Genomic DNA, 288358 nt, shown 5'->3' with positions numbered 1-288358 from the left:
TCCACCAGTGTGTGAATGTGAGAGTGAATGAATAGTGGTATTGTAAAGCGCTTTGGGTGCCTTGAAAAGCGCTATATAAATCCAATCCATTATTATTAAAGCTTAGCAGTCTTATGTTACTTTGTCTGCCTGCCTGCCAGGTAACAAGAAACCTGTGTCGTACCTATTTGACAATGGTGTATTGCTACATAAGTGGTCCCCAGTGTCTAGAATGGGGTGTGACCACTCAGATTGTGGTACCAAAAGAGTACCGTCTACAAGTGTCCTTGCCCATGATAACCCCCTAACTGGCTATTTCGGAATCAGGAAAACTTAAGACAGAGTTTCCCGCTTTTTTTTTTTTTGACCAGGGTTGAAATCTGAGGTTGCCAGGTTCTGTCGATCATTTTATCCACGACAAATGGTTAGTAAATGGCTCAAGCATTTCTTGAGAGGGAGAAATGCTTGATTTTATATCAGGGAGTGTTATGACCAGGGCTGCACATAAGTGGTCCGCAGGTGTGCATTCGCTGTCAAAATAAAAGACGTACACCAGATAAGAAGTTGGAATGCGCGTTTGCGTACATAAGATGTTCTGGAGGAGGACAGATATTTGTTCAGAACTCTTAAAGATCTTGAAGAAGCAATCTCCGTAAGCAATTACTCTGGTGTTCCTCCACCGCAAAAGAAGCACGTATTCTCGAAATTTCACATGAAAATATGTGACGCTGTTTTTTCTGATCACTGTCTTGTTGTGTTTGATATACTTTTATCTCTACGCCATTTTACACCTCTTATTCCAATACGCCGTTGTCGTGTTTTTAACCCATCTGCAACAGAACAATTTTCTATTGCTTTTAAAAAAGTTTTAAGAGCTCCCCTTGGCTGTGGTACTGAGGAAATGACATCTAATTTTTATGATAAGTGCAAAACTGTCCTTGATGAGGTTGGTCCTTTTAAAACTATGAGCTCGAAACCACAATCAGACCCATGGATAAATAAGGCCACTCCTTCAGCCAGACAAGAGCGCAGGAAGGCTGAGCGTAAGTGCGAAAAAAGATGGGCTGCTGGTGTCTTTTCTCATGTTGAGAGACAGTCAGGACATTGTAAAAGCAGAAAAGCCAAAGTTTTTTTCTAATGTATCTAAGGTGAGATCTTTTTTATCTTTTAAAAACTTTGAATGGGCGATTCATGCTTTTATTACATGACAGCTGGACTATTGTAACTCCTTTTATGCTGGAGTTAGCCAGACCTGCCTGGCAAGACTGCAGTTGGTCCAGAATGCTGCAGCTCGTCTTCTGACACGCACTAAAAGATGTGAACATATTTCCCCGGTGCTTGCCTCTCTTCATTGGCTCCCTGTCGACTTCAGAATTCATTTTAAAATGTTACTCTTGACTTACAAAGCCCTGAATGGACAGGCTCCCAGGTACTTGTCTGACCTCTTGCAGCCTTATGCCCCCTTTAGATCTTTTAGATCAAGTGATCTTTTGCTTTTAGCCATACCAAGGTCGAGGCTGGTTCATAGAGGCGATCGAGCATTTACAGTTTTAACGTCTAAGCTGTGGAATAATTTAACCCATACACATCAGACAGGCTCCTACTGCCAATCTTTTTAAATCTTATCTTAAAACACATTTGCATTTACTGGCTTTTAATACAGTATGGGAGTTATTTGTTAATTCATATTGGATGTTTGCTATCAATATTATAATTTATTTTACTAGGTATTTTGTATTCTTGTACAGCACTTCGTTCCTATTGTAATTAAATGTGCTATACAAATAAATAACCTATAAACTATAAAATGCTGCAGCAAGAGTACTGCCAAGGACTAGAAAGAGAGAGCATATTTCTCCTGTACAGGCTTCTCTTCATTGGCTCACTGTTAAATCCAATACCAAATCTAAAATCCCTCTCCTCACATACAAGCTTTTCAATATTCAGGTCCCCTCTTATCTTAAAGACCTCATAACATCATATCACCCTATTAGAGCACATTGCTCCCAGACGGCTGGCTTACTTGTGGTTCCTAGAGTATTTAAAAGTAGAATGGAAGGCAGAGCCTTCGGCTTTCAGTCCCCTCATCTGTAGAGGGACTGCAAGGTTTTGAATTTTTTGCTTGGATTAATAATAATAATAAAAACAGTTTGGATTCGGGAAACAGACACACTCTCTACTTTTAGGTTTCAGCTTAAAACTTTCTTTTTTGATAAAACATATAGTTAGGACTGAGTTGGGTGACCCTGATTCCTCTCTTAGTCATGTTGTGACAGTAAGCTTATTACAGGCTGCTGGGGCCTCCTATTGTGGACTGAGTGTTTACTACGGCCTGTGGTCCATTTTTAATTGGCCCGCAAGAAAATTTATTTATATATATATATATATATATATATATATATATATATATATATATATATATATATCTATCTATATATATATCTATCTATATATATATATCTATCTATCTATCTATCTATCTATATATCTATATATCTATATATATATCTATATATCTATATATCTATATCTCATAATAAAAACAGATTACAATTTTTTTGTAATTTTGTATATTTGACTAAACTTTATTATTAATCTTTCAAACTAGATCATTGGTCTGACCAAGAAAACATGAGTCATAGATTACAGACATATAGAAATATAACAGATTAAAAAAAAAACAAAAAAAAACCCCAACCCCAAAACAACATTTTCCTTGACTCAGCAACATGGACTGTAGTTGGTCTTCCACACAATACACATTGTCATATATTGACTCATCTCAAGGAATCTGCAAAGAGAAACACGATTAATTAACTCCCTTTTTATGCATGTACATTATGGATGAATCAATTTAGAAAGCATTGCTTATCCCTACATTTCCATAGACAGGATCATTTGCGTAAATGTCAGGAGAAGGGATATGCTCCCTGTTCTTTTTCCTGCAGAAAGGATGCAAAAAAAAAAAGTAATGTATTTACACATCTTTTAAAATCTTATTTTATCCATCCATCCATCCATTTTCAACCGCTTATCCGAGGCCGGGTCGCGGGGGCAGCAGCCTAAGCAAAGAGGCCCAGACCTCCCTCTCCCCAGCCACCTCCTCCAGCTTGTCCGGGGGAATACCAAGGCGTTCCCAGGCCAGCCGAGAGATATAATCTCTCCAGCATGTCCTGGGTCTTCCCCAGGGCCTCCTCCCGGTGGGACATGCCTGGAACACCTCACCCAGGAGGCGCCCAGGGGGCATCCTTGTCAGATGCCCGAACCACCTCAGCTGACTCCTTTCGATGTGGAGCAGCAGCGGCTCTACTCTGAGCCCCTCCCGGATGGCCGAACTTCTCACCCTATCTCTAAGGGAGAGGCCAGCCACCCTTCGGAGGAAGCTCATTTCCGCCGCTTGTATCCGCGATCTCGTTCTTTCGGTCACTACCCACAGCTCGTGGCCATAGGTGAGGGTAGGGACGTAGATCGACCGGTAAATTGAGAGCTTCGCTTTTACACTCAGCTCCCTCTTCACCACGACGGACCGGTGCAGCGTCCGCATTACAGCAGCTGCAGCCCCAATCCGTCTGTCAATCTCCGGCTCCCTTCTCCCATCACTCGCGAACAAGACCCCGAGATACTTGAACTCCTCCACTTGGCACTCTTATTTTATCATGGTAGGATTTTGTTTGTTTTTTGCAAACTGAGCTGAGGAATAATAAAACCTTTTTGTTCGGGCATTGCAGAAGTTTGACAGGTCTCTCTGACTCTCTGGTGCCCTGAAAACTATTTAGAGATTCTCCTGCATGCATGACTTTATCTGCAATGATTTTGTTCATGACAACTTACCATTTTTTAATAACTCCCACTCCACATCCTATCAAAATAATCAGCAAAATCCCACCTGCTCCAGACGAGATAAGAATATTCTGCATGTTGTCTGTTGACAAAGAAACCATTTTAAGTATTTTTGTCATGTAAAAATAGAGAGATCAATCCATCCTAAGTCTTTCTTACCATTAATAGGTAAAGAGAGCAAAATGTTGTCATATCCCACCACGTTGATTGCCAGGCAGTGCACAAACCTGAAAGACCCAAAGTCTGTCTGCAGAGTCTCAATAGTAACAGAGCCATTTTTCTCTGCTTTGCTGCTTTGCAGGACTCTGTCACCAAGAACAAAATGTACCATGCTGGGAGGCTCGGACTCTACGATGCACTCACACTTTACCACGCCGTCCTCTGAAGAACACTTTGAGGAAGTCTTGATGTCAGGGCCATCTGTGAGGACATGAAATAAAAATGGAAGATAGCCATGCATTTATTATGTATGTTTGAATGAAAAAAAGTGTTTTGTAATTGAATTCATTCTAGTGTAACATAACATACATAACACGCTGAGGTGCAGGATCTAATTACCCCTTCTTCACTGATAGCAGTGCAGCACAGGGCCCCTACTGAATGTTTGGCAAACCTGATCTGGCCCACCAAAGGGCCGTCATTCTTTGCGATGTGGGCCATGTGTAAGTTGTGTGCAGCCACGGGCCAGTTGCAGACACACTGCTGGCCCTTTGCTGGGGCCAGAGCTGAACAGTGTCAGCCTAATATGTACCTGCCAAATCAAGATGGCGCCGAGTATGGCAGCCTCGTCGCGAGCTCCCCCAAGCAACGGCTTTCTTCTGTGTTTAATTTTACTTTTCCTTTATTTTTTCACGAGCAGCACTTGTCTCCTTGTGTACGACCGACAAACCTTACTGGACATAAAAGACGGTCTTTCTTATAACTTTCCGGAGTTCAAGTTTTGCAACACGGACGCTCCGTTTGCAGACCCCCCCATTCATCTCACCTGAGACGCCTTTGTTCTCTGGCCCTGGAGGCCGCAAACGCCGACGCAGAGGGAGAAGATCTGGCGTTCTGGTTCGACTGAGACGGCGCACTTACAGACCACCGTTACCCAGTTTATTACTGGCTAATATGCAGTCTCTGGAGAACAAGCTGTGCGAGCTTCGGGCACGGATCTCATTCCAGCGAGAGATGCGGGACTGCTGCGTGATCTGCCTCACAGAAACCTGGCTATCGGACAAAGTACCGGACTCCGCAATACAACTGCCGGGGTTCTCTGTGCACCGCGCGGACAGGTCACAGGATCTTACTGGGAAAAGCAGAGGCGGTGGTGTGTGTTTCATGATCAACAACAGCTGGTGTGATTATGCGAACGTGCACCCGGTCAAATCCTTCTGCTCACTGGACCTGGAGTACCTGATGATTAAGTGCCGGCCATTCTGGCTACCGAGGGAATTTACAGCAGTGATTATTACGGCTGTTTACATTCCCCCACAAGCCGACACTGACCGTGCACTCAGGGAACTGTACAGCGCGATCAGCAGCGAGGAAACCGCACACCCAGAGGCAGCGTTTATCACAGCCGGAGACTTTAATAAGGGAAACCTGAAGAAAGTCTCACCAAAACTCCATCAACACATCCTTTTCAACACACGTGGAAACCGGCAACTCGACCACTGTTACACCTCTTTCCGGGATGCGTACAAAGCCCTCCCCCGCGCCCCATTCGGCCAATCAGATCACTGCTCCATCCTGCTCCTGCCCGCCTACAGGCAGAAGCTGAAACAGGAAGCTCCAACCCGGAGGGCGGTGCACTGTTGGACGGACCAATCGGAGTCTGCGCTGCGGGACTGTTTTGATCACGCGGACTGGGAAATGTTTCACGTGGCCGCCAGAGACATTGATGAATACACAGACTCAGTCTGTGGATTTATCAGGAAATGCGTGGAAGATGTCGTCCCATCCAGAACAGTCAAATCCTTCCCAAATCAAAAACCCTGGATTAACGGAGATGTTCGCGCGGCACTGGCGGCACGGAACACCGCCTTTGCCTCCGCGAACACATCGGACTACAAACACGCACATTACCAACTCCGGAAGACGATCAAAGCAGCCAAACGTGAGTACAGGGACAGGGTGGAGCAACAGTTTGACAACCCTCGGAGTATGTGGCAGGGACTAAACACGATCACAGACTTTAGAGGGAAAACCAGCACACCGCAGACCACGGCCTCTCTGTGTGAGGATCTAAACGTATTCTACGCTAGATTCGACACAGCGAACACCATGAGACCGGACAGTGTGCGCACCGCGGATGACGTCAGTGCGCACACTGTGTCTGAGGAGGATGTGCGGAAGTGCTTCAGGAAAGTGAACGCACGCAAAGCTACTGGTCCGGACGGGATTCCCGGCCGCGTCCTCAGGTCATGCGCGGCTCAGCTGGCTGGAGTGTTCACGCACATCTTCAACCTTTCCCTCTCTCTGTCTGTAGTCCCAGCCTGCTTCAAAATGGCCACCGTCGTCCCTGTACCCAAATCCTCCACCATCTCCTCATTGAACGACTGGCGACCTGTAGCCCTGACCCCCATCGTAAGCAAATGCTTCGAGAAGCTGGTCAGGGACTTCATCTGCTCTGCACTACCCGACTCACTGGACCCTCTACAGTTCGCATACCGCCACAACAGGTCCACTGATGATGCCATAGCCCTGACACTACACACTGCCCTGTCACACCTGGAGAAGAGAGACACGTATGTGAGGATGCTGTTTGTAGATTACAGCTCAGCATTCAATACCATCGTTCCCTCGAAGCTGGACAGGAAACTGCAGGATCTAGGACTGAGCAGCTCCCTCTGCAGCTGGATCCTTAGCTTCCTGTCTGACAGACGCCAGGTGGTCAGACTGGGCAGCATCACCTCATCCCCCATCACACTGAACACTGGTGCTCCACAGGGGTGTGTACTGAGCCCTCTCCTGTACTCACTCTACACCTACGACTGCACAGCCACTAACAGCTCCAACATCATTGTGAAGTTTGCGGACGACACTACAGTGGTGGGTCTTATCACCAACGGTGATGAGACGGCTTACAGGGAGGAGGTCAGCGCCCTGACCCACTGGTGTCAAGACAACCATCTCACCCTCAACGTCGCAAAGACAAAGGAGTTGATAGTGGACTTCCGGAGGTGCAGAGAAGTACACACCCCCATCACCATCAACGGCGCTGCTGTGGAGAGAGTGAGCAGCTTCCGGTTCCTTGGCGTACACCTGGCTGAGGATCTTACGTGGTCAGTACACACAAACAAAACAGTGAAGAAGGCCCAGCAGCGCCTCTTCTTTCTCAGGAGACTGAAAAGATTCGGCATGAGCCCCCGCATCCTCAGGACCTTCTATCACTGTGCCATTGAGAGCATCCTCACTGGATGCATCACCACCTGGTATGGCAACAGCACCGCCTACAACTGCAAAGCTCTCCAGCGAGTAGTGCGGTGCTCTGAACGGATAATTGGAGGTGAGCTTCCCTCCCTCCAAGACATCTACAGGAAGCGGTGCCTGAGGAAAGCGGGGAGGATCATCAAGGACTCCAGTCACCCCAGCCATAAACTGTTCAGACTGCTTCCATCAGGAAGGAGGTTCTGCAGCATCCGGTCCCGTACCAGCAGACTGAGAGACAGCTTTTTCCATCAGGCCATCAGACTGCTGAACACGTCATAGACACCTCAGCTTCACTACTGGAACTTCAACATTATGCACTCCACACTGTATATAAATGCCACTTGTTTTGCACATATTCAACTCTGTATATTTTATATATTTTATTATTATTATTTTATTTTATTTTTTTACTATTTAATTTGTAAAAATGTGTATACACACACACACACACACACACACACACACACACACACACACACACACACACACACACACACACACACACACACACGTAGGAAAATATTTAGTATACACATCCAGAAATGCATACACTATTATATATTGTACATATATTTATTAGTTTCAGGTTGGCCATTCTTGTATTTTGCTCGTTTGTGTTGTTGTGTTTGCACATCTCTGTTGCTTGTGGGGCTCGCACACAAGAATTTCACTCGCATGTGCTGTGCCAGTGTGCCTGCACATGTGATGTGACAATAAAAAGTGATTTGATTTGATTTGATTTGATACCTTAATCAAGCCATGTAATAACAACATGTGCAGTAACAAAATAGTGCAAAAGTAACATGACGAATCTCTTTTCAGAGATTACTCAATGTGCTCTAGACAAAATGTCACATTCACCCAATCATACACTTTTTCAACTGAGTGCTTCCTAACTACATTCATACACATTCATGCTCTTGACATGAAGAACGGAGGAACCAGGGATTAAACCACTAACTTCTGATCATTAGGTGACCTACTCTACCTCTGAGCTACAGCCACCCAGTGGTAAAGATGAGTAAACCATCACTAGGTTGTGGATAAAGTGCACACTCACAAACCTGTCAAACCTGCATTTGAAACGTTGGCTACCATAGCAGTATACTATTGCAACATGGCATTTGGGTCTTCTAACTAAAATACGAAAATAGGAACATAAATAGTGCCATCATTGCCAGACCTGGCCAACATCTGGCTGACATACACCCTGCCATGACACCAGTCAGTCAGAAGTGCCAGCTTGATGCCAGATCCGGACCAGACCTCTTTTCTATGAGCCTGGGCCACATACACCAAACCACAATCGGGCCAGATTTGGCATGCCATCACATAAACGGTGTCATCTACGCCAGGCCTGACCCATATCTGGACAACATACCACTTACCATGCCAGACGTCAGCCAGCAGTGCCGGCTTGACACCAGATCTGGGCTAGACCTGTCTGCTATGTGGGTTACTGCACCTATTTTATTTGTTTGCTTGTTTATATTGTTTAATTGCAAAAAATACTGTATCGCCGATTTTGAATGCTTAAAAAAATGAGACTATTTACAGTGGTTGATACACTGTAAATGTACAGTATACTTACATTTTACTTGAAGTATCTTAGATGTTTCCTGGAGCAGACCATGATGGTATGTTATGTTGCATTTTAAAGGCTTGTTGTGATCAGAGCGGTTTGGGTGAAAGGTCAGAGTAGATGTTGAATTCCACTGGCCTTCATGAAGCTGCTGTGTTTGATCATGCTGCTCTCCAGAGTGACTCCAGATGAAAGAAGGTGGATATGTGGGGCAGGAGTGAAACACGGAGCAGGATGCAGACACATTCTCACCCTCCTTTATCTCCTCTTGCACAGATAAATTAGGTTGACCTGTGTTAACAAAAAAGATTATGATCATAAACCCAAACTCCATCATGATGGTAAGTATACTGTAATGGAAATACAAGTCCACTTAAACAGTATAGCTGCTGATGAGTTTTTTGTTTTCATTTTTGCCCATTCTCTTCCATACAGAGACACTTAACATCTAAATCCAAATCACCCAGTTTGACAAAAAATTTGCTATGCAAGGTTTTACATTAAACTTAAAGTAAGTCATAGCAACAAACAGGGTTAAATAATACTGATTAAAAAAAGTGCTCTTGCCATTAAATCAATTAGCAATTAAAAAAACTGCATTATTAAATCTTAGCTTTGAAGGAATAATTCAGTAAATTAAGAAAAGGCTGAGAAACAAAAATAAAGAAAACTGTTCTAGAGCATTGCACATTCACACTAAAATATTTATTCAGCACTTATCAATATAATGAAACATCACGGTAAAAACACTGGAAACAAAGAGATAGTTACAAGAAGTAGAAAATGTGGTGGTATTGTTAATAGTACTTACTCAATGAAATAGAGACTTTATCATTGATGTAGGAATACTGGTTGTAGTCTTTAATTTCAATCCGGAAATAAAAAGGCCATCCGTCACTTTGTTGAAGATTTTCAATCATCAGAGAACAATTCTTCTTGCTGAGATCTCCCAGTAGTTTTGTCCGATTCAGAAACGGATCCAAAATTTGAGATGCATTGGAATGACAGATGACTTGATCATTGTCATTGTACCAAATCCCTGTGAACTCGCTGACCTTATTTTGTGGACTAGGGAAGTCATAAGAACAGGGGATCACCACACATAATCCAAGGTGACCTTTCACTGAGGATGGCACCTTTACAGTCCAAGATGAAGCTTCCATTGGAGAAACTGTAATAAAATCCACAGTAAAATTTGATGAAGTTTGCTTCATCAAAGTACAGGAATAAGACAACCAGTGAAAGAAGGAGAGATTAAATGCATGGGAAAATACAGAAAAGATCATTTAATACTCACAAAATACTGGACAAAAAAGCAAAGCCATATGAAAAAAAAAACTGTTTAAGTCTACATCTTGTGAGAAATAAAGATTACAGATAAATTATCCATACCTTTAAAGCAAATGCACATTAGGAACAAAGACAAAGACCACCGTAATGTCATCTTTTCTTGTCACTGTTACACACTCACATTTGTTGTTACTTTCATTTCCTTCAGAAGTGTGACTTCTGAGTCTCCGGTCTGCTTTTAATACCCTCTACATACACTTTATCATGCACAAAACTTTTTTTCACCCTCATATACCATATGGTTGGGACAGTTTTGTCTTATCTTTCTTTTTTGAAGTAAATTCACAGTTGTTGTTTTTGTTGACATGACAGCTTGATCAACATGCCTTCCTTCTACTTTTGATTCCTTCTTGTGTCTCCTAAAAAAACACCAGTTTGACATGTACACACACACACACACACACACACACACACACACACACCAGCTTTAAGGCCTTTTCCGATAGCTTAAGGTATTGTCTAGATATGCAATGTAGTCTCAATTCTTTGGTTGTAAACCTTTTTTAATTGCTTATGTCTAATTCTCTGAAGTGTGTTTCTGTAGGGTACAGTCCCAATCAAAAGTAATTTGCATTCTTTGTGTATCTTGGCTCGAAAATTGTTGTCTCCTTGTTGCTTTTCCTTAGTAATGGCTTCTCAACAGCTATTTGACCATAAAGGCCTGATTCACCCAGTCTCATCTGAACAGTTGATATAGACATGTGTCTGCTACTGGAACTCTGTGTGGCATTTATCTGGGCTCTAATCTGAGATGCTGTTAACTTGCAGTTTCTGAGGCTGGTGACTTGGATGAATTTATCCTCAGCAGCAGAGGTGACTCTTGGTCTTCCTTCCTTTCTTCATGTGAGCCAGTTTCATTGTAGCACTTGATGGTTTTGCGACTGCTCTTGTGGACACTTTCAAAGTTTTAGCAATTTTCCAGACTGATTGACTTTCAGTTCTTAAAGTAATAATGGAGTGTCATTTCTCTTTACTTAGCTAATTAGTTCTTGCAATAATATGAATTCTAACAGTTGTTGAAATGGACTGTCAGCTGTGTACCAACCTCACGTCTGCACAATACAACTGATGGTCCCAACCCCATTAAGAAGGCAAGAAATTCCACAAATGAACCCAGACAAGGCACACCTGTGAGGTGAAAACCATTTCAGGTGACTACATCATGAAGCTGATCAAAAGAATTTTGATATCTTCAGTATGTATCTACAATGTAGAAAGTAGCAAAAACAAAGAAAAATCATGAACAGTGAGTTACACTTGACAGCACTTTACAGCCCTAAAGTGACCCTGACAACAGTGCAGCAACCCACTTCACTCTTAGTGTTAATGCTTTACTAATTTTAGATGAGCTCAAATAAAACATGATGTGAGAGGCTGAGTGGTAAACATAATTAAAAAAGCAGAACAAATTGATTTGAACAAATTCATATGAACATGTGAATTTTAGCTGATGTGCAAAATCTTTGCAACAAAAAGACACTAAAGATGATGTTAATTAATTTTTTTTGTTTGGTTTTACTGGTTAATGTTTGTGGATTTGCTGTTTTAGTGCATGCTATGTGAACTGAGGATTAAAACTTTAAGAGACAGCTGCTGCAGAAAACAATCACAATCCCCACAGGCTGTGATTGGCAGATATCCCATATGGAAAAGATATATATAAATCTTATAAAGTATCTGTCTTGTGTGAAACTTGTATGAAAAGCATATAAGAGTGAAAACAGATATAAGATCCCTTGAAAAATTATACAATGAAACTTGTATGTTTTGGATACTTACTAAAACAATGTATGAAAGTAATGAGAAAGTGGCCACTTTCATGAGTAAATCATGTAAGCCTTATATGATTTACTCATGAAAGTGGCCACTTTCATGAGTAATCACATATAAGTTTTTACTATTTCTTTTCCATATGGGATGATGAGATGAGATGAGATGAGATAGCCTTTATTTGTCAGTTGCAGGTCTTTTGCCCACAACCGAGATGACAGACCTTGCCGACCATACATACAATACACAAACATTACATTGGGGAGACAGCGAGGAAAAAAACATCAAAATGTGTAACACAAAAGGATAATACAGGAATGCACAGATATCAACACACCATAGTACAATAAACACAGACAAGCAACATGGGAAAGAGTTCCAGTGTGTACATCTGATCTGGGACCGCCGCAATCTTTCGACTGCGCCTCCAACTCACCCGATGTCCACATCAGAGGGGAGGTAAGCGTTGGAGGTGGCGTTGGATCCGGGGTAGGGAGGGTGATGCGTCAGTGAGTGCTTATCAGTATCAGTATATGTATGTGTGTGCGTGTCCATAGTTCAGCTGAGACAGTGTCCTTCGCCCTGCCAGGCTAAGTAAACAGTCTTCCAGCCAACCCAGGTGGCCTTGCATGGAATGGGAAGGAACAGACTCAACACAGTCGTTATCAGGGAGTTTTTGTTCGGCTCCACCCTTGAGCCCACAGCTGGCGCCGAAGGGGTAGCCGGATTATGATGGTAATTTGTCTTTTGCAACAACTCATGAGAATTTCAAAGCTGTTCTTTAACATTCCAACACTGGTCTCTCAATCTCCCGTTGGAGAACTGCAAGCTTCCCCATGATGGTGTCAAACTTACGTTCCGTGGTCTTGTCATTCTTTTGCTCAGAGAGCCGATTCTGAGAACTCATGACTGCAGTTAGTTGTTCCACGATGTAATCCAACTTTCGCTCAAAGGTGTTATTCTGAGCAGGCCTCTCCTTGATGTAACCCAATATACGCTCAGAAGTGTTATTCTGAGTATTCACGGCAGCTGTAAGCGTCTCCAAGGTCTTAACCATGCTGCTCTCCATGAGCCCGTTCTGAGAAGTCGCGCCTCGTCCCATCGTTTCAATCCCAGCGGGCAGCCTTGGGGGGGTTTGAACAGCCAGTTCTGCTTTCTTAATTCTCCGATAAGCCAGGGCCAAGCCAGCTCCGATCAGCAAGAACCCTGTTATCATGGTTCCGAATAGGTAGATATCTTCAGCGTCCTCGATCGACAGTCCCGCCAGACCCTCCATTCCTGCCACCCGTCCATCGTGTATCCGGCAGGGAAAGTCCCTCCAGGGCACTCGGGCTCTCCCAAGCCCAGACTTCTCGTTGAGAAAAGGGTGTCAAAAGGCATTCAGAGACCAGTTGATCAAATCAATAATTCTCTTTAGGTTTTAGAAACAGACTGTGAGAGTGTTATGATCCTGGGCCATGTTGGCCCAGCATTCTTGTTTTCATGTATTCTTGTATTTTGTTCTTTATTTAGGCCATGGTTCCTGGGTTGCTCTGTTAAGTTGTTCCTTATTTGATTTCCCCTTGTGACTTTTACCCCCTGTGTGCCCCTCTGTGTATCTGTGAGCCCTCGTCTCCCCTCCTCATTCAATGTTTTCCCCAGCCCGTTATGTCTGTGCTCTCTCTCTCTCCTCCTGTCTGAACTTCTGTGTACTTCCTGTTTTACTTTGACAGTCTCTCGTCAGTATGCGTCATGTTGTGCTTACTCCTGCCCTGTCTCGTTACGATTATCTGTGTCAGCTGTGTTCCCCGTGTGCTCCCACTTCCCTCGTTAACCCTGTATTTAGGTCCGCGTCTCCCTCAGTTCTGTGTCACGTTCTCCCTCATGCTTTCTGTTATTCTCCCCGTGTCTCCTAGTCTGCATTATAATTAGCTTTTCCCAGTTTAGTTTTATATTGTTTGTGATCTGTTTTCCAGCAATAAAGCTGTGCTTTTGAGTTCAAGTTCTGTCTCCGGGAGTTTGCGTTTGGGTCCAATTCCTGCCTGCCACACAGCCGAAACATGACAGACAGTGTGTTCCAGGGAAAGTAATACAAAAAAACACGAGACTAGACAAGGACATAAGAACTAAGCAGGGAAGATAAGGGAGAGAGGAGAGGAGAAAAAGTGTGTCTGCCTCCTCCGAGAGCCAAAAGGAAAATATGTTCTTAGTACTCACAGAGGACTGGTGCAAAGGGATCAGGCAGGAGGACAATGTGCAAAAGAGATGGGAAACAGCCAAATGGACATTACGCATGTTGGACTGAAGGATAGAATGGCGATTTAACGGAAGGCCAAGGTCAAGGTTAAGTTTATTTATATAGCATATTTCCAACAGCTCATGCTGCACAAGTGCTTTACAAACTGAAATGCAACTAAAATAAGTAAAATGCACAACAATGATGCAATAAAATGTAAAAGAAAGAAATAATACAATAAGACAATAAAAACAACTAAAATAACAACAACTAAGGCTATTAACTCATTCACTGCCATTGACGTCTATAGACGTCAATTATGTTTTTTTTTTGTTTTTTTTTTTTTTTTTTTTTTTTTTTAAATGACATCAGAAACAGCAGTATGCGACATTACGTGATGGCAGAGCTTCAGTTCATCCTTTGTCTTTTTTTTTTTTTTTTTTTATAAATAGGACAGGGGGAATGAATGAGAGAAAGAGGGGGAGAGAAAGAAAGAAAACCAAAGGGAAGAAGAGACGGTGAGAGGGGGGGGGAAGAGAGAGAGAGAAAAAAAAAAAGAACTCCTGGGTCACCTGTATGGAGAAAAAAAAAACAAACAAAAAAAACAAACAGAGGAGACAGCAAACAACAAAGAGCAACATAATAATAGAGAAAACAAAGCACCATCATAATAAACTAGCTAGTCATAGATATCAATATTTACTAAATAATAAACGATATTGTGCAGCACGCAAGATAGACAGCGCACAGTGTGCTTTGAGGCAGCAGCCAAGAAAGCTTTAGTCCGCGTCTGTGAATACCCATGTGTGCATACCTGTGTGGATCAGCATGCTTGCATTCCAAAGGTTTCTCCATGTAATGATCTGCTAGGGAGTGTGGGGGGGCCACAGCCCCGTCCTCCAGGGTGTGAAGCGGGTATGGAGGAGATCAAAACTCCAGACATCCAGAGGCCCCCAGAACACAAGAGACCATGGAAGACCAACAGAGGGGCAGCCGCGCCACTGTTCCAGTAAGAGCTGAGGAGAGTCCCAGATGAGGGCTCGCCCAGCAGCCGCGGAGCAGAAGTCAGGGGGAGTTGCAGTGACGCGCCCGTGAGCTCCGCCGGCCCCCAGCTGTGCCTGAGTGACCGAGCCCCAGGCCGAGAGGCCGGGGGCACCCCACCTCCAAAGGGGCCCGAGCGAGCCCCAGGCCCCAGGCCCCGACAAGCGGCCGCCAAGGAGTGAGCCGGTGTGTACCCGGACGCCCACCCCCAGACACAAAGAACCACCAACACACCGACACCTGAGGGAGTCCGCCACTGGCAGGGGAAGTGGTGGTGGGTGGAGATAGGCCTCCAAACCTTGGAGGGCCTGAGGTGTCCCCAGAGAGGTGGCGTCTGATACCCAACCTGACATATAGACACAGACATACAGGCACACACAGACACAAACATCCATTCCCACCCTCATGCTCTCATATGCACTCACTCCACACTCAACCAACGTGGAGACAGACATAAAGAGACGCTGTACACACAATCACACTCCCCAAGCGTACTCTACAAACCGGGTCTAGGTACCCTTGCCCCTGGGGGGGGGAATTGCACCCAGACCCAGGTGGTGTTACCCTTTTCCCTGCGGTGGGGAGAGGCAATTACGTTTTTCAATGGGAGGGGCTAGAATACAACCTCGGGCAGCTTGTCAGTGAATTTTATTTTTTCATATATTTGTAAATAAATTGTTTTGATAAAACATAACCTTTCTCAGTGTTATTTCTGTTTTATAGAAGTGAAAAACTATTTTATATGTTAGAGGTGTCACAAAGCAAGAAATATTAGTGTCAAAGGCACTTTTCTGCTTGAAATGTATTTTTCACAAAAAGCTCGTTTTCTCCCTTTTTTTGGTCAAAACAGGCATTTTTGGTGGAACCCACCTCTCTTCTACAGCTGATTACTAAAGAATGGAAAATGGTAGAAACAAGCTTTTTTTTGGATGAAAGAAGAGAGTCTGTTCTTCATTTTGGTAGGTTCAGCGTTTATATGATCATAACACACAGTTTTCACACAGTCTCTTCAAAAATGAGTAAAAATGCTCAAAAACCCTGGCAGTGGGGAGTTACCTGATTTGAAAATGGCTGGCAGTGAATGAGTTAAAACAAAATATTTGGGTCAACGTGTGCAAAAAGCCATTCCATAAAAATGTGTCTCCAATAAAGATTAAAAATGTTTCAGCGTTTGTGCAGATCTAATAATTAGAGGAAGACTAATCCAGAGTCTGGGACCTGCCACAGCGAAGGCTCTGTCACCATGAGATTTAAGTTTAGGCCATGGGATGGATAATATTTGTTTTGAGCTGAACCTCATGGTTCTTTCTGGAGCATAACAGGAGCTCAGACAGGTAAGAAGGGGTTCAGCCATTTAGTGATTTAAAAACGAGTAAAATTTTAAATTGGATCCTGTTAGGAACAGAAAGCTGGTGCAGAGAGGTCAACACTGAGGTTATATACTCCTTCCATAATTACAGTTCCTCTTCTGTGTCATGGAGAGAGCAACATCTTTGCAGATGAAGACTATCTACAAAGATGAAGATCTTCTAAATTAGTGAGACGTTCTTTCCTCTGAAGCTTAAGTCGTTATCTGCTTTAGGGTGTGCATTTGTGTACATTATTGTGTACATTATTGAGCCCCGTGGGGAAATTGCTCTCTGCATTTAACCCATTCACTCAGTGAAGCAGTGGGCAGCCATTGGGCGCCCGGGGAGCAGTGTGTAGGGACGGTACCTTGCTCAGGGGTACCTCAGGGTAGCTGTTAAGGGGAATCGAACCCCCGACCTTCCGATCATGGGGCAACCACTCTACCTACTGAGCTATCCCTGCCCCATGGTATTTAAGAGTAATACCATGGAGTCAAGTACTTTTTATATTTCTCTGGCTTCGTCAGAGTAGCCACAGTATTCAGAGTTGTATGTGGTAAGTTGTTAGACTCTTAATGACATATTTGACCTCTGGTACAGTTTAGGTAGCTGCTTTGCACTGTGTTGGCACGTGGCATTGAGGAAGATAACATTTTATCCTTAAACTTATTTAGAGCACTTTAAGAAAGAAATTAACTTTAATGAAAAATATTCCCAAGTGCCGTGTAGAACATCCATTCATTCTCTTCCACATATACAATTTAGGGCCACGTGCTGTATAATCCATTATTGTAAATTCAAATATTATTAGGAAATGATCAGACAAAAGAGGGTTTTTAGGAAAAAAAACGTTAAATGTTCTGTTACTATGCCACATGTCAGAAAAAGATTTAGTGTGATTAAAGTGGTAAGGTGGTAGGGATGGGAATTGATAAGAATTTAGTGATTCCGATTCCATTATCGAGGCATTTCCTGTCTTTATTCTGATCAGTGTTGGGGTCATTACATTACAAAGTTCTGCTTTCTCTGCTTAGAGATCAGTCACCATCTACACATTTGTGGGAACAGAACATTCTGTGATTCATCATTTTAGCAGATACATTTTCTGTTACCAACTGAGTGTACAACATTTAAATAGGTGTTTTACTAATACACCCAATCCCACTGTGGATATATACAGTTGACAATAAGATGCTGTGATCAAATATAGTTAATTTACTTTTTAAAATCAAGGTATAAGCCTGTTTTTCCGAGGGTTAACGGTCTCCGTTTACCTCCATCCATCCATCCATCTTCATCCGCTTTGTCCGGGGCCGGGTCGCGGGGGCAGCAGCCTAAGCAAAGAGGCCCAGACCTCCCTCTCCCCAGCCACCTCCTCCAGCTTATCCGGGGGAATACCAAGGCGTTCCCAGGCCAGCCGAGAGATATAATCTCTCCGTTTACCTTTCTGTAAAAATTAAAGTTCTATAGTCTTTGTCACAAATGAAACTTTTTCACAAAAGATTCACTAAAGAAGATTGGCCAAGGTCATATCATGCATATTTCAGAGCACTCTTCTCAACACAGTGTAGAAATCTTTGTAACAAGTGGCCTCATTTTTCAAAAACTATATTAGAATACCAATGGGGGGGGGGGGAGAAGCTTGAGCAGTGTGTGACATGGTTAACTGTCAATATCTACACTGAGTAAAAATATTAATGAAAGGTGGAGTGTTGTCAAAACGGCTGGTTAAAAAAATTTCATTTAAACATTTTCAGATATGCTAATTTGTCTGGAGCTCCTCAACTTACCTATTTTATTAGATGGGACATGGTCAGAACTGCTGGGCCCTCTCTATCATTGTCACAGCTTTCCTTATTATTAACAACTTTCTCAAACTCAATCTCCTCGAGATCCGACATATACGGTGTACATTTTAGGACATCCTCAGGTCTCAGGAAAAAAGCCATCAGGTTCACAAAGGGTGGTTTGCAAGAGAAAACTCATCTTTTAGAATGCTAAATCACTAAAGATCAACTACGTGCAGTGTTTTCAGAGGAATCACATGTTACAATGGATGTCAGAGCAGTGAAATCAGAGCCAATAGCAGCTTGCCTTGCACTCTGGTCTCCCATCTGTTTACTGTCAAAGAGCAGCAACTTATCTACAATGTGCATGCCCATGCCAGCAGAAAAAAGCTGCTGGCCAGTCAGCTTGTAAAACTGAGAGAGCTGCAGACTGAAAGAACTTTCAGCGACAATAGCAAACTGCGGCCACAAGATGACAGCAATGTCAAGGCTACATGCACATATTAATTGACAGGTGCTTTATGACAGCATTGTCTGAGGTTAAAGGTGTTTCTACTTTACGTCTACTTTCAGGTTTATGAAATGCCAATGAGGCACCATAACTGTCCTAATATGACAGCCCAGTGATCCCAGTGCATGACATGACCAATAAATAACTTCTATCTCTACACTTTAAATTAACTGATGTTATGTGTATAAGATATACATGAGCATCTTTACCTCTGGGATTAAGAGCTGAATATTAAATGTAATATAAGAGATGAATCTTATCCCGCTGTAGTATGATAACAAAGAGATACAGTTAGACGTGTATACAGTTGGGTACAGTTGCACATGTGGGGTTTTTTTTGGCCATCTTTGTGTCTAATTTGTGTAGATTGTAATATATATATATATATATATATATATATATATATATATATTGCTGTGTATCCTGGTGGTGTGGATTCACTGATCCAATCCACCAGGATATACAGCAATGACATCGGAATGTCGTTCGGGCTGGAGAAGTGTAGTCGGATGATAACAAAGAGAGGGAAGGTAGCCAGAACTGAGGTGATCAAACTACCAGAAGGCAACATTGCAGACATAGAGGACAGTTACAAGTACCTGGGGATCCCACAGGCGAATAGGAACCATGAAGAGGCCGCTAGGAAAGCTGCAATAAACAAGTACCTGCAGAGGGTCAGGCAAGTCCTGAGGAGTCAGCTGAACGGTAAGAACAAGATCCGGGCTATCAACACCTACGCCCTGCCCGTGATCAGGTACCCTGCTGGGGTAATAGGCTGGCCAAAGGAGGAGATAGAAGCCACTGACATCAAGACAAGAAAGCTCCTTACCATGCATGGAGGGTTTCACCCCAAGTCCAGCACCCTGAGGCTGTATGCTAAGCGGAAGGAAGGGGGCCGGGGACTGGTGAGTGTCAGCACCACAATCCAGGATGAGACAACGAACATCCAAGAATACATTGGGAAGATGGCCCCAACTGACCGAGTGCTCAGTGAATACCTCAGGCAGCAGAAACCCAAGAAAGTGGAGGAAGGCGAGGAACCATCATGGAAGGACAGGCCCCTGCACGGTATGTACCACCGGCAGATAGAGGAGGTGGCTGATATCCAGAAATCCTACCAGTGGCTGGACAAAGCTGGACTGAATGACAGCACAGAGGCACTAATCATGGCAGCACAGGAACAAGCACTAAGCACAAGATCCATTGAGGCTGGGGTCTATCACACCAGGCAAGACCCCAGGTGCAGGCTGTGTAAAGATGCTCCAGAGACAATCCAGCACATAACAGCAGGGTGTAAGATGCTAGCAGGCAAGGCATACATGGAACGCCATAACCAAGTGGCCGGCATAGTGTACAGGAACATCTGTGCCGAGTATAACCTAGAAGTCCCAAGGTCAAAATTGGAGATGCCCCCAAGGCTGATGGAGAATGACCGAGCTAAGATCCTGTGGGACTTCCAGATACAGACGGACAAAACGGTGGTGGCTAACCAACCGGACATAGTGGTGGTAGACAAACAGAAGAAGACGGCCGTAGTGATCGATGTAGTGGTTCCGAATGACAGCAATATCAGGAAGAAGGAACACGAGAAGCTTGCGAAATACCAAGGGCTCAGAGAAGAGCTCGAGAGGATGTGGAGGGTGAAGGTGACGGTGGTCCCAGTGGTAATTCAACCAGCAGATCCCGGGAACAACATCGGAGATCTCTGTCCAGAAGAGCGCAGTCCTAGGAACAGCTAAGATACTGCGCGGGACCCTTTTTCTTGACATTTTTGTAGCAACACACTACTTTCTGCAGTGCAACAGTGCTCAACTGATGCTCACGAGGTCATGGTACCACAGTGTGTTCCAACACTGCTCTTATGCAGACAGAGCAGGTTGTAAGTAATTCAAAAATGTTGGAACACCTGTAGCAATTAGTAGTACCAGCTTTCAAGGCTTCACAACCTCCATTGCTGCAGAACTGTGAGGTGATACCCACCATGAGACCCACACAAAGACAAGCAAACTTAAAATAGAAGAGCGACACAGAAAGTGAGATAGACACTAAGGAGTGTGCTAAAGACAGAACACAGAGACCAAGACTATAATGGACAGGACATGACAACACGACTGACAAACAAAGGAAATACTGTGGACAACACACAAGGAAAACACTATGGGAACTAAACCAGAACCACTAGAGATAAACAACAAGAAAAACTAAACTAGGAAGTATGAGTCAGTCTAGAAACACCATAATGATTTGTCAAGAAGTCCATAAACATCAAGCACTGGATCAACGACCCAGGACCATGACACTGCTACAATCAGCTGGTTTCAGTCCAGGTGTGGGAGAAATAAATGGTGGAAGAAATGCAGCTTTTGAGGAGCATCATTATTGTTGAGAATATTATTGTTAGTTGTTTTTTTTTTCAAGGTAAAGAATAAGATCACAGTGCAAATGACCGTTCACTGAATGTGAAACTGATGTTTTCGGCTCTCCCCTAGCACAGGGTGAGGAGTGGAGTCATTTGGAAAGTCCTCAGAGTAGAGCCACTATTCCTCCAAATCGAAAGAAGCCAGCTGAGGTAAGGTGTTCTTGCCAGCCATGCCCTACCAGGAGGGAACCCCAGTGATAGACCCAGGACATGCAAGGGAGATTATATCTCTCAGGAGTCCTATGAATGCCTCTGTTGGGTCTGTCTAGCACAGGACCACCGCTGGAACGAGACAATTAAAAAACACAGCTAAAGCATTGAACACCAAGTAGGCAAAGTTCTTCTTGTTACTCATGCATGAGGGAGACCTGCCTGGAGCCAAGTGTCGTTCCACCACTTGACCTCCGTCAGACTTTCAGCCAGATTCCCCATAGCACTCCTTTTATTGTGGTTACATGAATATGCATAGGGTCATTAACATATAACATCTTACATAGGTATACATGTGTATGAGAATACTGTGTGTGTGTGTGTGTGTGTGTGTGTGTGTGTGGGGGTGGGGGGTGGGGGGTGGGGGGGGGTGGGGGGGTCAGAGTGTGACCCCATAAAGACTTCCCTAAACCTGCTCGTCTGGAAGTCCAGCAGTTCATCTAAACAAAAGTCACTTAGACTAAAACAGATATAGCTACGTTTATCCTACCATAAAACAATAAAACCAGGTACGACCTCTTCCCATGCTCCCAGGATGGAATGCACACCAAGCCTTTGTAGCCTGCTAAAGATCACACATCCTATCACTACACAATTAATTATACACCTCTAAGCATATATGGTTAAATATTTCTAAGCATAAATGACAATCAACAATACAAAACCTTATTTTTATCATTAACTCTGTTTTCCTGGGTCTTTTCACGTGTGTTATGAATAAATCGTCTTTTTTTCGGTAAATAAAAAATGGACCCTTAGGCCCCCTCCTTGATTCAAAGATGGTCTTTCTCTTTTCACATAAGTGGCCACCTTGACTCCGCGCTCAAACCAGCTTTCCTCCCTGCCCAGGATGTGTACATCCTCATCATTGAAAGAGTGTCCACTGGCCTGTAGGTGTGAATAGATTCCAGAGTCCTGGCCTGACGAGGTAGCTCTTCTGTGTTGTGCCATCCGCTTTGCCAGAGGCTGTTTGGTTTGCCCGATGTATAAATCGGGGAGTCACTTGGATGAGTGATGAAACGTTTCTCCCACTGAAAATGTTACACCCAGATGAACAGAATCAACTTTTGGAGATTTACTTTCCTGGATGATTGAGCATGCATCAAGAAATTGATAGTTTTGTTAATCATTTATGTGATATTGTTTTGTCAAGAGGAATCAATCAAGCAATATTAGGTTGATGTTACAGGAGAATGTACTATCTCTCCTAACACTGAAAGCAACAATATGCAATATCTATAGAACTCAATGAGAATGAAAATGTGCAGTTATAGTTTTTGTTGTGTCTTATGAAGGATCATGACAGTACCTTAACCTTCATGTTGTGTTCCAGTCAAATTGGAGAACTTTAAAAGTTTTATCAATGAAAAATGTTGTTAATTTGATCAGATTAACATGAGATTCATGAAATTCTCTTTTCTCGCTGTACACAGATCTCCACTGCCCTTAGTTTTGACTGAATTCGCAGATTCACAAATTAAACTTGAGCAGTTGTCATGGCCCCTCTGTTCTTGCTGGCTTGACCTGCCATTTCTGTTTCTGTTTCCTTGAACCTACTGATAATCACACTCACCTGCAGCTGATGAACTCATCCCTGGGCACTATTTAACAAAGTGGCTGATCTTCAGTTGTTGTTGGAACATTGATTGACAATAGTTAATGAAACCTTTGCTTTAGCAAAAGGTGATCTTATCATGTCTTGTCTTGGTAAAGAAAACTAACTTCTGTCTCCTTGTGTGCCCATGAAAACTGTGGAATTTTGGAGAGAACTCTTAGTTTTTGTAAATATTTCTGAGGGGACTGTGGAGAGCACGTGTGAAAGAAGCCGGCACGATCATTATGGAGGGAATCACGTTTTGCTGGACTGTTTTCACTTTGGTTTTACACTGTAAATAAACTCACGGTCCCTGTTGTGGAAGTCATGGTTTTGGGTCCTGTTTTTCCACCAGTCAGCAAAACTGATGAAGAAATCCAGTCATTAATGGACCCAGCAGATTCCTGTCCTGTTCCAGCAACTAGTTAGCGGGTTCTCCTCGGGAGTTTGGAGGACCTGACTTGGAGGAGCACAGCCCAGGGAGAAGCGAGCCTACAAATGCCGAAGCGCAGCCCATGCAGCTTGGTGGGCTTGCCTCTGACCCTCAGTAAGGAGAAGGTGGCTGATGGTCAGTGAGTATTTATGGTGGCAGAAAGGGGCACGTCATTACCACCTGTCCCTTGTGGCCAGAAGATTTTGCTTACCAGTAATTGTAGAGATACTAGCGGGCAAAATAAATGAAGCTTCCCTACCACAACCTAGGTGCCTGGTCGAACTCACCTTTAACACTCACACTCACTTTTGTCATGCCCTGATTGCTCTGGAGCTGAACAAAGGTTCCTTGATCAATCATTAGCAAAAGAGCCCAGCATTCTTCTAATCACCTTGGCTGAATCATTGCAAGTCTCTGCTCTGAATGACACGAGTCACCTGTACAAAACTCATAGAATCGGTCTGGGTGGACTCTTTCGTGTCACAAAAACTGCCTGTGGTCAGCTGCCTCCTGTGTCTCGCCAAGTGCTCCATCTGTGCTGCTAGCACATATGTTACCTTTGTTTAATATTTACATTTGTTTGATCTGAAACATCTAAGTGTGGAAAACTCACAAAAAATAGGAAATCGGGAAGGGAGCAAAGATGTTTTCGAACCGCTGTAAATTATGAGTTTGATTTAAAAAAGATGTAACATTTTAAACACATTTTAAATACTTTTTCTGTTTGTTTGTTTTTTTGTTGTTTTATTTTTTTAAGCAGAATGACTGTACCTCAAGTTCAACCCGTTCTCACTCCCAAAGCGTAACATTTTACGCTAGGTGACAAATCGTCACCATATTACGTTTTCGGCTACCCACCACGTTCCTAAATGACGACCTCGGAAAAAGAGGAAATATGAGAACCGTCTGGACTGAACCTACACATGTTCACTCTTTTTCTTCAAATCGCTTAGAAACACGCTATTTAACATCATTAAAGTCCTGGTTAAGGTCAGGAATAAGGTTATGGTCAGGGCTAGGGATAAGGTTAGGTTTAGGGCTGGAATACAGGGCTGGAACGTCTACTCCCGCGGGAGCGTCATTGCACTGGATTCCAGCCATAACCCGCCGCGTACCATAAGAACGCCGAAGGTCTCCTTTCGCGTTCCTCAGGAACGCCGCGGGACGTGACAAAACGTCGACATGTTACACCTCGGGAGTGAGAACGCTCTGCTCAAGTTATAGTCAATACAGGGTTTCCTGTATTTAGTTGATGCCTAAAGATATTAGACACCAAGAATACCAATCACACTCATACACTACAGTGTGCTTTTCTGCATTCTGTGTTGAAGTTGGTACACAATCCCAGAAAGACAAATTGCTTTAATTTCACAACCACTAAACACTCCCTATTTAAAAAGAGAGTGGAAATGAGACAGACAGACAAATAGACAGAATCGACTACATACTCTCTTCCCTTTGCGGGGAGACTGATGATAAAACACTTAATGAACAACTGGAATAACATATGTGATATAAGATGAAAATAGCATAAGGATTTTTTTTAACATTTTCCTTGACTTCCATCTGAAGACACAAGCATGGACTGCAGCTGGTCTTTCACAGATGTTACACATTGGCGTATACTGATTCATCCAAGTCGGTCTGCATAGAAAAATAAGTTTAATTCATTCCATTGTTTGATGCAGGCACATAACAAATGAAGAAAACCTAACTCACCCCTACGTTGCCATATACATGAAAATTGGTGTAAATGTCATTGCAATGGGCATCCTCATAGTTCTCTTTCCTGCAGAAACAATAAAGAAAAGCATACAAGATTTTTTTCTTATCTACATGAAAATGAAGTTCAGTCACTCCTTCTTAGGTTACATTTAATCAAAAGTTTTGTTTGTTTGCTAATTAAGGTGAAGAATGTATACCTCCTTGCTGGGGCATAATGAGGGATCTCTACAGGTCTCTCTGACTTCATTGTGCTCAGGTCAGATGGTGGTGTCTCTCCTGATCTCCGCGTGCTAGCAGAAATATGTTTGGGTGTTTTTGTTTGAGTTTTTTGGCATTACCTTTAATGATATTACAATAATTTGTTTAATGACTCACCATTTTTTAACTCCGACAGCAGTAGCTATCAAAATAATGAGCAAAATGACACCTGTTCCAGAGGCAATAAAGATATATTGCATGTTGTCTGAAGAAAGAAAATCATACTGTGTTTTTTGTCATGGAAATGTTGAATAAAAAGAATTTATGTTCTATTTTTGACATTTTTACTTACCATTAACAGGTAAAGAGAGTGTGAGGTTAGCATTTCCCAGCGTGTTGTTTGCCAGACAGTGAACAAACCTAAAGGACCTAAAGTCTGTCTGCAGAGTCCCAGTAGTAACAGAGCCATTTGTCTCTACTGTGGTGCTTGGCAGGACTCTGTCACCAAGAACAAAATGGACCATGCTGGGGGGCCTGGACTGTACAATGCAATCACACTTTACTATGCCGTTATATGAGGAGCACTTAGAGTAAGTCTCAATGTCAGGGCCATCTGTAAGAACAGCAAATGTAATTAGAAACATATATCCATGCATTCATCTTTTGTTGTTATATTTGTTCTATTATTTACTTACATAACACATTGAGCTTCAGGGTGCTTGACTTGACTCGTCCTTCTTCATTAACAGCAGTGCAGTACACGGGCTCTGAGTGTCTGGAGACATTTGACATTGTGTAGGTTTGCCCCTTATTCAGCAGAACACCAGTTTCACTGTGCCACTCATAGCTGCTGACAGGGTTTGCATCACTGGAGCACTTCAGGTGTGCAGTCTCTCCCTCATTCACATCTGACTGGTACTCGACCTTCACATTCACTGGAGCATCTGCATAGAAACATTTAACCCTTACTCTGCAGCATTTTGTATCATTTTACACAGTGAGGTAAAAGCTGAGTTTCATTAAGCATTTTGACATAATGGTAGTACTAGAGTAAATTTTCAAGCAGTTGCCAAAGTCAGCAAGGTTCTGATTGGACAAATATATCGACGATAGGCTGAGCCCATCAGCGATAGGCAATTTATTTATTTATTTGCCAATGAGTAAGTTTGCTAAGAATGATGGAGCTAATAGAAGCAGTCAACAGAAAGAAACAGCGCTGTTTTAACAGTGAGCAAATGCACCCTCCTCAGAGTGCGCCGAAATGCTTGTTGATGGAGCTGCAGAAGCTGGTGACAGCCAAGTATACTCAGCCGGATGGTGGACACGTACATGCTCATGCAGGTTAGTCGTGTTTAAGTACTTTGCTCACACTATATGTCTGCACAAGTGGCACACCACTTTGGTTACATCCTTAGGTTTACCCCCTTCATGTGGTTTAAAGCCTTTATATATTTCTTTGTGCTGTAAGCGTTAACGTGCCATCATCATGATAAAAGCGAATAACAATTAACCCATCCAGATGGGTTTAGTGCATTAAAAATTTTAACCTCGTTAATCGTGATGACCGCTTTAACGCTCTAAATTTTTTGGGAAATTAGTTTGTCCATGCTTGAACTTCTTTTATGTTGTAAACGCGCAAATCAGTCCGTGCATGATTACATGGCTCCACCCATCAAAAATGGGTGACTCGCCCATTGTCGATTATTGGACTGACGATTGTCGGTTGGAAAATTTTTACATATCGCCCAACCCTACCATGAACTAACAAAATATCCAAGTAGTCCATCTAATATTTGATATATTTCGGTCAATGGAGACCAGACAGACTGCTAAACTAACATCACCATTGACTAAGAAACGCTAAAGAAAAAAAGAATAAAATTACGACTTAAAAAAAAAAATGAGTCAATTTAATGATTATAAAGTCATAACTGATAAACGGAGACACAGACAGAATTTGCTCTTCTTTCTGTCACATGTCCATCCAGTGAAAATACCAGATATCTTATTGCTGACTGTGGTTGGAATCTATATGAGTCATGATGACTGCGAATCCTGTGACTCTGACTGAAGCTAGATGCAGAAGCTGCTAAATGAAACATCAAAAAGTACTGCACAAATTTTAGTTTTTAAAATGCTTGAGGAATTTGTCTTTTATCATCAACACATATTTAGAAATGCACACTTACATTTTACTTTAAGGGTCTTGGATGTTTCTTGGTGCTTTCCTCCGTGGTATGTTACCCTGCATTGTAACAGTTTGTTGTGATCAGTGCGGTTTGAGCGAAACATTAAAATTGATGTTGCCTTCCACTGGCCATCATGAAGCTTCTGTGCTTGAAAATGCTGCTCTCCAGAGTGACTCCAGTGAAAAGCTGGTGGATATGTGGGGCAGGAGTGAAACACAGAGCAGGATGCAGACACAGGTTGACCCTCCTTTATGTCCTCATGCGCAGAAAAATCAATGGCATTTGGTTCACCTGTGTTAACAAGAAAGATCATGAATAATCAAATTTTCTGAGAGAACACTTAATGTACTCGGCAGTTGATACTGTATTTTATAAAGCTTTGACTTATGAACTTGCCTTCCTTATATTAATTAAATTTGTTGATACTGTATTTTTCAGACCATAATGTGAACCGGATTATAAGATGCACTGTCGATGAACGGGTCTGTTTTCATACATAATTACATATTACATTACATTAAGCAAATGTTAAACTTAATTGTTACACCTGGTAAAGCAGCAACGCAGATCATTTTATTAAAGATGAAACAATTCTTTAACTCAGGTTTTAACTCTCAGTGATGCCGCAGTGATTGTTTGACTTTGGGACCTGAAGCAGAGTTTGGACCTAGATTACACCGCGAGGCTCCTGAGTACGGTAGCCGTAATTCTCTGACAACCCATCATGCTTCGTACTAAAGCACTTTTTGACAGATTTTTGAGCGTACCACATGAAATCAGTTCGAGGTCAGTAAGCACAACCAAAATTCACACATAAGGTGCACCGGATTATAAGGCGCACTCTTGATTTTTGAGAAAATTCAAGGATTTTAAGTGTGACTTATAGTGCAGAAAATACGTTAAACATGAATAAAGTGTTGAAAATCACCACCAGAGTCTAGTGAGGTTATTAATGCATAACACAGATATATTACTAACACATATTACAAGGAAGTATGGGGGGAAAGAATAGGAAGAAAGATATTTCCTGTTTTGTTTGAGTTGCTGTTCATGAAAAAAAGAATCAGCTCTGGTTGGAAAATATAACAGGAAAAGAGTGGTGGCTTCATTTGGAATTATTTAATCTTTCCATGTCTGCATGTTTCCAAACCGATGCAAGATGTACTTTCAGTCTGATTTCAAGCTTGAGAATGTAGGAAAACAAAGAACTGGATGCAACATCACACATAAACTGAAAGATAAAATGAATTAGCCTGATTTAATAGCACAAATGATGAACATGAAAACAGAAATATTAAAGAAAAAAAAACCTCTAAACCAAATCAATTTTTATTAACCGCAAAACCTGTCTTTCAGGGTTCTAAGTAATTAGTTACATTGGGCTTTCAGAAGCAAAATGTGAGGAAAAAAGCCACAGACACTGAACACACTGCTGGATAATATTAATAATAAAGTGCTATTATAGGTTGATTTGCTGGTTCATAAATGCATTGTCAGAGCTTAGGTTTGAATCAGTTAGGTAACAAAGCAAAAGTGTATCTGTTATTAGTACAAATGAATCAGCTCAGACCAAAAAACTAGCAACAACACTGAATAAACAGACAATACTAAGCTTGGAAAATGCGATTTTATTATTGGCAATATTAATGAACATTTTACTTACGAATCATTGAAATGGAGACTTTCTTATTTAAGTAGGAAAAACTGTTATAGCCTCCAAGTTCAATCCTGAAGTGAAAAGGCCCTCCATCATTTTGTTGAAGATTTTCAATCATCAGAGAACAGTTACTCTTGCTGACGTCTCCAAGAAGTTTTGTTCGTCTCCTATACTGCTCCAGCATTTTAGACTCAGTTGGATGATAGATGACTTGATTCCCATCATTGGTCCAAATCCCTGTGAATGTTTGGACCTTTGCATTTGGGTAGTTATAAGAGCAAGGGATCACCACACATGACCCAAGGAGACCTTTTACTGAGGATGGGACAGCAATAGTCCAAGATGACGCTTCTGTTTGAGTAACTGTAATAAAATGCACAAAGTGTGAAGAAATGAAGCACAGAAACAGGTTGATCAACAAGAGACAGGAATCTTAAATGTATGAAACAAAATGCCGATTCCCTAAAAACTGCCTGGACAACAAAAGATGCATTATAAGACACAACTGACTGTTCAGTTCTGTAACTGGCAAATAAGTAAGTAAACATTACCTCTATTCATACACATTGTGCAAAATGTATCATACCTTTGACGCAAATGCATATGAAAAACAAAAGCCACTGCCAAACATCCATCTCTTCTTCTTATTTCCACATCTAAATAAAATAACAAATGTGTGTATGTGTGGGTGCTTTTATTTCCTCTATGGACAAGTGATGTCAAGTTTCCGTTCTGCTTTTAATACTCACTTGATCCACTTTGCCACAATTTCTGTGAATTTACAAAGTGTAGAATGGGGAAGCAGGTCATACGTATCAATATTTATCCTTTTTGAATGATTTGCCAAGATTTTATCAAAGGGGTGTTAAGAAGATTTATAAGATTATAAAATAACACATTTTATTTTTCACAAGTTGAATTTCAGATTTCATATGTAACGTAATAATAATAATAATGATAATAATAATAATAATGATGTACGAGGTATTTGTCGTCTCTTTAAGCGTATGTTGTATCTTGCCTCGCATCTTCCATTGAGCACAAATATCTGTGCTTATTCTAGCCTGGCTCTGCCAGATGTCCTTTGCTCTTTATTGCAGTGATATTAATAGAGGTCAACTACAACTCATTCATCTCTTAGTGCTTCTACAGAGCTTGTAAAAGTTCATCTTGAGTTGAATAAAAGAGAACACATTTGAAATGAAAGGAAAAAAGCAGTTATGCTGTAGTATATGTGAGTGAGGTCATTCATTTAGTATTTTAAAAAAGTTTAGCTTTTTAGATGCACAACCTAGTCTTCAATGGGAGGCTGATTGTACCTCAGCACATTCACATTTTAGTTATAAACTATTATGACACCTCCCCTAATATGTGTAGAAGTTCTAGTGAAACAATATGAGATCTATGTTGTAGAGTGACAGACTATCTCATACTACATCTAGTATCCATTCAAATAACATCAAAATTAGCACATGGATCCAAAGTAATAAAAATGCTCAGTTATATCAACAACTGCATCAATGAGGAGTTTAGTTAACAAAGAGGAAAGACATTTTCATGTTTTTTTCTAATTTGAGAAGAATGACTGTACCTTTTACTTATTCGCCTCATTGTCTTAAGTTGTACCTGGAGATTGTTGGTGCAGAGCTGTCACCACAGGATTTCATTTACTTAGTTGATACCTTTCGGCATTTACATGACATGTTGTCTTGTACGATTTATGCTTAAGCTCTTACTATCTCACAACTTCACAACCTACTTCATTACTAAGACACCAAACTAATGCAATAAAAAAAAGATTTGTTTAAATTGTTACACAATGTCAAAAAAATAAACTATTTTAAATTTTCACAAAAAGGGACCCAGTCTTTTTTAAATTGGTATTGTTTCCCCTTTATGAGCTCATACTTCAGCAAAAAGGTCTCCATCCTGTCCAGCTCATACAAATGCATCAGTATTATCTTCAGACAACAATGAAATAATTTTAATAAAAAAATCGTCCTTGTGTCATGTCTCCGTATTTATATAAATAATGAGCCAACATTTTCCTCATGACACCATTGGTGGACCTACCCTACCCTACCTACCTACATACATCCTGCTCGCCTGTTAGCTGTTTAACAGCTGCTGCTGATTCAGGAAACATGCCCACGTTACCTGGTGATAGTCACAGTTTAAGATAAGATAAGATAAGATGACCTTTATTAGTCCCACTCGTGGGAAATTTGTTTTGTTACAGCAAAAGTGCAAAGTTATGTAGCAGAAATTAGAAAACACTGGAATGCAATAAAATAAAATACTATATACAATAGAATAAAATAGAATAGAATAATATATACAATAGAATAAAATAGAAATACAAATGCTATATACAACTGAGTAAGAAAATACAAAAATACAACTTCGTCAGAAGAAGAATTGTACAAGAATTGCACATATAGCAGTCTTATTGCACGTGTAAGGGTTTGATCAGCTGCAAAAATCTTTGTTGTGGAGTCTGACAGCAGTGGGGAGGAAAGACCTGTGAAATCTCTCCATCCGGTGTGGGATGGTGCCGCAGTCTCCCACTGAAGGAGTTGCTCAGTGCTGTCAGAGTCTCTTGCATGGGGTGGGAGATGTTGTCCAACAGGGATGACAGCTTAGCCGCCATTCTACTGTCACTCACCACCTCCATTGGGTCCAGAGGGCATCCTAGAACAGAGCTGGCCCTTCAGATCAGCCTGTTCAGTCTCTTTCTGTCCCCAGCAGAGATGCTGCCGCCCCAGCAGACTACACCATAGAAGATGGCTGAGGCCACCACAGAGTCATAGAAGATCTTCAGGAGTGGGCCCTCTACTCCAAACGACCTGAGTCTCCACAGCAGGTACAGCCTGCTCTGCCCTTTCCTGTAGAGGGCATCTGAATTATGAGTCCAGTCCAGTTTGTTGTTCAGATGAACACCAAGGTACCTGTAGCTGTCCACAGCCTCAATGTCCATACCTTGGATGTTCAGTGGTTGCAGTGGAGGATGCTTGTGCCTGCGGAAGTCTACCACCAGTTCCTTGGTTTTACTGGCATTGATCTGGAGGTAGTTCAGCTGGCACCAGTCCACAAAGTCCTGAGTCAGTCCTCTGTACTCCTTGTCGTCTCCATCAGTGATGAGGCCGACTATTGCAGAGTCATCAGAGAACATTTGCAGGAAGCACTGGGTGGAATTGTGGGAGAAGTCTGCAGTGTAGATGGTGGAGAGGAACGGAGCCAGATCCGTTCCCTGTGGGGCCCCCGTACTGCAGACGACCCTGTCCAACACACAGCCCTGAGTCCTCACATACTGTGGTCGGTCGGTGAGGTAGTCCAAAATCCAGCTAGTGAGGTGATGGTCCACTCCAGAGTTCTCCAGCTTGTCCTTCAGAACCGAGGGAAAAATAGTGTTGAAGGCACTGGAGAAATCAAAGAACATGATTCTCACAGTGCTTCCAGGAGTCTCCAGGTGAGCGAGGGAATGATGTAGGAGGTGGATGATGGCATCATCCACTCCAATGCCAGGTTGGTAGGCAAACTGAAGTGGGTCCAGTGATGAGCTCACCAGGCGCCGAAGCTGAGCCAGGACCAACCGCTCCAGGGTCTTCATCAGGTGGGATGTCAGAGCCACCGGCCTGTAGCTGTTGAGGTCCTTGGGGCGTGAAGTCTTTGGCACTGGTACAACACAGGTGGTTTTCCAGAGCTGTGGGACTCTTCCCAGCCTCAGGCTCAGGTTGATGAGGTGCTCTATCACTCCATCACCGTGGGCAGCTGCAGCTCCATGTAACGTAATGTCGGCGCAATACTGTGCACAAGACAAAAAAATGTAGTTTGTTTCCTGGGTGCAAAGGTGCTTGAGCTTGTGTTTCCTTTTTAGTTACTGGCCGGGGACACAGAAGAAGTATGTTGCTCTCCTGAACAGGTAATTCAGCAAAAGGGTAGTTGTGAGCGAGATCAATCTCCTCCATACTTAAGCTGTGTGTTCCTGTAACACTCCAGAGAACATCGTCACGATTTACCAATAAGTCCTGCATCCTGACTGTGTCCCCTTTCTGGCTTCCCCAGGACAGTTTCTTGGGAATGCTGAAGCCAGTGGTTGCTGAATTACCCATGATACCAAGGAGAAAATTTGTAAATTAAAAAGAAACCCTGCATCAATCAAGTGAAGAATATTAAATTAAGTGTAATTTATATAGCGCCAAATCACAACAAAAGTCACCTCAAGATGCTTTTTCTCTTTGTTGCAATTACTAAACTATTTTTTATAAACTTTTTTTTAGCTGTTGTTACATCTGTTATTAATTTTTTTTTTTTAAATTATCATTATTTTTATACATATACATGAATGAAATGAAATAAGTTTTCAGTGATATTTAATGATGAGTAGTTTGATTTCCACAGCAAAGGGAAAAAAATTGATTTCCACAGCAAAGGAACAAGAAGGTGAAACATCTTTAATACTACTAATCACTCACCACTTGTTCACGTTGTACATCATCTTTGTTGATGTATTTGATCACCACCTACAGGCCAGTCAGTAGTATTTTGGTTATTACAGGCAATGGTAAGAGAGATATATCATTAAGATTTGTACTCACTGGTAAATCATCTGTTTTTCTTCTCCCAGCATAAACAGAACCAAAGCCTCCTTCCCCGAGCATTTCAAGCGCTTCGTATTTGGCCTCAAAGAAGGCTAAACACAGACAGAGAGAGAAACATATTTTTGCATATGAACTTCGGATAATGTGGGATAAATGGAACAAATATCTTATTGTTTTCTCATGTGTAGCACAACGTAGGAAATAGTAAAATTAGAAATGTTTCCACTACTAGAAATATTCAATTTGGTTTGTTTAGCTGAAGCAGGTAACTGGAAAGAGTGTAGAAGGAAGCTCAACGGGTCAAGTATTAGCATTTCAGAGTATTTACTTTGTTGCTGTAAGAAGTAGGGTAGGGCAGGGCAATATGGCCAAATATATTTATCACGATATATATTTGAAAATTTGCGATAACGATATAACTGACGATATAATTGGTGCGAGACAAAATACTTTACAACTCCACAACTTTATTAGTGCAAAAAAACCCCATCAATTTATTTTCACTCAAACAAGCAGCTGTTTTTTATGTGCATTAAAGCTATATAAAAATTTAATAGTGCAAATGCAAATTCCTTTCCACCATGTGTGTATGAAAACAAAGGCACCGCGCATGTGCGTTCATTCTATCGCGATATTTCATTTTCTAATCATTAACTAATATTGTATTGGTATTACTGTAAACGGAATAATATGACATGCTACTTTTGATTAGGGCTCATTTACTTTAAATCTGTTATTGTTAACAAAACATTTCTTAAACAAAAGAGAAAATTGCACATCCTCTCACAATATTTCGACTCCTCAGTACATAGCTGCATCATGGAGTTTAGCCATTTTCATACAATTGTGTCTGAGTCAGTATGTTAGGGCTTGCTGATGTTAAACAGAGCGGCGATTATATCGTATGCATTGTTTAGTATTTTGTATCAGAGTGATTAAAAAGTTTCCATCAGCTACTAAAGAGCTGGAAGTTAAACCCAGCTCCACAACACTGTTGGTGTGTCCCACTGTGGAGGAGACTGACATTACAACTAGGAAATGACTGCATAGCACCACTTACTGACCTAACACACCGAGTTCTGAAAATGACTGCTGTTTGCATGACGTTGCTATAATTACCATTAGTGAAAGACATTGGAAAAAGGCTTAAAACTCAATGAAGAATTTGCAAACCTAAAAGCAACAAAACAAACTTAAGATACCTTTAATCCTAAATCCACAGCCTAACCATACAGTTCGGTCCTGTATAGTCATCTACCACTGATCTTACTTAGTTTACCTCTGTTTCTGTTGAATGGGAGGGACATGTTCCCACTGTTGTAAATGGGAGCTGATTGACTGCTGCATCCTGGCGAGGGCTCACAGTCATCTTCCCTGGTTGCCTGTCTAGATGTTTCTGTTCCTGGCAGCTGCTTAGTTCTGTGCTCCTCATGTGATTCTCTGATACTGGTGCCTCTCTCTTGTTTTTTAGCTGGTGTCTCTCTCGAGGTGCTGGCCTTTCTTTTCACACCCTTTATTGGCACAGTGTCTACTGCTGACTGAGCAGGTCCACGGCCACTCCTCAGCCTTTTTCTAGGTGACTCTAATGCAGTGCTGGCTTTCCCCTTTTTTTCCAAGCTACATGTGGCTTTAGTGGTGCTGCCACAACTCTCTATAAATCAGATAATCCCAGTTATTATCAAGCTGATGACAGCATGCAGTTTGATTTTGATTGAACCAAGAAGTCTGTGTGATGTTCAGTGCCACTGAGTTTTAATGTTCACCATTTTACAAATTTGAAAATACTTAACTAATTAATGCAGCTAAAGTTTAGAGAAGGTTTGGTGGTTTAGTTTAAGGTCTGTGTCAAAGTCAGACTTTCTACAATATATCCAGCTGGTTGAAAGTAACTATGTACATTTACTCTAAGACTGCACTGAAGTCCAGTTACTTTATGTCTTTACTCAAGTATTTCTATTTTGTCCACATTTTGCTTCATAACTATATGACAAAGTTATGACATTATATTTGTAATATAACAACACTCAAAAGTACAGAGAGGTGTTTTTGTCCTTTAACTTAGTCTACACAACCAGGCTTTAAAGTCACAATAACATCATACTGCGAATAGCAAAAAAGTAAAGACTCCAGCAGAAAATTAAGAATACAGTTGATCCGTTTCCAATAACAACCAGTTGTATTTTCAATACAAAGAAGAAAAATGCACTTTTCTGCACGAAAACCAAGAAAAATTATGCTAACTGTAACTAAATAAAAAAATACTTAAAATAAAATAATTTGCATTTGAAAAACTTGTACGTGTACAAATACACTAAATTACAGACATAAAACTCAGTTTGAAGCTGTCTGCAGTGGAGGAAAATCAGAGGACGACTTACCTGAGCTTCTATCAGAGGGCACGAGATTTACACTGTTTATTGTCTCAGAGACCATCTTCTTGGTAAATTTGCGCAGTCACACTTTGAGAAAATGCTTGACTTTGAATATACCAATGCTAAGTTGAGCTTTTCTGACGTTGCTGTGCTGAAGTGAGTGAACTGTGTGTTCTGAGTTGTTAAAGATGATGACTCGGGTTCCATTCCGTGAGTTCACAAATACACAAGATTGAACAATACAAAGGAAGAAAACAAACACTTATTCAAAACATTTTTATTAAAAGGTCTTAAGGAGTCAAAAGATGAATGATAAACATACTGGGTTGGGTTCTTTTCCACATTTAACACTGTAAATCCCTCAGTACACAGAAACTGTATGAAATGGCCACAAACAGAAATACATGCATATACCAGTATGAAGAGTTTACACACTTTTATGAAATGAAATTTCTATTCTCTATTCTTCTTTCACAAATAAAAAGAAATCTACATTTTAAAGTTTCCACAGATGTAGTTTTTGGAAGATGGGGTCAACAGAAATACTGTTCAACTGAATATCAACATTTCACATGGCAAATATTTTCTGTGAGCAACAGCTGCGCATTTACACATCCAGATGTGTTAGCTTTCATTTGGTGTTTTGATTCTGTCTAGTTGATGGGTGTAATATCAGTTAGCGCTTCTGTTACCTCCGCTTTGGTCTCCTCTGGTCTCAGAATAAATAAATGCAACACAGAGTTGACAACAACATCGATTTTGCTTCTACAAGAACACCTTTCTAAATACAAATCTGCTAATCTTAAAACTTTGACCAAACCAGAGTTTACCAAGTCTTCTTCGACAACTCAGGCCTTAAAAAAGAGGAATAACCAGGCTGAATGTCTTTCCTTAGGAAAAGAATAAACCAAAAGTCACTTTTAGAAAGTGTAGCATCTTGAAACATAATTGCTGTTAAGTGATAAAATATTTTTCTCCTCTTTTTCTTTTTCACACAGTTTTAAGATAATCAAACAAATTTTGAAACCCTGGAAAATACCAAACTTAGTTTTTAAATTATGATTTCATTGATTAAGTGGAAAAAATGTTATCCAAGCCTACTTGGTCCAGAGTGAAAAGGCTGTTGCCATCTGTTTAAATCATGAATTATTGCAATTAACTACATTTCTTTTGTGAAGTTGACTAAATTTCATAAGCCACACCCAGTCCTAAATACTGCCAGATCTGTTAAATCAAGAAATCTCATAAAAAATGACTAAATAAAATAAAAAGCCATTGTCTTCACAGTGGCTTCTACCTGCTCGGAGCTCTCCTCTCTCTATGGCTCACACTTCCTGATGTTTGCAAAAAGATTTTTCTTTTAGACCAGTTGTGCTTCAGATGTCAGTTTGTGCATGTTGGGGGAAAACTCTGTAAAAAACCCAGGAGAAATAAAGACACAATGAGACAAAGTTACTTTCTTTATCAAACGTGTACACGGGTGAGCTGCTAAGAACAACTCACACCATGCACAGTGGCTTGGTAATTTTTATAGGAAAGACAGTGAGAACAGGATAAGAAAATACAAAACAAATAAAATAAACAACTCCATATGTGGCGCTAGTCTCGTCAGCAGAGAGCTGGGAGAAGGCTGTGAGAGATAAAACAATCTAAAACAATATGTCCCAAAACAGTATGTCTTTGCTGAGAAAGTCTAAAAAGATAATTCTAAACTAATCTAACCATAGGCAAAGGGCAGACAAAAGGCATCTTTGTACATTTAAAAGAAGGTAAAGAAACATAGAATCATTTTTCCTGTAACATTCCCCCCTGTTTAACTTATTTTAAATGTATACAACAATTGTCTATGAAAATTATTTATTAAGTATCTTAGGCAATTTTTAATTTCCAAAAATCTTCAAAATGTCAGCATAGCAGAAATGGCAGTCATTTGGTCTAAAGAATAAAACAAAAGAAAATAATAAAAAGAAAAACATAATAAAACAAAAGAAAATAAAAAGAAAAACATAGTAAATGAAAATCATAGTAAATGAAAGAACAAGTGGAAAAAACAAGAAAAAATAATAAAACTACAAAAAATAAAGGATAAAAACCTTATATTTTAAAACGAAATTTTAAAACGAAAACTTACAAAAAAGGAAAGGATGAAAAGTAAAATGAAAACTTTATATTTGAAAATGATGAAAACCTAATATGTAAAATGAGAACTTCAAAAAATACAAGGATGAAAACCTTATATTTAAAATGATGCAAACCTTAAATTGAAAACTTTATATGTAAAACAATGAAAACTTCATGTTTAAAATGAAAACTTCAAAGAAAATAAAAGCATGAAAACGTTATATTTAAAATGAAAAACTTTATGTTTAAAAGTCAAGACTTCAAAAAAAAAAAAAAAATAAATAAAAGCATGAAAACTTGCATAACCTACTAATGTTTTAATCAGTGCATGATCACTTGACAAGTCATTTTTAATCACCACGTCATTTATTAGCAGCTAGTACAAGTTCTCCTCTAACAGAATTGCAACCGGATGTTGTTCTTCTTGAGGCACGGCAATATAAGCAGTCATTGTAGTTGTTATCATCTTTGAAATCATTACTCTTAGGCATGGCAACACACACAACACTAATATGAGCAGTGCTATCATGATGAGACCTAGAAGAAAAAATGGCTTTGCTACAGTAGCCAGCCATGAACCGCTGAACAGCCAGTCAAACCAGCTTTGTGCTGTAGCTGCTCCAGGTGTGTGTTCAGTGACATATTTTTGCAGAGCGGTCAAATTCTGCAAAGCTTCATAAATGTCTCCTCCAGTTTCGTATCCATCAGGGATAAAGGTGCAACATGTTTCCCCGATCAGCTTGCAAACTCCTCCTTGTGATGCTGTTAGCAGGTCTAGTGTCAGTCTGTTCTGCAGCACCATCGTTCTGATGGCCTGCTGTTCTCCTGCTAAGGCGGTTCCCAGGGTCTTAGTCAAGTTGATGTGTCGTAGCAGAGCATATCGGTTGATCTCCACGTGATCCCGCACCTCGGCAACTCCAATGCCGGGGATCAAGCTCTGTAAGAATTTCACTCCTCCTCCCCAGATGCGAAACTCTCCCGGCACTCCAGTGTCCACGGTAATGCCGAAAGAATTGGGGGAGGCGATGTCCACTTCACGTCTCTGCCGGCTGCTTGGGTGATGTGCAACACTTTGCATGAAGAAAACGTGATCTGATAATTCCACCAGGGCGCACAGACCTCCCCAACCTTCAGGGAGTGACAGATAAGCCTTGTTGCCACATAGGAAGTACCAGTCAGCCAAAACTCTGGTTCCTCTGCTGCTGGGTGCCGTCCGTGCACATCCTGTCTGGTACTGAGTCTTTGTTTGTAGTGGCATTCGGTAGCTGTAGTTTGAGCGACAGTTGAGGCTCATCAGTGTCGCGTTACTGGCACAGGTTTCGTTGAGTGAACAGTCCATACACTTCCTCTCGTTCCTCGGTGGGCAGAAAGTGTATATGTATTTGCATAGGTAAGTAGGCAGCTCCCCCACTGCCCGCGATCCATTGTTCATCACACATACTGGAAGTTGTGCTGCGTTCAGCTTGTTCAGTAGAATTACATCAGGCAGTGGGTCTGAGACTTGGGGCCAGGTCAGTAGGTAGGTCTGTCCGGAACAGTGCACATTCGTGAGTGATGATGACCTCCAGGTTGCTTTTGCTGGGATGCTGTAGTTGGCTTTGGACCAAAGAGTACCGTAGCCTGGATGTGTTGCCAGGCCCAACAGGCACCAACTGCGATCTTCAGGTATGCTGTACGGCCACAGGCCAGACGTCTGCGAGGATAGGGGCATATGGGTACATGCATAGCAGTCAGTTTTGTTATTCAAGTGAGCTGTAGTGTTCATAAACTGCCACCAGAAGTTAGTGGCGTATCCATGGGGAAACTTGGTGTACTTTCCTTTGTCATACAGTGTCTGCCTTTTCTCCATGTAGCGTGACTTGTTGTCCCTCACGGAAGCAAAGGTGAGGAGCCCGGCCATGGTCAGGGCCGCTGCAGTTGATAAGAGCCACCACGTCATGACGACGGAACACACCCTCCTGTCGCGAGTAGACCCCCCGGCCAGGAAAGCTGACCCCTCCACCGGGCGAGATCACAACAAGCGGGCAAGCCTGCCGTCAGCTGTGTTTAGATGGCTTCACTGACACGCCTGCAGTGACTCTGATGGACCCAGGATGGTCGTTCCGCAATTTTGCAAGCGGTCGGTGTAGTGAGGAGGACTTGGTATGGTCCCTCCCACCTGGGTGTGCTCCAGTTTTTCCTTTGGAGCACCTTGATCAGAACCCAGTCACCGGGCTTTAGTCTGCAAGACACTGGAGAAACATCATCAGGTTGTTGATTATGTACAACGATCTCTTTGTTTTCTAACAGCTTAGACATCCACTCTGCTAATGTGTTTTCTCTGATTGATTTGTCTATTGGTTGACTGGTAATAGGCAGTGGAAACGGCCTGCCATGAATGATTTCAAATGGAGTTAGTTTATGGGAGCCTTGTGTTAAGCGCATCCACATTTTCACTAAACCCAAACATTCAGGCCACGGCCTTCCTGTTTCTGCCATGCATTTCCTGAGCCTTTGTTTTATAGTGCCGTTAGTTCTCTCTACAAGGCCTGCGCTCTGAGGGTGATAAGCACAGTGGTGTTTTATGCTGAAACCGAGTGCTTCAGAGACCTTAGTGATGACATCATTTACAAAATGAGTGCCGTTGTCTGACCGTATCAAAGCTGGGATGCCATATGTGGGTATGAAGTGATTGCACAGGCACTTTGCTACTGAAATTGCATCTGCCTTTTTCACTGGATAGATTTCCGGCCACTTTGAGAACACGTCTATAACCACTAGGGCGTATTTTGACCCTTGACATTCGCTTAGTTCAATAAAATCCATATGAATTGTGTGAAAAGGATGAGGCGGAGTTGGAAAACGGCCTCTTTGTGGTCGCAGGTTACCCTGAGCATTATATTTTTGACACGTCATGCATGTTCTGACAAATTGTTTTGCTGAGGTTTCAAAATTTACAGTGTAAAAATGAGAGTTGTGTAAAAATGAGAGTTGACAATACAGGTCATTCCCCCCGATGACAAATGCGTACAGCCATGAGTCACTAATGCCGCCATTTTGTGGAGGAATTTTTTGGCAACACTGGCTTGCCATAACACATCATTAAGTCGTTTGTCAGAACTGCACCGTGTTTTAGCCATTTTGCCTGCTCTGCTGTGCTTGCTGCTTTTTGTTCATTTTTCAACACATCCAGTGGAATCTGATGTGTGTTTGCTGCCATCAATGTCATGTTTGTCTTTTGTGCCGCCTGTTTTGCTGCTCTGTCAGCAAAATTGTTGCCTGTAGTAATGAAAGAGTCAGTAGGCATTGTAAGAGGTTGGCATGCTGGTTTGCCAGTTGGTGTAATCATTCCTCTGGTTTTCCAGATCTTTTGCAAAATGATGCACAGCAGAGAAAACATACTGGCTGTCTATATAAATGGTTATTTGTTTATCTTTGTGTATTTCACATGCGCAACAATCTCGTGTGAAGTGACCTTCCTCTCCACGGTTCTAGCAGGCGTTGTCTCTATGTTATCTGCTGTTTCTGCGTGGCTGTCTGCGGCCTTGGTGTTTGTGACTTTGCCCGCCTCTCTGTTCCTGATAGCCACCTGCGAATTAGTGTTTTAGTCTGTTGTCAACAGTCAGCCTTATTTTTAAGTTACAGAATGCTTCTCCCTTTTTTTGGTTTTTGTTTTTTTTTGTTTGGGAGAATAGATGCAACTCTACATTTTCACTTAAGGCAGTTTTAGATAATTTCTAGTTCTTCAAACAATTCATGGATCTCACACATTTCAAACTTTCAAGTTAGGGTTGTTTCCCATTTATACAAATATATATATTTAACTTTGCATTGCTCACAGCTCATAGCTCACAGCTCTAAACCTAGGCATTTTTCAATCATATGCCTAATCACTATGTGTCACTGTGATTCTCAAGTATGGTCACAAGTTCGTTTAAATTCGTTTCCAAAACCAACAAAATAATCAAACAAAAACAAAAAACATAAACGTGTCAGGACACAAAAGAAAAAAGAAAAATGCTGCCACCCGAACAAGGCAGAAGTCTGCATATGTTGGCTTGTAATAGCATGCAGCTTGTAACATGGTAGACTAATGTGCCTGTGTTAATTCAGCTCCATATTATTGTGTGAAGTTGCACTGGGTTGGGAGTGGTTTTGTGTGTGTCACATTTTTGGTGAGCCAATGGCTGGAATGGGGTTGGACTAATTAGAGGCAGGTGTACTTGATTGCACTGATACACTGGTCTTCTTATAGCCCACACTACATATCCTTTATCTCTTGATATATTTTTTGTCAATAAATTGTCTTTTAGAATTTTATTGACTGACATCTTTTTGCCCACGACTGATACAGCAGCTTCTGCTCTAAAAGAAACAAATAAATAAAAAGAAAAGAAAATGTGTAACACGCTCATCAGCTTAGCAGTGTCTACATATTTAATTCAGCTTCTCAATCCTGTAGTTTTAGCTGTTGTCTACAGGGTTTTGCTTATTGGTTGTTATTATAGGTGTGCTCTATATCTCAGCAATGTGTCATTCTAGGATGATAGGTTTCAAGCTGGTCAAGTGCCTCTATGCACTTCATTAGTTTAGTTATTCTCTGTATTGTCTTCATCTCACATGTCATTACACTGAGTTTCAGCAAACCTTAAGCTTGATGCAGACTACTGCTTAACAATTATCCACCTCACATCATAACCGATTAAGGTGCCTCTTCATATTAATATTATGTCATTGTTAATATTATCCTCTTTGTCTTATATAACAGCAATAGCATATTATAATATTTTATCAGTGTGTACCACTATACTACTACTGAGCCAATTTGTTAGTTAGGATCATCTTATTCAGCAAACAGATAATTTAGGATTCATCCAATCTGCGGTCACATTTGTTCTCTCTGTTACATGGCGGACCAGGCAGGTCTATTATAATATATTATTTATATTTTATTTTGTATCCATCAAGGGCTTCAGATGACCTGCAGAATCATCCTTTTCCCAGGGTGGAGACAGTTACCTTTTCACACACTGTCCTTGGCTGAACAATGACACAGCCTTAATATACCGTATTTATTTTATTAAAATATTTTCGTGTGAATTATTTGCTTTATATTCATTTTATACATTGTGGGCATGATCATCATGCCAACTGTGTTTCATTGTTAATATCACTTTACAGGTTGTTATCCTTGCTATTATTAATTTCAAATACTCTAAAGATAATTTCTACTGTAACTTTCCCTTTGTTCATCTTTATTTCGTACTTTTTATATTTATATCTACTCAGTGGGGTCTGTTTTCAACCCTTTTAAACTACTTCAAACTACTTTGATCTCTAGTTTTCACTTAATAAGGGATTATTAAGTTCTTCCTGATATGGGTGGTGCTGCAGATGCGGCTGCAGGAGTGAGTGATGGTTTACTAAAAGGGTTGTGGGAACTGCACAGTGTCTCGTCTTCTGGTTTTACTAAACTGGCAGTTGAGTTCTGTTCTTCTGACTGTTTATATTTTGTTTTCTTAAATCTCTCAGTTTACAGACACTGTTTTTGTCCGGCGTCTGGACTTTTCTTTTCTCACCACTGCTCGTCAGCAGGAGTGAGTTTTAATTTCACTTGCTTGATTACCCATCTTATTTATGTATTTACTTATTTTTGTTTAAGTAATACATACACAATACAGCTGCTATCACCTTCGCTGGTATTAGAGACGAGAGTGGTTGCTCACACGCCCTTCTACTTTCGGACTATTTCCAAAAGCGGTGTGAACTTTACGAGACGGAACTCGACCGTTCTCTCAACTCACCAGCACGTCAGTGAATAGCAGTGAAAGAAAAACACAGTAGGAGCAGCTCAGTCTCTTATTGGACCGTGAAAATTCAGCTTGCTCCATTAATTAAAACAATACACACACACACACATTCACATTCACAGCTTCGACGCGCGCGACCGGAACCCTTATAATAAGGGGAGCTCCCAGAGCTACTTACTCCCTAGACCCAGTCTAGACCCAGCTGGGGGAGCTACCCAGAGCTCCAAAGCTACCAGTCGACGAGCTTCCAAAGCTTCCAGTCGACGAGCTACGCTACCAGTCGACGAGCTCCCAGAGCTACCAGTCGACGAGCTACTTCCGCTATTTTAAATTCCCTGAATTCAAAATGCGCTTTTACGCAAGATTGTGTCAGTGTGTCTGTATCTACCTGGTCGGTGTCGCCGGGTCTGGTCCACCTCGATCGGGTCCCACCACCGTGGGTCGCTTTCTAAGACGTTGGCCAAGACCCGAATTTAACGCTCTTGGTCTTTTTCCACACACCTGGTGTGTGGGCTGTCGACAGGCGAACAACGTGGACTGGTCACGGAGATGGGACACGATGGAGGTGATCCGGCTGTCGAAGGACCAAGAAATGTTGGGGGAAAACTCTGTAAAAAACCCAGGAGAAATAAAGACACAATGAGACGAAGTTACTTTCTTTATCAAACGTGTACACGGGTGAGCTGCTAAGGACAACTCACACCATGCACAGTGGCTTGGTAATTTTTATAGGAAAGACAGTGAGAACAGGATAAGAAAATACAAAACAAATAAAATAAACAACTCCATATGTGGCGCTAGTCTCGTCAGCAGAGAGCTGGGAGAAGGCTGTGAGAGATAAAACAATCTAAAACAATATGTCCCAAAACAGTATGTCTTTGCTGAGAAAGTCTAAAAAGATAATTCTAAACTAATCTAACCATAGGCAAAGGGCAGACAAAAGGCATCTTTGTACATTTAAAAGAAGGTAAAGAAACATAGAATCATTTTTCCTGTAACAGTGCATTTATGTGTTAATGATTTTGTTTACTGTTTTATTCAAAAAAGAAATCCAGAAAATGCTTTGTGATTGTTTTCTTGCCACTGTCTTTTTTGCTTAAGTTTTAATGTTGACATACATTGTCAACCTGAACATCCTGAACAACACGAAATGAGAGAAAACAAAATGAAGTGTATTTGCAGAATTTCTTTTTCTTCTTAGAAGGAATCTGTAATGCTATAGTTTTAAAATTTTTATAATAGAAAACAGTGGTTCTGCTGTTTTCCCTCTTTTTCTTAAAGCATAAAGCGTACATAATAGCAAAACACTCAAATTACACATAAACATATGTGAGGAGAAAAGGTCTTTAAGTATATACCTTAAATATAACCACTGATCACCATTGATCATGAGTGCACATCCATTCAAGTATAAAAACACAAAGTATAAATAAAATCAAAGAATGCAGGTTTAGTGCAAATGATGTAAAAACAGTCACACAGACAACAGACAATATGGACTGGAATACACATACACACAGAACTACTGTGAAAAAAGATCAAAATGAGCCCCAGAAAGACAGCTTGGAAACATGCAAACAACATCAAAACATAAAGCACACAAAGACTCCAGAGATGGAGGGAAGCATGAAAAACTAAGATAGTAAAAAAAAACCTAAAAAATTAAACAGACAGAAGAATTCACTGCACGGACAAAAGTAGATACTGGACACTGACTCTGACAGTGAATTATGAATAATTCAAAATGCTGCATGGTACAGTGGCTAGCATTGTTGCCTCACTGCAAGAAGGTCGTGGGTTTGAATCCAGTCTGGCCTTTTCTTGTATGTTCTCCCTGTGTTTTCATGAGTTATGTCAGGGTACTTCCTCCCACAGTTCAAATCCAAGTATCATGTTAGATTAACTGATGGTTCTAAACTTGACCGTAGGTGTGAATGTGAGTATTAATGGTTTGCTGTCAATCTGTCCCTTTGACCAACTGAGCTACTGCTCGGAGTGTACCCTGCCTCTTGCTCCATATCAGACCTATTTACATTTAAGTTTATTATAAAAAGATAATCAAAGACAAAATATCTTATAAAAGTATATTTTGTCAATACTAGTTTTGGTGATGGATTCTTAGATGCATAACAAATATTCATTTGTTTTATCAGCTGAGCAGAGAAATCTCAAAATAGACTCACCATTAGACCATAAACCAAGAGGCCAAACCAGAAGTACATGGAAGTCAGAATGCATGTCCTTTCACTTCTGCAAGGAGGCTTACATTTTAGTTACAAACTGTTAATATAATACCTCTGTTACATAATACCTCCAGTACCATGTGTTTAACTGTCACACAAGGATGGAACTGTAAGCAACAACAAAGTGCAAAGTTGTTTATATGCACGGTTTTCACAAAAGAAGACATGAATTACATTTGTTTAAAAAGGAAAACACATTTTAAATACAGTTTTTAATCTGTAAAGAGAATGGCTGAAACTTGTTGTTTCTGCAGAGCAAAGGACTTCCTTTACATAATCAATGCCTGTATGTCACCATATGCAGGCATCTTGTTGTTACTTCTTCTCACAAGTTGAGAGAGAAAGGCACTCTTTAGTAGAGACGCTACCAAGAAGCATATTTGCACTCGCACTTCAGGGGCTGTGTGTTACCACCTTATTAATCAGAACTGAGTATCTTCTTGTTGTTCTGTTGTGTTGCTTGAATTGTTCACTGTAAAACCACATATTTCTGGATCCTCCGTTCCAACAAAAGCAGGGTTGAGTATTTCACATGTGTATGAATACACTTTGTTGCTCTCCTGAACAGGTAATTCAGCATAAGGGTAGTTGTGAGTGAGATCAATTTCCTCCATACTTAAGCTGTGTGTTCCTGTAACACTCCAGAGATCATCGCCATGATTTACCAATAAGTCCTGCATCCTGACTGTGTCCTCTTTCTGGCTTCCCCAGGACAGTTTCTTGGGAATGCTGAAGCCAGTGGTTGCTGAATTACCCATGATACCAAGGTGAAAATCTGTAAATTAAAAAGAAAAAAACAACAACAAGCCTACTAGTAAATAAATACATGTATGAACGTATGAGTGAAGAATTTGCAGAACAGAGTTTTGTTTTTGTTTTACCTGGTCACTAAAACAGCTGCTGGATCTTTCTACTGAAGCAACGAATGCGGAATGATGGCTGATCTGGTCTATTTTAAAAGGTCTGACCGTGTCTGTTATTGATTGAACATTTAAGAGTCATCAAACAGTAACAATTGAAGTTTATCTCATTGTAATTAACATAAACCAATCAATCAATCAATTACTGGAAAATGCAATCACCATTTTAAAGGTTTTTGAAATCTTGATGAAAATAACCAAAACAAACAGTTTTTAGTTGTGAGGTTTAAGTTTACGTATTCTCCAGAAAGTTTATTTCATTTTGATGTTGTCATATGTCATAAAGTTCAATAAAATAGGCACATTTATCACCTGACATTGAACTTTGCAAAAAAGAAAACATTTATTACACTATGGGCCAATATGTACTTCATTTTAAGTGACATATGAATGAATCACTGCATTGACCCTTTTCCTTTGATTAATTTTTTTAAACACCACTTGTTCTTCATTAAATCAAATTAAAATTAGATTATTTTTTAATGAGTTTTATTATAAAAAATGACAAAGTAAGAATAGAAGTTAACATGTTTTAGTCCAATACCTGTCTGAAGATATAATTTTCACCTAGCAACTGAACCGTGGTGGACTTAACTGTGGGATCCTTCCACAAGTTTCTTTTATGATTTCTTATGGGCAAACATAGGAGGATGGGAGGGGCGACAAGGACTAGTTTTAAGTTTGAATAGGGTCAGTGTCACTGAGCATGAGGTGATAACCTGGACCCACCCTACAGAGGTTGCATAGTTCAACTTCGACTGACACACACACACACACACACACACACACACACACACACACACACACACACACACACACACACACACACAGTGAGTACTGAAGGAGGCCAGTTTATTTAAGAATCTTTGTTCTTACTGTCTGTGGTAACTTATGTTTAAAATAAGCTTTCTTTGTCACAACCAATTGGTTCCAATCAACTGTGATAAATAAAAATATCGTCTGTACATATACAGACCCTCGAATTGAACATCCTGAGCAGGTGGTTAGGATTGTGGAAGAAAAAATAAGTTAGTCTGATTTATATGCCTTATAATTAAAATGAAGATTTTTAATTTAACATCTACTTTAAATACATATCTTGAAAGGAGTGACACAGACTTTTAAAACAATTGGCTTCTGGCTAAACCTCAACAAACATGTTTGCATTGAGTGTAAAAAGCGGAGTCATTTCAACCATGCCAACAATCAGCGTACTCTTTCTTATTATTGATTTTTTTTCTTGTTGATTTTTTTTGTAGCTCCTTAGACCTGAGGACAGCACACATTTCTTGGTTTTTATCTCGATGGTTGTTGCTGATTAATGAATAAACAGACCAGACCAGGGTGATCAGATCACAACGCACTGCCATGAGAAGTGGGATAATGAGATGAGAGATAAACATCCAGTCTAGTCCCACATAAAGTGGGAGATGTGGTCACCCATATCTGTTAGGCTGTTTGTAAGCATTGATACTATTTATTTGTAATGCATATTTAATTAACTCACAATGTAGCTAATATAAGATTTAAAATTGACACGCTTTCCTGAGTATTTTCTCCAGTTAAAACATTAACAGCTACTATGTATTAAATGTCATTTTTTATGAAGAGGATTAGAACACCTTGTGCTGTTGTTCAATAACTAATCACAAAAACAATAACGATAAAACAGCTAATAAACATATTTAGTAACTTGACAACTTTGTAATTACTGCAAAACTTTAATAGTAATTTTTCAAAGCACATTATTTGATCAGACAAACAAAAGTACAAAACAGAAATTCTCTTAAACAATATTTTACAAGGAAATGTGAATGACAGATGACAGGAAAACTGATATAATATGTATGTGGTATAAGATGAATATAGCACTAGGATCTTTTTTTTCCTTGACTCCGACCTGACCGCAGCTGGTCTTCCACATATATTACACGTTGGCATATACTGATTCATCCCAGTCAGTCTGCACAGAAAAGACTGCTTAATTCACTCCAGTCTTTGACGCATGATTAGATTAAATTTTAAAAAATACAAAACTTTACCTACCTCTGTGTTCCCATACACACTGTCATTGCCGTAAATGTCATTGCAATGGACATCCTCATAGTTCTCCTTCCTGTACAAAGAATGCAAAAAGGAAACAAGTTTGGCTTTTTCCTCTACACACAAATTATATCAAATATTCATCATTCATGTTTAATAAAGAATAATGTTTTTTTTTTTTGTTGTTTTTTTTTTTACTGATTTGAAGAATTAAAACCTTTTTGTTTGGGCATAACGAGGGGGCTCCGCAGGTCTGTCTGACCTCGTGGTGCTTAAGTCAGATTTTGGCGTGCCGTCTGATTGCCCCCTGCTGAAATTTAAAACATCAGGAGAAAAACTAAGACTTTCCAAAACCTCTAAAATACAACATTAGCATAACATCGCAACAATTAGAAGCAGATAAATATTGCTTTATTTTATGATCATATTTAAAACAGGTATTGACATTTTACATGACTTGAACTTATACCTGTTAATGTTTTAGAGTGTGTAACTTGTCCTTAACAACTTACCATTTTTTAACAACTCCCACTCCAATGGCTATCAGAATTATCAGAACAATCACACCTGCTCCAGAGGCTATGAAAATATTCTGCATGTTGTCTGTTCAAAAAGAAAACACATTGAATATTTTTTGTTTTGCCATGTAAATATAGAGTGATTATAATCTATGCTGTTTTCTTGAGATTCAAAGTTTTTTTTCTTACCATTAACAGGTAAAAAGAGTGTGAGATTAGAATTTCCCAACGTGTTGTTTGCCAGGCAGTGCACAAACTTGAAGGACCCAAAGTCTGTCTGCAGAGTCCCAGTAGTAACAGAGCCATTTTTCTCTACCTTGCTGCTTGGCAGGACTCTGTCACCAAGAACAAAATGGACCGTGCTGGGAGGCCTGGATTGTACGATGCAATCACACTTTACTATGCCGTTATATGAGGAGCACTTAGAATAAGTCTCAATGTCAGGGGCATCTGTTAAGACAGCAGATATAATTAGGATCTAGCAGATAACCATACATTTATTATATATGTTTGAATGAAAAGAAAAATCTCTTCTGTTGTTATATTTCTTGTATTGTTTACTTACATAACACATTGAGCTTCAGGGTGCTTGATTTGACTCGTCCTTCCTCATTGACAGCAGTGCAGTACACGGGCTCTGAGTTTCTGGAGACATTTGACATTGTGTAGGTTTGCCCCTTATTCAGCAGAGCACCAGATTCACTGTGCCACTCATAGCTGCTGACAGGGTTTGCATCACTGGAGCACTTCAGGTGTGCAGTCTCTCCCTCATTAACATCTGACTGGTACTCGACCTTCACATTCACTGGAGCATCTGCACAGAAACATTTAATCCTTAATGTTACTGTGCAGCATTTTAGTTTATTTTTCATACAATCAGGTCAAAGCTGAGCTTGTTTCAATATTTTGACGTGGTGTAGCAATAAAAGAAAACTTCAGAAACCAAAGAGATAAACATAAATGTTATGACAAAATATCAAAGCCAATGTTACATATCAACCAGAAACATTTTATGATTTTTTTCTGTTCAGATTTTTTAAAAAACATTTAATTTTCAGTCTCTTTGGTTTCATTATTACATTTTTTTTGCCCCGATAAAAAAAAAACAACTAAAACTTTATATAAAACTGTGTCCCATCTTTTAAAAAGTTCTCACTAAATTACAGCATTTACAATATTTAAGGGATTCTTTTTTAATAATAATGGATTGGATTTATATAGCGCTTTTCAAGGCACCCAAAGCACTTTACAATACCACTATTCATCCACTCTCACATTCACACACTGGTGGAGGCAGCTACAGTTGTAGCCACAGCTGCCCTGGGGCAGACTGACAGAAGTGAGGCTGCCATATCGCGCCATCGGCCCCTCTGGCCAACACCAGTAGGCAGTAGGTGAAGTGTCTTGCCCAAGGACACAAAGATCAGGACAGAGAGCCCAGGGATTGAACCGGCGACCTTGCGGTTACAGATGCAATTCCCAACCCCCTGAGCGGTCGCCCCGTTTTTAAACATCAACATGTTGTTAAAGCTGCACACTTACATTTTACTTTAATTGTCTTGGATGGTTCCCGCTGCTTTCCTCCATTGTATGTAACTCTGCATCGTAAAGGTTTGTTGTGATCAGTGCGGTCTGAGCGAAAGGCCAGAGTAGATGTTGCTTTCCACTGGCCATTTTGAAGATTCTGTGTCTGAAAATGTTGCTCTCCAGAGTGACTCCAGTGGAAATCAGGTGGATTTGTGGGGCAGGAGTGAGACACAGAGCAGAATGCAGATACAGTTTGACCCTCCTTTACCTCTTCTGGCACAAAGAAATCAGTGGGATTTGGTTCACCTGTTTTAACGAGAACACATGAACATCATATAACTGCTGTAATGCAACACATGGCACTTGACGCATGTGGCAGTTGATGTCATGTTTTATAATGACTGGGCTTGTCTTTATTGATAAAACATGAATAAGAGTCCATTGAGGTGACCAACACAAAAAACATTAGCTTTTTCACAAAATCTAAGAAGGAAAAATGTGGGAAAAAAACATAAAAAAGATATTTCCTGCCTCATTTAGGTTGTTGTCCACAGGAAAAAATAAATAAATAATTTATTTTGCTTAAAAATATAAGATTTTAAAAAAGTAGGGGCTTCATTTGGCATGATTTTCTTACTGTGTCTGCACTTTTCCCAACCAAATTATAATTTTTGTAAAAAAACAACAACAACAGCTTGTTAACTGTGTGGTAACATCACACATCTGCTTAAAGAAATTTGATTAAGCCTATTTTAATACCAAAAATGAAGAACCTGAAAACATTTAAAATTAATTTATATTAATTGAGCACATATCTTTCTGAAAATAAAAAAAACCCCTAGAAATAAAGAAAGGCTTATGAGACCTACAAAATGTCATTTTTTACAGTATTAACTAAAATTTTACTTACCGATCATTGAAATAGAGACTTTGTTATTAGAGTAGGAAAACTTGTTTGGACCTTCTAGTTCAATCCTGAAAAAGAAAGGTCCGCCATCACTTTGCTGAAGATTTTCAATCATCAGAGAACAGTTTTTCTTGCTGAGGTCTCCCAGAAGTTTTGTTCGTCCCCTATACTTCTCCATAGTGTTAGACTCAGTTGGATGATAGATGACTTGGTCATCTATCCTCCAAATCCCTGTGAATGTATGGGCCGCTATATCTGGGTAGTTATAAGAGCAGGGGATCACCACACACGAGCCAAGGAGACCTTCCACTGAGGATGGCACATCAACTGTCCAGGATGATTCCGTTTGAGTGGCTGCAATAAATTGTGCAATAAAATGGAGTGAAGTGAGGCGCAGAAACAGGACAATCGATAAGAGAAAGAACGCTTAAATGCATGAAACAAAATGCACATTCCCCTGAATTAGTTCTAGAATTTCTGAAAATAACTTCATACAAAACGCAGAACATATCATACCTTTGAAGCAAATGCATATGAAAAACACAAGCCGCTGTAAAGCATCCATCTCGTCTTCTAAAAAATAAAGACTGTGTGGGTGCTTTCATTTCCTCCAGGGGAGAAGTGAAAGGTTTGGTTTCCTTCCTACTTGTATTAGCCATTGCATTCGCTTTACCACAAAGTCTCATGCATGTAAAATGGGGAAAGCTTGTTTTATTAATTTATCAATGGACACACACACAAAAAAACTCACCAGTTGACCTAAAAAACAATAGACCACAAACTATGAGACCAAAAAAGCAGCAAATGAGAGGCTTTACATAGCTGTTTAGTAGGCATGCTTACATTTTACAGACCATGTATGATTTATGCAGTACAATGTATAGAAACATCAGTAAAGCAATGTGTGTCAAATACTAACAGCAAATTACCAAAGCATCAAATTAAAACAGTACACTGTGTCGTGTGTTTAACTGGTTCTTACACAATCCCAGAAAGAAATAAAATTGTTTTGCTTTCATTTCACAAAAAAGGGTTAGTTTTAAATTGGCATGTTAGTCTCATTTCCTCTTCACACTTTGAGAGACGAGACAACTCATATACTTGTACCAGCAGCACCAAGGCTCCTTTTGTTTACTCATCACAACTAGGTTTCTTCTTGTGGAGCTGTTAACGTTAAATGAATTGGCCGCATAGTCATTTATGGATCCTCCTTTAGAAAAAAGTATTTCACACGTGTATGGATACACCTTGTTGCCACAAGAAGAGAAGGAAAGCTAAGAGTGTGGAATGTGTAATATGTATCAAATGTTATGTGCAATGTGTTATGATTGGCAGATGATGGACAGAAGGAGGTTAAATATACTGTGTGTGCAGGACACTAGTTGGAAGTGAAGCAAGGGCAGAAGTATTGGATGTTGATTTGATAGGTAGAGAAATAGAGTAGCAGTTCTGTTGATTGTATGCGAATACAGATGTTGCTGAAAATCGAAGATATGATATTGAATGCTGTCAGAGAGTATGACCCACGACTTGGATGTCAGTTTAAAGACAGGTGAATTACTAATTAAGTTAAAAGAAGTGACTGCCCTTGTACATAATACTAGTATTCTGTGTCCATGTGGGCCCATACAGCCCACTTTGAGCTGAAGTAGGACGGGCCAGTAAAACTCCAGTGTAAAGAAGTTACACATTTAACAGTTGTTCTAAATGATTAAAAAAAAGCTGCAGGAAGAAAAAAAAAAGAAATATGTCACTACATCTTGTAGGTGTAAAATTGTAAATAATAAATATTTAAAATTAGAGAAAAAGTTCTGTTAGCTCTGTTTGTTTTTTTTTTTTAAAACTGCAATTGTAAAAAACTCAAATTTCTAAAGGGAAAAAACAAACAACACTGTGGTGTGAATAAGGCACGACGGGACCACAGATCCATGTTTTGAGCCATCTTTATTTAACATTTGCATCACACCACCACAACCCCACACCAACCCCTGAGTCCCTGTGTTTTAACACGGCGGGCGTGATTGCGGATGCCGTGCAGGTGCGTCCGCAAGGCACCGCAGACCACACCCCACCACAAACACAAAATGTTCTGTCTTTCACAAAATTACATAGGTTTCATTGCTTTTGCAATTTCCCATATGGAAAAGATTTATATAAATCTTATAAAGTTTGTATCTGTCTTGTGTGAAACTTGTATGAAAAGCATACAAGAGTGAAAACAGATATAAGATCCCTTGAATTTTTTTATAAATGAAACTTGTATGTTTTGGATACTTACTAAAACAAAATATGAAAGTAATGAGAAAGTGGCCACTTTCAATGAGTAAATCATATAAGCCTTATATGATTAGGCCACATCTTATGCAAGTCTTTTATAAGATTTTACTATTTCTTTTCCACATGGGTTCCCATAATTTGTGAAAGGTAAAATTGTTGAATGTAATGTTGAATAACAGAATTGCAATTCCGACCTTCTTGTCTGAGGTCACTTATTGAAAAAAAGAAAAAAAAGGCAGCTGACAGCACTGTAAGCAACGATAGACTGGCATGTAAAAAGCAACTGATTATGGCAGAAAATATCAATTTTTGATGGTAAACTGATCTAGAAATGAGAAATAGAGCTGTGCAGGAAGTGTGAATTTATCATGGTGGAAGCAAGACTGCCAAAATAAGAGGGAAGTCATGACAGTGTTTTTCAAACGTGGAGTATAGCTTTGGTCTTCTTTGGTTACTTTGATGACATGGTTATCTATGTTTCTTTATTCGCTCTCTGTCTCTGTGTTGTGTTTCTCATTTTATTTTGGCAGTCTTTGTCTCACATGCATTGTGTTCAGTATCACTTCCCCTGTCTCTTTTTTGTCATGTTATGATTTGTTCATCACGTCTTCCCACAACCACTTCAAGGACAGCGGCGACACACGGCACATGTGGCAGGGCTTACAAGCCATCACTAACTACAGGACGACATCACCTGCCTGTGACAGTGACGGCTCCCTCCCAGATGCGCTGAACAACTTCTACGTTCGGTTCGACAGGCAGAACGACGTGGCGGCGAGGAAGACCACCCCTCCTCAGAAACGACCAGGTCCTGTGTCTCACTACAGCTGAGGTGAGGAAAACTCTACGCAGAGTCAACCCACGTAAAGCTGCTGGACCAGACAACATCTCAGGCAGAGTGCTCAGAGAATGTGCTGATCAGCTGGCAGATGTTCTCACCGACATCTTCAACATCTCTCTGAGCAGTGCCGTCGTTACCACATGCTTCAAGGCCACCACCATCGTCCCCGTGCCCAAGAAGTCTTCTGTGTCCTGTCTCAACGACTACCGTCCTGTTGTACTTACACCCACCATCATGAAGTGCTTCGAGCGGCTCGTCATGAGACACACCAGCATTGTGGCTGATCGGACACACCCCTCTCACACACTCTTCACACTCCTGCCATCTGGAAAAAGGTAACAGTATTTGACAGATCACTAAAGGAGGCCAGTTTATTTAAACATTAATGTCTGTGACACCACGACAGTAAATAAACAACATAAAATAAAAGTGCCAGAGAAACAAATTATAGGACTTCCTCAGAACGTAGACTCTGCTAAACCCTTTCTTCTACAGCATCACTGTTGGTCTTCCCATCCTGTCTGTCATTCAGGTGCACTGAAGGACCTCTAGCTGTTTCCACCTCCTCACTATTCAAGGGCAACTTTATATCTACTCTTCATCAGCTCCCTGTACTTTGACTCCCACCTTCAATACACCCAACCACTGCAGTGTCATCAGAAAACATCTGTACTGCGCTGTTATGCTGGGAATGACGTGTATAAAAAAAACAGGAATGAAGATTGGACCGTCCCATGTGTTGCCCCAGCATTACTATCGACCACATGAGGCAGGTCACCACCCCAGCCATACAAACTGAGGGCTCAGAATTGGTGACACTCTGCATGATAAGAGAGACATAGTGTTGGACCAAAAGTGACTCTATGGCCTACAAACTATGTCTAGATAGTACTGTAAGACAATTAAATGTTGTCACTTAAGAAATAGAGTATTTAACAAGTTCACCCTTTGACCTTCATCACCTCTAATGATCAATTATTCAAAATGTGTCTGCCTACAAGATTTGTTTTTGGATAAAGTTCAGTGTTATTGTTTGTGCCTTTTTATGTTTTCAGTTTGTAAGAAATAATTTTAATGGTGCAGATTCACTCTTGTGGAGTCTTTATAATCACATACAATTATTTTTTCTGGATATTCCTGATTTTTTCATTTGACTTTCTCCCAACCAATGTCACTAATTTTCTTTACTATTCTCATGCATGTCATCAAAAGGTTGTATATTTTGTAATTAAAGAAAGGACTTTACCTTTGTCCTTATGTTAAGTAAATGTGCTCAGAGGAGTGACAAAGAAAAACAGTAGTGACCGAGAATTTTAAGAGTTGGCTTTGTTTCTTGTTAAAATAGAGTTGGGTCAGGGTTTTATTTATCAGTCATGCTGATCAGTTCCTTATTTTATTTATTTTTTCTTCAATAAAGCACATACATCTTGATCGATGACCAGAAGGAAAGGTTTGTTTGAGTGAGACAAAGTGGAACATGTTACTAATGATGAAGGCAACTTTACAAACGTTAAAAAACGAAACAAACAAACTATACAAATGTTTGCTTAGGTTTGTTCTGTCAACTAACCAAATACAATTTAAAAAAAAAAAACCCTGTGACAATGTTCTTACATGTTAAAATGGTTCGTGCACAATGACAAAAATAGAATCTTTTTAACTTCTGCTTCTTTTTCACACAAAAACCCCCAGGCATCATCCATTTCAAATTTGTTAATTAGTCTCATTTCCTCTTTATGAGCTCGGAGAGAAAACCACCCTTGATGAGAGATACTATGACCAACAATTCATATACTTGTACTAGCATCACAGGGCCTGTTTGCCGTTACTTCATCACAATCCAATATCTTCCTGTTAACCTGTTTTGCTGATAGCATGGTTCACTGTGAATTTAGTGAATTTGTGGATCTTCCTTCCAAACAAAGGCAAGGTTAAGTGTTTCACATGTATTTGTTGCTCACTTGGAAATGTAGTTCATTGAAAGGGAATCTATGAGTGAGTCTTATGTCTTCAACTTCTGTTCCCTGAAGGAGATAAATGCAGTGTTGGACATCATATCCCCCACATGTCCTGGCTGAAATTATGTCAACTCACATCCTTTAAGGCAGATGACCTCTAGTGTTGGGTGTATCAGATTCCCAAATAATAAGTTACTGTAACTGCATCACATTTAACAATAATGCAGTAACGTAACGCATTAATGTACTAAATTCAGTAATTATATTAAGATTATACTTATGTTGTTATTTGCATTGCAAAGTTTCTTCAGTTATCTGTATTCTGAGTGTATTGAAAGGAACTTTTGAGCACAACTTTTGAGGAGTGGCGATAAACATATTTTTATTTTTATTGTACAAAAGTTGGATTTAAATCAGGGGAACACGGAGCATGGTCCAAAAAAAGTGATCTTGTTCTGGAAGAAGTCCCTTGTCGTGCAGGCGTTGTGTATTGTAACATTGTCCTGTTGAAAAACCTAGTTGTTGCCACACAAACGAGGGCCCTCAGTCATGAGGAATGCTCCCTGCAACATCTGGACATAGCCAGGGACTGTTTGACGCCCTTGCACCTCCTGAATCTCCATTGTTCCACTGAAGGAAAAAGCACCCCAGTGCCAACTGCAGCGCAAGTACACCCTAGGGCTGCAGTTGGCACCAGTAAAGGCCTTAATTTGTGTCAAGAATAGTCCAGTGTCTTAACGGACAGTCAGTTGGATCAGAACTGTACAAGAAACATTGTATGACCTAATTGAAACTGGAATTTATCTTGGTGTGCTGGGACTACTGTCTAAAGTTTATATTGTGAACTTATAATTAAATAACAATGCCTTTCAGGTAATTTTACTGGGTAACAGAAAAATAATGTAACAAGTAGTCTAACAAATTATTTTGTGTAGCAAATAATTACCCAACATGCCAGATTACTTTTAAGAAAAGTAACAAATAATGTGTAATACATTCCTTCTTTGAGAAACAACCCCAACGCTGATGACCTCCACATCATAGTCACCACGGTCATCCCTCAGTTAATAGCCAATCTTCTAACTGTGTGGGCCATCCCTCTCCACCGGGGGATAGAAATTACAGACATAACAATTTGGTACTTTGGTCAGTTCACTTGGGCAAACACATATAGTAGCTGTACTTTTCTAATCACACCCTCAGTCTGTAATGCAAAGTCTTAATCACTAAATATGGTGACATGTTATCAGTAGCAATTATAGCAATTGCCTTGTCCTAATTTACATAGGAAAATGACCTGGTTTTCTATCATAACCAAAAAAATGTTAGCCATATTGAATGTTTTAGGACTCTCATTACAGTCACAGGTGGTAAATATTGAATTTGTTTGTTTTGTTTGTCTGTGAAGGTTCTCAGTCATCCAGGTCATTGTAGTCAAAGGAGGTTGCAAAGAAAAGCGTCTGGACTTCTTTAAGTTGCTTGAAGACGTTTCACCTCTCATCCGAGAAGCTTCTTCAGTTCTAAGGTCAAATGGTGGAGAGTCCCAGATTTAAACCTAGTGGGAGTTTCCCCCCACAGAGGGACAAAAGGACCCCCTGATGATCCTCTAATTGCCTGAGCCAAGGTGTGAAACTGGGTGTGGGTCCCAATCAGCCAAGGTTTCGGGTGAGCTCATTGTGAAACCTGGCCCCACCTTATCATGCGAATTCCTGAGGTCAGAGTCTGGGGAGGGAACTCAAAACTGGCTTATAGATGGCAGACAGTTAGTGTCGTAAACCACCGCCTGGGGAGGGAACTTTGTTTTGTTTGTTTTGTCAACTGACCAGAGAAACCTCAAAAAAAACTCACCAGTCTTCAGCTGTCAATAAAGTAATATTAAACAACCCAATGAAAGCAATAAAAGGAAAATAGGAAGAGAGTACACATTTTAAATCTTAATTTTAATCTATAACAACAAAGACTGGACCTCATATTGTATGTGACCATTGTGCAGAGCACTGGATTTCTTTTACTTACTTGCCAGCATGCAGTCAAATGACATGACTTGTTGCATGATTTCTTTTCACACTTCTTTTCACACTCAAAACCCCCTGACCCAGTATATTTTAAATAGATCAATTCTAAATAGGACTGGTCTCATTTCCTCTTCATAAGTTCAGAGAGACAACTGCCTTCTGAAGAGAGATTGAACAAAGAAGCCTTCACAAAGCTGTACTAGCACCACATGGACTATTTGCTGTTACCCCTTCACTCATCACAACTGAATATCTTCCTGTTGATCTGTTCTGTTGAATTCAAGCTGATGTTGCACCCTCAGAGAGACATGACTCCATTCTCCTTTTTCTTGCAACTTTATTCTCCTCAGTTCAGGTTTGGAGTTTACAGGCAGAATAGCGTATCATCAGCAAAACATCGCTCCCTCACGTCTCAGACACTGTTTGTTTGTTTGTTTTTCTCTGCGCTTACTGATGACATCACACATCTGAACTCTGACCTCCTGGAGCCAATAAACTACAAAAATTAACTAGAAATGTGTCCAAAAACAAAACACAATTAAATAAGAATAGTCTTTAAAGATTTTCCCCACAATTCAGAAAAATTTACGTTTTATAACTACTTTTAGAGCGCAACACCCTCCCCCACAAAAGAAAAATGTTGCCACACATTTTCTTTCTAATCTTTGACAATTTACCAAAAATAGAACATTTAACCAAAGATGAGTGAGCAAACAAGTATTTTCACACATATTACACATTACTGGGTGAGAGGCTATATCATCTCTTAGTATCTCAGGACAAGTCTCTCATGGTCACGATACAAAACTAAATGTTCATAGTCCTTTTGTACTGAAGGGTGGGTTATCCCTCGAAGTATTGGTGGGCCCGCCGAATCTTCGCAGTGGGACAAGGAAAATACCATTTACACCCCAACATCATGTGATTACACACTTCAAAACCATGAGTTCAGTAAACCCATATTGTACTCACTACTGTCTTAACTCTTTGACGCAAGAATGATAAACCTTCCCTCTATTTATTATAGTAATAATGCTCAGAGTACCTGTTTCTCTTTTAACTGTAACATGTGTCAATACTACATCAACATGAACTGCAACTGTAATGTTACGCTTAGATTAAACTCTCTTGTGAAGTTGACTCTGTGTTTTTTTTTTGTTATATCTATTCATACTGTGAAGGATACATGAATGATGGTGGGACAGAGGAATGATGGATGCCACTTGAAGGGCTGTTCACACTGACAGGGCATGTGCTCCATTGCTGGACGGTTGGCTGGCCTAGTTTTTCATATGTGTAGACACGCCGGGGCTGTCTCATTCTCTTTGGCTTGTGCCTCCATGTCTCAGCATCACTCTGGTCACTCTCGGGTCCAACAGCTGGAGCTTCAACCTCCTCCTCCAAACTGCGTCTCTCCTCCACCTGTTCCTCTTCAGGATGCCCCTCTGCTCTGAAAGCAGGCTCAGACTTCTCTCCGAGTGCGTCACTCCGGGGGCAGAAATCCTCTGTTTCTGGATTGAGGGGTGGATCAGCATATCTGAGTGCTGTCCACATGTGACAGTCGTCTTCACTAGAACTGCCTGTGTCTGTTTGGTCAGTATCGGGCTTGGTCTGATGTCTTCTTGCTGACTGTCTCCGTTTGTTTCCACGGCTTTTCTCTTTCAGGCTGCTTTCACACACCCCAGACTCTTCAACCAGGTAAGGACACGGCAACAGTAGGTTACGGTGTAACACTCGTCTTCTTCCTGTTCCCTGCAATGGCTCAACCACATACACTGGACTATCAGGACCTTTCCTCTCGGTGATGACATGAATCATATCCTCCCAATAGCTGCGCAGTTTCCCAGGACCTCCTCTGGGTGTGAGATTTCTCACCAAGACATGGTCACCTGGCTGAAGCACAGAGCTCCATGCACGTCGATTGTAGTTTTTCTGTCCCCTTCTTGCACTCTTTCTCATGTTCTGCCTCGCAATTGTATATGCCTCTTGCATAACTCCTCTCCATTTCTCTGCATAGCCACTGTGTGACTGACTCTTCTCTTCTTCTCTTTTTGGGAAGAGCAGGTCGATAGGCAAGGTTGGTTCACGGCCAAAGAGAAGGAAGAATGGAGAAAATCCTGTTGCTTCGTGCACAGTCGAGTTGTAGGCATGAACTACTTTGTTCAAATGGTCTTTCCATCTTGACTTCTGAGATTCATCAAGTGTCCGGAGCATACCTAGGAGGGTCCTATTGAAGCGCTCTGCGGGATTGGCCTGTGGGTGGTACGGGGAGGTGCGAGAATGGCTGATACCGCAATAGCCTTGAAGCTTGCGGAAAAGATTGTTCTCAAATTCTTTCCCCTGGTCATGGTGTATTTTGGCTGGGAAACCGAAGCGCATGATAAAGTCATCAAAGAGCTTTCTTGCCGCAGTCTTCCCAGACTTGTCCCTTGTCGCATATGCCTGGGCATATTTGGTGAAATGATCCACAACTACGAGTATGTATTCTTCACCTCCTGTGCACTTGTCCAAATGCAGATAGTCAATGGATATCATCTCAAACGGCGCAGAGGTTTCAATGCTCTGAATTGGTGTTCTGGTTATTCTGTTAGGCTTCTTCTTCTTTATACAGCGACACACCTGAGTGACATAGTGCTCCATTTCCTGCCTCATTTTAGGCCAGAAGAAGCGCTCCCTGGCGAGAGCAACCATCCTGTCTGCTCCTAAATGTCCCATCTCCTCATGTAGATGTTTATAGACCATGGGCTTTAATGAGTCAGGAACAACAAACTGTTTTCTCCTGGTGGTCTCACGCCTCAGAATGCCATCTCCATCAATCTGCAAATGGGGCCACTGCCGAAGAAGGTACCTAACTGCCTCACTCTCCGCCATCTTTTCTTTATGCTTCAGGTAGGTGTGTGTTCTTTTCAGGGACAAAACTCGGTTTATGGCTATGTCTGCATCCTGGGCGTCTCTGATGTCGTCAACTGCAAACGGCTGAATTGGTTCTGAGACGATGCATCCCTCTGGCAGCGCGTTGACATTACAGGTGACAGCTGAGATCCAGTTCATTTCTCCTGTTTTCTCTCTCTCTAGGGCTTTCCCAATACATTCAATGTCATCTTGCTGATATTCCTCTGTGCATTCCTGCATGATGTCTTCAATGGGCTTTCCTCTTCTTGATAAGAAATCTGCATCTCGATTCGCTGCCCCTGGCCTGTACTTAAGAGTGAACCGATAATCTGCCAACTCCGCCACCCAGCGGTGTCCAGCTGCATTAAGTTTCGCTGACTTCATGACGTATGTCAGCGGGTTATTGTCACTGTACACAGTAAAATGAGGCGCATGAAACAGATAATCACGAAAGCGTTCTGTTATGGCCCATTTCAGTGCCAGGAATTCCAGCTTGCCTGAATGTAGCTTGTAGTTTTTTTCTGCAGCTGTCAGTGTCCGTGATCCATAGCCTATGACTCTCAGGGCAGTCCCTTGACGCTGGTACAAGACTGCACCCAAACCATCCTCAGAGGCATCTACATGAAGAACAAATGGCTTCTCTAGATCTGGATATGCCATGATTGGTGGGTTTGTCAGCTGGTTTACTATTTTGTCCAATGTCTCTTTGTGAACTGTCATCCACTGGATTGGGTGGGATGGTGGCAGCTGGGCAGATTTGCGGTGGCACTCCTTACCCTTTCCACGCTGCTTGTGTTCAGACTTAGGCTTTGCTAAGAGTTCATAGAGGGGTTTGGCTGCCCTTGAGAAGTCCTGTATGTAGGGTCTGTAGTAGCTAAGGAAACCCATCAACTTTCTCACCTCTCTCACGGTCGATGGTGTCTCCTGTTTCAGTGCTTGCACTGCTTCAACTTCTTTGGGGTTCATCTTGTATCCCTCTGCTGAAACCACTCGCCCCACATAGCAGACTTCACGTTTGAAAAAGTCACACTTCTGTGGCCTTAATTTGATACCACATTCTCTTTGTCGCTGTAGCACTCTCCTCACATTTTGGATGTGTTGTTCGAAGCTTGAGCTAAAGACGAGTACATCATCCAAATATGGGACACACATTTCATCCCTGAGGTCTCCCAGGCATCCCTCCATGTAGCGCTGGAATGCTGCTGGGGCATTAGTAAGGCCGAATGGGACCCTCACCCACTCATAGAGTCCCCATGGTGTTATAAATGCAGTACAGGGTCTGCTGTTCTCACTCATGAAACCCTGGTGATAAGCCTTTCCCTGGTCCAATACTGTGAACCAGGAGTTGCCCCCAAGGTTTTCCAGGATCTCCTGTATTCTTGGGATGGGATGTCTGTCGGACAGTGTCTTTGCATTCAGGAGCCTATAGTCTACACACAAGCGAAGGCCACCATCTTTCTTCCTGAAGCATACCACAGGCGAAGAATATGAAGAACAAGATTTTTGGATCCAGCCCTGATTCAGTAAGTCTTGTATGTGTGCTTTTACCTCCTGATAAAGGTGTCTGGGGATTGCATTATATGTCTTTTGCACAGGCACTTTGTCTTTTAGCTGTATCTCCAGCTCTAGATCTTTAATGCATCCTGTGTCCCAGTCATCTTTTGCAAAAACATTGCATTCCTCCCTCAGCATCTGTTTTACCTGCTGCTGTTGGTCACTTGTCAGATGGCTCAAATCCACTGGTGGGTCCCAGGGCTCAGTTTTTGTTGTCTGACTGGACTGCACTGTGGGTAAGGAAGTACTTGCATCTGATGTCTTAGAAAGCTCACCCTCCATACATTTTACATGTGGCATGTAGATAGCATCAACATTGTGCAGCCACCCCAGTGTAGTGCGACCATAGAGGGTGATATCATGGTCAGTCATGTTTTCCACAGTCACTGCAACTTTAGCATCACCTTCTGAGGGGAGCTGAATTAGCTGTTCTCTAACAACTAGGCCTGCTGGCCATGGTGTCTCACAGTTCGGCTCCAACACTGCATGTGACCCACTCAACACACTCTTATTTAGCCAACCACATTGCACTGTCATCATGTTACGCTTCGGGATGGTCACAGGTCGCCTTCCTACTCGGGCTATGTGGGGATGGCTGTCAGGCGTTTGTTTCTTTAGGACAGACAGGACAGCTCTTGCAGTTTTGCGCCCCACCTCGAATGCTGAGCACAATCTGTCCAGCATATGCCCTGGGGGGATACAGTCTTTGCTGGTGTCATTTCTCAAAGCTAATTCTTCTATCACATTAAAGCCGATGATGGGACATTCAATGTCACCGCTGGCGACTAGGATTGGAACTTGGACGGGCCTGTTGGTCATCCCAGCAACAGCATTTTTGGACAGGCTGAACTCAGTCTCTATCCATCCTTCATATGGAATACTGGTCCCATTAGCAGCTGAGAGCTCTAAAGCTCCCTCTTCGAGCAGCTCTTCCACTGACCTCATTTCAGCATCAGGCAGGTGTTTCTTTCTCCAGTTCGTCCCCACTATCGATACTTGTGAGCCGGTGTCCCACAATATTGTGGTGTCCACACCTCCTAAGAAGCCACGGACCTGGCATCTTTTGCCTACCAGCTTCGCCATTTGTTGTTGTTTACCAGTGAGGGGTGCTTTGAGGCTGAATGGGTCGGTTTGGTGCTTCTCCCCTTCAGGGTTAAGTATGATTTCGATCTTACTTGAATTAGCTGAGCACTTTTTCCTACGACAACCTGCTGCCCAATGTTCCGTACTGCCACATTTGTAACAGTGGTCACATTTGTTTCCTGTATTGGATGATTGACACTGCTGGCACTGTCTAACGTTTGTGCTCCTAGGTTGTGATTGGTATTTCCGGTCAGGTGGTTCGGCCATTCTCATGTGCTGAGGCTTAACGGTCTGCTGGAGGCTAGCAATGTGAGTGGTGAGGTTCTGCAGAGCCTCACATATAGCCTTGTTGCCTTGATCAACTTTATCCATTAATGTGTCTCGTTTGACCGCTCCACCTTGCTTGATCTTACTTTCTGATGTGTGCATACTGCTTTCTTTCTCCACCTCTTGATCTTCCCCACTTACTGCTGCAACTTTGATAATCTTTGCTCTTGATGCAGCTGACAGCTTATTCTTTCTTTCCATTTCCAGACTGTATGCCGCAGTCATTTTTTCCAGAAGAACCTCATCTGTGATTTTAGGATTTTGCAGGTATAGCTTCACATCAGCTCGGATGGTGTCATCATGGAGGCCAGTGAGTACTGTCAGAAGAAACTGATTTTGGATCAGCTCCGAACTGTACTTTAAACCAGACTTAACTCTCTCTGAAGCAAGAACAAGTTGTTGTCTCAAATCCATTGCTCGCATCAAAAACTGGATTGGAGTTTCTTTTGGCTCCTGTACAGCACGTGTGAGCGAGTGATACAACTCTGTGGCATCTTTCTCAATATAATGAGTCCGTAATATTTGCCTGAGAGCTTGCAAAGTCAAATCTACTCTACTCTCAAGGTAGCTTTTCAGTTTTGTTCCTGGGGTTATAGCTTGAATGATGGCTTCAACAATGTCTCCTTCATCATATCCCCTCTTCAATGCCCTCTGGATTTGTCTTTCCAAGCTAGTGTATGTTAATTTGTCCTTTTGGTTTGGTTCTCCAATTTGTCCCATTATTTTCAGATCCCGTCGGTACAGTGGGTGTACAAAAGGGACACTTTGAGTAGCGACAGGGGTGACTCGTGTAGCATTCAGATGAGAAACAGTTTCTCTCTGCTCGTCTGAATTACTGGGTGCTATCACATTTTCAGCCACAAGGTGGTGCTCTTGTACCACTTGTTGAGACAACGGGGCATTACTTTCGCATCTCTTTTGCTTCACTTCATTAATTTTGTCATCTAATCCCAACAACAGAGACATTCCTTCATCTTCTCGTGCAGTAACATCCTCTCCCTCTAAGTACTGCAGAATACGCCGCCTCAGTTTACGAGGTAAGTCTTTTTCACTTTCATCCACGGCTAAACTGAGGGCAGCACAAATCTCATTCAAATCCGGTGCTAGCAGTGTAAGTAACTTTTCCTCTATCTCCTCAAGAAGTTGCTCCCAATCAGGAGACATCTGCTGTACTTTAGACATGACGAAAAACTTTTACCTTCACTGCCTTTTCTTGGAGGGATGGCACTGCGGTATGAGTTCAGGTGGGGGGTAATGAGCGAGGCTAGTCACATGTAGCTCGTCCTTCTTTGCGGTATAAACTCCAAACCGGGCGGAAACACCAAGATTATGTTGCACCCTCAGAGAGACATGACTCCATTCTCCTTTTTCTTGCAACTTTATTCTCCTCAGTTCAGGTTTGGAGTTTACAGGCAGAATAGCGTATCATCAGCAAAACATCGCTCCCTCACGTCTCAGACACTGTTTGTTTGTTTGTTTTTCTCTGCGCTTACTGATGACATCACACATCTGAACTCTGACCTCCTGGAGCCAATAAACTACAAAAATTAACTAGAAATGTGTCCAAAAACAAAACACAATTAAATAAGAATAGTCTTTAAAGATTTTCCCCACAATTCAGAAAAATTTACGTTTTATAACTACTTTTAGAGCGCAACACTGAATTCAGTTTGATAACTCTCCACACAGAAGGCATTACAGTTTTACTCAATCGCTTTGGCTCAGTTCTAACAGCAGAAAATTAATTCTCACTGGTCTTAATGAAGCTCTCAAATCACTAACATATTTCCTCACCCACATCAGACATTCTCATAGAAACAGCTACGATTTCGCTGCTACATATATTTTCCATTGTCTTGCATTTCTCACTTGCAGCTGACAACTCATTAAAAAAATTTTCACTTTTGTCAGTCACAGTTCAGATTGGTCACTTTTCTGAATACTGTCCAGCATTACTTTGGTGTTTTCAATCACATTACTTCAAACTTTTTGTTCAAATATCTATGAAAGAGGAAGCACAGTAGCACTCTGTCAGCGGTTTTCTTGCAACAAATAGAAAATTGAGTCTTGTGTCACAGCTTCCCATCCAAATTTGCCTTTCAAGCACATCCCAAGGACTCTTCAGTGAGATCTGGTGACTGGAGACCTGATGAGTTGTGGTGTATCTAATCTAACAGGTGTATCTAATGAAGTTGTTGCTGAATATAGATGGAAATCCAGAGGCCAAAATGTCAAATTTTGTCATGCCCCCTAGGGTGGTTGAAAATGGATTAATGGATGGATGGAGATAAAAATGCAGTGTAATCCCACATTAAATTTGGACATGTGGTTACCGATATCTGTGAAGGTGTTAATGTTAATGCTGATGCAACATATTCATGTAGCACACACAAATAACTCACAACATTCCTAACATACATTTTATGGATTATATTTCCACATATATTTCTATACTCTTAAAACATTAAGAGTTACGTGTTCTGTCATTCTCATAAAGACAAAAGGCACATCTTCTGTTGTTACTGTCTAATTAATAACAAAGTCAATAATAATCAAACACTTATTAAACATATTCACTGGTCAACAAATATTGAAATGGTAAATTTTCAAAGCATATCACATCAAAGCAAAGCACAAATTGGCCTTTCCTACATATACTGTCTATGTTTTAAAAGAAATTTGAATTACAGAAAATAGAAAAACTGGAATATAATACTTAAGTTCGACAAGATAAAAATACACGGAAAAAAAGGCCATGTTGGATTTACTTGATTCAATAGTGGACATTGGTTGCACACAAATGTTTTGCTTTGGCAGAAATTTAAACACATGAGTTAAATCAACACAACGTATTCATATTCAATAAACCTGTGCATTTTGTGTTCAGAAAACGCGATTGAAGCATGTTTAGATGAAGTAAGTTGAGCTCTTGGAATATTTTTATCCTTCACAATTTTGTCATTTTATATCAACAGTATTCAATAACTTTTACCCCAGTACTTGGTCACTTAAATACTAAATGTTGTCTTCATTTTACATAATGTTTAACAAAGTCTAGTCTGGTTTGCGCCAGATTGTGGATTTGAACTCAGGACCTTCTTACTGTGAGGCAACAGTACTAATAACCATGCCACCAATCCAGGCTTATCAAAAGTAGGAAAGCAATGATTTCAAGGCTTGATGCGGAATTGTCTTCACATTTTTGTCCTTGACAGGTTAAACCACATTAAAAAGTGTGTGTGTAGTTGTCTGCCTCTTATAACTTCAGTGATTTTGAAATCTCATGTGATCTTGTTAATTTTATGTGTCCAGCAACTAACCACTCTTACTAGATTGTATCATGCCATCTCAACAAAAACAAATTAAGTTGAATTTTGTACAGATCCTACATGATTTAATTTCGTTCAAGATAGAAACATGAAACGTTTGTGTTCAAATTAAAAGGTAGACTTTTTGTAACGTAGCAACCACCTAATTTACTTCTTTTGGTTCACCAAAAAAATAAAGGCGGCTGCTTGACTTGACTGAGATGGATTCCTTCCTCAAACCACGATCCAAAGCATGCAAGACTGAAATCCCGTGCAGTGTCGCGAAATTTAACATTGCTATATTATTGACTTACTTCACTCGAACATGATATGAACAATTTAATCTACCCTCTCTGCATATTATGTAGTTTCTACACTATATAGTTACACTTAACTTTAAAGCATGAGGCAATTATGTTAAATACACGCAAGATGCTTACATAAATCCAAGAGCTGGCCAATACCTTTTTTCAGTGCACGTACTTTCTATCCCTTATGAGAATGTTTTAATTTAGTCTTTCTAAATAGCATATGACATCATGTCTATGTAGGTTCTCAGTCATCCAGGTCATAGTAGTCTAAGTCGCTTGCAGAGTAAATGACTGAAAGTCCACTTGCTTCCTTTCCAAGTTCCTTATATAGTTTAACCCTGTCATGCATGACATGGTTAAAGAGGGTTATGACAACCTCAATTGGGATCTTTGAATTAAGTATGTTTATTTATCTTTAGGCATAAAAAGATGAATAAAAATATTTAAGACAAAAATCCTGATTGAGGTTGTCATCATTCATGCATGACAGGGTTAAATAACAAGAATTACAATGAAACATGTCATTCATCTACAGTAACATTAAACAACCAGTGGGTGTCAGGGTTGGAGTGACAAATTAGTGTCCAATAGTGATTTATGTGCAAGTATACCATCAACACTGACACAAATACAAGGAAACAGCCTTTGAATAGCTGTCCACTGTAGTGACCACTATGCGTGAAAGGGATACGACACTGAATCTCATCTTTATATATATTAAAAAAAAATTACAGTGTTTGAATGATTTCTTTATCATCAGCATGTATTTATAATTAAATACTTACATTTTATTTTAATGATCTTGTATGTTTCCCGCTGCTTTCCTCCGTGGTATGCAACACTGCATTGTAAAGGTTTGTTATGATCGGTTTGAGCGAAAGGTCAGAGTAGATGTTGAATTCCACTGGCCTTCATGAAGCTTCTGTGGTTGATCACGTTGTGCTCCAGAGTGAATCTAAGTGGAAATCAGGTGGATATGTGGGGCAGGAGTGAGACACAGAGCAGGAAGCAGACACATTTTCACCCTCCTTTACCTCTCCTTTCATAGATAAACTGATGGGGTTTGGTTGATCTGTGTTAACAAGGTAAATCAGGAACATTATAATCACTTTAATGCAACATGGGGACCACTTAATGTACTGTGAAACTGATGTTATATTTTATAAAGCTTTGAATTCTGGACATTCCTTTTTATGTTAATGATATGTATATAATTTCTTTATTTTTTAAATCATCCTTCTGAGCTTTCCAACACCCAACACAGATGTATTACTAGCAAATAAATATGGGGTGAAATAATAGGAAGACTTTTTTTTCTTTTTTTGTTTGACTTTAATCCACAAAAAATGAATCAGATTTGGTTAAAAAAAAAATAAAAAAAAATAAATAAATAAAAAATAAATAAAATGAAAATGATGGGAACTTCACTTGGTACAATTTTGTCTTTTCATGTCTCCACGTGTTTTCCTGCTTTTTGAGCTTTAGGATGAAAAAATACACAATTACATAAACATGTCTGTATTAACTTACATAGTTATACACTTATGAATTGAGTCACAGAAACCAACACTGCTACATGATATTTGATATTAAAGTGATCTTGTAGGTTGAGTTGTAGTTTTGCACAAATGCGTTATTATTATTGACCTCCTATGACCTGGCGTCAACATATGTGGACATCACTTTTTTGTCTAGTCCGCAATCTTATATTTTGCTCTCAAGGGCCAGATATCCTGTTCTCACAAATTACGTCAGGTAAAACGATAATTCTTTGTTTTTAAATTTATCAGGTCCCAATCAGCCCAAATAGCAAAGAAAAATTAAAAATGCATGCCATGAAAGAGTTCAGGTCTTAGGAGGTTAAAGTGTTATTTTATTTATTTGTTCGTCTCCTATATTTCTCCAGAATTTTAGATTCAGTTGGATGATAGATGACACGCTCTCTTTCCGTGGTCTTCCAAATCCCTGTGAATATGTTGACTTTTTGGTCTTCTCCAGCTAGTCATAAGAGCATGGGATGACCACACATGAGCCACGGAGACCTTTAACTGAGGATGGCACATCAGCGGTCCAAGATGAGGCTTTTGTTTGAGTAACTGTAACAAATTATGCAACAAACAATGATTAAATGAAGTACAGAAACAGGACAATCAAGCAGAGAAGGAAAGTGTAAATGCATAAAACAAAATACAAATTCCTCACAAAAATTGCTTGAAAAATAAACAACATCGTAAGATTTAAAAAAGGAGACTTTTAGATTGAAGAGTTTTTGTGTTGTACAGCTTATCACTAAATACAGTGGGGCAAAAAAGTATTTAGTCAGCCACCGATTGTGCAAGTTCCCCCACCTAAAATGATGACAGAGGTCAGTAATTTGCACCAGAGGTACACGTCAACTGTGAGAGACAGAATGTGAAAAAAAAATCCATGAATTCACATGGTAGGATTTGTAAAGAATTTATCCGTAAATCAGGGTGGCAAATAAGTATTTGGTCAATAACAAAAATACAACTCAATACTTTGTAACATAACCTTTGTTGGCAATAACAGAGGTCAAACGTTTACTATAGGTCTCTACCAGGTTTGCACACACAGTAGCTGGTATTTTGGCCCACTCCTCCATGCAGATCTTCTCGAGAGCAGTGATGTTCTGGGGCTGTCGCTGAGCAACACGGACTTTCAACTCCCGCCACAGATTTTCTATGGGGTTGAGGTCTGGAGACTGGCTAGGCCACTCCAGGACTTTCAAATGCTTCTTACGGAGCCACTCCTTTGTTGCCCGGGCGGTGTGTTTTGGATCATTGTCATGTTGGAAGACCCAGCCGCGTTCCATCTTCAAAGTTCTCACTGATGGAAGGAGGTTTTGGCTCAAAATCTCACGATACATGGCCCCATTCATTCTGTCCTTAACACGGATCAGTCGTCCTGTCCCCTTGGCAGAAAAACAGCCCCATAGCATGATGTTTCCACCCCCATGCTTCACAGTAGGTATGGTGTTCTTGGGATGCAACTCAGTATTCTTCGTCCTCCAAACACGACGAGTTGAGTTTATACCAAAAAGTTCTACTTTGGTTTCATCTGACCACATGACATTCTCCCAATCCTCTGCTGTATCATCCATGTGCTCTCTGGCAAACTTCAGACGGGCCTGGACATACACTGGCTTCAGCAGCGGAACACGTCTGGCACTGCGGGATTTGATTCCCTGCCGTTTTTGTGTGTTACTGATGGTGACCTTTGTTACTTTGGTCCCAGCTCTCTGCAGGTCATTCACCAGGTCCCCCCGTGTGGTTCTGGGATCTTTGCTCACCGTTCTCATGATCACTTTGACCCCACGGGATGAGATCTTGCGTGGAGCCCCAGATCGAGGGAGATTATCAGTGGTCTTGTATGTCTTCCATTTTCTGATGATTGCTCCCACAGTTGATTTTTTCACACCAAGCTGCTTGCCTATTGTAGATTCACTCTTCCCAGTCTGGTGCAGGTCTACAATACTTTTCCTGGTGTCCTTCGAGAGCTCTTTGGTCTTGGCCATGGCGGAGTTTGGAGTCTGACTGTTTGAGGCTGTGGACAGGTGTCTTTTATACAGATGATGAGTTCAAACAGGTGCCATTCATACAGGTAACGAGTGGGGGACAGAAAAGCGTCTTACAGAAGACGTTACAGGTCTGTGAGAGCCAGAGATTTTCCATGTTTGAGGTGACCAAATACTTATTTGCAACCCTGATTTACGGATAAATTCTTTACAAATCCTACCATGTGAATTCATGGATTTTTTTTTCACATTCTGTCTCTCACAGTTGAAGTGTACCTCTGGTGCAAATTACTGACCTCTGTCATCATTTTAAGTGGGGGAACTTGCACAATCGGTGGATGACTAAATACTTTTTTGCCCCACTGTATATACATTGCACAAACAGCATCATACCTTTGAAGTAGAGCTGGGCGATATATAAGATTTTTTCATATCACGATATGTTTTTTTCATTTCAGGCGATAACGATATATATCACGATATAAGCCAAATAACTATATTTGTAAGATTTAAATGTGCCGTTGCTCACAAGTAAAATGTGAAATAATCAGCAGCTTGTTTTTATTTAAATATTCATTTCCCATAATAAGTTCAACAGGGTAGATGTACTTAAGGAACATGAGACTTTTTCAGATAAATAAAGGCAAATATTGCAAACTACACAAAAGGCAGCCGCTAAAGCGTTTAAGTTTCAAAATAGAACAAACGAAACAGACTAAATTATCAATTCCACTTAGAAACAAAATATTAATTCTAAAAATAAATCTTAGTTTGTTTTACAGAAGAACAGACAAAACTGACTAACTTTTGTCAATATCAAATAAACTGAGAACTAAAAGGAAATTCTCAATCTCTCCTTGTTGTATAGCTTAGCTTTGCAAACAGTTTTAACAGTTACTTTAGTCTGACAAAAGCCGAATGACGAATTAGCGCTTCCAGTCAGAGACTGAGGCTACGTCCACACGTATTTTTGAAAACGGAGATTTTCCGTTTTCGTTTTAAAAAATAATCCCGTCCACACATAAAGGCAGAAATGAAGGAAAACGCTGCTATGAACATGCCAAAGCAGCAGGTGGAGCTAGATTCCTAACCGTGCAGAAATGTTGGCCAATCAGAAGTCTAGAAGCCTCGGTGGGAAAAAGTAAACAAAGCTGGGGCATAGAAGCAGAACAGAGTCGTATGTGTGGAGGGACAGTAACTGTGTGTATATGTAAGCATTTAAACACTGCAGAGAGTAGAATTAACAGTAACAGTATTGTAGAAATTCATTTCACCGAAACAATAACGTGGCGCACAGTGTGACGTCAAAAAATGCGCACACCTTTGACGCTGCGTTTTCTCCGTTTTTCTAGTCCACACGTAAATGCAAAAACTGAGTTTTTAAAAATCTTCGTTTTCATTGACCAAAAACGCCGTTTACGTGTGGACAAAAGGTGCAAATGCATAGAAAAATCTGCGTTTTCAAAAATACCCGGGTACGTGTGGACGTAGCGCATGCACCAGTTTATTGTATTTCCAGACTTGCTTTCGGCACAATTTACAGTGCACACTACTCTGTTTTTTGTCAGACTTGAAATAGCCGAAATACCTTCACACTACGGAACTTCTATGGCTCTTCCGTTCGACAATCTCTCCGGCATTGGAACCATCATCTGTTTTCTCTTCGGTAACCTTCGGTCACGCTCGTTTGATTTTTCTAGTCGGCACACTCATTTCCTCCATTACCCGGGCGGTACGGTGGCTGGCTGCTTCCCAAACAAATACACATGTGCGGCTTGGCACTTGTGCTGTACGTAACAAGTCACGTGACGTGACGCTGCGGCTGTGATTGGTTCGGCTCTGCGCTACTTAATTTGGATTGGCTGTTCTTTTTTTTTTTTTCTTTTTTTTAAGAGGACAAGAGCGGCGAGGTCTATCGCGATAGTTTAATTTTTCTATCGAGAAAAAGTTATATCGCGATACATATCGTTATCGTTCTATCGCCCAGCTCTACTTTGAAGCAAACGCATATAAAAAACAAAATCTACTCTAAAGGATTAATCTCTTCTTCTCTTTGCCGCATCTAAAAGAAAGTGACACAGATATGTTAGGGTGCTATTATTTCTTTGTGGTGAGAAGTGACTTGTTAGTTTGCATTCAGCTTTATTATGTCTCAATATTGTTTCATATATGGTACAATGGTGAAGTCAACATGTATCAAAATGCATATATTTTCACCCATATCATTGTTTTATAAAAGGGGAGTTATCAGATTAACAGAAGAACAGATAGGAGGTCTGAAACAAGATAAAAATATAAATAAATACATAATTATTTTTGGTTCAATTCCATCATCAGGCCAGGGTCTTTCTGTGTGGAGTTTGCATGTTCTCCCCGTGTTTGCGTGGGTTCCCTCCAGGTACTCTGGCTTCCTCCCACCGTCCAAAGACATGCAACTTGTGGGGATAGGTTAATTGGATAATCCAAATTGCCACTATGTGTGAATGTGCGAATGGTTGTCTGTACCTGTGTGTTGGCCATGCGACAGACTGGCGACCTGTCCAGGGTGTACCCCGCCTCTCGCCCTATGACAGCTGGGATAGGCTCCAGCGCCCCCCGCGACCCTGAAAAGGATAAGCGGAAGCAAATGGATGGATGGATAATTATTTTGCTAATATGAGAAGTTGTTTTGTTACAGTTGCTAAAATAATAATTCTAATGATAAAGCAATTAAAAAACGAACAAATGAACGAACAAAAAAAAACAGTTAACGCAGTGGAAGGCACTGTTTCCTCATAGCAAGAAGGTCCTGGGTTCAAGTCCAGGGTCTTTCTGTGTGGTATGTTCTCTCCGTGTGTGTATGGGTTCTACGGCTTCCTCCCACAGTCCAAAGACATGCACTTAGTGGGGTTACGTTAATTGGTAATTCTAAAGACCACAGGTGTGAATATGAATGGGAATGGTTGTCTGTCTCTCTATATTAGCCCTGTGACCTGTCCAGGGTGCCGCTCTCTCTGTGGTAGCTGGGATAAGCTCCAGCTTTGATACCAGTGACTCATCATATTATAAAGCGCCTTGAGGCGACTATTTGTTGTGATTTGGAGCTATATAAATAAAATAACATTGAATTGAATTACCTTCTGGCTGCCTCACACAAACCAAAATCCTTCAGCAGTTATTTTAATTGATGACTCTAAAATTAGTTGTATTCTTCTGTTTGTCATCTCTGCAACAGACTTTGAACCTTTTCAGGGTATACCCTCCCTCTTGCCCTATGACAGTTGGGATATGCTCCAGCTGACTGAAGTAGTGGATTGCATAGGTGGAAGAAATTGGATCTGTTAAATTAATTAATGAAAGCTCTTTAAGAAGTCATGCAAATTTAAGCACAAATAGCTGAAGTTATCAAAGGTTCCTCCTGTCTCCTACACCTTTGTGCTCAGCTGTACTTTTCTAATCACAACCTACGACTGTAAATCATGGTCTAACATCACTGAATATGGTAAATAGACTGATTTTCATATAGAGCTTTTCTGCTCTGAGCACTCAAAGCACTTACCTCATTCACGCAAGCACTTTTTTCTATGTAAGTGCTTTCTATCTAACGTGAATACACACACATCCTCCTTCTTACCCAAGGATATTTGCAGACCAAAATAAATAAACCACCAACTTCTCGATTAGCAGATGTCCTCCTCTACCACTTGGCCACTGTCTAGATCAATATGTCATACTTGCATGCAAAGTAATGCACAACATTCTTTAAACAAGGCATGAATTGCATTAATTTAATAAAGAGAAAAATATTTTAAATACAGTTAGAAATTTTTTTTTATCTCTAAGAAGAATGACTGAACCTTATGTTATACATGTCTATTGTTGGTGCAGAGCTGTCAAATTATGATTTTCTTTATTAGTTGGTGCCTATATAGAGAGTCACATGACATGTTGTCTTGTATGAGTTCACACTTTAGTTTTCACATTCTTAATATAACTAACAGACCCAGGTTGACTGTTAATTGTTGTCATTTCCTCTTTACAAGTTGAGAGAAAAACCACCCTTAAGGAGAGATTCTACGAAGGGGCCTTCATACACTTCACATACACACAACGTCACTCATCACAACTATCTTCTTCCTAATATCTCTTTGGACATTTTTTTGGATTGAAGAAATTAAAGAAGACTATAGGATAAAGAAAAGACTACAGGAAGGTTAGCAAATACATATATGGCGCTGTATAAATAAAACTTAAAATAACTGAATTGACATAGAGGATGACAACATGTATAGCATATTAATATTCATATGTGCTATGGTATTTGCGAATTATTGAATCTCATTTGGTGTTGTTTATTGTATTTATGACTGAAGTCTGAAGAAACAAGACATACTGGCAATGTCATAATTTATTCATTGACCAAACAGGGCATTGTAGAAGAATTATATACAGCCACAACAGCCTGGCACCTTCTCCATCATGGTCACACACTGCTTCAGGAGGGCATTCTTCAACCAGCATTTGTCACAAGTCAGCCAAAAAAAACACAAACATGGTAAACACAGTATAAGCCGTTTGGCATTGGTCAGATATAACAAAAGTATTGCTCGTTTGAATATAAGAACTAAATCTGTAATTTCTATGAGTTTTTAATATTTATTTATTTGTTGGAACATCTGGGTCAGAACAATTGCATCTTAGAAATAACTGACATGAGAACCATGGCAATGGCCCTTTCTCTTTCTGGACTGAACTAGTGTAGTCAGATGACGTCCTGCCAGTCATCAGTCATAGTGTTGGACAAGGAGAGTAAGAAGGCCATAGTGATAGATATAACTAGTAGCAACATTAGGGAAAAGGAACATGAGAAGCTTGAGGAATACCAAGGGCTAAGCGAGGAGCTAGATAACATGTGGAGGGTGAAGGACACGGTCCTCCCTAATTGGAGAACTAAGCACTATGAACAATTTGACCAACAACAAGCTACTCAGTTGTGATGTGTAACGGGATAATGACAGACAGTCCCTGTGGTGCTATTGGTGGTGTGGTGTTTTTTTAATGTTTATATACCAAAGTGTATACAATTTCGGATAAAAGATATTTGTATAATGTGTGTTTGTGTTTCCAGAAATGAGGTGCCTTTTCAGGGACACTTTAGATTCTGTTAAAGTCCTACTTTAAAAACACATGTTACATTCAGCTGTGTCTTGGTGTCCTATTATTATTGAAAAGATTTATAAAAGGAAGAGTAGAAGAGAATATGGGATTTAAGTTGAAGGTGATGCGATACTTGCAGAAACCAAAGCTGCATGGGATGAAGGACCAGCAGCTAGTAAGCTTAAGATATTTTATATTTTTATATTTAAATGACGTTATTCATTTAAAAAATGTTTTAGCTTTTTTAAAGACAAATTTTAAGTTAATTGACTTTCTAAAACTTAATAGCTTTGTCCATTGCTTTGGGGGGAGAGGAAAAGCAAATGATTATCTTATATCAGACTGCTGCAGCATTAAATACCCAGCTGATCACACGAACCAGCTGTGGTGGAACAGGGATTAGGAGAACCTCTAATTTAACATTCTGAAAGTATTGAGCACTGGGGATGTTTAAGCAGTCAAACCATGTACTAACATCAAAGAACTATTGGAAATTGACACAAGAAGCCCACAACTGGAAAAACAAATAAACAGCTAATGTATTTTGAGTGTCCAACATAAACCTCACAAAACAAAAAACAAAACAAAACAAAAGCTGGAGAAGTGAAAAGGGAAATGTCTTCATTTTATAAAAACTTAATTTAGTAACAACATCATTTTTTCTGTTCTCCATTCTCTGTAGTGTTTTATTTTTGCAGAAAGTTGAGACAATCATTGTGACCACTTAATTTGAAATTAATTCTGTTTGCCTGTGAAGTATTCAAAACAGAATCTCGTGTTTTCTTGGATAAGTCTCTGCAAGCTTGTCTTCATTGCTTTAAAAGAAGTCAACCAGTTTGTGATTATTTCAACTTCAACTGTGACATTTGAACTCAAGTTTGGATAGATGAGTGGCTGGCGCTCCACACACTTCAAACCTCTTCGATCACTAAAGGCACACTCCATTTCAGGGTGCTTGATTATATATACTTGTGGCAATGGGACTGAAAACACTTGAATTCAATGAAGTGTGGCCTGATACTTTTATGCATAGAGTTCATGTTTAACGAAGCAATTGCATTAGACCCCCCCACAACTTTGGTGTCAGGAAACCTCACTTCACTTTTTATCATTTTAATGATGTACTGATAAAAAATTATGAATTTTGAACCACCCAAGTGTGCAAATATCATGTTACTGTACCATACAATACTGTCGCCTATTTAAAGACTCATTTCCCAAGCTAAACATTGCAAATAGAAAAATTAATCACATATACTGAAAAAAGCAACACAATTTAAAGAAACAACAGTGAATGATCACAGAACATGTAATGTAGACACTAAAGCTGTTGCACCAGAATGTCATACTAAAGAGAATAATTCTTTTAAATACAAGGGGGCGCAAGTGAGTCAGATACCCAGGGGACAAAGATGAGGCAGGTCTGGTCAGCAACAGTTTCTTCCCAGAGGCAGATAGTAGAAATAAAACAATGCAAATACTAAAAAAAAAAGTATAAAATAAAATATGCATATATATATATATATATACAGCATATCTCCATATGCTAAAAGTCCCACGGAGACTAGATAAAACAATTCTAAAACCTGTAAAAATACAATTTTCTACATGCACTAAAATCCCCTGACGTAATTGTCCCACAACCATAGCTGGCATTTGCCCGGCTGATAGTGATTTTTCGTTTTTATGGGCCAATGTTTTTTTTGTAACAGAATAAACAATGAAAGGTGGAGTGGTCAATGTGTAAAATGTAAAAATAACTCAGTTGTTTGGTGGTGGCTATGGCGGAGCTTCCATAGAAGCCAGCAGGTGGATGAGGGAAAGGGGATATATAATTCCATATATCTTGTTTGACATATTACTACATATCTACAATGTCGAAAGTAGTAAAAAATGAAGAAAAAACATTAAATGAGAAGGTATGTCCAAACTTTTGACTGGTAGTGTATAAACTTTGCTTCACCATGACAATGTAACTTAACTAAAACTTTTAAAATATTTGGGATCAAATGTGAAATTACACAACCAGAGACTTAATGATGAAGTTGACATTTTACGATCATGAATGACTTCTTGCACATTCATATAGTTCATTGAAGTGGAGCTGAGAATGCACTTTGCATTCAGCCTCCACTGTTAGAGTTAAGTTAGTTTGTTTTTTTTAATTTGTTACCTTCCAAATTCAGTTTAAATTTCATGAATAAGGTTTAACTGCTGGTGATTTGATGGGTCAGGTGGATGATAAAGTCAAAGACAGACGTGAATATACACAGTCATCTTTTAATTTTCATGCAAGAATGCAAATTTTATTATGGTTTGCATTTATGTGTTTGATCAAAATTCAGCACCTTTCAAGATAAAAAATCACAAAGTGCTTCACAGAAGCTAAAAATAAAAATCAACCAAAAGCAAGTTTAAAAAGATGAGTTTTTAGCTGTTTTTTAAAAGTGACCACTGAGTCCACAGATCTCAGGCTCAAAGGGAGAGAGTTCCACAGTCTGGGGGCCACAGTTACAAAAGCTCTGTCGCCTTTTGTTTTAAGCCTCCTGTGTTGGACAGCAACCAGCAAGCCCGGTCACATGACCTCAGGGACCTGCTGGGAATGTATGGATGTAAAAGTTCACCGATATATGTTGGTGCTTGTCCATGCGGAGCCCTGAAAGTCAAGGTCAAAACCTTAAAGTGGATTCTGAATTTAACAGGGAGCCAGTGCAGCTGAATCAGCAGGGGTGTGACATGGAAGTACTTGGAGGACAGAAGCTTTGCAGCAGCGTTCTGAACAACTTGCAGATGCTCCAAAGAGGCTTTACATAAACAAGTAAACAAAGATTTACAATAATCCAGAAGAGATAAAACAAATGCATGAATGACAATTTCTAATTCGGAGCACGATACAATGGGACTCAGCTTAGCAATGTTTCTCAACTGATAAAAACAGGAACAGACAAGAGATTTAACATGAGCGTCCAAAGTCAGAGCTGAGTCAATAGTAATACCAAGGTTCCTGATAGAAGGTTTGGCAAATGTAACAAGTGGACCCAAGTTTTCCATAAGACTAGGTACAAATTTTTTAGGAGCACAGAAAACTGATATCCACTTATAACACAAATTCCTAGGTATTTGTAAGATTCAGCAAGAGTAATATTGATAACATATGTCTTAATTGCTAAACCTAACCCTTGCTAAACAAACACCAATGCTTTGGATTGTATCAAATTTTCACTGGCAGACGACAAGGAGCTGAGAGAGAGTCGACCCAAAAGTGGGAGGGGAGGTCTGAGACCAGGCTTTGAAGTCTATGAGTGACTGTTGTTTGGACCTTTTCAGCCACTGTGCACGTAAACGAAAATCATATCCAGATGGCGAGAAACAGAGACCGAATGAACCCAAACACAGATACTAGAGATATAATGGAGCTGTAATTGAAAGTGAGCCTTTATTCATGGCTGAGAGAAACAAACAAAAAGCAAAATGGGGACACAGACTAAGCTAACAAAACCTAAACTGGGAAGCAACTAAAAAATAAGAAACTAAGACCTCAAAACCCAAGATGCAAAACCTGGAACATGAAAAACCTGGGACTTGGAAACACAAAGTGAGTTAATGACAAAATAAGTGGAAATATCATATTGTTACAGTCCCAATACCAATATGATGCTTCTTCATTGGTCCTGCTTTGAAATACAAAACTTTAAAGCTTTGCCTCATGAAAGGTAATAACTTAGTCTTCAAGACATCCTCGATATCAAGGGTGGAGTCTCAAGGGCCAGCGTCCAACAGGTTTTAGATGTGTCCTTGATCCAGCACAGCTGATTTAAATGGCTAAATTATCTCTTCAACATGTCTTGAAGTTTTCCAGAAGCCTGTTAATGAACTAATCATTTGATTCAGGTGTGCTGACCCAGGGTGATATCTAAAACCTGGTGAACTCCAGCCCTTGAGGCCTGGAGTTCCACACCCCTGCTTTATATGAAGTAAAACACGGTCAGGAAAATTCTGACTATAAAGTCACTGTAATTTCTTTGTAAAACATGCTGCTGACAAAAGGTGAAAACATGATGGCTCACTATAGTAAAGCTATGTTACTGAAAATGAAACATCAGTATCCGGAACACATTCACAGAGGAAGAAGACCCACATACATGACACACAGGCTGTATCCCAATTCAGGGTCTGCAGCCTTAAAGGCCGCATTTTAAGGCCGATTACGTCACAGCGTCGCAATGAAGGCTGTCCCAATTCAAAGGCTGCTCGAAATGCGGCCCTCAAATGCTTCCTTCATTTCCCTGAATTTTAAGGATGTGGTGGTGTAGACTTCATGGCCCAACATATCCCAGAATGCATAGCCCGGCGGTGGGTGTGGATAATTTTGCCGAAAAAATCGGCGGAAGAGGGGCGGCCGAAGAGTAAACTTTTAAAAGTAAGTACTGAATATTATGTCACTTATTTATGTGCAAATGTTTAATAATGAAGAACATTAAAACATTACTGTTGGCCACATGTCGGCAAAGTTATGTGACATTAGCGATGTTAGTGCTAACTTGGTTTTAAAGCCTTTACTTTAAAATATACGCCGTTCAATAGTTGACCTTAATCTTACAGAGAATGTGATGATTTCATGGATATTTAAAGTAAGCACTGAGAGAAATTTAGTAATGCCAACATATTGAAAGAACAATATTTGTCTCTTATATATAATACATTTATATATACAGTGTCAAAGGAACCTGTCTTTGAGTGAAGAGTTAAGGTGACAGGAAATATAAATAAATGCAGCTTGAATCTTTACTGAAGCTCAGTATTTGAAACAGAATTCATTCACTGCTGTAATAACTAATACTGATTGAAATAATAACTTTAATATTGGCCATATTATATTTACAATACCAAATTGAGATTACTTTAATCTCATGAACAACATTAGGTAATTGTTATTTACTAGCTAATCTTAAAATGACTGTTCAGTACAGAAATGAAGCCCAACAATCATGATTTCACAGTCTCGTGGTCTCAGCCTCGGATACTTATCAAATCAAAGCTCATGTAGAAACAAACAAACAAACATTTCTGTCAAACAAAGCTGTATGAAACGTTTCCAGCTGTTAGTATCAGCGGGACAGAGGCTAGACCGTCCCATTTCACCAGCCTCGCACTTCCGGCCTTAGCGGTCTTTGAGTATGCGGCCCTTGTGGACCGTTAAGGCTGCATACTTTAAGGCTGCAGACCCTGAACTGGGATACAGCCGCAAAGGCTGGGTCAAAAATCAAAATCTCTAGTCAAGAACAGGAAGTGAAAAAAAAAGCAGTTCACAAAACAGTCCACATGGGGTCATGCATACAGAGACCAAAATGAAATGCTAGTTTAAAAAAAACCCAAAACTTAAAGCAGCGTGGCAAGGGACAAAATGAAGGTCATGTTACACTGTGTTGGGTACACAGAGTTATGGGGAAAATATTGCTGGACTAAGGTGAGGAACTAGAGTTAAACGTAATTGCTGGAAGTCAAAGGAACAGCAATGCTAGGAACTGAACTGGCCAGTGATGTTACGTCTGACAACAGAATCCAGAGGTGGGACCAAGTCATTGTTTTGCAAGTCTCAAGTAAGTCTCAAGTCTTTATCCTCAAGTCTCAAGTCAAGTCTCAAGTAATGTCAGGCAAGTCAGAGTCGAGTCTCAAGTCACTGGTGTAAAAGTCCGAGTCAAGTCACAAGTCTGAAACTTTGAATTTCAAGTCCTTTCGAGTCTTTAAAAAAAAAAAAAACGAAAAAATAATGTTGCAGTTATGCTAAATGTAAATATTAGACCATGTAATTTTTTAATCTGTGTTTTTCTCAACACATGACAAAATAGTGAACTTAGAAAATATACACAAATTGTGAAATTGCACCTCTTTAAAATGCAGCTCAATTAAACCTAGCTCCAAGAATAATTTTCACCGACAGTTCTGAGATAAGCTGCATGTTATTCTTGGATGCGGTTGTAGGACCGGCTTTAAAATCGCATGACAAAAATATCATACATATTAAAAAAAACTGAATCACCAACGTAGCCTGGACAACATTTGCTAGTTAGATGAAGTCAGCTATCTCATCATAGCATATTTATATGCATATTTATAATCATACGGTTCTTGGAGTGAGTGCATACACTCATGAAGTTTAGTAACTTCAGGTCACTGCAACAAGCCCAGGTACAGTTTACCGACGGATGGGTGCAGGACCTTGAAATGCACCGTGTAGAACGAAAGACCATCGTACGTATCATAAGTTTACCAGTCTCACAAATCGTCGTCATAAATACACATTCGTTAACCGTTTATTAATAGGACCTTTGAGCTCAACGGTAATTAATTAGTAGTGGAAATAATTTCTGGTACCCATCACAGAAATGTAGCAGTGACAACAATATTGTATGCTGTAATCGTACTGGGCAATTAGTGATACAAAAAACCTGTTTTATCCTGTGAATAAAAGTATATGTTTTTGTCAATGTACCATAATAACAGAAGCGAAACGCAATATTGTGTCAGGACAATTCACTATTTATGCACAATAAATAAAGGAGCATAGCGCGACAATTTCTGTTCAGCGCCAGACTTGCTTGTAACCTATATCACCAATTATGTTAACTACAACAGCAGACTGACCTTTGTGTAAATGCTTGGAGCAGACTAACCTGTGAGCTGGAGTGTTCTGGGATGTTATATTTGGTCTTTGAATGGCTGCAATCCAGGCCATCCGTCGCGTCTTTGTTACTTCGGAAACATGGCTCGAACAATTTCTCTTCAACGACGTAATCCGATAACAACCGATCTCTTTACCCGTCGGCTTCCCGTGGCTGTCATGCGACCGGCTATTGCAGTTAATAATACAACAGCTTCTTGACATTTTTGTGTTTCTTTTTATCGCTGTGTGACTGATTTCAATTGAAAGCCTGCGTGCGCTAGTACCGCTTGCCACGAGTTCCCAGAATCCTTTGCGGTTCTACCCGTGAATGACGTCACATTTTCAATCTCTATATAATATGCATGTTAAATTTTATATTTGGGGTAAAATATCAAGTCTTTTCAAGTAAACCGGTTCAAGTCCAATTCAAGTCCCAAGTCATTGGTGTAAAAGTCCAAGTCAAGTCACAAGTCTTACAACATTTTTTCAAGTCAAGTCTAAAGTCATAAAATTAATGACTCGAGTCTGACTCGAGTCCAAGTCATGTGACTCGAGTCCACACCTCTGACAGAATCCCTGAGGCTTGTGTTAAGAAAAGGGGGCGTGTCCAAATGACGCTGTGGAGAGATAAATGAGGCCCCGTTTCTCTGAAATGACTGGCTTGTTATGTGATACGAGCTGTTTAAAAAGCCGTGATTTATTTTTTTCTTAGACTGGATCTGAGGTGATTCTGAGGCTCATCACAAACTTGCAAAGAGATTTTAAACAGATTATGGAGCCACTAAAAAGGTGGAAAAACATCCGCAGTAAGGGAGCATTTTGATACAACATCTCACAATGATAACATAAATCTTAACTCAAACCCAGAGAGGATTATAGAGCACCTCATATGGGTATTCTGCAATTTGATACATCATTACATTTATACAGGGGCGATTCTAGGATCAGAGCTTTTGGGGGTGCTGAGCACCCAGAGAGCTGCCCAGCCAGGCAAGATAAACTTTACACGTCACAATGAGACTTCTTCCCTGTCTCTGTCAGTCCCTGCATCCTTAAATGTCTCCAGTTGTCCCGAGTTCCCTCTGACTGTCTCCTTGGTGCATTTAAACCCCTGTTCCTCCCTGTCCTCATCGTCTGTTGTCTTCATCTCCGTTATCAGTCATCATAATTTTACCCTCTCTGTGCAAGTCTGCAAATTTCTTTCTTAAATCATATGATTCTTAAATTCAACAAGTCTCTCTGTGCCTGGGTCTACGTCTTGTATAGGAATTTCTTTCACTCATGTATTAATCACATTATTTTTGTATAATGCCTTGGTGCCACTGGATTTTAACATGTCTAACACTCATACTTAAGACAAATGGTAGGGGGTGTAGTAAGGATGTTGGGGGAAACAGGAACTCCAGAGGACCAGTCTTTTGTCTCTTCGAGGACTCTGGGAAGTAGCAAGGGAGTGTGAACCTTAAGGTGTGAAACAGCTGTGTACTGCCTTTTGTTCCTGGAGAAGGTATTTAACTGAGAGCCATGCTAGGCTCAGGGAGAACTCTGCTGACCGTCTGTCCCGCGGTCATGCAGGGGCTCCACAAGCTTGGTTGTATGTTCTTTGTGTGCTTTGATTAAAGAATGTTAGCTGCCGCTCACTGCTCGTCTGCAGGCTTTATTTAAATGGAAAACTTCCACAACAGTCTCAAAACATGATATCACTGTTTTGTGCATTTTAACACAATTGAATGCCCACATTTGAGAAAGAAAAACAAAACACTTTTTTGAAAAGTCTGTAACAAAACCATCAAATCAGATAAAGGTTATTTAAATGCTGCAAAAGAAGAATGGATTGGAATAAAAAAAAAAATACATATAGCTCCTTAATTACTGCGGGAGAATAATGAATGATGCTCATAGTGAGTAAAAAGTAAACTGAGTGCATTTTTGGACAGAGATTCACTTTGAATGTGTATGTATAATATAATACAGATGCATAAAAAAAACCTCCCAAAACAGAATAAATTACAAATAAATTATCACAAAATATTAATAAAAACTATAAAAATGGAGGCAACTTTGCCTGTAGTAGAATGTATACAATGTATGAAAAAATCTTTACTGCCGATACAAATTTTACTAATTTAATAATAATAATTTTGTGTTGTAAGATTTATGAGTTTCATGCTTTCATAGTGGTACTTGGGAGAGCTTGACATTTTATCAGGTGGTACACACTGTAAAAAGTTTCGAGAAACACTGATAAGTGTATGTGTGCTTTTGGAAAACATTTACTGCTATACAGAATCTTAGAAACAAGCTTAAAACATTTTTAGAATATAAACAGAGCACTCTGCTTCTCTTTACAGCTCCTCACTCCAACAGGGCTCTGTTTGGCACTTTCTGATAGTGTGCAAATGTGATGTATATACTGCGGCAGTCATACAGACAATTGGACGGTCCAAAAGTTGGCCTACCTATTACTGGCTGAGGTTTTAGTAGAGTTGTGGCTGAACCACATAAAAATATATAATTAATTTTAATCTCCCCAATCCATTATAATGTTATGTTGGAATTAGGGATGGGTATTGATAAGATTTTCACGATTCCGATTCCATTTTCGATTCTGTTTAACGATTCGATTCTTTATCGATTCTCTTATCGATTCTTTTTAAAAAAGGAGAACACTAAGGTCGATTAGCTTAGAACTTTGTTTTATATCTTCTCTTTGAACAAGATAGAAATTTAGGAGTAACATGGCCTTACAAACCCAACAGTGAGATCTTAAGAGATCCACAGCCTACAGCTCTTCAATGGGGTGTCACAGGGTCCCCAGGAAAAAAAATTGTAAATGTAAAATAATAAAATAAATATTCTTCTGTAGCAATAACAAAGTATAACATAAATTGTTCTGTGGCAATTACACAAGAATATCCAGTAATGTCCCTGCCTACAATTAAACACATTCACTTACCAAAAATCGGGGGCATCTGCTGTGGCAAATGGGTGCAAGCCTTTTACCACAAACTTAGTCACTGCTCGGTGACATTCGTCTATCCTGGCCTGAAAGGAGACGCTACCGGTAGACTGCAGCGAGAACTGCCAGCATCTGAGCCAGACTCTGTCTGTCTCTCTCATCATGGTCACCTAAATGCACAGTAATGGCAGGTTTTGTAATAAGGCAGATCGCGCTAACATAATATGCACTGTTAGTTGATTATTTACCTGCCGCATTAACCCCTGGGGCAACCTCAAAATCCCACCCTTTCGTGAACCTCGGGACCAAAAATGGTCCCGCCCCAAAAGTGCTCTAAAAATGTTATATATCAATATTTTTTTCTACTTTAAATTAGTCAATCTTTTAAAACTACTTCTGCTTAAAATATCCATGTCAAGTTTTAATTATATTTTCATTGTTTTAACCCTTTAAATCCCAGTTTTATTACATGAGCGCCCTGTTTTTTTAGCCCCAAAAAACAAAAAACTTGAATATTTTCCAAAAAAAACATTTGAGGTAATATTCAATTGTTATTATAATTAGGCCTTTAGATGGACTAAAGATTGGCACCAAGAGTCATTTCGATCGCCTTTTATTTTTTTTCCAGGAGCGCATTTCATAAAATGCACACTATCGACCACGCCCAAAAAGTGCAATAAAAATATTAAATATTAATTTTTTTTTCACTTTAAATTGGTCAGTCTTTTAAAACTACTTCTCCCTGAAATATTCATATAAAGTTTTAATTATATTTTCGTTGTTTTAACCCTTTAAATTACAAAAAAACTAAAAAAAAAACTAAAAAACTAAATATTTTCCCAAAAAAACATTTGAAGTAATATTTGATTGTTATTATAATTAGGCCTTTAGATGGACTAAAGATTGGCACAAACAGTCATTTCGATCGCCTTTTATTTTTTTTTTCAGGACCAGAAAATGATCTCCAGGCGGCAAATGCTTCTCCTCTAGCCCGGAATCGGTGCATGCTCCCGGGTTGACTCGCGACGATGACCGGGGCATGTTGCGTCGGACCCCTTTTTCCAACACACACATCCGGTACCACGTCACAACAAATACGTCATTTCCTGTTGATTAAAAAAAAAAAATCCAACCTCAAACGGTCCTGGGGCCGAAAATTGTCCCGCCCGATCAGCGGGCGAAGCCGCTGCAGCACGCCGGAAAAGAGGCGTCATTTCCCGCAGGTCTCTTTAAGCAGCCCGCTGTTTTCCAGCCCCGGGTCAAATGTGGAGCAAGGGCACCACCCGGTGGACAAATAAAAAAATTACAATTCTAAGGCCTCTTCTCCAAAACAAAAACGAAACCTAAGCCATCACCCAGATGTTAACGGTATAAATCCTGCAGTGAAAAATAGCGTTTATAAAGGGTTTCAATGGGGCACAAATCGGCCACGAGGTTCGATAGTGGATGTATGCCTTTTATTCAGCCATTTAAGCTCATTTTAAAAACTCCGACTGAATTTCAAAATAAAATGGGAAAAAAATTCATGTTAGAAAGTTTGGCTATACTCCATTAAACACAGTGGAAATGGCGTGGAAACGTAAAACGCAAAGGCCACGAAATGGTCCCAGGTTGCCTTAATATCAGGTTATCATTTTAAATTTAATATCAAAACCACCAACAAAGAAAACCATGAAATCCTTGTTAGACAATGACAATGAGGCGGAAAGTTAGACCATCTCTGAAGCGAGTGAAGTACCAAAGACTTAAAACGCCCTTTGGCCTTTAATCACAATGAATTAACTAATCTCAAGACCTGTGTGGATGCACAATTCCAAAGATATTGGATAAAAAAAACTAAAAAAAACCAAACAAGACAAAACAAAATGCCTGCATGAATGCATATCTAATGCTCCAAGCTGTAAATTTAAAAAACAAAAAAGATTTTTTTTCTCACCTACGAGATAATCTGGAAAGCCTGTTCCACATGCTGTGATAAATAAAAACAATCATTATATTGTTATCATATATGATGACAGGCTCAGAAACCAACTGCATCTGATCCAAAATATTTTTCTACTTACGTTCCTTCTTGATTTTGAAGCTCTGCAATGCGGTTTCTTAAACAGAACAAAAAAAAAACGTATATTAAAGAGCGCACTGTAGAACTGATGAGAGGAAAAATGTCTCCTCCTTGTTAACAGAAAGCTTGATTCTCTATAAAATGACTCACTTGTATTTTTTTGCCATGAAAATGCAGAAGATGCCAAAGAGCAGAGCTGTACCAATCCCCACTACAGCAGGAATGATGATGTGATTATAGCTCTCAATACCTGGAAATACACAGAATTTATGACATCATTAAGAATGCATACAGTCATTGAAAGATACTTTTAACAGTGATGTTAACCATTTTCTTAATCATGAAAAGTTAAGGTGAACCAACATATTGGAAGTGAAGAACTGAAAGGATCTCACGTTTTACATTCAGTGTGAATTTTGAGGAGGATGTTTGCCCTCCATTAAATTCAGCTGTGCATGTCAGCTCTCTGTTGTCATCCTTCTCCTCAGGAACAAATGTCAGGATGGACTGTGTCTCCCAGTTGCCAGAATGAATTAGTCTATGGTACACAATGATCCTTTCTGTCTTCCAGTTCCATGTAAGTGTAGGTACATGGCTTGGACAGGTGTGGATGACTGAACAGATGGCAGTGTAGGGCTCTCCTTGAGTGGCTGCCATTGGCTGAGTCAATGTAGGCTCTGCAGGGTCAGCTGAAGATGAAAAAGGCAGACATAAAGTAAGAGGCAAAGTGATTTAACAGAAAACTGGTATAGATATTTGGAATTGGAAGGTGGAAAGTCGGTGACATACTGATCATGTTCAACTCGACGCAGTCTTCAACAAAGGAGAACATGTCCTTTGTGGGTTCATTACGTTCTCCTTTTACTAGTTCAACTCTGAAACAGAAAGGGCCATTGTCATGATTTCTAATTTGAGTTATTTCTAAGGTGCAGTTGTTCTGGCCCAGCTGTCCCAACATCTGTGTTCGGTCCTTAAAGTTGTCCTTAATCAGTGTAGCATCACTATGAAAGATGTTGTTTCCTTTAGTATCTGGTGTTTTGCCTTTATAGTGCCACATTCCTCTGAGTCTGGACGTGGGCAGGTTTCCTCCAGTATGGGAGAATGAACATGGTACCACAACACAGGATCCAACCAGAGCATCAATGCTTTTTACAACCGTGGCCTTCCATTCATCACTGGACACGGAGCTACAGATGGCTGAAAGAGAATTTTGAAAATAACAAGGAAATTATTTAATTATACACATTAAGCATAAAGAGACTGGAAATAAATAGCTGACCAGTGATGTTACCTGCAAAAAGCAGAAAGAATTCCTTCATAATTTTCTGCTTGGCAATTCTTCTCTGATGTTGGGATGTTTGATTGACACTAAAGAAATCAAAACACTACATTTTACTATGATAACCAAAGCAAACCACAGCTGTCGAAGTGGACTTTATTCAAACAGCATTAATGCCAATAGACATTTATTTAGAATTATTCATACAATTTATATCTGACAAATACGAGCCATCATTGTAAAAAGTGATTTTCCTTGTGTGTAATGTCAATAAAGTGCTGAGTATATCTTACAAATAAATAATGGCATTATTTCAGTAAAAGTATCATACATGCTTATATGTATATGTGTCATTTATACAAATGGGTGAGACAGACAATACCAAAAATACAGCCACGGAACAAAAGCTTCAAGCAACACTAGAGGGCGCACCCTTCACCATCTAGACTCCAATGTAAAATTTTTATTTTATTTTTTGATATACTTTCTGAATGGAAGAAGAGAATATCAGTCTTGTGTAGATTTGAAAATTTGCAGTCTTCAACAAAGGAGAACTTGTCCTTGGTGGGGTCATTGTTTTCTGTTTGCACTAGTTCAACAGAAAGGGCCATTGTCATGATCTTTAACATCGGTTATTTCTAAGGTGCAGTTGTTCTGGCCCAGAAGTCCCACCAGCTTTGTTCGGTCCTTAAAGCTGTCCTTAATCTGTGTAGGATCCTCATGATAGATGTTTTTTTTGTGTGCCATCTTTTTCATGCCAGATTCCTCTGAGTCTGGACGTGGGCAGGTTTCCTTCAGTATGGGAGAATGAGTGTTGTGGTACCACAACATAGGATGTAACCAGAGCGTCAATGCTTTTTACAACATTGGTCTTCCATTCAGCACTGGACACGGAGCTACAGATGGCTGAAAGAAAATTAAGGGAATGGCACCGTAATAATGACTTCAATTGTAAGTTTGAAGTTAAAGTTGAAATTTTACTGAATACTGAAGGTCTTCACCGTTCAAGCAATAAACAGCAATAAATTCAGTCTCAGCACAAATGAAGATTTAATGTTCAAAAACAGGTTTACAGTATTGATACATCGGTTTAGAAATCAGGAAGTGGTGGGATTACATTGATAAATGTGCAGTTAACATTCTGGGAAACAATAGTGCAACCTTTAAAGTATGAAAACAAAGAGAAAGCATCATATTAGCTGATTAAAAAATGCTAGAGTAAACTATGAACTTCAATGATACGGAGGAGCACAGGTCACTAGAGTTATGCTATGAAAGTATTCACAATACTTTCTGTGGAGAGCCAAACACTAACACTATAAAAAACAACTCAAACATTTCTATGGCAACTAATGAACTAGTATATACTAAGATTTAACTAGACAGCGCTAAGAGAGGCACAACAATGTAAACCGTGACCATGAACTATGAACAAGAATTGTGCTGTGAGAGAGTCCAGTGAATAAGTCTCTTGCTGTCAGGGGCACCAGCCAGGGAACCCAACACTGGGTATTTTCCAGAGCAGGAACCCTATACTGCAGGGCAGTATAGGGTGGGACTTCTGGGCCAGAACAACTGCACCTTAGAAATAACCAATGTTAAAGATCATGACAATGGCCCTTTCTGTTCAACTAGTGCAAACAGAAAACAATGACCCCACCAAGGACAAGTTCTCCTTTGTTGAAGACTGCAAATTTTCAAATCTACACAAGACTTTTTACAACATTGGTCTTCCATTCAGCACTGGACACGGAGCTACAGATGGCTGAAAGAGAATTAAGGGAATGGTACCGTAATAATGACTTCTCTGCAATTTCTTATAAAGGTATACATTATTTGTAAAGCAATTGTTAACCAAGAGGTGACTCATTATGTTACTTGTAAAAAGCATACAAGTTATCATAAACTTTGTTTTGCATTCCATGTTTCTTGAGGGTCTCGCAAAACACTGCAGGATTTTTCCATGAAAAAACATACAAATAAATAAATGCATCAAAATCACTTCAATACATGGAAATTACAACACAGTTTTAGAAGTTAGACAACTTTAAAATATATTTATAATAAACAGGCATAATTAATATTCTCATATGGACTATTATATTGCCATTTATATTTTGTCTGCACTATTTGTCTCTGAAAGCAGCAAATCTCTCACTTGTCAGGTTCCCTGTATATCTACCTTTAATGTCTTTACCATCATACTGCAAGAAAAGTATCAGGGGTTCCTAAAGTCCCCAATCAATATCTCAGGCTTCATTACAGTGACTTAAAAAAATAGAGAAAAGCTCATGCAAAAGCCAGTGAATTTCTTGGCGAATTATATAAGCTACAATACTGTGCAAAAGTGTTGGGCCACCATACATTTCATGTTACCAGGAAAAAGGGAAATAAATAGTGGCTTATTGAAATATACAAACAAAAATGGAATTACAATAAGTAAGGCAAAAACAGAGTTTTATAATTGTAATAAAGTCGATATTCTGCATGACCATCTTTATTCTCCAACACAGCCTGAACTCTCTTAGGCAAACTTTCTTAAAATCTCTTTAAGTAGTTCTCAGCAATAGTTCTTCAGCATAACTTACAATAATTTATTTTGAGTGCTCCAGTAGATTTTCATAACGTACAGGCTGTGATCAGCTGACCTACTGCTCTTTGTGGATGTATACACCTGAATTGAACCAGATGTAAGCCAATGTTTCTTTAGTTATCCTGCGTGATTTACATTTTCCACACCGACAGTATACTTTTTATACTAGACTGGCACTGTGCACCAGTCACAGACTGTTTTTTTTTCTTTCTATTTTTTTACTTTAAATCCATCACAGTGCAGCATACTAACCTGTTTGTCCCGCATTACCTGAAGATCATTTTCATGGAATCTTTAATTGACATAGTTAGTCTAGCTTAGTTTGTTTTGGAGCAGGTTTCACAATATGAAAAACATAATGTCACATGTATACATTTGATTTAAAAACATGAGGACTTACATGTAAGCTTGAAATTTCCAGTTTATCAAATCCCACCGAGGAGTCCTTACCTTTAAGGAAACAGTCAAAACAAAGGCATGAACGGGACCATTTAACAACCAAGACAACCTAAAATACAAACACTGATACATGATATATACAAATAAACTAAAAGCACAAGCAAGCAGAACTAGTAAACATAACACAAACAACATAATAATGAGTAAACAAGACTCAAAACTCTATTAACAACAAACACTGTGGAAACGACCCTGGGACCATAGCACACACACAGTTTGTGTGTTTGCTAATGTTTGTTGGGTTGATAGAAACGTTGCATTTTAAGTTGCCTGCATTTTTAACATCCTTTAACTTTAACGTCCCTTTATGTTCGCTACTCTTTTTTAGCTCAAATTCAAATACAAATTTTATTTGTCACATACACAATCATACACAGTATGACATGCAGTGAAATGCATATTGCTGTGCAATTTCCGAAAAGACACGAGAATGAAACTAAAATTAAATATCAAGTATAAATTTAAGTTAAAAACCACAGGTGTGCAAATCAGCAGTGTGCAAACCGAAACCGCAACGAACAAGTTTAACCCCTATTGGACACGATTGTGCCTCTTTAATCTCGTTTTATGCGACATCCCCTGGTGATTAATAAACGAACAGGACGCGTATCATGTGTTACTGTTTAGGCTTAAATCGGCTCGCAGTGACGTGAAATATTCCCAAATACGCACTAAACCTTTCTCTCCATCGTTTCGCCACTTCTTCCAAACTAAACTTTTTCCTACTTTTTTTTACGTAAGAAATTTGATTGGGCAATCCAGTGTCAGTAATGAAAATGAAGAAACGGGCTGCTGCCTTTGTTCCTGGTCGGTCCATAAGCCCGAAAGTGTGCCTGTCCACCAGGAAAATGCCCGGTTTACCAGATTACCAGTCCAGCCCTGCCTCGGGCCGAGCATGGTTAAAATGTAGACTGAGAGTGTCGCCTTTCGGCTCAACTCTCGCTCCATCACGACAGACCGCTACTGATCGAGGTGGTTACTTTCAACCTAAGCACAAAACTTAAACACAGTTCATACTGTTATCTATTGTGTTGTCATTACAGTACTGTTTTACCTGCTTCTACTCAGTTGTTTGTCTCTGCAAATCTCTGACATCATCTCCGACTCTTTCGGGAGGATTTTCAAATCTTTCCAGCTGGAACCACCCACTTCACTGGAATCCTAGAAAGAAGTACAGCAGTCTTACTAACATACAAAAACATGATCAGGATAAGATGGCGGATACAAAAAATCCTTCACTGGAAATGGGACAGGGCCGTTTCTAACTTTTTTGAGGCCCTATACAAGATTCTGTTTAGCAGACTCTATTTTATAACATTAAACAGGGGGGGGTTACAACTCTTAAAGACATTGCTGTGGTGGTTGCTGTGGATGTTTTGGGTGAACTTGGCGTGTACATTTCCTGTTTTAAGCTGTCTGCCAAAGGGGGGCTGCATTTCATTTCAGAGTGCCAACAGTCTGCTATAACTTGAATTCAAACCCTATTTTATACTTTCACAAAAGGCCTGTTATTGACGTTTATAACACATACACACGCACACACATATAATTACACCCTGTTGAAACTTTATCTCACCATGACAATGTAACTTCACTAAAACCTTTAAAAGAGGTATAAAAGAGAAAAATGGTGAAACTAATATGTGATATAGACTCATTACATGCAAAGCGAGGTATTTCACGCCTTTATTTGTTACAATTTCGATGATTACAGCTTACAGCTTATAAAAACCCCAAATTCAAAATCGCAGAAAATTAGAATATTACATGAACTCAACACTTCAAAGACCAAGGAACTGGTTGTGAACTTCGGGAGGTCCAGACCATGTCCACTGCCGGTTCAGATAGAGGGAGAGGAGGTGGAGGTGGTCAGCACATACAAGTACCTCGGGCTGTCGGTGGACAACAAACTGGACTGGTCATGCAACATGCAGCACCTGTATAAAAAAGGCCAAAGCAAACTGTATTTCCTCAGGAGGCTGGCTCTGCGGTTGGCATGAAGCTGGACACTCTGGTGACAGTGACAGAGAAGAGGACATTAAAGAAGCTGTTGGACATTATGGACAATGTTAGGCATCATCTGCACACGGTCATAAACAACCAGAGGAGTCTGTTTAGTGACAGGTTGCTTCTCCCAAAGTCAAGGACCAACAGACTTAAAAACTCCTTTGTCCCACACGCCACTAAACTGTTTAACTCCTCGCTGGAGGGGAGAGGGAGGAGAAACAGGGGGACAGTTGAAGGCGAGAACATCTAATCTGCAGTTCCCTTTTCACTGTGCAGTATTTTTCCATATTCAACGGTGCAATAGACTCAAAATAGTTGAAATGTGCAATTCCCTGGTTATTCCTATTATCCTATTTATCACTATTATATACTCTATATTTATATATGTCTCTGTGTTTATATATGTGTATATCTGTATATATGATATATTTCTATATCTGCTTACATTCTTTTGCAACTTCTGTCAGTGCTGTGCTACTGGAAACAGAGGAACCCACCCAAGGGATTAATAAAGTTTTATCTAATCTAATCTAATCTAATCTAATCTAATCTAATCTAATCTCTAAATCAATAAAACAAGGATTTTAAATAGAAAAATGTCAGACCTCTGAAAAGTATAATCATACATATGTACTCAGTACTTAGTTTGGGTCCTCTTTTTAAAAAAAAAAAAGGTAAATGGCCTGTATTTGTATAGCGCTTTACACATCCAGTCATCCACCCATTGGTGATGGCAAGCTACATTGTAGCCACAGCTGCCCTGGGGCGCACTGACAGAGGCAAGGCTGCCGGACACTGGCGCCACCGGGCCCTCTGACCACCACCAGTAGGCAATGGGTCAAGTGTCTTGCCCAAGGATACAACAACTGAGACTGTCCAAGCCGGGGCTCGAACCGGCAACCTTCCGATTACAAGGCGAACTCCCAACTCTTGAGCCACGATCGTCCACAATTATTGCCTCAGTGCGGCGTGGTATGTATGCTATCAGCCTGTGGCACGGCTGAGGTGTTATGGAAGAAAAGGATGCGTCAATAGCAGCCTTCAGCTCTTCTGCATTGTTCCGTCTCATGTCTCATCTTTCTCTTGGCAATGCCCCATAAATTCTATATGGGGTTCAGGTCAGGCAAGTTTGTTGGCCAATTGAGCACACTAATCCCTGTGTGATATCGCCGTATAACTACCTATATGATGACTTAGACTAATAATACATGTTAGATAATAAAAGTTATGCATGAATTCAGCTAACACAATTATTTATTGCATATTTTCTTTGGATTTTCTACAATAACTTTATAAATAAATGCAAATCTCATATTGTTACAGCTTTGAAATACAGAAATTTAAAACTTTCCCTCATGAAAGGTAATAAATCAGTCATCAAGACATATTTTATATGCAGTAAAAGACTGTCAAGATAATTCTGACTATAAAGTCAATGTATTAACATTAATTTCCTTTGTCAAAACATGCTGCTGACAAAAGCTGAAAACATGACAACTCAATATAGTAAAGCTATGTGAACCCCCCCCCCCCCCCCCCCCCAAACTTAAAGCAATGTGGTGAGTGACGAAAGGAATGTCATGTTACGCTATGCATGGAAGGCAGAGTTGTGGAGCCAATATTGCAGGACTCAGGTGAGTAACTAGAGTTAAACCACAGCTTTATTGCTGGAAATCAAAGGAAAGGAAATTCAAGGAACTAGTGATGCTACGTCTGATACTGAAACCCCAAGACCTGTGTTGAGCATAGGGGGCATGTCCAAATGAAGTCCATGTCAAGGCCCTTATCAGGTTACAGAATATGGCATGACCAAACATAAATGAGGCCCCGTTTCACTGAAATGAGGGAACTCTTTATGTGATTCGATCTGTTGAAAATACGGGAATCGATTTCTTGCTTAAACTGGATCCGAGGTGTTCCCTAACATCAGCTGTTAGGGAGCATTTTGACACAGTATCTCACAATGATAACATACATCTTTAATCAATCACAGATAGGCTTATTCAGGACATCATATGGGTATTCTGCAATTTGGTACATCTTTATGTTTATATATATCGACTGGCATGTAGCCCATATGTAATATCACAGCAGGGCTGCTGTACATTGAATAACCAGCAGATGTCAGTACTTCCAAATGAGCTGTTGAACGGGTCTTCATGTGATCTGGATTTTGGCAAAGCAAAAAGGCAGATAACACGGCAAAAAAGGCAAAACGTCATGAGAATTGGACATATTCTTGGAAATGCTAACTAAAGAAATATACAGGAAACCACCAAACAGACAGGACAGACACCTATAGGGAGGTTGCAAAAAAGCAAGAAGGAAACTAAGGACTTAAATAATCATTAGTTAATCGGGAAGATAGAACACACCAGGCAACACAGTTGAATTAGATCACAATGACAAGACTAGGGCAACAGAATTGAAACACAATGCACGCAGGACAAGAGACTACCAAAAGAAGACAGGACACAAACAGAGATAGACCCAGATTCCAGACACATAAACTTAAACACAGAGGGAAGGAGTAAACACAGGAGACATGACCAGGGCCAATGATGAAGATAACTAAATATTGCAAACTAAGGAGAGATCAGGATATAAAAAGATTATAGTTTCATGTTTAGTTTGTAGTCTGTAAACTAGACACAAAGAAGTTTGGTTTCTTAATTGCTGTTTGAGTGTGATTTAGAGAGTGGCTAGTAAAGATAAAAAAAAACAAAAACAAACAGAATGCAAAAAGTCATAGTTTGCTCCTAATAATCATTAATAAATAGAACGCATCAAAAAACAGGCGCAGATTTTTACAGTCTTAGTTTCTGTTCTGGCAGGGCTGTCTCTGGTGGTGCCCACATGGATGGCAAGAACAGCATCTGGCACATGTTGGTGAAACATCACAGTACACTGGTGCAGCCATGTCAGCTATTTGACACACTGGATGGGAAAACCTGTTACACCACGCTGTTATGACACCCAGCCTAACGGAGGGTGGAGGCCGCTGGATATCATTGGAGCATTTTGTGGAGGGGCTTCCGGGAGGATTGGCAGACTGGGTCAGACGTCACTGGCCAGCGAATCCAAGGGCCAGATATAATTGTAATCAGCCAGTGGGCACTATGTCTGCCACCCCTGCTCTACGCCTTTGACCAGTTGATAAAAAATGATGGTCAAGCGGCCTGACCTTCTGTATTTTGTAAAGATTATAAGTAGTTGTAAGTTGATACATTTTTATAAGTTAACAGTTATATTTTAACTGATTATTGTCACCGTCCCTCTGTCCTTGCTGGCTGAACCTGCCATTTCTGTTTGTTTCCTACATCCCAGAGCTCCCTGTCTCTCTCTCCCTTTTATGTGTGTTTCTGTGTTTGCCTGTGTCCTAGGTTTTGTACAGCGCTGGTCTGAGAGGTTCCCTCTCTGGAGACAACCACACCTGCTGATGATCATACTCACTTGTTGTTGATGAACCGATCACAAGCGGTTGTTGATCAATGGTCATGATAATTTGCATATTAATGATTGTGTTATTGAGTTATTGTGCAAACGTAACATTTATAACAGGAGTCTCAAACTGCAGTCCTCGAGGGCCGGTGTTCTGAGACCTTTCCATGTGTCCCTGTTGCAACACACCTGAATACAATTAGTAGGTCATTAGCAAGAGTATAGAACTTGACTGCATGGTGAGGTGGCAATTCAGCCATTTGATTCATGTTAAAGCAGCTCATGAATGAATGAACATGGTGCAATAAAAGTACTTTCAGAAGTACTTTTTTCTAAACACCTACATTTACTTAAATTTACTTGAGTAGGGTTAGGGGTTGCCACTTCAGCATGCAGTCAAGTTCTATACTCTTGCTAATGACCTACTAATTGTATTCAGGTCTGTTGCAACAAGGACACATGGAAAAATGTTTCAAGAGGCCCTCGAGGATTACAGTTTGAGACATCTGGTTTATAAGGTTGGGGAAACCTGCAGTCCACTGAGACTGAAGAAGTCACTTGGATGAGTGATGAAAAGTTTCTCATACGGAAAACGCTGCATTCAGATGAACAGAATCAACTTTTCATCAAAGTAAATTCAAATTTTTATAAACATTATAAGTGTTTATAAACTACCATGAGTATCAATTTTTCAGAAAAGTTTTAACAAAACTCAAGTAATGTCATCACTCAGAATATAAAGCATGAGCAGGTTTTATCATGAGCATTCTGCAGAGGGTCTGTATACAGGTAACACCGATCAACCAATAATGAAGTAACTACAGTCTAAACAGTTTAAGGTTTGAGTTTCAAGTAGTTAGTTTTCCATTACTCACGACTCTGTTAAGACTACAGATAATCTCTAAATACATAAGATTTTTATAGTAATCTCACTTCCTCTGCACAAGTTGACACACACAGACTTATAGCAAGAGAAACAATTGTCTCTGTCTTGTGCTGTAGTGGCATCACAGGGCCTGTTTTCAGTAACCCTTCCCTCTTCACAACTGAGTATCTTCTTTTTAATCTCATGTGCTGATCAAAATCTCCACATTAAAATTAGTTATTACTGTTCGTCTTAAAATATGACAGATCGCATTTTGATTCTCTTTAAAAGCTTTAAATAGCTTTACAATTAGAATTAAAATCCATCTTTAACTTTAGAGCGTCTTTGTTTCCCAACATTTTCCATAATTTTTCTCCTTAATTATATTCATTAATGAAATGAAGTATGAATGTGTGTGAATGCTAGACAGAAAGCACTTAGAAGAAGGTGCTTGCGCGAATGGGTGTGAATGGGTGTGAATGGGTGTGAATGGGTGTGCAGGTCATGTTGTATAAAGTACTTTCAGTGATCCAGGAGAGTAAATTAAATTAAAATTTTACTGAATACTGAAGGTCTTCATGGTTCAAACAATGAATTCAGTCTCAAGACAAATGAATATTTATTCTTGAAAAATAGGCTTACAGTATTGATACATCTTTTTAGAAAACAGGAAGTGGTGGGCTTACATTGCTACATGCTCAGTTAACATTTCTGGCATAAATCATCTATCACATGATAGTGCATCCTTTCAAGCATGAATACAAAGAGAAAGGATCATACTAGTTAATAAAAAAGGGTAGAAGCTATCTGTTGAAGAAAAAGCTTTTTTATATTACATTTTTGTGTGTTGTTTTTTTTTTTAACATTTTTCTAACATATTTTCCTGAAGCTGATATGCAAATGGAAAGCAGAATGTAACCATTTGAATTTGGTCCCCTTCTTGATTTCATTTCATTGTCTGAAAAATAAGAAAATACAGGTTTGAAGTATATAAGTGCGATTTTAAGTTCAAGCAAAGGAACAAGATACAGACACAGAAGGGAACAGGACTATTCTGTTTCTGTCCTTTGATCCAGTAGGCTGGAAGCCTTCAAAGATGTGAGGAATAACAAAGCACGAGACACAAGGAACTTTCAAAAGTGAAAAACAACTAAGAAGAAAAACAAAATGCATAATGTGTCTCTAACTCTACCTCAACTTCTAAGACTTTGTAAAATGAAGGGGGAAGTGAAATCAACCACTGCGAAGAGGACTCCTGCAAACCTAATTCGACTCTTATGATCAGACTATTTTACTTGTATTTAATTTTTATAATTTTAAAAAAATATGATGAAATCAGGACTGTAAACAATGCTGAAAGGAGCTTTAACTTCAAGAGAAATGAAATTCAAGAGCAATAACATAAGTAATTAAGCAATAACATAATAAATCTGTCTTAAAGAAGCATTCATTTTTCATATCTCACCTTCAGCGTCTTCCCCTGATGAAACCACAGACAAACAAGAACAGAAAATGAGATATCATTTTAAATTTAGTATCAAAAACAACAAAGAAAAAGAAATCTGCCCTGTTGCTTGAAATGACTGTGAGACCATTGAGGCATTTGTGCACGTAAAGTTAGTGGTGAAGTAAGTGGAGAACCAAAAACCCTTTTGCCTTTAATCAGAATGGCTTGAATGATTTAATTTAATTAGAAATGTAATCTTGAAGATGTGTGTGGATGTACAATTCCAAAGATTTTGCAATTAAAAAAAAAACATACATGCATATGTAATGCTCCAAACTGTAAAAACAAAAGAAAAGAAACATTTTTTTCTCACCTGCGAGATAATCTGGAAAGCCTGTTCCACATGCTGTGATAAATAAAAACAATCATTATATTGTTATCATATATGATGACAGGCTCAGAAACCAACTGCATCTGATCCAAAATATTTTTCTACTTACGTTCCTTCTTGATTTTGAAGCTCTGCAATGCGGTTTCTTAAACAGAACAAAAAAAAAACGTATATTAAAGAGCGCACTGTAGAACTGATGAGAGGAAAAATGTCTCCTCCTTGTTAACAGAAAGCTTGATTCTCTATAAAATGACTCACTTGTATTTTTTTGCCATGAAAATGCAGAAGATGCCAAAGAGCAGAGCTGTACCAATCCCCACTACAGCAGGAATGATGATGTGATTATAGCTCTCAATACCTGGAAATACACAGAATTTATGACATCATTAAGAATGCATACAGTCATTGAAAGATACTTTTAACAGTGATGTTAACATTTTCTTATTTATTCAAAGTTAAGGTGAACCAACATATTGGAAGTGAAGAACTGAAAGGATCTCACGTTTTACATTCAGTGTGAATTTTGAGGAGGATGTTTGCCCTCCATTAAATCCAGCTGTGCATGTCAGCTCTCTGTTGTCATCCTTCTCCTCAGGAATAAATGTCAGGATGGACTGTGTCTCCCAGTTGCCAGAATGAATTAGTCTATGGTACACAATGATCCTTTCTGTCTTCCAGTTCCATGTAAGTGTAGGTGCATGGCTTGGACAGGTGTGCATGACTGAACAGATGGCAGTGTAGGGCTCTCCTTGAGTGGCTGCCATTGGCTGAATCAATGTAGGCTCTCCAGGGTCAGCTGAAGATGAAAAAGGCAGACATAAAGTAAGAGGCAAAGTGATTTAACAGAAAACTGGTATAGATATTTGGAATTGGAAGGTGGAAAGTCGGTGACATACTGATCATGTTCAACTCGACGCAGTCTTCAACAAAGGAGAACATGTCCTTTGTGGGTTCATTACGTTCTCCTTTTACTAGTTCAACTCTGAAACAGAAAGGGCCATTGTCATGATTTCTAATTTGAGTTATTTCTAAGGTGCAGTTGTTCTGGCCCAGCTGTCCCAACATCTGTGTTCGGTCCTTAAAGTTGTCCTTAATCAGTGTAGCATCACTATGAAAGATGTTGTTTCCTTTAGTATCTGGTGTTTTGCCTTTATAGTGCCACATTCCTCTGAGTCTGGACGTGGGCAGGTTTCCTCCAGTATGGGAGAATGAACATGGTACCACAACACAGGATCCAACCAGAGCGTCAATGCTTTTTACAACCGTGGCCTTCCATTCATCACTGGACACAGAGCTACAGATGACTGAAAGATAATTAAGCGAATGTCACTTATAAAGGTATAGAGCACTTATAAAACAATTGTAAATAAAAAGCTGGCTCATTACCTGCAAAAATCAGACAAGTTATCATAAACTTTGCCTCTTTGTCCATGCTTCTCCTTTGTGTAACACACTGGAAAAATAAATAAACTGAACAAATTAGCTGTCAAAAATGAAGCAACTTGAAAAATATATTCATATGAAATTCAAATAATTAAGATTTTCATATGTATGTATGTATATACTCTCTGTATTTTGTCACTGCCTTGCCTCTGTCATTTATATTTTGCCTGTTTTATTTTTACTTGTATGCAGCAAATCGCTCACTACCCTCAGTAGTTCCTTATCTTTGTATATTTAAAGTCTTTGCCATTTGACATCAAACTGTAAGACGGTATCAGGGGTTCTTAGAACCTTCAGTGACTATAAAATATAAAAAAATAGACATGACCAGGTCAGAGCTTCAAATCTGGCAGTATCTCTATGCATGCTTTGACATCATTCATTACTGTGAAATTCTTAGTAAGTTACATAAGCTACAGTATTGCACAACAGTCTTGAGGCCACTGTTCATTTCTCTACATTTTGCTAGGAAAATGAGAAATAAGTGCAGATATTTACTAAAATATTTACCAACACATGGAAATACAGCACATAAAGAAAAAACAAGTTATTGCAATTCTATCAAACTTAAAGTTAATATTTGGTTTGAACACCCTTATTCTCCAAGACAGCCTTTACTCTTTCATGCACGCTTTCTTGTTATTTCACTAAGAAGTCTTAAGCAATAGTTCTCAAGGCTTCTTGAAGGACACTGAATACTTTCTTTTGTTCCTTCCTCTTTCAATGCCCATTTAGCCAATGTCCAAAGAAAAACTTTGAAAGACCTTCAGAGAACTATTTTTCAAGACTTGTTATCTAATAATCATATAATCATATAAATATCTTACCTGCTGTCTGGCTGATTTATATAAGGCTGATTTATATAAGACTACAAAACACTTTAGCAATGTGTCTGAGTCTTTCAGATTTTTACTTTCAAATCCCCCTCAAAGGGACCACCCACTTACCTCTGACTGCAGACAGAAGCACAGCCTTCTAATTGTTTTTTTTGTTGTTTTTTTTTAATAAAATATGCTTTTCTTTGTGACATGTTAGTTAGTTTCAGTTCTCAATGAACACTTTATCTCACTACAATAATCTGTACCCTTTTTTCTTCCCAGTTGAACTAACAACACGTAAGATAGTGATATCTTAATATGATTCCATATTTTTTTGAAAATATTGTTTATTTGTAAAACACCAAAACATCTGTGGAGAATAGATCAGTGTGCCATGGAGCAAAGGCTCATTTCTGAGAAGTATTACCGGAAATTAATAAGGATACCAACATATTGCACATTACATTTAATATGTAACACATGGATTTTATTTTATATTTACCTTATCTAGGTTTTACTAAATTCTAAATTAATAAATAATAATGGGTGGGACAGTTATTGGTATGCACTATACTACCACACTAGTTTCAAATCCAGTGGCTGGCCAGGGCCTTTGTGTGTACAGTGACATGCGCTCCGTGTTTCCTGTGTGACTTCTGCGCCTTTCTTCCACAATCTAAAGACCTGCATGTTAAGTTAATTGGTGATTTTAAAATTGACTTTAGGCGTGAATGTGAGCTCAAATGGCTGTTTGTCTCCCTATGTTAGCCCTTTGATAGATGGGTGAACTGTGCAGTTTTCAGCCCACCTCTATCCCCCAATGGATGGAACAACAACAACAACAACAATAACAACAAAAACAACAACAATAATAATAATAATAATAATAATAATATAGTCAAAACGTTTCCGATAATTCCAACTCTATCCATTTTGAGGAACCTAAACTTAATTGTCAGAGTGCCATTTTTGCTAATTAAATGCAATTAAGCAACTCATCATCATTTTACTTCCAGAAACAATAAACTTGTCAAACAGACACAAACGCAATTTACCTTTTCACTTGTTTAGATTCAATTCAATGTCTACTTTAAAGATATATGTTGTATTTAACTTGTGTTTGTGCCATTTTGAAATGGCACATTTGAACCAGTGAGTTATTTTTGATTTTAGCAGCTCATTGTCTATGCACAGGAAGTGACTGGTTCACTGTGCAAGATCTAATCGTGGAATAAATGCACATGTTCTGTGTGGGTAAATTTGTAAAATCTGACAAAAGCAGGGCAGCTTCTTCCTGTGTTAAAGGAACAGAGTGCATTCAGGTACGTTTGAGGGTGCAATGATATTTGGAAAATATGCATGATGAAAATAAAATAACCTGGAATTAACTCAAAGGCAAAGGAGAAACTTGCCTGTTATCAGCAGATATCCACCACTAAACATATCTAAATACAGTTTGTTGAGTTTCTTCCGCTGCTACAAGGCCAACAGTAATTTTTCTATCTGATTTTAAAATAACTTTGACAACATCTGAACTAATAGTAAAAAATGTATTAATAACTTACTATGCATTTTTTCTCATTTATTGTGTTAAATGCTTGCTTCTGATAAGGCCATAGAGAAAGCAGAACAGAAAATTAGAAAGCGTGTTATCACAAATAAACACTCTATTTCTGGAAGCATGTGGGGAAATTACTGTGAGCCCAGTGATGCACTGGGGTGTGAAAGCTGAAGTTTAAAGTCTCTCAGTTATCAAAAACGGCTGCAGCACCCTAACCAAAAAGAGAATGACGTCAAGGTTGTTATTTTTAGTAAAAACAGATCTGTACGTCCTCACATCAACCCAAAGAAACAGTGGTATTCATCTATGAAAAAGTCCCATATGCTAAATGTAATTCAAATATTTTACTGCATAAGTCACATACTCACAACACTGAAGCAACTGAGTGCACACTCAGAGAAAGACTATAAACTGACACTAAAAAAAATATTTTGTAGCTGGGCCTCTAGAAGAAATCTTATTTCATTCTTTTAATTTATTTCAGTATTGCCATAGAGTATTTATATTACATAAAAAGAAAAGGAACACATAGAACTAATTCGTCTTGATGCATGCTCAATCATCCAGGTAAGTAGATCCCAAAGGTTGATTCTGTTTATCTGGATGTAACGTTTTCAGTGGGAGAAATGTTTCATCACTCATCCAAGTGACTTCTTCAGTCTCAGCTGACTGCAGGTTTCCCCAATCTTATAAACAGTACATTGCATAATGACTGAAACCAGCCCACTGAAGGAACAATGGACTGGGAGGTCAGTTCCTTAACCTTAATTATGCACATTCTTATGACCATTGATCAACAACCACTGACCAAAACCCACTGATCAAAGACCACTGATCAATGGCCATGAGTACCATTCACAGAGAGTTGGGGAATGGCTGCAATCACAGCATTGTAAGATGGTGAAAGATGTACCCTTAGGCCCCTCCTCAATTCAGAGATGGTCTTTCCCTTTTCACGTAAATGGCCTCCTTGACTCCGCGCTCAAACCAGCGTTCCTCCCTGTCCAGGATGTGTACATCTTCATCATTGAAAGAGTGTCCACTGGCCTGTAGATGTAAATAGACTGCAGAGTCCTGGCTCTTCTGTGTTGTGCCATCTGCTTCGCCAGAGGTTGTTTGGTTTCCCCGATGTATAAATCCTGGCAATCCTCCTGGCACTTAACAGCGTACACTATGTTACTGTTTGTGTCGGGGGACCCGATCCTTGGGGTGGACCAATTTTTGGCGCAGCGTGTTTTGGGGTTTAAAAGCCACAGAGACGTGGTGTTTAGAAAAAATGCGTCTTAACTGTTCCGATACTCCTGACACATATGGGATCACTACAGGTTTTTGCTTGGGCAGCGGTTGTCCTTCTCTCCTGGATCAGCTTTCTTTAGGTGCCTTTCCAGCTTTGACAAAAGTCCAGCTGGGATAACCACATTTACTCAGGGCCTTCTTGATGTGCTGTTCTTCTGCCTCCCTGGGTGCTGTGTCAGTGGGGATGGTGTTCGCTCTGTGTTGTAGCGTCCTAATGACACCCAGTTTGTGCTCCAGTGGATGATGAGAATCAAACCTTAAATACTGATCCGTATGTGTAGGTTTACGGTACACGTCAGCTTTTAGATGTCCCCCATTGCTGATGGAAATCTCACAGTCTAAGAAGGCTAACCTACCACTTTCATATCCTCCCTGGTGAATTTGATGTGTCGGTCCACCGAGTTAATGTGATCCTGGTTTGAGCGCGAAGTCAAGGAGGCCATTTACGTGAAAAGGGAAAGACCATCTCTGAATCGAGGAGGGGGCCTAAGGGTACATCTTTCACCATCTTACAATGCTGTGATTGCAGCCATTCCCCAACGCTCTGTGAATGGTACTCATGGCCATTGATCAGTGGTCTTTGATCAATGGTCATGAGAATGTGCATAATTAAGATTAAGTAACTGACCTCCCAGCCCATTGTTCCTTCAGTGGGCTGGTTTCAGTCATTATGCAAATGTACTGTTTATAAGATTGGGGAACCCTGCAGTCAGCTGAGACTGAAGAAGTCACTTGGATGAGTGATGAAACATTTATCCCACAAAACGCCACGTCCAGATGAACAGAAACAACTTTTGGAGATAGAACTAATTCATGAGATTAAAATCAATCATTGACTAACAACTTAAAACAAGTAGCTCCTTATATTTGATTTGGCAGACTTTTACAGGAATGCCCTTTCTGACACAAACAGAGAGTGGTGTTTGTCCCCTTCGTGATTCCCTATTTTATTGTATGTTTGTCACACAAATATTCCAGATGGTAATAATAAAACTACATAATTATAATGATATGTGTATCAGGTAGCTTTTTAAAAAATATATATATAAGCCTTTCAGAAAGGCAGAGAAAAGCCCTGTAACTTACTTTAAAACTAAATATGTTTCCCAAAACCGTGAACAGAGCTACAGACCCATGATACCCTTAACCTGTTTGCTAAACCATTCACACACTTACACCTATGGGCAATTTAGAGTTACCAAATTACATAATCCCTCTAACTGCATGTCTTCAGAATGTGGGAAGGTCAGAGCCCCTGAAGAGAACCCACGCAAACACAAAGGGAACATGCAAACTCCACACACTCCACACCCCGTCCCCCAGGGCGTGAAGCAGGTATGGAGGAGATCCAGGCCCCAGATAGAGGCCCCAGAGTACAAGGACCCAAGGAGGACCACCAAAGGGGCAACCGTGCCACCCTCCTGGGAGAGGGGGTTGCAGTGATGTGCCCGCGGGCTCTGCCGGCAGCCAGCTGTGCCAGAAAGGACCGAGCCCCAGGCCCAGAGGCCTGAGGGCGCCCCACCCCCCAGAAGGGGCCCAGCTGGGCCACAGACGCCAGGCCCCACCAAGCAGCCACCAGGAGTGAGCAGATACATACATGAGCACCCAGCCCCAGACACCAAGAACCACCAATGCACCGACGTCTGAGGGCATCAGCCACCGGCAGGGAGTGTGGTGAGGGGAGATAGGTCTCCATACCTTGGAGAGCTGGAGATGTTCCCAGAGCGGTGGAGTCCAAGACCCAACCTGACATATAGACACAGATGAACAGGCGCACACAGACACAAACATGCATTCCCACCCCCATATACACATAAGCAAATATCCGGCACTCACCTGACGTGGAGACAGACAAATAGACAGTGTACCCAACAATCACACTTCCCAAAACATACTCTATATCTCAGGTCCAGGTACCCCTGCCCCCAGAGGGGCAAACCGTACCTAGACCCAGGAGATGTAACTAGGGCTGGGTATCGTCACTGATTTCTAGAATCGATTTGATTCCGATTCACAAGGTCCTGAATCGATTTGATCCACGATTCAATTCAATTCAATTCGATTTGTATCTGCCTCAGACAGTGAGAAATATTATAATTCAGATCAGTACATTTACATATTTTTGTATCTATAAAAAGGAAGCTGACACTTTCCAGACTTTATCAAAGGTGTAAGCATCACAGCAGATGCCTTTGTGCCAAAGTAGCTGAAGATAAAACACAGAAAAACATGAAGGTAATTTTCCTGGCCTGGGATTTTATAAAAATATTCTGCAATACATCATAAACGAAAGAAAACCATTAATCAACTTATGAACATTACCTCTGAAGTTACAGCAGTTTTATTAGAGACACAGCTAAGCGTTTTGCATTTTGTATAATTTTAAAAAGTTTAAATTTGTTCAGAAGTCTGTTGAACGGCAGAAATTAGGTTTTCTTTTCGGAAGTAAGTAAAAGGAAAAAAAAAACATCGGCCAACAGCGCTGTAAATAACTGTAGTCTTGTGCGTAACAAGCAAGCGAATAATGCAGAAAACAGATTTCGGGGATAGACGGGAAACTGTTCTTGAAGTACACTGAGAAAGAGAGAGAGAGAGCTGTGCATGAAGTGTGGTTTTATTGTGGTGGAAGCAAAACAGCAAAAGTCAGAGGGAATTCATGACGATGTTTATGTGAAGCTTAGTTTGGATCTTCTTTTGCTGCTGGTTCAGTCAATATTGTTTGGAGAGAGATAAAACTAACAGCTTTAGAATCAGCACATAAAGGGCGTAAACACAAAGCGCGGACCCGCCGAAACATCAGAATCAGCGAGCTGTCGGCTTTCAGGCCTGACTGTGTCCGTGCCGTCGGGTGAGAAAGGCGACATCTCACTGATTCTGATCCGCGGGTCCGCGCTTTGTGTTTACGTCTTTGTGCAGAAGCCGTGTACCTGCTCTTATTTACTGTTTTAAATGTTTGGTGGTTGTCAAAATTTTGTGACATTTCACCTGAGATTCTGGAATTTTGGGCAAAATACATTTATATTAAAAAATCGATTCAGGATTTTAATGAATCGATATCACGTTATCCAAGCCAGAATCGATTTTAATTGATGAATCGATTATTAAACCCACCCCTAGATGTAACCCTTTTCCCTGGGGTGGAGGCAAGCAAACCGCCACCTTATCTTCAGTAGCTGGAAGGCCCTGCATCCCAGACCCCAATCTGACCGCCATCACCTCCTCCCAGCCCCCCAGCCCCCCAGCCCCGACGATTAACAGAGAATGGGGGTGAGAGAAGACCCCAAACTTCCCTCCGACCGCTCATATGTAGTGTTGCTGCGTGCTGTTCTAAAGTGAATTTAAAACACAGGAGGCCCCCAAGGCCCTGTATGTATGTGTTATGAGTGTATGAATATGAGTATGAGAAGACGATTTTTAACATTTCCCCTTTTGGAGAACAGTTATTAATGTCTGGCATATTTAGGTATATAGAACCAGATATTTTTTGATAAACAAGATAACAACATAGACCACAAGTTCCCAAAAAGATAGCCATCAAAGGTAATGAAAATAGAGGGTCTACATGATTTTGAGCATCCAACAGCTCTCTGTCATATACTGGGTTGCCTGTGTCGAGCGAGTGGGCGTTGCGGCTTTACGCCACCATGACTTGCTTTGTGGCAGGGCTGTCTATGTCCAGTTCTTCTCTTAGCTGCCACACCCGTTGTTGTGCTGTTATAACCCATGCTGGATACACGTTCAATGAAGCAGCATCATAAGAAAGCTACCGAGTGGTCATTCTACATGGTGTCAGAAGCGACCCGGACCATCGCCGGAATAACGCCATAAGGGAGAAAACAACAGAATGGCTAAGTTTAATCCCCCGACAAGCTTCCCCTTCAATAAGCCGACGGAATGGCCGGACTGGAAACAGCGTTTCGAGCGCTACAGGATCGCAACGAAACTCCATAAAGACGAAGGACAAGTACAGGTGAGCTGCCTAATATATACGCGATGGGAAATGAAGCAGAGAACATTAAGAGAGCGCTTACATCAGCACCTGTTCTTGCCTTCTATGACGTCAACAGACTCACAGCCGTATCTGCCGACGCCAGTAGCTACGGGCTTGGGGCTGTGCTGCTTCAGCTTCATGGCGCAGAGTGGAAACCTGTTGCCTACTGCTCTAGACGCCTCACGGAGGCTGAAACACGCTACGCACAAATCGAAAAGGAGTGTTTGGCAAGTGTTTGGGCCTGTGAGAAGTTTGATAAGTATCTATGTGGCTTAGATCGCTTCAGGCTTGAGTCCGACCATAGACCTTTGGTGCCCCTGGTCAATAGCCGGGACCTTGACAATGTTCCATTGAGGTGTCAACGCCTCCTGATGAGGCTCATGAGGTACAAGCCGGAGGCCGTCTATGTCTCTGGCAAAACGCTTGTCATCGCCGATACGTTGTCACGGAGTCCACAGACTCGGGCTGAGGATGACACTAGCACTCACAGTGAAGTGGACTGCTACATAGCCACCGTGTTACAGGGCAATCCAGCGTCCCCAAGCCGAATGGAAAGCATTAAAGCAGCCACTACAACGGATGTTGAACTACAGACTGTCATCACATACATACGCAGGGGTTGGCCTGCATACGGAGCTAGTGTGCCATTGAACATTAAAGCGTACATGAAAGTGAAAAACGAGCTATCAGAGGCTGACGGCCTGGTTATACGAGGCTGCAGAATTGTCATTCCAAAGTGACAGAGAACAGCCATTCTACACAAACTACATGAAGGGCACCAAGGCCTCACCAAGTGCAGAGATAGGGATAATTCATCTGTGTGGTGGCTGGGGCTCTCCACTGAGCTAAAGAATGCAGTGCTGCAGTGCCATACATGTCTGGCACAGAGGCCAACACAGAGAAGGGAGCCGCTCATCTCCACACCTTTGCCAGATCGTCCATGGCAAAGGATAGCCCTGGATCTCTGTGAACACAACCGGAATACTTACCTTGTTGTGTCGGACTACTACTCACGTTTTCTGGAAATACTGCACCTACCATCCACGACCAGTGGCCAAGTTGTTCAGAAGCTGAAGTCGACCTTTGCTAGGTTTGGGATCCCTGACGAGGTGGTGAGTGACAATGGCCCTCAGTTCTCCAGCTCTGAGTTCTAGGCCTTCGCGAGAGAGATGGATTTCACCCACATAACGTCTAGTCCCCACCACCCACAGGGAAATGGTCACGTGGAGAGGGCAGTACAGACTGCAAAGCAAATCCTCCGGCACAATGACCCACTGATAGCACTAATGTGCTTTAGGTCTACTCCCTGTACCACTACAGGCTTCAGCCCAGCGGAACTTATTATGGGGAGGAAGATCAGGACAACCCTGCCTACCTTGGAGAAGAATCTTCAACCTAAATGGCCCAACAAAAGAGAGGTTAAACGAAGGGATGCTGGTCAGAAGGCCAAGCAGGCGTTCTACTACGACCACCGCCATGCCCCTACCTCCACTCCATCCAGGGGATGCTGTCCTAACTAAGCTGGACCAGGAGAAGGCTTGGGCAACACCAGCCATCATCTCCAAGGAGAGCGTCACTCCGAGGTCCGATCTCGTTGCCACACCCCAAGGTGCAGTGCTGCGATGGAACCGCCGCCATCTCCGCCTCGAACCATCTCCACAGGCTATGCCACAACCCCTTCCAACACCTACTGTGGACACTGAGGAGCTGCCATCTCAGTGCGCTGGTGCGTCCACTCCAGAGACCCCACCTTTGGCCCCTAGTCTGGCCACAACGCTTGCACCCACTCACGCCGACGTACCGGATCAGTTATGCACGAGGTGCGGCCGGGTACGCAAGCCAGTCAAGAGGCTGGATCTGTAGACACTGGGGTAATGGGAGAGAAGGAAGGACTGGGGAGTGGGAATGTTGTATTGTTGGTGTTTTGCACTTATGTTTTGAGCTGCAACCAATACTGCTGTTACCTGGTTGAGTTAATTACCTTAAAGGTTTACCATGTTTAATAAGTCCTGTTTTGTGGATACTGCCCTTCAGGCCGACAGTAAGCCAATTGTGCCCGGTCCTTAAGAGAACCGCCCAGAGGCTACTATAGTGTCACATGTTATCATTGTGTCGTTGCTGTTCTATTTGGGGTTTGTTATTGGAAATAACAGGAAAAGGGGGGGAGATGTCATATACTGGGTTGCCTGTGTCGAGCGGGTGGGCGTTGCTGCTTTACGCCACCATGACATGCTTTGTGGCAGGGCTGTCTATGTCCAGTTCTTCTCTTAGCTGCCACACCCGTTGTTGTGCTGTTATAACCCATGCTGGATACACGTTCAATAAAGCAGCATCATAAGAAAGCTACCGAGTGGTCATTCTACACTCTCCAAATTGAAAAAATATTAACTTCAATTTTAAAAGCCTGCTGCAAGTGCAAAAAAGAATGACATATGCTGGAGACATAAGAACTAAAGATGGCTCCAGTTCAGTTCATGCAGTTTATGTAACATCATCAGGGAAATGTCTGTTTTTAATAATTCATTTCTTAATTTAGGTTATAACATCTTCATCAGTTTTTAGTTCCTGATTCTGTCTTCTCAGAAATTTAGCACAATAAAAGTTACAGTTTAATTCGATGACTTTTTTTCTGCTTGCCTGTGAAGCCTCTAGAACAGAATTGGGTTGGTAGCAATTACCCTTTGGAAAATTCTGGGATAAGTGACCGGTGACCCTGAATCACCACGTAGTTCTGCTGAAATAAGCTTTTCACTATTTTTTTCTAATAGTGTGTCTTTCATCCTGGTTCTCTCTGTGTTCGCTTCTATTTTCTGTCACCCCAACAAGTCATTGCAGATGACTGCCCCCTCCAAAAGCCTGGTTCTGCTGGAGGTTTCATTTGGTTAAAAGTGTTTTCAAATTCAAATTTTTATTTGTCACATACACAGTCATACACAGTACGATATGCAGTGAAATGCTTACACAACTGCTCGTGACCTAAAGAAAAATGAAAAGGCTATGAATAAGATAGGAATAAATATGAAAGGGTAAATTTAACTAGGAAGGAATAAAATAAATAAAAATATATAAATTAAAGTTGAAAATAAAATAACTGTACAACAAAATACACAATACACAGTATAGAAGTATATAAGAATGTATGAAGAAATATAAATATATATACACACAATAACAGCAGCTGTACAAGTATTAAATGGAAATGAAGAATATAATGTCCATGTTGTGCAATCAACATTTGTAAGTGTCTTGTGCAGTGCAAATATACTTAAAGTGATTTAAGTGATGAAGTGAAAACAATGTCCAGAATGTCCAGTGTGTGTGTAAGAACTATATGTGTGGGTCAGTACTGTGTGGTGGTGTGATTGTGATTGAGAGACCGTATCGCCTGCGGGAAGAAGCTCCTCCTCAGTCTCTCTGTGTTGGTCTTCAGGGAGCGGAATCGCTTTCCTGACCTCAACAGAGAGAACAGTCTGTTGTTGGGATGGCTGAGGTCCTTCACGATCTTCCTGGCCTTGGTCCAGCACCGCCTGCTGTAGATTGAGTGCAGGTCAGGGAGCTCTGAGCGGATGGTGCGCTCAGCTGACCGCACAACCCTCTGTAGAGCTCGTCTGTCCTGCATGGTGCTGTTCCCGAACCAGGTTAAGATGTTTCCCGTCAGGATGCTCTCTATGGTGCACGAGTAAAAGTTCCTGAGCACCTTGGAGGGCAGTTGGAAGTCTCTCAAGCGTCTGAGGTGGTAGAGACGCTGACGGGCCTTTTTCACCACGGTGTTGATGTGACAGGACCATGACAGGTCCTGCGTGATGTGAACTCCGAGGTATTTGAAGCTGTCCACTCTCTCCACTGGGCACTCGTGGGGGTCTGGTAGTTCCTCTCCTGCTTAGTGCTGAAGTCCACTATCAGCTCCTTTGTCTTACTGACGTTTAGAAGGAGGTTGTTCCTCTGGCACCAGTTCTCCAGATTCCTAATCTCCTTCAGGTAGGCCGTCTCGTTGTTATCAGAGATCAGGCCCACCACGACGGTGTCGTCAGCAAACTTGATGATGGTGGTGGAGCTGGTAGTGGCCACGCAGTCATATGTGTACAGAGAGTACAGCAGGGGGCTCAGAACACACCCCTGGGGGGCTCCAGTGCTGAGAGTGGTGGAGGCTGAGACATGTCCGCCCATCCTTACTGCCTGTGGTCTGCCAGTTAGGAAGTTGGAGATCCACTGACACATAGATGAGCTGAGTCCCAGATGCTCCAGCTTGGTGGTGAGTGTGGAAGGAATTATGGTATTAAATGCAGAGCTGTAGTCTATGAAGAGCATTTTAACATAATTCCCCCTTCTAGTGTCCAAGTGAGTAAGTGATGTGTGGAGGAGATGAGAGATGGCATCGTCTGTGGAACGATTTGGACGGTAAGCGAACTGTAGTGGGTCCAGTGTGTCTGGTAGTGAAGAAATGATGAAGTCTCTGACCAGGCGTTCAAAACACTTCATCACTACTGAGGTGAGGGCTACAGGGCGATAGTCATTGAGAGAAGCAGGGTGGGGTTTCTTCGGGACAGGAACAATGATGGACTCTTTGAAGCATGTGGGGATCACCGACTGAGATAAAGAGATGTTGAATATCTCAGTGAACACAGGAGCTAGCTGGTATGCGCAGTCTCTTAGGATACGACCTGGGATGCCGTCTGGTCCTGCTGCTTTCCTGGTGTTCACTCTTTTGAAGGCTCTCCTTACTTCATGCTCGGAGATGACGAGCACGTTTCCGGTGCTGGCAGTATCTTCCTGTCTACAGCCGTTAGCGCCGCTAGCACTAGCATTGTTGAAGTCCTTAGCTGCAGCCTCGAAGCGAGCATAGAAAGTGTTCAGCTCGTCTGCCAGAGTCACGGCCGCGTTCGTCATACCGGTCGTTGGTGCTTTATAATCCGTTATTGTTCTTAGTCCCCGCCACAGGCTCCTAGAGTCACTCTGTTGGAGTTGTGACTGTAGTTTCCTCCCGTAGCGCTGCTTCGCCTCTTTCACCGCCCTCCGCACGTTATATGACGCGGCTTTGTACGGGTCCATGTCCCCCGTCGTGAGTCCCGTGTTGTAGGCAGCGGTGCGGGATCTCAGAGCGTCGCGGATGGTTTTATCCACCCACGGCTTCTGGTTGGGAAACGTTGTGATAGTCTTTGTCTCCACGGTATCATCCGCTAGTTTCCCGATGAATCCCACAACCGCTTCCGTAAACACGTTGACATCATCATCGGAGCTGTTTCTGAACATTTTCCTTACCACTGAAACAGATCAGATTCATGATAGTCTATACAACTGTCTATTTGTTCCAGTCTATACAACACATGAGGGACAGTTTGGCTGTGTTTGTCCCATATCTACTTCACATTGCACATACTTTACTGCTATTGGATCTAGAATAGAATGTAGACCCAGGAACATGGATGAATTTCAAGATGGCTGCTGAGATGAAAAGTTCAAAATAAGATTTAAAGACCTGATTTAAAGATTTAAAGCACTGATGTGCCCATCAGTGCACAGCTGGCAGCTGTGGCTACAACTGTAGCTTGCTTCCACCAGTGTGTGAATGTGACAGTGAATGAATAGTGGACTTGTGAAGCGCTTTGGGTGCCTAGAAAAGCGCTATATAAATGCAATCCATTACGTGGCATGTCTCATTCCTTGGGGAAGACCATTCAGTTTCATCACTTTTTGACATCTATATTTCTCACCTTGCAGACTTGCAGTCACTCTCATCCTTGTCTTTAAACTGACTGTATGACTTCGGTTAAACAATACTGCTATAGCTCACCTGGTTGAGCAGGTGACCTGTTGTGAGCTACAAATTGATGACCTCTGTTCTATCTAATACAGACAAAAAGGTTTCCATGAACTCCTCCTATTTCGAATCTTTGTCTATACTAAAATCACTGAGATTATCTGAGTAGAGAATCTTTTTTGCTATCTTAAAGAAAATAAGGAGCAGCACATGCAAAGCTATTTATTTGTTGGGCCTCAACCCTGATTTTCACCAAGAATAGAAGGTAGAAAGGAGGAAAATATAGAATACCTCCTGCAAAACAGAGGGTAAACTGTGCAGGCAGGTATAGCTGCTTGTAATCTAACAGTGTAGAAACCTTTTGAGGGAAAGCAGGAGCAACAGAGAAAACACATACACATGTACAAGCAAATACCCACCTCTGTCATCCCACACACACAAACATCAGGCCACACAGGACGAGGATAGACTGAAGGGCCACAGCACTTCCCCGCTTTTACAGACAGGAGAGTACAGCAGACCTGAACAATGTTTGTATATTATTACTGCATCTGTTCTAAACATAAAATGAGCCAAAGGCAAGGAATTTGAGCTTGAAATAACAATAAATTGCATAATTTTCCTTTTGGTAAACACTTAAAATGAGTGACTTGTAATGATGTTGTCCTATTACAGTGCCAAGCTAAAATTCAGTGAGCTCTTTAGAACAAGCCACTCTTTCCCAAATACTTTTAAGATCCCATGGCAATGTGTTTAATTTTATGCACCTGTGGCAAACGGACTGAAAACACAACACATTTTCCATATGGTATATGTTTAAAGCAGCTGCATTGCATATTTTATCAACTCTGTCACATGTGTTTTTTTAATCCTGTGTCTGTACTAATATTTGTTGGTTACCAAATCATGAACGAACTGCTTTTCTGTGTAAACTGTCTTAACTGTGTCCTATTTAGAGTCCAACATATCACTTCCCATCAAGATGAATTCTGCAAATATAGAAACGAAAAAAGATACTGAGAAAAGCTAAATGACATTGAGAAAAAAGAAGTGAAAATGTTACAAACACAACTAATGGCTAATCACCAGGGGAATGTCCGAGGTTAAATTTACTTAATTTTGTCTGTCTCTAGTAAAACCTTATCTTGATGCATGCTCAATCATCCAGGTAAATCCCAAAAGGTTGATTCTGTTCATCTGGACTTAGCGTTTTCAGTGGGAGAAACGTTTTCGTCACTCATCAAAGTGACTTCTTCAGTCTCAGCTGACTGCAGGTTTCTCCAAATTTATAAACAGTACATTTGCACAATGACTGAAACTAGACCTGAAACAATCGCACAAGTCCTGCTGATTGGCTGAGGAAGAATAAAGTAGTCATGGCAAACCAATCACATGACCAATTTACAGTTTTTCCCAATTGTTTACACACAATTACTTATATTTCAGACACATGACTACAACATGTAACTGATGCACCAACTCCCTGAACCAATTTTGCTAAACTACAAGCACAATTCCTTCTTTACTATGGAGGACCACAAGAGCCACGTGCATCTAAATAAAGAATTCTGTGTTGAAATAATGAATTGTAGAATAAATTCTTCATTTGTAAATTCATTTTCGAATTCCAATTTAATAAACTTCATTTCAAAACCCTTTTTCCAATTGCACTTTAATAAACTGCATTTCAAAATCCATTTCCCTTTCCTGTTCGCTCAGGGATTACAGTTTTTACCGAATGCCTAAACACTAACTGTGAATCCTGTAGCACAATTTCTAAAACTAGTCAGATGTATAGCAAAACCATTCACTGAGTGTGCAAAACTAAAAGCACAAAAACTGCTTTGCACTCAGTTTGCAATTTTGTAACACACACTTTGCAAGACTGTAGGCACAATTCACTGCACAACACTCAATTTCCAAATTTCCAACACACTCCTAGCAAAAGTATACACATGTATGGCTATCATTAACACTAATTTGCCAACTGTCTGGCACACTTTCACATGTGAAAACTTTCTTAGATAATTCGTTCACTTTGCAATCAGCCTAAGCACTATAATACAGGTAAGCTGTGTGTGCGGAGTACAATGGTGGGAGCAGAAAGAGTGAGAAGTAGAGGAGGCCGAGGAAGAGGACGTGGAGGTGAAGAAGTAGGATGAAGAGGACAACAAGGACAAGGAGGAGCAAGAGGAAGACGAGGAGGGGGCAGAGGAAGCATGTTCACTGCAGACCACGTAACCCATATAGTCATTATGGCGATTGCAAATAATCCTATACTTGGAAATAAACACTTGTGTTTGTTTTGATGTTTTGACTAAACACCAGTACTTGAAGTTTGGATCCCTCCATGCTTATGGATCTATGACAGAAGTATGTGCTCAAACTGACATAGCCTACCTTGTGCACAGGGAAGGCAAACGCCAGATGTGTTTTGTATTCATACCATCGGTGTGCAGTTGGCGCATTGTGTGCTTAGTAGATGATGGCTTGTGTGTACTGTTTGATACGGAAACACCATTTTTACGAAGGTGTGAGGGGTTAATCTAGCTGTGTTCGCTTTTGCAAGAGAACTAAAATGTTTGGATAATTGGGTGACAGGTTTTGTTATTTGTGTGTAGAGTTTTGCTAAATTAGCCAATAGTTACATAACATGTGCTTAAGCAATCAGAAAAAACTGTAACTTTTGGATTAGCTGTTGGATTAACAACTTCATTTTAAAAATCTTGCGGCTATTCAAATTAGCCACACCGTGGGATGTAAGGAGCTCTCTGATTGGTTGGACAGACACAGACTGTCTGCCTGGATTTTTTAGCTCATAGCTTCGCCCTGCTATGAAGCATGTGTGCTTGTACAAAGGCCGTTCAACCTCGGGATTTACATTCGGCTCGATACATATATGTGAAGAATGAAGGGACCCTGCAGCGAAATGGAGAGCGCAACCTCTGAGTGCCTGTTTACGCAGTTTGACCACCTGTTGAAGGTAAGGTGCTAACATGGCTAACGCTAGCATCACCGCTTGTAGCCCCGTTATTTTAAGGTCATCTTAGCTTATGAAAATTTTACGTCGCAGCTGTACGAGCTAGCTACGTGTATTGTAAGCTGTTGTGCTCTTCACAATAGTGATGGGATTTCCGGATCTTTTTGGAGAACCGGCTCTTTCGGCTTGGCTCACTAAAAAGAGCCGGCTCTTTCGACTCCCAACCGGCTCTTCAGGTTGTTTTGTTGCTTTAATTAATTTATTATTAACAGTAATATAAAATTATGCACAAAAAGAATTACTAATGTAAAAAAAAAAACTGGTTTTATTTATATATGTTTATATATAAATATATGTGGTGGCCCCTAGAGACAAAGCACATACAAACTCCAAAAAGCACGTACAAACTCCAAAACACATTTCTAGCACATTTCTAACTGAACTTCCAAAACAGAGCTACCTAGATCACTTAAATAACACAATTGAAAGCATATGTGTATTGTTTGTGTATTTATACACAAGCACTCATATATATTCAAATAATTTTAAAAAAAAGTTAATTTACCTTTTACTACCACACACCAAATCAGGTCGTTGGTACTTCCTGGCTTGTGTAGCCACTAGGTAACAAAAGCTCAACACTCCGCCTAGCATCCTGGAGCACTTCTGTTGTCTTTTGTACGTGCTTCGGAGTTTGTACGTGCTTCTGAGTTTGTACGTGCTATGGAGTTTGTACGTGTTTTGGAGTTTGTATGTGCTTCGGGGTTTGTACGTGCTTTGGAGTTTTTAAGTGTTTTGGAGTTTTTACATGTTTTGGCGTTTGTACATGCTTTGTCTCTAGGGGCCACCGCAAATATACTTTTATTTATTCACTCCACATAAAATTTAATAAATAAATCATAAAATACAAAAATCACCTATTCACATTTCAACTTTTAACTATTTAAATTTTCAGCTTTCCTTTTAAACAAATTTCAATTGAATCGCTACCCTCTCCGTGAATCGCTACCTTATCGTGGTGGAGGGGTTTGTGTGTCCCTGGGATCCCAGGGACTATGTTGTGCTGGAAGGTGCTCCACCTGGAGACTGTTGTCCTGCTGGGAGACTTCAATGCTCACGTGGGTAACGACAGCGAGACCTGGAGGGGCGTGATTGGGAGGAATGGCCTCCCTGATCTGAACCCGAGCGGTGTTTTGTTATTGGACTTCTGTGCAAATCACAGTTTGGCCATAACGAACACCTTGTTTGAACATAAGAGTGTCCATAAGTGCACGTGGCACTAGGCCGTAGGTCGATGATCGATTTTGTAATCGTATCACCAGACCTGCGACCATATGTTCTGGACACTCGGGTAAAGAGAGGGGCTGAGCTGTCAACTGATCACCACCTGGCGGTGAGTTGGATCAGGTGGCGGGGGAGGACGCTGGACAGACCCGGTGCGCTTAAACGTGTAGTGAGGGTGTGCTGGGAACGTCTAGCAGAGGCCCCAGTCCGCGAGATCTTCAACGCACACCTCCGGCAGAGCTTCAATAGCATTCCGAGGGAGACTGTGGACATTGAGTTCGAATGGACCATGTTCAGCGTCTCCATTGCCGAAGCTGCTGCATTGAGCTGCGGCCGCAAGGTGGTTGGTGCCTGCCGTGGTGGTAATCCCCGAACCAAATGGTGGACACCAGAGGTGAAGGGAGCCACCAGGCTGAAGAAGGAGTCCTATCGGGCTTGGTTAGCCTGTGGGACTCCGGAGGCAGCCGACAGGTATCTGAAGGAAATTGCCTTCCCGGGTTTCCTCCGTGGCGTGAGCGATAAGCAGAGTTCTGTCCTTTCCTTCTAAGATTCCTAATTATTTAAAGTAACACTCAGGTATGCCATTCAGCGTGTTAGTACGAGCTCGGGAGCAGCTTGGGAGAACAAGAAAACAGAGACTGCTTTAGGTTGCCTTCCCAATCGACTCAAAGGTTTATTTGATACACAGCAGTTTATATAGATGAAAAAAAGGTTCGTGTGTCAGCTTTCCCAGTTCAAACCGGTACAGACCAAATAAGGAAACGTCTTCCTGCCTTCTGAGCAAAGAAGTATCCTGTGTGTAGTTTATCAGTTCAGCTACAATTTATGATCATCCCAGCAAAATACACTCCTAGACATAAAATACAGAGTTCTTTCATTAGTGAATTCTGAAACGAACCACCTAGCCTTCAACGAGCCTTTTCCAGGAGATAAAGAAAAGGGAGGATGGGAGTAAAGAAGTGGTCTCATCTCTGTGGTGTTTTCGACCTTGAGGTACCAGCTTGTGAGTCTCACATTAATTCTTGGGTCACAGAGAAAGAGAAAAACAACTAGTAGATTGGCCTTATTGAGTAACAGTTTTCCTGTATAAAACAATATCCTGTAAATGCTACCGTGGTATCAAAATATCATAACAGTTCTCCCCTTTTATCATGTAATGATAACATAGTATAAAGACAGAATGTAATAACATAATATAAAGATAAATCATAAACGTGAAACAAATCATAAATGTGAAACAAATCATAAATGTAACTAGTCCTTCGAGTGAGCTTAATATCAAAATCTTAAAAAGAAGAAAAGAAAAAGAAGAAAACGTCATTCTCTTCTTTGACAATCGAGTAATTCACAATCTAATGCTCAATACATACATCAGGATCATCATTGATGACATCTGACACATAATCTGGGTCAATTTGTGCCAATTGCAAATACATTGAAGTAGCTGTACCAGTAGCTATACGGGTTATCATTGAACGTACACAGGGTACCACACAACAGACAATAATCATCAAAAACATGCTGCAACGGTTACAAAGGCTACAATTAGTTCCTTCCATCTTCCAAACGTGTCCTGTAGCCACTTATGTAGCCACTGACCGTGACCTGTATTGGCAATTAGTTCTATCTGCAATGCTTCAAGTTTATTCATAGCTTGTGTGAATGAACCGTTAGGAGCGGTATTATTGGGAATGAAAGTACAGCATACATCAACGGTTACTAAACCACAGGTACCGGTCCAATTAACAGGTAAAGCTAATCTAAGGGTATTATTGCACAACCAATAAGCACGTGGGATTGGTCTGGTCAGGCGCGTGACCATGTGTGATTTAACTAACTCCCCCCAGTCAGTATCATTTAAGACACCGTCTGGGGGAACAATGATCGATTCTCTGCTCGAACTTGAACTGTGTGTGTGTTCCTCCAGATATGATACAACTTCAGCCACAGAGACAGCTAGCCATGTCTCATTACAGCGTGCACCTGGGGAGTCAGAGAAGAATGTATAGTTATCCTTTGTATAATCTATGTGTGTGTCTGGGCCAGTTAACTTTAGTCTGCGCAGACATATCATACTAGTATTAAAATGGAGAGGGATCTGTCCTAAGGGCAGTGAGGGCTTTAACCTATTCTTAGGGCGTTTCATTGGGGCGCAGGTCCCTGCGGTGTCATTAGATAACTTCAATAATTCGCCTAATGGAGTCTCAGGGTTAGTTGGTGTGTGTGTGTGTGTCTAAGTAAGCAGTCGAGAGGGCTCAGAGTCAACTGTAAAGTGTCTTTAAGGAGAGCATTATCTCCACCGATTTTCTCTAGTCCCTCAGTGAGGGGGAAACCGGATATGGGGTATCCTACTATTACCTGTTCTGGATTAGCCTTTGAACAGACATAACAGTTACTGTTTCCTAAATCACGAGCGGCTGTTCTGGCATTTTCATACCAGGCGTTAGCTCCTGCTCTATGGGGTGCATAAAATGGTTTATTAGTGGCGTCTATGTTGCTATTTACTGATTTTAGGGAGCGTGAGGAGTGCATTAAGTAAGTGTCTTGCAAAATGGAGCATGAGGTATAGTCAGCAAAATATGACCTGCAGAAATGTGAACATGGTTGCAGTTTACAATACAAAATAGCAAAGAGAAATCCTAAGGTTAATGCGATAGATATGATAAATAACCTAAATATATAAGAAAGTATATAAGAAAAACAGTTCTTCAGTTGTCTCCTGGCCTGGTCCCAGGTTCGAGAGACACAGAATAAGCGTCGTATGATGACAATGGGCATTTCATTTTCTCCATTATCAGGATGAAATGAGTCTGGCTTTATCAGGTTAGACATCATGTGGTACTTTTGGCTTTCTGTTCCTGCTGGATGTTTGAGTACCTCGTTGTTGTTCAGGTGAAGCATCAAAGAGCTCTCTGAGTCTTGGCTCTTTCAGGCGTTGTGTGTTAATCAGTGATTGTGTGTGTGTGTACATTGGATCCGGGCGCTGGCTCGCCTGAGATGTCGTCTACCCGTGTGTTTATTTGCTCTAGTTCCGGGCGCTGGCTCGCCGGAGATGTCGTCTGCTTGATCCGACGCCTGAGATGGTCCGATTGGGCTGGTCTTAACCCTGCTGGCATGAATCCACTGAGGTTGTCCGTCTGTGAGGATGCTGGTTCTTCGTCACTGCCAGTAAAGCCTGGGGGCTGGAACACGCGGCCTCCCAGAGTGTCCTTGGTTTTAGTGGCTTCTCCAACATGCATCTCCTTGTCTCCACTGGTGGAACTGTGGAGGGGAAAGGCTGAGAGAGACAAACTTTCTGATAGTTATTATTCAGTTTTTCTACCAGGTTGTGAACATCAGTGGACAATGCAATATACATCACCTTCTACTAGCGGTGCCCCTCTGGAAGCTGACCATGGTGTTGGAAATAGTCTTATTTCAAATGGAAATAATTTGGTTACTGCAGATTGAGTCATTCTAATCTCACACAGGACTTGAGTAAGTAATTTGACCCAGGTCATTAAAGTTTTAGCACACTTTTGAATTACTTCTAATGTGAATGAAGATCCTCTATCACTGTTAATCTGGTGAGGTATTCCGAATCTGGGTATTATTTCATTGCTCAACTTTTGACAGACTACTTCTGCAGTTTCTTTTGAGGTTGGATAAGCTTCTACCCATTTACTAAATTGATCCACTATTACCAGTAAGTACTTGATGCTTCCTTGCGCTGGCATATGTGTAAAATCAATTTGTAATGTATGAAATGGAAAATCTGGTTGTGGTAAATGCTGATGTTTCGCTTTTGATTTTCCTACATTAGTTCGTGCACATGTTAGGCAGGTTGCTAATATGCTTTTTACTGCATGTGATGTTTTCTCAATTACAAATCTTGATTTTATTGCCCCTATTACCCCTCTTTGTCCGACATGACTCACACAGTGAAAATGTCGGGCAAGGACTGGCATCAGGGAATATGGGAGGGCAATCAAACCCTTAAGATTTTGTATAAGCCATCTCTGTCATCTAAGGTACAGTCATTATTCTCCCAATAGGTGTAATCACATGCAGAGGCTTGCTCTTGTATGAATTTTAAATCAACATTTGTTTCTAAATAGTCTGGGAGTGTAACAAGTGGCAGCTGTAGGGGCACAGACAATACTTCCTGCGGAGGTGGGAGCTGGGATGCAGCTGCAGCCTTGGCTGTCACGTCTGCTAAGGCATTACCTGTTGCTTCGTCTGTGTCAGCTGTACTGTGTCCTTTCGTTTTTACAACTGCAACGGCCGATGGTAGCTGTATAGCCTGAAAAAGTCTTTGAACAAAATCACAATTTAGCAATTTATTTTCCATCAGCAGATCTAAATCCTCTCTGTCTCCACAATGTGCCAAAGTCATGCACAACGCCAAATGCATAGCGGCTGTCTGTGTAAATCGTCACATGCTTATCCAAATGTAGCTCACAGGCGCGTATTAAAGCCATGAGCTCTGCTTTTTGTGCTGAGTGAAATGGTAATGAGTGAGCCTCTAGTATGATGTCAGGCACTGTTACCACTGAATAGCCACAAAGAAATGAGTTGTCACTCGGCCTTGAACAGGACCCGTCCACATAAACCGTGGCTGAGTCTGGGATAGGTGTTTGCTCTAAATCTGGACGTGGTGCTGTGGATTCCTGTATACGTGTCATGCAGTCATGATCGTCAAGCCTGTCTGAGCCATCCTGTCGGTCACAAGAACACAGCATAGGATCAATAAATGTGCTGGCGAATCAGGTGTGCTGCTCGCTTTTATAGTGAGATTTGCATATGTTGTGTAGTTATGTTTGCTAGAATGGTCATGACCTGGTGATTGGTGTGTAGAATAGTGTCATGTGAGAGTGTGAGCTTCTCGCAGTCCCTTATCATGATAGAGCAAGCTGCTACTGCCCTCAGGCAGGCCGGCATTCCTGAACAACCACAGGCAGCACCTTTGAGTGGCGGAGGTCAGCACTCCCTGTAATGCATTGAAAGAGGCAGTCATTTCTGTGGACCACAGTATTCGAGGAGGCTTGTCTTTTTTACAACAGTCACGCAGAATGTGGTCATGAAAAGAACAGTCTGGTATCCACTGTCTGCAATAGTTCACCATGCTCAGGAAGGACAACATTTCCTTCTGTGTAGTGGGCCGAGGGACAGAGGTCACAGCTTTGACCCTGTCTGCAGTCATGGAACGTTTTCCGTGAGACAGTGTGAATCCCAAATATTGAACAGAAGTCTGACAGTACTGCATTTTCTTTGCAGATGCTTTGTGGCCAGTCTTTTGGAGGTGCTGGAGAAGCATGTGTGTAGCAGTTTGACATAGTTTTTCACTTTCAGCACAGAGGAGGAGGTCATCCACATGTGGATCAGGGTGCAGCCCTGGAGGAGTGAAGCACCATTGAGAAAGCAGCAGAGCTGTCTATCATGCCTTGGGGCAAACGAGTCCAAGTGTACTGCTTATTTCTATGTGTGAATGCAAATAACGGCTGTGTGTCACAGGTACTGAGAAAAAGGAGCGGAGCATAAATCCACCACGGTAAAATGTGTATGCAATGCATGTCAATATGCTGTGAACATCTGAAACGAGAGGTGGCAGAGGAATGTTGACTGCATTAATTTGCCTTAAGTCTTGTATGAAACGCCATACGCCAGGTTTGTTAGGCTTTGGCACAGGATTGACAGGAGTGTGGGCTTTATTGCTCCTGTAGTCAATAAATCTCCTATCATGACATCTAGGGCTGCGGCTTTTTCCGTGGAAATGGGATGCTGCTTGACATATACTGCTTGTTGTGTTTTAATAGGTGTACGTGATAAAGTGTACAGTCAATAAATCCTATATCATTCTCACTTTTAGACCACAATGTCATATTCTGGTATTCAGCTGGCAATGTAACTGCAGAAATAGTACAGTGGATAGGGTAGGTTAGATCTATGTGACGACATGGTGTAGTTATGTCATAAACTATGTCTGAGTTATGTGACAAAATCACTGTTTGACCTTCACTTGTGTGAGCAGTTATCATGTTGTTGAACAGTGTGAGAGAAACAAAAGTGTGGCTCCCAGTCATGGGATTACCTGTTAGTGGCGTCTGTACACGTTTTTTTTTTTTTTTTTTTGGCACAGTGTGTGACATAGAGTACCGGACAAAAAGGATGTTGAGTTCATTCTCTGCTGAGGGTCCAGCTGACACAGAGGATGTTCCTTCTCCATCATGTCGGTACATAGGGCAGAGAAAACATAAGCTGTTATCAGTGTCAGCAAACATTTCACCCTTTATGTTAAATGAAATACACAAATTCATTTTTGCCTTGGGTGTCTGCGGCTGCTGGAAAACTGAGCTGAATTTGCACCTCTAGCTTGTCCAACAGTGCATAAAGCGTTTTATGAATACTAGGATAGATTCATCAGGCTTCTGTTTACACATAGTTACTGCATTTAAGTCAATTTTGTCTCTGGACATTGTGAGCAGGAATTTCTTTAGATTCTTAAAGAAATCGGCGACTTTGTCATTATTTACCCACAAAAACTCTGCAGTTGTGGATGCTTTATCATGCTTTGGGTCTGTTTGTTTACTACCGCGAGTGTTGGCGTGAGGACCTTTGTCATTCCGGCTTTGTTTTTCCTTTTTTCCTTTTAGATAAGTCTTTATTAAAGTTCGGGTAACAGGTATTTCTTTAGCTACCTCTAAACCTCTAGCTACGATATCGTGGCGTTTCATGTGGGTGTCTATTGTGGACACTGCCTGATGCAAAAGTTTTTTTTCATAGTCGTCTAAATTGTTTTTCATAAGTTCCTCACATTCTTCTTTCAAACGTTTTTCTCTCTTTTTATGTTCTGCTAATTCTTCCTTGCGGCGTATATATTGTTTTTCCTGATCCTGTTTAAAGAGATGGCTAAGATCCGTTGCATGTGATTCAGGTTTTTTGTCGCTTTCTTTTGAGCTGGTTGGATCAGAATGCTGACATTGTTTGCGTGCAGCTGCTGCAGCAACTATTAATTCGGTCTCATCTTCGTAAGGCGGCGGGGCTGTAGGCTGAACATGCAAGACTAGCTTTTCCTGCGGTAGGTTTATGTTCTTTGCTAGAGCCTGCACTAGTTTTATTTGATGTTAAAGCATCTACACCTGGTTCCGGTCCCTTTTTCCATAGCGGTAACATTTGATGCATCACGTCGCGGCATTCTATCATATATTTTCTACAGGACTTTTTAAGCAGACTACTTTTCTTATCACAAATGATATTCAACATTTCTACTGACCTGTTTTCTGGCGATAATCGTTCGGGATAGGGCTCCGGAAAGAGATTAGAAGGCATTGTACTTACAGTCCATAAGTTGTAAACAAAGTCAGTCACATAAGCACTTCCGCATGTTCTGGATACGTGATCATGGACGTCTTCACCGATTCGCGGACGTAGGTTACACGTAACCGGAAATGGGAGTTGTACTGAGCCGTTATTTGAGACTTTATTTTGTATTTTATTAATTTTTGGTTTTACAGGTACTTTAGATTTTTTTATCGGACCTGTCTGTGGTCTTTGAATTATTCTGACCCATGTTCAGTGATTTCCAGAGGGGTTTACACGCTAGGAGGATTTAGGTTAGTATTTTCGCTGCGGCACAGCTGAGGTCACTTTAAATTTATTGCTAGCAATTTTTGTTTGTGTGAGCAACTCTCACTTAGCGAGCAACTCCTCGCAAAACAACAGGCAACTCCCTGTGTCTTTCTGCTTTTAATTTACTGCTTTTAACCCTTGAGACCCGTGTTTTTTTTTTGTTTTTGTTTTTGTTTTTTTTGTTTTTTTAAAAGAAAAATTAAACAATTAATTATTATTATTATTATTTTTTTTTTTTTACGTATAAATGTGTTGTGTCTTTCCACTTGATTATAACTGATTTATTTATAACATTTTATATAAAAGAAAAACGAGAAGCACATTAATTCATAGTAATTTAACATAAAATTGTTTGATAGTGTTAATTTGGAAAGCCACAACTCTAGCGGGTCCACCAACACCACACAAGGGTTAATTTACTTTATTCGGGGACTGAGGAAGTCAGTCAGTGTATCTCTCTGGATCACTAAGTGAAACTTCGTCAGCATATCCCGTTTTTTTTATGGATCGATCACTGAGAGAGGTATAATAGGTCTTTATATAAATATGAAAGACGCATATTTACCTTCTGTCAGCAATCCCACTTCTGACACCAAAATTGAAGGAAATTGCCTTCCCGGGTTTCCTCCGTGGCGTGAGCGATAAGCAGAGTTCTGTCCTTTCCTTCTAAGATTCCTAATTATTTAAAGTAACACTCAGGTATGCCATTCAGCGTGTTAGTACGAGCTCGGGAGCAGCTTGGGAGAACAAGAAAACAGAGACTGCTTTAGGTTGCCTTCCCAATCGACTCAAAGGTTTATTTGATACACAGCAGTTTATATAGATGAAAAAAAGGTTCGTGTGTCAGCTTTCCCAGTTCAAACCGGTACAGACCAAATAAGGAAACGTCTTCCTGCCTTCTGAGCAAAGAAGTATCCTGTGTGTAGTTTATCAGTTCAGCTACAATTTATGATCATCCCAGCAAAATACACTCCTAGACATAAAATACAGAGTTCTTTCATTAGTGAATTCTGAAACGAACCACCTAGCCTTCAACGAGCCTTTTCCAGGAGATAAAGAAAAGGGAGGATGGGAGTAAAGAAGTGGTCTCATCTCTGTGGTGTTTTCGACCTTGAGGTACCAGCTTGTGAGTCTCACATTAATTCTTGGGTCACAGAGAAAGAGAAAAACAACTAGTAGATTGGCCTTATTGAGTAACAGTTTTCCTGTATAAAACAATATCCTGTAAATGCTACCGTGGTATCAAAATATCATAACAGTATCGATAGCCCAAGCGGAATGCGGCTCGGGCAGTGGCTGAAGCAAAAACTCGGGTGTGGGAGGAGTTCGGAGAGGCCATGGAAAAAGACTTTCGGACTGCCTCGAAGAGATTCTGGCAAACCGTCAGGCGTCTCAGGAGGGGAAAGCGGTACTCTACCTGCACTGTGTATAGTGCTGGCAGAGTGCTGTTGACGTCGACTGAGAAAATTGTCAGGCGTTGGAAGGAATACTTCGAGGACCTCCTTAATCACACTGACACGTCTTCCGAAGAGGAAGCAGAGTCTGGGGATGAGGGGAATGACCCGCCAATTTCCGGGGGCGAGGTCACTGAGGCAGTTAAACAACTCCTTGGTGGCAGAGCCCCTGGTGTTGATGAGGTCCGCCCCGAGTTCCTGAAGGCTCTGGACGTTGCAGGGCTGTCCTGGTTGACACGCCTCTACAATGTTGCGTGGAGATCAGGGGCAGTACCCCTGGACTGGCAGACCGAGGTGGTGGTCCCCATCTTTAAGAAGGGAGACAGGAGGGTGTGTTCCAACTACAGGGGTATCACACTCCTCAGCCTCCCTGGGAAAGTCTATGCCAGGGTGCTGGAAAGGAGAGTTCGTCCGCTAGTCGAACCTCGGATACAGGAGGAACAATGCGGTTTTCGTCCTGGTCGCGGAACACTGGACCAGCTCTTTATCCTCTCAAGGATACTTGAGGGTGCATGGGAGTTTGCCCAACCAGTCTACATGTATTTTGTGGACTTGGAGAAGGCATTCGACCGTGTCCCTCGGGGTGTCCTGTGGGAGGTGTTGCAGGAGTATGGGGTGTCTGGCCCATTGCTACGGGCCATTCGATCCCTATACAACCGTTGCAAGAGCTTGGTTCGCATTGCCGGCAATAAGTCAGACTCGTTCCCGGTGGGTGATGGGCTCCGCCAGGGCTGCCCTTTGTCTCCGGTTCTGTTCATAATTTTTATGGACAGGATTTCTAGGCGCAGCCAAGTGGTGGAGGGCTTTCACTTTGGTGGCCTCAGAATCTCATCTCTGATTTTTGCGGATGATGTGGTTCTGTTGGCTTCATCGGGTGAGGGCCTCCAGCTCGCACTGGAGCGGTTCGCAGCCAAGTGTGAAGCAGCGGGAATGAGGATCAGCACCTCCAAATCTGAGGCCATGGTTTTCAGCTGGAAAAGGGTGGAGTGCCCACTCCGGGTCGGGGATGAGTTCCTGCCCCAAGTGGAGGAGTTCACTGCAGTAATGCGGACGCTGCACCGGTCCGTCGTGGTGAAGAGGGAGCTGAGTGTAAAAGCGAAGCTCTCAATTCACCGGTCGATCTACGTCCCTACCCTCACCTATGGCCACGAGCTGTGGGTAGTGACCGAAAGAACGAGATCGCGGATACAAGCGGCGGAAATGAGCTTCCTCCGAAGGGTGGCTGGCCTCTCCCTTAGAGATAGGGTGAGAAGTTCGGCCATCCGGGAGGGGCTCAGAGTAGAGCAGCTGCGGCTCCACATCGAAAGGAACCAGCTGAGGTGGTTCGGGCATCTGACAAGGATGCCTCCTGGGCGCCTCCTGGGTGAGGTGTTCCAGGCATGCCCCACCGGGAGGAGGCCTCAGGGCAGACCCAGGACACGCTGGAGAGATTATATCTCTCGGTTGGCCTGGGAACGCCTTGGTGTTCCCCCGGATAAGCTGGAGGAGGTGGCTGGGGAGAGGGAGGTCTGGGCCTCTCTGCTTAGGCTGCTGCCCCCGCGACCCGGCCTCGGGTGGATGGATGGATGGACAACACAAAACACTGCAAACCACAACACTATTAAATATAAATTAAAATATGAAAACAAAAAGAAGATGCACATTCTCTGTTTTATGGGCCTGCTTGAATGAACTTTCTGAATTCTTTAAACTGACACATCACGACTTCACAAATAAAGCTGGAAGCAGCTCAGACTATTAGAACCAGCACTGAGGCCTGTTACATTTATACAGTGTTAGAGCAATGGCTGCAACCTACAGCCTTTAAACTAGCGATTACAATGCTGACAGCAAACTCGTCAGTCCAGATGTTACCACATAACTTTGTGATACTTAGAGTTAAAACAACTGAGACAGGCTGATTAAAATAACAGCTGTCAGTTCTCTCATTCCTTATATCAAGACTGGAGATCGCACTACTGATTTCAGTTCATTTAATATGTGAGTGAACAGATTCATTCTCAATTGGACATAAATGATGATCAAAGGTTGTATATATGAATTCATCAAATCCCAGCCTCTAACACAGTGCGCTGCATCTTAGCTTTGAATGTCCAGTATATTCTAATCAGTGCGATTTAAGCATTCACTGAACCTACAGTATTTACACCTGTGTGGCAAATGTGTGGTAAAGATACAGTTAATGTAATGCAATTATTAATACAATATACATCATGAAAAACAAAAGCTGAAATTGATTCAGTTTAGTACTTTTCTCTGTATGCTCTGTGATTTTAAAGGCCTTAAATTCTGTGATATATACTGTAAATGATTTTCACAGAGGTCCTAAAGTAGTTAAATCACTGCCGATTGTCTGTTTGTTTATATTTTCACATGTTTTTGTGTCTGTAGGGCTGTTTGATGATGATTTAGACTCCTCTGGGAGATGAGGACAGGTCAACATTTACATACTATGATGTCAAAAAACTACCTGTTCTCTTCTCTAAATCTTCGGATTATGGTGGACACGGTGAATCTACTGATGTTTAGTTGTACCCTTAGTCCGGCCTCCTTCATTGTCATACCATGGACAACAACACGGTCAATCCCAGTAGCTCTGATTTCATCTGACATTACTGTTCTTTTTCCTCGCTTACCACCTCGACCACCTTGACCTGCTTGACCTCCTCTCACGCGAACTCCTCTTCTTGGATTTTTATCCATTGTAGTGCCTCACATACCAGTGCTCTGACTTATATGTACCCTCACATCATTAGCCGCAAGTGTGATAAATTTTGAGTTGTTGTGTTCAACTGGTGACACCTGAGCTTTAATTGTGTTTGACTTTTGCCACCTGTGCTCACCATTATGCAACACAGGTGCATCACAATGACAATGTGTTGACAAGATGTGTCTAAACAGGTGAAAAGTGCTTGTGGTTTTTCCAAAAGAGTGACTGATTCAATAAGTGGGTTCAGGCAACTGAGACTACTGACTAAGAAATCCGAGCTTTATAAAAGGGCAACAGGTGAGTTCTTCTGTTTTTGGCGCAATGGATGCCAACATAGAAACAGAGGCAGAGCCAGAGGAGTGAGGGTAAGAGGAGGAGGACGACGAAGACCAAGTAATGATGAGATTGCTCTGATGAGATCAAGGCCACTTTGGTTGACCGTGTGGTCAACCATAGTCTAACAATGAGGGAGGCTGGGCAAAGAGTACAGCTAAATTTGAGCAGGTACACGGTAGCATCCATCATCCGAAATGAGAATAGGTAAGAAATCTCACTGTACTCAAGAAGTACATTACTATAGCACAATATTGCCTGTGGACTGTTCTGTACACTTTGAAAATGCTGTCAAGTATGTTTCACGTATTTGGAAAATGTATTCCTACTTTGTATTCCTACATAGTAGGTCCATTCACAGTTTTTTACAGTACTATTTGTATTGCAGAGCTGAAAGCTTACCAACACAAGGTGGTCGGGAACATCTGTCTGCTGAACAGGAGACTGAAATCATAAAAATGATTAATTATAAATGGTTCTAGAAAATAATGCCAAAAACAGTACAGCAAATACAAAGAAAAATAACAGAAGACAACATATTTCAAAATATTGTTAGGGTCAGTTTATCAACACAGGACCATTCCTTGAACAGAAATAATCTGAGGATGAACCAGCTCTACGGGGTGCCATTTGAATACAATTCAGAAAGAGTCAAAGAATTGCAATACAACTATGTGCAAGTAAGTCCCATACGATCCCACAATTGATGCATACTCTCAAGACTATAAATTACAGTATTGTACAGTAATCATACTCTGATTATGCTTCACAATAGTGACCACTCCAAGTCTATATTATGTATCATGTGTGTTTCAGAGTCGGTAACTGGTTCATTGTCCACCCACGCTTTTTAGTTGTTTATCTCCCTCCATATTCTACATTCTTCTGTTGTTTGTACATAGTATACCATAGTACACCATATGCAACTTTGTGTTGGTTGGGATGAACACTGTGTACATTGCATTTTTGGGAAAAATACAGTGTATATATATTTGGTACCATGTATGTGTGTTTTGTATACACATGCACTTATGTAGACCTATGTACTGTCTGTAATAAGTGTAACACTGAAAAAAAAGGCTTACAGTAAGTTATTTTGATGACTGGAGAAGAAGTGGTCATAGTGTTTTACATTAAGCACATCAGTGTTCAACTGTTTCTTATAAATGTCTATTCATGTGATGGTTTGTGTGTCTCATTTGAAAACAAAATGCCATTTTGACAAGAAATTACATTGTTTTGAATGTAGAGTTTCATCTTGCAGAAGAATTGCAGGGTTTTATCCATTGTGTGTGTGTTTTTTTTATTTGTGTGTAGAGTTCTGAAATATGAGGCATGCTTTCAGAAAATGTGTGCAAACAATTGGGAAAAACTGCAAGATGAAATAGAAACAAGATGCTGTCAACCCAAGACAACCATGATTCTCCATTTTCGTGTTAAAAGTGTGGCCTTCAAATATATATATACCAGTTTTAAATTGTGGTGATAGGCCATGTAAAACCAGAGTCATGATAAAAAAAATATACTCAATGCTTTTTCCTGAATACTATCGTTCACAGTCTAACGACAGTGCTTGCAAACACTCTGCTTGTGAACAAAAGGAAAAGAGAAGAAAAGAAAAAAAAACACCCCTTTCCTATTGGTGGAAAAATGTACCACGTCGACCAATCAACAAATTATGTGGCAACATGGAATTTGGTTGCTTAGGAAGAGGGGGAGGTTTTAGGAGTGATGGCAGTGAGAGAATGAAAGAGAGGCCTTTGAGATGTGAGAGATTTGTGATGTTTAGTGTGCTTGCAGTGTGTATCTACTGTGTAGTGTAGTCAATAGTTTTGTTTTGTGTGTCAGAACAATGAGGTGACTGGTCAATGTCACAGTTCCTGCCAAAAAGCTACTACAGGCAGACTGTAGTGTAAACGCTGTCTCCCGGTGAAAAAAAACAGGAGGAGTGATACACCTCCTGCTGTCAGGCGTGCAGGTATCAGGCTTGTGATGTTCTCCTCTGTCTTATAGTGGACAGAAATTATTTTTTGGAGTTGCACACATAATTTGTGTGGCTAAGTACTTTTTCAAAGTAACTTGCCTAACACTGATGGTGACAGGAAGTGTGCTTAAATAGTGGAATTTATGATTTATGAGGAGCAGGTGATTTAACCAGCTGATCATTGAATATGTGAATGTGAATATCAGGCAAACATATGGAGACGCTGGGGAGGAGCACCTGTATGAAGAAACGTTTACCACTGACAGGGAAGAGAAAGAGAGAAAAATAAGACCCAGACTGGGCTAAAGAGTTATTGATGATCACAATCTGTTTATTTTCTCCATTTTTTTCATTCATTCATTAATCATGTAGTGTGCATTTCATTCATCTTTTGAAAAAAATTTGTTTGCACAGTGGCTTTTTCTTTTCACAAGGATATTAACAGAAGTAGAGAGACAACGGCATCAATGTTTTTGTTCTTTACAACAAGAGTGAGTGTTGCTGATGTTTGACAATCAGTTGCCAAGCCCTTGGGATTTGTGATCATCGCCTTCTAAACAACATAATGCACAAATGGAGAAAAAACTGTGAGAAATTCTAAGCCTTAAGTCACCAACAGGCAGATCCATAAACTGACTTATTATGAGATTTTGATCCAGTTTTACTCTGCACATCTGTTTTTATTATTACGGTAAGGTTATTTCATTCTGCACAGCTTTACTATCTTTACGTTAGTCAATGCAAGCACACATCCACATTAAAGCCACAGAACAGTCACGTTTTGTACTTATCACACATGACACTACCCAGCGAATCAAGTCATTCCTTCAGAGTCGAAGTGCCATCGAGGAGACGAGACAAGGAATTCTGAAGTAGTAAATGATATAGGAGGTTAAATGTTTTTGTGAGATTGTTACATTTGAAGTTTAGTTGAGGAAAAAGAAGTAAAGAGGGAAACTGAAACTACAACTTTTCCTTATGTTTTGTTTATTAAGTGATTTATTTGAAGACAACTTTCTCAAAAGTTCTATATTTTACTTTTGAATGCAAAAGGTACATTATTATTATTATTATTATTATTATTATTATTATTATAATTATCATCATTTTATCAAAGAACCCTCCAGTTCATATAAACTAAATGATAAATGTTATTTAAATTGTTATTGAATTGTAGTTTCTTTCTTTGACTTGGCAGCCAGATGTTGAATAAATAAAGACATGGATTCCATGATTACGACTATTACTAACACCATTACTACCTCAAAATATACTGCATTGAATCATAATGCACGTGAAACAGTAGAATATTCTGGACCTTTTTTGGGCACATTTTCTCTGACTGGACAACTTTAATTCTTTGAATCTTGAATACACCTGTTAGGCACCCTTTCTGAACTCTGTCTGAATTGATTATTTTCTATAGTGACTGTATGAGTCCATTTTGACCGTGTTTCAATTAGCCTGCAGTTTTTTGTGTTGCCCCCAGAGGTCAGAGTGGGTATCTAGGTCAGAGTATCTAATAGTAAAACAAAATGCACCCAAATATGGAAGACACAGAACAACAGAGACTCCTCCCAGCAATCTGCACAGACAAATCAGTTGCTACCAACTCGATATCTGCTTTCAGGGTTTTTTTTCTACATAGAGAAATAAACTGACTTTGTTTTCTGTTCTGGTCGTTTGGTTTCTTCTTCTTTTCTTTTCCCCTTTTTTCCATTTGACAGGGAATCCAGTGTTAATCATCATCAGACCAGATTAGCTCATCATTATTCTCAAGAAAGAGTACTGAGTGAATGTTGCGTCTCAGATCAGCCAGGCAGCAGCTTTATCAGGTAAGTGAAAAAAAAGTCATCCTTTACAATATTATACACCTGTATGTGGTGACACTAGTACATAGATCTGATAAAGATTCAGTAGATTTTTGTGTTCATTTTATAGGTTTTATCATACCTTTGAAATCAAAATAATGCACCTTAGCTGTTATGGGGTTTGTTTTTGTTTTGGGGGGTTTTCTTAAAGATTTGGGGTAATTGTAGTTATAACATATACAGTACAGCAGAGTGTATAAACATTATACAATAAATATGACTACACTACTGTGTCACAAAAACGTTAAAAATTATTTAGAAAGTTAAATATTAGTGTATATTGTGTGTAATCAAAATTGATTAACCTTAACACTATTAGGACCAAAAAAGAAAAACTAATTTAAAATGAACATAAAAAGAAGTCTAATGAACAGCAGAAAATTGCTTGGCTAGAAAGTGAAATATCCACTATGTTTGCTAACACGTTTGTCAGTCACTGCTTGGGGTTTTCAACCTCAGGTGAAAACTCGATAGGAGAGGCATTATGCGAAGACATGGCATTCATAGTTGTCAGTACTATTGAAATGTTGTATTCCCAAATGCTGAGTGGAACATTAATGTCAGTCTCAAGACGCTTCAGAAAAAAATGTCTAACATGATAGTGATCCAAAAGAAACCGCAGCCATCCTGCAAAAGTTTTTAAGGGAAAATTAAAAAGAAAACTCTGACTTGGATCAGTATGTGCACAAAATTAAAACAGCTAACTGGCACAAAGAGTGATACACAATATCTTTTATTTTTCAAATCTACACAAGACTGACATTCTATTCTTCCATTCAGAAATGTATTTAAAAAATGAAATAAAATTTTAACATTGGATTCTAAATAATGAAGGGTACGCCCTCTAGTGGTGCTTGAAGGTTTTGTTCCATGGCTGTATTTTTGGTATTGTCCGTTTTACCCATTTGTTTAAATTACACACATACATATAAGCAATATATGATACTTTTACTAAAATAATGCCATTATTTATTTGTGAAATATACTTTATTTACATTACACAGAGGGGAAATCCCTTTTCTACTGTGATAGCTCGTATTTGTCAGATAAAAATTGGTATGAATAATTATAAATAAATGTCTATTTGCATTAATGCTGTTTGAACATTCACTTTGACAGCTTTGGTTTATTTTGGTTATGATGGTAAAATGTAGTGTTTTGATTTCTTTAGTGTCAATCAAACATCCCAACATCAGAGAAGAATGGCCAAGCAGAAAATTATGATGGGATTCTGTCTGCTTTTTGCAGGTAACATCACTGGTCAGCTATTTATTTCCAGTCTCTTTACGCTTGATATGTATAATTAAATAATTTCCTTGTTATTTTCAAAATTCTCTTTCAGCCATCTGTAGCTCCGTGTCCAGTGATGAATGGAAGGCCACTGTTGTAAAAAGAATTGACGCTCTGGTTGGATCCTGTGTTGTGGTACCATGTTCATTCTCCCATACTGGAGGAAACCTGCCCTCCTCCAGACTCAGAGGAATCTGGCATGAAAAAAATGACAAGAAAAGCAACATCTATCAAGAGGATAATACACTGATTAAGGACAGCTTTAAGGGCCGAACAAGGCTGGTGGGAGAGCTGGGCAAGAACAACTGCACCTTAGAAATAACTGAAGTTAAAGATCATGACAACGGCCCTTTCTGTTTCCGGGCTGAACTAGTGCTAACAGAAAACAATGACCCCACCAAGGACAAGTACTCCTTTGTTGAAGACTGCGTTGAGTTGTACATGCTCAGTATGTCACCAACTTTCCATGACTTCAAACATCTATACCAGTTTTCTGTTAAATCATTTTTCCTCTTACTTTATGTCTGACTTTTTCATTTTCAGCTGAGCCTCCAAAGCCTACAGTGATTAAACCAAAGACAGCCACTCAAGGGGAGGCCTACACTGTCACCTGTTCAGTCATCCACACCTGCCCCACTCATGTTCCTAAACTCACATGGAATCTGGATAGTACAAAGGTCATTGTGCATCATAAAGATATTAAACATGGAAACTGGGAGACACAGTCCATCCTGACATTTATTCCTGAGGAGAAGGATGACAACAGCGAGATAACCTGCACTGCTGAATTTAATGGAGTGCTGAAATCACCTGAAACTTTCACACTCCATGTAAAACGTGAGATATTTTTAATTAGTTGTTGAATTTTGTAATGTTGAATAGAAGTTATACTCTGCTTTAAAAATAAAACTAAGTTTTGTCTCATTTCTACTGTTGCAGCAAAAGAGAAGGGCACTAACACGACATCTATTTTTTTTCAGGTGTAGAGAACTATAATCACATCATCATTCCCTCTGTGGTGGGGATTGGTACCACTGTGGCCTTTGTACTCGTCTGCATTTTCATGACTAAAAAATACAAGTGAGTAATACAATGTCACCGATCTTAAGTGACAGCAAATATCTGATAGGCAAAACACCTTGAGGAAAAATAAGTATTTTATATTTATAAGGCATGTCTTCAGTTTTAATTTAAAACAATTATGGAATTTAACTTTTTGTGCACAGCATCTTAATTTGCATGCTTCTTAATAAACAACTTTTTTTGTTAAAGGAAACGCATTGAAGAGCTTCAAAGTCGAGATGGCAGGTAAAAAAACAACACAGTGATTTTAAATTATTTCAAATGTATTCTTTCATTATCATAATGTAGTTTTCCCCAATTTTTAGCATGTGGAATCGGCTGTCGAGGATGTCTCGCAGGTGAGAAAATAGTATTTGTTGGAGAGGAAATAGAGGAAAAAACCAGCTGCCCTTACCCTCCAGTGTTGTTTTTTTTTTTTAAAGGCTTAATGCGTCTTGCATTTTTGTCATATAAAATCACATTTGCTTAGCTCATTAGTACGTTACAAAGAGAAACAAACGCATGCCACATTCCTGAGTAAGTCATCCTCCTAAGACCCAAAGATCCACTTTTGTCATCTGTGGAGGACATGAGCCTGAGACCTCTATGTAAAGGACCATTTTTGCACATATTATGATTCTGTTGCTAAAACAAAGTCAACAAAATCAAAGGGATTTTACTCAAAATTGTGGAAGGGGAGTCAAACTTGGAGCTTTAATGAAATGAGGCAGAGAAAGGCCAAACATTATAGCAGGAAGGTGAAACCTCAGAGCAAGACATATTAGCTTTTGTTTAGGAACAATATAATTGCACCCAGCATCTATAGTAAAACATGGTTTAATGTAGACCTCTGAATGCAAATTCACACATTACAATCCCGCTAAGGCCACAGATGGTTGATTCCCTTCATAGAGGCAACCTCTGTGGTAGCTGAGAAACAAAATCCCACCACTTCAGAGTAATAATACTTCTTATCAATAATGGACATCAGGTGTGATCATTTTGTCCCTCCTTAGAAGCTGTATGTCGCTATCTGGGCTTTTATCTTTTTGCTCTGTTATTTGTCCTTCCACTACCTCATCTGGATGACTAGGATGACTCTTCTTCTGCCTCACTCAGCCCTCTGTCATACCATCCATGGTCATTGTTAGTGCCATGGGTAACATGACTTAACAACCCAGGTTGAGGTGAGTGTTTGGCATGCAGAATGAACTTTATGTCTAGTACAGGGGACAAAATAAAAATCATAATTTTGAAGAAAGAAAATATGTAAAAATATGTAGCAATATATAACATGTTCCTTTCAACCACAATATTTAAATTATCTAAAAATAATGTAAATATCAAAGATTTTTTCTTCTGGGTGTCAAGAGGATAAACACTTAACCATATTTCTTTTTCATGTGGTATTGTAACTGTTAACTGAATTAACGAATAATTAAATTCGTGGAATCTCCAGGATTCGTTCTGGAGCAGGACCGTCTCGTTCGGATCAAAGGCAAGAGTAATTCTAATGAACTTTAGTTCTCTGAATGCAGTAGATATTTTTAGTGTGTAGTTCTGTACAACCCCTTCCACAGTTCTGTAAAATGCTGCAGATGTTTGGCCTCACTGTAATTTGCATTTCTGTGCAGAAGTCCGAAGCCTTTTCTCATTTTTGATCAAATCTACACTTCTATTTATGTTTCTTAAAACATATGCCTGTTTCTCTTCCTCTTTTTTGCGTACAAGGTCTATTTGGAGCAGATTTTCAAGGTAGGGTGTAAAAAAAACATTTATAGTGGCCAGCCTTGTCAGCTTCTTTTATAAGCTGACAAGTAATTTATTTGTATTTTTCAACAGAAGGCCTAAAGGGGACATAGTAGATTTTGGTCATAGGTAAATATGCTCTAAGTTCTTAAAGAAGAATTTGTCTATTGTATTTGTTTTTCTGACTGTCTAATTGTTGTGCAGTCCAAACAATGTGAATTCGAAATCCTGTGATAACCAGAAAGTCACAAAACCTCGTTTCCCATCTCCCAAAAGGTACTCATCTTCCTCCCCCTGAATTAACCATGTGGTAAACTGCAGGCGTTCATTTGCATTGTTCTAATGTTATTTTTCCTATGTCTCCTTTGTATTGCTGCTGTTGCTAATGGCTCTTAGCCAGCCCAAATCTTACAATTACAAAGAGGTATTGTTAATTTGCCATCCATATGTTCCTCATAATTAAGTTCACTGATGCTATCAATATCTGTGACACTAACAAACTTCATCTCTCACAGGACCCTGATGAAGGTGATGACTACATTAATACCGCTGACCTCAACATCTATGGAAACATCTGAAAAACAAACAAAAAAAGAGGAAGAAAAAAAGCCAGCAATTAATGTTCTAATAAATTTAAATAAGTATAAAACAAATCTATGTGCACTCTTTATGATCACTTGTCCTTGGGATTTCTCATGCATGTTTCTTGTGATGATGTCTTCTGTCCATTAATTACTATAATCCTGTAATTTATGTTGTTTGGTGTAACAAATGCTTGTATCCATAATTCTGAAAATAATATTTGTAAAAATGCTACTCATGTTTTGGCTGAATAAATCAACATGAACCTTTTTTTAACTGACTTGAATGCTGTTTTGTTTGGCCCCAGGGTTTGGCTGAGGGAGTCCCTTTTCAAATCATCACTGCTTTTGTATATATGATGTAATTTCACCATGATTTCATATTAAATTACCTAGATTTTATAATTCTTTTAATGTGCACATAGAAGGGAGCATAGAGAAAATTAATAAACAACAGTTGGCTGAAACAAGAGACACTGAATGCCTTGGTGAAAATGTCAAAGAATGAATCAAACAGTCTAAGAGAGGAGTTAATGTTAAAATTAGAATCAAATCTTAGAGATTAAAATGCAGATTGTATCCCCCCCCCCAACAATTTCCAAACTAAGTTAAGCTAAACTAAACAGCTGCTGGCTCCAGTACTATATTTGTCTAACAGTTAGGATAGTATTTAATTTTTTTTTTGTCTTACTCTGGGCAGTGTTATGACAAGATAACTAACAAATGTAAGGTTCACCCACCCCCACCCCACCACAACCACAAACACCAGCACCACCATGCATCTGCACAAAGAAAACATAACTGACTTCTAAAAATTTATGATCTCTCTCAGTTCCTTCAGTGCAAGCATAAAATTAGCCACTTCCTCCAACAATTATGAGAAGTTCCTCAAGAAGTTGGACTGACAAGTTTCACAAAGACAAGTCATACTTATCACCCTGAAAAGTTTAAAAGTGTAACTTATAAATTACTTATAAGTTACACTTATCGCATAAATCACACTTATCACACAAAGGGACATTTTGGGTTCTGGTCATATGTATTTATGAGCAAGAAAATTAAAAGACTTAATGTTTTTCTAACTGCACATTTGCACAATTGATTTTAAAAACCTTTTATCACAAGAAGGTCAGTGAGAAAGAGAACAAAGTGATAGTAACTGTAATTATTCAGTTATGCTTTTTTAAATTAAAATTAAACACTTTTTAAATTCTGTTGTTTTGTTAAGAAAATAACCACAACTTTAATAGTTTATTCAACCTGACACACACCATTAGGTTTTAGAGCTTTTCCCCACTTGTGGGTGGAAAATCATACCCTCCGCCCACACTGGGTGCTTAAAAAGCTGCATTTTTAGTGTTACTTGTATCTTCATGACTATTCATCTGTGTTGGTAAGTAAATCACTATTTTTTTTTCTTTTTGCTGAAGTAATATCAACAGAAGTTTTTTTATTAGACAAAATTTGTTCAGAAAAAGAATTGTAGTTTTAAAATGTAGCATTCTCCACTTCTCCATTTTACAAATGGGGGCGGAGGGGATTAATGTTATATAAAGAAAAAAAATTTCCCGTAGGATTGTTTATATATATAATAATTGCCTTTTTTCTGGCATGAAAACCTGTTCTGGTTGAATAGTCTTTCAGTCAGTAAGAAAGTGGGTTGGGTGCTGACTATATCCATAATGCTTTCCAAGTATTACCCTCTTAAAACCTATTAAAACTCTTTTTTTTGTTTAAGTGACCCTAGAAAACAATGCTGTACCTACTACAGTCTGGAAAAACTCTGTAACAGTACCGTTTATATATTACTCGAAGACACCACTGTACCCCGATGCATACAGTAGTAGGGATGGGACCATAATATAATAGAGATCAATCCCTTAATATTATATTATACTTAATTTTGGTGAAAATCAAGTGATGGTCAAGATCAAGGTAACACCAAACGTAAAAACTAGTAAAGACTTTATAATACATGTAATATCTTATGGATTGTCTTCAAATATAACAAGAAATACTAAGCCTAAGGGGTCATGAGTACGTGTATTGGCTAAGCATTTGATCTTGATCTTCATTGTTAGTGCCCAAGGTCAAAGTTGACCTTGAAAGTTTTTTTTTTTCAAGAAACCACATCAAGTAATATGTCACATGACAGAACGTGGAGAGAGTAGCACAACACACATTTTATTTTTTCAATATGATACCCTATGACTTCACAAAGACAACGTAACTGACTGATGTCATCATATTGTAATAAAAACATCATAAAATGTCAAGGTTTTAGTAAGTTTATATTTCATATATTTGTTTCAGGAATGCTATACCATTAATAAGATGTCTGGGTCTGGACCATTTTTCCTGTGCATCTATAGCCTAGGTATGGTCATTTCAATATATATATATATACTCGTGTGTTTTTGTGTGTTTTATATTTCAGTTTCTCTCATTGCGTCATGATTCTCTTGCAGGATATATTTTGTGCAGCTCCAGTGCTTGGCAGGTAACAATGCCAAGAAATATCAAAGGATTGTTGAGTTCCTGTCTTGTTATCCCTTGCAGTTATGATTACTATCAGTATCCACCTAGAAGACCAGATCGTGTAGTGTGGTATCAGTATGTGAGCAGAGGATATCCAATAGTATATGACTACTGGAACTGGAATGATGTGTTGGACATATTTAAAGGAAGAACACGTGTATATACTTCTTCACACCATCGGACATGTAGTCTGTTGATTGACCCAGTGACCTTGGCTGATCACAGTCAGAAGCTTTATCCCTGGGTGGATCCTGAAAATGTTGGATGGAGAACCTACCCTTTCTATGACACAACTGTAACAGTTGAAGTAGTGGGTAGGTAAATAATTTAAGATTTCATTATAAATTGATCACTATGTTGTTATATGATTATGTAAATCTTCACATTTTATGATTTAAGGCACAGCAGATCCACCGGTTATCGAGATCTTTGGAAACACAGTGGTTGGGCAGTCTGTAACAGTGCAATGCAGTGTTTACCACACTTGTCCCACTTATCCCCCAAGTCTGAGGCTCAACATCCCCCTGCGAAACGAACGTCTAACTCATAGCCGTCTATCTGATGGAAGATCCAAAACTATGGTGACAACCACTCTGTTCATAGAGAAAGAATATCAAATTGTGGAGTGCTATGTGGAACACCGTGGTGGTCGCTCTGCATCAGCATCTAAAACCTTAACCTCAAATTGTAAGTGGTGAAAGTAAATTGCATTTTATCCTACGCCATCTTTGATATTTAACCATTTTTAATTGTATCCCAGGCTCCATTTCAGGGCTGACTGTCAGCTCTGCATCATATGAATTTCTGGAGGGAGATCCAAATAAAGTAACCTGCACTGTTTCATACACATGCTATCGAAATATTCCAACTCTGACATGGAATTATGGTAATATGCCAGCCTCCTCTGATACTAGCAAATTATCAGGGGGGGCTCAGTGGAGGACTGTCTCCACACTGACATTTACAGCATCAGCTAATGACAATGGAAGATTGCTGATATGTTATGCACGTTTCGCTGGAGGTCAGACACGACGAGCAACCATCACTCTGCGGGTAAAAAGTGAGTACAAATATTTATTAAATTAAATTTATTAAATGTAACAGCTAACCATACACCCAAAACTCTTACAGCATTTATAGGATTGTCCTGCATTTGTTTTCTCTCACAAACTACATCTGCAATAAAAGTGATATTACCTAATCATAGTTTACATATATGCTTTTGAAATGTACTTCATAATAATGACAATAATAATAGGCAGATGACCAAGTTTTCCAGTGGTGCCTGCAGTCATTATCAGCAATTAAGCATTTTTTAACCATTCATGAATACTCGAATGCATATCTCAGAAACCCCCAAAAGTTGATTCTGTTCATCTGGACGTAGCCTCTTCAGTGGGAGGAAGGCTTTGTGACTTCTTCAGTGGCTCGTCACACAGAAGAGCTACCTCAAGGACTCCACGGTCTGTCATTTTGTAACGTATTCTTTTACGTTACTCAATGAGAGTAGAATATTCTGAATAGTCTAAGGAGCTTGGAAAGAAAAGCATCTGGACTTCTTGAGTTGCTTGAAGATGTTTCACCTCTCATCCGAGATGCTTCTTCAGTTCTAAGGTCAAATGGTGGAGAGTCCCAGATTTAAACCCAGTGGGAGTTTCCCCCCAAAGAGGGACAAAGGATATAATTTAGCATAAAACTCTCTAAAATAGTTGTTAATAGCTTGATGATCCTCAGTTGATGAGCCATCTGATAAGATGAGTTGTGAAATAACACGAGATTTCAAAATGAGCTTCTCTGCTTGGGTAGTAGTTAATAGATCAATTTCAGTTTGTAAGGCCACTCTCCTCTTAATCAAATCAGGGGTCGGAGAGCCATATATGAGTCCGTCCAGGGTCTTGATTTCTAAGGATAACTCCTCAATATGCAGAATGAGAGATAAATTGTCCCCGGAGATACGCTTTAAGCGTCTCCCAGAGGGTCGAAGCTGAGATGCCATCCGTCCTATTTACCTGTAGAAAAAAATCTATTTGTTCTGTAATGAACTTCACAAAGTCTGAATCAGCCAGTAAGAGTGGATCCAGGTGCCATCAACAGGGATATTATTATTAATGTAGGCCAGCGCCACTGCAGGTTTCGGGAAACCTCAGGCGTTTCCGGTTGTGTGTGAACTGCAGAGTGGCTGGGTAGAAGAGACCTAACTTGACCTTTGCAGTGTGGACCTTCCTTTTGGACTCTGAGAAGGCTGCACGTCGTTTGTTGAGCTGTTCTGAGCTGTAGTCAGGAAATATGTGGAATCTCGATCCGTTGAATAGGAGCGGGCCCTTCTGTCTGGCGAGGCGTAGGATCAGCTCTCTGGTTTGGAAATGGTGGAGTCTGACAATGAACGGACGTGATCTGTTGTCACCATCTGCTGGTTTAGGAGCCAAACTTCTGTGGGCTCTATCCACCGATGGCGGCCTCTCGAAGTTGTTCTCCCCAAGCACATCAAAGAGTAGTTTGGCGATGAATTCCGTTGGTAGTGGACCCTCCGTATTCTCTGGTATCCCCACAATGCATATATACTGCCGTCTGGTTTAGTTTTCCAAGTACGCCACCTTCTCTCTTAAAGCCTCTTTCTCTTTAACTAGCGAGGATTGGCAGGTCTCCATGCTGCTCAGTCTCTTGTCAACCTCATTCGTTCCTTCTTCCATGTCGGTAATTCGTTGGCCGTACCCACTCAGGATTGAATGCAGAGAAGCAATAGATGCCCGGTTCTCCTCCCGAAATGAGTCGATAGAAGGGACTGCTCTCACAGCTAGAGATTGACGAGGTACAACACAAATGCTACGGCAAGGAGGAGTCAGGACGCCAGGTCAGGGGTGAGATATCATCACCCCCACCCAAGATTGGGTACATAGCCCCAAGTGCGATAGGAGAAGGATCGTTGAGTGCGAGAGGAACTGACCTGAAAGATAGGATCATGGCCAAGCTTGAAACCTGGATCCCCCGTAGCCGGTTACCAAGATTACGTGAAGTACCCTCAGAAGGTCTGCTAGATTATGTTAATGCAGCACTGCGGACAATACCTACAACCACGATTACCGACACTAACAAGCTGATCTACAATACGGCAGCAGTGATCAGTGAGATGCTTGGCTACAAGTTGAACAGCCACAAGGGGCAGTACCCTCCATGGAGAAGGAGGCTAGAGGGCAAGATCAAAGTAGCGACAAAGAAGGTGCATAAGAAATACAGCAAGCTGTCCATACCTGAGGCCTTGGAAACTGCCACCAGAGAGATAGAAGGCAGGAGAATAAACCAGCTGTTCTCCACAGAACCAGCAAAGGTGTACTCTCAGTGGCAAGGGAACAATAATAATAATAAGAGAACAGCACCACCCAGGCTGGAGACCGAGCAACACTGGAAGAGCATATGGGAGAAGGACACAACCCATAACGGCAATGCTCAGTGGCTAGTGGATCTGAGGGCAGACCACAGCGACCTCCCCGAACAGTAACCATCACAGTGGCAGATATCCAAGAAAGGGTCTCCAGTATGAAGAATTGGACAGCACCAGGGCCTGACATGGTTCACGCCTACTGGCTAAAGAAGCTGACTGCACTCCACGAGCGTCTGGCAGCACAAATGAACCAGCTGCTAGTTAACGAGAGACACCCGGAATGGCTAACCGAAGGTCGGACGGTCCTGATCCCCAAGGACCCCAAGAAGGGACCGGTCCCCTCCAACTACCGACCAATAACCTGCCTCAGTACTACATGGAAGCTCCTGTCAGGCATCATATCGGCTAAGATGAACAGGACCCTAAGAGCCTTCATCAGGAACTCAATGGGGATGTGGCGCACAACACTTGAGGCCAACTCCAAGCCCATAGCACAAGTCACCATCAAGTGCAGGATCTACCAAGGAGATGCTCTGTCCCCACTGCTGTTCTGCATAGGCCTGAACCCCCTCAGTGAGATCATTAACAAGGCTGGCTACGGATACCGACTACGGAACGGAGCAGTTGTCAGCCACCTCCTGTACATGGATGACATCAAGCTGTATGCCAAGAGTGAACGAGACATCGATTCACTGATCCACACTACCAGGCTATACAGCAATGACATTGGAATGTCGTTCGGACTGGAGAAGTGTAGTCGGATGGTAACAAAGAGAGGGAAGGTAGTCAGAACTGAGGGGATTGAACTACCAGAAGGCAACATTGCAGACATAGAGGACAGTTACAAGTACCTGGGGATCCCACAGGCGAATGGGAACCATGAAGAGGCCGCTAGAAAAGCTGCAACCACCAAGTACCTGCAGAGGGTCAGGCAAGTCCTGAGGAGTCAGCTGAATGGTAAGAACAAGATCCGGGCCATCAACACGTACGCCCTGCCCGTGATCAGGTACCCTGCTGGGGTAATAGGCTGGCCAAAGGAGGAGATAGAAGCCACTGACATAAAGACAAGAAAGCTCCTTACCATGCATGGAGGGTTTCATCCCAAGTCCAGCACCCTGAGGCTGTACGCTAAGCGGAAGGAAGGGGGCCGGGGACTGGTGAGTGTCAGCACCACAGTCCAGGATGAGACAACGAACATCCAAGAATACATTGGGAAGATGGCCCCAACTGACCGAGTGCTCAGTGAATACCTCAGGCAGCAGAAACCCAAGAAAGAGGAGGGAGACGAGGAACCATCATGGAAGGACAGGCCCCTGCACGGTATGTACCACCGGCAGATAGAGGAGGTGGCTGATATCCAGAAATCCTACCAGTGGTTGGACAAAGCTGGACTGAAAGACAGCACAGAGGCACTAATCATGGCAGCACAAGAACAAGCTCTGAGCACAAGATCCATAGAGGCTGGGGTCTATCACACCAGGCAAGACCCCAGGTGCAGGCTGTGTAAAGATGCCCCAGAGACAATCCCGCACATAACAGCAGGGTGCAAGATGCTAGCAGGCAAGGCATACATGGAACGCCATAACCAAGTGGCCGGCATAGTGTACAGGAACATCTGTGCCGAGTATAACCTGGAAGTCCCGAGGTCAAAATGGGAGATGCCCCCAAGGGTGGTGGAGAATGACCGAGCTAAGATCCTGTGGGACTTCCAGATACAGACGGACAAAATGGTGGTGGCTAACCAACCGGACATAGTGGTGGTAGACAAACAGAAGAAGACGGCCGTAGTGATCGATGTAGCGGTTCCGAATGACAGCAATATCAGGAAGAAGGAACACGAGAAGCTGGAGAAATACCAAGGGCTCAGAGAAGAGCTCGAGAGGATGTGGAGGGTGAAGGTAACGGTGGTCCCCGTGGTAATCGGAGCACTAGGTGCGGTGACTCCCAAGCTAGGCGAGTGGCTCCAGCAGATCCCGGGAACAACATCGGAAATCTCTGTCCAGAAGAGCGCAGTCCTGGGAACAGCTAAGATACTGCGCAGGACCCTCAAGCTCCCAGGCCTCTGGTAGAGGACCCGAGCTTGAAGGATAAACCGCCCGCAGGGGCGTGCTGGATGTTATATGTATATTACTTCACGTCATTATGCGGGCCGCAAGTAGAGATGACATGGGCCACGAGATTGAGACACAGGCATTAGAGCCTCTAAATGCTTGCTTTGTTTTGGTTTCCTCTGGTGTTGAATTACCAAAAATAGAGAGGGTGCAGGCTAATATATGAAACAGGAAAAGACCTCCGTGTAATCCATTTATTTCAACAAAGTAACTGTATTCTGATTACCACCTTTGTAAACGGTAACTGTAACGGAATACAGTTACTCATATTTTGTATTTTAACCCTTTAAAGTGGAGCGGGCACGCTCTGTTTTGCGTAACTATTTTTAAATCCCTGTAGAACCGGAACCACGTAAGCTAGCGCAATAATTTTTTTTTGCATAGGAAACCGGAGGAGTTGTACTTACATCTTATGCCCTCAGCTTGTCCTAGGTCACAGTTTCTTTCCACATAGCTTTGCAAAAATTGCATAAAAAGCACTTGCTGCAACAAAAACATGATATTCCAGAAACACGCTTTGCCGATCCGATCAGCTGTTCGTAACACTTCCTACATTGAAATAGACGTCAACGCGAACTATCGCATGTCCGTCATTACCTGCCCGAAACCGGAAGTGATGATTTTTGCGGGAAATGTAGTTTTTTACTTGCAGGCCTTTTAAAAGTCATGTTTGACTTTATGCTTTTCTGGTCTTAAAGGGTTAAATATATAACGCCGGTACATGTATTCCGTTACTCCCCAACACTGCTCATGGTCATTGATTAATGGTCTTTGACCAATGAGCTTTGATCAGTGGTTGTGGATCAATGGTCAGGGGAATTTACATATTAATGATCAAGGAACTGACCTCCCAGCAGATTGTTCATGCAGTGGTGCTAGTTTCAGTCATTATGCAAATGTTATGTTTATAAGATTGGGGAAACCTGCAGTCATCTGAGACTGAAGAAGTCACTTGGATGAGTGACAAAACGTTTCTCCCACTAAAGATGCTATGTCCAGGTAAACAGAATCAACTTTAGGGGATTTACTTACCTGGATGATTGAGCATGCATCAAGACATATTACAGAAATACAATGACTGACAGAGGACTTGGATCTATTATGATACTAGACCTGATGCAGAGACTGAATTGTAAGATTTTCAGGGTTAGAGGGAGTAATGTGCAAGTCCTGGCAATGTCAGCAGAAGTCCACTGTCATCTCTACAGTCTTAAGAGTGTTCAGCTCCAGATTGAGCTGACTGCACCAGAGTACCAGCCGCTCAACTTCTTGCCGGTATGCAGACTCATCACCATCTTGAATGAGGCCAATGACAGTGGTGTCATCTGCAAACTTTAGGAGTTTGACAGCCGAGTTCTTGGAGGTGCAGTCGTTAGTGTTGAGGGAGAACAGTAGTGGTGAGAGGACACATCCTTGAGTGGCACCAATACTGAGGGACCGGGTTTCAGAGGTGATCTCCCCCAGCCTCACTTGTTGCTTTCTGTCTGTCAGGAAGCTGGTGATCCACTGACAGGTAGCTGGTGACACGCTGAGCTGGGAGAGTTTGGAGGAAAGAAGTTCAGGCACAATGGTGTTAAAAGCCGAACTAAAGTCCACAAACAGGACCCTGGCATAAGTTCCCGGGCGGTCAAGGTGTTGCAGGATGTAATGCAGCCCCATGTTCACTGCATCATCCACCGACCTGTTTGCTCGGTAGGCAAACTGCAGAGGGTCCAGCTGGTGGCCTGTAATGTCTTTCAGATGGGCTAACACCAGTCGTTCGAAGGATTTCATGACCACAGACGTCAAGGCGACAGGTCTGTAGTCATTCAGTCCTGTGATGGTGGGTTTCTTGGGAACAGGGATGATGGTGGAGCGTTTGAAGCAGGAGGGAACTTCACACAGCTCCAGAGATCTGTTGAAGATGCGAGTAAAGATGGGAGCCAGCTGTTCAGCACAGGTTTTGATGCAGGAGGGTGAGACGCCGTCTGGTCCGGGGGCTTTCCTGGGCTTCTGTTTCTGGAATAGTCGGCTCACATCCTGAGTGTGTATTCTGAGTTTCAGGGAGGAGGAAAGGGGGGTGAGAGGTGTGGTGGAGGTCGTTGAGTCTGGATTGGAGAGGGTGGTGGTGGTCGTTGAGTCTGGATTGGGGAGGGTGGGGGTGGTCGTTGAGTCTTGATTGGGGAGGGGCAGGGTGAAGGGGGGAGAGGTGGAAGGTGTGTTGGGGGTCAATGTCTGAAGCAATGTCCCTGGGGAGGGTGGGGCGTGGGAGTCTGTCCGTCACAAACCTGCAATAGAAAGTGTTTAACTCGTTGGCCAGGTCTTTGTTTGCTTCAATAGTGGGTGGGGGGCGTCTGTAGCTGGTGATTTCCTGCAGGCCCCTCCACACTGACGCAGGGTCGTTGGCTGAGAGTCGTTCTTCCAGCTTCTGGGAGTAGATGCTTTTAGCTGCTTTGATCTCCTTGGTCAGTGTGTTCCTGGCTTGCTTGTACAGGACCCTGTCACCACTTCTGTAGGCGTCCTCCTTGGCCTTACGAAGATGTTGGAGTTTAGGAGTGAACCATGCTTTATTGTTGTTGTATGTGCAAAAGGTCTTTGTTGGCACACACACGTCTTCACAGAAACTGATGTATGATGTCACAGTGTCCGTGAGCTCATCTAGGTTCTCAGATGCAGCTTCAAAAACAGTCCAATCAGTGGAGTCAAAACAGTCCTGCAGTTCCTGCTTTGCTGCGTTAGTCCACTTCTTCACAGTTTTGACTACAGGCTTGGCACGTTTGAGTTTTTGCCTATAAACTGGAATAAGATGGACCATGCAGTGATCAGAATGTCCCAAAGCTGCCCGGGGCAGAGCGATAGGCATCTTTTAGAGTGGTGTAGCAGTGATCTAGTATGATGTTGTCCCTGGTGGGGCAGTCTATATGCTGTCTGTTATTATTCCTCAAAGTTGCAAAGAGATGTTTTGTCTCAAGTTCATTTCATTTCAAACAGAGTGTGAGCCCTTTTTAAGTGTTAGGCAGAAAAGGCTGAGGGTATTGTTGTTGCTCCACCATTGAGGGCACTTGAGTTTGAGAATGCAATAACTCAAGAATTAAGTCATCTGGTTTAAGTTCACAGGACAACTTTTGGAAAATCATCTGGGGTTTTCAAATTTATACCATACCTGCAACATCTAGGAGGCAGGGGGTAGCACTGGTGGCTGCCAATATTTATTTATTTTTTGTTAAGATCAAAAGTGCTTCAAAAGCTTCTTCTCTTTTGCAGGAAACATACTGAATCTGGGTTGGTCCTTCACTGCTCCAGCCACCATAACTGGGTTAAAAGGGTCATGTCTCACCATTCCATGCAAATTCTCCTACAAAAACTCTCAGCCTAAAGACCTTCAAGTTATATGGTACTTGTATCAGAGGAACGAATACCCAGCTGTATACAACCAAGAAGGGACAGTTATTAGAAAGTTTAATGGTCGAACAAGCTTGACTGGATCAGTAACTGAGAAGAACTGCAGTCTTAAGATTGAAAGGCTGGAGATGTCCCACAACCATAACCAACTTTATCCATGGATAGATAAGAACACAATTACTTCCTACCACACCAAAGGTCACTCATTTTATGATGGATCTACTGAACTTATTGTTTCAGGTAAGCATTCATTAATTTCTTCAATTCAACTTTAATTCCATTGATATACATCCAAGTTACTACAGAAAGAAACCCTTACCACGACAAACTGAGTCCTCTCTGATTTATTTTTTATTTATTATTTATCTGTATTTTAGTTTTGTGCATGTATAATTTGCAATGATTTGCCTCAGCATATAAATTGTAGTTAGAATCTTTAGCTTTTTCCTGGCACAGTGTTGTCTAAACCCAATAAATGTATTTCAATAACACTTAAAACTACAATACTTATATCAAACCATTAAGAGAGACACATAAACTAATGTGAAGAAATATTTCTTTCAGCTATCTGTATTTTTTTCTTCCCTATCACTTTTAACTAAGTTTGTTTAATTGCAGTTATTACTTCCTGCAAATGACTCAAAAGTTGCTGTGTTGCTGTAGCTCTCAATTTTTGCTTTGAATTAACAGAACATGCACCAGAACCACAGTTGAGCATTATTGGTATCCTCAGAGTGGGAGAGCAGGGCACTGTGTCCTGCAGTGTGCAGCATACATGTTTCTCTGCTCCCCCAACCTTAACCCTAAAGGGTTTACCTGGAATTGATCAGAACATGGACACTCTGGTATCTGAAGGGATTTGGGAAAGTAAAATAGTTCAAACTTGGACAGTAGAAGAAGAGCACCAGAGTGTAAGTTGTGCTGTTAACTACCCTGCGGGTCAGAGTGCCGAAAGGTCGATTCCACTGAATGCTGAATGTGAGTACCATGTAATATATTCAATGTGCAATATATTTCATGTACTGAATTTAATGTGACATGAAAATGTAACATTTTCCATTTATATCTCAGGCTCCATTTCGCCATTGAATATAAGCTCTACATCAGATGAATTTCTTGAAGGGTATGATAGCAAAGTAACATGCACTGCCTTATACACATGTCACAAGAATACACCAACTCTCACATGGAACTATGGCAGTGTGGCAGCATCCACTAATACAAAAAAGGTACCGGGGGAGACTCAGTGGAAGACTGTCTCCATACTGTCATTTAAATCTTCACCCAGCGACAACGGGAGATCTGTTACCTGCTTTGCAAAATTCAACGGGGGGCAAACACAAGAAGTGAGCATCAGGCTGCGGGTAAAGAGTAAGTGCAAATAGTAATTATCTTCATTTAAAAGCTCAGACAGATAGACGAAAAGTTATTAGAGTAGATATATACCGGAAAAAAATGAATGTTGTTAGTGTGGTAGGAATGACCGTCATTCGGCAATGTGATTGCAAAGTCTTTATTTACAATGTGCTTTTAAGCAGCTTTTCAGTTCCCCATAACTTTACAGCTTATTCATCTTGCTGCTTTTGCTACCTCTTCTCTTTCTTCTCTGGCCATGGCAGCTACGTCCATGTCTGTTTTGTCTGTTAAGATTTATTTTTAAGATTAAATAGTTCTTCAAAAGTTTTTTTTTCTAATTTTTTTGCAGGAAACATACTCAATCGGGGTTGGTCTTTCACTGCTCCAAGCACCATAACTGGGTTGAAGGGATCATGTCTCATCATTCCATGCAAATTCTCCTACAAAAACTCACAGCCGAATGACCTTCAAGTGATGTGGTACTTGTACCAAGGCAATGGATTTCCAGCTGTATTCAAACAAGGAGGGAATGTTATTAGTAAGTTTGATGGTCGAACTAGTTTAATTGGATCAGTGGTGGAGCAGAACTGTAGTCTTAAGATTGAAAGGTTGGAGATGTCCCACAACCATGACCGACTTTATCCATGGATAGATAAGAACGCAATTACTTCCTACCACACCGTAGGTCACTCATTTTATGATGGATCTACTGAACTTATTGTTTCAGGTAAGTGTCATTGAACTCCCATTTACAGTCACTTCAACTTAAATCCAAAAAATGATTACAGAAAGCTTGAGTCAGGACTTCACTTGTCACTACATTCAGTCATTTAAAATTTATTTTGTTGGTTTGTTGCTTTTCTATAAAAAAAAAAAAACTAACAAATGTGCAGTAAAATATTCAGTATAACAGAGTAACCAATGCATTTAATTCCCACAAACTGGCTGTTAAACAAATACTACAATTATGTAAACATTCATATTTCTGGAACATAGAACTCAGAAGTTACTGTATCACTATAGCTCTTAAATATTTCTTATTCACAGAACATGCACCAGAACCAGAGCTAAATATTATTGGTACTCCCAGAGTGGGAGAGCAGGGCACTGTGTCCTGCAGTGTGCGCCACACATGTATTTTTGCTCCCCCAACCGTAACCCTAAATGGTATACCTGGAAAAGACCGGATCACGGACACACTGGTATCTGATGGGATTTGGGAAAGGAGAGTAGAACAAGTTTGGGAAGTAAAGGAAGAGCACCAGAGTGTGGCTTGTACTGTTAGCTACTCTGGGGGTCAGAAAGCCACCAAGGAAATTCCACTCAATGTTGAATGTAAGTTTAATGGGAGGTTTTACTTGAATTAAACAACAATTGCTATCATTAAGCTTCACTCTAACTTTCTTGCTCAGGTCCATTTCAGGAAATCACTATGAATGAACCACCAGGGGAGTTAACAGAGGGCATGGCGAAGAATGTCACTTGTTCTGTGATCTTTAAGTGCAGGAAAAACACACCAAGTGTCATCTGGAACTACAACAACATGCAAAGTTCATTAAACACCAAACAGACTCCCAACAATACATACACCATAGTGTCAAATCTAACTTTTATTCCCTCCCTAAGTGATGATGGTAAACTTTTGACTTGCACTGCTCAGTTTATTAGTGGGGAGTTCTCAACATCTGCAACTCTTACTGTAAAACGTGAGTTCCTACATGTCGCCCTCCTGATTGTTTGATACTTTACAAAATATACCTATTAGCTTTCTGTTGGAAAACTGATTTTGTTAGATTGGTAAAAAAATAAATAAATAAATAAAGCCAGCCGCCAATTAGCTCAGGTTAGCACATACACAAGCAGAAGAGGAAGCCATTAGCTTGACTAGAATTAAAGCTAGCGTGTTTGATTTGGGCATTATATATGAACATATAGCTGAGTCATAAGCTGGAAGTCACTGAGAAGGGAAAAGAGGGAGAAATACAAAACTTTTAGATAATGTATCCAGAAAGACATTTTACATGTGCATTAAAGTGCCAGACCTGTAATAGATGGGCAACTTGTCCAGGGTGTACCCCACTTTTCACCCTATGAGCGTAAATTGGATCAGCAGAAGAAAATTGAAGGATTGCTAGATGGATGAAAAGTGCCACAAAACATCTAGATTTAAAAGATTGTCTCCATTATTGCCCAGGGACCAACAATTTTTATAACACTTTATAAGTCTTATAACTGTTTCTATAAATCTGAACCAATAGGCTTATGGCTTACACCTTACATATGAGACCTACTTTCATCTAACTTTCCAAAAACACAAAGATACTCCTCCAGATGTTGAATTGTTATTAATTGGTTGTTATCATTTTCCCAGAATATGAGAGAGATCCATTTGAAAATTACAGTAAGTGCACTTGCCAGCACTCTCAAACTCTTTTTGTTTTCATCATGTCACATCTCAAGAGGATTAATTTAAACCAGCATCTAACATTTTTCCCATTACAGCAACCTCTGCTTTGCCTGCCGACGTCCCTTTAAGATTTAGTGCCTTGACGCGCTCCTGTGTGGTGATTCCCTGCAGTTTCCAGTACAAAGATGATGAACCGATGACCCGTGGCATCTGGTCCAAAAAAAGCGGAGACATTGTATTCCATAATGGCCAAAGCTATGTAATTGACCATTTTAAGGGCCGAACCAAAATGTTAGGAAATCTAAATGAGGGAAACTGCTCACTGGAGATTGATGACATCAAGCCCTTTGACAACGGACCCTTCTGTTTCTATGCAGAGAAAGGACATGAGACACATACATTCAACAACAGCTGTGTATTTATTATCATGAAAGGTTTGGAGTCCCACTGTAGATCACTGAAATGTGACAAACACATTGCTTTCTAAGTATCAAGTATAATCTTCTTTGTGTTTGTCATGCTCAGCTTCTCCAGAAAAACCAGTGATGACCCCCGTTCCAAAAGAAGTTGATGCTGGTTCAACTATAACTGTTTCGTGTTCTGTTACACACACATGTTCATCACATCCTCCGGTGTTCTCATGGAGTGTCTCTCACCTCACCAGTGAGGTCTCAGAGATCATGATGTCACGAGGCACCTGGCAGACAACTTCCACAATCACTTTTATTGTTACTGAAGGAGATGGAGTCAGAAACCTCACCTGTAACGCTATCTTTTGGCGTAACAGGGAACAAGCCCACACAGTCAGCTTAAATGTGAAGGGTTAGCAGAGACACTTTATTTCTACTCTATATGTTATCAAAGTATTTCATCTGTTGAATTGTGTTTATTAACCTCAAATGTATCTACATCACCAGGATCACTGATGTACCAGTTTACAAGTGCTGCTCCAGTGGCCTTTCCAGTCTCATTTGTGGCTCTCATCATAATCACCTTAGCTGCAGTGTTTGCAGTATTCATCTGGAGGAAAAGGTTGAGGAAATATAACATTAATTTATATCATATCATATTTCTGATATTGATAGCAGCTGTCTGTGTAACGATGTTACAATGTGTTGACTCTGAAGTTGAAAAGTTTTTTTTCTCCTCCAACCAAATATAGGAAACACACAAATGAATCACTGAAACCACCACCTCGACCAGAAAAAAGGCAAGTTATTTTTACATAAAAAGTGAATAATAATGACATAATTCAGTCATGAGTCAAGACCTCTCATCACAACTGAATACAGGAGTTCATACTTTAAAGATGTTCTAAAATGATTCAAAAGAATCTAAAAGCATCCAGAGCCTGCTTCAACAACATATCCATATTAATTAAATATAAATAAGTTTTATCAGTCATATCATATCTGACACAGAAAAATGAAGTTGAGATGGTCAAATGAGCTTTATGAGCAACATGATAAAAAAAAAAAGTTGATGGTTGCAATGGTTGTTTTATACACCTGATGTCTATAAATGTGATGTTTGAGCTAATATTTGTAGAAGCATGTGTGAAAAATGTCGCTAATTTGTTAATAACTGTTATTTTTTTCTTTTTTAACGTCTCCACCAAAACAACCCTGTAAATATTTCTCCCTGTAATTTCACAGAAGATCACTTTGGGATAGATTATCCAGGTAACCATTTTGAAGGATTCCTTTGTGACTGTTCTCTTCATTGTATCATGTAATGAAATAAAGTGACTCATGTGATTTATTGTGTATAGACTGTGCCTTGCATTTTAAAAAAACTGACTCCTAATTGTCTCACAAAATATTTAGGAGATACACAGATGACAGAGACAGACCACCAAGGCCAGAAAAAAGGTATATCATCAGTGTTCTGCAAACTGAAGAAATACAGTAAAACAAACCAACTAACAATGCTTTGCTTTCAAAATAGGAGGTCCATTTGGAGTCGATTTTCCCGGTAAGGAAAACAAAAAAAGAAAGCCACCATTTGTAACCCTGATATGAATGCTTAACTGGAAATATCCTGTTGATTGTACTCTTAATAGAAAAGAAGAGGATCGCATGGCATGGCAACATGAGAGGAAGCCCAGGTGCTGTTGGATTTTGATTGTACAATTTTTTACTGTTAAAGTTGTTTCTCCTTCTTTTTCTTAAGTAAAACTGCAGAAATGTCTTAAAGACCTATATGGCCTCTAACCACCTGCATTGAAATTCATATAAAACTGAGGTTATTGAACACGGCCCTAAACTATTTAGAAATATTGTATCTAATCAGATGCTTAATCTGGATGGCACTACGTTGACATTCAGTAACACTGTGAGGAATCTTGGAGTTGTTTTGACCAGGTTTGACCTTTGACCTTTCAATGTGCATATTAAAAAATTTGTAGGACAGCTTTATTGTATTTACCTAATATCTCTTAAATTAGAAACATTCTGTCTCAGATGCTGAAAAACTAGTTCATACATATTTTACTTTTAGGATGGACTACTGTAATTCATTGCAATTGGGCTCCCTGAAAAGCCTTCACTTGATCCAAAATGTTGCAGCAAGAGTACTGACAGAGACTAGAAAGAGAGGGCATATTTCTCCCCTTTTGGCCTCTCTTCATCACCTCCCTGTTAATTCCAGAATTAAACTTAAACTCCTTCTCATGACATACACGGTCTTGAAGAATTAGGCCCCATCTTATCTGAAAAACTCATAGTACCGTATAAGCTCTCAGACTGTGGGCTTACTTGTGGTACCTAGTATATTTTAAAGTAAAATGAGAGGCAGAGTCTTCAGCTTTCAGGCTCCTCTTATGTGGAATCAGCTCCCAGTTTGGATTAAGAAGACACTCTTCCTACTTTTAAGATTAGTCTTAAAAGTTTCCATTTTAATAAAGCATATTGTTAGAGTGGGATTAGATGACCCTGAATCCTTCCCTAATTAAGCTGCAATAGACCAATGGGACTTCTTTTTCGTTGACCTTTTTTCACTCACTTTATGTTTATATGCCACACTATATTTAATTATTAGCTATTATTAATATCTGGCTCTCTTCCACAATGTGTCTTTTATCCTGTTTTCCTCCCCGCACCCCCAACCTGTTGCAGCAGATGGCTTCCCCTCCCTGAGCCTAGTTCGGCCAGCTGTTTCTTCCTGTTAAAAGAGAGTTTTTCTTTTTCCTGTTGCCAAGTGCTTGCTCTATTTTAGGTCTCTACTGTGCAATGTAAAGTGCCTAGAAGCAACTGTTCCTGTGATTTTGCACTGTTTAAATAATAACTGAATTGAAGTGACTTGAACTGAATTGAAATCTTTCCTTTGTCTTGTCTTCTTCTTCTTATTATTATTATTATTATTGTTTTCATTCTATAGGCAGTCATTTTGGAGCCGATTTTCAAGGTAGTATTTGTAGTCTTCTTGTTTGTTTTTATATAATTTTTAAATTTCCCTATATAAAAGAAATATACATACACACATTAAGTAATATTTAAAAAAATGTTTATACATTCTGCAGACGCCAAGACTGCACTGCGAACATCAGTGTTGCCTATACGTAAGTATTCATAGCAGTACGACAACCGCCATAATGTCATAGTAAAAACAGTCATAAACTAACATGTTATTTTCTTTAACCCCCATAGTAAACACAGCAGCAATGTAACCTGTGGAGCTGTGTCCAAACCACGCTGTCCATCCCCAAAGGAGTGAGTTTTATTCATGCAATTTTTTCTTTAAATGACATACCAATGTGTTTTATTTCTTTATGTTTGAACAACCTGCTTCCATTTCTATGTTGTTTGATACAGTAACAGGAGACGACCATCCCCTTTCAACCCTGAGGTTAGTGGTGTTGCAGTGAATGACAAAATCCAAATCAACCAAATTTAAGACTTTTTTCATTAAATAACATTACAACATCTAAACTGATCGCAGATTATTACTTAATCTTTTAAAAATGTTATACTTTCTCTAAAGTAATTTATTTTGTTATGCTTGATAACAATGCCAAGGTTAGTGTAAGGAACTTGAATTATTTATAGGGATGAACTTTTTTTGAAACAAATCCCTGCTACGTAGACTTTGATTTATTTAAAGTTAATTTAGTTTGTTTTGTTGTGTTTGGAAAAAAACAAAAAAGCTAATTATTTAAGAATCATTTTAGATTAAAACTGAATAAATTTTTACTCAAAATTCTTGCAGAATCAACTGTACGGCAACCTTTGACTTCTTCAAAGACATCCCACAGACATCTTAATCTTTCAGGCTCATGTCTCCCAAGTCTCCTGTTTCAAAGGTTATCATCTAGCTGAACAGCCATTATCAACTGCAAAGACGCCTGTGGTGGCTTCTGTTATGAATGCATGCTAATGCAAACTGTACTGTTGATGTCGATGCATGATATGTGGGGGAAAGTTCTTAATGATACTGCAAGATCTAATGTTTTTATAGTTTAACTTTCACTTGGCTTTCTTTAAATTTCATTTAACTCGGTCAATTACAAAATGATCTAGTAACTTGCTTTGCTTAATCTTCTCACATGATAAACAGCAATAAACATGTTTTTTCTGACGTTGCCTCAGTTATTTGTACTGTTTAGTATTTTATTTTCAAAATTGCTCAGTTTCCAACTACTGTCTCACAGTCGCTGTGAAAAAGAAAAACCGAGAGTTCACATTTTAAGGCAGGCAAGAATAACAAACGCATTTTCATTCATTGTACGTCGCTCTGTTTGATCCCAAATAGTCTAGGCTACTAAAAGTATTGCATAGTAATCTATCTTTGGGTAAAAATACATTCTGAAAAAAATACATTTAATAAAACATATATTTACAAAGCATGATTCACAATTAGACATAAATGTTTTATGAGAGGTGTGTTATAATTCAAAGATGCTCTACAAAAGCACAAATACATGTGTATTTGTTGGAGGGAAACTTTCCTTTTTATGATATACTGTATGATCTTTGGTACTTTAAAAACTTATGACAACTACTACTAGATCTGGGTATTTTGAAATAAGCTTTGACGTGAAAGAATTCTGAATAGAAGTACCAGTACCAAATCATTTTTAGCAACAAACTAAATCAGTCTGACAAAAAGCTCATCTGTCAGCGTTTCACTAAAGAAACTGACAAGTAACTATTCATACAGTTATATTTAACATTCTTGAAGCAAATGATTTATCAGTACTAAGTTATTCTGTGCAGGGTTGTGACAAAAAACAGACTCGTCTTCTGGGATCAGATTTCATCATTCGTGAAAGTGCCTACAAAATTAGAACATATCAAATCTTCAGAAAATTGTACATCACGGAAAGTGGCCCATTTTTTTTTAATATAAAATCCATCTGGATGTAAATCCATTTGTTAGAACAGCCTTATAATTTTGTTCATGGGTGAATCAAGATGGCGCCGGTGTGTGTGGCTGCTCGTCTGTCACTGCCAAGTTTGTTCCTGTTTATATTATTTCTAACTTTTGTCATCCACGAAACAAAGTCTCTGCTAAAGTATGATCGCCAGACACTACTGGACCTCCAACCTGTGGTCCAAAATATTGTGTCGTTTAGAGCTGGTGGCAGCAACCCCTGCCCCCAGTTGTATCGGCAATCCCGGGTTACCTGTACCGGGTTCCTAGGCTACCTTCTCGGCGAAGGCGTTATCGTTGCCGGGGTAAATGAAGCGGTCGGCTGGTGAAGCTAAAGGTTTAACTAAGGAATTGTTCTGCTGTTTTCCGACCAGCACATGGATTATTTCCAAGATTGTTTGTATCTCGGCATTTCCTAGATCCTGTTGATGCCTGTTTGGTGCCTGTGGTCGGCTTTGATGATGCTCCTTGGCCTCGCTGCCCATGCCCTCCCAGGCTAAACCTCCGCCGTTAACATCATCGAAACCTGAGATTGCTGCGTCGGGTTTCTCGAGTTACTGAAACCGGTGCTCCAGCTCCAGCTCCTGCCAGGATTGCCCTGGTGAACGCCAGATCACTTTTAAACAAAACTTTTATTCTTTGGGACTTCGTCAGTTCCCGTGATCTGATTTTCTGTGACGTGGCTGAGTTTGGTGAGTCCAGTGCTCTATCTGAACTTTTACCAATGGATTGTGCTATTTTAATTCGCCACGGACGTCAGGCAGAGGTGCAGGCACAGCGACTGTTTACAAAAAGGATCACAAATGTAAGCAGTGTTTTCTACAGCCTTCGTTCTCCAGCTTCGAACTTACCTTGTTTTAGGTGAGCCGCTCAAACACGGTTTTCTGCACTGTCATCTATCGTCCCCCGAAATACAATAACAACTTCATAAATGAGATTATGCCCAACTTTAATAGTGTTCTTATTGTTGGAGATTTTAATATGCATGTATGTTGTCCTGATAAGCCACTGGTAAATGACTTTTTTAAGCCTTATTGACTCTTTTAGCCTGGTACAGTCCGTGCCTGGCCCTACACATGAGCATGGACACACACTGGATCTTGTTCTGTCATATGGTCTGCCTGTCACTAACTAGATTTGTGACTGTGCACTCTCAGATCATATGCCTGTGTTATTCAACGTTGGTTTTACACATACTGCAGTTAAATCTCGCGCTGCTGCTCGGCGCTGTCTGGTTGTTAACCCATCCACTGCCGCGCCTTTTTCTGCTGCTTTTAATCAGCTCTGTGGCCCTTCTGACTTTGTTTCCTCTGACACAGAAGAGCTTAATTCCTGGATTTATCTCTCTGCACTGGCTGCCTGTATCTTTTAAAGATAATTCTCATGTTTGTTTTTAAATGCTTTCACAATCTTGCCCGCCTTACCTCTCTGAACTTCTTCATCTCCGCACACCCTGTCGGTCTCTAAGGTCAGCTGACCAGCTGCTCCTGGAGGTACCGAGATTCAGGAGGAAGCTCAGAGGGGACGGGGCCTTTTCTATCGTGTGTCCTAAATTATGGAATAATTTGCCCTTGCACATTAGAGAGGCCCCTTCACTGTCCACCTTTAAATCGCGTCTTAAAACCCACTTTTATTCTTTGGCTTTAAACCTCAGTGAAACTTAGTTTCTCTTGTAATGAAATTATTAATTTAATTAATTATTTTACTTTTTCTTTTATTTATATCTTATGTACTTTTATTATATAGTTCCTATGTACAGCACTTTGTGTCAGCTGTGGTTGTTTTTAAGGGCTTTATAAATAAAGGATGATGATGATGATGACTACTTTTCTAACAATAAAAAGGCCACTACACTAGCCATTAAAATTGTACTTTGTATACAATATCTACACGCATTTAAATACAATATTTTATGTCATCTATTTTAGACACTAAGAATCTTTAAATCTGAACCTTTGTTTTAAAAGCTTTTGTTTTTTATGAATTCTAATCAGTTGTGAATTAAACAAATATCGATTGTCGATTTTCTTAGTTTCTTAGTTTCTTATGCGCATGATGCATTTATGCTGCCCCCGCTCAAACACTAACTGTTGTACAACTGGGTACAAATGTATTTGCATCAAAAGCAGGGCTGAACTGGTAATTTGACATTATGGTCATTTTCCCTGTGGGCTGGTGCAATTTTGGGCTGATGGGCCAGCTTGAAGGGATGCTGCGCAACAGACAGACCAGCATTGACAGCACCCCATTTGTTCAATCAAATCTCTTAATGTGATATATATATATATATATATATGTGTATATATATATATATATGTGTGTGTGTGTGTGTATGTGTATAACTCTCTTCACATTAACTCTGTAATTGCCTTCACATTTGCTCATGGCTTATTCCTACTATTTGTTGCCATTTTCAGGTTGTAACTCTGTAAATAAAAGAAAACAAAAAAATACATATTTTAGCGTTTCATCTGAAAGAGAGCTTGTTACAAGCATTATGCTATAATGAGTTTATCAAACATTATTCAGGCCAAATGTATTTCTGTTACATATTTTGAATGTACAATTACTTTCATATGTACATTTTCTAGTCTGCAGCTCTGTATTTTGTATGTTCCATCTTATTTTGTTGTTTCCCTTGTCTCGTCTCGTCTTGTCTTTTATTTAGTTTCTGTCGCCCCGTATTCCCATCCTATTGTCTTAGTTCCCTAATAACCTCCTGAGAACAGAGAGAACGTTTTATGATTTCCTACCTCTTTGAAGCTAAAAGAGCCCATACAAAAACATAAGATATCAATTGAAAGCCCAGAACGTCCTTTATTTGCCACATTAGGACTTAGTAAGGTACCTCAAATAAGTCCAAATATTATAGACAAAAAAACAAATGTCCATTACAGAGAACAAACGTACAGGGTGGTTCTCAGGAGGATACATCATCTTTTCATTTGTATGCTGTCTTTTTACTTAATTGTTTCCTGTCTTATTTCCACTGTCTCTTTCTCATGTTTCACTTTTTGTGTCTCCTTGTGAAGTCAGTCTTGTCTGTTTACTCAGTTGTCTGTCTTAAGTTAGCGTGTTTGGTCTTTGTGTCCTGCTACTTCCTGTTTTTTTGGGGGGGTTTTTTGTTTTTTTTCTTGGTGAGCTCATGCCCCTTGTGTGTTGTCAAACTTTCCAGTGTTTTCTTCAACGTAGGTTTCAGTTCCCATTTTGTGTTTTTTTCCCCCCTTTATTATACTATCTTTGCAATCAGTCTCAATAAAAAGGCCTGTTTGCCGTTAAGCTCAATTCTTGTTTGTCGTGTTTTCCTGGATCTTCACTCACTGAATCTGCACATCTTGCAGACTTTTGACAGAAGTGGATAATTAAATTTTCATATTTCACACATTCTGCAACTTGTGGGGACCAAATGAAAGTCCAGAGTTTGTGGATGTTGCAGATTCACCACCACATTTGAACCTGTGCAACTAACCAAAGGAAAGGAAGATTGCCACAGGTCACCTGATAGGATGCAGGCTTTCTGCAAACAGTCACAGTCTGACTTGAACAGCAGTTGCTTTTAGAGAGATTGTCAAACATTTGTAAAGTAATTGCTGTCAACTGATAAAGAAAGACAGATTGCTAATATCTTGCCATCAGTCTGAATGAGTGTTTGAGCACCACTCAACCCAAGTTGCTGCCATTTGGTTGTATTGTGGTTTTATTCCTATAGTAGTGATCACCTAATGAAGCTTTCTGAAGCACTTAAGGGTTTGTTACTCAAAGATTTTCAATACAGTGATCTTTGGTGCCATCTGCTTGCCAAAAGTATGAAGTATGAACTACTTCATTATGATTAACCACTCTACAGAGCTGAGTTGAGTGACTTCTTTACACTTGTAAACATAGATTTAAAAAAAAACACCATATGAAATAATGTAAAAAAACACAATCTTATATTAGGTTGGGCATATGCTTGTACTGTGAGCTCCTGCCTCTACAAGCTTTTGTAATTAACCAATGGACAGATACATTCATATATAATATACTATAGCTTATATGTATACTGGATTTCTTACGGTGGCAGCACGGTGGCACGGTGGTTAGCACTGTTGCCGCACAGCAAAAAGGTCCTGAGTTCAATTCCACCATCAGGCCGGGGTCTTTCTGTGTGGAGTTTGCATGTTTTCCCCGTGTTTGTGTGGGTTCCTTCCAGGTACTCCGGCTTCCTCCCACCGTCCAAAGACATGCAGCTTGTGGGGATAGGTTAATTGGCTAATCCAAATTGCCACTAGGTGTGAATGTGAGTGTGAATGGTTGTCTGTCCCTGTCTGTTAGCCCTGTGACAGACTGGCGACCTGTCCAGGGTGTACCCCGCCTCTCGCCCTATGACAGCTGGGATAGGCTCCAGCGCCCCCCGCAAAAAGGATAAGCGGATGGATGGATTTCTTATGTATGTTGTTCACCTGGGAGAATAATTGCTTGTGAACGAGTAAAAGAAAAATACAACACATATAAAATTCAAATTCAAAATTTTATTTGTCAGCTACACAATCATACATGGAACAACTTGCAGTTAAATGCTTATTGCTGTGCAATTCCCGGCCACTGAAAGTAAAAGAATAAATCAAGTATAAATGCTCTGGATGGTGCATGAATAGAGGTTCTTAAGCACCTTCAGAAGTAAATGGAAGTCTCTAAGTCTTTTGAGGAAGAAGAGACACCAGAGTGTTTATGTCACGGGACCATGACAGATCCTGTGTGATATGAAGACCCAGGTATCTGAAATTGTCTACTCACTCCATTAGCACACCACTGACGATGCGCTATTTTATTTTATTAAATGCATTTCATTAAAATGCATATTACACACTGTTATGTGGGCCACATTGGTGCACTATTGCTCGTAATTTCGCACCTGCTGTGTGATAAAGTCCACAATCAGCTCCTTGGTTTAGGAGGAGGTTATTCTCCTGGCACCAGTTCTGCAGGTTCCTGATCTCCTCCAGGTAGGCCTTTTCAATGTTATCAGAGATCAGGCCCACCCTCACAGTGTCATCAGCAAACTTGAAATGGAGGCATGACATGGCTAACCAGTCGTAGGTGTACAATGAGTACAGCAAGGGCCTTAAAACACAGTACCGTGCCACTCCAGTGCTGAGTGAGATAGCAGGAGAGACATGATTTCACACCCTCACTGATTGAGGTCTGTCTTTGAGAAAGTTGAGGATCCACTGACACAGTGATGAGCTGAGTCCTAGATCCTTCCACTTGGTGAAACGATTTAAGGGGATTACTGTGTTGAATGCAGAACTGTAGTCCACAAATAGCATCCTAACATAGTTTCCCCTGCCAGAGACCAAATGGCTCAGCGTCATGTGTAGCAGGTGTGTTATGGCATCGTCTGTAGAGTGATTAAGCTGGTATGCGAACTGTAGTGGATCAATGGCGTCAGTGCTACTGGGCACTACTCATTGAGACTGAGTAGACTGGGGTCACCCAGCACTTGAACTCTTCACCCTCCTGCCCTTTGAGAGGCGCTACAGGAGCCTCCTGATTAAGAACAACAGGTACAGCTTCTTCCCTACAGCTGTCAGACTCCTGAACTCTGCCTTCTGACATCTGACCCACATTAAACTCATGGACTGAACATACACACACCCACAACCAACTGAACTGAACACACACAATGGACAAAAACAAACAAATGGATAACTGTACCCTCATACACACAATAACAACATGGACTGAACCACCACTCACAACCACTAGTACTTTATATAGCCTCTGTAGGAGTTATCCACATATTCCACTTATCTTAACTGCACTACTGTAAATGCTGCATATCTAACATTTCTGGAGTCGTCACAGTACACTAGGACCAGTTGGGTTCGACCACTAGAGTAGTAATGAGTGTAGCATGTAATCAAGGCTGGACTGGGACAAAAAATCGGCCCGGGCATTTTGACTAGAGACCGGCCCACCAGGATAAAGATTGAAAATGTGACGTCATTCAGGGGTAAAACCGTAAAGGATTCTGGGAACTTGTGGCAAGAGGTACTAGCACACGCAGACTTTCAATTGAACTCAGTTACACAGCGATAAAAAGAAACCCACAAAATGGCAAGAAGCTGTTGTATTATTAACTGCAATAGCCGGTCGCATGACAGCCACGGGAAGCCGACGGGTAAAGAGATCGTTTTTTTTTTTTATCGGATTACGTCGTTGAAGAGAAATTTTTTAAGCCATGTTTCCGAAGTAAGAGCCGACGGATGGTCTGGATATACCAAATATAATGTCTCAGAACACTCCAGCTCACATGTTAGTCTGCTCCAAGCATTCCCACAAAGGTCAGTCTGTTGTAGTTAATGCGTCATTTTTCTTAACATAATTGGTGATATGGGTTACAAGCAAGTCTGGCGCTGAACAGAAATTGTCGCGCTATGCTCCTTTGTTTATTGTGCATAAATAGTGAATTGTCCTGACACAATATTGCGTTTCGCTTCTGTTATTATGGTACATTGACAAAAACATATACTTTTATTCACAGGATAAAACAGTTGTTTTGTATCACTAATTGTCCAGTGCGATTACAGCATACAGTATTATTGTCACTGCTACATTTCTGTGATGCTACCAGAAATTATTTCCACTACTAATTAATTACCGTTGAGCTCAAAGGTCCTATTAATAAACGGTTAACGAATGTGTATTTATGACGACGATTTGTGAGACTGGTAAACTTACCTTTGTTCGTACGATGGTCTTTACTTTCTACACGGTCATTTCAAGGTCCTGCACCCATCCGTCGGTAAACTGTACCTGGGCTTGTTGCAGTGATCTGAAGTTACTAAACTTCATGAGTGTATGCACTCACTCCAAGAACCGTATAATTATAAATCTGAGCGTGGTGAAAGTTGGGCAGCACGCTAACGTCTTTTGTCCACTCTGTGTGCTCATAAGGGTCTGACACTTTCACTCCTTTGATTTTTCCTCGCATCTTTTCTTTGTCTTTTCGTCGAGTCTGTCTTTGTACGGACCGGCATTGTTCTCCTTTTGTTTTGTACATTCCTTTTTTGTGCGTCAAAGAAAAAACAAGAAGGTATTGGAACCGGAGAATGAACGTTTTGCGGTGCTGCAAATGCTTGCATTTGATGCGGTACTTGGATTGTTTTGCCACGAGTTCCCGGCATGCAATGCGCGAAAATCACGTGATTGCCAAACAAGGGGGAGGGTGCATCCGGCCTCCTCGGCTGTAATTGGTCCAGCCCAGAGTCGATCATGACCAATTGGCCAATCCAACACCTTTCATTATATATACCCTTCCTAAAAAAAATAAAAAATCCATCGGCCCATAAAAACAAAAAATCGCCAGCAGCCCACCGGGCAAATGCCCGGTATGCCCAATGGCCAGTCCAGCTATGCATGTAATAAAGACCCCAGACCAGAAAATACGTTTAAATTGCCGGCTTATTATTCTGTAAAAACAGAGAATAGACAGTTGACACACATTACATAAAACATTCAACAACACATTTAAGGAAGAAAAAGAAGATATTTCCTTTCCCTTTTTAGTTCAGTCATTTTGGTTAATTTATCCTATTTATCTGAAAACCTTTTATTTGGCTTTAAAAGGATGTTATTTTCAACCTAGGTTATTGTTTTATTTATTTCAAGTTCTACGTTTGAGTTCTTTAATCTATTTGAATTAACACTGTGTTATTTTAAATCAAGTTTAGTTCTTTAGGCGCAAGATTTAATTTAATTTTCGTCTATTTCACTTTTGGATTTCAACCATTTCTTATTTTGTTTTAACCCAACAAAATTATTTACATTTCCGTTAACACCATTACAGCCTTAGAATGTAAGGTTGACCACAAATAAATTACAAAAAACAAAAAAAATGTAAAAAACTGAAAACAATTCAGCAAAAGGCTGAATAACCCCTTAAACAAACAAACAAAAGAAAAAGAAAAGCTGTCTCTGTGTCCTTTAACTATTAATCCCGGAATTATTCTGAATGGTTATCCGGTGCTTTGAGAGTCCACTGTTCTTTTGCAGAGGTGTATGGATTAATCCTACCAGCTTTTTTTTCAGCGAAAGAGCACAACGTGCAGCAGGGGGCGTTTTTCCTGCTTGGCACAGTTCAATGGGTCCGTTGGTGGCTCACCATCTTGTTTCTTGCTCAGCGAATCAAACTCCGATTCTAATTCGGCATTTCCCGATCCAAACTTTAATGGCCTACCATAACAACAAAACAATGTGCATAAACATTTGAAAATAACACACGGGTAGCCCTTAAAAAACAGTGGCTTTTTTCTGCATTTTGTGCAGCATGAGCTGTTGGAAATGTGCTATATCAATAAACTTGACCTTGACCTTGATAGAACCCCAGCCAACTCCTCATGAAATCTAACTGTCAAATAAGTAGAGGTTCTTTTGACATTTTTACATTTTCAAAAGCAATTTAATTTACAGCTCAATAATAATGTAGTAAATATTGGGATAATAAAGTGGAAAAAAGAAGGTAATGATGTATAACTAGCAAGTTATTACCACTTAATCAGCAAAAAAAGTAATTAAGTAATAGGTAATTATATCAACAATAGCTACAACTGAGCAATATTAAATTGAAATTTATGGATCTTATTCCCATAGTGCTTGAAACTAACAGTGTAAATTTAATGTAATGGGGAAGGCTTTAGGACCTGGAAGATTTAGGGGAGAGTTTAAATCGGAAGTGGTCGTGAGCTCACTTTTTCTCTCTCCCACAAAACACGTAAGCACAATAGTGGCTAGATTTGTGGTGTGCAGAGACGCTAAGAAATTGTTGGAGTGCTAAAATAAAGCAGTAAAGATTCCTTTCATGTCAGGGTCAAGCTCCCATTCAACAGAGAGGTGAGGTATCAAAAATGTTTAAGGTCATGCATCTTTTACTAAAAGAGTATATTAAATTCTAATTGTGTGATGTTCATGATATCCTGTTCTCTTTCAGTATTGTGTAACATCACACTAGCCAAGCTGCATAACAGGTACATAATTCAACCTAAGTTATGACATCATAGTACAAGCTCCTGTAAAGCATTACTGTAAATCCATGCTGGGATGTAGCCTAAATTGTATGCATTCCTATGCAGGGCGGTCTGCATGTGTGACAAATAGAATTCTATTCTATTCTATAATTTTACTTAGTCCAAGATAATCAGGACATAATCAGATGCGAGATGTAATTTTAATTTATTGAATTTATGTTTGAACTTACAGATGGTTAATTTCCTGGAAATAAATAAATAAATACTTTAACAATACTAAGTTTCTTCTAGCCTACAAGATTAACTCAACCACAGAATGCTAATGACTTCTCAGGCTACACAGGCATGCAGCAGTTTTGCTACACAATGTCACCTCAACACAGAAAATCTATGAGAAACGTTTGGAACTTTTACTGATTATAGTTTACAACATCATAACATTATTTTGAAAGGGGAAGTAGAAATCAGAGCCTCACAGCATAAAGTTGGATATGGTTTTCATGCCGTGAAACATGTATATATACGCTTTTCTATGCATCGGGGCACTCAAAGCATTTTATACAATTTGCCTCATTCACCCATTCTTACAAGGTCATTTTATATATTTCAGGAGTCCGATACCATGTACAAAATGTCTGGATTTGGACATGTTATCCTGTGCTACTATATTCTAGGTATGGCAATTTCTAAGAACAGATTAATGGAACACTTTTTAATCACAGTATAGCATCAAATCTATCTATCTATCTGTCTGTCTGTCTGTAAATATTTTGATTTTATCTTGTATATTGGAAATAGTTTGCATTTAAAATTATAATTTATTTTAAAATTATTATAAATTATTTTAAAATTATAATTTATTTTCATTTTTCTCACAACCCTCTTGCAGGATATATTTGGTGCAGCTCCAGTGCTTGGCAGGTAACAATGCCGAGTAAAATCAAAGGATTGTTGGGTTCCTGTCTTGTTATCCCTTGCAGTTATGATTACGATCAGTATCCACCGAAAAGACCAGATTGTGTAGTGTGGTATCAGGATGTGAGCAGAGGATATCCAATAGTATATGACAACTGGAACAGGAATGATGTGTTGGACATATTTAAAGGAAGAACACGTGTATATAGTTCTTCACACCATCGGACATGTAGTCTGTTGATTGACCCAGTGACCTTGGCTGATCACAGTCAGAAGCTTTATCCCTGGGTGGATCCTGAAAATGTTGGATGGAGAACCTACCCTTTCTAAGACACAACTGTAACAGTTGAAGTAGTGGGTAGGTAAATAATTTAAGATTTCACTATAAATTGATCACTATGTTGTTATATGATTATGTAAATCTTCACATTTTATGATTTAAGGCACAGCAGATCCACCGGTTATCGAGATCTTTGGGAACACAGTGGTTGGGCAGTCTGTAACAGTGCAATGCAGTGTTTACCACACTTGTCCCACTTATCCCCCAAGTCTGAGGCTCAACATCCCCCTGCGAAACGAACGTCTAACTCATAGCCGTCTATCTGATGGAAGATCCAAAACTATGGTGACAACCACTCTGTTCATAGAGAAAGAATATCAAACTGTGGAGTGCTATGTGGAACACCGTGGTGGTCGCTCTGCATCAGCATCCAGAACCTTAACCTCACAATGTATGTAGTGAAAGTAAATTGCATTTTATCCTACGCCATCTTTGATATTTAACCATTTTTAATTGTATCCCAGGCTCCATTTCAGGGCTGACTGTCAGCTCTGCATCATATGAATTTCTGGAGGGAGATCCAAATAAAGTAACCTGCACTGTTTCATACACATGCTATCGAAATATTCCAACTGTGACATGGAATTATGGTAATATGCCAGCCTCCTCTGATACTAGCAAATTATCAGGGGGGGCTCAGTGGAGGACTGTCTCCACACTGACATTTACAGCATCAGCTAATGATGATGGAAGATCGCTGATATGCTATGCACGTTTCCCTGGAGGTGAGACAAAAGAAGCAAGCATCACTCTACGGGTAAAGAGTAAGTACAAATATGTATCTAAATTTAACAGCTAACAATACACCTAAAGCTCTTACAGCATTTATAGGATTGTCCTGCATTTGTTTTCTCTCACAAACTACATCTGCAATAAAAATTATTTTACCTAAGTTTACTACATGCTTTTGAAATGTACTTTAATACTACTACTACTACTAATAATAATAATAATAATAATAGTAATAATAATATTTCCAGTGGTACCAGCAGCCATTATCAGCAATTAATCGTTTTTTTAAACCATTTATGAATATCTGAATACATATTTCAGAAATACAATGACTGACAGAGGGCTTAGACCTGATGACGGATTTGTTAGATTTCCAGTGTTAGAGGGAGTAATGTGAAAATCCTGGCATTGTCAGTAGTAGCAAATAAGCCTGTGTATGCAATGTGCCTGTCACACACGCAGAAAGGACTAGCGCAGACTGAAATCACAAGAGTTGGTTGTTTATTTCTTCCACAGTCACCAAGTGCAATATCTACAAGTGCGGGGAACGGGTCCAGGGGTTCCAAGGGTCATGAGGGAAGTTTTAGGAAAACACTCCAACACAAATACTCCTCCTCTCAGCTCGCACCAGGCCGACTCACCCACTCACGACTAACCAGGGGTAGGAAGTCCTCAGGCAGGCAGGTAGAATCTAACACAGAGACAAGTGAGTGACATGAGACTAGTTCGCGAAAATTACTCGAAGAGGCTAATGGTAAATGGTAAATGGCCTGTATTTGTATAGCGCTTTTCTAGTCCCTAAGGACCCCAAAGCGCTTTACACAACCTGTCATCCACCCATTCACACACTGGTGATGGCGAGCTACATTGTAGCCACAGCCACCCTGGGGCGCACTGACAGAGGCGAGGCTGCCGAACACTGGCGCCACCGGGCCCTCTGACCACCACCAGTAGGCAACGGGTGAAGTGTCTTGCCCAAGGACACAACGACCGAGACTGTCCGAGCCGGGGCTCGAACCAGCAACCTTCCGATTACAAGGCGAACTCCCAACTCTTGAGCCACGATCGCTAGAGAATCGGCGGTACACTAACAAGAGTTACACAATAATCCAGCGACGAGGCACCTCCAGCCAGCTCCTTGAGTGAGCGCTGATCACAGGAGATTGTTTGCAGGTGTGGGAGCCAGGGACGGGAGCCCACAGAGAAATCCGCCCCGGTGGTGCGCTGAGTGCGAGAGGGAAGAGAGAAGGGACAATAGACGCAAAAACACTTGTAGCCAGACTGGGCTAGCCGGGGAGGCACAGGGCCATGACACTGCCATTCAACACATAAGTTATTAAAGAGTTTCCTCAGTGTGGTGGAAACCAAAACAGAAGTAAAATGACATGGAACATTTAGGGATACAAGTACAAATAATGGAGGTTAATATTGTTATCTGACTTTGGGATGTGTGCACTCAAGTTGTAGTAATAAGATCACAAATGTTTTTCTGTCATCATTCTTCAAATTTGAAAATAGATGTTTTGTTTCAAGTTCATTTAATTTTAAATAGAGTGTGAGCCCTTTTTTAGTGTCAGGCATAAAAGGCTGAGGGTATTGTTGTTGCTCCACAATTGTGGGCACTCAAGTTTGAGAATGCAATAAGTCAAGACTGAAGTCATCTGGTTCAAGTTCACAGGTCAACTTTTGGAAAATCACCTGGGGTTTTCAAATTTATACCATACCTGCAACATCTAGGAGGCCGGGGGGTAGCACTGGTGGATGCCAATATTTATTTATTTTTTGTTAAGATCCAAAGTGCTTCAAAAGTATTTTCTCTTTTGCAGGAAACATACTCAATCAGGGTTGGTCCTTCACTGCTCCAAGCACCATAACTGGGTTGAAGGGATCGTGTCTCATCATTCCATGCAAATTCTCCTACAAAAACTCACAGCCTAATGACCTTCAAGTGATGTGGTACTTGTACCAAGGCAATGGATTTCCAGCTGTATTTAAGCAAGGAGGGAATGTTATTAGTAAGTTTGATGGTCGAACTAGTTTAATTGGATCAGTGGTGGAGCAGAACTGTAGTCTTAAGATTGAAAGGTTGGAGATGTCACACAACCGTGACCGACTTTATCCATGGATAGATAAGAACGCAATTACTTCCTACCACACCAAAGGTCACTCATTTTATGATGGATCTACTGAACTTATTGTTTCAGGTAAGCATTCATTAATTTCTTCAATTCAACTTTAATTCCATTGATATACATCCAAGTTACTAGAGAAAGTAACCCTTACCATGACAAACTGAGTCCTCTCTGATTTTTAAAAAAAAAATGTATAATGCCACAATCATAAGGCCTTGTGGCAAAAGCTTCTGTGGTTTGAAAAGAATCTTCATTTTATATTTTCATTATTTATCATTATTTTAGTTTTGCGCATGTATAACTTGAAATGATTTGCCTCTGCATCTAAGTTGTACTAAGAACAAGTTGTACTAAGAGAGTTTTTTCCAGCACAGTGTTGTCTAAACCCAATAAATGTATTTCAATAACACTTAAAACAACAAAACATTAAGAGAGGCACAAAAAATAATTTGGAGAATTATTTACTTTCAGCTATCTGTATTTTTTTCTTTCCTATCTCTTTTAACTAAGTTTGTTTTATTACAGTTAATAACTTCTGCAAAGTTGCTGTGTTGCTGTAGCTCTCAATTTTTGCTTTGAATTAACAGAACATGCACCAGAACCACAGTTGAGCATTATTGGTATCCTCAGAGTGGGAGAGCAGGGCACTGTGTCCTGCAGTGTGCAGCATACATGTTTCTCTGCTCCCCCAACCTTAACCCTAGAGGGTTTACCTGGAACAAACCAGAACATGGACACTCTGGTATCTGAAGGGATTTGGGAAAGGAAAATAGTTCAAACTTGGACAGTAGAAGAAGAGCACCAGAGTGTAAGTTGTGCTGTTAACTACCTGTTGGGTCTGTGTTTCCACAAACCCCGCTAATTCTAGAGACTTATTCATCATGAAGAAAACAAGACAGTCGATCGATCGATTACTTGCGCAAGGGAGGCCTCTCATCTGTGTCCAGCACGACAATGACCCCCGATGATGGCCTCCTCTCGCTGCCTTTTATTAACAAACTTCAAACAATAGTTTACAAAACACCTCCCCTTGCAACCCCCTTTGGTTACAAAGACAAGGCACTGTATGTAAATGTATATGTGTGAACTTCTGTAAGAATGTGTGTGTGTGTGTGTGTGTGTGTGTTAGACCTCCTGCTGACCAAAGGGTCGTAAACGCAGGAAGCCTACATCAAAAGAAGCAGATCTTCCAGATAGGATGTATCTGCAATAAAACATTACAGCCCCCCACCAGAACCTCGAGAATCTGGGGGGAAGGACAGTGGAGTTTCATCAGTTAAAACACTGTACAAATGGTAAACATAAAAATGACAAACATCTAACAGTTCAACTCTAACACTACCCTGCGGGTCAGAGTGCCAAAAAGTCGATTCCACTGAATGCTGAATGTGAGTACCATGTGATATATTCAATGTGCAATATATTTCATGTACTGAACTTAATGTGAAATGAAAACTCTTTATATCTCAGGCTCCATTTTGCCATTGAATATTAGCTCTACATCAGATCAAACACAAGAAGTGAACATCAGCATGAGGGCAAAGAGTAAGTATAAATAGTAATTATCTTTATTTAACCGCTCACTTTAAGGGCCGAACCAAAATGTTAGGAAATCTAAATGAGGGAAACTGCTCACTGGAGATTGATGACATCAAGCCCTTTGACAACGGACCCTTCTGTATCTATGCAGAGAAAGGACATGAGACAGGGAGTCCCACTGTAGATCACTGAAATGTGACAAACACATTGCTTTCTAAGTATCAAGTATAATCTTCTTTGTGTTTGTCATGCTCAGCTTCTCCAGAAAAACCAGTGATGACCCCCGTTCCAAAAGAAGTTGATGCTGGTTCAACTATAACTGTTTCGTGTTCTGTTACACACACATGTTCATCACATCCTCCGGTGTTCTCATGGAGTGTCTCTCACCTCACCATTGAGGTCTCAGAGATCATGATGTCACGAGGCACCTGGCAGACAACTTCCACAATCACTTTTATTGTTACTGAAGGAGATGGAGTCAGAAACCTCACCTGTAACGCTATCTTTTGGCGTAACAGGGAACAAGCCCACACAGTCAGCTTAAATGTGAAGGGTTAGCAGACACACTTTATCTCTACTCTATATGTTATCGAAGTATTTCATCTGTTGAATTGTGTTTATTAACCTCAAATGTATCTACATCACCAGGATCACTGATGTACAAGTTAAATGTTCTGCTCCAATGGCCTTTCCAGTCTCATTTGTGGCTCTCATCATAATCACCTTAGCTGCAGTGTTTGCAGTGTTCATCTGGAGGAAAAGGTTGAGGAAATATTACATAAATTTATGCCATATCATATTTCTGATAGTGATTATAACTGTCTGTGTAATGATGTTACCATCTGTTGACTCTGAAGCTGAAAATGTTTTTTTTCTCCTCCAACCAAATATAGGAAACACACAAATGAATCACTGAAACCACCACCTCGACCAGAAAAAAGGTACGTCCTTTGGGGAAAAAAAAAAAAAATTCATCACAACTGAATACAGGATTTGGCAGAAAAGTGTCTACACTTTAAAGGTGTTCTGAAATTATTCAAAAGAATCTAAAAGCATCCAGAGCCTGCTTCAACAGCATATCCATATTAATTAAATATAAATAAGTTTTATCAGTCATATCATATCTGACACAGAAGAATGGAGCTATGATGGCCGAAATGAGCTCCATGAGCAACATGATAAAAAAAGTTGATGGTTGCAATGGTTGTTTTATACACCTGATGTCTATAAATTTGATGTTTGAGCTAATATTTGTAAAAGCATGGCAGAAAAATTGTGTTTCTGATTTCTTGATAATTCTTGTTATTTCTTTCTTTTTTTTAATGTCTCCACCAAAACAACCCTGTAAATATTTCTCCCTGTAATTTCACAGAAGATCACTTTGGGATAGATTATCCAGGTAACCATTTTGAAGGATTCCTTCTTGACTGTTCTCTTCATGGTATCATGTCATATGAAATAAATTGACTCATGTGATTTATTGAGCATAGACGGTGCCTTGCATTAAAAAAAAAATCAGACTCTTAATTATCTCACAAAACATTTAGGAGATACCCAGATGACAGAGACAGACCATCAAGGCCAGAAAAAAGGTATATCAACAGTGTTTGTTTTGCAAACTGAACAAGTACAGTAGAAACAAACCAACAAACAATGCTTTGCTGTCAAAATAGGAGGTCCATTTGGAGACAATATTCCCGTTAAAGAAAACAAAGTAAGCCTTAATTTCTAAACCTGATATAAATCTTTAATTGGAAATATCCTGTTGATTGTACTCTTAATAGAAAAGAAGAGGATCACATGGCATGGCAACATGAGAGGAAGCCCAGGTGCTGTTGGATTTAGATTGTACAATTTTTTACTGTTAAAGTTGTTTCTCCTTCTTTTTCTTAAGTAAAACTGCAGAAATGTCCTAAAGACCTATATGGCCTCTAACCACCTGCATTGAAATTCAGATAAAACTGAGGCTATTGAACACGGCCCTAAAAATCATAGAAATATTGTATCTAATCAGATGCTTAATCTGGATGGCATTACGTTGACGTTCAGTAACACTGTGAGGAACCTTGGAGTTGTTTTTGAAGCAGATATTTCCTTCAATGTAGAAATTTTAAAAAATTTGTAGGACAGCTTTATTGTATTTATCTAATATCTCTTAAATTAGAAACACTCTGTCTCAGATAATGAAAAACTAGTTCATGCATATTTTACTGTTAGACTGAAGTACTGTAATTCATTGCAAACAGGCTCCCTCAAAAGCCTCCCTGTTAATTCCAGAATTAAACTTAAACTCCTTTGTATGCCATACACGGTCTTGAAGAATTAGGCCCCATCTTATCTGAAAAACCTCATAGTACCGTATAACCCCAATAGAGCACTTTGCTTTTAGACTGCGGGCATACTTGTGAGAGCCAGAGTCTTAGCTTTTAGGCCCCTCTTTTGTGGAATCAGCTCCCAGTCTGGATTCAGGAGACACCTTCTCCCTTCTTTTAAGATTAGTCTTAAAAGTTTCCATTTTAATAAAGCATATTGTTAGGGTGGGATTAGGTGACCCTGAATCCTTCCCTAATTAAGCTGCAATAGGCCAATAGGACTTCTTTTTCGTTGACCTTTTTTCACTCACTTTATGTTTATATGCCACGCCTTGTGCTGATACATTTGTTCCGGCAGAAAGAGATTACTCTGGTACAAATTCTGCATTCTGAATCACAAGTAATCATACCTAGACAAAGTCAAAACCAACATCAGGTGGATGATTCAGCTCAAGTGACGCAGCAAACACAGCCTCAGTCTCCTACTTTGACTGAGAATTGCACGAAGGAGATTGTCAATATTATGCAAAAACAAAATGACATCACTACTTTGCTTGTAAAACAAAATTTATCTTCTGTCCTCCCAGCCAGAAACATCCCTATGTTTGATGGAGCCCCTTTACAGTACAGATCATTTATGAATGCCTTTGAAAATGGAGTGGAAGCTAAAACTGATAACTGGAGCAACTGTTTGCATTTTTTAGAGCAGTTCACTAGGGGGCAGCCTAAAGACTTGGTGCATAGTTGTCAGCATTTACCTCCTGAGCAGGGCTATTCCACAGCCAAATATCTTCTTGAAGAACATTTTGGGAATGAAAATAAAATTGCCTCTGCATATATGGAGAGGATTGTGAGTTTGGCACCTATTAATGTTTATTTACTCACTCTCAAATACACACATAGGACCAATTTACTAAGATGTCAATTATAAGATTTAGATATGTTCTTGCTATTGGAAGACTTTTTCCCAGACTTTGTACAAGGGAGGCGGCAGATTAAAGGCATGCTTATGGTCAGAGGCAGTGAAACAGTTCTTGCACACAGCCTCACTGAGAAATGTCTAGAAGAGTTCAGACCTGCAGTCGATGTGTGACACGTGCTTTAGTAAAACCTAAGTTCTAATTAGTGTAATGAGACCTGGAGTAATAATATAAAAAAGTATGAATTATGAATTGCCTACAGTGGAGTGCTTGCATGTTGATATTTTTCTCTTATTATTGTGTTTGCGCTATTACTATTGCTACTCCGTCTTACACATGTTTTAAAAGCTCTTTCTGTACTTTCCTCTTCATTACTCTTTCTCCCTCTAACACACATATACACTGACAACACAAATTCATGGATGTTCATCTAACCTCTCTCCTCCTGAAGCACACTGTCTTCATGTAGCAATAAAGATTACATTTAATTAAACATAGTTAGTGTTATAAATAGTAACTTTTCTAAAGGAGGCTGGTTGGCATAAGATGTGCCAAGACAGCTAAATGAGTCTTTGCCATCCCCAGTAGACAATCAGTGGCCCCATCAGACTTTCAGGTAGCAGTGGTACAGTTTGGTCCAATTGGAGCTCAAAAGGATGCCTGCCAGCTCTAACTGGACCAAAGAAGTAAACTGAACAACAAGCAGTGTCAATGTCCTCAATACACCTTGCAAACCTAGAGCACTTATCCTCGATCCTAGGAGAAGAACTCAGTTCCCAAAAAGAAACTTCCACAGTTTAAATGAAAAACGTCAAAAGAAATACAGCAACAGTGAAGGTGGAAGGTGGGAAAAAAAAGCTAACTGAATCATACCTTTGTTCACTTATTTTTCAGACAATTTATTTAATATCTTTTTGTTGCTATATATAGACACTTTTGAAAATTGATTTTCCACAAATTGCTTTATTTGCAAGATTATTAAGTCTTAAATGTGAAATGCACAAAATCTGGTACTTTAGAATAATGCAATTGGTGATTTTTAATAGTGATTAATTTATTTTCCTAGCACTATTCCAAACTGTCTTTACAATACATGAAATACAGCAATAAGAGTCGCAGAGCTTTTTTTTTTAGCTTTATGGATCCCATGTAATGATTTGTTGTTAGGACAGTGTTATACCTGAATAAATTGAATATTCAGCAGTTTAGTTCATTCGATTTTTCTTGGTGTACATCTTTAGTACCCCATGTTTAGCCTGCCGCAGGTGTTGGTTATGGAGCAGCTGCAATAGCACTGTAGACTTTAAGCCGTATTTAAGATTTGTCTTCATATCAAGATCTTATTGAAGGGATGTGTATAAATCAGCCGCATTTTATTTTATAGTTATACATAAATGAAATATAACTTTAAAGTAATTTATTAATTGCATCAGTGTTTTACATTGGCAATCATAAAAGGCAATTTGTTACAAGAGAACATTTACAGGCAATATTAAAAAAAACAAAACAGATTTGGAACAGGGCAGCACGGTGGGGGCGGCACGGTGGTTAGCACTGTTGCCTCACAGCAAGAAGGTCCTGAGTTCAATTCCAACATCAGGCCAGGGTCTTTCTGTGTGGAGTTTGCATGTTCTCCCCGTGTTTGCGTGGGTTCCCTCCGGGTACTCCGGCTTCCTCCCACCGTCCAAAGACATGCAGCTTGTGGGGATAGGTTAATTGGATAATCCAAATTGTCACTAGGTGTGAATGTGAGCACGAATGGTTGTCTGTCCCTGTGTGTTGGCCCTGCGACAGACTGGCGACCTGTCCAGGGCGTACCCCGCCTCTCGCCCTATGACAGCTGGGATAGGCTCCAGCACCCCCCGCGACCCTGAAAAGGATAAGCGGAAGCGAATGGATGGATGGATTGATGGATTTGGAACATTTTGACGAAGGACACAAATATTAAATATATTTAGTCATTTTTCGCACTAAACTTTAAATCATCTTTGGGTTCTGGAGAAACGGCTGGAAGCAGTTTGAACATGAGAAAAAATATTAAGACAACAGATTAGCAGAGATTAGCAATGCCACCAAGAGCAGAAAACTTGCACTTGTACTGCTGGTGCTGTTGCAGAAGTCACCCTGGCAGCAGTTAAGTTCTCGAATGAATCCTTTCTCAAATACAGTTTTTGGTTTTTGGCAAAAAAACTTGGAGATGCAGCCCTTTGCAGTTGCCTGTGCCCCTTCTGAATTCACTGAGGAAATTAAAAGATTTTTAGTACACTGCACTTTTTAACAGAGGAATCTCTGAATATTCTTATGAACAAAGGATAAAGAAACCTGTTACCTGTTGCTGAGAAGCAGAAGTCCTCATTTTTGTAGCAGTGATGTGTTTTTTTGCAATTTTGTTGATCACAGTAGAAACACTTTTTTCCATTCAGAGAGAGGATATTGCCAACTGTGAAATATAAAAGTAAATGTAATAATTAGAGAAGAAAGATTATGGAAATTGGATTATGAGGTTGAAGCCTTAATTCCTTTTTCAAAGTTAATTCATCAAGTAGGTTTTTCCCAGCTCGTTAACAGGTTTAACAGCAAATATTACTAATATACAAAATACAGGGACTCATATCTTATTCATTTTGGACACTTTTTGCTCATGGAACAATGCCAGTTCAAACAATAACATCCAAATACTGAGAAACACAATGAAAGTTACCAGAGATTTCTGTGTTGCAAAGGTCAGAACTGCAACACTTGGTGGTGAAAAAGTTCCTGCCGACTCCAGTGCTGAAAGAGCCCTCATCACAAAATCCAGCACAAGTTTTCACTGTGACATCAACTTTTGAACTACCTGCAGCCAAAGTGTAGCCATTGTAAATTGGGCTAGTGCAAAGCTGATTAAAACAAGAACTATAAAATACTATACCTGCATATGTAATCTGTCTGATTGAAGCACACTGAGTACTGAAAGAACATTCTGTTGTCTTATTGCAGTTTTCAGAGGATTCCCCTATGCAATCATAACATTTCAGTGCACAGGCTGACAAAACACAAGATATGAAAAAATAAAGTGAAGTTAAATCAGTGTTTCTTTCAACATTTGTACAAAGCATGAACATATTCTTAAACATTCAGGCTAATTTTAGACAATAACAATTTGACAAGTATTTGAAAATAGGTCTAAAGTATATGTGTTTTAACAACATCTGGGAAAAAACACAGCAAGCAGATGGGGGAGAGAGGAAATAAAAGAGAGCACAAAGAGAGGCAAACAAGAAAAAAATGGAGATCCAAAATGTAATTATTGCTGATGATTAAATGCAACAGTGGTATACAAATGCAGAGAGTGAAAAGATGCCACTGAAGAAGTGCTTCATGGAACATCCTATAGTCTAAGCCTACATAACTAAGGGATCGTTGATGGTCATCTGATCCAGCCCTACCTATCAGAATCCAAATCAGTAACAATCTGCACTTTGTGAAACACGGCTGCTAGCAAACTTCAGTGATTTGCAATCCATGTCATTTGTGCAAAACTAGAAACATCTTGTCTCAGAGTGAAGCTGAGAAACTAGTTGTCTTGTCATAAATTCATCATTTATTACTCTTTGGCTTTTTCAGCTGGTAATTCATTAGTTTCAGGTTGTCTTAAAAACTCCATGAAAAGCCTTCTCTCATACTGGCTTTTCTTGATTAGCCCCTTGTTAAATCCAAAATTGAATTTGAAATTTTTCTCATCACATACAATGTCTTGAATAATTAGCCCCCATCTTTTACTAAAGGTCGCCTTGCTCTCAGACTGCTGTTTTAATTGTCGTTTGTGTTGTGTTACAACGGGAGGAAGCCTTAGGTTTTTAGGACTTTTGTTTTGTTGAAACAGTTCCTAGTTTTGATTCAAAAGACAAATACACTATCTGCGTTTAAGATTGAGGAACAAAATTTTCCTTTTTGCTAAAGCATATAGTTGAGATTGGATCAGGGGTCCTAAATCCTCCCTTAGTTATACTGCAATAGGCCTATTTCTTAGTATTTCTTATTTACTCACAATGTGTTTATGCACCATTCTATATTTAATCATTACTCATTGTTCATTTCTGGCTCTCTTCCACAGTGTGTCAATGTCCTGTGTTTCTCCCTTGACCCCAAACCTGTCAGATAACTCAGATGGAAGCCTTGCCTGAGCCTGGTTCTGCCTAAGGGTCTTCCTGTTCAAAGGGAGTTGTTTTTACAACTGTCACCAAGTGCTTGCTCAAAGGTGGTCGTTTGGTTGTTGTAGTTTGTCTTTATTGTTGTAGAAATAAGCTGCCTTGAGGTCACTGTTGTTGTGGCGCTATATATAAATGAATTGAATTAAATTGAATTTAAATAACAGATTTTGCTAATGCTAAATAACGTTTTTGCTAGCTAAGCACCTTGACCACCAGCATGTGTGATGTAGAAAATATGGGGTGTGTAAAAGTTTATAATAAAATAACTCCTTTAGGACATTAGCAAGTGTAAGGGCAAGAAATGTGTGATTGTGGCAAAAAATAAGACACCTCTCCATAATTGAAATTTCATTATAATAACATATTATGTTAAATGCTCTGGTTGTTCAAATATTTTAATTTCTTTAGTAGTTTCAAAATAATGTGTGTCCCAGTCTCCAAACAGACACACTACTTAAAGAGTAGTTATTCCTCCATTGCACCACAAGAGGGGGTATCTCCTAAAATGAGCAAACAAAAAAATAAAAAAAATTAAAAATTAAAATTAAAAATAAAATAAATAAATAAATAAATATATATATACAGTGCCTCGGATCATCTGATCAGGGAGATGAAGTTCAATCATCTCCCTGAGATGATTAAGCTTTAATCAGAGCAACACTGAGCTGGACAGCGGACTTACAGCGTATTACAGAGACATTTATGGGTGTAACAGCAATAAAGGCGATTATGAACTTGACAAATACTCCCACTGTGGAATCGGAATGTGTAAAACAAAAGTTGTCTGTTAGATGACAGCTGACGATGTTTGTTGTTAAACGCCACACTTGATGCGTCCTACCCACCCCCCCGTCATTCTCGGCAAGAAGAGTTTAACTGGTCACAGAGGTGCAATGTTGCACATCCGCAACAGGCAGCTTGAGCAGCTAATGTTGAGCTAGTTAATAGCCCTCATTGTCATCTGTTGTGATTTTATTTTGAAAGAATGCTTCCTGTTATGCGGCGGAGTATACACCAGAGTCCACTTCTGATTATTCCTCTATCTAGATAATAAGTATCTTCAGTATTCATGCAGATTCTGCTGGAAGACCCATCTCTGCTAACAGCTAACCTTTGAACACGCTGTTGTGAAATGAATGGAAAGATATTGTGATAAGATTCTCTGCTCAAAGTGACCTGCACACAGTTCTAATATGTGGGGAGGCCTTCTCTTCCTGCAAAACTACAAACAAGCTACATTAATTACATACATTAATTACATGTGGGTGCTAAACGAGGTGCTAACCAAAACTTTTGCACGCTGGTTAAGAACTGAAGAACCTCAGGTCACACTGCTAGTGACACAACAAATGAATAGCCCTCTGTAAATACAATTTACAGGTGGCTTACAGAGCCGGTGTGCTCTAATAAAGCGCATGCAGGTTGCAGTATGACATAAGTAAATGAAATTAGATTGAAATTAATTGAGCTACACATATAAAGTTACACAAAATACCACGCTGTGTTGTAAGGGAAAGAGGAAGTGATGCTGCCTGGTCTTGATTTCTTTAACGACTATGTATTTATTTATTTTAAAGAAAGGTGTTTTTGTTAAAGATTTAATTAAAATTTACTTACATTTAGGGAACAGCACAACCCCAATGGTCAGCATAAGGAGATGCATTTTGAGATGGTCACATACAATTTTGCTCTTTTCTTTTAGTTTCTGTTAAGTTTGTAAGCAGTTCTTATGAGAGGGGGTTGTCTTTTTCCTCAGACCACTTCTCCATTCCTCCTTTGATGACAGATTTTTTTTAAGCGTCTTAAAAAAGAAACTGAATATGAAGCCATTGTAAACTGAATTAAATCATTTACATAGCTTACAATTAGTTCAGCTGTTTATGACTCAATACACTAAACTTGCAATGTCAAACAACCAAAAGGTTCAAGCTTCATAGGGCCGTAATTAACTCAGAAATCTGAGTCCTTGTTTTGCTGCTGCTTTTGTAAAGCTCTATTTTCAATATTTAAATTGTCTCTTTTGTGAATTTGTTTTAAAGTTAATGATGCATTTGAATAAAACTGAACTTGTATTATTATTTGACATTATTATTATTATTTGATTATTTGATTATTATTATTATTAATTGATTATGTAACAAATAAAATTTGAATTTGATTTATTTTGATTTTACTGTTCCATCAAATAATTATTTTCATACACAGACTTGATGATAACCATTATTTAAAACCTATACCAAGGTTTAATTCCTTGGCCTGTATAAGCTCCGGCAAATATGTCAATATAAAGTCAATGTAAAACAAAACTGTTTTCTTTTAAGGAACTGAAAGCTTCCCCAGTGCACATTTGGTTTCGCTGTTACTGAAATGTCAGTTTTTACTGTTAAACTGTTCATTTGCAGAATTACCCTTGTCCTTAAAAAGACAGGAGCACAATTTTTTTTATCTCAGAAATGTTAGCCATCAGCACATCACAACTACACAATCAAAAAGGACTTAAATATTCTTACATTTTTCTTGAGTGTTACGAAAAATTTCTCACTTACTAGTCACCTTTAGTTGTCAGCACAGGATTTAAAAACATTAAATTTTCTTGTGGGTCGAGGACGGGTCGAATACTTTTTCATGTCATCCCTGCTTCAAAATTAGATAAGTAAATGAACTGTATTTGCACAAACCCAAATTAAAACTACAGCTTTTTAACATGTTGATGGCTTTAGACTTACAGACCAATGTTCTCATCTAATCCATCAGAAAACAAACATATATTTCTAACTGGCAGTAAAATGGCAGTATGTGCATTTGTTGTGTCTCTTGAAAGCCCTCCTTTCATCTTGTTACATCTTAATTACAGCTTAATTTATATCAGTAACTTATTAAATTATTATGAAATGAAAAAAAAAAGTTCACAACTTGTCAATACAGTAATATAATGATGATTGAGAATGCATCAAGACTTTATAACATAATTTTTGTGTGTATTTCTGGTAACATTTGTTTTTATTTTATGAACATTGAAACAATTACATGAAGGAAACTTCATAATCACTAAAACATTGTTTTAACAAGTAACTTTACACAGTCAAACTTTTTGACTAAACTACATTCTCTATACCTGCAGTAGGAGTGACCTACAGTTGGGTTGTTAGGTGGTATCACCCATTACATTAACAGTGATCATGCATTATACGACAGATGATTGTCATTAAAGCAGGACAGAGGATGAAGTGAAGGAAGGCCAGACAGTAAAACAGGAAGGTGTGAGCCAATGTTCCCTCTAAGCTGCGTACGTGCACAATTGCGCACTGCTGGCATGGTCTCTGCGCACAGAAAATCTGCATTGCGCACAGAAAAAAAAAATCTAACCTGAATTGAAATTAAAATGAATACTTTAACGATTCTGTTTTGCAGTGTTAGTCAGTAAGTGACTGGCTGCTCCCGTATGGGATTTCAATGATGCCACCTTATCCCATAGTCCAGCCAATGATGCGATTCACATTCGTATATACGCAGCTAATCAACGTCGTTGATGTGAGTAAAATGGTAAATGGCCTGTATTTATATAGCGCTTTACTAGTCCCTAAGGACCCCAAAGCGCTTTACATATCCAGTCATCCACCCATTCACACACAGGTGATGGCAAGCTACATTGTAGCCACAGCCACCCTGGGGCACACTGACAGAGGCGAGTATACCAGAAAGCTGGCGAAACAAAAATTATGCCTTTTGAGTTTGTGAATTCAATTAATGAAGTAGTGCAGAATGAGACAATGTGTGAAGTTAAAAATGCACCTTGGCACACCCTGATCATAGATGAGAGCACAGACATAACAGTGCACAAAATGCTAGTCCTGTATATTAAATACAGGGAGGAAAATAACGTCAACCATAAAACTGTGTTTGGTGGCATCATCCAGCTGACCGCATGCACGGCTCAGGATATTGTGCAGGCAATAACTCAGTTTTACACCAAGCATGAACTAAACATACAGAGAATGGTGATGCTGACCTCCGATGGTGCCTCAGTACTGCTAGGAAAGCACAACGGAGTTGCAGCTTTATTAAAGCAGAAAATACCACACTTAACTGAACAACACTGTGTAGCCCATAGAGAGGACTTGGGCATTGATGATGCGTGGAAAGATGTACCTTTGATGCGTGATGTGGAAACTCTTCTTAGAACAGTTTACTCCACTTTCTCTAGATCCACTGTAAAGAGGGGAAAATTGGAAGACCTAGCAAAGGTTCTTGATGAGGCTGCACTGTCATTCAGGCCTCTGAGTGAAGTGCGATGGCTGTCGCGTCACCAAGCTGTGAATGCTGTTCTGAGGAACTACAGTGTGCTGGAAGAATACTGCAAGAGAGAATCCAGTGAAAACAGAGATCCAGTGGCAAATTACTGTTACAAAAAACTAACCGTTTCAAACTTCAAGGTTACTCTCACCGCTCTGGGAGATGTTTTGGGTGAGCTGGCACACCTGTGTCTTTCTTTTCAAAGATGCAACCTGACTGTGATGGAAGAGCACTGCTTGGCAAGAGCAAAGATTGAGAAGTTGCATCCCAATACTTGACAGAGGAAAAGGATGTTAAGTGGAGTGACCGTGTCATAGAGTCGATGAGGGCCTCATCTGTCCATAGCAAGAATACCAGTGAGATTATTCGTGTTATTCGTAGGCTTTGTGATCACTTGGATGCTCGTTTTCCAGAGGATGAATTAAAGGAGTGGTCTGCATTTGACATTGAGGCATTGAACTCAGACATCAGCTTTGAGTATGGAGCAGGAGACATTGCCACGCTGGCAAAGAAGTGGAGGTCATAAACAGTGAATATTCTGATTTCAAGTACATAATGAGGCACAAACTTAAACATGGGTCAATCAGCACATTCTCAGATATGGTGGCTGCAACGCTAAAATGTGAAGAGCTAAAACACATCTCACAGCTTGTGGATATTTGTGCTACATTTCAAGCATCCAGTGCAGATTGCAAAAGAGGCTTTAGTTTAATGAATCATATCAAAACGGCATCCAGAAATCATCTTGTGGTGGACCATTGGGAACAGCTGATGCGCATAAAGTCAAAGCTGCAAGCAGACGAGGCCATCAACCTGGACGACGTACAACCACTGGAGACGTGAGAAGGACAGACGGGAAAAATAAGGTGAAATTTAAGCTCTTGATAAGTTTACTACTCATCTGGTGTCATTTATTGAGTTTTCATTCATGGATATTGATCATTAAATACTGTCACCAGTTTATGAGTATTAGAAATGCAAATAATTGTGTCATTATATACTGTATTTTGCAGACAAAGAGTTACAGGACAGTAGGACTGTCTCCCAGACCGCAGTAGAATAGAATAGAATTCAACTTTATTGTCATTGCACATGCACAGGTACACTGTAAACCCGAATAAGTTACCAGAACTCAAAAAAATTGAGGCAATCGATTGCCTCAATTTTTTTGAGTTGATCAACTCAAAAGCCAAATTTTTCCAGAACATAAAAGTTTGGATTACATGGTACTTGTATCTTTTGAGAACGGTCAACTCAAATATTTGCAGTTAATATGACTTAAAGTTTCAAGTTTACAAATTCAAAGAAATAAGTTCACAGAAATTATAAAAAATAAGTACACAACTACAACATTTTTATGTTAACAAAACTCAAATGTTTATTAGTTTGTGTTGTCATTATTTTAAGTACACGTTAGTCAAATATGTTGACTACTTGATACTTAAAAACATGTGACCCAAAACTTAAAATTTTTGAGGCAATTGATTGCCTCAATTACACTGAGTATCGGTAACTTAATATGCAAAAGTCATAAACATCTGCCATTGAACAGTATCTTGCCTGCTCCCTTTTAGCACTATGTTGAAATTAAATACATTTAAAAAAAAAAAAATTACATAAATTAAAAATAATTAACAAAAATATTTATAAATTAAAATAAGTAGACCAAAAATTGTTTAGTCAGGAAAACTGTCAGAGTAATGAAAAATAATAATTAATAATATCAAAATGTGCTTTTGGCTCTCTGGCTAATATCTGAATAAGACAACAAGGCAGCAATTTGAGTGAATTACAATGCTATTTGTTTTACATTAACCAGTATCAAACAGTGAAATTTAGGTCATCTTGCGCAGCCCACAATGTTTTGGAAATAGTATTACGAAAAACATTAAAACATACAAAACATTAGTGTTGCTTTGCATTATGTTAATGAGAACAAAGGCACGTTGTATAGTTTGGACCTATTGGCTGAACACCTGTAGAGTAATCTAATAATGTTTTGAGGCATTATTTAGATGAAAGGAGAGAACTTTGAACTAGCCTTTTATAATGCTTCACCCTGCATCCTTCTTTCAGATGAGTTCCTACATAACCAAGTCATTCTTGAGGGTCTGTAACCTGGGTGACAGTTTACCACTTTCTAGACCAAATAAAATCTTTTGAGTAAATTCTAAAGTGTTGGTCAGGGCTTTGGGGTAGCTGAGGTGAAGTGTATAGATCAGTCCAAACATTACTAGGAAGGCTTCACCAAATCTGGGGAGACTGAACACGGCATCACTTTCAATGACGACAGAGATTTTCACAGGTTGGTAGTGAACTGAACTTGCTGTGTGATGGTCACTGATGACAGTGAAGAGGGCCACTTCAACACCATCAAGCTCCAACTCATCAGATTCGTCCTGAATTAATGAAAAAGAGATACTAATCACAATCTAACCCAAGAAATACAACAGACGACATATCATTTCTCATTTTACCAACTCCCACTGAGATCCAATACCTCTTTTACAAGGGAGACCTGAGTCTCACTGTAAGAGGTGAAAAACAGAAGATCCATGTTCTGCACACATAAATCAGCTAATTCACCAGAGAATCAAGTGGTGTGAGATAGACTGAAACTAAGCTAAAGGAAATACACAGGAGTAGACTAAACAAAGGTAAGTCCAAACAGTGCATCAAAATACATGTTTGTACTTTGATGCACTGTTTATATACACAGTAGTATCTGTTAGATACTTAAGGACACTCACAGTGCAGGTTCTGAAAAATCCAGAGACATCCTCATGCAGATAGACAGGAAGGGCAGGGAGAACGGTAGTGCACTTGGTGTGGATATCATGGATTTCCTATTTCCAGATAAAAACAGAATTTTATATACTGGTGAGTTTACTGAACAACAACAAAAACAACAGTCAAATCAGAACATATGTCCACAAATAACCTGTTCACATCTTTAATACAGTCAGACAAATAGCAAACACAAAGTGGAGTAATAGCAAAATTCAAAAAGCTCATTTAAATCATTGAACCTGTCCAATGTTCCACTGGTTCAACCTATGAAATGTGTAACAATCTATTATTACCTGTTCATTGTGAATTCTTAGAATTTCAACCAGGGCATCTGCTGTCTTCCCAGTTTTTGATGCCCTGGCTGAATAAGGTCATCAGTCGAGGAAAATGGCGGTCAAGTTCAGCGTAGAATGTATTGGGCAGGTTCTGATTTGTAATCCGCTGAAACTCTGCATACAACTACAGCAGAAGGACAATACAGTTCAATTTGAAGAATCTCGCACATCTTTATAAAGCAGCAAAAAGCTGCCACATGAGTAAGAATTACAATTTTCATTTTAAACAGAGCTGATCCATATTACCTCAGACTCCATTTTTAGAGCAGGCCAGAGGTCCAAGAGCTCCTTCACAACCCTAACCCTGCACATATAGTTTAAAATATAGCGTTTCTAACAAGAAAACTGCTTGAAAGCACTCTCACTGCAGACAGGCATCTCCGTTGTGTAACTGCAGGGACAACGGGCTTGTTTGGACCCAACTATTCTGAGTCATGAGAGGGGGTTTAAAAATTTAGAGAGATTAAAATACTTTGTTTCATACTAGGCGACCGGGCGCCACCTCTAGAGCAAGTAGTATCTAACTTTTTAAACAGCCTGCGACCCTCATTACAACAACTTAATGCTAGCTCTGCAAGCGCAAAGTTTCCTTCGGGGAGAGCAGCAAAGCACATAAAAAACACGGACCGACATTTCTGCTATTCTTTTCGACACGCACCCAAAATACAACTAAATATTCGTATTTTAACAATAAACTAATATCAACATTGAAAACTTACTGTAAGTCCAGTGATGCTAGTTGCTGCCTTTAGGTCCAACTTTCTCCAGTCGTCCGTGTTGCCTCTTTGGTGCTGTTCCCGCCCATATACCTTTACTTCTTCTGTGTTTCGTATTAATGCTCATTAGCGCCGCCTTCCGCTTCGGAGGGTGAATCAGAGATTAACTCGGAATAAAAATTGATTCCTGCAGCTGCTCAACACTTACGGAAAAAATTTAAAATATATATGTAGGACACAGTGATAAAACAATGAATATTAAAATAAATACATTTTGTCTTCCACTAATGCATTTAAGACAATTTGATTTTACTTATTTGGTGAAACACTTTGAGATTTTATTGTATTTTAGCATGTGCTACATAAATTAAGTTTATTATTAAATCCTACCTACTTGAAACAACAAAAATAACAGGACTTTACCATTCTTATATGTCCTAACTTAACTGTGTTACGTTGTGCTTAAGTTATTATTTTAAGTGATGCTTACTTAATATAGAAATAGTTAAATTCAATCAAATATTATTAGTTTCATTTACTCAAAAAGAAGAACATGTTATACGAACTTGACATATTTAAGTTAACAGAACTTTTTAAAGACTTTGAGTATACACTACTTAATCTGTTTAATTACTTTGAACATTCGGGTTTACAGTGTACAGGGCAACGAAATGCAGTTTGCATCCATCCAGAAGTGCTTTAGTGATATAGATATATTACAATATATATTAGCAATAATATAGATATATAAGTATATTACACTAGGACAGGAGGACCAGGAGCTTCACAGACTGGCTCATCCCATATGGAAAAGATATATATAAATCTTATAAAGTTTGTATCTGTCTTGTGTGAAACTTGTATGAAAAGCATATAAGTGTGAAAACAGATATAAGATCCCTTGAAAAATTATATAATGAAACTTGTATGTTTTGGATACTTACTAAAACAATATATGAAAGTAATGCGAAAGTGGCCACTTTCATGAGTAAATCATGTAAGCCTTATATGATTTACTCATGAAAGTGGCCACTTTCATGAGTAATCACATATAAGTTTTTACTATTTCTTTTCCGTATGGGATACTCATCATAACACAAGTCAGAGCTTTATAATAAAAATATTAAGTTTCAAAATTGGAGTTTATAATAGGCTTGATTTGGTTGGCAGTTCATGATTTGCCATAGTTAAAGTCAAATATTCATACTTCCAATAGCGTTGACATAGTGCACAGGTCATTAAAAAAAGATTTTTGTAATTTTCTCTGTAAATGGGCTAAAGCTTTTAATTAAAGGTATTCTAACAGAAATGTAAATGCTGTAATTTGGCTCTTTTTATAAACCATGTAACTTCAATGGATGCGATGCTGTCGTGACCACATTGTACACATCTAATGTCGCTCACAGTGGTCCAAGGGTTCGCTCAGGGGGTCTGTGAGTTCGCTCACACACCTGAAAAATTTGAGGGAACATTGGTGTGAGCTCAGAAAAGGATATACTAACTTTTGAGAAGCCTGAGCAAAGACAAAATTACAACACCCAAAATTTATTATGGATGAGCCGTATGAGCTATGGCTCTGAAGTTGTGAGAATTTGTTTCCTTGACACAAACTGCAGTCAAAGGCAGCAACCTGCTCATCAACACAGGCCTTCTGTGGTTCGACTGATTGAGGCAGCCTTGTTGCAGTCGGTTTAAGAGAGCTGTCATCTTCCAGATGGTTTTATTCTTTTCCCCGTCATCAGAGACACTGAGATCATATGTAAATTTGATGGACTACCTGATCTTGATGAATCTGTCTCAAGTTACAGTACTGGGGATATTAATTACCCAGTCTATCTGGATCCTAGGGTATGAAGTCATAACTGGAACAAAGATTTGCTGAGAAAAATTTTCAGCTCAAGAATGTTTTCAGTTATAACATTTTCATGTTGAAAACAGTTTCAACACAATTTCAGCAGGATTGAAATTAAACTGATAAAGCAATGAGAGGTACAGTTTAATGGACTTTTAGCAAATATTTCATTAATAATATAAATCAGCAGTTAAAGAAATTGAATTTTAGCTGATTATGTACTCTACATGTATTCATTTTGCACAAACCCATGTGTATTCTGTGTTCAGCTGAAAAGTTTCTTTGCTATACATTGTAATGCCAAACAATTATTCTGTTTTAGTAAGCAATCAAACAATAATTAAAAAATTAATAAAATACAAATTATTCCAAACTCATATCTTGTTTCGTTTGTGTGGTGGGTGCCTTCATCTTCTTCCTGCTCAACTCTTCAAAAACTGGTATGTCCTCCTTTGAGCTCTCACCTTTCTGCTCTAATCCCTGCCCAGTTCAAAGTCATCACCTAACAGCAATAAGCCTGACTGACGTCAACATTTTTGAGTAAAATCCTTTCTGCTTTAGTCAAGTTTTTTGTAAGTTTCTAAACTCAAAAGTTAACTACTGTCAGAACTTACAAATCTGTATTGAAATGACATGAGGATTCGGACTACAGAGAAATTAAAATGATATACTTGCTGTTCTGTTTTTTTATTCTTCTTGTAAGAATCAGGGACCACAGTGTTTTTGTTTTTTGTGCAGCCAATTCCCTCGTTGCTGGGTTTCAAAAATGACGGTTTTGTTTTTTGTGATTTTCGTCATGGTTTCATAACTCAGTGATGCCACTGACAAGCCAGTCAATGGCATGCAATCTTTTGACATCACATTTTGGATTGTCTTGGATTACTTGGATTCTAGGTAGAGTAGGTACCAAGAAAGTACCTGCTACCAGGTATTAAAACCTAATAGAAAACCCTGAAAACTGTGACAAGCATTAGGTACTAGTGGAAAGAGTGGAGTTTTCATCTATGCAACCACACAAGAAAGCACCTGGCTTTCCTACACGTCTCCTGCCTTGGCAACATCAGCAGCTGCCTTTCTACTCAGTGCTCGTTCCCAAGTGCTCACTGCGATAGCACTGTCCCCCGGTTCGGTTTGGCAACTTCTGGAGGAGAGCCAGTCATCTCAGCCAATCCCCTGGCTCTGGCTGATGAGATGTGACCTGTCCTCAGGGGAAAGCCAAAGTCCCAAGTCTGCTCTATACCCTGCAAGTGGAAGAGGTGGGTCCTGGTAAAGGGTAGGAAGGGACATACCAGATGCTCACGCCATCTGCCAAAGCCATTAAGCTAACAAACAAATTTTACCCAATGGAAAATGTGGATGCTGTTCTGTGCGTCACCACCTGAGTGATCACTTAAGTTCAGCCCGACTTTCTCTTCCAAAGTGAGGTGATGCTTCTGCTTCGATGGCTACTACAGAGATGCCTCACTCTGGGGATGAGGAAAGTTTTGACACTGAAGATGGAATGGCTCCCCCAATTTCACTACTTAACCTCCCTCTCTTGTCATAGCCTGTCATTCTACAACTGGAATGATGCATCTCAATTCTGATGATGATTTAAGGCTATAACAGTCATCAAAAAATAGTGTAACAAGTGAGTGCTTTTGTCCAATGCAGCATCAAGTTTCAGTACTTGGCAGTAATTACCTATTACTGTGCATTTTTTTTTTTTTACACTGCAATACAATTTTAAAGGCAAAAAAACCCTCCTGGCCAATCCCATGTGTGCTAAGTCGATGGTAGCAAGAGGGTTAGAAGTCACACAACTACAGTCTAAATGAGCTGTCTCCGTCATCAGGAAAGGTTGGTAAACTCTCAGACCAGTTTTTTATTTTTATTTTTGAAACAATCCAGATCTGAACATGGAAGCCTTAAACATTACAAGTAAGAAATTTGTTTTCAGTGTAGTAACTACATTGTTCTTGTCACAAATCAGTACAATCAGTGGATAAATATATACTAATTATAGTAATTAATTACTATAATTATTTTAATATTTGAGTCAGAATTCAAATAATTAAATTAAAACTTTTAGTAGTTACTTTAATCCCAAAAGGAAATTAAATCCAAGAAAACAGGTATTCCACCAACAGTGCTATTATCAGTGATGAGTGGAGAGCCTACAAGAATGTTTTGACTGACATGGGGTACAGACATTACAAGGTAAATCACAGCAGGTGGTTTGTAGGTCCTCAATCTGGCAGTCATAGACAAGATATCGAAAGAGCTTGGATGACCAAGAAAGGACATGTCCATAGACTGACAATCATACTGAGATGTTGTTGGAGGAACATCTCATAGTTCTTGAATGGTTATCTTGTCTTGGTTGACGAATTACGACAACCTGATGAACCACAGGGATGCTTATTCAAGAATATACAAAAGATGTTTCCAGTCTGAACCTGAATGTCTTGCAATTGCATGTTGGCATGAACTTTTTTTTGGAAGGGGGGGCTATTTGGTGTTCTTAACAACGCATTTAATTTTACATGTGTTACTGTTATAATACATTACCATTTTTGACGGTAATTACATGTTATTTTGAGCACTGATTGTAATTTAGGTCTAGGTATAATAAATAGTGACATGTTTTACACTTTACAACAAGGCTTCCTTTGATAACTGTGGATATTTGTAATGCATCGACAAAGTGCTATATTATATGCTAAAAATGTTTGCAAGTGTCTAAAATGTTTAATATAGCAATTCTTGATGAAATGTATATCTTAACAGATTTGGCAAGAAACTTTCCTCTTTCTCAACCTTAATTAATGCATAATTAATAGTTTTGAATGATTTACAGTGTTTACAGAGTAAATAACAACATTGTCTTATTGTAACGTGGTACTCTATTTCATAAGTATAAGTGTTGCTAGTATTTATGGAACGCCAGGACTGCCATAATGAAATTAATTAAATACACCATTAAATAATTAATTAAATGTGTCAATAATTAATTAAATAAATATTTACGACACATTTAATTAATTAATTGACACATTTAAATAATTATTGACCGTTTAAATTAATTAGTTAATGATTTATTTATTTAATTAATTATGGCACTTTTGTGCCCTTCATGTCTCAACTTGAAATTATTTTATCTGTCAGCCCAGCATGGTCAGCCTCACCCATCAAACTAAGTGGGTGGGGTTCTTGGCCACTGCAGCTTCTCTAGCATTTGATTGGTTGCTGTGCAAAGTAAGTCAAGACAGGTCAATCCTAGATAATCGATTGCTTGTGTGGACTTGGGGCAGCCCAGAATGCATTTCAAATCACAGGCAGCAATGGTGGTATTGTAAAGTTTTAAAATACCCCGTTTTTCTGTCACCAACTACACTTTAAATAGTGTTTTAGGCGAGAATGTCATGGCGTAATCTTCACATGTCTGGTCAGGTTGTCAACATAGAACATGTTTGCAAAAGTTATCGTTAACCGGTTCCTTTACATATTCCACTGTCCGTATTCCACATGTTGCATTCGCAGATTCTCATTTTTACCAAACGGTCGTCTCTTCCCACCTGGCCTTGTGTCTCTGTGCTTCTGTAACATAAAGAACGAGCTGACATTTTCCTCACGACACCAGCGATCAGCTCAACAGACCCTCAGTTTACCTGCATGCTTCCTCCTCCTCATCTGGCAGCTGTTTAACACCTGCTGCTAATTCAAGAAACACGCCCACGTTACCTGGTGATAGTCACAGTTTAACTGGGCAGCCAGTGCTCGATATAACGCAATGTCGGCGCATTTTTCTGCACAAGATAAGTAAATATAGTATTTTTCCCCCGAGGGCAGAGCTGCTGGAGCTTGTTTCCCTGCAGAGAACTTTAGGCGAACCGCTTTATCAGCGGCTGATGTCCAATCACCGGCACACAGCTTTGAAACCTCACCTGAGTTTTAGCTCTCAGTGGTTAAACGCTGGACTTAATTCACTCAGGTTTTGTCTGTCGGGTCACGTTTACTTCGCTGTTTTATTTACAACTGAGCAAATCGGTTTGGCTGAGGTTAAAGTTACGTTTCAGAACTGCATAGTTTTACTGAAGTTTAATGATTCACTGGCACATGTGTTAGACTGAACCATTCACTTTTCTTTATCTGATGAGTTTTGGATTTAACAGTGAATTTTGAGATTAAACTGACTTTTAAAATGTTTTTATACAAAGAGAAACGAGAAGGCGCATTTTCACCGAGAGGAGCAGAGTTTGCAACAGCATGTTCATTATGAAGACTGCAAACTGGACAGAAATATTATATCATCAGTTTTATAATAGTTATTCAACTGTATTCTAAGCACCAGCGATCTGTTATTTTTAGAGTTTACCTAACTAAAAATAAATGAGGTTAAATAAATGAACTTGCGACACACATCTACAGCACGTTTGAATTCGTTTCATGCACAACACATTTGTACCTTTCAATTGTGTCTGTTTGTGCGTCATGCAAATAAACCTTTGAAATGAATGAAATGATATCATGTATTTATTATTGGCCTACATTTGTACAAAATTCCAAATTATATACAGAAAGCCATAGGAATCACCACCCCTGTTCATCATGATTTTAATATTTTTGCCCATAAGAAAAACGTCTTGAACAAATATATGACACTAATATTTCACTAGTGTTGTAACATCACATGTCATTAGCGTAGTCTGCCTGTGTCTTTTCTCTGCTAACAAACATTTTAGAGTTAGTTGTTTATATATATATATATATATATAAAAACACCCAGCACGCCCCTGCGGGCGGTTTATCCTTCAAGCTCGGGTCCTCTACCAGAGGCCTGGGAGCTTGAGGGTCCTGCGCAGTATCTTAGCTGTTCCCAGGACTGCGCTCTTCTGGACAGAGATCTCCGATGTTATTCCTGGGATCTGCTGGAGCCACTCGCCTAGTTTGGGAGTCACCACACCTAGTGCTCCGATTACCACGCGGACCACCATCACCTTCACCCTCCACATCCTCTCGAGCTCTTCTCTGAGCCCTTGGTATTTCTCCAGCTTCTCGTGTTCCTTCTTCCTGATATTGCTGTCATTCGGAACCGCTACATCGATCACTACGGCCGTCTTCTTCTGTTTGTCTACCACCACTATGTCCGGTTCGTTAGCCACCACCATTTTGTCCGTCTGTATCTGGAAGTCCCACAGGATCTTAGCTCGGTCATTCTCCACCACCCTAGGGGGCATCTCCCATTTTGACCTCGGGACTTCCAGGTTATACTCGGCACAGATGTTCCTGTACACTATGCCGGCCACTTGGTTATGGCGTTCCATGTATGCCTTGCCTGCTAGCATCTTGCACCCTGCTGTTATGTGCTGGATTGTCTCTGGGGCATCTTTACACAGCCTGCACCTGGGGTCTTGCCTGGTGTGATAGACCCGAGCCTCTATGGATCTTGTGCTCAGTGCTTGTTCCTGTGCTGCCATGATTAGTGCCTCAGTGCTGTCTTTCAGTCCAGCTTTGTCCAGCCACGGTATGTACCAGTGTGGGCTAGTGTGGATGTAGCCATAGACAGAGACAACCATTCGCACTCACATTCACACCTGTGGGCAATTGACCTACCCCCACAAACTGCATGTCTTTGGACTGTGAGAGGAAGCCAGAGTACCCGGGGAGAACCACATGCAAAGAGGGGAGAACATGCAAAAGTTGCTCAATTGAGGATGAAAAATGTTTTCTCACATTTATTTGTAATCTATACTGCGCTAGATGACATAACTTATGACATGGATATGAGGTTTGACTCATTCTGTGTCTAAGGTCGTGATTACATGAAATCTGCAATCCTTTGTTCTGTTGTTAATCCACCCGCTCGGGATGTTATCTCTTCTAGAGTAAATTCAAACTGTAGCAATAAATGCAGCTGGGTGAGGTGGAGACAATGTGGACTTAGACTCCTGTTGGAGAAACAGGGTCTAAAAGAGGGATTCCCATTAAATTGTACACACCAAATTCATAGAAATGGTGCAGCAGGGAGAAGTAGACATGGGGTGTATACACATGTCTGTATGTGTGTGGTCTGTTAATAGAGAAAACAGTAGCACATGTTAGTTAAGCAATTTTGATTCTCCCAAAAATCATTAATGTATATATAGTTTGCATAACCCTTGTTGAACAATGAACTGGTAAATGTGAACAAATTAACACATTCAGACAGACTCATCAGGTAACTCAAGAACATTCATTAGACTATCTAGACTAGCATATTAATGCGACCCACCACATGGAATTGTTACATCCCCCAGGAGGATGTTACTACTTCCTACTAACTCTTTGTTTTGTCTAGGCTCCACCTCCTCTGTCCTGATTGGATGCTGCTCAGAGTCCAGCTAATTAGCAGATTGTTAATCAGCAGAGCACTACTTAAGGCCTGTGAAGCTGTGTTTCTGGGCCCTTTGGCCATTTTGAGTGCCATACCTGTGCAGGCTTGCATGCCTTTGTGACTTGTATGTGCATTTTAGTTTTCATGTTCAGACTGCCTGTAGGGGAGAGCTGCCTTTTGTTTTGACACCCTGTTTTCTCCTGTTTATGTGTTGTTAGGTAGGTTATGGTTATACACTGAAAAAAATAATCAGTGGTATAAACGTAAAAAAATTATTGTAATCGGTTGCACGAAATTAAGTTATGTTTGGTTAACCTTAGTTTTTTATGTTATACCTGCACACATTTTTCTGGTAACACAAACATGACTTTTTTATGTTGTTGTTATGTTTTTCATTCCGGTCAAATATTTATAGAAACCACTTGTTTATCAGACATGAACTTTTTGTGTTAATTGTATTGGACTACTATGTGTTATATTGACAAGATTATTTTATGGTAAGCTTATTTTATTTTATAACAAATTTCTAATATATAATATATAATATAATATAGTATATAATTGAGTGTTCAATAAATAAAACTAAATTAAGGCTGATCTTACTGTATGTACTGTACACTTTCTCTTCAATCAAAGAAATAAGCAAAACATTTTTGAACAATGACCTGTATTTTTGAAAATACTACACAGTTGTAACAATGGACTTTCAATTCAGGCTTCCAAAATATACATGAGTCATATTTGTACAATGCATCTCTTGAAAAACATTCCACAACATTCCTCAAAGTTATCTGCTGTAACCTGAATTCAACATTGTGGGGCCTTATGACATCGCACTTATGTAAAAAATAGTTTTTTAAATGTAAGAGCCATAAGGTAATATGGCAACAGGGGTGTAATTATTAAAATGACACAAAGAAGAGACTTAAAATAACATTATAACCCACAGGCACACAACCAAGAGACCTAAACTGATTAGTATTGGCTTGCTTCTATCACTAAACATCACAATCACTAATACTAGACGATGCAATCTGTTTGTAGTGGTGCACCTTGGGAAAAAAATTGCAAACTGGTGAAATTGGTGCAAGGCACCATTTCCATTGAGAAAAATGCACATTCAAAGTTTGAATTAAAAAAAAAAAAAAAACCATGGCTTGAAAAGTGAAAACTGCAGTAATAAAGGCCCCAAGTTGAAAAGTGCCAGAAAAATAAGTTTCACTATGTCCTGCAACTTTACCAGTGCTGGCTTAAAAGAAAGGATGGTACATATTCAAAGAGGTAAACATGTTGTTCCCACATCATAACTGGAAAACTGTTCAATCGTACAGTCTGGTCCTGAAAACCTGGGCCTTCTTTGAAAGGCTGTTCCTTTTGAGCTCCATAACCAGTTTCTATAATACCTCGAAGGTATACTTTTCCAGTGGGTAGGTGAGGTTCAAAGTGTACATTAGTCCAAACAGCATTGCAGCTGCTAGGGTATAGTTATCCAAATCCTGCCAGACTCTCTGGCCTTCAAGGACTATCCCGATGTCCTCAGGGCTGCCATTGGCATCTCTTGACTTTATGATGTAAATTCCCATGGTTGTTTCCTTATTAGATTGTTGGATAATGGCTTCATCTGTGGCCTAGAAAATGCAGAATTCCAAAATTTAATTAAACAGAACACTGGTCAAAGAACATTATACCAAATCTTATTTTAATCTGTGTCACTATTCCAAAAAATGTTAACATTAACACATTAGGTGAACAAAAATGGATTCGTTACAGCATGTGATTTGAGTCCTCAGAATGCTTAAAAAGGTAATGAAGTGAAATCTCCATGCAAAGAAGCAGAATACTGTCAGAGCACAGAGAGGTGTTCAACTATCAACTCCACACATAGAAAAATGCAGGTAAAAGAAAAAGAAAAAAAACGCACCCATGGTAAATTGTGAAAATCCCAGGTGATTTTCAACATACTCCTGGCATAGAGTGACAAGCAGCATTTTGTTAAAATTATTATTTTCCCTAAAGTGTATACACAAATTAATTTTTTTCTTACCTGGGCTGTGGGCTCCAGAATGTTCTGCAGTCTTCTTCCTATTTGTCCTCCTCGCCTTTTGAAGACCTTTATGAGTTTGTCAGATAGCACATCTATCTGCGAGAGTAATATGGACTGCAGTGGCATGGTGGTAATGCGCTTAAACTCTGCATTTATCTAAAAAGAGAAGTTGTCACATAAAAATGCTGTCAAAATCTCAAATCTCACAAGGTTACATCCACACAAAGTTGTTATTTTTTGTCATATTACTATTTATTAGCTATGGGTCCCATGTTGCTGAGCAGTTCCATAGTTGCCCTTACTTCCAAACCACCCAAAGCCTGTTTGCAACCACAGCAGTTGCCTCCTTCTGGCCATTTTGCAGTTCTGCCAAATGACCCAGAAACTACATCTAATATTGTCATATACACATCAAGGTCTTTCATTAATACTTAGTTAAATTAGTTAATTTGACTTTTCCAGAAAATTTACCTTACAGAATGTGAGATAACATATGCAAATCTTCACTAGTAAATAAAATAATGTTATTAAAACCTTAACTGTAACATCTCTACATAACAGCGCTAGAGAATTGTTCTGAAGCAACACCAATCTGCCCTTCAGCAGGGATAAGCACCATATATCGATACAGAAAAAATAAATTTAACATATTTATATTGTCATTATTTTTATCTCTTTAAGCCCTCCTCTCAGTCTCTCTATAAATCAGTTAAAATAATTTGTTGGGTTTTTGTGTGTCTTTAACATGTTATCAGTAGATTACATTCACTGCCCCAGAACATGAAATAAAGCCCCACGTCATGCACTTCCTCTCCTAATGAGTACTGCATAGGTGTCATGCCCTAAATAAACCGACTTTAGTGAAGACACCCCCCCCCCCCCCCAACACACACAGAGCCCACCCCATGGCAAACTAGCTTATTTAACTGTTTAACTAAAACATTTTAGGTACAACCAGTTAACTAAATGGACACAAGTTTGTTAGTCTGTATTCACTGAGAAAAAACAAGCGGATGTGACTGGGCACACACTGAAAAAAAGCTAATGCACATAATATTGTCCCGCAGCTTAAGCTAGCATTATCGTTAGTTAACTTAAGGAATGACTTGTTTTTTCCATTATGTTGCTCAACAGCAATTCATGAGAAAAACTTCCCCATCTAATGGATGTTCTCTTCGTTTCCTCTCAAACATGTAGTTTTCAGTTTACCTCGACAAAGTAAAGCTCAGCACCAAACGTAAACGAAGCAACGACAAAAAATGGCGGACCGCCACAGTGAATTTTCCCTCGCAAAACACACCCTGGGGGGTGGAGTTTCAACAGAAAACATAACTATTTTCTGTTATTTTGATATGACTGGTTTTAAAAGACTGAACATCCTTCTAAAACAAGTGAAAGGCGTGAGACTTAATTATGTTTAGACCAAAAATATAAATGATTCATGTTGGATATATTTACTGTATTTTTACTAATTTAACAACCTCATCATTGCATTAGTCGCTTTATGCTATAGCATTACGCTTACATTAGCTTGAAGCTCTAGGTCGTCATTTTATTTAATTTCTTTTTCTGGGCTTACAAACAGGACACACAACATTTAGATAACCGTTACACTGAATCTTGGGTCTGTGTTGAGTCTTCCAGCTGCTGACTACAGAAGCTAGATTGACCTTTCAGCATGTTTTTAGCGGCTGTGGCTATGTGCTTATAATGTTACCGTGTGTGAGCAGTCATATTGGCAGCAGACATGTTTCAACAAACTAGTCATATCCCGGCCCTACATTAGCTTGTTTAATGGTTAAGACACTGCAGGTACCACCACTTACTACAGACACCGATGCAAGTTTGTAATAGTCTGTTAATTTAGACTGAAAGAATATAGAAACAATATTAACTCACATTATATATGTTAATTACTAATTTGCTTATCGCATAATTTCGGTTACCATTAGCTAACTGGAGCCTAACATTGGCCTCTCATGGTTTTCGATAAACAGCCCACATACCTGTAAAATAACAACACCCAGTAAAAGTCCACATATATAAAGGGTCTACACTCGTTCTCACTGGTGTGTTAGCTTTAAAATCTTATTTACCTTCAAGTGTAAAACTCCAGATGGTAGTAGATTTTCCAAAGCGAGAGACAAAAATGGCGGACAGCGCAGCCGATTTTTCCTTTCCAGGGGGCGGAGCTTGAGGATAAAACACGACTAACTTGTTTCTTTTCAACATGATTTGTTCTAAAAGAATGAATATTCTTAAAGAATATGTGAAAATTAAAAGACAAAAATATGTTTAGATGTGAAATTTAAATTAGTCATGCTGGATATATGAAGTAATTCTATGCAAATTCAACAACCACCCTATTGCATTTTTTTCAGTGTAGGTTGCATATTTTGTTTTCTTTGGAGTTAGGTAAGTTTCTTTTATTTTCACATCAGGGATGTTTTGTTTGTTATGTTGGCCTTGGCTCTCCCTGAAGTTAACTCTCAGTCTGTACCAAAATGTCATCACTAGCATTAAATAAACCTTAATAATAAATAAGTTACCATCTTGGCTCCTCCTTCACTATTTACCTTTATGTTCGTCCCTTCAAACACCCTAGACTAGCCAGGGGACGTAACAGAATGTAAAGATAGTTAGCCTCGAAAACAGCTCAACACAAATTATAGGACTTGGAATAAACTATCAACACAAAGATCCTGACAGGCAATAAATCTATTACTACTCACAGCTTCATAAAGACACAGAAGGACATGTCCAATTCATGGCAAGCCTCGGAATCACTAGTTAAGCTGGCTGCTGTAGCTGGAAGACACCAGTCCTGTGACTGTAATTAACCTCTTCACCACAAGGTGTCAGTGGTATGCTTCCCAACACAGCTGCCCCCAAATTTCTTTCATGTTATTTAAATTTATTTAGGCATTAGCAGTGTTGGTAAGTTACTTTGAAAAAGTAATTATTTATAGTTACTAGTTACTTCTTCAAAAAAGTCACTGAGTTAGTAACTAAGTTACAAGATTCTAAAAGTATTTAATTATTTGAAAAGTAACTATTGCGTTGCTTAAAAAAAAAAAAACTCTCGGGTCCAGGGTATAAATGGCCATTTCAAACTACTGTTGATTTTACCTCTATATTTCACCTTTAAAAACTCTTTACTGATACCAAACTCTTTGTTTGGTATCATTTTTTTCAACACAACCTCACGTGTCTGAATTTACAGTTATGATTTCATTTTGACATACTGTATTAACACAGTTGATCTAAAATCAGGCAAAAAACATAAAATCCGATCAGAAAAAGTTATATTTTTTACTGTAACAACCACAAACATGTTTATTAAGTCATATTTCATAACTTTAAATGCGAATATAAATTGTCAATTTTAAAATCTTCTGCTCAAGTTTTGCAAACAACAAAGTTATTTGCAGCCATTTACTTTTTACCCTATTTTTTTAATAACCACTTCAAACTATTTACATAACAATCAGGTGTTCTGCATTAAATAAGATGCTACAGAAATTATTTGTGCCACTCCAAAAAAATAATTTCTGTTCACTATAAATGAGAACATCAAAGCCTGATTGCTGGCCTGACAGCAGGTGTTTGTTTTGTTTTTTGGTTTTTTTGGTCACAAGCAGAGAGTGCTTGCTAACGCTGTCCTTAGACAGTGCGAAACGTAACAAAACTATTCAGGAAAACACCGTGTATATTGTTTGTCATGACTCTGGTTTTACGTGGCCTATTAGCACAATTTAAAAACTGGTATATATCACCTTGTTGCTTTGTCATCTTAAAGTGGTCATGTGCTTGGCTTACCACGACTACTTTATTCTTCCTCAGTCAAACAGCACTCGTGCGACTAATTTGCCCCCTAGCTCCAGGTGTTGTGCCAGAAAGTGATTGCCGTCCGTGGAAGCGCACGCAGTTAAAACGGTAACGTGACTGCACTGCATTTTCTTCTTAGTAATGGTAACAGCATTGGAATGATAGAAGTAGTAATTAGTTAGATTACTGGTTAGTGAAAAAAGTAACGCTTGTTACTTGTAATGTCGTTATTCCTGCGCTGGGCATTAGAACTACTTGGACATAGGTTTTATCTTTGGCCTTTACTGCAGCAGTCTGGATCACTCAATCTGGTCCAGTGAAAGTGTTTGCTATAGTACCCATAGGCCAGAGGGCTCCCGGAAATTGAGGCCTGTTCCATTGTGACTTCCTTTCCATCTGTTCTCTACTTCGGAACTGTGGTATGGGTACCACTGGTGCTATATGGGCTCCCTCTAGTGGTATGGGAAGCCTCCCCAAAAATTGTTATGATTAAATAATATACCATTTACTGATTGAGGGATTTCTGAAAAATTAAAACGTACAGCTCTGCTTCACTTCCGACACAAATGAAAGCAGAAAACTAAACAGCAGTGACGTTTGTAGGGTTACTGAAATTGGAGTAGCTGGTATCAATGGCGTGTCCAGCGGGGTGGCCTGGGGGGGCACAGGCCACCCCCCCAACCAGACTGGCCACCCCAGGTGCCACCCCAAAGGCAAAACAATAAAATTCAATCAAATATCAAATGTCCGATTATGTTTTCACGGTGACGCTCAGATATCCGAGTGTAAGTGAATGCAGCATCGGCTTCTGCGCTATGTGCATCACGTTAGCAAAGGTAGGAGAGCCAAGCAGAAAGAGGCACTGCAGGAAACAATTTTTCGGTGAAAGAAAATGAGGACAGAATAAATGTCCCGGTAAGTAATATTAAGTTTGTTGAGTTTAGTAAACTTCGGTGAAATTAGAATACCAAGGAAAAAATTACACTTAAAGAATTATTGCAGCCGTGGAATATTTCAGACAGTATGCTACAGAGGGGAGCTAACATAAGAGTTATGAGTTATAAGATGTAAGGTAAGTCATAACATTGCTGTATGGAGCTGCAGATTTGGTTGCAGGTTAACATAGCTGGACTGGCCATCGGGCTTATTTGACTTATTTTTTATTTTTTTTGTAACGGCATGAACAATGAGAGGTGGTGGATTGGCCAGATGCAGGTCGATGTGTAGAAATAACTCCGTTGTTTGGTGGTGGCTATGGCGGGGCTTCCACAGAGGCAGCAGGTGGATGAGGGAAGGGGAGGCAGGAGGAGAGCCCCGAGGCAGCCGCCAGTCCGAGTGTCAGGTGAACTGAACTTCAGGTAAGAAGTTATGACCTGCAGTCTATCTGGGTCAGATATGAACTAAGTTTAGGTGGAGTTTATTTTCGTTGTGCTGACTTTTTACTGTCAGTTGCAATAACTCGTACTGCGTTCTAGCCAGCTTGGAGTTTTTATACAGCTGTTCGGTTGCTATGATGTTACTGATAGTGAACTTTATTTTATTCATAAGGTTAGTTAGTAGAGTTGCCAACGGCTCCTTAAAAAAATGGAATGGTCCCTCAATCAGAGAAAATATTACACGTTTCGTATTGAGCTGAGAAGAGACGCAGTTTGTCCCGAACTTCAGCTAGAATGGAAAAAGACACAAAGCTGGATTTATTCTGTCTTTACGCTGCACAGCTGCCTCTTCTCTCATCCTGCCTCTCCTGTTGCTACTTCAATCATGAAACTGATCGATGATCAGCTGATCGGCTTTTCTCTCTTGTTTGTTTATCGCCCACTTTGCGCCAGAGAGACGAAACCAGCAGATGTTGCGCTAAACAACAGCAGCACGTTTAAGCTTGATCGGCTGTTGTTAGAATTTATTTAATATTCATTTCTAGTATCAGCTGATGTTTGCTGGAGCCACAGCTGTAAAGCTGCTGGTCATGATGTCGGTTTGGATATCTGGTGAGAGGGAAACGTGAAGACCACCCACCAGGATCCTTTTTTATGTAGCTGACAGCTGGTAACTGTGCAGGGGCGGGTCTAGCAAAGTTTTGCCAGGGGGCAGGTAGGGCATTAACAGGGAAAGGGGGGCACAAAGAAATACTTTTCTTTCTTATTCTCATTTAAAATATCTAGCTTTTATTAAATAATTATCTAAATCTTACAACCAAAGTTTTTATCTGACGTAAAATGTATAGAAATCATACATATACCAAAAAGACTGTACATCACTGTCACAACAGGGTTTGTTTTCATTCAAAGGCTTTATGGCTTTAATACCTGGTGGGTCGGTCTGTAGTCAAAATGCCCGATTTTCTGTCCCAGTCCAGCCCTGCAGGTTAATACTGGCAGTGTCACCATGCCAGCTGAATGTATTTCATCATCAGCCAGTGTTGTTCTTTATCAATATTACCAAAGTTTACCATAAGGCAGCATAGAAAGTATTTACTTGCTTTCAGGTTTTATTCAAATATTAGTCTTTTCAGTTGTTTCTCCACTTTTTTCCTGTTTCAAAATCAAACACCAGTTTGTGAGAAGATTATCTTCTTTTTTTAACAGGCAGAGAAAGTTTTACATTGGAACTGGCTAATTTGTCAATTGTTTGCTACAAATGTTCGTATTTTAATATTCAAAAATGTTTTTGCCCAAAACATATGTGCAGTATATGTCAGTAAAAATACTATGCAAATATTGCTGTCCTTGAATGCTGAGTAAACACTGACAAAGCACTGATTGTATCTCTTGTACTTTATCAACGCAGTATCTAAAAACTTTGCACCGTAGTGGTTAAAATCTCATTCTAATAAGAGTTAAAAGTGCATTTGGTTATTAGGTTTATAGGATTATTGAATTATGGTTAAGGGTTGGTAGAAAAATTTTTTTAAACATTATCTGCCAATTAAATCTGCCACCCTTCTCCAAATCTGTGCCCCTACCTGGCCCCCCCAACAAAATTTTTCTAGACACTTCACTGGCTGGTATATTATGATGCACTACATGCTGGCTAGCGACACAGCTATTTTAGCATAATATAAACATACTGAAGCTGGAGGATGAACGCTAACTTTTTTCCATTCGATAAAAGTTAGCACAAGTGTTCTCAACGGTTAGGGAAAAATGCAATTGCATGGCTGGATGCTGTAAATGGACCAAACTTAAGTTGGGAGAACCACTGAGATAATCCAACTACAATAAGGTGGTTAGTTATTATTTCTTTTCTAGGGGGTCTAGGGGGGGAATAATATTATCAAAATAACTGGAGGAACTATGCTGCCTGCCACAGCCCCATCAAATGGAAAAAAAAAAAAACGTTTGTTTTTTTTGGCACTTGGGGTGGTTATCGTCCATTTATCGTTATCGAGGTTAACTGCTCAATTTATTGTGATATTGATTTTAGGCCATAACGCCCAGCCCTAAGCTGAACCAGTCCTACGCCTGTTTCGAGGTTAGCCAGGCGGCTAATGCTATCTACCGCCTGACTACCGAGGACAGTGACGTCATCAGCGAGAGACCGGTGACCAGCATCGCGGAGCATGACGTCCGAGCGGCATTGAGGAGAGTAAACACAAGAAAAGCGGCAGGGCCAGACGGCATCACCGGCCGTCTGCTGCGCTGCTGTGCTGACCAGCTAGCAGGTGTGTTCACTTCCATCTTCAACTAGTCCCTGGCGAAGTCTGTGGTCCCCACATGCTTCAAAAGATCCACCATCATTCCTGTGCCCAAGAACAGCAAACCCTCATCCCTGAACGATTACCGGCCAGTTGCACTGACCTCGGTAGTAATGAGGGTGTTTGAGAGGCTGCTGAAGAACATCATCTCCTCTTCCATCCCAGACACCACAGATCTGCTCCAGTTCGCCTACAGATCCAACAGATCCACAGAGGATGCCATCGCCCACGTCCTACACACCACTCTCAGCCATGTGCACAAGAAACAGGGCAACTAAATGAGAATGCTGTTTGTTGATTACAGTTCAGCATTTAACACAATAGTACCCAGCAGACCATTCACAAAGCTGAGGGATCTAGGACTCAACAGCCGCCTGTGTGCATGGGTGTTGGACTTCCTCACTGGCAGAACTCAGGTGATGCGTCTCTAACAGCATCACCATCAACACAAGAGCACCACAGGGATGTGTCCTCTCGCCACTGCTCTACTCCCTCTACACTTCAGACTGTGTGGCCACCCACGGCTCCAACACCATTGTGAAGTTTGCTGACGACGCAGTGGTGTTGGGTGCCATCTCCAACAACGATGAGGCGGCCTACATCTCCAGCTGAACGTTGGCAAGACCAAGGAGCTGGTGGTGGACTTCAGAAGGAGTCAGCACAGAGACTACATGCCCATTATCATCAATGGAGCTCCAGTGGAGAGGGTGCAGTCCTTCAAGTATCTCGGTGTCCACATCTCCTCAGACCTGACATGGTCTGCCCACATTCAGGTCCAGACCAAAAAGGCTAGGCAGCGCCTGTACCACCTACGATAACTGAGGAAGTTCAGGGTCTCTCCAAAGATCCTCAGGATTTTCTATACAGGCGCTGTGGAGAGCATCCTCACACAGAACATGACATCGTGGTTTGGGAACAGCTGTGTGAAGGACCAAAAAGCTCTCCAGAGAGTGATCCGTACAGCAGAACGCTGCTGCAGGATTGCTCTCCCCCCGCTTCAGGACACCTACACCAGGAGATGCCGGACTAGAGCAGCGCAGATACTGAAGGACCCGTCCCATCCTGGCAACGAACTGTTCCAACTTCTGCAATCCGGCAGAAGGTTCCGCATCATCCGGGCAAGGACAGAGAGACTCAAGAGGAGCTTCTATCCCCAAGCCATCTGGGCCCTAAACCAATTTTATGTTTATGTTTATTTTACTTTTTATGACAATTAAAATGAATAGCATTCATATAAAAAATAAAATTGTCTCATGTAAACTGTATATGTTATTAAATACTACTATAATGCTGGTCATGCCCATATGGAAAAGAAACAGTAAAATCTTATAAAAGACTTGCATAAGATGTGGCCTACTTCATATAGTGAATCATATAAGGCTTATAGGATTTACTCATGAAAGTGGCCACTTTCTCATTACTTTCATATATTGTTTTAGGAAGTATCCAAAACATACAAGTTTCATTTATATAATTTTTCAAGGGATCTTATATCTGTTTTAACACTTGTATGCTTTTCATACAAGTTTCACACAAGACAAACTTTATAAGATTTATATATATATCTTTTCCATATGGGTAGGGAGCCATATGTTTTATGAGGTGGTACTCATTGTGAAAAGTTTGAGAACCACAGCTGTAAACAAAGCAGCACTTCTGAGCTGCTTCAGCAGGCAGGCCACACCTTTTTCTCATCCTATAACACGTGATTTATTCTCAGAAACATTATCCATGCTTGATACAATATCTTCCCAGTACAGGGGCAGGACTATGTGTCAACTGAGGTCAATTTGTTGGGGAGGACAATTTGCAGGTTACAGAAAATGCTTCTTCTCATAAGGTAAAACTAAAGTTGCTTCTCGTGTATTGAATCAAAAATATATTAATCTTAGCATATTGTTTAGGGTCAGGAACATACCCACTGTTTTTCCTGATCCCCGGCTATAGAGGACACCCTGCTTTCTCCACCATGGTTTCAAAACTCCGCAGCCAAATACTATTATCATTGAGAAACACTGGTAAACATTATAAACTCATTTTCACATTTAGAATAATATAGTCTGTCATTTTATTCATATAACCATTCACATAACCTGTTAAAAAACAGGACAAAGCCATCATAAACATCTTTACCCATTGAGCTCCCACAGAAACCATGTCTAATCCCTGTGTGTTACACCCTCTTCCCTGTGAAATTCTGGTGTTAGTTTCCCTATTTATGTTGTTGCTTTTGAGCCAGGTCATAACACTGTGGAACAAGTGCAAAATTTCCAGTGTAGAGGAAGGGGTCTCTCTCCTTCCATTTACTTTTATACAGCAGTGGCAGCAGTGAGTGCAATCTGCAATGTGCAACTAGTCTAGTAGAATGCAATTCTACTAGTAGACTAGTAATATTTGTACAGTATATTTGCACAAGAGTTTTGTACCTGGATTTTAATTGAATACATTTCATTAGTGGCTTTTCCAGAAGGTAGTCAGTCATTGAAGTTAACCAAATCATATTCAAAGCATGCAAAGTGTTATTGTTGGACTAGCCTTCTCTTTTAAATAGAGACTGACAGCAACTATGCTTCAGTTTTACCAGCTTTCACAGGATCTCAGAAGCATGTCTAAAAAGTTCAGAAATTCAAATAACCAAAAGTGTGTGAAATGCAAGGTTTACCAATAAGATAATTTATTTACAAATTTAACAAAGGCTAATATTTGCTATGCAAATAAAAAAATTTGATTGTCAGGTTCTTTCACTGTCAAAGGAAGGGTTAAGTGGTGGTCAGAGTGAGAGAGAAACCACTCCCCCCAATAAGAATTACTTACAACCTGAACAGAAACTAAACTAAATTTCACTTCTATCTGACCATCACAGAATGCAGATCCTTGCGCTGATCCTTGGGATCCTGCTGCTCCCTAAAAGCAAGTTTTTCCTTGGTTATCTGTTCTTTAACATTTTAAAGAAAGTTCTGTAATTTCAATGAAACTTTTTTTTTTTATTGCTTTTACATCATGTTATTTACAACCCAGCAAAAAATGTGTCTACTTCCTACAAATGATTGCACTATTTATTGTACTTTTAGCCCTTTGTTTGAATCTATTTATTTTAGTTGGAGTTTCAGGATTTGTCCATACGGTTAATGCAAGAAAAGTTGATTTAACTCCTTATTTAAATGTCTTTTATCAGCATGTCCATTGGAATGTTATGAATGCATACCAGGACCATCTGGAAGCTGCAATGAGACAACAAAAGAATGTCCATCCAATACTCAGTGTGGTTCAGTCAGAATGATTTCAAATATGGGTAAAATGGTATTTTATAGTTCTTCTATTATTTTTTGAAGTGACCGAGTTTACAATGGTTCCTCTTTGGTTTCAGGTGGTTCAGAATTTAAATTTATGGGGAGAACTTGTGTTACGCCTGATCAGTGCTTCAGTGGCTCAGTCAACTTTGGATTTGCCCAAGTTGTAATTAACAGCAAGTGTTGCACCTCTGATCTGTGCAACTCTCAAGATGTCCCTGGTAATTTACAACATGTTTCTTGGTATTTTGAAATAGTATTTCCTGTTGTGATAAAGAAGTAGATTTTATTAATATTGTGGAAAAAGTTACAAAGTGAGCCAGGTTTAGGAAAATTTATTTTTTCTCAATCACTGAGTTCTCCTGATGGATGAGGATTAAAGCATCCAGTATTTGCATATCTGATGTTTTTTGGCACTTTGATAAAATAATCAAGGAAACAAATATGACATATATATTTGTGCTTCATAGATTGGAGCATACCCTCGCCAAATGGGAAAAAATGCTCGCAATGTGATGGAAATGACTGCACCAAAACTTTAACCTGCAACAGAAATGAGGACTACTGCATCTCAGCAGCAGGTAACAGGCCTAGAACATTAAGTTTCTGTATGTTTCTTTTCTGCTTAGAGGAATATTCAGTGATTCCTTTTTTAAAACTTGCAGCACAGTAGAATAATTTTTGTTTTCTCAGTGAATGCAGGAGGGGAAACTACTAAAGTAAAGGGCTGCGCCTCCAAGATGATTTGTTCAAACACACAAACTGCACAGCTCTCAGGAATCATTGGAGGAGAAGTCAGCTGCTGCCAGGGTGACCTCTGCAACAGTGATACAACAACAGCGTCACAGCCCAGCAGCACAACTGCTGGCACAACAACAGGATCACAGCCCAGCAGTACAACTGCTGGCACAACAACAGCATCAAAGCCCAGCAGCACAACTGCTGGCACAACAACAGGATCACAGCCCAGCAGCACAACTGCTGGCAAATCAACAAGTACCATCCTTGTATGCTTTGTGGCACCACTGATCGCTTTGGTCTTGTTCTCTTAGCTGATGAAAAAAAAATAGCACAGCCCAGTTTTTCTTTAAACCTTCACAATACTTCCACATATTCACCAAGAGTTCGCTCAAAAAATATAAAGTTTCATAAACAACAGTCTTTTTATTTTTTCTCAAATATTTTAAAATTTGCTCCTTTAAAAAAATGTACTTTATGGATTTGTGCTTTCTTTAACATTTCTAAAACATTTTGAACTGATACTCGAAGGTTAAAATGAAAAAAAAAAACATCAGGCAAATCTTGTAAATGAAACAAATGCATAAAAATAGTGTCAAAAAGTGCAAAGTATGTATACTCATTATTATGTCACTTGAAATCTCCCAGCAGCTAGTGTCCTTCCAGGAATGACACGAACATTGATGATGCAGATGTACAGTCAGTTTTCATTTGAATGTGACAACTTCAGTCTTCCTTTAGATCTTTTATATTTATATATATATATATATATATAGAGAGAGAGAGACAGACAGACAGAGAAATAAATCAGATCAGGAAGATAATTAAAAGGCTTCAAACATCATCTGGTTACAGGTGCATGTCATTGTTAACATGTGTACGTAATTATACGTATATATCTAAAATATCCATCACAGTTAATCTGTACTTAAACTGTATTGAAATTTACTTTGAGAACCACCACACAAACTGATTGCAAAGCATATTCTACTAAAAAGTCACTGATCATAAAAATACATAAATAAATAATTTACAAGTCTGTCCTATGAAAACAATTATTTGCAGCTTAATAATGCTTCAGCAATGAAATAAAACAATCTTAAAGAGGATTCAGTAAATGAACTGATTCAAAAATAAAAAGAAACAAATCACTTTAATAAAACAGAAATATCAATCAAATGAACTCAAAACTACAACAATTCAGTTATTTAAAGAAGCTTTAAAAAGGCCTTGAGCAGCATCAGGATTAAAAGAACAATGCAGCATAGTTGTTATTCTTCTTTAATCGTGGAGACTTCTAATTAGTATGTATTTAATTATCTAGACCCAGATAGCACTGAGCTATGGACCCTAGCCTTAGATCTTTGCCCAGTTGGTTGTTTAACTTTGCAAACAACCGATGAAAACTACATTGCTACATTTAGCAGAGGTCACATTATGAGTGACTTTGTGTTACACAAACAAAACATGGATAACTTTCACATGAAGAATTCTGTAAAATGCAATTCTTGTTGTATGTTGCACACTTAGATTAAAAGGAATTGAAACCAGCATAGCGTTGTGAGTCCGCCTTTACTGTAACTTCTGCAAATATATAGACATTTTTATACACTTGTACACCATCTGACATAGCTTTTGTTAGGCGCACTGTATTATGGTGAGTGGCCTGGCTTGTTTCAAACTCAAAACACCAATACTTCTTACAGTAGCATAAACGAAATAACCCTAAACAAAAGTCTGATTCCCAGGTCTGAATTAACTGTGATTACAGCCCAGTACAGGTAGACATCAACCACAGTGCCACGAGGTTTTCACACAAACTGGCAAATTAGCTGTAGCTGCAAACCGGTAGCTTCATGGCTAATCTACATTGCTAACAATAAATATACACTAACCACACATGATGGGAATTAACAGCCAACTTTCCTACATTCCCTGCAACCATGTGGACTTATCTTAAGACCAAGGTCAAGTTATTTACTATTTTTATCTGCTTAAGTGCAAATATATAGCCATAGTAGTATATTGTTACACGCTTGTACACACTTTCACACAGCTTTTGTTAGGCGCACTGCATTAGGTGAGTGGCCTGGCTCGTTTACTCCCACTTCAGCTGCTCATTTCAGGAGATACTCCCTCTTGTGGTGTAACGGAGAATAACTACTCTTCCAGCGCTATGTCTCGTTGGAGACTGGCGCACACATTATTTTACAACAATGTGTGCGTGAACAATCAGAACATTTTCACCAAATACAATATTGTAAATAAACGATTATGGGGGAAGGGTGTCTTTTTTTTGTTAATGTCTTCTTTTTTTGTCATTTCTTGTCCTCACATGTACAATTTTTTCTCCTGCTCATTAAATTTGATTGGTGACAGTCCCTGGATAAGCAAAAGAAGATGGATGGATTAAATTTGGTTAGTGACTTATCCACAAGTATCCCAAGATATCCACTGAGTGCTTAGTCATTCAAGTTAACCAAATCACATTCAAAATATGCAAAGTTTTATGGCTGACCTAGCTGCCAAAGGTTCTCAATAAAAAACATTACAGAGATGCACACAGATAGAAAAATCCCCAAAAGCAAGATGACTTAACTACGAAGTTAGCAATAACTGGAGCTGGGGGAAGAATTATTTATAAACTAGCAAACAATATTTTTAAAAATCTAATACTTACACTTTATTCAATATGTAGAAAGGGCAATCATAATTAAGCTGTTCAGTACAAGTTGTAGATTCAAGCTGCTCTTCATATTTTTGGCCACCAGGTGCCACAGAAGAGGACTGAGGTTTTTATCCTTTCAAGACTAATTTGACTCACTTATGATCGGCACAGGGTTTTATTTATTTATGTATTTTGCTCAAATTCACCAACTTATCATGTTTATATTACATTGACTTCATGCAAGGTCCAGTTTTTGGTCTCTTGTTATTGAATGTCCCTCTCTGTCTGTACACTGCTAAAAAATAGATTCAGTTGTTGATCTAAATGTACCCCAGTACATTTAGATCAATGTCCTACATGCAAATGCCCCCAGTTTCTTTCAGAAATCATCATTATTAACAGTCTCTACACTCTGTGTAGTGTTGTAGCATGCATCTCACTAGTGTTAATCTTAATCAGGGCCTGTCTCATCTTTGTACACTGCCTCAGTAAAATGAGGTCAGTACAATTTTAATTTTGCTTCAGCCAGCTGTGTTTTCAAATGTTGTGTGAACAGAATCTGCAGAATATCACAGCAGTTAATCTAACAAGTTGATCAGTTGTTTTGTTCTTTTTTCTGCTTTGAGACATTTTTCCACTTGTAAAATATGAATTATGAGCAGTAACAGCGTTACTTTTTTCAGTAATGAGTAATCTAACGAGTTACTATTTCTATCGTTACAACGCCGTTACCGTTACTAACAAAAAAACGCGGTGCGGCCACGTTACTATTTTTCAACAAACAGACAGCTGAAGCTGTCTTCAGCTTAGCGCACCTTATATCAGTTGTACGGAAGTAGCTGTCTATGTAAGTAATCGGGGCGCTGCAGCTTTAAGCAGCAGCGCGCGCTCCCGCGGGCGGCAATCACTTTCTGCCCGACGATCACTTTTTGGCACAGCACCTGGAGCTCAGGGGGCAAAACATTTGCATGAGTGCTGCTGTTTGACTGAGGAAGAATATAGTAATCGTGGTAAGCCAAATAAAACAACCAATTTAAGATGAAAAAGCAACAAGGTGATATATACCAGTTTTTAAATTGTGCTGATAGGCCACGTCATGTCATGTCAGTCATGATAAACAATACATATGCGGCGTTTTTTCCGCAATAGTTTCGTCACGTTTACTGTCTAAGAACAGCGCTAGCAAGCACTCTCTGCTTATGAGCAAAAAATAAAAAAACAAAACAAATAGAAATGTACAGAAAAATGTACCATGTCAACCAATCACAAAATGATATGGCAACATGACATTGGTTGTTTAGGGAGAGGGGGAAGTTTTAGGAGTGACGGCGCGCGAGAGAGAGAGAGAGAGAGAGAGAGCGAGAGAGAGAGAGAGAGAGAGAAAGCAGGAAAAGAGAGAGAGCGAGTTTTGAGATGTGAGAGATTTGTGACGTTTAGGGTGTTTGGAGTGTGTAGTTAATGTGTTGTCTTGTGTAGTTAGTGTGTAGTGTTGTGGATAGGTTTGTGTTGTGTGTCAGAACAATGAGGCGACTGCTGTCTCCAGGTAGAAAACAGGAGTGATACGCCTGCTGCTGTCAGACCTGCAGGTATCAGGCTGTGATGTTGACAGAAATTGTTTTTTTGGAGTTGCACAAATAATTTGTGTGGCATCGTATTAAATGCAAAACACCTGATTGTTATGTAAATAATTTGAAAAGGTTATAAAAAAAAGGGTAAAAGGTAAATGGCTGCAAATAACTTTGTTGTTTGAAAAACTTGTGCATATGATTTTAACATTGACAGTTTTTATTTGCATTTAACATTTTGAAATATGAGTCATTAAACATGTGTGTGGTTGTTACAGTACAAAAATATAACTTTTTCTACACAGATTTCATGTTTTTTGTCTGATTTTAGATAAATTGTGTTAATACAGTATGTCAAAATGAAAACATAACTGTAAATTCAGACACGTGAGGTTGTGCTGAAAAGAATGATACCAAACAAGGCAAAGTAAAGAGTTTTTAAACCTGGTAACTCAGTTACTAACTAGTAACTATAATTAATTACTTTTTCAAAGTAACTTGCCCAACACTGATTATGAGTTAACTAAGCAGTGTTGTAACTGTGTTGTGATGACTCTGTAGTGATGAAGAAGGAAAAAGGAGGATGAGACTTGATTTGAAGTTAGTTTTGAGCCACGGGTTTTCTCTTCCTCCTCTTCTTTTTTATAAAAAAGTTTATAGATATTTCAATCTTTCTTTTCCCAGAAGGTCCATTACCAGCAGAGGGAGAAAATATATTTAAAAGCCACAAAATCTGTGCCACCTCGCTTGTGTATTTTGCTGTTCTTTCTTGCAATTTGACATTCAGAAATATATTTTATGGGATAAATTAAACACTGTCTTAATGTGAGTAAATTTTGTATTACAATTTTCCTTCTATTGGAGACTGAAACCATTTGGCAAGAGTGCCAGATATTTTTTGTATGCAGGAAAGACTATGAAACAGTGGACAGCTTTCTATAACGTGTCAAAAAATCTGCCAGATATCACTCAAAATTTAATCTGCAGATTTTACTATGAATTTTACATGTCTGAAGCCACAGAGCAATGCTATGATAAAACTAACATACAAATATAAGTGATGGTAGTGTATATGACTGAGACCATTACACTGACTCCACAGGCTGAGTGAGTTCAGAAAAACCAATCAGTTCAATCAGACTAAAGTTTTGCCACTAATAAATGTCCTCCAGCAGAACTTTATGTATCAGGTTGGTCCTGACATATGCACAAACATGTTTTGGATGGACTGAATGGCATAACATTAAGCTTGTTATTATGAAAGAAAAAAAGTTTTGCTGTGACAGCTTTCCTGAGATTTCACAAGAGTCAAGCTCTTGGTAAATTGAGAGCTTCGCTTTTACAATCAGCTCCCTCTTCCACAAGACGGACCAGTGCAGCGTCCGTATCACTGCGGCCGCAGCAGCAATCCGTCTGTCGATCTCCAGCTCCCTTCTCCCACTGGCGAACAAGACCCCGAGATACTTGAACTCCTCCACTTGGGGCAGGAACTCATCCCCGACCCGGAGTGGGCACTCCACCCTTTTCCGGCTGAGAACCATGGCCTCAGATTTGGAGGTGCTGATCCTCATTCCCGCTGCTTCACACTTGGCTTCGAATTGTTCCAGTGTGAGCTGGAGGCCATTACCCGATGAAGCCAACAGAACCACATCATCCGCGAAAAGGAGAGATGAGATTCTGAGGCCACCGAAGTGAAAGCCCTCCGCCACTTGGCTGCGCCTATAAATCCTGTCCATAAAAATTATGAACAGAATCAGTGACAAAGGGCAGCCCTGGTGGTGCCCATCACCCACCAGAAACGAGTCCGACTTATTGCCAGAAATGCAAACCAAGCTCTTGCAACGGTTGTATAGGGATCGAATGACCTGTAACAATGGGCCAGACGGTGGGTCATCCCCCTCATCCCCAGACTCTGCTTCCTCCTCGGAAGACGTGTCAGTGGGATTAAGAAGGTCCTCGAAGTATTCCTTCCGCAGCGCTCCCCGAGCACTATACACAGTGCAGGTAGAGCACCGCTTTCCCCTCCTGAGACGCCTGACGGCTCGCCAGAATCTCTTGGAGGCAGTCCGAAAGTCTTTTTCCATGGCCTCTCTGAACTCCTCCCACACCCGAGTTTTTGCTTCAGCCACTGCCCGAGCCGCATTCCGCTTGGCCCGTCGATACCTGTCAGCTGCCTCCAAAGTCCCACAGGCTAACCAAGCCCGTTAGGACACCTTCTTCTGCCTGGTGGCTCCTTCACCTCTGGTGTCCACTATTTGGTTCAGGGATTACCACCATGACAGGCACCAACCACCTTGCGGCTGCAGCTCAATGCAGCAGCGTTGGCAATGGAGATGCTAAACATGGTCCATTCGGAATCAATGTTCCCAGTCTCCCTCGGAATGCTGTTGAAGCTCTGCCGGAGGCGGACCGGGGCCTCTGCTAGACGTTCCCAGCACACCCTCACTTAGGTGCACCGGGTCTGTCTAGTGTCCTCCCCCGCCACCTGATCCAACTCACCACCAGGTGGTGATCAGTTGACAGCTCAGCCCCTCTCTTTACCCGAGTGTCCAGAAAATATGGTCGCAGGTCTGGTGATACGATTACAAAATCGATCATCGACCTACGGACTAGAGAGTCCTGGTGCCACGTGCACTTATGGACACTCTTATGGTCGAACAAGGTGTTCGTTATGGCCAAACTGTGATTTGCACACAAGTCCAATAACAAAACACCACTCGGGTTCAGATCAGGGAGGCCGTTCTTCCCAATTACTCCCCTCCAGGTCTCGCTGTTGTTACCCATGTGAGCATTGAAGTCCCAGTAGGACAACGGAGTCTCCAGGTGGAGCACCTTCGAGCACCCCACCCAGGGACTCTAAGAAGGCTGGGTACTCTGAACTGCCACTTGGTGCATAAGCGCACATGACAGTCAGGATCCGTTCCCTGACCCTAAGGCGCAGGGAACAAACCCTCTCAACCACCGGGAAGAACCCCAACATACCGGCAGCAAGCCGAGGGGATATTAGAATACCCACCCCAGACCGCCGCATCTCACCAGGGACAACTCCAGTCTGAGACAGAGTCCAGTCCCTCTCCAGGAGACTGGTTCCAGAGCCCAAGCCATGCGTAGAGGTGAAGCCCGACTATATCTAGCCGGTACCTCTCAACTTCACGCACTAACTCAGGCTCCTTCCCCACCAGAGAGGTGACATTCCATGTCCCTATTGCCAGTCTTGGCAGCCGGGGGTCAGTCCGCCAGGGCCTCCGCTCCTGGCCGCCACCCGGCACACTTCATTAGTTTAAATATTTATCTATATCACTTCACCTCATATGTCATTGTACTGAATTTGAGCAACCACAAGCTTAATGTAGATTACTTTTAACAACTATCCACCTCAATTAAATCTATGGTCTGGCACACAGGCTGTTGTCGATCAGGGCAAGCTAAAGAATAAACATTTCGTGTCAGCAAGGGGGTGGGGGAAAGCCATTCACCACAGCACATCTTAAGTGCTGCTGATGTGGCAGGCCTTCTCCACACGCTCTTCAAGGCTGGTGTGTTTTCTGAAAACTTCTAACATTTGAATCTCTTCCATTTATAAGCCTGCGATTAACCGCACGGCTCAGGTCCGCGTGAAACCCGCGCGACCGTGCTCGCGTGAACGCGCGCAGCTAAGGAGCCGTCGCTCTCTCTCTTTTTTTTTTTTTTTGAAATACTTTGTGCTGCCAGGAGCAAACGTCTGTCACCCTCTGACTCACTCTTGGTTGCCTAGGAACCCATGATAACAACAACAGTCGGTGTCACAGACCACGTGTTCTGCTCCGCACACACTCACACAACAACAACAACAACAACAACAACAATGACAACAACGACAACAACACAAAATAGGCCTATTGTCCTTGAACCCATCCGCTGGAACGTTGAAGACAATATAATTAAAAAAAAATACATTTAAAAAAAAAAAAAAAAAAAAAAAAGAAGACAATATAATTACACTGCAAAGCAAGACACAAGTAGGCAAGCTTCTTCATGTTTCTCGTGCACGGGAGAGAAAACCGGACAGGCGCCGTTCCTTCGCTTGACCCCAGTCGCTCTCCTTCGTTCTCCCGTACCACTGTTCTTTTATTGAGGTTACATGAATATGCATAGGTTCATTAACATATGACGTCTACATACACACAAAGCGTACCTTGCCTGTGTGTGTGTGTGTGTGTGTGTGTGTGTGTGTGTGTGTGTGTGTGGGGTCAAGGTGTGACCCTGTGAAGACTCCCCAAACGCTGGTGCCAGGAGCGGGTCCATCTGAACAAAAGGCTCTTATACTTAAACAGATATACGTGTGTTTGCTATACCATATATCAGCAAGAGAAGATACGACCTCTCCTAGGAGGTGTGATCTACGCCAGAACACTCTGTAGAGGGAGTGAACGCACTCCCCCTTCATGCTACACAGAGCCGTTACAGACCTCCTAGGATGAGACATTCTTTCAATCTACAAATGATTATACACTGCTAAGCATATGTGAGTAAATATTTCTAAGCATAAATGACAATCAACAATACAAAACCTAACAAGGGGTCTTTACAACATGTTTTGTTATACAGCCTAATATAATCCTCCACATGCAGGTGATGAGTTTGAGTGTTGTCCATGATGGACATTTGCTTGGCTAACACCCTCCTCTCATTAAACTCCTCTATGGGGTCTAAGGGACTGGCCATGAGAGAGCTGGCCCTCTACAACAATTAACTCGTTTCCTGTCCCTCTCTGTGCTGCTTCCCAGCAGAAAATCGCAAACTCATATCAGCAGAGTTGTGATGATTGAATTGACTGTTAACATCCAGGGTGGCTGCATTTACAACAGAACAAAAGGCATGCACGTTTAATGTAATCCAAACCTGTCAGACAGACATCATATCCATTTCACAAGTTGTGTCATCCACAGCAGTATAGATTACAAATAAAGTTTAGGAAAGGTTCCTTGTCTGCCACTGAGCAACTTGTAAACCAAGACATGTCAAGATTCAAAAAGACATGGGCCAATGTGAAATGAGCTCTTATCTTTTAGTTATTTAGAAGAAAAAACATTTAGTCTTGTTTACATGTATATTCACCTTTGAATTATTTAAAAATAAAACCTAATGTCCCAGCAGTTTCTACCTGTAACAGCATGTAGAACAGACCTAATGACATTCACATTAAGGCTACGTTCACACTGCAGGTCTTAATGCTCAATTCCGATTTTTTGATCAAATCCGATTTTTTTGTCTGCGTGTTCACACTACAAATAAAATGCGACAGCAAACGCGCTCTAGTGTGAACGCTCAAAGCGGCCCGCATGCGCAAAAGAAGACTTCACACACAACGCGCTCTGTTTAGACCCAGAGCAAACAGTATTGTTTGATAGATGACCCTTAATATAAAGAGTTCGGACTTTACATTTCCCAATTTTTGCTTTAAGTTATTTTGTTATTTACATAATAATGTAAATAACCTAATAATGATCCTTATTGCTGTTTTAGAGAGGAGCGGTGCTTCAAAGGATAGTTGCAGATTTCTGTCAGAATCTGCAGATTATACAGTACAAATAAAATGTTCACGTTTCTCCAACATTGTCTTCCCAACAGTTTCACTGATATCTACACGGGATGGCCAGAGAAGCGTTCGCGATGTCTTCTCTGGCGCTTCTCTGGCGCTGATAATTGGCGTCTGTCTTGTGTCGGTGACGTAAAAGACGGATTTAATGCGACCTGACCGTTCAAACAGCAGTCGCTTTCTAAAACATCGGATATGTATCGGATTCAGTACCACATATGAAAGTGACCCAGATCGGATTTGAAAATATCGGATTTGTGCCGTTCACACTGTCATACCATGATCGGATATGGGTCGCATAGGGTCAAAAAAATCGGATTTGATGCGCTTTCGCCTGCAGTGTGAACGTAGCCAAAGCTTCAGTCAAACAATTCCTTGAGGGTTGCAAAACTGGGCAGGTAACTTGCATAAAATGAAGCTGACTCCGTCCCGAAACCACTGGAAAACCTATGTGTTTAACACAACAACATAGCAGTGTTTGCTCAATATACTTTACGATTTGGCTTAGTGTGCATTGTACTAAATTACTCAGGAAGTGAAACAGCCTCACATGTGTTAGGTAACAGAGGGAGAAAATACTATTTTCTGAAGCACATTGTTTATTACATTCAGTGGCCAATAGGCGTCACTGTGGTGATCGTTTAGGATTTCCAGGCTCTGAATAAACATGGGCATGATCACCTCACATAGCGAATCTGCACAGTTCCAGTGAAATCTGGAGATGATGTGATCTGGGCTTGTTGCTTTTTTGGTCTTGAGCTTCTCCAGCTCCTTCCTCACATGATCAGGAGTCAAGGAGAGGATGGTATAAGGTGACAAAGGGGAAAGGCAATAATTAAAGCACAGAAAGATGAAAAGTGGATGTGAGATATGGAATGATCAGGTTGAAGGGGAAGGAGTGTGACTGGTCATGGGGGCTATATGTGTCACGGTTTGCGGGGCAAGCCGTGTGGATTTGTAGTAAGGACCAAAAGGGCGGCAGTTCTGGTGCAGGTGAGTGTTTATTTATAATAGTGGGTCAATACAAACAGCTAGGGTGGCAAAACATGAAACTAGAAACCTAAACTGGGTAAACTAATAAGACAAACCAGAAACGAAGATGCAGGGAGGTCCGGGGAAATACATACGGAGAGACGCAGGGAGACCGAGGGGAAACAACACAGACGAACCAGCAACTACTATGACAGAAGACACAACTTAAATACACTCAGAGAACACAGGGGGGTTACATACAGGTGGGAACACAGCTGGGAGTAATTAACATGACGAGACTAGGGAGGCAAACTGAAAACACTCACATAAGACACAGACCTTCACAATAAAACAGGAACTTACACATGAAAGGACACAAACTAAGAAACGTGGACTAGATACAGGAACACATGGGCAGAACAGAGTAAACACTAACCAGAGGAAGAACAGAACCAAAATCACGAAGAGAAAACACAAAACGCTGGGTCAAAAGGACCCAGGATCATGACAATATGACACAGATTCAAGGGGTGTGTAGAGGGTACATATTGATAGATGTGGTTGGGGGAGGGAGTGGGGGCAGAATTCAAACCTGTTTTCTTTCATTATACACACTTTTTCAGTGTGCAGTATAAATATAGGAAGAAAAAAGAGAAGAACAGTGCGGGAGAATTAAATTCAGCTGATTTATTATTAAAAAAAATCTCAAGAAAAGAAAAAGGGAAATGTACTCATTATTCCTGTCTTGCAAACACGTCTCATCAGAAGGTAACAGGCATACAGCGTTAAGTCAATCAGGTTCTGCATGTTTGTTCAGAGATTCCTTTGTAAAAACCTACAGGTTCTCACCTTACAAAAATCCCATAGATACCATTATTTTTATATTTATATATATATATATATATATATATATATATATATATATATATATATATATAAAGAAGGGACTGCTCTCACAGCTAGAGATTGACGAGGTACAACACAAATGCTACGGCAAGGAGGAGTCAGGACGCCAGGTCAGGGGGGAGATATCATCACCCCCACCCGAGATTGGGTACATAGCCCCAAGTGCGACAGGAGAAGGATCGTTGAGTGCGAGAGGAACTGACCTGAAAAATAGGATCATGGCCAAGCTTAAAACCTGGATCCCCCGTAGCCGGTTACCAAGATTACGTGAAGTACCCTCAGAAGGTCTGCTAGATGATGTTAATGCAGCACTACGGACAATACCTACAACCACGATTACCGATACTAACAAGCTGATCTACAATACAGCAGCAGTGATCAGTGAGATGCTTGGCTACAAGTTGAACAGCCACAAGGGGCAGTACCCTCCATGGAGAAAGAGGCTAGAGGGCAAGATCAAAGTAGCACGGAGGGAGGTTAGCCAACTAACGGAGTTGCAGAAAGGTGCGACAAAGAAGGTGCATAAGAAATACAGCAAGCTGTCCATACCTGAGGCCTTGGAAACTGCCAAGCAAAGACTCACAGCCTTGGCTAGCCGCTTGAGGAGGTACACCAGAGAGATAGAAGGCAGGAGAATAAACCAGCTGTTCTCCACAGAACCAGCAAAGGTGTACTCTCAGTGGCAAGGGAACAATAATAATAAGAGAACAGCACCACCAAGGCTGGAGACGGAGCAATACTGGAAGAGCATATGGGAGAAGGACGCAACCCATAATGGCAATGCTCAGTGGCTAGTGGATCTGAGGGCAGACCTCCCTGAACAGGGTCCAGTAACCATCACAGTGGCAGATATCCAAGAAAGGGTCTCCAGTATGAAGAGTTGGACAGCACCAGGGCCCGACATGGTTCACGCCTACTGGCTAAAGAAGCTGACTGCACTCCACGAGCGTCTGGCAGCACAAATGAACCAGCTGTTAGTTAACGAGACACACCCGGAATGGCTAACCGAAGGTCGGACGGTCCTGATCCCCAAGGACCCCAAGAAGGGACCGGTCCCCTCCAACTACCGACCAATAACCTGCCTCAGTACTACATGGAAGCTCCTGTCAGGCATCATATCGGCTAAGATGAACAGGCACATGGGTCAATACATGAGCGGGACACAGAAAGGAATTGGCAAGAATACCAGAGGCGCAAAACACCAGCTACTGGTAGACAGAACAGTCAGCCGAGACTGCAAGACCAGACTGACCAACCTGTGCACTGCCTGGATTGATTACAAGGCCTATGACTCAATGCCCCACAGCTGGATACTGGAATGCCTAGAATTGTACAAGATCAATGGGACCCTAAGAGCCTTCATCAGGAACTCAATGGGGATGTGGCGTACAACACTAGAGGCCAACTCCAAGCCCATAGCACAAGTCACCATCAAGTGCGGGATCTACCAAGGAGATGCTCTGTCCCCACTGCTGTTCTGCATAGGCCTGAACCCCCTCAGTGAGATCATTAACAAGACTGGCTACGGATACCGACTACGGAACGGAGCAGTTGTCAGCCACCTCCTGTACATGGATGACATCAAGCTGTATGCCAAAAGTGAACGAGACATTGATTCACTGATCCACACTACCAGGCTATACAGCAATGACATTGGAATGTCGTTCGGACTGGAGAAGTGTAGTCGGATGGTAACAAAGAGAGGGAAGGTAGTCAGAACTGAGGGGATTGAACTACCAGAAGGCAACATTGCAGACATAGAGGACAGTTACAAGTACCTGGGGATCCCGCAGGCGAATGGGAACCATGAAGAGACCGCTAGAAAAGCTGCAACCACCAAGTACCTGCAGAGGGTCAGGCAAGTCCTGAGGAGTCAGCTGAATGGTAAGAACAAGATCCGGGCCATCAACATGTACGCCCTGCCCGTGATCAGGTACCCTGCTGGGGTAATAGGCTGGCCAAAGGAGGAGATAGAAGCCACTGACATAAAGACAAGAAAGCTCCTTACCATGCATGGAGGGTTTCACCCCAAGTCCAGCACCCTGAGGCTGTACGCTAAGCGGAAGGAAGGGGGCCGGGGACTGGTGAGTGTCAGCACCACAGTCCAGGATGAGACAAGGAACATCCAAGAATACATTGGGAAGATGGCCCCAACTGACCGAGTGCTCAGTGAATACCTCAGGCAGCAGAAACCCAAGAAAGAGGAGGGAGACGAGGAACCATCATGGAAGGACAGGCCCCTGCACGGTATGTACCACCGGCAGATAGAGGAGGTGGCTGATATCCAGAAATCCTACCAGTGGCTGGACAAAGCTGGACTGAAAGACAGCACAGAGGCACTAATCATGGCAGCACAAGAACAAGCTCTGAGCACAAGATCCATAGAGGCTGGGGTCTATCACACCAGGCAAGACCCCAGGTGCAAGCTGTGTAAAGATGCCCCAGAGACAATCCAGCACATAACAGCAGGGTGCAAGATGCTAGCAGGCAAGGAATACATGGAACGCCATAACCAAGTGGCCGGCATAGTGTACAGGAACATCTGTGCCGAGTATAAACTGGAAGTCCCGAGGTCAAAATGGGAGATGCCCCCAAGGGTGGTGGAGAATGACCGAGCTAAGATCCAGTGGGACTTCCAGATACAGACGAACAAAATGGTGGTGGCTAACCAACCGGACATAGTGGTGGTAGACAAACAGAAGAAGACGGCCGTAGTGATCGATGTAGCGGTTCCGAATGACAGCAATATCAGGAAAAAGGAACACGAGAAGCTGGAGAAATACCAAGGGCTCAGAGAAGAGCTCGAGAGGATGTGGAGGGTGAAGGTAACGGTGGTCCCCGTGGTAATTGGAGCACTAGGTGCGGTGACTCCCAAGCTAGGCGAATGGCTCCAGCAGATCCCGGGAACAACATCGGAGATCTCTGTCCAGAAGAGCGCAGTTCTGGGAACAGCTAAGATACTGCGCAGGACCCTCAAGCTCCCAGGCCTCTGGTAGAGGACCCGAGCTTGAAGGATAAACCGCCCGCAGGGGCGTGCTGGGTGTTGTTTGTTGTTTTATATATATATATATATATATATATAGAAATATCGCTAGCCCGACATCCCGGGGCTAGCGATATTTCCAGTCGGGCTACCAAAATCTATCTCTGCCCTGCCCGTCGGCCTATCGTAGGAAGGAAAAATATATGTCAATGCTTTTGCATTCTTTCGGAAATGTAGCTGGGTAATTATGTCATTGGCATCGGTGAGCCACTGTCAATATGTGACATATTGAAATCGCGTTTGAATTTGCGCTTGTTTTTTGCTTTCACTTTGCAATCACGCGAACTGTGTATAGAGAGCGACAGTACTGATTGGTGACTGATGATAATTTGCGCACCAATTCAGGGTGAAGCAGTGACAGCCAAAGAAAAGCTTACCACAAAACGGAAAAGTTATGACAAATCGGACTATAAGGCAAAAAGAAAGTGCAGCTTTATGGTTTCATGGACAAATGAATTTCTGTGGCTGCAATATGACGAGCTAAATAACCAGGGGTGCACATAAGTGGTCCGCTGGTGCGCATTCGCTGTCAAAATAAAAAACTGCAACGTGTGTTTGCGTACATAAGATTTTCAGGAGGAGGACAGACATTTGTTTAGAACTCTTAAAGATGTCGAAGAAGCAAGCTCCTTTAAGCAATTACTTTGGTTTTCTTCCACCTCCAAAGAAATGTCAGGAGTCCGAACCACAAAAGAAGCACGTATTCTCGGAAAAGTAGTTGCAGGAGGTGAGCTGGCTTCAAACAAATGATGAACGCACAGAGATGTGGTGCGGAATGTGCCGTGAAAATTTAATAAATGACAAATTAAAAAGGCATGAACATTTTTTTTTTGTATCGAAAAAATATTGAACCGTGACCCCAAAGTATCGAAATGAACCGTGAATTTTGTGTATCGTTGCACCCGTAATATATATATATATATATATATATATATATATATATATATATAAGTATATATATACACACACTTCTGTACCGTCTGCCAGCAGGCAGCAGGTAGAAAAGTTTGTGTCCAGGGTGTGAGGGGTCTGTGATGATTTTCCCTGCCCGTTTCCTGGTTCTTGAGAGGTACAGATCCTGGATGGAGGGCAAGGGGGCGCCAATGATCCTTTCTGTTGCCCGTACAGTCCGCTGCAGTCTGCTCCTGCCCTGTTTAGTGGCTGCACCATATCAGACTGTGATGGAGGAGCACAGGACAGACACAATGTAGAACTGGATCAGCAACTCTTGTGGAAGACTGTACTTTCCTAGTTGTCTTTCCTAGTACATCCTCTGCTGGGTCTTTTTGAGGATGGAGTTGATGTTGGTCTCCCACTTCAGGTCCTGCAAGATAGTGGTACCCAGGAACTTCAAGATCTTCACAGTCAACACAGGGCTGTCTGATGTCGTAAGGGGGGAGCAGAGTTGAGGGATGTCTCCTGAAGTCCACTGTCATCTCTACAGTTTTAAGATTGTTCAGCTCCAGATTGTGCTGACTGTACCAGAGTGCCAGCCGCTCAACTTCCTGCTGGTATGCAGACTCATCACCATCCTGAATGAGGCCAATGACAGTGGTGTCATCTGCAAATGTTAGGAGTTTAACAGCCGAGTTCTTGGAGGTGCAGTCAAGATCAAGTGTAAATGATGTAAAGAATATCAAATACGTAGATCAACAAAAGGCTTGTGTGAACAGAAAAGTTTTTTAACTGGTTTTCAAAAGAATCCACAGAGCAAATGTGTTGCTTATGAAATCCATGAAGTGCTACAGAGAAAATTACATTTTATTTATGTAATTAACACATTTTGAACTCTTAAAGAAATATAACAAAAGGAAAGACACCCAGCTGAACTAAAATGATCCATGTAGCAAACAAAAACTGTTTTATCGCCTTTGGGCTTTTGGAGCCTTGATCTGACTTTTAAAAATTGGGGGAGGGGGAGCACTATGCTGCCAAAAAATGAAAAATAGATATTTGCAAAATTCTGCCTAAATATGTATTTTACCTGGTTAATGTGTGTGGCGGGGCGTGGTCTGCAGTGCCGCTGCATGGGAGTCGGACGCGCCTGAGCGGCACCTGCAATCACGCTCTCTGCTGTTGTGTTGTCGGGCTGTGAGCTGAAAAGCTACCGTCGACTGTATGCGTACAGCAAGTGGTCAATAACGGGATGCTGAAAAGCAGCGGGTCTGCCGTGGTATGTTTACAATGGAACTTCTGCTCCTGAACCTCTGGGCACCGCCTCTCAAATCGGGGCTGAAGTCACTTTCATCTTTACGCAGGACTGTAAGCTGTCATCTGTGAGGCGTTAGCGGTGTTTGTTTTTAACATAGTTCACGGTGGAGAACAGCTGCTGACATAATGTGGATCCGAAGATCCATTGGCCTATCTGGGGTTGAAAGTCTTGATAAATGCACAGCGTTTTGGCGGGTATACCGGCTTCTGCGAGTGTGACGCTTATTTTGAGCGATGAAAAATAATAAAATATAATTTTATTATTTTTATTTCAATATCACAACAATCTTCCAATTTAGAACTACAAGTTAAAAAAAAAAGAACTAAACACAAATAAAATACACGTCAGCTAAATACTTCTAATTTATTTTCCCAAACCATGTGAAGCCGCAGTATAAGGACAAAACAGTCGCATGCGGCTCCGGAGCCTGCTCTACGGTCTGCTAACATGGAAACTTTAAATAAAACCAGCAGCTTGTTTCATAGACCTGTCATTTGTTCTTTTGATTATCCACATTATCATCAACAGCTTCATCCATCCTGGGCGAAAACTGGTGAGGGAGACCATGCTGGGTTTCCTCGTTCCAGAGGTTTGGAGAAACTTGTTCCCTTTCTATTATCACAGAAAGGTGTCACATGTTCTGTTAACCTACTGAGAGATGCACCATTTCAGAAACATCAGGAAGACTGAAGTTCATCGCAAGGACGGAAGACTAATGTTCACCACCAGGTCCCTTACAGGGAAATCTTCTGAACTCAACAATATGCCCGCCCCACAAGATTGATAAACCCAGCATTTCATGAACACTGTGATGGAGGCTGTTGCTTTGCGTTATGTTATAAATACTTGGCAAATCCACAGAGGCTCTGGACGTTTACATAAAGATATTATATTTAGTTCTGTAGAAAGTATATTTAAAAATATATTATCCTCTCTTACTCTGGTGTGAATGACTCTGAATTACTTTATGGTAAATAACACACTATTGGCAAAAAACTGTGAAAGATTTCCAGATTACCAATTTTTTGTTCAGCATACAAGTGATGACCTTTGACCTTCATCATGTTTTATTTAATTGTGTCAGAGAAAATCTCATGTGCTCTTCATGCAGCTGAGTACATCAAGTGTTTAAAACGGAAGCTGTGCAGGTCTGAGATCAGACACTGCACTGACAGCACATGTGGTACTTTAACCTTTTTACTGCAGTTAACATTCAATTCAATTTTATTTATATACGGCCAAATCACAACAGCAGTCACCTCAAGGGGCTTTATATTGTACAGTAGGTCATACAATAATAGATACAGAGAAAAACTCAACAATCATATGACCCCGTATGAGCGACACTTTGGCGACAGTGGAAAGGAAAAACTTCCTTTTAACAGGAAGAAACCTCCAGCAGAACCAGGCTCAGGAAGGGGGGACATCTGCTGCGACTGGTTGGGATGAGAAAAGAAATACAGGATAAAGACATGCTGTGGAAGAGAGACAGGGATTAATAACAGATATGATTCAATGCAGAGAGGTCTATTAACACATTATTATTATTATTAGAAATGAGAGCTGCTCCATCCAAAGTGGGATGGATGCCGTCTCTCCTAACAAGACCAGGTTTCCTCCAGAAGGTTTGCCAATTATCTATGAAGCCCACATCGTTTCTTGGACACCACTCAGACAGCCAGCAATTTAAGGAGAACATGCGGCTAAACATGTTACTCCTGGTCTGATTGGGGAGGGGACCAGAGAAAACTACAGAGTCCGACATTGTTTTGGCAAAGTTGCACACCGATTCAATATTGATTTTAGTGACCTCCGATTGACGTAACCGGGTGTCATTACTGTCGACGTGAATTACGATTTTACTGTATTTACGTTTACCCTTAGCCAACAATACCACAGCAACATTCATGTGTACACTCTCACAAACATTTTCCTGTCTTACTAAACCACACATTATAACTGCAATACTTCAGACATACTGAGGTGTTCAATCTAATACATTTTTAATATATTGCTATTACACCCAATCAGCCAGTGAACTGTAGATTTAGTGTTACAGTTTTATAATCAAAGGTTTGGACACATATTTATCAAAATTATTACTTTAATTATAATTGTATGTTGATTATCTGATTTGATAGCACCAATGAAAGCTGAAAGTTGTATTAAGGCATAAGCATGTTAAGAGACTAATATCTAATATCTATCATATGTTTAGCTCTTTCTGAGGCATTTGACAGCAGATATTGAGCAGAAAGGCTACAGCAGCAGAAGAAAACCAAACCAGGTGCTGTTCTTGTCAGCTAAGACACTGGAACATTTCTTGCTTGACTAAAATGTTTCATTTATTTTGATGTCAGATAGTTGACAAACACTAGTAGATAGTTGACCCACCACTGAAGCATTTGTGGACTTCAAATAATTGTATTTTTATAAACAGACTTGAAAATGATTTTCTTAGATGACCGAACACTGTTCAAAATGTCAGCAGAGTATGCTCTAACCATGCAATCAGTTTGTGTGGTGATTCACAAAAATTTAATGTGCAGTTGTCCAGTTTAAGCCCGAAGTGAAAACCCAGCCTGGTTCTGTTCTAGGAGAAACTGTAACAATGGGGCCCGGAGGCCAAAGCATGGATCTGGACCCACACACAACACAACACAACACAAACAAACAACCTAGGATAGCTGACAAACTGGTGTGGAACAGATAAGGAAGCTGGCTTTAAATACTGCCTGTTGTTAGCCCTGGATCACTGACAGGTGAACAAACAGGTGTAGTGATGAGGCTCCGCCCAGGGGTGAGAACATGGAAAAATACAGCCAACTCATCCGGATTATGACCAAAACAAACGTGACTGACCACGTAACAATACACACATACACATAATAGATACCTTCTAAAATACACATGTATATTTTACAAGCATGTACATTTGTACATGGTACAAATTAGTCTTTATAGGTTTATTGTGGCTTTTTTCTTGATGTGCTATATTTTCTTATTTTTTTTTGTGACCAGGAGATATTTCATTTTGTATTCTTATGATCACAGTTATAATCAGAAGTATCAATCATTAATCATTTATATTATATCTTTTATTCACTTTTCTTCCTGACACATGTGATGCTGTAACATGTGAATTTCCCCAGTGTGGGGTTAATAAAGTCTATGTTTAAACTGTATACTATAAAAAGATTTGTCCATTAGATGGAGAAAATATAAAATATAATTCTACCCATTTCCAACATTAACCTTTAAAGCAGTGAGTAACAAATGCAGTTAAATATTGGGACAGAATGATCTACGTTCTAGAAAAATAAATCACTGGCTAATATCTATGATAAAAGTCAGCCAAGTGTTGATTATTTCAACCATATTTTTTGTATATGTCTTATTAATTTGATAGCCGATAATATTGACTTAAAGAAAATAGAGAAATGTACAGGACTTTAAGAAATGTATTCATTTATTTTCTCCACAAACCAAAAATTATGTTTAGTTACAAAAATGTAGTTATTTTTTAAGCTCTGGTGAAATGAGAGGCAACATTGTGACAGTCATAAGAAAAGCTCGGCTGTGATGTTGTTGTTTCCATCAGCTAAGAGAACAAGACCAGAGAGATCAGCGGTGTCACAAAGAGCAGAAGGCCAGCAGTTGTACTGATGGCACTGTTGCAGAGGTCACCCTGGCAGCAGCTGATTTCTGTTCCTATGATTCCTGCAATCTGTGCAGATTGTGTGCTTGAGCAAACCACCTTGGAGGCGCAGCCCTTTACAGTCACCTTTTGCCCTCCTGAAGTCACTGAGGAAATGAAAAGAGGGAATCACTGAATCACTGAGCAGAAAAGAACAAACATGCAGACATTGAATGCTGTCGGCCTGTTACCTCTTGTTGAGATGCAGTGGTCCTCATCTCCATTGCAATTTAGAGTTTTTGTGCAATCGTTTCCATCACATTGGAAGCACTTTTTCCCATTTGGAGATGAGATGCTGCCCTCTGTTGAATACAGAAATATTTGTAATATTTGTTCCCCTCCTTATTTTAACTGTGTGCCAAAAACATCAGCAATAAAACAAACAAAAAAAACAACAGAAAACAAAAGAAAAACCATTTATGTTATTAATATGTTTATTGTTTGAGATTTTTTAATCAGGAAATTTTTACAGATTGATAATTTTGACCTCATCTGTTCAAGCGAATACGACGATTGAAAGAAAGGTTTTGACCCACTTCAAAACTTTCTCAACATATTTAATAAAAATAAATAAATTTTTCTTTTTTTTTTTTACTTTCAAGGACAGGAAATTACATTTCAAAATACCAAGAAGCGTGATAGAAATTACCAGGGGCATCTTGAGAGTTGCAAAGATCAGAGGTGCAACACTTGCTGGTCAGTAGAGTTTGAGAAACTCCAAAGTTGATTGAGGCCTGAACACACTCCTCAGCCGCAGCACAACTTTTCGCTTTAATATCAACCAGTTTTGAATTACCTGCAACAAAAAGAGGAACCATTGAAAACTGAACCAGTTCAAAAGAAGAATAAAATAAAAACTATAAAATATCAAACCTGCATATGAAGTCACTCTTACTGATCCACACTGAGTGTTGGAAGGACATTCTTTTGTTGTCTGAGCGCAGCTTCCAGAGAGGTCCGGTATGCATTCGTAACATTTCAAGGCACAGGCTGATAAAACAAAGATAAAGATAAGTGAAATTTTTCTTGCTTCCAATGCATGGACATATTCTAAAACATTCACTAAAATGAACCGTTTAAAAAATAAAGGGCAAACAGTACAGTAATTAGTATAATAATTTGTAGAACGTAGACAAACGTTTACTGGGTTGTACTAAAACATGTTGTAGAAGCATTAAAAAAGAAAATGTTTCATTGAATATTACAGAACTTTCTTCAAAAGAACAGATAACTGAAGAAAAACTTGCCTCTAGGGAGCAGCACGATCCCAAGGATCAGCACAAGGTTCTGCATTGTGGAGCGGTCAGACATAAGTGAATTCTACTTTAGTTTGTGTTCAGGTTATAAGCAATTCTCATCGAGGGGAGTGGTCTCCTATCTCTGACCACTCCTTAATTCTGCCTTTGACAGTGAAGGAACCTGACTATCAAAAAACAGTCCTTTGAATAAGAATTTGAATTCTTTTTCCACATAATTCAAGTTAAGTGAATGGTAAAGTTTTTAAATTGCTTAATTCTCTATCTGCTGAAATATTTTTAGGCTGCAAATCATTTTCTTTGAGAACAGACGTAAAATGTTTGTTTCTTGAATGAACTGAATGAAAAACAAAACTGACTGTGATTCATGAGAAATGAAAGTCACCGACAACCACACAAAAGGTATGTAACCGTTATTGCCACATGCATTCTATCTTACAGCATATATCAATCAAAACCAGACACACCAGTTTTCAGTGGTATATTATTAACTTGCACGTTTCCCCTTATCTTTTCAAAAAAGGTAATAAAAAAGACACAAATCTGTATTTTCAACTATCAGTGCATCAAAACTGAAACACAGTCAAGAATGACTTGAATTTAAAAACTATTCTCGCATTTTTATTAGACATGTGCTGAGAGAAGACACTTTCTTTTCCCGCTCACCACCTCTGCACACCTTATAACTTTATCTGTAACTATCAGAATTCCTGAGGAGAGTCCCAGGACACTATAGAACAAGCAGGACTCAAAGTCTGAATAATTATATTTATTTTATGCCCCAGTGATGTTTTTTTTCAAACATCCCATTCAGCTGCACTTCTTTCGTCTTTGTGACGAGCAGACGACTGTATTCAGAGAGGGCCGAGGACTTTTTTGTTGTACAGTTATTTTATTTTCAACTTTAATTTATATATTTTATCTTATTCTTTCCCAGTTAAATTTACCCTTCATTCTAATTTGTTGTTGTACAGTTATTTCATTTTTAACTTTAATTTTTATATTTTATTTTATTCCTTCCTTGTTAAATTTACCCTTTTTAATTTTTCATATTTATTTCCTATCTTATTCATAGCCTTTTTTTTCTTCTTCTTCAGGTCACGAGCAGTTGTGTAAGTATTTCACTGCATATCGTACTGTGTATGACTGTGTATGTGACAAATAAAAATTTGAATTTGAATTTGAAAAATTATCCTCCCCATCATTTTCCTGCACAGGAAGCAAGAACATATTGACCTCAATGAGATTTTTAGATTTCTTTTTAGAGATGCTTCTGATATCTCATTAAAGCTGGTAATAAGGAAGCATAGTTCAAACATGTCTTTATTTCAAAGAGAAGGCTAGTCCAACAATAAAACTTTTCAGACTTTGAATATGGTTTGGTTACCTTGAATGATTGACTAGCTTGGACTTAAAATCCAGATACGAAACTGTTGTACAAATATCCTGTACCAACAGTGGCGGTCCTAGCCTGTTTGGCGCCCTGGGCGAACACTCCCTCTGGCGCCCCCCCCCCCAACACACACACATAAAACATATTAAGGATTATATATTAACATAAAACTGTTGTCGGAACCATACTGAATTTCACCAGAGAAACACACACACATATGAAGTGAGAGAGAGTGCGCATAGTATGCAAACAGCCACCAAACAGCCATCATAATTCATCATACAATGAGAACAGAACAACTCAACAATTGACACTGACTAATTAATATTAAAATCTGTAACATAATGTAATGTTTGGAGTTTATTCTGTTACTGTTACTATTTTTACCATTTCTTTTTGGAGCAACTGTAACCCACATCATTTCCTTAGGGATTAATAAAGTATTCTGATTCTGATTGTTTCAGGATGACCTGCCATTATCTAATGACATATCTGCTTGCCTGTATCTTTTGCTCGTTTCTCCTCCTCTTCTTTTTTCGTTATTCTAAACTGAAGAAATGATGGCTTTGAACTTTTCTTGTCCATCTTCCATTGGTTTTAATTTTACACTCCAGTATGAACACCCATCCCCCAACTCAGGGATCACCACAACATAACCTAATAAACCTACACCTTAGTTCACTTTGTCTATTTATTTCGAGGATTTCGCACAACCCAGGATTCAAATCATGAATACATAATAGGCTTGGATTTACAACATTATGAATGAAATGTGGTCTACTTGGAAGCAGCAGGACTCTCCTCCCCTTTCCACGGGTTGTGTGTGAGACTTTAAATCATCAAACTGTAAATTATGAATTTTAAATTGTTATTGATCCCTTTACCCCTGGTCCTAAAGTGTATATTTATTTTCTTACTCTTCTTATATATATTGTTTGTTTACTTTCACTGCTGTAACTGGAGCCTCGTCGTCTCGTCTCTCTATATACTGGACTGTATGTAGCGGAGATGACAATAAAGTTTACTTTGACTTCAGCAGCAAGCAGACGCACCGAGGGCTCTCGCGCTCACTTTTCGCATATAGAATTTCGAAAAAACATCAGCGCAAATTATAAGTCTGTATCATAATGTCTGGTGTTTTCGTGTTTGTTAGTTTGTTTTTATTTTGCTTTATTTCGCGAGTTGGTTATTAGATGCTGCTCCAGCCAGATAATCCCCCGCCGCCCCGCCCTCTCCTCCCTGTGCTGCAAGCAGCAGGCGCACCTCGCAAACGGAGGGCGCCCTTACTCCCAGCAAATGGGCGATAGAAAACCGATCGGTGCCTGTACCATTCCCAATATGGGCTGGCATGACATCGGGTCAACATGCGCGTGATGGCTCCCCCCACCACGATGCCGCCCCGGGCAACCGCCCGTGTCGCCCGTATCATCATTAAATCACTTTAAGCATATTTGCACTGTTTGCTGCTGTTATTGTATATATATATATTTATATTTCTTCATACATTCTTATATATTTCTATACTGTGTATTGTGTATTTGTTGTACAGTTATTTCATTTTTAACTTTAATTTTTATATTTTATTCCTTCCTTGTTAAATTTACCCTTTTTAATTTTTCATATTTATTTCCTATCTTATTCATAGCCTTTTTTTTTCTTCTTCAGGTCACGAGCAGTTGTGTAAGTATTTCACTGCATATCGTACTGTGTATGACTGTGTAAGTGACAAATAAAAATTTGAATTTGAATTTGAAAAATTATCCTCCCCATCATTTTCCTGCACAGGAAGCAAGAACATATTGACCTCAATGAGATTTTTAGATTTCTTTTTAGAGATGCTTCTGACATCTCATTAAAGCTAAGGAAGCATAGTTCAAACATGTCTTTATTTCAAAGAGAAGGCTAGTCCAACAATAAAACTTTTCAGACTTTGAATATGGTTTGGTTACCTTGAATGATTGACTAGCTTTTAATGACTTAAAATCCAGATACGAAACTGTTGTACAAATATCCTGTACCAACATCACTAATCTACTACAGAATTGCAATCTGCTGAATTCTTCATGTGAACATTATAACACATCCGTATTTTGCTTCTTAAAGGTTATAATATGACCTCTGTGTTCCATGTAGCTTTTCTTCTTTTGTTTGCAAAGTTAAATAACCAACTGGGCAAAGACATCAAAGAACCTATAACTCAGTGTTTTTGAGTCTAAATAATTAAATTGGTATTAGTTAGAAATCTCCACTGTTAAATTAGAATAACATCTATGCTGCATTTTTCTTTTAGTCCTGATGGGATTCTATTAAAACTAGTTTGAAAACATGTTGTTTCAGTTTTAATTTTGTGTATTTGTTTGAAATTTTAGTGTTATTATATTGCTTTATTGATTTTTGTATCATATATTTAATGGAATATTCTGTGAAGCTGTTTAATTCTATTGCTGAAATATTTTAGGCTGCAAATCATTTTCTTCAAGAACAGACGTAAAATGTTTGTTTTGTTTTTTTTGTCTTTGATGACCAGTGACTGTTTCAAATGTCAGCAGAGTATGCTTTAACCATGTAATCACTCTGTGTGGTAGTTCTTGACGACAGCTTAATTTCTTGCACTGAATGAAAAACAAAACTGACTGTGATTCATGAGAAATGAAAGTCACCGACAACCACACAAAAGGTATGTAACCGTTATTGCCACATGCATTCTATCTTACAGCATATATCAATCAAAACCAGACACACCAGTTTTCAGTGGTATATTATTCACTTGCACATTTCCCCTTATCTTTTCAAAAAAGGTAATAAAAAAGACACAAATCTGTATTTTCAACTATCAGTGCATCAAAACTGAAACACAGTCAAGAATGACTTGAATTTAAAAACTATTCTCGCATTTTTATTAGACATGTGCTGAGAGAAGACACTTTCTTTTCCCGCTCACCACCTCTGCACAGGCTGTAACTTTATCTGTAACTATCAGAATTCCTGAGGAGAGTCCCAGGACACTATAGAACAAGCAGGACTCAAAGTCTGAATAATTATATTTATTTTATGCCCCAGTGATGTTTTTTTCAAACATCCCATTCAGCTGCACTTCTTTCGTCTTTGTGACGAGCAGACGACTGTATTCAGAGAGGGCCGAGGACTTTTTTGTTGTACAGTTATTTTATTTTCAACTTTAATTTATATATTTTATCTTATTCTTTCCCAGTTAAATTTACCCTTCATTCTAATTTGTTGTTGTACAGTTATTTCATTTTTAACTTTAATTTTTATATTTTATTTTATTCCTTCCTTGTTAAATTTACCCTTTTTAATTTTTCATATTTATTTCCTATCTTATTCATAGCCTTTTTTTTCTTCTTCTTCAGGTCACGAGCAGTTGTGTAAGTATTTCACTGCATATCGTACTGTGTATGACTGTGTATGTGACAAATAAAAATTTGAATTTGAATTTGAAAAATTATCCTCCCCATCATTTTCCTGCACAGGAAGCAAGAACATATTGACCTCAATGAGATTTTTAGATTTCTTTTTAGAGATGCTTCTGATATCTCATTAAAGCTGGTAATAAGGAAGCATAGTTCAAACATGTCTTTATTTCAAAGAGAAGGCTAGTCCAACAATAAAACTTTTCAGACTTTGAATATGGTTTGGTTACCTTGAATGATTGACTAGCTTGGACTTAAAATCCAGATACGAAACTGTTGTACAAATATCCTGTACCAACAGTGGCGGTCCTAGCCTGTTTGGCGCCCTGGGCGAACACTCCCTCTGGCGCCCCCCCCCCAACACACACACATAAAACATATTAAGGATTATATATTAACATAAAACTGTTGTCGGAACCATACTGAATTTCACCAGAGAAACACACACACATATGAAGTGAGAGAGAGTGCGCATAGTATGCAAACAGCCACCAAACAGCCATCATAATTCATCATACAATGAGAACAGAACAACTCAACAATTGACACTGACTAATTAATATTAAAATCTGTAACATAATGTAATGTTTGGAGTTTATTCTGTTACTGTTACTATTTTTACCATTTCTTTTTGGAGCAACTGTAACCCACATCATTTCCTTAGGGATTAATAAAGTATTCTGATTCTGATTGTTTCAGGATGACCTGCCATTATCTAATGACATATCTGCTTGCCTGTATCTTTTGCTCGTTTCTCCTCCTCTTCTTTTTTCGTTATTCTAAACTGAAGAAATGATGGCTTTGAACTTTTCTTGTCCATCTTCCATTGGTTTTAATTTTACACTCCAGTATGAACACCCATCCCCCAACTCAGGGATCACCACAACATAACCTAATAAACCTACACCTTAGTTCACTTTGTCTATTTATTTCGAGGATTTCGCACAACCCAGGATTCAAATCATGAATACATAATAGGCTTGGATTTACAACATTATGAATGAAATGTGGTCTACTTGGAAGCAGCAGGACTCTCCTCCCCTTTCCACGGGTTGTGTGTGAGACTTTAAATCATCAAACTGTAAATTATGAATTTTAAATTGTTATTGATCCCTTTACCCCTGGTCCTAAAGTGTATATTTATTTTCTTACTCTTCTTATATATATTGTTTGTTTACTTTCACTGCTGTAACTGGAGCCTCGTCGTCTCGTCTCTCTATATACTGGACTGTATGTAGCGGAGATGACAATAAAGTTTACTTTGACTTCAGCAGCAAGCAGACGCACCGAGGGCTCTCGCGCTCACTTTTCGCATATAGAATTTCGAAAAAACATCAGCGCAAATTATAAGTCTGTATCATAATGTCTGGTGTTTTCGTGTTTGTTAGTTTGTTTTTATTTTGCTTTATTTCGCGAGTTGGTTATTAGATGCTGCTCCAGCCAGATAATCCCCCGCCGCCCCGCCCTCTCCTCCCTGTGCTGCAAGCAGCAGGCGCACCTCGCAAACGGAGGGCGCCCTTACTCCCAGCAAATGGGCGATAGAAAACCGATCGGTGCCTGTACCATTCCCAATATGGGCTGGCATGACATCGGGTCAACATGCGCGTGATGGCTCCCCCCACCACGATGCCGCCCCGGGCAACCGCCCGTGTCGCCCGTATCATCATTAAATCACTTTAAGCATATTTGCACTGTTTGCTGCTGTTATTGTATATATATATATTTATATTTCTTCATACATTCTTATATATTTCTATACTGTGTATTGTGTATTTGTTGTACAGTTATTTCATTTTTAACTTTAATTTTTATATTTTATTCCTTCCTTGTTAAATTTACCCTTTTTAATTTTTCATATTTATTTCCTATCTTATTCATAGCCTTTTTTTTTCTTCTTCAGGTCACGAGCAGTTGTGTAAGTATTTCACTGCATATCGTACTGTGTATGACTGTGTAAGTGACAAATAAAAATTTGAATTTGAATTTGAAAAATTATCCTCCCCATCATTTTCCTGCACAGGAAGCAAGAACATATTGACCTCAATGAGATTTTTAGATTTCTTTTTAGAGATGTGTTAGATTTGTATTGTTGATTGTCATTTATGCTTAGAAATATTTACTTATATATGCTTAGAGTTTTGTAATTAGTTGTAGATTGGTAGAGGTTTTGATCCTTGATAGTCTGCAAACTTTGTGTGTATTAGACAGCACTTTGGGAGCATGAGAGGTCATACCGTGTCTTATTATTTTATGGTAGGATTAACGTAGTTGCGTCTGTTCTAGTCTAAGTGCTCTTTGTTTAGATGAACTGCAGGACTTCCTCACCGTGTTATCTAGGATGAACCATCTAGGGTGAGGGGGAGGCTACCCTCTTCCTGACCAAGGATGTTTGACCCTTTGATCAGCAACACACACACACACACACACACACACACACACACACACACACACACACACACACACAGGCAAGGTACTCTTTGTTTGTATGTAGACGTCGTATGTTAATGAACCTATGCATATTCATGTAACCTCAATAAAAGGATAGTGTATGGGAGGACGGACGAGACCAACTGGAGTCAAGCGGTTGTCCGGTTCTCTCCCGTGCACGAGTAACATGAAGAAGTTTGCCTACTTGCGTCTTGCTTGCAGTGTAATTATATTGTCTTAACGTTCCAGCGAATAGGTTTATGCTACAAACCTAACATTAATTGGTCCTTCGATGCCGGAGCCCTGGAATCGCATTCACCGAGGGGAGGAGGGACACGCTGAAAGACTGACGTCAGCCAGGAAGTTCCTGTGGATTCGCTGTATGTCTTTTCTCCTCGATGAATGGCGATTGGCGGGATTCGAGGCTGATATTACACGCTAAGCAACACCGAGTAAGTTTAGAGTCCAACTCTATAACTGTACGTCTTCGCCGCTCAGTGGGGCGTTGTCCGTGGCCGCTTAGTGGGGCTAAAATTACGTCTTCGCCGCTCAGTGGGGCGTTGTCCGTGGCCGCTCAGTGGGGCTAAAATTCGCCGTCTAAGTGGGGCGATGTACAAGGCCGCTCAGTGGGGTTTTTTGTACAGAAGCATTAAGTCGCAGAGTTGCGCAGTTCGAACTTTTTTTGGTTCGCCGTCTTAGTGGGGCGAAATACAGACCGCTGTGTGGGGTACTGTAGTGAGTTCTCCACCGCTCAGTGGGGTGTTGAGAAGTTCCGCGGGGTCCAGATTGTGCTGGACAGTAGGCCTATTTTGTGTTGTTGTCATTGTCGTCGTTGTTGTTGTTGTTGTTGTGTGTGCGGAGCAGAACATGTGGTCTGTGACACCGACTGTTGTTGTTATCATGGGTTTCTAAGCAACCAAGAGTGATTCGGAGGGAGACAGACGTTTGTGCTGGACTTTGCTCCTGGCAGCACAAAGTATTTATGTAAAAAAAAGAGAGAGCGAAGGCTCCACAGCTGCGTGGGTGCACGCGAATGCGGTCGCGCGGGTTTCACGCGGACCTGAGCCGTGCGGTTAATCGCAGGCTTATAAATGGAAGAGATTCAAATGTTAGAAGTTTTCAGAAAACACACCAGCCTTGGAGAGCTGTGGAGAAGGCCAGCCCACATCAGCAGCACTTAAGATATGCTCTGGTGAATGGCTTTCCCCCCACCCCTTGCTGACACAATGTTTATTCTTTAGCTTGCCCTGATCGACAGCAGCCTGTGTGCCAGACCATAGATTTAATTGAGGTGGATAGTTGTTAAAAGTAATCTACATTAAGCTTGTGGTTGCTTAAATTCAGTACAATGACATGTGAGGTGAAGTGATATAGGTAAATATTTAAACTCATGAAGTGCATAGAGGCACTTGACCTGTGTGGAAGACAGTCGTCTTATTATGAGCCATTGTTGAGATATAGAGCACATCTGTGAAAACAACTAATATGCTCAACCCTGTATGAAACATCTAAAAATACATGATGGAGAAGCTGTGTTGAATATGTAAGTGTAAGACTTTGCCGCTGTGGGCAGAGCATGCAACTACTGTGTGATGTCGCGTTGCAGTTTTGTTTTTGTTTTTCTGAGCTGATGAGCAAGCTACACGTTATCAGATCAAGAGCTGTCTGGGAACTACTCAAAGAGGGGGAAACAGGGAGTGTGCAGCGTTTCCGTGAGCAGTTTTCCTGCATCTTGACTTGTGTGTAGAGTGTTCATAACATCAGCATCATGTTTTTGTTTATTTGTTTGTTGGATTAAAAATAATTAAATAAACTGGTGATCATGCCTATGGATCACCATGGCACTTATCTCCAGCCATATGATTTATTTATGCAGATGAAAAAGTGAGTGTGAATGTGTCTGACATCACAGTGTTTTTGTGCACTGTGCAAAAGTAATTGCCTCTGATTGTGAGTGAGAGCAGTGATTTTGCAGACCACCAGCTATTGTGAAGAAAAAAAAAAGAGTGAAAAAGAGACAAATTACATTGTAGACGAAGAGAAATAATCATAGGAAAAAGGTTTTGTGTTGATCAGCCGAAAAACAACTACAATGTCATTTTCTGCTTTTAAGAAAGGATTGTTCACACAAACACAGACAGAGAGAGAGAGAGAGATGTGTGTTGATTAAACAGTGATGATGATAATGAACATGTTTTAGTTTGTCACTTTCAGGTGAAAAGCAGACCTGAATCAATTTTCCACATGCAGCAGTCGGAAGAAAGTTATAGTTTAACATCATTGGAAACATGCAGGCCAAGTTTCTGGCTGACTTATTTAAAGCGCAATGTGTATGTGTCTCTCAACCTCACAAGCAAGCAAGCTCTCACCCCTCCCTGAAGACAAGGAATGCAGCTCCAAAGCAATAACATGATAAAGAGACAGCATCAAGTCCTGAGCAAAAAAGTCCCAACAAGCAGCAGCAATGTGGATAAACAGCAGCAGAAGAAGAAAGCAAACCCATCTTCCTGTCTGATTGGATGAATTCCACGGAAGGGCGAGCAAGATGGCGGCGTGAAGAAGAGTTTTTGTTTGAGTTCTCAGCACGAGACACTTATTTGACGTCTTTCTGGCTTTCGGGACTTTTTTGGAGATCAGCGCGCTAAGCTTGCTGGATCTGAGGCCAGGTTCTGCGGCAGCAGCATGTCGAAATGCTCAAAAAGGACTGAGTGACTCGGGCAAGCCACATGAAAGAAATGGACCCTTCATGATGCGTTCAACGTGCCAGCGCTGTGGTGGGAAAGGCTCCATCATAAACACGCCCTGCGCCCTGCGCCGAGGTTCAGGCCAAGAAGAAGAAGACGATGACTTCCAAGCCCAAGAAGGTCGGCCTCAGCGTGGGCGAGCTGATTGTGAAAGCCGTGGCCGCTTCCAAGGAGCGCAACGGCCTGTCTGTGGCCGCTCTCAAGAAGGCTCTGGCTGCCGGAGGCTACGATGTGGACAAGAACAAGGCCCGTGTCAAGACCGCCATCAAGAGCCTGGTGGCGAAGGGCACTCTGGTGCAGACCAAGGGCACCAGGACCTCCGGATCCTTCAAGATGAACAAGGCTACTGAGAGCAAAGCCAAGAAGCCCGCCGCGGCCAAAGCCAAGAAACCGGCAGCAGCTGCTAAGAAGTCGCCCAAGAAGGCAGCAGCAGCACTTCAGCTACTAGACAGGACGAAGCTGAAGGAGAACTGCCGGGACTGTTGAAGTGGGAGAGGACAACAGAGTGAGAAGACTAGGTGAGAACACATAGGAATTATTTAATGTGGGAAATCAAAATTTGGGTTAGCAAACCTGGGGAAAAGAAAACTGACTGCTTAAGTTGGAAAATTGAGACGGAGTCTGAAACATTGCGAAAATAGAAACATATACAAAATCACACACACACAAGCAGAACATGCATTAACCCTACTAACAATTCCAAACACAAAATGACTCATGAAGACTCATAGCACATTAGTTAAGAAATGATTAAATAATAGCAGAGAAATGTGTAGGAAAGGCAGCTTTAAGAACATGCTCTGCTGGAGATGCAGCTCCACAGACATGCATTAGACCTGCCTAATAACACAAACCCATGCAATGAAAATTAGCTTGTTATCTTTCATCAGTGTTAAAATAGTGTCAATTTAGCAGACACTTGTTATTAAATACTGAATTTATCCAATGCAAAAAATTGACTCTCCAGGTTGCAGGACAACAGTTTAACTTTTGTGGGAAAAAAGATCCTGGTTTGACCAACCAGTGATCAGACAATAAATTTAGTTGTTAAAATGGTAAATTGGGAGAAGCTTCCTGCTTGATTAATGCAGCACAAGTGATTTACTGTATGAGGGAAATTGTCTTTTGTGATACTATTTTGAACATGCTTTTCTGTCGTCCTGTCAACTTAGTGGGTTAATAGCTGATATGCAAATTAGTTGATCGTTCTTAGATTAATGACAGGTGATTGAATTCTAGCACGAGTGAATGAGATGTGTTGGAGTTGTTGTGTGTTGAGTGGAGACTCTAAAACACTGAGTTTCCTGCTTTGATGTGCGAGTGAATCCTGTATTTAGATACACAACTCTGAATACGTCAGAACAGACTGTTTTGTGAAGTGCATGACAGCATGTCACATGTTTTATGATGAATGGAAAAGGAAAATTGAATAAAATAGATCTGTGGCCTAAATGAGTGAAGAACACAGACCTGGTGATTAAACTCATAAGTTAAAGAAGACATTAGGCTTATGTTGTGAGTGGTGCAGCTGATGGTTGATTTGGAGTGAATCTAGCTGATGATTCTTCTCCTGTTGTGAAGTTGATGAGGAGTTTGTGTCATGACTTAACAAGGCCTTTTTATTTTGATACTTTCACAGTGCACTGAAAGTTTTGTTCGATAATCTCTGTTCTTTAAGCAGATCTGCACGTCGGGAATTAAAAGCGCTACACGTCGTCGAGAAAATTGTGCCAAGTGAGTTCTCCACATTTAAATGGACTCTGGAGAAAGCCACTTATTTGGGACAATTATTAAATGACAGTCCCAGTCCAAAAGGATTCAGCGATGTAATCCAAACTAAAGTTCTTCTTTTTCTTTTTGAAATGACGTCATTTTGCTGAGAGTGGAAACTAAATGCGACGATAGGTTCCACTATCAGCAAAGAAAGAAAGAATGAATGCATGAATGAGTGAGTGAAAGGAAAACAAACTGACTGACTGGTAAAAGCTGACAAGACTTTACTGATGTAACACGACTGTGTGAAGTTGACCCCCGCCTGGCAGGGGTGCAGATGAGTCTGTGTGCCTCACTTTACAGAAGCAGAAAGATGACAGCAACACTCGAGGTTGCATGATGATTTAACCTTTTAAATGCCATTTTCTGTGTCTGTGCATTTATCAGGTGTGTTATTCATAGGCTTGAGTTGCTCACAGAGATAACTGTGACAAAGTATGCATACGCCTGCGCAAGCGCTAATATTTGCATTTTCTTTTCTTACAGCATGCCAGTTCTTCATGTGAATTGATGATGCGATTTATACCAGGACAACTGGTTGATGTTTTTTCCTACTACAGGATTTCTGGGTTTATGTGTGAGGAAAACTGTGTTTACAGGTTATGAGTGGTGATGCTGTTGCATTGTGTTGATGGGAAAATGTGAAGGTTACTTTGATAATGTGAATAACCTGTGTGAAATTTCCGGTGTTGAGAACTGGTGTTACTTCTTTCCACAGCTAGGGTTGACTTTATGGTGTTTTTATGGCACCTCTGGAACCTGTTGACCTGTGTCTGACCTCTGTCTGACTACAGTCAATGTGTATTGCTAATGTTAGTTTCTTTGAGAATGCTGTGGAAGATTCAGCTGAAACGGACAAGTGACATGAGTAAAACAAATAAGAGATACAGTGTTTCTGGGATAGTTTGATATGGGCTCATTAGCTGGCCACTTTTGAGCCCATAGTAATATATAAGTGGAGTGACTTTGCTTAAGAGCAGTCACCGATTACATTAATGTTGCCTGAGTACATGGGATGATCCATGTCTGAGGCGACTTATGAAAATAATTGTAGTTTACTGATTTGAGAAAACCTGCACATGACACTTGTCTTGCTGATGTTGAATGCTTCTTGTCCTTATGATACAATTGTTTACAGGTATGAAGTTTGATTTTACTTCCAGATTTTGTTTTCCAGGCCATGATGGTGTGTATGCAGGCTCCTGGGAGAGCCAGGTGTTAAGCAAACTTAATATGCAAAACACACTAGCATTTTTGTTGCAGGATTATAGGTCCAGGGTGGTGCTGCTCCAGGGGAGGAGATGCCCTGATGTTGCCTGGGATATGATCTAGCTAATCTTTTTCTTTAAGACTGGAATCCAGGTTTGGTGAGTTGACGCATGGGTGTGTCCATGCGTCAAGAGGAGGGGTCCAAGGATTAACATTAAACAATGTTTTTTATTATTGTTGCAGTGATTTGTGTGATTAGCCGTTTTATTTACAAGTATTAAACCTATGCAAGTGGTGCATCCATGTTCAGATGAGGCTTTGATGGCCTATAAGTGAAGTTCACTGAACTAAAGAATGTGGTTTGATGATTGTTGACATGCTCTCCAAATAGAAGTTTTTCTTCTTAGCAAGGAAATACAGGTGCAGCAGTAATCTCCTGAGAAATCTTCAGAGGCCCAGTGAGAAGCGCATAGCTGACAGGACCAGGCAGTGGTTGAGGTCAAAGATCAAGCTGATTGGGGCCCATCATGAAATCAGACCTTGGAGCCACAGCAAGGACCATGAAACTGCCTGCAAAATAGAGGAGAGGATCGTCCACAAGATGGGAGAGAGGCTTCAGGAGGATCAGAGATCATCTTCAGCACAGCAGACATCACACAGAGAGCTGTGCTACTAAGCTTCCAGGAAATCAAGAGGAGACTTCCCACAGCAAGATTTTAAATAAAATGAAAGATTCAATATTGACGCTGAGGAAGACAACTAAGGTGTACGACGTGCTCTGCCTTAAACCTTCAGCAGCGTTGGAACATGAAAACTCGTGGGATGAGGGGAGCGTGCCAAGCTCCATCGACAGCGTAGAAGGAGTTCGAGGATGACATCATGATTCTGTGAAAAGCACAGGAACCAGAAGCTATGGTGGTGATAACAGCAGTTTCCTATGAACATCACCTAACGCTGTGCCACTATACTGTGCATACGATGACACTCTGAAGGCTGCTGGGATCATAACAGCAGTAAGACAACTGAACCCTGCACCCTTTCCACAGAGGTGTTTCTCTGCAGAGCGTGGACAATGAAGGAGTCATAAATATCCCCCTCGCAGGATGAAGGCCTGAAGTGAGGTGATGGGAGGCCATAAAACTAGAGTGCTGAGAGGTCTGCAGCTTTGGAAATAGCTGAGAACCATGTTGACAAACAACAAAACCAACTGGTATGTTTGAATGTCTATTCTACATACATTTGGACTCTGGTCCTATGGACAACGATGGAAACAACTGGAAGAGACATTCATGACGCCCTGCAGAACTCAAACCACTCAGCAGAGAGACATGTGATGTGCACACCTGGAGGAAGCATTACCAAGCTGAGATGTTTTTGAAAATGTTACTTTTTTATTTTCACTATTAAATTAACAATTTCTTTGTTTGCTCGTAAGATGCAGTTTGCCATGAGATGAGCTCAATGAATGGGATAACTGCTAATACATTTGTTGAACTGTGTACCTTTTCAGTAATTTAGGGTGATTTGACATATGCTGAGTATAAAAATGTTTGCATTGAAACTGTCAGACATGAGGTATTCATACCTGGGAACTTTTCAGGCATAAAGGTCAAAAAGGGGGGAAATGTTAGATTTGTATTGTTGATTGTCATTTATGCTTAGAAATATTTACTTATATATGCTTAGAGTTTTGTAATTAGTTGTAGATTGGTAGAGGTTTTGATCCTTGATAGTCTGCAAACTTTGTGTGTATTAGACAGCACTTTGGGAGCATGAGAGGTCATACCGTGTCTTATTATTTTATGGTAGGATTAACGTAGTTGCGTCTGTTCTAGTCTAAGTGCTCTTTGTTTAGATGAACTGCAGGACTTCCTCACCGTGTTATCTAGGATGAACCATCTAGGGTGAGGGGGAGGCTACCCTCTTCCTGACCAAGGATGTTTGACCCTTTGATCAGCAACACACACACACACACACACACACACACACACACACACACACACACACACAGGCAAGGTACTCTTTGTTTGTATGTAGACGTCGTATGTTAATGAACCTATGCATATTCATGTAACCTCAATAAAAGGATAGTGTATGGGAGGACGGACGAGACCAACTGGAGTCAAGCGGTTGTCCGGTTCTCTCCCGTGCACGAGTAACATGAAGAAGTTTGCCTACTTGCGTCTTGCTTGCAGTGTAATTATATTGTCTTAACGTTCCAGCGAATAGGTTTATGCTACAAACCTAACAGATGCTTCTGACATCTCATTAAAGCTAAGGAAGCATAGTTCAAACATGTCTTTATTTCAAAGAGAAGGCTAGTCCAACAATAAAACTTTTCAGACTTTGAATATGGTTTGGTTACCTTGAATGATTGACTAGCTTTTAATGACTTAAAATCCAGATACGAAACTGTTGTACAAATATCCTGTACCAACATCACTAATCTACTACAGAATTGCAATCTGCTGAATTCTTCATGTGAACATTATAACACATCCGTATTTTGCTTCTTAAAGGTTATAATATGACCTCTGTGTTCCATGTAGCTTTTCTTCTTTTGTTTGCAAAGTTAAATAACCAACTGGGCAAAGACATCAAAGAACCTATAACTCAGTGTTTTTGAGTCTAAATAATTAAATTGGTATTAGTTAGAAATCTCCACTGTTAAATTAGAATAACATCTATGCTGCATTTTTCTTTTAGTCCTGATGGGATTCTATTAAAACTAGTTTGAAAACATGTTGTTTCAGTTTTAATTTTGTGTATTTGTTTGAAATTTTAGTGTTATTATATTGCTTTATTGATTTTTGTATCATATATTTAATGGAATATTCTGTGAAGCTGTTTAATTCTATTGCTGAAATATTTTAGGCTGCAAATCATTTTCTTCAAGAACAGACGTAAAATGTTTGTTTTGTTTTTTTTGTCTTTGATGACCAGTGACTGTTTCAAATGTCAGCAGAGTATGCTTTAACCATGTAATCACTCTGTGTAGTAGTTCTTGACGACAGCTTAATTTCTTGCACTGAATGAAAAACAAAACTGACTGTGATTCATGAGAAATGAAAGTCACCGACGACCACACAAAATGTATGTAACCGTTATTGCCACATGCATTCTATCTTACAGCATATATCAATCAAAACCAGACACACCAGTTTTCAGTGGTATATTATTAACTTGCACGTTTCCCCTTATCTTTTCAAAAAAGGTAATAAAAAAGACAGGAATCTGTATTTTCAACTATCAGTGCATCAAAACTGAAACACAGTCAAGAATGACTTGAATTTAAAAACTATTCTCGCATTTTTATTAGACATGTGCTGAGAGAAGACACTTTCTTTTCCCGCTCACCACCTCTGCACAGGCTGTAACTTTATCTGTAACTATCAGAATTCCTGAGGAGAGTCCCAGGACACTATAGAACAAGCAGGACTCAAAGTCTGAATAATTATATTTATTTTATGCCCCAGTGATGTTTTTTTCAAACATCCCATTCAGCTGCACTTCTTTCGTCTTTGTGACGAGCAGACGACTGTATTCAGAGAGGGCTGAGGACTTTTTTGTTGTACAGTTATTTTATTTTCAACTTTAATTTATATATTTTAGCTTATTCTTTCCCAGTTAAATTTACCCTTCATTCTAATTTGTTGTTGTACAGTTATTTCATTTTTAACTTTAATTTTTATATTTTATTTTATTCCTTCCTTGTTAAATTTACCCTTTTTAATTTTTCATATTTATTTCCTATCTTATTCATAGCCTTTTTTTTCTTCTTCTTCAGGTCACGAGCAGTTATGTAAGTATTTCACTGCATATCGTACTGTGTATGACTGTGTATGTGACAAATAAAAATTTGAATTTGAATTTGAAAAATTATCCTCCCCATCATTTTCCTGCACAGGAAGCAAGAACATATTGACCTCAATGAGATTTTTAGATTTCTTTTTAGAGATGCTTCTGATATCTCATTAAAGCTGGTAATAAGGAAGCATAGTTCAAACATGTCTTTATTTCAAAGAGAAGGCTAGTCCAACAATAAAACTTTTCAGACTTTGAATATGGTTTGGTTACCTTGAATGATTGACTAGCTTGGACTTAAAATCCAGATACGAAACTGTTGTACAAATATCCTGTACCAACAGTGGCGGTCCTAGCCTGTTTGGCGCCCTGGGCGAACACTCCCTCTGGCGCCCCCCCCCCCAACACACACACATAAAACATATTAAGGATTATACATTAACATAAAACTGTTGTCGGAACCATACTGAATTTCACCAGAGAAACACACACACATATGAAGTGAGAGAGAGTGCGCATTGAAGGAAACGGTTTCCAGGGCCTAATGGCTGTAGGATTTTGTAGAGGATCGGGAAGTTCTCTAATGGTTGCTGCCAACTCTGAAATTTTAGGGGGTTGAATGCAACACATGTCCCCTATTATCATGAACGGGAGGGAGGTGCTGACGTCATTAAATTGTGATCCCTGCTTTTCTTTATAACGGGTGTTTTTGTGGGGGCCCTCTTGAGTTTTTTCCTCTTTTTTCTGCTTTAAGTAGTTCCTTATTAAATTTCTGGTGTTAGTTATTGCTTTTGGCACAGTCAAACCATTCGCTACTCTAGTGTGGCGCTGAACATGATTATCTATGACGGAAACGGCTTCCTGCAGTTCAGCTTCCGTACGTTCAGTTAAAGGATCTTTCATGATTTCCTCACACTCTGCCATTAACTGTTTTGTTTGCTTTTTATGTTCCTGTAACTCTCTTTCTCGTTCAGTGTATTCTCGTTCCTGTCTTTGATCTAGGTTAAACCAGTCATCTTCTTCTGATTTAGGTGTCATTTCAGTGCCTTCCTCACTCTTTTGGGATTCTGCTGTTATATCAGGATATACGCGCTGATGACGTGCAGCCGCCGCAGCAGCTATTAATTCTGTCTTTTCATCATAAGGCGGCGGAGCCGTAGGTTGAACGGATGGGCATATAAGGCTAGTTTTTTCTGCAGTGGATTTACTAGAGCCTACACTGGCTTGATTTAAAACATTTACGTCTGGCTCGGGTCCTTTTTTCCATAGTGGTAGCATGCGATTGGTCACATCACGACATTCTATCATATATTTTTTACAGGACTTTTTAATCAGCCTACTTTCCTTATCACAAATAGTATTTAACATTTCTACTGACCTGTTTTCTGGCGATAATCGTTCGGGATAGGGCTCCGGAAATACATTAGGATGCATTAAAGTTATAGTTCTTAAGTTCGAGACGAAATCAGTCACGTAAGCACTTCCGCATGTTCTGGATACGTAATCATGGAAGTCTTCATTGATTCGCGAGCGTGGGTTAAACGTAACCGGAAGTGGGAGTCGTACTGAGCCGCTATTTGTGATTTTATATTTTATTTTTTTCGGTTTTACAGTTAATTTTGATTTTTTATCGGACCTGTCTAAGGTCTTTGAATTATTCTGACCCATGGTCAGTGATTTCCAGAGGGGTTTAGACGCTTGAAGGATTTAAGTTAGTTTTTATTTTTGCTGTGGCACACCTGAGGTTACTTGATTTTTTTGCTAGCAATTTTATCTTTTTAGTGAGCAACTTCTCACTTTTTAACGAGCAACTTCTCGTTTTATGACCCCAGGCAACTTCCTGTGTCCTTTCTGCTGGTGAGCAACTTCTTAGTTTATGACAGCAGGCAACTTCCTGTGTCCTTTCTGCTTTTATTTACAAAACAACAGGCAACTTCCTGTGTTTCTATGTGGGCCACTAAAGAAGGCTCCTCAGTGTATCCCACTTGTTACTATGTGGGCCACTGAAGAAGGCCTCGTCAGCGTATCCCGTTTCTATGTGGATCACTGAGAAAGGCATAACACAGTCTTATAAAATAAAAGACGAGTGCCTACCTTCGTCAGGATCCCACTTCTGACACCAAAATTGAAGGAAACGGTTTCCAGGGCCTAATCCGTGGATCGACTTCCTTCGAGGCGTGGACGTCTATCAGCAGAGAATGTACCTTCACCTATCAGCAGAGAATGTCCCTTAGTCTGTAACACAGTCAAATATATTCTCAAGCAATATTCAAGCATGCCATTCAGCGTGTTAGTACGAGCTCGGGAGCAGCTTGGGAGAACAAGAAAACAGAGACTGCTTTAGATTGTCTTCCCAAAGTGACTCAACTTTATTCACAAGTACAACAGTTTATATAGAGGGTAAAATTCATGAGACAGCAGATTATCAGTTTAAACCAGTACAGACCAAGATAAGGCAGCGTCTTCCTGCCCTTGGGTGAAGAAGCATCCTTTGTGTAGTTTATTAGTTCAGCTACAATTGTGATTATCTCAGCGACATATTTTCAAGGCACAAAACAAAGAGTTCTTTCATTAGTGAAATCTGAAACAAACCATTTGGCCTTCAACAGGCGTCTAAAAGATTAAGAAACTAATGTAGCTGAGGGAGTGATCTCTGTGGTATTTCAACCTTGTACCAGCCTGTGATTCTCACACATCAATTCTTGGGTCAAAGAGAAAAATAACTAAAACAAAGGGGCCTTATTGAATGACAGAGTTTTCCTGCATAATGTCACTATAAAACAATATCCAGTAAATGCTACCATGGTACTAAAATACCTAACACGCATAGTATGCAAACAGCCACCAAACAGCCATCATAATTCATCATACAATGAGAACAGAACAACTCAACAATTGACACTGACTAATTAATATTAAAATCGGTAACATAATGTAATGTTTGGAGTTTATTCTGTTACTGTTACTATTTTTACCATTTCTTTTTGGAGCAACTGTAACCCACATCATTTCCTTAGGGATTAATAAAGTATTCTGATTCTGATTGTTTCAGGATGACCTGCCATTATCTAATGACATATCTGCTTGCCTGTATCTTTTGCTCGTTTCTCCTCCTCTTCTTTTTTCGTTATTCTAAACTGAAGAAATGATGGCTTTGAACTTTTCTTGTCCATCTTCCATTGGTTTTAATTTTACACTCCAGTATGAACACCCATCCCCCAACTCAGGGATCACCACAACATAACCTAATAAACCTACACCTTAGTTCACTTTGTCTATTTATTTCGAGGATTTCGCACAACCCAGGATTCAAATCATGAATACATAATAGGCTTGGATTTACAACATTATGAATGAAATGTGGTCTACTTGGAAGCAGCAGGACTCTCCTCCCCTTTCCACGGGTTGTGTGTGAGACTTTAAATCATCAAACTGTAAATTATGAATTTTAAATTGTTATTGATCCCTTTACCCCTGGTCCTAAAGTGTATATTTATTTTCTTACTCTTCTTATATATATTGTTTGTTTACTTTCACTGCTGTAACTGGAGCCTCGTCGTCTCGTCTCTCTATATACTGGACTGTATGTAGCGGAGATGACAATAAAGTTTACTTTGACTTCAGCAGCAAGCAGACGCACCGAGGGCTCTCGCGCTCACTTTTCGCATATAGAATTTCGAAAAAACATCAGCGCAAATTATAAGTCTGTATCATAATGTCTGGTGTTTTCGTGTTTGTTAGTTTGTTTTTATTTTGCTTTATTTCGCGAGTTGGTTATTAGATGCTGCTCCAGCCAGATAATCCCCCGCCGCCCCGCCCTCTCCTCCCTGTGCTGCAAGCAGCAGGCGCACCTCGCAAACGGAGGGCGCCCTTACTCCCAGCAAATGGGCGATAGAAAACCGATCGGTGCCTGTACCATTCCCAATATGGGCTGGCATGACATCGGGTCAACATGCGCGTGATGGCTCCCCCCACCACGATGCCGCCCCGGGCAACCGCCCGTGTCGCCCGTATCATCATTAAATCACTTTAAGCATATTTGCACTGTTTGCTGCTGTTATTGTATATATATATATTTATATTTCTTCATACATTCTTATATATTTCTATACTGTGTATTGTGTATTTGTTGTACAGTTATTTCATTTTTAACTTTAATTTTTATATTTTATTCCTTCCTTGTTAAATTTACCCTTTTTAATTTTTCATATTTATTTCCTATCTTATTCATAGCCTTTTTTTTTCTTCTTCAGGTCACGAGCAGTTGTGTAAGTATTTCACTGCATATCGTACTGTGTATGACTGTGTAAGTGACAAATAAAAATTTGAATTTGAATTTGAAAAATTATCCTCCCCATCATTTTCCTGCACAGGAAGCAAGAACATATTGACCTCAATGAGATTTTTAGATTTCTTTTTAGAGATGTGTTAGATTTGTATTGTTGATTGTCATTTATGCTTAGAAATATTTACTTATATATGCTTAGAGTTTTGTAATTAGTTGTAGATTGGTAGAGGTTTTGATCCTTGATAGTCTGCAAACTTTGTGTGTATTAGACAGCACTTTGGGAGCATGAGAGGTCATACCGTGTCTTATTATTTTATGGTAGGATTAACGTAGTTGCGTCTGTTCTAGTCTAAGTGCTCTTTGTTTAGATGAACTGCAGGACTTCCTCACCGTGTTATCTAGGATGAACCATCTAGGGTGAGGGGGAGGCTACCCTCTTCCTGACCAAGGATGTTTGACCCTTTGATCAGCAACACACACACACACACACACACACACACACACACACACACACACACAGGCAAGGTACTCTTTGTTTGTATGTAGACGTCGTATGTTAATGAACCTATGCATATTCATGTAACCTCAATAAAAGGATAGTGTATGGGAGGACGGACGAGACCAACTGGAGTCAAGCGGTTGTCCGGTTCTCTCCCGTGCACGAGTAACATGAAGAAGTTTGCCTACTTGCGTCTTGCTTGCAGTGTAATTATATTGTCTTAACGTTCCAGCGAATAGGTTTATGCTACAAACCTAACATTAATTGGTCCTTCGATGCCGGAGCCCTGGAATCGCATTCACCGAGGGGAGGAGGGACACGCTGAAAGACTGACGTCAGCCAGGAAGTTCCTGTGGATTCGCTGTATGTCTTTTCTCCTCGATGAATGGCGATTGGCGGGATTCGAGGCTGATATTACACGCTAAGCAACACCGAGTAAGTTTAGAGTCCAACTCTATAACTGTACGTCTTCGCCGCTCAGTGGGGCGTTGTCCGTGGCCGCTTAGTGGGGCTAAAATTACGTCTTCGCCGCTCAGTGGGGCGTTGTCCGTGGCCGCTCAGTGGGGCTAAAATTCGCCGTCTAAGTGGGGCGATGTACAAGGCCGCTCAGTGGGGTTTTTTGTACAGAAGCATTAAGTCGCAGAGTTGCGCAGTTCGAACTTTTTTTGGTTCGCCGTCTTAGTGGGGCGAAATACAGACCGCTGTGTGGGGTACTGTAGTGAGTTCTCCACCGCTCAGTGGGGTGTTGAGAAGTTCCGCGGGGTCCAGATTGTGCTGGACAGTAGGCCTATTTTGTGTTGTTGTCATTGTCGTCGTTGTTGTTGTTGTTGTTGTGTGTGCGGAGCAGAACATGTGGTCTGTGACACCGACTGTTGTTGTTATCATGGGTTTCTAAGCAACCAAGAGTGATTCGGAGGGAGACAGACGTTTGTGCTGGACTTTGCTCCTGGCAGCACAAAGTATTTATGTAAAAAAAAGAGAGAGCGAAGGCTCCACAGCTGCGTGGGTGCACGCGAATGCGGTCGCGCGGGTTTCACGCGGACCTGAGCCGTGCGGTTAATCGCAGGCTTATAAATGGAAGAGATTCAAATGTTAGAAGTTTTCAGAAAACACACCAGCCTTGGAGAGCTGTGGAGAAGGCCAGCCCACATCAGCAGCACTTAAGATATGCTCTGGTGAATGGCTTTCCCCCCACCCCTTGCTGACACAATGTTTATTCTTTAGCTTGCCCTGATCGACAGCAGCCTGTGTGCCAGACCATAGATTTAATTGAGGTGGATAGTTGTTAAAAGTAATCTACATTAAGCTTGTGGTTGCTTAAATTCAGTACAATGACATGTGAGGTGAAGTGATATAGGTAAATATTTAAACTCATGAAGTGCATAGAGGCACTTGACCTGTGTGGAAGACAGTCGTCTTATTATGAGCCATTGTTGAGATATAGAGCACATCTGTGAAAACAACTAATATGCTCAACCCTGTATGAAACATCTAAAAATACATGATGGAGAAGCTGTGTTGAATATGTAAGTGTAAGACTTTGCCGCTGTGGGCAGAGCATGCAACTACTGTGTGATGTCGCGTTGCAGTTTTGTTTTTGTTTTTCTGAGCTGATGAGCAAGCTACACGTTATCAGATCAAGAGCTGTCTGGGAACTACTCAAAGAGGGGGAAACAGGGAGTGTGCAGCGTTTCCGTGAGCAGTTTTCCTGCATCTTGACTTGTGTGTAGAGTGTTCATAACATCAGCATCATGTTTTTGTTTATTTGTTTGTTGGATTAAAAATAATTAAATAAACTGGTGATCATGCCTATGGATCACCATGGCACTTATCTCCAGCCATATGATTTATTTATGCAGATGAAAAAGTGAGTGTGAATGTGTCTGACATCACAGTGTTTTTGTGCACTGTGCAAAAGTAATTGCCTCTGATTGTGAGTGAGAGCAGTGATTTTGCAGACCACCAGCTATTGTGAAGAAAAAAAAAAGAGTGAAAAAGAGACAAATTACATTGTAGACGAAGAGAAATAATCATAGGAAAAAGGTTTTGTGTTGATCAGCCGAAAAACAACTACAATGTCATTTTCTGCTTTTAAGAAAGGATTGTTCACACAAACACAGACAGAGAGAGAGAGAGAGATGTGTGTTGATTAAACAGTGATGATGATAATGAACATGTTTTAGTTTGTCACTTTCAGGTGAAAAGCAGACCTGAATCAATTTTCCACATGCAGCAGTCGGAAGAAAGTTATAGTTTAACATCATTGGAAACATGCAGGCCAAGTTTCTGGCTGACTTATTTAAAGCGCAATGTGTATGTGTCTCTCAACCTCACAAGCAAGCAAGCTCTCACCCCTCCCTGAAGACAAGGAATGCAGCTCCAAAGCAATAACATGATAAAGAGACAGCATCAAGTCCTGAGCAAAAAAGTCCCAACAAGCAGCAGCAATGTGGATAAACAGCAGCAGAAGAAGAAAGCAAACCCATCTTCCTGTCTGATTGGATGAATTCCACGGAAGGGCGAGCAAGATGGCGGCGTGAAGAAGAGTTTTTGTTTGAGTTCTCAGCACGAGACACTTATTTGACGTCTTTCTGGCTTTCGGGACTTTTTTGGAGATCAGCGCGCTAAGCTTGCTGGATCTGAGGCCAGGTTCTGCGGCAGCAGCATGTCGAAATGCTCAAAAAGGACTGAGTGACTCGGGCAAGCCACATGAAAGAAATGGACCCTTCATGATGCGTTCAACGTGCCAGCGCTGTGGTGGGAAAGGCTCCATCATAAACACGCCCTGCGCCCTGCGCCGAGGTTCAGGCCAAGAAGAAGAAGACGATGACTTCCAAGCCCAAGAAGGTCGGCCTCAGCGTGGGCGAGCTGATTGTGAAAGCCGTGGCCGCTTCCAAGGAGCGCAACGGCCTGTCTGTGGCCGCTCTCAAGAAGGCTCTGGCTGCCGGAGGCTACGATGTGGACAAGAACAAGGCCCGTGTCAAGACCGCCATCAAGAGCCTGGTGGCGAAGGGCACTCTGGTGCAGACCAAGGGCACCAGGACCTCCGGATCCTTCAAGATGAACAAGGCTACTGAGAGCAAAGCCAAGAAGCCCGCCGCGGCCAAAGCCAAGAAACCGGCAGCAGCTGCTAAGAAGTCGCCCAAGAAGGCAGCAGCAGCACTTCAGCTACTAGACAGGACGAAGCTGAAGGAGAACTGCCGGGACTGTTGAAGTGGGAGAGGACAACAGAGTGAGAAGACTAGGTGAGAACACATAGGAATTATTTAATGTGGGAAATCAAAATTTGGGTTAGCAAACCTGGGGAAAAGAAAACTGACTGCTTAAGTTGGAAAATTGAGACGGAGTCTGAAACATTGCGAAAATAGAAACATATACAAAATCACACACACACAAGCAGAACATGCATTAACCCTACTAACAATTCCAAACACAAAATGACTCATGAAGACTCATAGCACATTAGTTAAGAAATGATTAAATAATAGCAGAGAAATGTGTAGGAAAGGCAGCTTTAAGAACATGCTCTGCTGGAGATGCAGCTCCACAGACATGCATTAGACCTGCCTAATAACACAAACCCATGCAATGAAAATTAGCTTGTTATCTTTCATCAGTGTTAAAATAGTGTCAATTTAGCAGACACTTGTTATTAAATACTGAATTTATCCAATGCAAAAAATTGACTCTCCAGGTTGCAGGACAACAGTTTAACTTTTGTGGGAAAAAAGATCCTGGTTTGACCAACCAGTGATCAGACAATAAATTTAGTTGTTAAAATGGTAAATTGGGAGAAGCTTCCTGCTTGATTAATGCAGCACAAGTGATTTACTGTATGAGGGAAATTGTCTTTTGTGATACTATTTTGAACATGCTTTTCTGTCGTCCTGTCAACTTAGTGGGTTAATAGCTGATATGCAAATTAGTTGATCGTTCTTAGATTAATGACAGGTGATTGAATTCTAGCACGAGTGAATGAGATGTGTTGGAGTTGTTGTGTGTTGAGTGGAGACTCTAAAACACTGAGTTTCCTGCTTTGATGTGCGAGTGAATCCTGTATTTAGATACACAACTCTGAATACGTCAGAACAGACTGTTTTGTGAAGTGCATGACAGCATGTCACATGTTTTATGATGAATGGAAAAGGAAAATTGAATAAAATAGATCTGTGGCCTAAATGAGTGAAGAACACAGACCTGGTGATTAAACTCATAAGTTAAAGAAGACATTAGGCTTATGTTGTGAGTGGTGCAGCTGATGGTTGATTTGGAGTGAATCTAGCTGATGATTCTTCTCCTGTTGTGAAGTTGATGAGGAGTTTGTGTCATGACTTAACAAGGCCTTTTTATTTTGATACTTTCACAGTGCACTGAAAGTTTTGTTCGATAATCTCTGTTCTTTAAGCAGATCTGCACGTCGGGAATTAAAAGCGCTACACGTCGTCGAGAAAATTGTGCCAAGTGAGTTCTCCACATTTAAATGGACTCTGGAGAAAGCCACTTATTTGGGACAATTATTAAATGACAGTCCCAGTCCAAAAGGATTCAGCGATGTAATCCAAACTAAAGTTCTTCTTTTTCTTTTTGAAATGACGTCATTTTGCTGAGAGTGGAAACTAAATGCGACGATAGGTTCCACTATCAGCAAAGAAAGAAAGAATGAATGCATGAATGAGTGAGTGAAAGGAAAACAAACTGACTGACTGGTAAAAGCTGACAAGACTTTACTGATGTAACACGACTGTGTGAAGTTGACCCCCGCCTGGCAGGGGTGCAGATGAGTCTGTGTGCCTCACTTTACAGAAGCAGAAAGATGACAGCAACACTCGAGGTTGCATGATGATTTAACCTTTTAAATGCCATTTTCTGTGTCTGTGCATTTATCAGGTGTGTTATTCATAGGCTTGAGTTGCTCACAGAGATAACTGTGACAAAGTATGCATACGCCTGCGCAAGCGCTAATATTTGCATTTTCTTTTCTTACAGCATGCCAGTTCTTCATGTGAATTGATGATGCGATTTATACCAGGACAACTGGTTGATGTTTTTTCCTACTACAGGATTTCTGGGTTTATGTGTGAGGAAAACTGTGTTTACAGGTTATGAGTGGTGATGCTGTTGCATTGTGTTGATGGGAAAATGTGAAGGTTACTTTGATAATGTGAATAACCTGTGTGAAATTTCCGGTGTTGAGAACTGGTGTTACTTCTTTCCACAGCTAGGGTTGACTTTATGGTGTTTTTATGGCACCTCTGGAACCTGTTGACCTGTGTCTGACCTCTGTCTGACTACAGTCAATGTGTATTGCTAATGTTAGTTTCTTTGAGAATGCTGTGGAAGATTCAGCTGAAACGGACAAGTGACATGAGTAAAACAAATAAGAGATACAGTGTTTCTGGGATAGTTTGATATGGGCTCATTAGCTGGCCACTTTTGAGCCCATAGTAATATATAAGTGGAGTGACTTTGCTTAAGAGCAGTCACCGATTACATTAATGTTGCCTGAGTACATGGGATGATCCATGTCTGAGGCGACTTATGAAAATAATTGTAGTTTACTGATTTGAGAAAACCTGCACATGACACTTGTCTTGCTGATGTTGAATGCTTCTTGTCCTTATGATACAATTGTTTACAGGTATGAAGTTTGATTTTACTTCCAGATTTTGTTTTCCAGGCCATGATGGTGTGTATGCAGGCTCCTGGGAGAGCCAGGTGTTAAGCAAACTTAATATGCAAAACACACTAGCATTTTTGTTGCAGGATTATAGGTCCAGGGTGGTGCTGCTCCAGGGGAGGAGATGCCCTGATGTTGCCTGGGATATGATCTAGCTAATCTTTTTCTTTAAGACTGGAATCCAGGTTTGGTGAGTTGACGCATGGGTGTGTCCATGCGTCAAGAGGAGGGGTCCAAGGATTAACATTAAACAATGTTTTTTATTATTGTTGCAGTGATTTGTGTGATTAGCCGTTTTATTTACAAGTATTAAACCTATGCAAGTGGTGCATCCATGTTCAGATGAGGCTTTGATGGCCTATAAGTGAAGTTCACTGAACTAAAGAATGTGGTTTGATGATTGTTGACATGCTCTCCAAATAGAAGTTTTTCTTCTTAGCAAGGAAATACAGGTGCAGCAGTAATCTCCTGAGAAATCTTCAGAGGCCCAGTGAGAAGCGCATAGCTGACAGGACCAGGCAGTGGTTGAGGTCAAAGATCAAGCTGATTGGGGCCCATCATGAAATCAGACCTTGGAGCCACAGCAAGGACCATGAAACTGCCTGCAAAATAGAGGAGAGGATCGTCCACAAGATGGGAGAGAGGCTTCAGGAGGATCAGAGATCATCTTCAGCACAGCAGACATCACACAGAGAGCTGTGCTACTAAGCTTCCAGGAAATCAAGAGGAGACTTCCCACAGCAAGATTTTAAATAAAATGAAAGATTCAATATTGACGCTGAGGAAGACAACTAAGGTGTACGACGTGCTCTGCCTTAAACCTTCAGCAGCGTTGGAACATGAAAACTCGTGGGATGAGGGGAGCGTGCCAAGCTCCATCGACAGCGTAGAAGGAGTTCGAGGATGACATCATGATTCTGTGAAAAGCACAGGAACCAGAAGCTATGGTGGTGATAACAGCAGTTTCCTATGAACATCACCTAACGCTGTGCCACTATACTGTGCATACGATGACACTCTGAAGGCTGCTGGGATCATAACAGCAGTAAGACAACTGAACCCTGCACCCTTTCCACAGAGGTGTTTCTCTGCAGAGCGTGGACAATGAAGGAGTCATAAATATCCCCCTCGCAGGATGAAGGCCTGAAGTGAGGTGATGGGAGGCCATAAAACTAGAGTGCTGAGAGGTCTGCAGCTTTGGAAATAGCTGAGAACCATGTTGACAAACAACAAAACCAACTGGTATGTTTGAATGTCTATTCTACATACATTTGGACTCTGGTCCTATGGACAACGATGGAAACAACTGGAAGAGACATTCATGACGCCCTGCAGAACTCAAACCACTCAGCAGAGAGACATGTGATGTGCACACCTGGAGGAAGCATTACCAAGCTGAGATGTTTTTGAAAATGTTACTTTTTTATTTTCACTATTAAATTAACAATTTCTTTGTTTGCTCGTAAGATGCAGTTTGCCATGAGATGAGCTCAATGAATGGGATAACTGCTAATACATTTGTTGAACTGTGTACCTTTTCAGTAATTTAGGGTGATTTGACATATGCTGAGTATAAAAATGTTTGCATTGAAACTGTCAGACATGAGGTATTCATACCTGGGAACTTTTCAGGCATAAAGGTCAAAAAGGGGGGAAATGTTAGATTTGTATTGTTGATTGTCATTTATGCTTAGAAATATTTACTTATATATGCTTAGAGTTTTGTAATTAGTTGTAGATTGGTAGAGGTTTTGATCCTTGATAGTCTGCAAACTTTGTGTGTATTAGACAGCACTTTGGGAGCATGAGAGGTCATACCGTGTCTTATTATTTTATGGTAGGATTAACGTAGTTGCGTCTGTTCTAGTCTAAGTGCTCTTTGTTTAGATGAACTGCAGGACTTCCTCACCGTGTTATCTAGGATGAACCATCTAGGGTGAGGGGGAGGCTACCCTCTTCCTGACCAAGGATGTTTGACCCTTTGATCAGCAACACACACACACACACACACACACACACACACACACACACACAGGCAAGGTACTCTTTGTTTGTATGTAGACGTCGTATGTTAATGAACCTATGCATATTCATGTAACCTCAATAAAAGGATAGTGTATGGGAGGACGGACGAGACCAACTGGAGTCAAGCGGTTGTCCGGTTCTCTCCCGTGCACGAGTAACATGAAGAAGTTTGCCTACTTGCGTCTTGCTTGCAGTGTAATTATATTGTCTTAACGTTCCAGCGAATAGGTTTATGCTACAAACCTAACAGATGCTTCTGACATCTCATTAAAGCTAAGGAAGCATAGTTCAAACATGTCTTTATTTCAAAGAGAAGGCTAGTCCAACAATAAAACTTTTCAGACTTTGAATATGGTTTGGTTACCTTGAATGATTGACTAGCTTTTAATGACTTAAAATCCAGATACGAAACTGTTGTACAAATATCCTGTACCAACATCACTAATCTACTACAGAATTGCAATCTGCTGAATTCTTCATGTGAACATTATAACACATCCGTATTTTGCTTCTTAAAGGTTATAATATGACCTCTGTGTTCCATGTAGCTTTTCTTCTTTTGTTTGCAAAGTTAAATAACCAACTGGGCAAAGACATCAAAGAACCTATAACTCAGTGTTTTTGAGTCTAAATAATTAAATTGGTATTAGTTAGAAATCTCCACTGTTAAATTAGAATAACATCTATGCTGCATTTTTCTTTTAGTCCTGATGGGATTCTATTAAAACTAGTTTGAAAACATGTTGTTTCAGTTTTAATTTTGTGTATTTGTTTGAAATTTTAGTGTTATTATATTGCTTTATTGATTTTTGTATCATATATTTAATGGAATATTCTGTGAAGCTGTTTAATTCTATTGCTGAAATATTTTAGGCTGCAAATCATTTTCTTCAAGAACAGACGTAAAATGTTTGTTTTGTTTTTTTTGTCTTTGATGACCAGTGACTGTTTCAAATGTCAGCAGAGTATGCTTTAACCATGTAATCACTCTGTGTGGTAGTTCTTGACGACAGCTTAATTTGTTGCACTGAATGAAAAACAAAACTGACTGTGATTCATGAGAAATGAAAGTCACCGACAACCACACAAAAGGTATGTAACCGTTATTGCCACATGCATTCTATCTTACAGCATATATCAATCAAAACCAGACACACCAGTTTTCAGTGGTATATTATTAACTTGCACGTTTCCCCTTATCTTTTCAAAAAAGGTAATAAAAAAGACAGGAATCTGTATTTTCAACTATCAGTGCATCAAAACTGAAACACAGTCAAGAATGACTTGAATTTAAAAACTATTCTCGCATTTTTATTAGACATGTGCTGAGAGAAGACACTTTCTTTTCCCGCTCACCACCTCTGCACAGGCTGTAACTTTATCTGTAACTATCAGAATTCCTGAGGAGAGTCCCAGGACACTATAGAACAAGCAGGACTCAAAGTCTGAATAATTATATTTATTTTATGCCCCAGTGATGTTTTTTTCAAACATCCCATTCAGCTGCACTTCTTTCGTCTTTGTGACGAGCAGACGACTGTATTCAGAGAGGGCTGAGGACTTTTTTGTTGTACAGTTATTTTATTTTCAACTTTAATTTATATATTTTAGCTTATTCTTTCCCAGTTAAATTTACCCTTCATTCTAATTTGTTGTTGTACAGTTATTTCATTTTTAACTTTAATTTTTATATTTTATTTTATTCCTTCCTTGTTAAATTTACCCTTTTTAATTTTTCATATTTATTTCCTATCTTATTCATAGCCTTTTTTTTCTTCTTCTTCAGGTCACGAGCAGTTGTGTAAGTATTTCACTGCATATCGTACTGTGTATGACTGTGTATGTGACAAATAAAAATTTGAATTTGAATTTGAAAAATTATCCTCCCCATCATTTTCCTGCACAGGAAGCAAGAACATATTGACCTCAATGAGATTTTTAGATTTCTTTTTAGAGATGCTTCTGATATCTCATTAAAGCTGGTAATAAGGAAGCATAGTTCAAACATGTCTTTATTTCAAAGAGAAGGCTAGTCCAACAATAAAACTTTTCAGACTTTGAATATGGTTTGGTTACCTTGAATGATTGACTAGCTTGGACTTAAAATCCAGATACGAAACTGTTGTACAAATATCCTGTACCAACAGTGGCGGTCCTAGCCTGTTTGGCGCCCTGGGCGAACACTCCCTCTGGCGCCCCCCCCCCCCAACACACACACATAAAACATATTAAGGATTATACATTAACATAAAACTGTTGTCGGAACCATACTGAATTTCACCAGAGAAACACACACACATATGAAGTGAGAGAGAGTGCGCATTGAAGGAAACGGTTTCCAGGGCCTAATGGCTGTAGGATTTTGTAGAGGATCGGGAAGTTCTCTAATGGTTGCTGCCAACTCTGAAATTTTAGGGGGTTGAATGCAACACATGTCCCCTATTATCATGAACGGGAGGGAGGTGCTGACGTCATTAAATTGTGATCCCTGCTTTTCTTTATAACGGGTGTTTTTGTGGGGGCCCTCTTGAGTTTTTTCCTCTTTTTTCTGCTTTAAGTAGTTCCTTATTAAATTTCTGGTGTTAGTTATTGCTTTTGGCACAGTCAAACCATTCGCTACTCTAGTGTGGCGCTGAACATGATTATCTATGACGGAAACGGCTTCCTGCAGTTCAGCTTCCGTACGTTCAGTTAAAGGATCTTTCATGATTTCCTCACACTCTGCCATTAACTGTTTTGTTTGCTTTTTATGTTCCTGTAACTCTCTTTCTCGTTCAGTGTATTCTCGTTCCTGTCTTTGATCTAGGTTAAACCAGTCATCTTCTTCTGATTTAGGTGTCATTTCAGTGCCTTCCTCACTCTTTTGGGATTCTGCTGTTATATCAGGATATACGCGCTGATGACGTGCAGCCGCCGCAGCAGCTATTAATTCTGTCTTTTCATCATAAGGCGGCGGAGCCGTAGGTTGAACGGATGGGCATATAAGGCTAGTTTTTTCTGCAGTGGATTTACTAGAGCCTACACTGGCTTGATTTAAAACATTTACGTCTGGCTCGGGTCCTTTTTTCCATAGTGGTAGCATGCGATTGGTCACATCACGACATTCTATCATATATTTTTTACAGGACTTTTTAATCAGCCTACTTTCCTTATCACAAATAGTATTTAACATTTCTACTGACCTGTTTTCTGGCGATAATCGTTCGGGATAGGGCTCCGGAAATACATTAGGATGCATTAAAGTTATAGTTCTTAAGTTCGAGACGAAATCAGTCACGTAAGCACTTCCGCATGTTCTGGATACGTAATCATGGAAGTCTTCATTGATTCGCGAGCGTGGGTTAAACGTAACCGGAAGTGGGAGTCGTACTGAGCCGCTATTTGTGATTTTATATTTTATTTTTTTCGGTTTTACAGTTAATTTTGATTTTTTATCGGACCTGTCTAAGGTCTTTGAATTATTCTGACCCATGGTCAGTGATTTCCAGAGGGGTTTAGACGCTTGAAGGATTTAAGTTAGTTTTTATTTTTGCTGTGGCACACCTGAGGTTACTTGATTTTTTTGCTAGCAATTTTATCTTTTTAGTGAGCAACTTCTCACTTTTTAACGAGCAACTTCTCGTTTTATGACCCCAGGCAACTTCCTGTGTCCTTTCTGCTGGTGAGCAACTTCTTAGTTTATGACAGCAGGCAACTTCCTGTGTCCTTTCTGCTTTTATTTACAAAACAACAGGCAACTTCCTGTGTTTCTATGTGGGCCACTAAAGAAGGCTCCTCAGTGTATCCCACTTGTTACTATGTGGGCCACTGAAGAAGGCCTCGTCAGCGTATCCCGTTTCTATGTGGATCACTGAGAAAGGCATAACACAGTCTTATAAAATAAAAGACGAGTGCCTACCTTCGTCAGGATCCCACTTCTGACACCAAAATTGAAGGAAACGGTTTCCAGGGCCTAATCCGTGGATCGACTTCCTTCGAGGCGTGGACGTCTATCAGCAGAGAATGTACCTTCACCTATCAGCAGAGAATGTCCCTTAGTCTGTAACACAGTCAAATATATTCTCAAGCAATATTCAAGCATGCCATTCAGCGTGTTAGTACGAGCTCGGGAGCAGCTTGGGAGAACAAGAAAACAGAGACTGCTTTAGATTGTCTTCCCAAAGTGACTCAACTTTATTCACAAGTACAACAGTTTATATAGAGGGTAAAATTCATGAGACAGCAGATTATCAGTTTAAACCAGTACAGACCAAGATAAGGCAGCGTCTTCCTGCCCTTGGGTGAAGAAGCATCCTTTGTGTAGTTTATTAGTTCAGCTACAATTGTGATTATCTCAGCGACATATTTTCAAGGCACAAAACAAAGAGTTCTTTCATTAGTGAAATCTGAAACAAACCATTTGGCCTTCAACAGGCGTCTAAAAGATTAAGAAACTAATGTAGCTGAGGGAGTGATCTCTGTGGTATTTCAACCTTGTACCAGCCTGTGATTCTCACACATCAATTCTTGGGTCAAAGAGAAAAATAACTAAAACAAAGGGGCCTTATTGAATGACAGAGTTTTCCTGCATAATGTCACTATAAAACAATATCCAGTAAATGCTACCATGGTACTAAAATACCTAACACGCATAGTATGCAAACAGCCACCAAACAGCCATCATAATTCATCATACAATGAGAACAGAACAACTCAACAATTGACACTGACTAATTAATATTAAAATCGGTAACATAATGTAATGTTTGGAGTTTATTCTGTTACTGTTACTATTTTTACCATTTCTTTTTGGAGCAACTGTAACCCACATCATTTCCTTAGGGATTAATAAAGTATTCTGATTCTGATTGTTTCAGGATGACCTGCCATTATCTAATGACATATCTGCTTGCCTGTATCTTTTGCTCGTTTCTCCTCCTCTTCTTTTTTCGTTATTCTAAACTGAAGAAATGATGGCTTTGAACTTTTCTTGTCCATCTTCCATTGGTTTTAATTTTACACTCCAGTATGAACACCCATCCCCCAACTCAGGGATCACCACAACATAACCTAATAAACCTACACCTTAGTTCACTTTGTCTATTTATTTCGAGGATTTCGCACAACCCAGGATTCAAATCATGAATACATAATAGGCTTGGATTTACAACATTATGAATGAAATGTGGTCTACTTGGAAGCAGCAGGACTCTCCTCCCCTTTCCACGGGTTGTGTGTGAGACTTTAAATCATCAAACTGTAAATTATGAATTTTAAATTGTTATTGATCCCTTTACCCCTGGTCCTAAAGTGTATATTTATTTTCTTACTCTTCTTATATATATTGTTTGTTTACTTTCACTGCTGTAACTGGAGCCTCGTCGTCTCGTCTCTCTATATACTGGACTGTATGTAGCGGAGATGACAATAAAGTTTACTTTGACTTCAGCAGCAAGCAGACGCACCGAGGGCTCTCGCGCTCACTTTTCGCATATAGAATTTCGAAAAAACATCAGCGCAAATTATAAGTCTGTATCATAATGTCTGGTGTTTTCGTGTTTGTTAGTTTGTTTTTATTTTGCTTTATTTCGCGAGTTGGTTATTAGATGCTGCTCCAGCCAGATAATCCCCCGCCGCCCCGCCCTCTCCTCCCTGTGCTGCAAGCAGCAGGCGCACCTCGCAAACGGAGGGCGCCCTTACTCCCAGCAAATGGGCGATAGAAAACCGATCGGTGCCTGTACCATTCCCAATATGGGCTGGCATGACATCGGGTCAACATGCGCGTGATGGCTCCCCCCACCACGATGCCGCCCCGTGTCGCCCGTATCAAAAACCGCTACTGTACCAACATCACTAATCTACTACAGAATTGCAATCTGCTGAATTCTTCATGTGAACATTATAACACATCCGTATTTTGCTTCTTAAAGGTTATAATATGACCTCTGTGTTCCATGTAGCTTTTCTTCTTTTGTTTGCAAAGTTAAATAACCAACTGGGCAAAGACATCAAAGAACCTATAACTCAGTGTTTTTGAGTCTAAATAATTAAATTGGTATTAGTTAGAAATCTCCACTGTTAAATTAGAATAACATCTATGCTGCATTTTTCTTTTAGTCCTGATGGGATTCTATTAAAACTAGTTTGAAAACATGTTGTTTCAGTTTTAATTTTGTGTATTTGTTTGAAATTTTAGTGTTATTATATTGCTTTATTGATTTTTGTATCATATATTTAATGGAATATTCTGTGAAGCTGTTTAATTCTATTGCTGAAATATTTTAGGCTGCATATCATTTTCTTCAAGAACAGACGTAAAATGTTTGTTTTGTTTTTTTTGTCTTTGATGACCAGTGACTGTTTCAAATGTCAGCAGAGTATGCTTTAACCATGTAATCACTCTGTGTAGTAGTTCTTGACGACAGCTTAATTTCTTGCACTGAATGAAAAACAAAACTGACTGTGATTCATGAGAAATGAAAGTCACCGACGACCACACAAAATGTATGTAACCGTTATTGCCACATCCATTCTATCTTACATCATTGTCAGGGGTAGACATTTGTTCAAACACAAGTAAGAGAAATGAGACAACTGCAGACCGACTCAGAGTGTAATTAGAAAACGTGCGCACGGGTGAATGCCTCTGAGAAGACACACACCCCGAGCACAGGCTCGCTTGCTTTATTTATAAGGCAACAATGGGTTACATAGTACTTCCTCTTTTAACTGTCAGGGAAGAGGTTAAACATTAAATCAGCTTATCTGATCTTTCACACACTGGGATAAGAATACAGAAGTATATCATGCTTTATCTGACATCACAGACACTAAAGGAAAAGAATGCATCATTATATCATGCTGTCAAACATCTCAGACACTGAGGTAAGGAATGCATCAGTTTTCCTTTAACAATAGACTTGGTTAGGTGATTCTTCAACAATAGGCTTGTTTATGTGAAAATATATGAACACACAAAATATAAGGCATACTTGGTTAAAATATAAGGTTTACTTGGTTAGAATATAAGGCTTACTTGATTATATTGTTTTATAGAGATTTGGTTATAATGTATAATGTAGAAAATCTCTAACATTTCCCTCCTGATGTTAATATATTTCACAGGTTTATATCAATGCATAGTCACTTGTTAAGTCACATTTTCAACTTGCATGTCATTCAGTGAAGTATCTAAACATCAGCTCTGTGAAGACTATAATAGAGATTCTCTACTCTGTCTTCCATATTTAGCATATCATACTGGCGATAGGGATCCTCCATATCCCTCTGGATCAAGACAAAATTTCCTAAAGTACGATTAAACATACTCATCACCATGCGTCTCAAACAAGGAATAATGCAAGCAGCAAAAATGCAAAATAGAAACATCATAGTACATAGGGCCAACAGGCCTTTAATCAGCAAAGATTTCCAGGAGCCGCTCAGCAACCAGTCCCACCAGCCTTGCTCATCGGTTACGTAGTCCTTTGATGTTTTTTTCAAACATCCCATTCAGCTGCACTTCTTTCGTCTTTGTGTGATCTGATCAGTGAAATAAAACTGTACATAAGAGCAGTTAAACCATCCCAGATACGAGCTGCATAGTGAAACCTGTGAAAACAAAGAAAGTTAAGACAGGAAACAGAGGGATAAACTTAAACGAAATCCCAACAATGTCTCAAGATTTCACAAAATTATGGTGACATAATAAAAAGAAAAAAAAATCCAAATAGTATGTATTTCTGCAACAACCTTACTTATTAACACTTTTACTTCCCATGCCTATATGGATTGGAAATATATGTTTCTTTTCACTGTAGTATTTAATTTTCAGTTGATATTGTTTTAAGCATGTTGAGAAAAAAAAAACCCTGATATCCCACAGCAAGAAATATTTTACACCACTCTGAAAGTTTTGTGCTTGCAGGTACATGCAGCAGGTTTCACCATGCCTCAGAAAACTATTTCACAGCAAACAACCAGCGCTCATTTTCTGTTGTAAAAAAACCCAGCAGGTTGTAGTCACTGAAAGTAAAGGGGAACAGAGAGAGACCCCCCTCATCTCTAATAGAAATTTGGCATTTCTTCCACAGGGAATAGAAACTGTTTCTATGGGAGTTCAAAAATAATTATATTTATGATGGCTTTGTTGAGCAAAACAGTTTAAAACGTAAAATTGATTCTCAACCTGAGTGCAGGATGTATTTCCTCATTTATACTTGGTTGTCTTGCTTTATTCCCACGGATCGTTTGCGTATAAATAGTACTGATATGATGTTTACCAGTTTTTCTCAGTGAGAATAGTGTGTGACAGCTGACAGCGGGGCATGGCCAGTATTTGGCTGCAGAGTTTTGAAACCATGGTGGAGAAGGTCGGGTGTCCTCTATAGCCGGGGAGCAGAGAGAACAGTGGGTACGTTCCTGACCATAAACAACATACAAATATTCATTTATTTTTCACACAACACATGAGAGGTCACTTGAGTTTACCTTATGAAAATAAATCTTTTTGTAACCTGCTTTGGTCCTCCCCATCATTTTCCTGCACAGGAAGCAAGAACATATTGACCTCGGTTGTCAGATAGTCCTGCCCCAGGCCTGGGAAGACACTGCCGTCGAGCATGGATAATGTTACTGAGAAAAAAAAAACACGAGTTATAGGTGTGGCTTGCCTGTTACAGTTTTTTCTGATTGCTTAAGCACATTTTTTTGTAACTTTTGGCTAATTTTGCAAAACTCTTCACACAAATAAGAAAACCTGTCACCCAATAATCAAAACATTGTAGTTCTCTTGTAAAAGCAAACACAGCTAGATTAACTCTTCACACCTTCAGTGACCTGTGACCAATGTTCCCTCTAAATTTTTCATATGTCTGAGTGAACACACAAACTCCCTGACCACTGTGAGCAACAGCAGATGTGTGCACTGTGGTCACACAAGCATCAAATCCATCCAAGTTACATGGTTTATTAAAATAATCAAATTACATCATTAACATTTATGTTAAACTACTTTTAATTAACTGCTTTAGCCCACTTACAATGAAAATAAAAAAAAATCTTACTCATGACCAGTGTAGTATGTTAACACTATTGGAAGTAAAAATAACTTGAACTCCAATTTTGAAAAGACAACTTCCTTTTTTTAAATTTTTTATAAAGCTCTGACTTGTATTATGAGTATATGAGTCTGTGGTCTGGAAGAGAGTCCTGTAACTCTGTCTGCAAAATACAGTATATAACAGAGGTGGGACCAAGTCATTGTTTTGCAAGTCTCAAGTAAGTCTCAAGTCTTTATCCTCAAGTCTCAAGTCAAGTCTCAAGTAATGTCAGGCAAGTCAGAGTCGAGTCTCAAGTCACTGGTATAAAAGTCCGAGTCAAGTCACAAGTCTGAAACTTTGAATTTCAAGTCCTTTCGAGTCTTTAAAAAAAAAATGAAAAAAGAATGTTGCAGTTATGCTAAATGTAAATATTAGACCATGTAATTTTAAAATCTGTGTTTTTCTCAACACATGACAAAATAGTGAACTTAGAAAATATACACAAATTGTGAAATTGCACCTCTATAAAACAATTAAACCTAGCTCCAAGAATAATTTTCACCGACAGTTCTGAGATAAGCTGCATGTTATTCTTGGATGCGGTTGTAGGACCGGCTTTAAAATCGCATGACAAAAATATCATACACATTAAAAAAAACTTTATCACCAACGTAGCCTGGACAACATTTGCTAGTTAGATGAAGTCAGCTATCGCATCGTAGCATATTTATATGCATATTTATAATCATATGGTTCTTGGAGTGAGTGCACACACTCATGAAGTTTAGTAACTTCCGGTCACTGCAACAAGCCCAGGTACAGTTTACTGACGGATGGGTGCAGGACCTTGAAATGCACCGTGTAGAAAGTAAAGACCATCGTACGTATCATAAGTTTACCAGTCTCACAAATTGTCTTCATACACATTCATTAACCGTTTATTAATAGGACCTTTGAGCTCAATGGTAATTAATTAGCAGTGGAAATAATTTCTGGTAGCATCACAGAAATGTAGCAGTGACAATAATACTGTATGCTGTAATCGTACTGGGCAATTAGTGATATAAAAAACCTGTTTTATCCTGTGAATAAAAGTATATGTTTTTGTCAATGTACCATAATAACAGAAGCGAAACGCAATATTGTGTCAGGACAATTCACTATTTATGCACAATAAATAAAGGAGCATAGCGCGACAATTTCTGTTCAGCGCCAGACTTGCTTGTAACCTATATCACCAATTATGTTATGAAAATGACGTATTAACTACTAAAAAACACTGACCTTTGTGTAAATGCTTGGAGCAGACTAACCTGTGAGCTGGAGTGTTCTGGGACGTTATATTTGGTCTTTGAATGGCTGCAATCCAGGCCATCCGTCGCGTCTTTGTTACTTCGGAAACATGGCTTGAACAATTTCTCTTCAACGACCTAATCCGATAACAACCGATCTCTTTACCCGTCGGCTTCCCGTGGCTGTCATGCGACCGGCTATTGCAGTTAATAATACAAGGCTTCTTGACATTTTTGTGTCTCTTTTTATCGCTGTGTGACTGATTTCAATTGAAAGCCTGCGTGCGCTAGTACCTCTTGCCACGGGTTCCCAGAATCCTTTGCGGTTTACCCCTGAATGAGGTCACATTTTCAATCTCTATATAATATGCATGTTAAATTTTATATTTGGGGTGAAATATCAAGTCTTTTCAAGTAAACCGGTTCAAGTCCAATTCAAGTCCCAGGTCATTGGTGTAAAAGTCCAAGTCAAGTCACAAGTCTTAGAACATTTTTTCAAGTCAAGTCTAAAGTCATAAAATTAATGACTCGAGTCTGACTCGAGTCCAAGTCATGTGACTCGAGTCCACACCTCTGGTATATAAAGAGGGCAATTAATTATATAGGTACTTCTTCAAAAAAGTAACTGAGTTTTGCAAACAACAACGTTTTTTGCAGCTGTTTACCTAAAAATGCAGACAAGGCGTTTTTCTAAATAAACATTTCAAACTATTTACAGAACATTCAGCTGTTCTGCATCATATTTGATGCCACACAAATTATTTGTGCCACTCCAAAAAATAATTTCTGTCCACTATGAGATAAAGGAGAACAACAGCCTGATACCCGCAAGCCTGACAACAGGAGATGTATCACTCCTGTAACACCTGTAACATTCAGCAGTCGCCTCCCTCATTACGGTGGCCCTGAGAGGCCAAACGGACGGCAACTTCAGAAAACACTTGCAAAAAGAAAAATGCTGCAAAAAAAAACACCTGCAAAAAGAAAAACGCTGTACTGCAACTTCAGAAAACACCTGCAAAAAGAAAAACGCTGCAAAAAGAAAATCACCTGCAAAAAGAAAAATGCTGCAAAAAGAAAAACGCTGCAAAAGCACACAAGACACAACGGAAATGTTTCTGGGGAGACAATAACCTGACGGACCAGTTGCACAAACCAAAACATGTATGTATGGCTGTATCCCAATTCAGGGTCTGCAGCCTTAAAGTACGCAGCCTTAATGGTCCTCAAGGGCCGCGTATTCAAAGACCGCTAAGGGCAGAAGTGCGGGGCTTGTAGGCTTGTGATATGAGACGGTCTAGCCTCCGTTGCACTGCCCAGGTTGCCTAGCAACCATGATACTAACAGCTGGAAACGTTTCATACAGCTTTGTTTGACAGAAATGAAGGAGAACATATTTTGTACATTTGTTTCTACATGAACTTTGCGTGATTTCATAAGTATCTGAGGCTGAGACCACAGGACTGTAAAACATGATTGTTGGGCTTCATTTCTGTACTGAACAGTCATTTTAAGATTAGCTAGTAAATAACAATTAGCTAATGTTGTTCATGAGACTAAAGTCATCTCACTTTGGTAATGAAAATATAATATGGCCAATATTATAGTTATTATATTAATCATTATTAGTTATTACAGCAGTGAGTTTGAACTCTGTGTCAAATACTGAGCTTCAGTAAAGATTCAAGTTGCATTTATTTATATTTCCTATCACCTTAAATCTTCACTCAAAGACAAGTATCTTTGAAAGTGTATCTATAGATGTGTTATATATAAGAGACAAATATTGTTCTTTTAATATGTTGGGATTACTAAATTTGGCTCAATGCTTACATATATGTGTAAAAAGCACGAGCTGTGATAACTGTTTCTGATAGAATGAAGAGTAGACTGATATATTAAATATTCCTTTATTGGGTGAGAAAATCATACCATGTAATAACTGCTTTAAGTCATACAGAATAGATATCAGAGCCTTAAACAGGCTGACGTCTGCTAAATGGGTCAAACTGGGCAGAAAGTATCCAAACACATAACATCCTTATAGAATATGATGTAACACTATAGATCAACTTACCTCAGAATATATAAAGCACATAAACAATTACAGCAATATGATGCAACAAACACAGCAGTGCTACTGATCCAAAATACTCAAAGCTTCATAGAACTGAAACAAACATTTATTTTTAGGTCCATTCTGCTGCTGATACATACTTTAGTTTTCTGAATATTAAACTTGTTTCTGCCACACTGGAATGATAAAATTATTTGAACATTACTTAATAAGACTGATTCAGGACAGACAATTAGTTATTCTAAACTTTTCTAGCAGTCCTTCACAAACAGGGAACAGTCTGTCTATTCTCTCCATCTGTCAGCTGCTGCTGGCTCTTCCTCCCCCTCTTCCTCACACACTGTTGAGTTTGTCCTGGTGGATAATCAGGGTTGCAAAGCCTCACAGATGATGTGCAGCAGTGGGTCCCTGAGTCTGTCCTCACTCTGGACACTTGAAGTTGTCACACATGGAAATGTGTGATAATTCTGCAGGATTCAAACACAAGTGTAACTTATAAATACATGTTCATTTTATTCCACAATCAGAGAGAAAGAAAAAGAGAGAGAGTGCAGGACAGACAGACAGGTGACAGTCTCAGGTGTATACACTGCTACAAAACAGCACAAGAGAAGGAGGATTTAGTGTTTGTGTTATTACGAGCAGAGATGGGCATAACGCGTTACTGTAATCCGATTACTTTTTTCGAGTAACGAGTAAAGTAAGGGATTACTATTGCAAAACGGTAATTAGATTACCGTTACTTTCCCGTAGGAACGCTGCGTTACTGCGTTACTAAAACCGTGATTTTTTTGAGAGAATGTCTCATGACAGTGACGTAAGCAAGTGCAACGTTCGTGACAACAGCTGTGTGCAGATCAACAGTGGATCATATATCGAGTGCGGGAGAGAGTATGAGCGTGCAGCGTTTAAAGCGTGGAAGTACTGACCTTACTTTAAGTTTGATTCCATAAAAAGTGACAAAAACATTAGCGTCCATTAGCATTGTGCGTGGGAAGAAAACTTCTTTTTACAGCAAAAAAAACCCCTAAACTTCCAAGCAAGCTCCGAATGCGCTACCACGTAATGGGAAATTCACAGAGAAACTGCCGTATCCTTCCACTGACCGCTGCGGCACACCTGCACCAGGGTAAACCTCCGCCTACCCTGCTCCTGCTTTACAGGTGAAAATAGAGCAATAGGACCGCTAGTCTTTGATTTTATTTATTTTCTGCTGTGTTTTACTTGCATCTATTTGAAAGACTGAGTGTAAACACACAAAAAAAAAATTTTATGTGCTGGAAAGTGCAGAAAATAGGTTTAAATGTTAAACTAATTTCTTCCAGTCAGTGAATGTTGCATATAATTACAGTTTTGCTTGATGCATAAAGTTAAAAGATTAAAACTAATAAAACAACTTTTAAAAAGGGACTTTTCCATTTGATTACATTTTGTATGATGGATTATGCAGAAAAAGTAGAATTGGGCTGAGAGATCTATCGCTTTATCACCTATTCAGGTTGTAAATCGTGTTTTTAAAAAGTAACTAAGTAACTAAGTAATTAATTACTTTTGAAAATAAGTAATCAGTAAAGTAACAGGATTACTTTTTGGGGAAGTAATCAGTAATTAGTTACTGATTACATTTTTTAAAGTAACTTGACCAACACTGATTAAGAGTGCTAAACAGATGGTACAGTGGACACATGTGTGACTCCTGTGATTAAAGCATCTTTCTTTCAGTTTAACGAGTGAACCGTCAGCTCGTTCAAACACACGTTAAAGTCCGTTTGGCTCGACACCACCGAACAGAGGCAGCAATATAACATAGCTAATATTAACAATGCAGTGGATCCTGCTTGTGCCGTGATATTCAGGACTGCAAACCGAGCAGCATTCACTGACTTTCAGCTTGTTGTCTTTGTGGATATATGACTGACTTTAATTATCCACAAAATCATCAGATTCTCTGTAAGATTAAGGTCAACTATCGAACGGCGTATAAAGTAAAGACTTTAAAACGCTGAAAGTACAAACATCGCTAATGTCACATAACTTTGCCGGCATATGGCTAACAGTAATGTTTTAATGTTCTTCATTATTAAACATTTGCACATAAATAAGTGACATAATATTCAGTACTTACTTTTGAAAGTTTACTCTTTGGCCACCCCGCTTCCATTGTTTTTTTTCGGCAAAATTATCCACACCCACTGCCGCGCTATGCATTCTGGGATATGTTTTAATCGGCCTTAAAATGCGGCCTTTAAGGCTGCAGACCCTGAATTGGGATACAACCTATATTCCAGATATCTGTAGTATTATTTAGAATCATATGATTACAACACATTTACCTCTCCTCCACTTCTTTGAAGTGTCTCCCAGTCCCAGTGCACTTGTTAGCATGTTTTGGTTCGTGCAACTGGTCCGTCGGGTTAATCCCATATGGGAGCAGCCAGTCACTTACTGACTAACACTGCAAAACAGAACTGTTAAACTTTTAATTTTAATTTCAATTCAGGTTAGATTGTTTTTTCTGTGCCCAACGCAGATTTTCTGTGCGCAGAGACCATGCCAGCAGTGCGCAATTGCACATGCTTAGAGGGAAAATTTGCTGTGTCTGAATTCAGGGGAAGGATGGTCATAAGGACACTACCTACCTACGTCACAAGGTAGTGTCCTTAGACGGCCGGGCAGTCAGGAAGTGAGCGGCTTTGGACAGCCCCTTTTTTCTCCATAGAAACGATTGCTGTGTCCGAATTCAGGGGAAGGATGCTCATAAGGACACTTCCTAACTACGTCACAAGCAGAGATGGTTACTTGTAATCTGTAATCTGATTACTTTTTTCAAGTAACGAGTAAAGTAAGGGATTACTATTGCAAAAACGGTATTTAGATTACTGTTACTTTCCCATTGGAATGCTGCGTTACTGCATTACTAAAACCGTGATTTTTTTGAGAGAATGTCTCATGACAATGACGTAAGTGAGTGCGACGTTCGTGACAACAGCTGTGTGCAGATCAACAATGTATAATATATCGAGTGCGGGAGAGAGTATGAGCGTGCAGCGTTTAAAGCGTGGAAGTACTGACCTTATTTTGAGTTTGATTCCATAAAAAGTGATGTTGTGCGTGCGAAGAAAACTTTTTTTACAGCGAAAGAAAATCCTAAACAAGCACCGAGTGCACAATGACGTAATGGGAAATTCACAGAAAAACTCGCGGATTCTTCAACTGACCGCTGAGGCACACCTGCACCAGGGTAAACCTCCGCCTACCCTGCTCCTGCTTTACAGGTGAAAATAGAGCAACAGGACTGCTAGTCTTTGATTTTATTTATTTTCTGCTGTGTTTTACTTGCATCTATTTGAAAGAGTGAGTGTAAGACACAAAAAATATTTTATTTTATGTGCTGGAATGTGCAGAAAATAGGTTTAAATGTTAAACTAATTTCTTCAAGTCAGAGAATGTTGCATATAATTACATTTTTGCTTGATGCATAAAGTTAAAAGATTAAAACTGATAAAAAACAAGTTAAAAAAAGGGACTTTTCCATTTGATTACATATAGGGCTTTGGAGCGTGATGTCACGGGGGTGGGCGTGGAAAGGATTTTGGCCCGATCCGCCATTTTGGGGGTCTAGCGCAAGTGAAAAGGGAGCGAAGTCACACACAACAGCCATGGTTCGTATTTGCTGTGTGGTCGGCTGCAATGTTCGATCACATGGCCGGCAAGAGAATAAGCTTGAAAAGGGTTTATCTTTTAATTCTTTCCCAACCCGGAAGCAACCTGAGGCAGCTCGTGTATCGATGTTACCAAACGAAGGCGTCTAGCCTGGATAGCAGCTGTGAGACAAGCTGATATCCTGTTCTCTTCCATCTCCAAATATCTGTTGGTGCTCCTGACATTTTCATTCCGGTAAGTTCTAAATATGTTCATATCACTCTTTTTAGCCTATTAGTTTTATTTTCGATGCGCTCTGAGCTCATAGCAAATTAGAACAAACATCCTACTGAGTAATTTTGCAGAACTACCTTCTATTTATAGAGATGCTAATTATTTGGCATTATTGCAGCAAACCAGCCTATGAAATGGATGAAACACATTGTGACTGGGTTCCAGCGCTACACAAGGGACCTGCTTCAAACATACCACCATGCCAATCAGATTACTTCTTCCATGTGAGGGTGAAGAGGTGACCCTCCTGGATAAGATGGTGAAGGTTTACTGCGTTTGGTGAACAGTGTGATAATAAAACCAGGGAAAAACGAAACCTGCTCCTGTTAAATATTCCTAAGTCTGTTAAAATTGCTGTATTTTTTTCAAAAGATACAGTAAATAAAGTAATGTTAGTAGTGGGTGATATCATGTAAACACTCGTGATTTTGTGTAAACATTTTGTCATTTGTAAACTATAAATGACATGGATTCTACATTGTAACTGATGTGATGTTCTATAAGGTGGTTTTAATAATAAAAAAAAAAGAGACAAAAATTAGTTTGTTTCTTTATTCAACTTTTGAACAGTGGTACTCAGTCAGTACATATTCAGTAAATGCAAATCATTTACACGGCAGTGCACTGCAGGCATAAATCTAGACCCCTAGATAAAACATTATGGGTCATTCCCACAACCCACAGCTTTACTGTGTTCCAGCAAAGTATCCAATAGCGGTGACAACTCCTCCACAGTAGCAGGTGGGATTTTTCTGTTTTGAGGACGGCTCCTTTTACCTGTCACTACAGATGGTCTGTTTATGTTTTGATTGAGAGCCTTTTTTTGGGCAGCTGAAGAGGAGAAGTCTATCTTATGGCCAACCTCTGGCGGTATCTTGGTCACATTGCCCAGCAAAACCCAGTATGCAGGTTCATCTGTAACAGTCCTTGTGCCACGTATCAACACTGTTGCTTCTACATTAAACAGAAGAGCAGCGACATGGCTGCAGGTCTCTGCGACTCCAGCCATACAGCTGCAGTGGGCGGTTTCAACCTCCCCTGTGATGCTCACAGTGACCCATGGCTGCAATGCTGGTTCATTCAGTCTTTGAGAGTGCAGGACCTGAAACACACACAGACAAAGTTCATTTAAAGACAAGAACTAATGAGCCAAGGTCGACACAAATGTGTTTTATCTACTTTATCATAAATGTAACAAAGTGTTTAGAAAGTTAGCACATACATGTCATTTTTCATTTCTTTATGTATCCATCTATAGAACACTGCATGTTATAGTGTAAATCTGCCTGTTCTGTCAGAAACCTGCCTGCAGAAAATGAACCTAAAGTATGTAATGCAAGGATGTCATCACTTTAGAGATGGAGAAAGCATAAAGTGACAATTATGAATCACTTAATATGATAAGGAGATTCTGCGGGTCATTAATCAATGTATAAAAATAAAATGTATTTTTAGTGACACAAGATACAAACATGGAAGCAAGATGTATAATTAGGATTATTTATAATAAATATGAATAAATTAGTGCAATTTCTTTAACCATAAAGAACAACAATCCTTCAGGACAATGTCTCATCAATGCACTGAACTCACTATGTTATCCCTCTAACAGCCTCCACATGTTCTCACTGTAATTTCCCCTCATGAATGAATTTATGCTGCACTAATCTGAATGTTTGCAGGGAAATCAAACACATTTCACTCGCAGTACTCGAACTGACTTACCTTTGTTTGAATGACGACTTGAACGCGCTGACTCCACAGGCCAGGTCAGGCTACGTCAATAGTGGTTGGTCTTCAGGGTTTCTACTCCACGGCCGTATTTCATACGGGTCCACATTTCCAATGCATGCTCTTTTCTGCCAGTACCGCTGCTTCGCCTCTGGACGCAATCGGTCTCTATACAGTCCATTCTCTTTTGAGCTGCTTTTAAGCATCTTTCTTGTAGTCGTCGTTCCAACACAGTGTGTTTGTGTTGATTCGTAGACCCCGAAAATGGCGCTGCGCTCCCATAATGCATTGCGGCGTGACGTCAACTCCAAAGCCCTATTGTATTATGAATTATGCAGAAAAAGTAGAATTGAGCTGAAAGATCTATCGCTTTATCACCTATTCATGTTGTAAATCGTGTTTTTAAAAAGTAACTAATGGAGGGATTGGAGCATAACTGAGCCACTGTGTGAGAGCTGAGCAGCAAAAGGAAATTTAGTGGGGTAGAAATAACTGAAAGATTAATAGGCTGTGTTTTGAGTTTTGTTCAAAAAAGAATGACTTCATATAGGAAAAAATAAATATCACCTTAAACTAGTTTTTAATTAAGCAGCAAGGCAGAACAAAGTCGGGCTGTATCAAGACACGAGGACTAAACCCCAATTCAACCAGACCCAGAACTGATCCGGAATTAAAACAGGACTACAACAGTTCAAAATCAGGACTACAAAACAGAACCAGAATCAAAACTAGATGATAGTAGCACTAAAAATCATCATAGACCTGCACTACACTTATTTTTTAAGTCTACCAAAGTGCACTATTTAGATTCAGAAAAGTTTATATAATTATTTAGCCTTCATAAGCCTGCATAACTTAATAAATATAGAATTTGAAAAGTAACAAATGGTATCTAAAAAGTTACACTAGGTACTGGATACATGTTCTGATGAGTTTTGGCAAACAACCATTTGACTAACATATGTGTCTCACCTGCTCTTGTTCCATCTCTGTTCTGTCCTCATTCTCCATCTCCCTCTCTGTTCCTCTCTCTCCCTCTTTGTGCTGACAATCAAGCCAAACACCAACATCATCAAATATACAGTTGAAACCAGATATTTACACACTCTTCAGATAAAAACACACTTTTTTAATTGTAACATCAAATCAGACTAAATGTTTAATTTTTTAGATTGATAAATATAAAAAACATATTTGTTAACTTTTGTATTTTGTATTCAAAATTCAGCCACACTTATGGAGCTCCACAATTATTTTCGTGGTGTTTTGAGTGATAACTCTTGGATTTTTCCCATGTCAAAGAAACAGGCTCTGTGTTTTGCCTTATATGCATCCACAGCTGTGCCACCAATTTACTCACATGGACTCTACTAACCTATCAGAAGCTTCTTCAGCTCAGAATGGAATCGTCTGGAGTTTTCTTATTAATTAACAATAAATTTAGTGTATATGTACTCCTAAATTTGATGAAAGTGATTAAAATAGACAGCTCTGTCTCTCTTTATTCTGACATTTAACTAATTCAAAAGATATTTCAATATTTATTTAACCAAAACAAAACAAGTTTACTCATGTTGTACAGTAAAAAAAATGTTCTTGTGTTTTCCATAAAGTGTATGTAAATATCTGGTTTCAACTGTGAATATACTGCTGTGTATTGAAATTCCTCTTGTTTTGAGGTATATACTGAACAACATACAAAGCATAATATACAAAATAACATCTACCAGAGTTTTTTCTTTGAAAGAAGCCCCTTATGTCCATTCTTCTATATCAGTACATTACTGAAACCGATTTATTTAGCAGTGGAGGGTAACAACTGAAAATATGAAATAAACATACATGTAAACTAAGACTCTCTAAAGAAACAGCATTGTTGTTTTTTGGCTTTTCATTTCGCTATTTGTTGATTCACTTGAAGAGCAAGTAATGTAATATGGGTCAAGTGATCAGTTTGACATCAATCTTTCGTGATACACCGTCATATTTACATTATTTGTACAGTACAAATGATTTGCTTTGGTACGTGCTCGAACTTCAGTTCTCCTCTGTCTGCCTGGCTGCGCTTCTCCAACAGCAAACTCGTAGGCAGCAGCTCCCCCTGCCCCCTCGCTCAGTTGCTGAGCTCGGATCATACCAATATTAGGGGGGATTTACGCACAGTCGTAAATACGCACGTGGCGCTGACACTCACCAGTCCCCGTCCTCCTTCCTTCTGCTTAGCGTACAGCCTCAGGGTGCTGGATGGGGTGAAACCCTCTATGCATGGTCAGGAGCTTTCTTGTCTTCATGTCAGTGGCTTCTATCTCCTCCTTTGGCCAGCCTATTACCCCAGCAGGGTACCTGATCACGGGCAGGGCGTACGTGTTGATAGCACGGATCTTGTTCTTACCGTTCAGCTGACTCCTCAGGACTTGCCTGACCCTCTGCAGGTACTTGGTGGTTGCACGTTTCCTAGCAGCCTCTTCATGGTTCCCATTTGCCTGTGGGTGCCGAGGTACTTGTAGCTGTCCTCTATGACTACAATGTTGCCTTCTGGTAGTTTGATCCCCTGAGTTCTGACTACCTTCCCTCTCTTTGTTATCATCCGACTACACTTCTCCAGTTAGAATGACATTCCGATGTCATTGCTGTATATCCTGGTGGTTTGGATCAGTGAATCGATGTCTCGTTCACTCTTGGTATACAGCTTGATGTTATCAATGCACAGGAGGTGGCTGACAACTGTTCTCCTTGGTAGATCCCGCACTTGACGGTGACTTGTGCTATGGGCTTGAAGTTGGCCTCTAGTGTTGTACGCCACATCCCCATTGAGTTCTTGATGAAGGCTCTTAGGGTCCCATTGATCTTGTACAGTTCTAGGCATTCCAGGATCCATGTGTGGGGCATTGAGTCATAGGCCTTCTTGTAATCAATCCAGGCAGTGCACAGGTTGGTCAGTCTGGTCTTGCAGTCTCAGCTGATTGTTCGGTCTACCAGTAGCTGGTGTTTTGCGCCTCGGGTACACTTTGTGTTGGGTTTGTGTTTCCACAAGCCCCGCTAGTTTAGAGACTTATTCATCATGAAGAAAACAAGACAGTCAGCGATCGATCGATTTACTTGCAAGGGAGGCCTCGTCGGTGTCTACCACAAAATGACCCCGAATCCGGCCTCCGCTTGCTGCCTTTTATTGGGAAAACAGTTCACACAATACAAAGTACCTCCCCTCATAAACCCCCCTTGGTTACAAAGACAAGGCACTGTATGTATATGTGTGTGTGTGTGTGTGTATGCAGGTAAGAATGTGTGTGTGTGTGTGTGTGTGTGTGTATGCAGGTAAGAATGTGTGTGTGTGTGTGTGTGTGTGTGTGTGTGTGTGTGTGTGTGTGTGTGTGTGTGTGTGTGTGTGTGTGTGTGTGTGACCTCCTGCTGACCAAAAGGGTCATAAAAGCAGGAAGCAACATCACAAGAAACAGATCTTCCAGATAGAATGTATCTGCAATAAAAGCCTCTCCAGCCAGTGGTCAGAGACAACGGAATTTCTTTCATCACAGAGTTAAAACAATGTAGAGATGGTAAGCATAAAAATGACAACATTTAACAATTCACTTTAACACTTTGCGCTTCGGGTATTCTTGCCCATCCCATTCATGCATTGAACCATGTGCCTGTTCATCTTAGCCGCTATGATGCCTGACAGGAGCTTCCATGTGGTGCTTAGGCAGGTTATGGTCGGTAGGGGATCGGCCACTTCTGGGGGTCCTTGAGGATCAGGACTGGCCGGCATTCGATAAGCCAATCTGGGTGTCTCTCGTCAACTAGCAGTTGGTTCATTTGTGCTGCTCGTGGATTGCAGTCAGCTTCTTCAGCCAGTAGGCGTGAACAATGTTGGGGCCTGGTGCTGTCCAACTCTTCATACTACCGACCCCTCAAAATTTATTTAACCGTTATTGCCACATATGTTTTATTTTACAGCATATATCAATAAAAACCAGGCACCAGTTTTCAGTGGTATATTTTTCACTTTCATATTTACCCTACTCTTTTTACAAGGATAATACAAAACCAGAAATCTGTATTTGCACCTCATAAAACAGGTCAACTATCAGTAAATTGAACTACATATTTATCAAGATAATTACTTTAATTGAAGTTTTTATGGTGATGATATGGTCTGATAGCACCAATGAATGCTGAAAGTTGTATTAAGGCATAAGCATGTTAAGATACTAATATCTATCTCATATGCTTAGTTCTTTTTGAGGCACTTGACAACAGATATTGAGCAGGCTACAGCAGCAGAAAACCACACCAGGTGCTGTTCTTGTCAGCTAAGTCACTGCAACAGTTCTAGCTTGACTAAAATGTTTCATTTATTTTGATATCAGATAGTTGACAGACACCTCGGCAAGACTGTATTATTCCACCACTGAATCATTGGTGGACTTCAAATAATTGGATTTTTATGAATAGACTTGTAAATGATTTTCTTAGATGAGTGATCACTGTTTAAAATGTCAGCAAAATATGCTCTAACCATGCAATCAGTTTGTGTGGTGATTCTCAATAAATCAATGTGCAGTTGTCCAGTTTAAGCCCGAAGTGAAAACCCAGACTGATTCTGTTATAGGAGAAACTGTTACAACGGGGCCCGGAGGCCAAACGTGGACCCACACGCAGATTCAATCATGAGTGCCAAGGTTACTGTTCTCACACAAGCTTTACTGCAAAAACGTCAAATGAAACATTGCCATAAGGAGAGGTTGCATGGCGTGGAAGTTTAAACAAGGGCACACTAGAGAAGTTACTGAGTGTGGAGGTCTCAAACAGGTGGCACTGTGAACAGAGGGAGAGAGATATTAGAGGAGGTGCAGCAAGGAGAAGGCTGGGGAGACAGTGGCAGTTCTGAACAGTGGCAGAGCTGCTTTTCCACCATCCCTGGACTCGCACCAGTTTGCATACAGGGAGAACCGGTCAACCGAGGATGCGATCGCCACAGTGCTGCACACATTACTGAAGCACTTGGAACACAGGAACACCTATGCACGGCTCCTCTTTGTAGACTACAGCTCGGCTTTTAATACCATCCGGCCATACAAACTCC

At 40.1% G+C, this 288358-nt stretch overlaps 8 protein-coding genes, 7 long non-coding RNA genes and 2 pseudogenes across 32 annotated transcripts; 7 read left to right on the top strand and 10 right to left on the bottom strand.

The window, feature by feature from the left end:
* Positions 1–2481: 2481 nt before the first annotated feature.
* LOC113032097 (uncharacterized) lies at positions 2482–9098 on the bottom strand. The gene is made up of 3 exons (XR_013912100.1): positions 8828–9098; positions 3979–4239; positions 2482–3901 (listed from the first exon to the last, which is right to left on the bottom strand). It is a non-coding gene; the product is annotated as an uncharacterized LOC113032097 (long non-coding RNA).
* Positions 9099–24906: 15808 nt separating this feature from the next.
* On the bottom strand, positions 24907–25655 carry LOC113032092 (uncharacterized). The gene is made up of 3 exons (XR_013912363.1): positions 25420–25655; positions 25217–25286; positions 24907–25141 (listed from the first exon to the last, which is right to left on the bottom strand). It is a non-coding gene; the product is annotated as an uncharacterized LOC113032092 (long non-coding RNA).
* Positions 25656–46513: 20858 nt separating this feature from the next.
* LOC145431795 (uncharacterized) lies at positions 46514–47367 on the bottom strand. Its single transcript, XR_013912096.1, has 2 exons — positions 47274–47367; positions 46514–47167 (listed from the first exon to the last, which is right to left on the bottom strand). It is a non-coding gene; the product is annotated as an uncharacterized LOC145431795 (long non-coding RNA).
* Positions 47368–49013: 1646 nt separating this feature from the next.
* LOC113031997 (sialic acid-binding Ig-like lectin 14) lies at positions 49014–52980 on the bottom strand. The gene is made up of 9 exons (XM_026184610.2): positions 52824–52980; positions 52311–52661; positions 51416–51706; positions 50439–50687; positions 50063–50323; positions 49868–49958; positions 49573–49665; positions 49359–49428; positions 49014–49275 (listed from the first exon to the last, which is right to left on the bottom strand). Exons 1-9 carry the CDS (start codon positions 52870–52872, stop codon positions 49240–49242), a joined length of 1491 nt encoding a protein of 496 aa, XP_026040395.2. The 5' UTR covers positions 52873–52980; the 3' UTR covers positions 49014–49239.
* A 2051-nt stretch (positions 52981–55031) lies between these two features.
* LOC145431791 (uncharacterized) lies at positions 55032–56856 on the top strand. Its single transcript, XR_013912089.1, has 2 exons — positions 55032–55760; positions 55958–56856. It is a non-coding gene; the product is annotated as an uncharacterized LOC145431791 (long non-coding RNA).
* Positions 56857–88791: 31935 nt separating this feature from the next.
* LOC113032700 (myelin-associated glycoprotein-like) lies at positions 88792–94777 on the bottom strand. Its single transcript, XM_080307900.1, has 8 exons — positions 94615–94777; positions 93502–93551; positions 90521–90597; positions 90019–90426; positions 89625–89918; positions 89380–89479; positions 89231–89266; positions 88792–89136 (listed from the first exon to the last, which is right to left on the bottom strand). The coding sequence occupies exons 3-8, from the start codon at positions 90546–90548 to the stop codon at positions 89100–89102; spliced, it is 903 nt and encodes a 300-aa protein (XP_080164026.1). The 5' UTR covers positions 90549–90597; positions 93502–93551; positions 94615–94777; the 3' UTR covers positions 88792–89099.
* A 5698-nt stretch (positions 94778–100475) lies between these two features.
* LOC113032279 (myelin-associated glycoprotein-like) lies at positions 100476–104073 on the bottom strand. The gene is made up of 9 exons (XM_026185101.2): positions 103982–104073; positions 103098–103164; positions 102608–103015; positions 102214–102507; positions 101970–102069; positions 101821–101856; positions 101694–101726; positions 101339–101353; positions 100476–100831 (listed from the first exon to the last, which is right to left on the bottom strand). Exons 2-8 carry the CDS (start codon positions 103141–103143, stop codon positions 101341–101343), a joined length of 930 nt encoding a protein of 309 aa, XP_026040886.1. The 5' UTR covers positions 103144–103164; positions 103982–104073; the 3' UTR covers positions 100476–100831; positions 101339–101340.
* Positions 104074–121484: 17411 nt separating this feature from the next.
* Positions 121485–254237, bottom strand: LOC145431794 (uncharacterized). The gene is made up of 2 exons (XR_013912095.1): positions 254109–254237; positions 121485–124119 (listed from the first exon to the last, which is right to left on the bottom strand). It is a non-coding gene; the product is annotated as an uncharacterized LOC145431794 (long non-coding RNA).
* Positions 135670–141765, top strand: LOC113032739 (myelin-associated glycoprotein-like). 13 transcript variants are annotated; one of them, XM_080307891.1, is made up of 14 exons: positions 135672–135806; positions 136659–136766; positions 137974–138050; positions 138145–138540; positions 138636–138929; positions 139073–139172; positions 139365–139400; positions 139481–139513; positions 140614–140652; positions 140886–140909; positions 140997–141032; positions 141108–141179; positions 141300–141327; positions 141419–141765. In XM_080307891.1, the coding sequence occupies exons 3-14, from the start codon at positions 138005–138007 to the stop codon at positions 141479–141481; spliced, it is 1167 nt and encodes a 388-aa protein (XP_080164017.1). In that variant the 5' UTR covers positions 135672–135806; positions 136659–136766; positions 137974–138004; the 3' UTR covers positions 141482–141765. The 13 variants fall into 13 exon arrangements, 8 of the variants coding, with proteins under 8 accessions (XP_080164021.1, XP_080164023.1, XP_080164022.1 ...); XR_013912084.1 differs by having other exon boundaries at positions 135671–135806; positions 141108–141327; XR_013912085.1 differs by having other exon boundaries at positions 135671–135806; positions 140997–141179; positions 141419–141468.
* LOC113032731 (uncharacterized) lies at positions 143803–161231 on the top strand. The gene is made up of 24 exons (XM_026185795.2): positions 143803–143861; positions 143953–144336; positions 144422–144709; positions 144783–145082; positions 152756–153133; positions 153584–153871; positions 153965–154264; positions 154599–154976; positions 155297–155584; positions 155662–155955; positions 156621–156650; positions 156752–157090; positions 157182–157478; positions 157574–157688; positions 157819–157866; positions 158312–158338; positions 158483–158527; positions 158604–158630; positions 158719–158763; positions 160035–160061; positions 160177–160215; positions 160304–160366; positions 160469–160502; positions 160863–161231. Exons 1-24 carry the CDS (start codon positions 143819–143821, stop codon positions 160884–160886), a joined length of 4101 nt encoding a protein of 1366 aa, XP_026041580.2. The 5' UTR covers positions 143803–143818; the 3' UTR covers positions 160887–161231.
* Positions 176884–184991, top strand: LOC113032750 (uncharacterized). 3 transcript variants are annotated; one of them, XR_003273925.2, is made up of 5 exons: positions 176884–177245; positions 177341–177454; positions 177586–177633; positions 178065–178091; positions 184021–184991. It is a non-coding gene; the product is annotated as an uncharacterized LOC113032750 (long non-coding RNA). The 3 variants fall into 3 exon arrangements; XR_013912093.1 differs by having other exon boundaries at positions 176884–177454; XR_013912094.1 differs by lacking the exon at positions 184021–184991 and adding an exon at positions 178240–178526 and having other exon boundaries at positions 176884–177454.
* Positions 189763–192872, bottom strand: LOC113032425 (uncharacterized). 2 transcript variants are annotated; one of them, XR_013912092.1, is made up of 4 exons: positions 191782–192872; positions 191494–191659; positions 191161–191256; positions 189763–190809 (listed from the first exon to the last, which is right to left on the bottom strand). It is a non-coding gene; the product is annotated as an uncharacterized LOC113032425 (long non-coding RNA). The 2 variants fall into 2 exon arrangements; XR_003273872.2 differs by having other exon boundaries at positions 191494–192861.
* On the bottom strand, positions 201111–203777 carry LOC145431790 (uncharacterized). The gene is made up of 3 exons (XM_080307890.1): positions 203712–203777; positions 202503–202658; positions 201111–202086 (listed from the first exon to the last, which is right to left on the bottom strand). The coding sequence occupies exons 2-3, from the start codon at positions 202626–202628 to the stop codon at positions 201853–201855; spliced, it is 360 nt and encodes a 119-aa protein (XP_080164016.1). The 5' UTR covers positions 202629–202658; positions 203712–203777; the 3' UTR covers positions 201111–201852.
* On the top strand, positions 212850–215602 carry LOC113032090 (phospholipase A2 inhibitor and Ly6/PLAUR domain-containing protein-like). Its single transcript, XM_026184752.2, has 5 exons — positions 212850–212934; positions 213200–213316; positions 213392–213535; positions 213785–213895; positions 214008–215602. Exons 1-5 carry the CDS (start codon positions 212889–212891, stop codon positions 214364–214366), a joined length of 777 nt encoding a protein of 258 aa, XP_026040537.2. The 5' UTR covers positions 212850–212888; the 3' UTR covers positions 214367–215602.
* On the bottom strand, positions 234448–236154 carry LOC113032440 (urokinase plasminogen activator surface receptor-like). Its single transcript, XM_026185359.2, has 5 exons — positions 235941–236154; positions 235567–235683; positions 235343–235489; positions 234885–234995; positions 234448–234800 (listed from the first exon to the last, which is right to left on the bottom strand). Exons 1-5 carry the CDS (start codon positions 236002–236004, stop codon positions 234598–234600), a joined length of 642 nt encoding a protein of 213 aa, XP_026041144.2. The 5' UTR covers positions 236005–236154; the 3' UTR covers positions 234448–234597.
* On the top strand, positions 243546–251094 carry LOC145431793 (histone H1 pseudogene; annotated as a pseudogene). The gene has a single exon (XR_013912091.1). The product of XR_013912091.1 is annotated as a histone H1 pseudogene (transcript).
* A 3608-nt stretch (positions 254238–257845) lies between the features above and the next one.
* LOC113030101 (histone H1 pseudogene) lies at positions 257846–264701 on the top strand (annotated as a pseudogene). Its single transcript, XR_013912090.1, has one exon. The product of XR_013912090.1 is annotated as a histone H1 pseudogene (transcript).
* Positions 264702–288358: the final 23657 nt, after the last annotated feature.

Source organism: Astatotilapia calliptera, chromosome 11 (assembly GCF_964374335.1).
Source record: "Astatotilapia calliptera chromosome 11, fAstCal68.1, whole genome shotgun sequence".
NCBI classification, from domain to species: Eukaryota; Metazoa; Chordata; class Actinopteri; order Cichliformes; family Cichlidae; genus Astatotilapia; species Astatotilapia calliptera.
Note: the sequence above shows the minus strand (reverse complement) of the source record. Positions and strands in the feature narration are given on the sequence as shown.

Excerpts from the sequence above, each read along its gene's own strand:
- LOC113032700 (XM_080307900.1), bottom strand. The coding sequence starts at position 90,548 with ATGAAGGAATTCTTTCTGCTTTTTGCAG. Across the intron at positions 89,919-90,018 it reads CGTCGAGTTGAACATGATCA|CTGACCCTGCAGAGCCTACA; the intron begins GTATGTCACCGA and ends TTTCATCTTCAG. Across the intron at positions 89,137-89,230 it reads CTTCAAAATCAAGAAGGAAC|CATGTGGAACAGGCTTTCCA; the intron begins GTAAGTAGAAAA and ends TATTTATCACAG.
- LOC113032739 (XM_080307891.1), top strand. The coding sequence starts at position 138,005 with ATGGCCAAGCAGAAAATTATGATGGGATTCTGTCTGCTTTTTGCAG. Across the intron at positions 138,541-138,635 it reads CGTTGAGTTGTACATGCTCA|CTGAGCCTCCAAAGCCTACA; the intron begins GTATGTCACCAA and ends TTTCATTTTCAG. Across the intron at positions 140,653-140,885 it reads CCGTCTCGTTCGGATCAAAG|GTCTATTTGGAGCAGATTTT; the intron begins GCAAGAGTAATT and ends TTTGCGTACAAG.
- LOC113031997 (XM_026184610.2), bottom strand. The coding sequence starts at position 52,872 with ATGGATGCTTTACAGCGGCTTGTGTTTTTCATATGCATTTGCTTCAAA. Across the intron at positions 50,688-51,415 it reads CAAGACAATTAAAGTAAAAT|ATGCTCCAGTGAATGTGAAG; the intron begins GTAAGTGTGCAG and ends GTTTCTGTGCAG. Across the intron at positions 49,666-49,867 it reads GTGGGAGTTGTTAAAAAATG|CAGGGGGCAATCAGACGGCA; the intron begins GTAAGTTGTTAA and ends TTTAAATTTCAG.
- LOC113032731 (XM_026185795.2), top strand. The coding sequence starts at position 143,819 with ATGTCTGGGTCTGGACCATTTTTCCTGTGCATCTATAGCCTAG. Across the intron at positions 143,862-143,952 it reads CCTGTGCATCTATAGCCTAG|GATATATTTTGTGCAGCTCC; the intron begins GTATGGTCATTT and ends ATTCTCTTGCAG. Across the intron at positions 158,528-158,603 it reads CCACCAAGGCCAGAAAAAAG|GAGGTCCATTTGGAGTCGAT; the intron begins GTATATCATCAG and ends CTTTCAAAATAG.
- LOC113032279 (XM_026185101.2), bottom strand. The coding sequence starts at position 103,143 with ATGGACAAAGAGGCAAAGTTTATGATAACTTGTCTGATTTTTGCAG. Across the intron at positions 103,016-103,097 it reads AACTTGTCTGATTTTTGCAG|TCATCTGTAGCTCTGTGTCC; the intron begins GTAATGAGCCAG and ends ATTATCTTTCAG. Across the intron at positions 102,070-102,213 it reads ATTCACACTGAATGTAAAAC|GTATTGAGAGCTATAATCAC; the intron begins GTGAGATCCTTT and ends GTGTATTTCCAG.
- LOC113032090 (XM_026184752.2), top strand. The coding sequence starts at position 212,889 with ATGCAGATCCTTGCGCTGATCCTTGGGATCCTGCTGCTCCCTAAAA. Across the intron at positions 213,317-213,391 it reads CAGAATGATTTCAAATATGG|GTGGTTCAGAATTTAAATTT; the intron begins GTAAAATGGTAT and ends CTTTGGTTTCAG. Across the intron at positions 213,536-213,784 it reads CAACTCTCAAGATGTCCCTG|ATTGGAGCATACCCTCGCCA; the intron begins GTAATTTACAAC and ends TGTGCTTCATAG.
- LOC145431790 (XM_080307890.1), bottom strand. The coding sequence starts at position 202,628 with ATGCCACTGCAGTCCATATTACTCTCGCAGATAGATGTGCTATCTGAC. Across the intron at positions 202,087-202,502 it reads TTCTGGAGCCCACAGCCCAG|GCCACAGATGAAGCCATTAT; the intron begins GTAAGAAAAAAA and ends TGCATTTTCTAG.
- LOC113032440 (XM_026185359.2), bottom strand. The coding sequence starts at position 236,004 with ATGTCTGACCGCTCCACAATGCAGAACCTTGTGCTGATCCTTGGGATC. Across the intron at positions 234,996-235,342 it reads CAACTCTCAAGATGCCCCTG|AGGGCAGCATCTCATCTCCA; the intron begins GTAATTTCTATC and ends TGTATTCAACAG. Across the intron at positions 234,801-234,884 it reads CCACTGCATCTCAACAAGAG|TGACTTCAGGAGGGCAAAAG; the intron begins GTAACAGGCCGA and ends TCATTTCCTCAG.